At 42.4% G+C, this 239,380-nt stretch overlaps 6 protein-coding genes and 1 non-coding gene across 28 annotated transcripts; 2 read left to right on the top strand and 5 right to left on the bottom strand.

Moving 5' to 3' along the window:
- Positions 1 to 22,979: 22,979 nt before the first annotated feature.
- ppfia2 (PTPRF interacting protein alpha 2) lies at positions 22,980 to 154,759 on the top strand. 19 transcript variants are annotated; one of them, XM_028955049.1, is made up of 34 exons: positions 22,982 to 23,304; positions 31,657 to 31,911; positions 108,187 to 108,288; positions 112,363 to 112,527; positions 113,857 to 113,931; positions 117,837 to 117,947; positions 121,167 to 121,388; positions 122,057 to 122,203; positions 122,894 to 123,028; positions 124,113 to 124,160; positions 126,674 to 126,757; positions 127,464 to 127,595; positions 127,662 to 127,724; positions 127,976 to 128,067; positions 128,181 to 128,319; positions 128,619 to 128,836; positions 129,924 to 130,164; positions 130,732 to 130,761; positions 130,863 to 130,993; positions 132,879 to 133,057; positions 133,182 to 133,272; positions 135,398 to 135,400; positions 137,527 to 137,608; positions 140,444 to 140,644; positions 142,804 to 142,866; positions 144,412 to 144,444; positions 145,442 to 145,617; positions 146,095 to 146,192; positions 149,786 to 149,961; positions 150,408 to 150,476; positions 150,891 to 151,035; positions 151,195 to 151,251; positions 152,820 to 152,902; positions 153,805 to 154,759. In XM_028955049.1, exons 2-33 carry the CDS (start codon positions 31,663 to 31,665, stop codon positions 152,876 to 152,878), a joined length of 3,816 nt encoding a protein of 1,271 aa, XP_028810882.1. In that variant the 5' UTR covers positions 22,982 to 23,304; positions 31,657 to 31,662; the 3' UTR covers positions 152,879 to 152,902; positions 153,805 to 154,759. The 19 variants fall into 19 exon arrangements, with proteins under 19 accessions (XP_028810876.1, XP_028810877.1, XP_028810872.1 ...); XM_028955044.1 differs by having other exon boundaries at positions 22,981 to 23,304; positions 150,891 to 151,251; XM_028955050.1 differs by lacking the exon at positions 151,195 to 151,251 and having other exon boundaries at positions 152,764 to 152,902.
- LOC114765017 (uncharacterized) lies at positions 147,057 to 149,172 on the bottom strand. Its single transcript, XM_028955060.1, has 2 exons — positions 147,659 to 149,172; positions 147,057 to 147,561 (listed from the first exon to the last, which is right to left on the bottom strand). Exons 1-2 carry the CDS (start codon positions 148,385 to 148,387, stop codon positions 147,397 to 147,399), a joined length of 894 nt encoding a protein of 297 aa, XP_028810893.1. The 5' UTR covers positions 148,388 to 149,172; the 3' UTR covers positions 147,057 to 147,396.
- Positions 154,760 to 154,974: 215 nt separating the features above from the next.
- On the bottom strand, positions 154,975 to 184,873 carry acss3 (acyl-CoA synthetase short chain family member 3). Of its 2 annotated transcripts, XM_028955058.1 has the most exons (16): positions 184,481 to 184,873; positions 183,942 to 184,086; positions 183,099 to 183,287; positions 182,311 to 182,445; positions 180,272 to 180,412; positions 179,321 to 179,401; positions 178,335 to 178,430; positions 177,073 to 177,224; positions 172,273 to 172,376; positions 159,519 to 159,614; positions 158,600 to 158,663; positions 157,298 to 157,379; positions 156,832 to 156,954; positions 156,155 to 156,254; positions 155,872 to 156,047; positions 154,975 to 155,315 (listed from the first exon to the last, which is right to left on the bottom strand). In XM_028955058.1, exons 1-16 carry the CDS (start codon positions 184,717 to 184,719, stop codon positions 155,226 to 155,228), a joined length of 2,013 nt encoding a protein of 670 aa, XP_028810891.1. In that variant the 5' UTR covers positions 184,720 to 184,873; the 3' UTR covers positions 154,975 to 155,225. The 2 variants fall into 2 exon arrangements, with proteins under 2 accessions (XP_028810891.1, XP_028810892.1); XM_028955059.1 differs by lacking the exon at positions 182,311 to 182,445.
- Positions 184,874 to 191,140: 6,267 nt separating this feature from the next.
- trnac-aca (transfer RNA cysteine (anticodon ACA)) lies at positions 191,141 to 191,213 on the bottom strand. The gene has a single exon. It is a non-coding gene; the product is annotated as a tRNA-Cys (tRNA).
- Positions 191,214 to 191,571: 358 nt separating this feature from the next.
- On the top strand, positions 191,572 to 217,114 carry lin7a (lin-7 homolog A (C. elegans)). Of its 2 annotated transcripts, none has more exons than XM_028954905.1 (6): positions 191,572 to 191,727; positions 199,769 to 199,887; positions 207,700 to 207,771; positions 211,723 to 211,932; positions 213,381 to 213,592; positions 215,599 to 217,114. In XM_028954905.1, exons 1-6 carry the CDS (start codon positions 191,691 to 191,693, stop codon positions 215,621 to 215,623), a joined length of 675 nt encoding a protein of 224 aa, XP_028810738.1. In that variant the 5' UTR covers positions 191,572 to 191,690; the 3' UTR covers positions 215,624 to 217,114. The 2 variants fall into 2 exon arrangements, with proteins under 2 accessions (XP_028810738.1, XP_028810739.1); XM_028954906.1 differs by having other exon boundaries at positions 213,381 to 213,596.
- A 3,192-nt stretch (positions 217,115 to 220,306) lies between these two features.
- On the bottom strand, positions 220,307 to 222,334 carry myf5 (myogenic factor 5). Its single transcript, XM_028954698.1, has 3 exons — positions 221,808 to 222,334; positions 220,713 to 220,788; positions 220,307 to 220,589 (listed from the first exon to the last, which is right to left on the bottom strand). Exons 1-3 carry the CDS (start codon positions 222,255 to 222,257, stop codon positions 220,396 to 220,398), a joined length of 720 nt encoding a protein of 239 aa, XP_028810531.1. The 5' UTR covers positions 222,258 to 222,334; the 3' UTR covers positions 220,307 to 220,395.
- Positions 222,335 to 226,784: 4,450 nt separating this feature from the next.
- On the bottom strand, positions 226,785 to 228,507 carry myf6 (myogenic factor 6). 2 transcript variants are annotated; one of them, XM_028954423.1, is made up of 4 exons: positions 227,968 to 228,507; positions 227,797 to 227,859; positions 227,430 to 227,523; positions 226,785 to 227,282 (listed from the first exon to the last, which is right to left on the bottom strand). In XM_028954423.1, exons 1-4 carry the CDS (start codon positions 228,487 to 228,489, stop codon positions 227,167 to 227,169), a joined length of 795 nt encoding a protein of 264 aa, XP_028810256.1. In that variant the 5' UTR covers positions 228,490 to 228,507; the 3' UTR covers positions 226,785 to 227,166. The 2 variants fall into 2 exon arrangements, with proteins under 2 accessions (XP_028810256.1, XP_028810257.1); XM_028954424.1 differs by lacking the exon at positions 227,797 to 227,859.
- Positions 228,508 to 239,380: the final 10,873 nt, after the last annotated feature.

The following is a 239,380-nucleotide window of genomic DNA, read 5'->3' as shown; positions in this document are numbered from 1 at the left end:
TTTCAGAGCTGGTTCTAGAGACAGCCGCAGTTTCCAAAAATTAGTTAAAATTAGTCATTCAAACACTCACTCGCTTACTCACTTTCAACGACCTATCCTGGGACGCAGGGCAGGGACACACACACACACACACACACACACACACACACACACTTGCACTCTTACCACATTTTCTCAGAAGGAAAATTCTACACCGTATTACCAAAGAAATCCCAACAAAAACAGGGATCAGCACCAGAGACAGCTCCTCAGAAATCACTTGGATGAACAGGGACAACATGGATGAACAGGGAGTGCAAAATTATTAGGCAAATGAGTATTTTGTCCACATCATCCTCTTCATACATGTTGTCTTACTCCAAGCTGTATAGGCTCGAAAGCCTACTACCAATTAAGCATATTAGGTGATGTGCATCTCTGTAATGAGAAGGGGTGTGGTCTAATGACATCAACACCCTATATCAGGTGTGTATAATTATTAGGCAACTTCCTTTCCTTTGGCAAAATGGGTAAAAAGAAGGACTTGACAGGCTCAGAAAAGTAAAAAAATAGTGAGATATCTTGCAGAGGGATATCTTGCAAAGCTTCTGAAGCGTGATCATCAAACAATCAAGCGTTTCATTCAAAATAGTCAACAGGGTTGCAAGAAGCGTGTGCAAAATAACTGCCCATGAACTGAGAAAAGCACAAGGTGTGCAATACTCAGAGACATGGCCAAGGTAAGAAAGGCTGAAAGACGACCACCACTGAACAAGACACACAAGCTGAAACGTCAAGACTGGGCCAAGAAATATCTCAAGACTGATTTTTCTAAGGTTTTGTGGACTTATGAAATGAGAGTGAGTCTTCATGGGCCAGATGGATGGATTGATTAAGGACAGAGAGCTCCAGTCTGACTCAGACGCCAGCAAGGTGGAGGTGGAGTACTGGTTTCGGCTGGTATCATCAAAGATGAGCTTGTGGGGCCTTTTCGGGTTGAGGATGGAGTCAAGCTCAACTCCCAGTCCTACTGCCAGTTTCTGGAAGACACCTTCTTCAAGCAGTGGTACAGGAAGAAGTCTGCATCCTTCAAGAAAAACACGATTTTCATGCAGGACAATGCTCCATCACACGCGTCCAAGTACTCCACAGCGTGGCTGGCAAGAAAGGGTATAAAAGAAGAAAAACTAATGACATGGCCTCCTTGTTCACCTGATCTGAACCCCATTGAGAACCTGTGGTCCATCATCAAATGTGAGATTTACAAGGAGGGAAAACAGTACACCTCTCTGAACAGTGTCTGGGAGGCTGTGGTTGCTGCTGCACGCAATGTTGATGGTGAACAGATCAAAACACTGACAGAATCCATGGATGGCAGGCTTTTGAGTGTCCTTGCCAAGAAAGGTGGCTATATTGGTCGCTGATTTGTTTTTGTTTTGTTTTTTTGAATATCAGAAATGTATATTTGTGAATGTGGAGATGTTATATTGGTTTCACTGGTAAAAATAAATAACTGAAATGGGTATATATTTGTTTTTTGTTAAGTTGCCTAATAATTATGCACAGTAATACTCACCTGCACACACAGATATCCCCCTAAAGTAGCTAAAAATAAAAACAAACTAAAAACTACTTCCAAAAACATTCAGCTTTGATATTAATTAGTTTTTTTGGGTTCAATGAGAACATGGTTGTTGTTCAATTACAAAATTATTCCTCAAAAATACAACTTGCATAATAATTCTGCACTCCCTGTATATTTAACCCAGTGATCTTGATGGTGCTTGGCAACTGCATGAAGTGTTTTTAAGCCGCGACAACATTGCTGGTGCTTATTTCAAATTGTTTGTCAGTGAAAACATATAATCACTTGGGCTGAAAATGAGGCCTTCGTCTTTTTTCACTGCCTCCGATAGGTTTTTATTTTTACGTGTGGCTGAACAGATCAAAAGAGATCTTATTATCCCTTTTATTCAGTGGCTGACCCAGCACATCTCAGTTATGGATAGCAGCCCGCAGACTTCCTTCTCTAGGAAGCCATAGCTCCTGGGCAGACTTCCAGCATGTGAGTGAATCATTGAGTGGATCCGTACCTACCTCACAAAAACAACAGCTACCCAGATAATGTAGACCAGCATCAGAGCCCATTCATAAAGAGAGCAAAAACTGAAGTTACAATGATGAACCCAATCCATGCAGACCAGGGTATGTGCATGCCTGCACCGGACCCAATCCCCCTCACCTGCTGCCTCCTTCCTGCACGTCAAGCACCAACGGTACCAAGTCTCCTCAGTCTCCTGCGATGTTCGCATGTGCGTCCCCAAACTCTGAACATGACAGTAAGGTTACCATAACAAGTGGAATAAGCCACTGAAGAACTTATGGCTTAGGGTGCACATTTTATAAGTATGTGTCAGGGTGTGCTTCCCTGCATGATTTCCAGATATGTGGTTCTGAGTGGGAACACAGCATCATTGAAATGGCTTTAAATTACACAGGTTTGCTGCATATTTCACATTACATTACATCACATAGAATTGCACTTTATCCCAGTTATCACAGAAATGCATCATAAAAATGTGCACTTGCCCTTATATATATACATGATATATATACAGTGCTTTCTAATGTTGTGGCAGCATGAGTATCTTCACTGGACTAGAGTGAAACTGTGTGACTGTGCTGGGCATCAGTTGCTAGGAGACGCTGCTTTCTGTGATGTTACAGCAGAAAGGTTGATGAGTGTGTGTGTGTGTGTGTGTGTGGCTTCATTCAGCCCCATTCAGAATGGCAGATATACAAGTGATCTTATCCAATTTTACTCCAGTACAGCAAGGTCAACAGTAAAAGAGGCTTCTTACACCAGTAAACATTGATCTGTGTAAATCATGTTTGGTGAATATACATGGAAATATACGCATTTAGAAAACAAATCTTAAAAAACCTATTCCAATTCACCGATAAAATCCAATAAAATCAATTCTTCTGGTGTTTTTTTCTGAATAATGATTCAGTTAATTAAACAATGATTTTTATTTAAAGATTTAATATTCAGGAATTAGAACTGTATCTCCATTTTTATTAAAGCTTTATCTACTTGGATACAGACATGAACTAGATTGCAAATGGCCAGACTCACCTCATTCATGCCCTTTTCCCGTTTCCTTTGTGTGTCAATGTCCTTTGCCTTCACTTCCATCCTCCCACAGCCTGTGGATGTGACAGTTGGAGTGATAAGCATTTAGCAAGTGAAAGTCAAGTGATTGTCATTGTGAAACACTGCAGCACAGCACAAGGTGACACAACGAAATGTGTCCTCTGCTTTTAACCATCACCCTTGGTGAGCAGTGGGCAGCCATGACAGGCGCCTGGGGAGCAGTGTGTGGGGACGGTGCTTTGCTCAGTGGCACCTTGGCGGATCAGGATTCGAACCTTAACAGCAAAGCCACCACTGCCCACCACTACCACCACTTTGTGAACTGCTAATTGAAATCTATATATCAATGAGTATTGATTCAGTCATGCAATGGTGTAATATTAGATTAATGTTAGTTCTCACATGGCCTCACACATTCAAGGTTGTAGGTTCATTTGTGGGTCCCGGCTTTTGTATGTGTGGAGTTTGCATGCTCCCATTGTGTTGGTGTGGGTTTCCTCCAGGTCCAAAGGCATGTGATCTATATGTGTGTGTGAACAGTGTTTGTATGTGCCCTGTGGTGGCCTGGAACACCCCAGTTTGGAAAATCCTTATTACGACTCATCATCCATTCAAGAGATTAACTGAGAAAAAAAAATCTCTTGTCTGAGAAAGTAATCTATAAAAAAATTCAGGCTACTGTTTAGAAGAAATTGGAACAAATCAGCCTGTAGAGAGAAATTAAGTGTAATTGATGTTCAGCAATAACTTTCTCTTTATGAAACAGACTTGTTACATTTGTGCTAGAAAATGCACTTAATGAACCTGCAAAGGAGCTGTCAGGTCAATATTAATCTCTTTTAGACGAAAAAAAATCTCTTTTGCTCAAACAGAATTGTATTTCTCCTTCTATATACGCGAAAAACTCAGGCCTTTTTTGTTTCTTTTTGTGTCTGCCTGTCCCTCAGTGTCTTGCGCAACCTCCACTTGCTGGACTTCCTTCACAGCCGATGATCTGCAGGCGCTTAGCAGCTGAAGGGCGTCAGTGTCACTCCCTACCTGTCAGCTACTCTGAGACGGTTGCTGCTTTTTCACCAAGCCCTGATGTCATGTGACTCAGCTGACCTTTCACATAAGCTTGGCCTGGTCTTTCCTTTTAAAAACATAGAATATTCTGCACAGGTTCTCTACTCATGCCTGCACATTTTGCTGAGTTGTGTCCTTCTGGTTACACATGCATTGCAGCATGGAAGGAATTCATTAAATTTCATTTCTGTGGCGTTCTGCAGCTAAAATTCTCCATTGAGGTGCAGAGGCAAAAAAGTGGGTGTGTGGTGCTCACAGCTCAAAATGTTGCTCTGACATTTTGCCCTGCCAGAAAGCACAAGAAAAATAACTGTGCTGCGGTACAGTTTTTTTTACTCTGGTGAACTCCAGTGAATAACTAAAGACAAAAACCATAGTTTACTTCAGCAGGCCCGGGGGTTTGAAGGGTGAAGCCAGAGAGCTTTACATTTCCCCCCCCCACAGCAGGCCACTGCTCATGTTTGCCGATCCCCTGCACTCCCTCCTGTAATCCCATATCTTAATGACATCAGATGGGCTGCAGTCTTGTCTCAGGGAGGAGTTATAGGTGCGGAATCAGGTTTGCATCAAACCGCAGCATCTCAGTCACTACGTTCAATCATAAACACACTTCTTCAGCAAGATGAAATCACATCCCTGCGCTGGAGGGAGGCTTTATTGTGAAAAATAAAGTGACAATTAAACGGCAATTTACTACGTTATCCCAGTCTCACAGGTAATGTGTCATAATTAGAGGACAGTCATGTAAGAAATATTACCCATGTGGTGCATCTTGCCTCAAGACGTCCCACTTTATTGCTGTACAATATACCCGCAGATTATGAGCACATATACATTACGAACCAGCACTGAAGTGTTGCTCGAATCAGGATGTTTGAAATTGTCGTGACTCAGGGTGAGATGGGGAATGAGGCACATAGTAGGACATCATTATGAATTGGGATTTTAATAAGAACAACTAAAACAGGCATGAGGGCCAGAAAACAGGAGAACAGGAGAAACACCACGTAAGTACAGTCCACATCAATGTCGCAGCAATCACTAGGTGCTGTCGACATGCTTTTCAAGGAGTCCTGAGTAATCATGCTAAATAGGCTGAGATTACTCAGGACTCTGTGATTAGGTACCTTGAGAGTATGGTGGCAACGACAGGGATCCGGTACTGCAGGCATCAATGATCCTCCCTGGCTCTGGAAGACCTGGACCCTGACATTGTCCAGCATGGTGGCACCATTGGTCCATCGATGAAGAGATCAATTCCGGTTCACTAGGACCCCCAACTATGAATACAATCTTTTTATTCACTCTGTTGTAGATTCTGTACACAAGTTCCACAACAAGAAAGTTACAATTTAATCTAAATATTCTTTAAAGAGGAAGGTCTTGAGCTGTCGTTTGAAGGTGCTCAGTGACTGAGCTGTTCTGACCTCGAGGGGAAGTTCATTCCACCACCGAGGGGCCAAGACGGAGAAGAGTCTAGATGAATGTTTTCCTTTTACCTTTAGCGATGGAGGGACCAGGCGAGCAGTACTGGAGGCTCGGAGTATACGAGGTGCAGTGCGAGGTGTAATAAGGGCTGTGAGGTAGGATGGTGCTACTCCATGTGTGGCTTTGTAGGCCAACATCATATATATATGATGTATATATATGTATCCTAATTGTGTCTGTTCCTCATCATGTCATTGAATGTATTATTTTAAAATAAATATAATTGCATCCCTTTTTCCTGCCATATCCTGCCCATGTGACAATTAACTGTATTTTAATGATGCAGAAACAGACACAATGAGTGTCAAAAATATTTTGTTCAGATCAATTATTGTTCCATTAGGATGCTATGGGTGGGGTATAATGGCATTTCATTTCAGATCTGTAAGATGACTGAAAGATTTTTTTTCAGCCTGTGACATCCTGGGAACAAGATTTCATTGACAGGAATGTGACAAAAAGCATAGACCCTGAAGGTTTTATTGACTAAATGTCTCAAATCAAGGTGACCATGTTATACTGGTCATACAGATCCACACCTAGCCCCTCCACAAATGTGGATTGGGTTTTCTTAATCTGGCAACTCTCATACTCCCTGGACACACTGTTAACAGCTGGCCTAGGCTACGCTCCCACTGGTGGCTTTGTTTGCATTTTCCCAAATTTTTTTTTGCATTGTTGCAGGTTTTGTTATTTCTTTCTGTAGATTTTTTACTTCTGTATAAGTAAAATTGTGACTAGAAAATTTCTAGCCTTTTCTAATGAGAAATTAATTGATACATTTTGTCACTTAATATATCACAAAGTGTAATGCCATGGTGCCCATTTTGCACCAGGTGGCATCAATGAACTTCATCATCCACAGGAGTGATTAGGACTATGTAAATTTGCCATTGCCTCACCTACATTAAGCATTATGTTATGGTGAGGAAGGATAAGTATTGTACAGTTTGTCCTATTGTAATAGAGTTACATCAGACAAAGATTCCAGGTCCACAAAACAATTGGAAGTTGGTAAGGAAAAGTAACGAACAGGCAGATGAATTCAGACTCTTCTTTGTCAAATAAATAAATAAAAGCTGACAAAATCTGATGCAAATCAGTTACCTGATTTATTGCATCTTGATCCCAGATTTGAAACGTTCAAATTTGACCCATTACAAATTCAGTGGAGAGAGTTTGTTGCTCAAGTGCCCACATGCACCACAAAGGAAATGGATTCTAAATAAAATGAGCACCAAGGCAAGGAGCAGTAAATTATTAATGAGTGATAATGCCAGGTGCCAAATAAACCACACTACTTTACCAAAACTAAATATTGTTTTTTCCACTCTACATTCTTTAAAGAAAATATGTATTTCAATTGAACTTTAGCTGCTTGACTTTTGCTGTGCGCAGTACCAGAAGTCACACTGGAATTGTCACAATGACCCAAATAAGGGAATCTACTTTTTTTTGTTGCACTTTAGAGCACAAACGTAAGATGTATGTTGTGAAAAAATTAAAACCTCACATTCCAGTCAATCCGGTATTCTGTGATTTCAGCATATATGTGTTGTATATTTACATGTACCCACATGCAAAAATGATGCCTTGGTCTTTTCATTTTTTCTAATGCTGTAACTGCAGGCTCATGCATGGATTTAGTAGATTTTCCCTAACTTTGTACCAATGACACTCGATTCAATAGGATAGTGATAATAATATGCAGCATTTTTGTAAAATAGGTGGCTGGAGTGACATTTAAATATGCTGGGACCTATTTAAGCTTTTCATTTCTGGTATCTTAAGGGACACATAGTGAACCTTGGTGTCAGTGAAGCCAAATGACTAGAGGAGGGGTTCTGAGTGCCCACCACGGTTGTCACCATCACCATCTCAGCCCTGTTTCTGTGGCGGGTGACAGCAGCACTCCATAAATCAATAACTCACCCGTGGGACTTAATTAGTGTCTTCAGGCCTATAGGTTTTAATGGTGACTACTTCTACCCACCTGTCCACATTTCAGATGTGGATGTGTGTGTGTTCATGTGGCAGGAAGGCTTGTCTGTTGGTTGATAATGAGCTGTAATCAATAAAGTGTGTGTGTTAATGTGTAACAGGATACTCTTTTTCTGGACTTTTTTTGTATGTGATAATATCTTTGTAATGGCCATTTGGGCGCCGGATCCGGAGGGTATGGACAGGTCAGTGGGCCTTTTCAGTCCTTCCTTCACAGTGTCTCTGGGAATTTGTCATATCCATTCAGCCGAGGTCCATTTGCACATTCAGACGGGAACTCCAGGCTGGAGGGTTGCCAGGTACCCAAAAAGAGCTTCTATCCAGAATGCTTGCTTTCACCACATACTGATCCAATTGATTTAACCACAGGGAATCTGCTTTGATTGATATGCTTTTTTTGGGGGGTGAAAGAGTCTTTTATCAAATAAGAAACGTTGTTTTATCATTATCATTAAATATGAACAGGGACAGGGGGTAAAAATGAGTTGAAGGGTTGCAGTGGGTAAGTTATTTTTAACCTCTACAAAGGAGATACACACACACACACACACACACACACACTCTCCTGAGTGTGTGTGTGTGTGTGTATATATATATATATATGTATATGCTGTGCTTCTTCTCTCTCTCTCTCTCTCTCTCTCTCTCTCTCTCTATATATATATATATATAATGCAACATTGACAAATCAAGCTACATAAAGTGTAAACATGGGGGAAAAACAGTGCAAGACTAACATTTAAGGCAAACAAAACATCAAGACAACAAAAACACAGACAGCGCTAAACCAGTGAAATAAATAATGAAGTTGCAGAGTAAAAATAGTGCAAATACTAATGCGAAAAATGGAACAGTGCAATAATAGATAATATTTTCTAAACACAACAGAGGTATTGTGTTTTCTCAGGATCTTCAGTTTTCTGATGGCCAGCGGAAAGAAGCTTGCAGAACCTGGTAGTGAGGACCCGCATGCTTCGGTACCTTTTTCCACATGCTAAGAAGGTGAAGAGTGCATTTTAGGGGTGTGTTGAGTCCTTCACAATGCTGGTTGCTTTTCGGATGCAGCGTGTTTAATAAATGTCCATTATGAAGAGAGTTTCCAATAATATTCTCAGCTGTCCTCACTATCCACTGTAGGATCTTGTGGTCTGATGTGGTGAGGTTCCCAAACCAGACAGTGATGCAGCTGGTCAGAATGCTCTCAATAGTACCTCTTTAGAAGGTGGTGAGGATGGGTGGTGGGAGATGGGCTTTCTCAGGAAGTAAAAATGCTGCTGGGCTTTCTTATCTATTGTTGAGATCCCAGGAGAGGTTATTTTATTGGCAAACACTGAGGAACTTTGACAGTCTCCACACAAGATCCATCAATCCACAGTGGAGAGTGATCCCTCCATTCTATTTTAAAGTCCATGTTCTATGGGCTAAAATCATCTAAATCTGTCACACTGGTTTGACATGGCGAGGCAGTAGATCTGGAACAATGGAAGATCGGCGAGGAAGAAGGACGCATATGCACAACATCACGAAACAGAGGTTTAATACATGGTGAACAGAATGGGGGAAACATCAGGTAACAATGACCCGATGGTAAACAGACACGAACAGGGCAGCTTTATACAATCATATACAGGTGAAAACAATCAGGAAACATAATAACACAGGACCAACATGAAACCTGGAGTTACCCCTTCCGGACCGGATTATGACAAAATCCAGGGAAACAGTAGTGGTTTTCAGATATTGTTCCTTTATTTTCTTCTGAATACATGTATTTAATACATGTATTAAATCATGTAAATGGTTACATCCTTCTGCAATCTTGTCATTCTGTCCACAATTATTTAAGGTTCAGGTTCTTGTGGTCTAAAGATGCTTCACGTGCATTGCCATAAATAGACATGAAAAGAATTCAGAGCAACTATTTTAGTGTCAAAATGTTGTAAATGTAAACGCATGTTTCTTAATATAGATATTTGTCGTTTCGTGCTATTCTATTTCTTCAGGCACACAGACAATAAAAGTAATGACTGTTGGAATAATGGATCTCCATTTGAGTCGTTAGATGATGAGCATGAAAGATGACGCCTGTTCCCCGGAATGGTTTTGTATGCACACTGTACATTACATGCCACGCTGGCGTGAGATTAACCGGAGACTGGAGATGCAGTGTTGGGGCTAATGCAAGGCTTGTGGAATCAGATGCAGCCTGCAGTGGTCAATAAATGAATATTATTGATGTTGCAGGTGCCACAGTAGAGCCTGTTTTGCATTCCAGGGAGCATGGCAGTGTACAAGACTCCCATCACCATTACTCTTCCCTGCTCATAAATGTTTTCATGGCCCCTGTCTCGGCAAAAGAGTCCCAAAAGCCCTTTTCTGCACATACACCATTGTAATGGCTTCATATCAGTCAATCGCTTTACTGTATTCTTCCATAGAAGAGTTTGTCTGTTGTAGTTTTTTTATGATTATTTTTTTTCTGAAAAAGGTAAGCTTAAATTGCTAGAATGTTACTGTACTTTACTGCAAGGTACCACAAGTCTGTCTGGAAGGTACATAGTGAAGCAGACTGTGACAGTTAGCTGCACCTTTTCAACACTTTTCATCTCATTTGGTTGCAATACTTTCCAACCAACATGTTTGTTCAGCATTATGAGGCATGCATGTCTGCATGGTTTGAGGTGTTATGAAGTGATGTAGACGTTCCAGATGCTGATTTGGTCTGAGCAATCCTGTCAGTTTCTTGGCAAAACCTGTTAAAAGATACTTGCAAGGAAGAAAGTGGTGTTCTGTGAAATCTTTTGGAAGCAGTAACTACTGTTATCCGATCAATTAAAAAAATGAGGCAAATAATTGTTTTATTTCATTAAAGACAATAATTATGTAAAATATAAAAAATACAGCAACATATTTTTTCTTAAAATCAGAAACATAGACAGTGTTTCTTCATTATTGTCACGACGGCGAGCTGACGGGGGAGGGAAGCGCAGAGGCGGGACATACGGGAAACAAGGATTTATTAATAATAATAAATAAACACAAATAAACGCGGCTCGGTGGCCGAAACAGGAAAACACAAACGAGCCTGCAGGCGTGTGGCGATTGCCAGAACTCAAAACAAGGGTACACCGTTGCAAGGTAAAGTTCACACCAGAGTCCACAAAAATGGCGTCCATGCAGAGGGGCGGAGTAACAGGCTTTTAATAGCTGTCAGAATTGACTCCAGCTGGCAACCTCACCTGGGGCCAATCCTGACAAATATTTAGCAAAAAAAGACCCATGGCACCGAAGCACAGGCGTGAATGGGTTCTAATCACCCACAAGGGGCAGTGGTGGCCTAGCGGTTAAGGAAGCAGCCCTGTAATCAGAAGGTTGCCGGTTTGAATCCCGATCCGCCAAGGTACCACTGAGGTGCCACTGAACAAAGCACCGTCCCCACACAGTGCTCCCCAGGCGCCTGCCATGGCTGCCCCCTGCTCACTCAGGGTGATGGGTTAAATGCAGAGGACAAATTTCACTGTGTGCACCATGTGCTGTGCTGCTGTGTATCACATTTGACAATCACTTCACTTCAACTACTGCTGGTTGACTGACTGCTGTTGGTGATTAGAACCCTTCATATGTCAGACTGGGGGCAGCATAGGGTGTTGTGAATTGTTTGTGTGTAGACGGTCCAAGGTGCACTCTGTATTTCCGTTTTCGTTCGTATTCTGTTTTCAGACCACCATGCCTTTGTTTCTTTTGTTTATTTAAACACTTATCATTTGCACATGTCATTTGCGCTTCATCTCCCTTTTCACCCTGTGGCATAACAGAGCTATTAATGCATTGATCCTCTGGCACAACAGAATTTCAGTGTCACCAGCAATAGAGCCCCAGTGCATAAAATTTTTCTATTGTCTACATTTTCCGAATATTATGCTCAGGCTTAACAATACTACAATTATGACGTTCTGACTCATTTGTCTGCTAAATTGACCAATTTTATTGCATCATTTTCTTTTTTTTCTGTGGCCATGAAAGTTTCTTTTTACAGATACAGATTGTTTAAAGTTTCCAAACTGGAAAGCTGGACAATATTTGTGCCACTATAAAGGCCATGAAAACATTTTATTGTGGTTTCCATAATCTCAAAACTGGCAAAGTCTTAAATTGCCTTTGATGTACTAGTTTTAACTACAGTAACTAGACAACAGTCCATTCACCTACATCACAATTGTGGTTCAGACTGGAGAACAACAGCTAAAAACATATCTACATGACAAAATGGTTGTCATCTGTTGGTTCAATGTGAGACAATTAAAATTTCATTTAATAACACAGCAATAGACATGGCATTTATATACCCACGGCCTTCATTATCCTTTGCATCAGATGTAAACTTTTGCAATCTTCAGAAGGCCTCTTCAGCTGCTGGGCTATTTATATTTCCAAGATGAAGTCTAAATTTAGACTTTGCTGAGGCTGCAGGGTGGGGTTTTTCAACTTGGAATGGAGGGAGCCCCTGCCACAAATAATTCCCGGAATACCATGAAAATGCAGAGAGGACTGCACCCAGTTCATTCAAATTCTCCTTTTGAACGCACATGTTTCACAAACAGATTAGATGGATAGATACTTTCTTGATCCACAAGGAAATTGTACTAATCATCTGTTCAAACCCTGATTCAAGTTCATAATTTTGATGAATATGTTTTTATTATGGTAGTGTATACTTGAATTAGGCTTCATCTGAGTTTTTGACACCATCCCATTTGTCTTTTTGTAAACTCGTTATGAACACATGTATTGGTCTCAAATGCACACACACACATACACACACACACACACACACACACACACACACACACACACACACATTGTCTGCTCTGATCCTCTCACCCCAGGTCTCAGAGGAACGCTGGAGCGTTTGCTGTCCTGGCTACAGCCTGAATTATTTATCATTTTTTGCCATCTGAAATCTCAGCAAATCCCACGCGTTGCCTTTTGAAATGGAGAGTGAGGTTTGTGGACAGGGACAGATGGGAATGCCGTGCATTGTTCCATTTCAGCCTAAGAGACCTGAGCTGCCAGTGCCCCTATCAAAAACCCTCCCCCCCTGCCGTCCTTCCCCCTTCATATTCTGTCAACAGAACAACAACAAAACAAAAGAGAATCTCTTTCTTCCGTAATTTGAGTGTCCAGCCAAGTTACAACACTTCCCAAAATGAAGACGCTTGCAGGAGTTATACATCCACGCAGGACCACCATGCAGACAAAACAGGGGCTGTGCTGCAGGATAAAGCTTGAAGGACACAATTAGTCTTTCTGTGGCAGCGGTGGATGGTTTTACTTGGGGGATCCTTGCTGTTGGCGTGTCACCTCTGCTTCCCGCTCGACAGTAGAAGAGGCATTTAATTAAGCCGTCAATTTCCAATGCGGTATTACAGGGGTAATCGTGTGTAGCCGACAGGCGCTAAGCTCTACTGCATAATGATTTGATGTGGCATCAGGAACCCATTCTTGACTCCTCTGAACAATTACAATTGAAAAAATAAAGGTTGTTCATGTGTGTAAAGCAGATAGATAAATAATGTATCATGCACATTTAGACAAACTTTAATGATTATAAAATAATTAATTGTTTCAGACATTGATCTGGGGGCATGTCCACCAAAGGCACAAGTTAGAAATTTGTATGACATAGTCTCTCATATTCATGTTATCATCACTGTGAGGTTCTGGCAGGGTTGCTGAGCCCAGTTATCTAGCACACTGTGGTGCCTGCTGTAACTTAGAACTGAAATAACCACTCTGAAACACCAAAGTTGTGTAGTTTTAATAAAGATGGATTGTTTGGGGCACGGTTATGCTGAATGATGGCTCCAGTGGCTCCAGCACAATTCTGAACTCAACAGTGATGTAAAATTGCTCACTGTTATGTCCACCATTCAGTAAGTTTTTCAACAAGTTTATAGAATCCAATTAGAAACCAATTAGACATATTTTGGGGGTTGAAATGCTTAACTGACACAGGCAGAGGAACGTTCGGACGTTGTACTGGTGGAAGTTTCATAAATCCACGTTTCTCACAAAGAAGCAGAAGATGCCTTGCGACGAGGCCTACAGGCTTTAAACACGGCCCTCATTCTTCATCCTACCTTGTGATCCTCAGAGCACAGGAAAGCTCTGAAGTGATGCCTGGTGGCTGTGCGCTCGAATCAAATTAGACCTTTATGTTCCCCTGCTGATCATTTCTTTTCAAGCCATGTCTCTTGAAGGTCACTTGACTCTCCTACCTGTCTCCTACCTGTCTCCTGATCAAAGACAGGAAATAGACACTGTTGTGTGAATTTGAAGGGAATATCATCATAGGGAATATCAAGTCTCCTGATTTTGTGGATTTTTTTCTGATGAAACACAATGATGAACTCCTGTAAGGCCAGCGGGAAGAACAAGAGGAGGAGCTTCTCAGATCTTAGTCAGGACATTACTTCACACTAGGGCATTAACAGAAAAGTTGTTTTGCAGATGCGTCGACGTCAGAGACACAAGTTGACGACCCCTAAGAGAGAAGTCGACAAGTTGTGTGTTTTTTCTTCCTCTTTCTATGCTCTCACTCCACAATCGAAGGTGGTCGGACATCTTGCTAAACACCTAAAGGTGTAGCAGAAGTGAGATGTGAGGCAGCTGAACCCTGTCTCACGTGGAACTGAACCTGACACATGCCACCGATCCGGGCTTGCGGGAGAATTATTATTCCCAGCAGAGATGTGGTGATGACTGATATGGTGAAGATGGTATAAACACTTCTCTCATTTCCTCCATCTGCCACAAGGACAGTCCAGCATGGGTTATTTTGCACCACCACACCAAAGTGGACTAAATAAAAGGAATTAACAGCCAGAGATGCTGGTGGTTTTTATAGTACATATGAAAATAGTCAACTTGTCAACTCTACTTCGACTTTATCGACAGGTAATTCAATTTGAAAAGTTGTTAATGCCCTGCTTCACACTTTACCCTGACATCTCAGATATTGTTATCAATACAATGTGCGCATCTGCACTGTGCAATGTTATATATAGGATGGTAGTGGGTAACACACTCAATGAACCAGAAGATCTGGGTTCAAATCCCATTACCATTGTGTCACTGAGCAAGACACTTAACCCCAAATTGCTCCAGTCCCTGTAACTACTGATCACCAGACATCTTCATGTTGTAAATAACTATTATTAAATATTATCAGTTCCAGTGGAGTGCTGTGTTCATTAACCCAAGTCTGAAGCAATAAAACTGTCCAACTTTTCACAAGTACAAGTTTTCTGGTACATCAGCTGAAGTAGGTTCAACTATATAATTAGTTCAATTATTGTTTATTATTCTTCTTGTAATATTTGTGTTAAAAAATTCGAAATCTGAAAATAAAATCAGTGAAAATATCTATCCACCCATTCAGTGTATACTAGTTTAATGTTTTTTACACGTCATTTCTGTCCTTGGCCACAACCTCTTAAAGTGAAAAATAAACTGACTACAGTATTTGTGCTGGGAGCTTTTGCCTGAGTAAGATAAGGAGCCAGCTGAGAGTCGAACTGCTGCCTCAGTCTGGCAGGTTGCTGCTGCAGAGGTCTGCTCAACCCCGCCGATTTCACGGCCAGCTGGCCGGGGCTCAGTGGGGACGTTTGTGTCGGGCAGTCTGGTACTGGGGGTCTCGGGGGAAGGCGTCTGGCACGGTGAAGGTCCTCTCCACTGCCATGTTAAGTGTTCGTGAATGGGCCATTTTGTCTGGTGGCCCTGGAAAAGCTTGACAGGCCGATGCGCCGGATTTATCTGAGGAATCCTGCCGCCGAGCGAGCTGCTCACAAGAAATGGGAGAGGAATTTTAAGTGGATTCCTCCGTGCCAAGAGGCCGGCAGTGGTATTTGATCTGCTGCCTAATGAGCAAAGGATAATTAAGGATGGTTTTAAAAGGTAATAGATTTTGGGATAATCGCTTTGAGTGGCATCTCCCCACAACTTCACAAGATCCTTTCCGAGGCAGAAGCTGTGCTTACCATCTTTGGAAATGGCTGCACTGAGTGGACCTTTTCCAGCAATCATGCCTGTGGTGAACTGGACAATGTTTTTGCCGTTTTGAATGGAAAAGACTCAATGATACTGTGATTGTGTGAACTTTTTTACCTCCCCCTGCCTCCCCCTTGTTGCCTCCATCGTCCACTGCTGAAGGGTGTGTAATTGTGTATTCGTGTGCGAACGTGAGAGGTATGGGTGGATGCACATGACGCTGCATTCCAGATTTCTGAGAGCAGCGTTTGCGGATGTCATCCCTTGAGCATGTGCTCTACGTGTGTGGCATGAGAATCACATGCGCAGAGTTCCGGTGTTTTCCAAAAAAAAAAACGATTCATTAACAGCCGGCAGTCAAGTTAGGCTCCAGCATCACTGTACGGTTGCCTGGCAACTGAGACCCTGTTCATAAAAAAACAGCCGCCGTGTGCAACAGGAGTCCTTTACCCATAAAAGAGCTGAGACATCTACTCTCGCCTCATTCAATTGGTTTTGCGGCACTGGCTTTCACTTCAAGACCACCACCAACAAGCTGGAGCCGCTGCCTCACCATAGATGAAGAAAGGGAGGTTCACGAATACGGACCCTGTCACACGTCCACTCAGCTAGGCTCATATAAACAGAGCAAGTGCCCAAAACTACACTGTGTGCATGATTAAACCATCAAAAACCTCAGGAATCAGTTCCTCGTGAACTCATATTAACTAACTACATTTAACGATGCTGTGAAAAGAATGGAACAAACACATGGAAGGGTTACATTAACCCTCCGACAGACTTTATTATTCAGTAATTAAATGGTATTAATTATTTTTTGTGGTCCCAGAGATTTTTTATTTTAGAAAATGATTAGACGTGAAAGTAAGATTCTCATTCAAAATAAGCCATAGCAGCACACACATTTGTCAAAGCTGAAGCTATCGGCTGTGATCTAGTAGAAAATGCAATGCATGATGCAGAGATTTCTGGATCAGGAAGCAATGCTGGTAATATTGGTTTCAGGCCAGGCGTTTTTATGTTTAGTGATTCTGTCAGGCGTTTTTGTTGTTTTATTATGTCATTTTAGTTTCATTAGAGGAAGCTGTTTTTCCTGCGCTCTGGCCGTTTATTATGTGGCCACAGCAGCACATACAATTAAATACCAGTTTAATACAAAGCAATAAAATGTATCTGTAGAAATGATTGTAATGACAGGCCAATTAAGTCCTCTTGCACTGAAGCACATCAGGCGACGTTTGCATGTCAACAAGATAATGCATCATCATAATCACCCCACAGCACAAACACATACGAAGACAAAAACACATTTTTTATGTCCTGTGACTTGCTTTTAATCAGCACCATTTTTCTCTTTTGGTGCTGAACATTACATACAGATCAGACAATACTGAGCCCCTTTTTTAGCAGCGTAGGCATGTTAGACGCTATATTTGTTCAATTTGATTAAAACAAAAAGGATTTAGATAAGAGTCTGAATTTCAGATTTGGACATGTATGTAAACGTTATGCCCTCGCTAATTCATGAGAGATTAAAAGAATTTTTTTAAAGACATCAAATTATCTGCACATTTATGTAACACATTTATAATACACGTTAATTATAACACTACATTCACCAAGAATTACAAACCAATGTGATAGAATTCTCAGTTATACTGTGAATCTGAGAGATGGCTTTACATCTCCAGCTGACAAAGTGCTCACCTTCAGTGATTCAGTCCTCCCCCCCAACACACACACACACACACACACACACACACACAATGTCAGCTGTTGCTGTCAAAAGATCAGGTCAAGTTAGGGATCAGATTGTTTTGACAGTATCCTTCTGAATGCACACTATCCAGCTTCTGCTGTTGAAAGATATGTGCTGGTCTAGGTACGATCTGTTTATACAGGGATTTACCAGCATTATGCACCATTGCTCAAAAGGTTAGGCAAATTTGGAAATGTCCTAGTTTTTGATGGGAGTCAATTATGTGGTGCTTTAAAATGACATCAAATGGGTGAGAACTAAAGTCCCCACACACTGCTCCCCGGGTGCCTGTCATGGCTGCCCACTGCTCACCAAGGGTGATGGTTAAAAGCAGAGGACTCATTTCGTTGTGTCACCGTGTGCTGTGCTGCAGTTTTTCACAATGACAATCACTTCACTTTCACAGGGTGCAGGTGTTTGCTTTTGCTTGGAACGTGGCATCAGTTTCCCAGCCAATTGTCAGCCCAAATGCATTTTAGACAGCGTAGGTGACATTTGTAAGAGACCGTCTTACACTTGCCTATGTCCAATTATCTCCTGACAGGGAAGAATACCTTGTGATGCTGGATGTCATTGATGCTGCCAAATGTTGGACAGTTAATTGCCTCTACAAGTGTCAGGTGTCCCTGTCTCTAAAGAGCTAGGCCTGTGGATAACTTAAATAATTTTGTTCTTTTTCCATGTGAAAATCTTGGCAGCATTTGAGAATTAGGTCTCTGGCAACATGTGCATAAGGTCGGGCACTCTGGTCAAAATAGGAATATGTTTCGGTTCAAATACGTAGGGGACACATAAACCATATATTTAAACCAAATTACTCACTTAAGACAGGTGTTAAAATGGAATACTGTTAACTCGCTGTTTCACCTTTGAACACAGGCCATAATTTTGTTTGTAAGCACATTTTTACAATTTTCTTTCAGTAACTCTTTACCTTATACCAAAGATAACCTCATTTCAGACCTGTGTTGAATGTAAAATTATGCAATAGTGTCACGGGTTGGGCTGGACATGGCATGAAGGAGGACGAACAGGATAGTTTTATACAATTGTATAAATAGAGACCAGGTGAACACGATCAGGGAACATTGCACAAGACGAACATGAAACTCCGGTCCGGACTCCGGAGTAACCCCTGCCGGTCCGGATCATGACAGTACTCCCCCCTCAAAGGCACTACCACCTGGGAGTGCCCACAAAACGGTCCATGAAAGGGGGGAGAAGTCCATAAGGACGAGTGGCGGCAGTCCTGCACCGGCGGCGTCAGTCCCGGGCCAAAGCACGGCTCGTCCGTGGGGGACCGGCATCCTGTCCGCCGTCCGCAGGCACCGTCACTCCGGTCAGTCTCTGGCACGCCCCGCTGGGAAGTTCGCCGCCTCCCTCGTCTCGGTTAACGCCGGGAGCACCTGAACTGCACGACCGGTCTCCTCGACCCCACGGTAGCTTTCGTAGGCCATCGAGGTGCGTTGCTGGAATCCGGACGAGACGGCGGCGTCGGGGGACGTCCATACATGGAATCTTGAACATGGAACTATGGAGCAGACGTCCTCCCGACCATCCACGGCTCCCTGGATCTCAGCGGGGAGTAGATCGGCTGCATCCACATGGTCGGGTCATTCTGTGGGTGGGACATGGCATGAAGGAGGACGCATTCGCACGATCACAGGACAGGGGTTTAATACAGACTTCACGAGACAAGGGAACATTAACGCACAATGACCCGACGGCGAACAGACACGAACAGGATAGTTTTATACAATTTATACAATGAAACTCCGGTCCGGACTCCGGATCCGGAGTAACCCCTGCCGGTCTGGATCATGACAAATAGAATTACTGCATGTTGACTGTGTACTTTGTAATGTGTGTATCTCACTGCACTCTGATATTCAGAACATCTCTACATATATTTGTTCTGCATGTTCTATAAGCACAAACACACACACACACACACACACACACACACACACACACCATGTTTGTGTCTTGTATTGTGTGCACTGTTCGAAGTAAATCCCCTGTCCAAAGTCATGCGAATACATCCTTCCTGTTCTGTCCTGTTCCCGCTGCCGCATATGAACCAGACAAACACAAAGTCACAATTTGTTCTATATGTGAAATCCTAAAAATGTTGAACACAAAAAACATGAATTAATGTCGCATCCACCCTGTTAGTTTAATGTACCTTAATGCACCTAATAAATGTAATTATCTCCTCTTCCTTCTTGATGGAGGATTATTTATCTGCTGTCATAGTGCACCTTTCCCGTCGCTCAGTGACGGAAATGATTAAATATCCTTCCATTCCATATTTTTTATTCTTCTTGTTCACTAGAACACGCCTGATATTATATCACCGTGTACTACTGCAGTTGTTAAATGTTATCTCAGTGCTCAGAGTGTCAGGAAGATTAGGCTTTTCTGAGCTGCCCATATTCTCCCCAGCATTTTCTGAGCTGCCCATATTCTCGCCAGCTTTTCCATGTCAAACTGGTCAGTAAACAGGTTTATGGTGGGTTTTATGTGGCTGCTGACAGGGTCTGTATGCTTGATGTGCTGAAAATCTAAAATAAGACATCTTTCTGCGAGGCAGGGCAGCCCGATAAAAAGATTTATCGAAGGTGCAGACACTTGTAATCCTTTCTTTGTCATCGCCAACGGCGGGGATACACAGAGCTCACATGGGTTTGACACTGTTATCACCCAATCACCCGGCGGAGGTCTTTTCAGTGTTGCCAGGTTCGCGTTTTTCCCCGCTGTAGGTGAAGAGGGATCTCCACCCACAGAATTACATGGGTAGCAAAATATTTAATAAACTATTTGCTACTGTATTCCAGAATATTTAATGTCCAATAGAGGTAATCATGCTATAGCAAATAATAGTGATGAAACCTTACACACACACACACACACACACACACAGGCACACACACATACAGGAAACGAACTGGATCTAGGAGACACTGGACCGGTGTGGATCTCTCCTTTTGAGGTCCGAATGTAATAAAGTCAGCAGGCAGCCGTTCAGGCCTCAGCTGATAAACGCCCCCTGTGTGTCTGAGGAACCTCAGGTCGCCAAGGTAAACCATTCACCGATTTGTCAGGCCATACAGCAATAATGTGGGCTCTCAAAAAGTGTCGGTATAGGCAGGGAAAATGTCAGCCTTGATAAAGCACATTTGCTCAGATTTAGTTTTTAAAACTTTCCCTGAAAGCCATGGAAACCTCAAAATGGAAAAATAAGCTCGAGTGGGAAATATATTCTCTCAGCGTCCACATTCTCATCATTATATTACTTTATTATCATTATATTACTATAGTTTCTGTGTTAACAGTCATGTTTATCAACCATGTAAAGCATCTGCTGACATCAGCAGCCAGAGAGCGAGAGGAAGCCCTGATGTAGCAATTGTTTATTGGGGTTCAGAAGGCAAATGATGTCCTGACAAATCGTGACATCATATTACTGAAGGAAAGCTGATTTACTGGTTGAGTCAAGGAACTCACCTCTTCTTATGTCATAAAACAAATGTTTAGGTATGTATACATATATATATGTGTGCATTTGCAATTCTTTCTAGTTTTTGTATAGTGTAGTGCACCATTTTGTGGGGGAATATGACATGGGAAGACTGAAACCAAATTGCACGTTTGGTGTCGGTGCTCCTCTTGCATCGCCCTGAAAGCACATCCCCCACAGCGAATCACAGCTGGTAGCATCAGCCTCATTGGGAATCCTTTTCTGCAGCAAGTCACTACATCTCAGATCTTCCAGAAGGATTTAATGGGCGGTTCGCCGTACTCGCTTTTACGCACTCCTTGCCTCATGATCGGGAAGGACAGTGAATGAGCTGTCTTTTGTCTTTTGGTCGCTGATGTCACCTGATCATCATGCAGATGGAGTCTCTCTCTCTCTCTCTCTCTGTCTGGGTCCCACCTCTCTTTTTTGGATCAGCACCATGGACAGGGATCCTCCCATCGAGCTGGGATGTTAATGAAGATGCAGGGTCACACCGTCTTGCAGAGAGCACTTGAAGAGTGAAATGAAGAGCACAGGAAAGAGGAACAATCGGCACTAAGAAGCATCCATCTCCGTCATGCATCTCTTGTTTTAATTAGATAGTTCATGCGGATACACATTCAGCTCATAAGACTGCATTAAGAGTTCTTCTGAGTGCTTTTCCGTGATAAACATGCATGTTCACATTTCTTCATGACCGGCTTCCTTACTGTCCATTTTAGGACTGGGTCTGTTCATTTTCAAGCCTCTAAATGGCTTGGCTGCATTTCAGAGCCAAATCAGAGCGCAGAACAAGATGCTCTCCGATCTTCCCATACCTCTGCTCAGCCAGTGAAGACCCATTTCTTCGTTCTCGTTGGCATTTAGTTAAAGTAGATGGTTTATTTACATTGAAAAAGAAATCCAAATTAAAGCATCCTTCAAAAAGATCTGCATGTTTCTGTAGTTGTTCAGGTTCCATCATCATGTCAACTGAAAATTCTCTTACTTCCGCACAGTGCAGTGATATAACATCATTTTCAATTAAAACTGTGCAGGTATGATTCAGAACTAGGAGACCATGTCCACAAGAAGCATTTCTCTTCTGACACTGTGGTGAAGCCGCATAAAAGATTTAGCTCTACAGCCCTGAGAATGACCAAAAATTCGACCCAACGACTTTCCACTGAAATGTAGATGAGAGGCAAAGTGCGCAGTGCAAATACAGGGAAGGGCTTCATGTGCAGTTTTCAGAGCCTGTTCTACTAGTTTTTTTTTTGTGTGTGTGTATGACAATAATGTGAACATTCTATAATCCTTACAGATAAAGCCTGTAAAGTCAGTGTTTGCCGGGGTCTTCTCTGTGATGCCGTTTGATCGCACTTTAAAAACCAGTTCAGGATGTCATGATCACAACAATTAAAGCAACTTAAACCGAACCCCCTGAATTCTGCTCGACTCCTTGCAGGTGCACTTCTGTTTGAGAAATGTTTTGCAAAAAAAAGGTCATTGAATTAAACGTAATTATTACATTTAAAATATTGTTTTTTTGTTATTGTTCTTTTCATTCTCTCATGTCATTTCACGAAAAAAATAAAATAAGTGTCTGCTGCAACAACCATAAGCCTGTATTATACTTTCTGGACTGATAAGACATTTCGACTGGGAAAGACACACATTTTTGATGAAATCGTTTTAAATCGATGTAACTTTCCACTCTAGTTAGGTGCGAGGCGATGCATTTTGGATAAAAATGATCACACGTTTATTATCACATACACGTGCTCTCTCTCTCACACACACACGCAAACACACACACACACACTCACTCACTCACACTCAGATATTATCACATATATAATATATGTAGATCACGTGATGCTTTTATGATGAGGGGTCCACGGAGCGTCTCCGGGCGCCGGTATTGAACAGCTGCAACTTTAAGATGCCGCCCACCTCCCCTCCGCCGGATCCGACAATGGTCTTTACCGAGAGGGGCTGCTTCTCGACGCGCAATTTGTAACGTGCCGCGTCTCTCTCTCCCTCTCTCTCCCCCTCTCCCTCTCTCTCTCTCTCTCTCTCTCTCTCTCTTTTTGCCCTTTATTTACCAATGGCTCTTTCCGGGGAGCAAGATGTCATCGGCGAGCCGGGCGACCTCCAGTCGGTGAACATGCCAGCGGCGGATTTACGCGCCGAGCTGCTGTAACCGGGGGCGCCGGCGGAGGAGGCGGCCGCTCCGGCCGGGAAAGGACCGCGGCGGTCACCGATCTACGGGAGGGGGGACGCGGGGCGGCCCGGGAGGAGACCGTGAGTACGACGCCGGTGGCTCCGCGCGTTCTATCCGCCCCGGAGCGCCTCAAGGTGATCGGCGCAGCCGCCACCGGCCGAGGCGGGGAAACTTCTCCCAGATGTTCCGCGGAGGCAGGGAGCTTCTTCTCGGAGCGGAACGTCGGAGGAGAAATAGAGGAAGGAGGCTGGAGCGGTCGGGCAGGGAGGGAGACGCATGCATGATGTAATGCACTTGAGACAATGGCCACGGATTCTCCCGAATTAGCGGCACATGACGGGAGGAACCTCACACGAACCGGAATAAATGACGTGACGTAAAAAGAAAGACCCCCGGTGTCCCGCCAATCCATATCTACTCAGTAAAAATGAATTCAACATATATATATATATATATATATATATATATATATATATATATATATATATATATATATATATATGTGTGTGTGTGTGTGTGTGTGTGTGTGTGTGTGTGTGTGTGTGTGTGTGTGTGTGTGTGTATGTATATATATATATATATATATATATATAGATATAGATAGATAGATAGATAGATAGATATAGATATAGATATAGAATCACAATACAACAAAGAGCATTGATTCAATACAGTCAAGCTTTATAAATATTATTATTATCGATTTTTTAATGAAATCTTTGTTGAGCACATTTCAGAAGAACCAATGGTTCTCCAAGAGTGTACCAGCCAAATGAATGGTCACCATCACACACAGCATGCTGGGTAGTGATGACAGAGCCAGACCCCACTGTCTTCTTGGAGCGACCAAATGTGTGAAACCCGCTTTGGAAGGATGTGCAAATTTTACCTTTAAACTGTTAGAAAATGTACCTGGCCGACAAATAATACGCCCCGCCGGTGCATAGTACTCATTTGTACAACCTTCATTCAGTAGATCGCTTCCGTTCAGTAGCTCTGGAGGAGGCCTGTGGCATTCATGTGCGCACAGATTAATGTGAATCAAACAAATTAAATGGCAGTACCGACGCCAAGCCGTGTTTCCTGATGCCCTCACTTGACCACATTAATATTTCACCGGCGCCACAGTCCTTTTCGATTTTCTCCGCTTGTTAGTTCCGCTGATAAGCGCGGGAAAACGCAAATGACAGCAGTTGCATCGCGTTCATGCACAAAATCTGGGATATTCTGTTACATATTTTGCAGGGGGTGACAGCGTGTGGTATTTACTCTGCTGAACGGCCTCAGGTGCACTATGCCACCCAGCGGGTCACGGTGGGGTCGCGTGAGGAACTGTGGCAAAGGCGCACCCCGCCCTCACCTCTAGTCCTTCCCATCGATCGGTGGTTGGCGTGACTTTGCAGCTGTAGGGTTGAGCCACCCTGGCGAGGACCCACTTTCCACTCTGGAGTGTGAATGAATGGCTGGGTCTCGTGTCTGTGTGTGTGTGTGTGTGTGTGTGTGTGTGTTTCTCAGTTTGCTTTTCCCTAGTTCCCAGTCCCCTAATGGCCCTAAGACAGATGAAAGCCTCTCACCCTGCACCCCTCCCTACACGTCCACCCCCCCTTTCACTGTGATTTAATACACATTAGGAACAATGTCATTTACATTCGTTTAGATAAAAAAGACGCTGCTCGGAAGGCGGTATGATTAAACGGGCCACGAGTCAGCACCACGGACAGCTCCTCTTTATTATGACGTAATATCCCTTTAACACAGTAAATATGTTAAATAAATGCAGGGAATTGACTCATTCTATAAGGAATCTACGTCCATGTAAAAAAAAATAAGATAATGCCGCATCTGATTGCGAGAAAAATGAAAACATGTCAACTCCTTACCATAGGCTGCTGTTAACATCAATCTTTTTGTGATCTGAACAATATGTCAATGTGATTTGTAGCTGGGCAAAGTGTTATTTTTTGGTGTGAAGATTGTAAGGATAGAATCAGTTCTTGTGTCTGTACTCATTATCATACCACATTTCATAATCACTTTATGCTATTTACATACACAAACACACACAGGGTACACACACTCACACAAGCACACATTTAACAATACTGAGAATTCAGGGTGGTGGCCAGGAACTTTTCCCACAGAAGATTCACTAATTGCGTGTCCCATTTCCCATGTATTTGTTACAGTAAAATGTCTGGATGTCTAGCATGTGACACTGCTTTGAGATGACATTCAGACACATCACATGCCATGTCTGGGTTGTAGGGAATGCAGTAGGTCCTTTACTGAGAAAAAGACAGAAAAAAAATTAATAAATAAAGAGAGGTATTCATTTTTTGAAGAAATGTTAATGTAAAACCATGTAAAAATGTAAAAACATATAAACAGTACAGGCCAAACGTTTGGACACACCTTCTCATTCAATGTGTTTTCTTTATTTTCATGAAATCCACATGTGTTCATTCATAGTTTTCATGCCTTCAGTGAGAATCTATGAATGTAAATGGTCATGAAAATAAAGAAAACACTTTGAATGAAAAGGTGATTCCAAACTTTTGGCCTGTACTGTATATGGCAACACATTGCATGAAACATAACACCACTATTTCAGACAAAGGACTTCCCCGGAGCTAGTCCTCAAGGGGCCTTCAAACTGAATGAAGGCATGTCTGGTCATGTACTCCATCCCGACATCCCTCTGAAAGCATCCTTATCCTATTATGTTTCTACGGGCTGTCCGTTCTTGTAATGTAAACTGTAATTGATATTACATTTATTGTGATGTAGTGCTCACATTCTCGATGACATTCAGCTTTATTGATGACAGGAATGTGGTGGTAAGTTTAAAAATATGGTGAAAGGTGAACAGAAAGGTGTCCCTATTTCCCAGGTTCTCCTCATTTATTTGATGCTTATAAGACATGAGCACATGATGAATCTTTACACTTATCAGCTTTATCAGCACGCAGCATTGTTCACATGAATAAGATTAACCAGAGGCATTAGAAAAAACAAGATCCTGAGTAGCCGCTTGCTTCTTCATGCAGGGCATGCTGGGTAATGTTATAAAACCAGTGTAAAACCTGGGACCAAACCCCACTATGGTTGTCTGTCTTGTTAAATGAGATTTTTACCAATATTATAACATTTCATGTTATTCATACTTTTTAGGTTAATTGTGTTTATCTGGTTACTGTTGTGAGAGAGGAACGGATGAAATTTCAGTGAAATTGCAGACGTTTCACTGGTCCTTACTCAACACCCCACACTGGTCCTCACTCATTCACAAAAATAAAAGACCATGGGCCCAACTCTGTCCATGCATTACGCACTAGGCTACAGGGTCTAATGATTTGTTTAGTGCAAATCAGAACTATGTCCATTCCTGCAAGTGTCTTAATGATATTATAATAATACATGTATAACATATTTGTTGCAACGGTCTCTACAAATATGCCAGTGATCCTCTGTGTGTTCTAGTGAAACGTTGTGTTGTGTAGTCGGGCGTCTCTGGCTTTGGACTGGTGGACCCTAATGCTTTGTACAAATCAGTGTGCTTGAACGTGACCTGTCTACTCCTACTGCATGCGAGTTTACCCAGAGACGATGAGCGTTTTACACCATGTGTGCGTGTTGTTTCATGTCAATGTCTGGTTGGTGGAGGCAGTGACGGTAGAGGGACTGGGGAGACTTTATCTTAATTTATTGATTGGTGGAATAAAGCCTCTGTGAACGGGGGTGGGCGGTCTCTTTCACTTTTTCATCTCGCTACCCTACTTTCCTCTCACATATTCATTCACACACTTGGTGTTGTGCTACGTCTTGAGATTTTGGTCCCTAGACCACCTTATCTGGCACATGCTGATTAATTCTGGTGAATGAATCCCTCATTTATAATGCATGTCTGCTTTATAAATTCATTCCTTTGTCATTTGTCTTGTTACTCGCTTTTCTTTAAACATTTCAGACATATTTTGGTGAAAGGCCAAGGGTATTGACAGCGGAGTGGGCTCCACAATTGTTCTTTATTGATCGCACGTCAATATGCCAGTATCCGCAGTGCACAGATGAGACCGGGCTTCTTCATGTTCCTTCATGCTGCACAGGGAATTAGTGTACCGTCACGTTATCGCATCGACAAAACACCAGATAGGGAGTGTGAGGTTTAACAACTTTACATAATTTGTTAAAATTGTTGTAATAATAATGTACATTATTTTATTGGTCAGCTGATGACTGCAATGTTAATTGATGCATATAGTAACACACACATACACACACGGAATTGTTTACTGACCATTGGTGTTTCTCAATGCAATTTATTATATGTAAAAAGAATGAAAATATGCATTACAATATGCACTTAAGTTACATACAAGGCACAAATTATGCAAGACAAATAGTGCACAGTATATGCACAAACTGCACAATGATAATGTGCTCAGTGTGTGGAAATATCAGAGACAATAATCAATCAGATCAGGATATTGATGATTAATGCTAATTATTGTTCCCCTACAAATACTGATTAAAAAGTCTGTCATCAAACTCACCTCCTGGTTTGTGAAGATGTCGTTGTCATGGATCGACTGGGAAACATATTAAATGGTGACCTGCATGTCTCCTTCTTTTCCTGCACATAGGGACGATAGCGGTTGTGGGCCTGACCCACTGCTACTTCATATGGATGACCGTTCTTCTTTTGTTGAACTGCTACAAAGACAATAACCATAGCTGTACTTTTATCCAGACCCCAACATCCTGTCAGCATAAACATGTGACCTGCTGATACAGAACCTTCTTACTTTCACTGGAACAAGCCTCGTATACTTTTTACGAACTAGACAAAAGGAAAAAACGACAAACAAAAACTTAGAGCGCCCCAAAATCAGTCTTGGATGGACTGAATCCAGTATTTGTAGACGCGGATGTGGAAGGGTGACAGTGCTTAGTAGATTAAGAGGGTGAAAGCATGAGGGAAGAGTTCTTCTCTTGTGAGTTGGTGCAGTCTTTGTTCACCAGAACTTTATGCAACAAAAGAACCCCCTAGAAAATAATGTATTTGCCAAGCATTTATGTTCCTGTTTCATTTCAGTGATTGTTTTATTCCATGCCTGGCACCCAGAAGAGTAGAACAGGGACTGCAAACAAAAAAACGAAGTATCTGGAGGTACTCAAAACCATAGTATTGGCTTTAATTAAAAGGGTCTTGAAGAAATTATTGTGCAGTCTATCCAGCATACTATGTGTAATGAACCCCCTTGTGCCTATAGTGGACCCTGCTCATGAATATATATTAGTACATACCAATGTGCATGCAGTATTTCAGCAGAATAAATTATGGGTGAACATACGTGGAGCGCTGAGCTTTTTCTGATATCCACGGTCTGATGGTTCTGGCTCTTTTAGAAATATATATTTACACTAACATGAAATTTACTTGAATGGTTCTTAGATTGAATTTATTCATAGAGAGATGGAATGACAGACAGGCGAGTCGTAGGTTACCCAGGACACCCCTCGGTCCTCCGAACAGCTGCTCTTTATTCTCATGATCCAGTCCCACTGCGTGGTGTAACCTCACCTGCAGCAGACGGCCACGGTTGACCAGGCCCGTGTTCTCTGTGCGGAACGAGAGCAGGTGTGGCTCTGGCCTGGGGCCTGTTGTCATGGCGAGAGGCAAGCGTCCTGCCAAGAGGCAGTGCTGAGGGACAGAGCTGTCATTTTTCCCCCACCGGGGGCACCGTGCTGTGCCGTGCTGGGCGGCAAATGAGGAGGCGATTACTAGGGTCTGTGTTTGTTCCTGACCAGTGGCACTGGCATGATAAACCCATGGCAACAGGACATGCCTCTATGCCTGTGGCCCCACAATCATCCCAGACTCCCATTCTATACTTTTTCTGGATTCATGAAATCGATTTACAACATACTAAAGTGGCGCTGTCTATCAACTTGTACCTGTCCCGCAATAGTAATGGGCTAAAATTACTTTGAATAAGCTATATAAAATAAATGTATGTTTACAATTAAACATTTTGTGGCGAGCCGTGCATGGTAGGTGGAATAATCTTGATATATTGTGAAGTATCCATGTGTGATGAAATAAATGGAGTATCTTGTTAAACACACAGCATGTACTTCCCTTTCGAGATTCGCCTCTCTGGCCAGTCTAAGCCGACAGCGCCAGAAGAGAAGCAGATCCGCGGAAACCCACGTAATTTTTCAGATGTTAACCTTTGATTTTGGTGCAATGTAGGGTGGAGGCCATATAGCTCCATCCTACATTGCAAAAACTGTAAACCAGAGACCAATGTAGATAGCTTTATTCTAAGTGTTCTTTTGCTTGATGCATTTTACATGACATTCCCACAAACCATGTAATCCACAAAGTTCATTTCCCAGAGACAAGGTGGTGTTTTAAATAGTGGTGCACCACACAAGCTCATTTTTTCTAAAAACACAGGATTTTGTCTTGCAGTGAAATGTTTGTGCTATGAACCAATGGGATTTCAAACCTCAGAATTTTTTTTACATTCCTGTGAATGGAACAAGAAAAACAACTCTAGTGAGAGCGCCCCAGGTGGACGGTTTCTGTATCTGCATTCCTGTAACCACTCAGTGTAAAAGCGCCCATGTTTCAATGTACAGCCTAGGAATTGGGATAAACACACAAAAAATGAGACCCAGATATCAAAAATACAAATGACAATGCGGCGGTCAAAAATATAAACATATTATTTTATGTTTTATTATAACATTTTATTTATGAAAGTGAAGTGATTGTCACACGTGATACACAGCAGCACAGCACACAGTGCACACAGTGAAATTTGTCCTCTGCATTTAACCCATCACCCTGAGTGAGCAGTGGGCAGCCATGACAGGGGCCGGGGGAGCAGTGTGTGGGGACGGCGCTTTGCTCAGTGGCACCTCAGTGGTACCTTGGCAGATCGGGATTCGAACCAGCAACCTTCTGATTACGGGGCCGCTTCCTTAACCACTAGGCCACCACTGCCCCTTTATCGCCTTGCCCTGCTTGTGTCCACCCCTCACAATGTAAATTTTCTCTCTGTGTTTTTCCCAGTATCTGCCATACATTTGCATTTATGGGTACTGGCTTTTCTTCACTGATTCATTGTTGTTCCTGTGGACTCTATTCTCTGTCATTTTGATTTTGAGACACATTTTTTTTTTCAGTGACCTATGAAGCGACCTAGTACAGATATTGACTTGGTCACATTCAGATGGGCCCCTGATCTGCTTGTGTCTGTCTCAGAGTTTTTGTGTAACAGATAGCTTCCCTCAGAGGACAAGGGCCAAGCAAAGACAGGCCAGCACCCAAAACACACAGCTGACACGTGCACACACGTATATCTGCTGAGTTATGCAACCAGCCCATGGAGAAGATGCAGGCTGGCCCACAAAGTAATGCAAGCGTGAAATCTGGGGCAGGAGCGCATAGCCTCCCAAGACATGTGCAGAGCACTCCAGCTGCACAACACAAGCGCTGCTGCTACTGAGTCATGGCCTGACACACACACACTCACAAAATACTACCTCCAGACATGTGCATGTGTACACTTTTAAGCATATTTATGGATATGCACACACACATACAAACAGACAGAATAATACACCTCCCCCAGATATACATCATATCATACACATTGATACACATGCATGCAGACAAACAATGAAGTGTGCACACACACACACGCACACACACACCATACACACACAGCCTGTCCTTGCCAAGGGAAGCGGGAGAAGCCCAGAGCAGAGGCATGCAAGAGCCCAGCCTGAAGGAAGTGCTGTCCACCCCCACACACAGTTATAATCACACACATGCACATACAGAGAGCGACTTAGAGGGGCCTGTCCAGCCTGCAGTCAGACGCGGTGACAGGATTGATTTTAAGAAGAGTCGGCAGGAATCAGTGTGAATTAACAGTGCACGCTGCTGTCCACAGACACCCTATATTGGGTACAAAATGGATTTAGACCTGAAACCGAATAAATATACATTGCTGTAGCTAGTGTCACTCTTTCATCTAGTATTTAATTTAGGACTGTGCACGTCGGGGACTGTGAATTCAAATGTTCTCATAATGTATAGTGATACTGAAACTAGTGTGACCAAAAAAATATGATTGTTCTCATTATTACCCCATAGTTCTGGTTTGTATTGTACCAGGTGCTGTGACAGTGTATATATTAATCTTAATGTTTACATTTTAAATAAGGTATTGTGTACTATAAATGAATTGAATTTCTTACACAATTCTTATATAACTGTTTTTTGTGATATAAGGTATTACATGTTATTATTTGTGGTTGAGGGGGGTCCTTAAAAATCACAAGAATGGAAAGGAATAGAAGAGAGTTGTGTTTGTTGGATCCTCAGTTTGATCTTCAACCTCATTCTCCCACAGGCAGCGATGATGTGCGAGGTGATGCCCACCATCAGCGAGGACACTGCCATGAGCCAGCGGGGGTCCCAGAGCAGCGCGTCGGACCCCGACTCGCACTTCGAGCAGCTGATGGTGAACATGCTGGACGAGCGCGACCGACTGCTGGACACTCTCCGGGAGACGCAAGAGAGTCTGGGACTGGCTCAACAGCACCTGCAGGATGTCATTTACGACCGAGACTCCCTGCAGCGGCAGCTCAGCTCTGCTCTGCCTCAGGTATCACAGGCCCCCGGCGCAACCACACAGATGATTAGAGGTGTTTCGGTGACCACACTCACTTTTCATTGCAATACAAACCGGAAAAACATCTACAGTGGTGCTCTGTGATTGGGTTTCATACACCCAATTTACAAGGCTGCCTACGACCATCAGATAAGAATGTCAGTTTTCCTCCACCCAGATATAAAGTTCTGGACTGGTACCAAAAAAATCCACGCTGTGCTGGCAAGGAAAGAACACATTTTTAAAAGGATGCCATTTAACATGCTTTCTCTAGATAACATACTGAATTATGGAGGCTTTTTGCTAAACATTTGCTAATGTATTGATTTGGACTGTGAGAAAAATCTAATGAAGTTACTGCATAAATAAGACATGAAGTGAAAGTGAAGTGATTGTCACACGTGATACACAGCAGCACAGCACACAGTGAAATTTGTCCTCTGCATTTAACCCATCACCCTTGGTGAGCAGTGGGCAGCCATGACAGGCTCCCGTGGAGCAGTGTGTGGGGATGGTGCTTTGCTCAGTGGCACCTCAGTGGTAACTTGGCAGATCGGGATTCGAACCAGCAACCTTCTGATTACGGGGCCGCTTCATTAACCACTAGGCCACCACTGCCCCACATCAGTGTAATGGCATTTCAATGCAACTTTTCTTCAGCCATAAACACCTGTAAAAGCACAGGTGCGCACACACTGCTCCCCGGGCGCCTGTCATGGCTGCCCACTGCTCACCAAGGGTGATGGTTAGAAGCAGAGGACACATTTCGTTGTGTCACCGTGTGCTGTGCTGCAGTGTTTCACAATGACAATCACTTCACTTTCATTTCACTTTCATCCTCATACTCAGGTTGTCTTGGTAAAAAAACTCACCTTTGATAATGCAGGGTGGGGTGCACACACACAAAAAATCCAAGCCAGGATTCAAACTCACAACCTTGAAGGTGTGATGTCATTGTGCGACACCATGATGAACAAATAACAAACCCAATATTTAGAAATGCAAAAAGGGTTTCAACACAGCTACACAATGGTGTCTTTATTCCACCGACTGTCAGAAAAGTGCAGAACCACATCAGCACGACCGTGACAGTCGAGAATATTCATGTCACTGTAACAGTGCGAAGTTATGAGTGGGAATGGTCTTGCGCCTGTGTGTGTGTTTGTGTATGTGTTTTTCTTTCTACGTGTACAAATTGTCTGGATGCTTTTGTTCCACGTTGCTTCTGCACTGATGGTGGTCTCAGAGGAAAAGTTTCAAATGTGGGGAGTGATTTCATCTTGGAGTCTTTTTTTTTGGAACAGAACGTCTTACATAATTATTGCTATATCAAGATTAGCTGCTTTTCGGCACAAAGCGTGTCAGTAATTCCAGTCACAAGACTTTGCTGCCGCCTTTCCAGAAAATTCAGGCATGGAGAAAGTGAAAGCTGTGTGCAGACATCATGGTTCCAGAAGGATTTCTTAAATCCTGTGCTTTGGATGAGTGCGGAGGACATGTGGGGAAATGTAACTTGCTTGTTGTCACTGGTGTTGCGAGAGCTCTGCTATAACAGGGACTGTCATGAGTGACCCGTATTCAGCCTTACGCTAAGCAAATGGCTGAGGTGTCGTCAATGAACGGCTTCTGTCGCTGACACTCCACTCAAGTGGCTCCCACGATTGTTCCCCATTGCTACACGTAGCTTTGTTCTCTGGTTCTGGTTCATTCGCTTGGTAAAGAGGGCAGTTCCTACCAACGCTGCAAGCAGTGTTCAAGCATGTGCAAGAAGACACCATTGATATTCAAATCCAACGCCTTAACCACAATGTCAATGCATGAGAGTAAAATGCTTAGAATAATATTATGAGCATTGTTAAAACCAGAAACTGTTGATTTTTTTCCCTCATGACAATCAGCTTACTAACATCGTGTCCCTGAGCAAGACACTTAACCCTAAGTTGCTACTACTGATTGTAAGTTGCTCTGGATAAGGCGTCTGATAAATACTGTAAAAGTAAATGATGTAAAAATGAACTGAGAGGGGAGATTCGTTTAGCAATAAAAAAAAAAAAAGTCTTATCAGGGGTGGAAGCATTAGGACATTTGCTGCTACTCAAAAATGTCCTTTTGTTATCTCTCAAATCATCATGGACACTCTTGGGTCATAAAACACGCGAACAACAACACAAAAACAAACACATTGGTGCCATCATAGCATTTTCAAATTAACTTACACTTCACAATTGTTGTGTTTCTGTAGACCCTCAAATTGCAAAAAATTTAAGTGAAACAAGTCAAAAAATGGCTCTCATAATTTGGCTTATTATGTAGTTGGGACAGAACATTTCACAGTTATGGCTTTTACATTTTCATCTTAACAGGAAACATGCAATGCAACTGTTGCATTTTTCCTTTATCGCATTGATCCGTCTGGCATTTGGAGCACGTTGTTGTTCAAACAGCTAAAGGAATACATCCAGCCCAAAGCTTTGCCTCGATATCAGAGAAGTCCTGTGTTTCCTGCAGAAACCGCTCAAAGGTGTGAAATCTGGATCTGAAAGAGGCTGAACGGTAGCTGGAGGCATTTCATTCTCCTCCCCTCCATTAAAGAAGAGATTGCTGTTTGAAGGTGGATCATGCAGTCTCTCTCCAAAAGGCGGAACTGACCTTATTGAGGTCCACAGTGCTAGAGTCCTTAAAAATATTTTTTGTATAAAAACCTGAAAGTATATTCTACTGTTCACAGACATGAATTGAGCTCCTAGTGAGCTTGGGCCCTATTTTGATGATCTAAAACATATTTTTCAACTATGCTTTTATGCAATTTATGTAACATTTCTGGTGGTGCTTTTTCTCACCATGAGCTCAAATACACCAACAAAAAACACTAAAAACAACCTAAACAATATCTGTAGTCTAATGTACTGCATTGATAAATATGCATGTGCATTCAGAGGTGGAATAGATTCTGGAAGGGCTGTGGGACCTTCGTTGTTGCTTATACATTTTAGGCTGAATATCAATTGAAAACAAACAATTAAACGGCACCCACATTAATTTCTATGCCATTATTGTTTACTGATTGCGAACATATATTTCTAGATAGTTCACTGTTTAAAACGAGGTGGTATTCCCATGCATGATGTGCTTGTGTGTTTCCACAGCTTATTCTTCCATAGATCTCGCACGTCCGCATTTTAAAGCCATTCTGATTTACTGGATGTTGTGTCACACAAATCACACATATGAAAAAAGAAACCTTTTTTTGCCCCTTATGCTGGAAACCTTTTTCGCTGCCAACATTAGAATGCAGTCAACGAGGACGCTTATGATGAAGCTAATTCATTTCACAAATCTGTGAACACTGCGGGGGACTGAAGCGGTGTACAGGAGCCAAAGTTATTTCAGACAGTCCCCAGGCCACCCCTCCCTGAGAGCGAATATGTCACTCTTTTAATCCATTAGTCATTCCTTTTATTCTTATGCTTCACAATGTTCACTAGTTCTTGGCTGTGTGTTTCCCAATTCTTTCCTCTGCTCGGGGCATCACAGTTTGGGAGTGTCATTGGCTGTTGCATGAGGTCACATGGCACTGATGTCACACATAACAACAGCCCCATTCTCCCGTCTCCGGCATCCACCAGTCTGGCTGTGTGGAGAGAGGCGTGTGCCATAGCCACTGCTTTGTGCGGGCAGCGCCCCTTCTCACCCTGGCACCGGGAATGAACCAGGCTGCCAAGAAATCGCTGAGTTCAGCCACGTGCTTCAGCACCTTTTGTTGGGGCAAGCATACAAGCAACACTCCCAGGACAAGATGGAGGCCTGTGGTCATGGCAGTACCACACAGGTCCAAACGCCTGCATGGGTGCTGGAGCACAATTTGAGCTTTGGGTCGCTAAAAAAGGTCCAGGCTGAGTGCGATGGCGGTTTTGCGACAGCAGTCACCGCAAAACTACTGGAGATAGTGCATTGTTCTGACCAAGCTTGTTTGGACTAATACACTGCAGACTCAGAAAAGCCAAAACGGCGTGAGGGTGAAAGGGGAAGAGAGTATCAGAGTTGCAGAAGAAAGATGAACAACAAGAACAGGGTCAAGCCAACGTCCAACGTAAGACAACATAATACAGACATAATAGCATAGAGACACAAAAATATACCAACGAGCCAATAGATAAATCTACTTTTTTGTTTGTTTTTCACAGTGGTCGCACTATTGCATTGTGTAACAAGAAATGCAAACTTAACATTATTGAAAGGCAACGGTGACAAATATTGCACAAAAAAAGGCAGCTCAGACCATCCTTGCCAGCAATGTTTGTATACTCTGTGTTACATGTGTAGTTGTTGACAAGGTGAAGGACAGAGATACTCAAGAAGATGCGACAGAGCTACTCAAGAAAACTGATGTGTTGTTGCAGGAGGTTTCGAGCAGGGATATAAAAACACAAACGAGTGCACCATGAAATCATTTTATTTTTTAAAGTCTCATATAATACTAGTTATATGTTCTTAACTTTAACATCAAGGTCTGGTCATTTTGCTAATGATCATTTTCTAGATGTCACAGTAAACATGGCCTGTGATTTTGTTGTCCACTGATTGCTTTATTGCACTGGTTCTTTAATGTCCTTTAGTATTTGGGGACAGACTATCAATGTCTTAACCTGTGTGTGTGTGTGTGTGTGTGTGTGTGTGTCTTTGTTGGCAGTATGATTCTTTTTGACTGGTGTGAAACTAAGCTTTGCTTTAGTTTTGATGTTTTTGAATGGGCCAGCTATAGTACTTTCCACAGGGAGGTCTCCTTAGGAGACCTCGCTTTCAGCCTGAAAATTTCACTTCCTGCTGAATATGTGATGTCTGGAGTCTGGAGTTGCACCTCCAGTGGCTACTAGATGTCGATCTTACGCGTTCCCACAAGTCTGTTGACTTGCACAGACTCAGACAGTAATATGATAAATAAGAAGGAGCTGTATAGTAATCTCTGTTTCTCTTTGAGCAAATTTTTTAATAATAAAAAGCTGCATTTCAGAAGTAGGTGATTGTTGATAATGTTGTACTGCAACAATTCAAACAGTTTCATGCGACACCCAACATTAATGGCACCTTCACAAATGTTGATTGAAGATGAACATTGAGTCGGTCTAGCCTCTGGATAATTGTCACCAGCATGCTTAGAATATGGTGGACCCCCTGTTGGATCCTTGGCAGGCTGAAGGACATGGTTCAGTCTTCAGAAACGGCCTTGGAAGGATGGAACATAGCTGATGTCTGCAGTGCTCATGAAAAATCAATCTCTTATCTCGCTGCTCTGGTAGCTACGGTAACTGCAATGACTGAACATTGGAGTAATTCTAAGGCTGAGTGCACATATGCTCACCTACCATAGTTCTGCCATTAGAGTGAGTTATTAGCATGTTATTAGTATGACCGACTGAAAGTCATTGTTTGGGCAATATGTCATCTTTGGCATGTCGTTCTTATTAATTTTTTTACCGTCAGGCACAAGATAAAATGCTCCTCTGTCTGAAGATGGTAGTAGGATGGTAGTAGCCTAGTGGGTAACACACTTGCCTATGAACCAGAAGACTACAGAGTCACAGGTTCAAATCCCACTTACTACCATTGTGTCCCTGAGCAAGACACTTAACCCTAAAATTGCTCCAGGGGGATTGTCCCTGTAACTACTGAAGTCGCTCTGGATAAGAGCGTCTGATAAATGCCATAAATGTAAATGTAAACATGATAGTTTATTAAAAAAAAAAAAAAAAAAAAAGACCTAGCTGTGTTAAGTGTAGAAGCTGCCTGGGCGTGGACCATACCATTGTGGCATCCTCCGAGGGGGAGGTTGAGGGCTGGGGGGCGTAACTCCACAAGGTCACAGCGTGGAAAACAAGATGACTAAAGGGAGGGGAAATAACTATTCAAGAAGCAAATGACCCCTCGTTTCTCTCAATTTGTCTTCCTCGGGCCCACGCTGGATGCCCTGTACATGTTGCGTTCAGCCCTCAGGGCTGCAGGCAGTCAGCTGGTCTCTCTCCACCAAGGCAGCACATGATTTGTCGTGATTATAGTTATTGTTTTTGCCCCAGTTTGCTCTGCCTGTGGGGTAGATTAACGGTGGAGGAAAAAAAAAAAAAAATCTGAGGAAAGTCCACAAAAAGAACAGAGAGTGACAAGAACATTGCCATAATGATCCATCTGTTTCCTGCTCTCAGGCCTCAATCTCAGGAAAAGGCCACAATGGTCCCGCTTAAAAAGAGTGGCTGAAACATGAAATATTTCTGCATTTGCAGTGGATGAGTGACTAAAGACACAGAGAATTGTCATCCAGTGCAGATTTTTGGCCTTTGCCTCTCTTGTTAGTTGACCTTGATACACGTTATCAAATGCACCGCTGCAGCGGGACTGTCACTTGGGCAGAGTTGACAATTCTCCGCTCCCCGGAGTTCCGGTGTCTCTGTTTTGTTCTTTACTTCTGCTCAATTTAGCGCCCAGACATTGCTGCCTGGGCTCTTTTTTTCTACGCCATCTTTAATCTCTGCTGGATTGGAGAAGCACACTCTGCCTCTAGCTGGACGCTGAGCGTTCTTAATATGTCCGCCGGGAGCTTCTGATCGATTACCCTCTTGGAGAAGAAGAGGAACATTACAGACCTCTTTTTCTTCCTCGCACTATTTTAAGTATATATGCTCGGATCCACATGGTCTAAGACTTTGTTTTAAATGTGTTTTAGCCACTAATATTTATTGAAAGAAAATATTTAATTGGTACAGTTTGGTACAACCTTCTTCACACTGGTCACCTGCTATTGAAGTGGACCTCGTATTATTGGCAACTTGGAAATCTCTGGCTTTAAATGAGGATCTAAAAACAAATATTTTTATGGTGTTCATGACTAAGTTGTTGTAAGTTGTCATAAAAATTTAAATATCACCTAGTGGGTTAGACACTCACCTATTAACCAGACAACCACAAAGTCACAGGTTCAAACCCCACTTGCTACCACTGTGTGCCTGAGCAAGACACTTAACCCTGAGTGTCTCCAGGGGGACTGTCCCTGTATCTACTGACTGTAAGACGCTATAAATAAGGCATCCTCTAGATTTGGCCCCCCCGCATTTATGATCTCAGAAGTCTTTTTATCACATGATGTCTATGTATTGTATTTTTGCCATACACAGTCTTGTATATGTCACCTTATTGTGACACAAATGTTGACAGTTATTCAAAGGGCAAATGTTGAAGAATCTACAAAAGGGCAAATACGTAAAGGACTTACTATTATTTGCCACAAACCCACAAAACATTTAGTGTTGAGATAATACTCTTCTAAACCTCGTTGTGAGACTTTTTGCAGCTTGAAGCTGTATTGATGTGGCATTATTAGGCACGTGCGGGGTGGGTTCTTTTTATCTGTATTTTCTCCTCAGCAAGGTTTATTCAAAGCAAGGGTTCAAGAGTGAGTAACGCTGTTTTTCAACCTGCCTTTACCCCGTGACCCATACGCAAAGACACTCTGACCAGTCGATAGCATTGATCGGGATGGAGCCATGAGGTTGGTTTAGGATTCTGAATAGCCCTGCCGCACATGGATAAAATGTGTTTCCAAGATACGATGAGGTGGAGAAATCAGACATGAATACAGCGAAGGGGTACTGGCAACGCGGAAGACTGCCGCGGCGTGGGGGGAATATCAGTGCCATCCTCACATTGACGTCAGCTCCGCAGCCCGGCAGCTGGGGTGTCAGCGAATGATTGGATGATTCATTGGTGTGGTTTGCCTCCTATTGAGTTTAGAGACTGAGAGTTTGTCCATGTCATTTTTTTCAGAACGGAGGCTTTTCAGAATGAAATTGTAAGCAACTGTAGAGCAGGGCAATCCATACCTGAAATTCTGTGCTTCTGTTGCTCTTCGTAATTACAGCAGTTACGTTTTCCACATCATAATAAATGTTCAAATTATGTTCGGCTTTTTTTTTTCTGTTTTACATAAAGAAAATCAGAAACATCACACACTGCTTTACACTAAATTAAAGAGGTGCTCTTTAACAGCAGTCAATGTTTGTTGCATAATTAATGGTTTTTAATGAGACCGCCTTTTACTAGACTTCAGACAGAGCACAGCAAAAATCAAGGGGCTCTGTTCTAGGTTTGGCAACGAATGAGCTGATGAATCAGGGAGGTAGAGCCGGTATTTCGGCACACGCAGCTGGTCCCCATTAATGGATACCTTTTAGCTTTTGAATGCTCCACTTGAGAGCCAGAAATAGAACATGATGTCACATCCACTCTGCCTCTGACCAGACATGCGCTCAAGGACTTCCGAGAAAATTCACATGGATGCCTGTCCTGTCTTGCTAGCTACAAATCCTGCTGATGCTTCATTGCATATTTCAGTGCAGGCTTTTTTTTTAAGTACACAGCAAACACTTGGTAAAGTATATATTATTTCTCACAGTCTGGTACATGGAAAGTGGACCCCAAACCGCTTAGCTTATTATAGTAACAGCTATTGTCCTACATGTATTTTTTTTGTACATACACACAGTATGCACATCTAGTCATTTTTCAAACCAATTTGTAAATTTTTGAATAAAATTTTGATGTGTGTAAAAATTTGGATTTAACTTTGCACTGGTCAGTTTCTTTGGCCTGTATAGGCGAGTTTCATGCTTATCTTAGCAAATTTACATTTACATTTACAGCATTTATCAAACGCCCTTATGCAGAGTTACTTACAATCAGTAGTTATACAGGGACAGTCCCCCTGGACTTAAGTGTCTTGCTCAGGGACAAAATGGTAGTAAGTGGGATTTGAACCCAGGTCTTCTGGTTCACAGGTGAGTGTCTTACCCACTAGGCTACTACCACCCTCTAGGCTACTACAACTACTAGCAAATATGCATACGAACTCACATTAAGTCTTTCATTCACTTCTACTTTCTATATGCTGTACTAGAATTTAGTATAGAAATGAACTAGTTTTAATTCAGTGTAGGTTTTATAAGTAAAGAAGTACAGGTTTTCCACATCATCCTGCTCTGTGATAATTGTGGCCTGGCTGGTGCCGGAGACAGGGTCCGCCCACCCGTAGCTCCCCCAGCTGCTTGTGTTGTTGTGTGACTTGAGTCCACTTATCTGCTGCCACCTCATGTAGACCACAGCAGCAGTATACGTAGCAGCAGCAAATTTAAGACCTAGTCCACATTTCCACACCCCGTGGGACAGTCTGTTCATGTACTGATGGCCTAATTAAGATGATGACAATGTCTTCTGACCGGTACTACCGCATAGTTATATTTCATCTAGTGATGTTATGGCACAGTGTGGGCACTAGAGGTGGAAAATATATATTTTATGTCTGAGTGTTTTAAAATAAAAATATTTTGTATATGTGCATAAATGTAGAGAGGCATATTAGTGAATTTAGGTGAAATTGCCATTAAGGGCACTATATCATGATAGTTTGTATTGTGGTAGAGATCAGTGAATTATTGCATTGCATTTGTTATGCCCTTGTTGAATCTTTGATTAATTGTTAAAACCAGAAACTGTTGATTTTTTCCCTCATGACAATCAGCTTGATGTGGTGGTAGTAGCCTAGTGGGTAGCACACTCACCTGTGAACCAGAAGACCCAGGTTCAAATCCCACTTACAAGTTTCTCCAGGGGGTGACTGTCAAGGTAACTACTGACTGTAAGTCACTCTGGATAAGGGTGTCTGATAAATGCTGTAAATGTAAATGTGAATTCTTCATCTAAGATCATAACTGGTTTCATATATTAGCTTCATTAAGTGCTGTACAGACAATTTGACAGGTTGATGGTGGCAAAAGACAGTATTTTACCCTCCAGGGAATGTTCAGGATTATTTTTGCAAGAAAATGTCTCCTTCTTTACCCCTGTGATCGAGCAGAGTGTTGGTAGGACCTTATTTTTTTGTCATTCTGATGGCATGGATCAAAGGAGTTACAGATAAATCTGTTTCCAGCAGATGGGTCTGAAGAAGTGTTTCACATTTTTCCCCCGGCTTTCATCTGCCACAACAGGAGACTGACATATCCGAGATGCTGGAAAACGCTGTCTGTCAATAGCTAAATATAGAGTGTTTAACGTGTATCTGTAGTCTGGCCGTCGGAGCTGGGGGTTGTGTGCAATGCTCAGGCCGACCTCCATGATTCCTCCTGATGAAACTCCTACTGTTCTTGGAGGCTGAGCTATTGATTTTCACTCTTTTGAAGTGTAATTCACTCTGGGGGAAATGCACTGCGTGGTTACATGTAGTTCTCCATGTGATCACAACAACAGCTAGATATATTTGCTAAAATGTTTTTTGTAAATGGCGAACAGATGATGAACAAAGGCACGATTAGTTGTCATTCATTTTGCAGATTACATTTATCATTAAGTAAGTGTCTTTAAATGAACTGAGGACAACACATTTTCATTATAGCCAGACATGAGGAAATAGAACACATACGCACGACTCACGATAACTCATTATAACATGAAGCACGCGACAATGACCTGATGGAAAACAGACACAAACAGGGCAGATTTTAACATGCATAAACAGGTGAGCACAATCCAGAATTAAGGAAACACAGGATGAACACGAACCCTCAGACCTGGAGCATCGCCTTCCAGACCACATTATATATTGATCTGTCAATCTGTCAATTGTTGGAGCCCCTTTCCCACCTTTAACCTGTACCTGGGGGCAGTGGTGGCCCAGCGGTTAAGGAAGTGGCCCTGTTATCAGAATGTTGTTGGTTCGAATCCCGATCCGCCAAGGTGCCACTGAGGTGCCCCTGAGCAAAGCACCGTCCCCACACACTGCTCCCACGTCATGGCTGCCCACTGCTCACCAAGGGTGATGGGTTCAATGGAGAGGACACACTTTGTTGTGTGCACCGTGTGCTGGGCTGCAGTGTTTCACAATGACAATCACTTCACTTTCAATTCATTTATGAAACAATTAAGTATGTTAGTGGAAATCATACCAAATAAAGTAGTATAAACTGATAGCATAAGCATGCACACCCTAAAACTAATACTTTGTTGAAGCACCTTTTGTGTTTACCCTTTTTATTTCAACTGTATTTATGTATGTTCAACATATGTACAGAGAAATATGCTGTGCTGAATACATTAGATGTTACACTGATGATTTTTGCATTCTTACAGCAGTTTAATTCTCTGTCTGATTTGAGTTACCAGTTCAGTCAATGGAAGTTGCCGGCTGTGCTTTTTTCTCATGTGTCAACATAGTTTGCACCCTTTAAATACACTCTTTGTCTTAACAGTTTTAATGGTGTGGATACTTGACGTCATTGGCAATAATTATCCACAAATGCTGTGTTTAACAAGGATTTGATGAGTCACAGTCCACCTCATGGGTCACACATACATATCAAGCTCTATTTATGGCTGTCTTAATGCTTTCACAGCGCAGATTCCCTGAAAGTCTGGTTTAAAGTGTTCTGAACATTTTTACAACGTTGTGCTGTAGCATAAGACTTGTAGGAGAATATGGGTGCATTGCGTGTGACTCATAAAATGTGTAATGCATGTGACCAAGAGGAAAATGTGATCTCATGCCAAACACATAGACATGCTTGGAAAAGAACCGACAAAATGATCTGATGAGCTTTTTCTTGAGATGTTTAGAAGGAATCTGATTTGTAAACACAGGCTCGCCATCCATGTTCCATCCATAATCTCCATCCACGTTCCATCGCAGCGCTGGCTGCTGCACATGCCAAAGCATTCAGGCTAATTATTGCTAAAAGGCTAGTGGAGCTCTGTTCGGCACAAGCTAATTCAATATTAGAAGGGTTGCGGCCGACCGCTTCCTGTGTGGCTGTTGCTGTGGTGGATTTTAACTCATGCCGTGCTTCTGCTGTGGTTTTTGTTTTTTGTGAACAGGCCAGCTGGCGTTTCATTCATTCCATACACCCCTTGCATGTTCTAATGGATCCGAATGGAACCTTTCTGGGGTAATGGAGTTGCTGAAGGCTGTTGAAAAGACACATAATAATAAATTGAAGGACACAGACGCTATTGCTGCTGTGCAAACACATGCAAAAATCTAGACTATATGACACATTTGCATTAACGGAGGTGAGGAAGACGCCCACCGTGTCTCTGTCTGACACCCATGGTTTATAGCAAAACAATTCTAACGTGTTATTCAAATTCATATTCAAATTTTATTTGTCACATACACAGTCTTACACGGTATGATGCGCAGTGAAATGCTTTTTGCGACTGCTACAGACCACAGTATTGCAAATGTTGCAAGTATACAATGAACCAATATGCAAATATTGCAAACATAACCAAATATTACACTTTTACGTGTTTAACATAAAATATGTGTAACAGGTAGGGTGAAGGTGTGCAAATGAGTGAAAGACAATGTATAAGATTAAAAAAAAAAGTAAAACGAGCAGAGATTGTGCAAAGAGAACAAAGCGCAAAGATTTTGTGCAAAGCGATTTTATGCAAAGCGAAGAGTCCAGGTTGATTGAAAGTGAAAGTGCTGGAGTTCTATGTACTGTTGTTGTTGAGAGCTTGGACAGCATACGGGAAGAAGCTCCTCCTCGTTCTCTCTGTGTTGGACTTCAGGGAGCGAAAGCGCTTCCCTGATCGCAGCAGAGAGAAGAGTCCATTGTTGGGGTGGGTGAGGTCCTTCACTATCTTCCTGGCCCTGGTCCAGCACTGTTTGCTGTAGATAGATTGAAGGTCAGGGAGCTTGGTACAGATGATTTGTTCGGCTGATCGAACCATCCTCGGTAGGGCTCGCCTGTCCTTCATGGTGCTGTTCCCGAACCAGGTTGAGATATTTCCCGTCAGGATGCTCTATGGTGCAGGAGTAGAAGTTCCTGAGCACCTTGGAGGGCAGTCTGAAGTCTCTCAGGCGTCTGAGGTGGTAGAGACGCTGCCGGGCCTTTTTCACCACGGTGTTGATGTGACAGGACCATGACAGGTCCTGCGTGATGTTAACACCGAGGCAACGGAAGCTGTCCACTCTCTCCACTGGGCTCCTGTTGATGACAGGGGTCTGGTAGGTCCTCTCCTGCTTGGTACTGAAGTCCACTATTAACTCCTTTGTCTTGCTGACGTTCAGGTGGAGATTGTTCCTCTGGCACCAGTTCGCCAGATTTCCAACCTCCTCCAGGTAGGCCGTCTCGTCGTTGTCAGAGATCAGGCCCCCCACCACGACAGTGTCGTCAGCAAACTTGATGATGGTGGTGAAGTTAGTAGTGGCTGCACAGCCGTGGGTGTACAGAGAGTACAGCAGGGGGCTCCAGTGCTGAGGGTGATGGAGGCTGAGACATGTTAGGAAGTTGGAGATCCACTGGCTTGGTGGTGAGTGTGGATGGGATTATTGTGTTAAATGCTGAACTGTAGTCAATGAAAAGCATTTTAACATAATTTCCCTTCTGAGTGTCCAGGTGGGTGAGTGCTGTGTGGAGGAGATGTGGATCGGTTGGGACGGTAAGCAAACTGTAGTGGGTTGAGTGTGTCCGGTAGTGAAGAAATGATGAAGCCTCTAACCAGCCGTTCAAAGATCTTCATCACTACTGAGGTGAGGGCTACGGGGCGGTAGTCGTTGAGGGAGGCAGGATGGGTTTTCTTGGGGACCGGAACAATGATGGACTCCTTGAAGCATGTGGGGACCACCGACTGAGATAGAGAGAGTTTGAATATCTCTGTGGACACAGGTGCTAGCTGGTCTGCGCAGGCTCTGAGGATTCTCCCCCGAGATGCCGTCTGGTCCTGCTGCTTTCCTGTTAAGCAGAAAATGCCTGAATCAGTTTGTTTTTGTGGACAACCACCTCATTAAAAACCTACTAGTCAACATAAACTGGTTCATCAGAAAAACGAATGTTTTCAAGCATATTATTATCATTACAGTGAACTGTAATGGATATATAATTTTTCCCTTACAGTCGTATGTCTGCAGGAGAAGGTGAGATTTTTGTGGTATTTATCTATTGAAAACATTCTGCTGATCAAAGTAAAATATTACCAACTGATAAAAACAGAGTCAGGATTACTCACTTTGGACCTAATGTTGTTGTGGCGTGTTAGAGAGTGTGGTAGACACTGTAGACCTCACCGGCTCACCTTTTATCATCTGACCGCTCCTTCTACAGCTCAGAGAATAAAATAAAGGGATGGAGAGAATCGCTCAATGGAAGCATGATGGGGTGACATGAATGAAAAGATGTGGACCTGTGGCCAGGAATGTGTGACAAATAAAGGAAACAGAGAAACTGACAAGACAGTGTGAGAGATAGAGATAGCGAGATTTGGTTTGGCACACACAAGGGAACCATAAAGCATAAAGGGACACGTAAGTCCCCTTATCTTTCCCAGGTTGCTTTAATGGCCATCATTACCATGCAGCTGCATTTAATCCTTCATTGTAAATAAGATGTAAATAAGTTTTATTATTTAAATTGTAAATATGATGTATATTATGAATATTAACCCTGGGGGTAAGACCCTATTAGAAGACTTTTAATTTAAGGCAGCCTGAGTCAGACTCTCACACTGCTATACTTCCATGGAGTAGTCAGGGCTGTGATGACCTCATTAAATGTTGGGGAGGGGGGGTCCCCTGCAGATGCTTCTTTTCTTTCTTTTCTTTTCCTTCTCTTTCTTGTAAGCAGACATTTTTCTTCAATATTCGCTCTAGCAGCCAATATTCGCTCTAGCAGATTATTTACATTGCCGTTAACTCCTTAATGGACATTAGAGTTTCTTTAACCCCCTTCCACACCTGTAAGTGGCGCTGTAACTCCCCACTCCCACCCAAAGTGCTCTCCTTGTTTTACTCCGTGGTGTGTTAAACATCCGGAACACTTTGTCCTTTTCATTAGAAATGTGCACCGTAGAGAGAATTTCTTGTAGTTGCTTTATGAGGTTCTGAAGCTGCCACTGCACATGACGTGTATGACGTGTATGGGGTTAAATGTCAGGTTGGAGGTCGGGCTAATACGTTTAAAAAACACTGATGAGAGAAATTCATGATGTTTCCATGCGGATGCAAGGCCAGATCGGATAGAAATTTTCCCGTTGTCACTTTCACTGACTAAATCTGACTGAACCAAGACATTTATTTTATTAAAATAACCATTCTTGCTCCCATCTTCATGTATGGATTATGAATTTGCATGTTGCAGGTCATACCCCACAGAGGAAGTAAACAAAAACCTAGCTGCCTTAATGGAGCCAATTCTATAATGAATGTTTATAGATGATGGCATTCACCTGACACCCCCCTACCCTTGTGAGCAGAGGGCTTTAGTCAAAAACTGCTGAATGGGGAATCTGTGTACAGCCTGAAATATGTACTGCAGTCTATTACTTGAAAGCACATTCATTGCCTCTGAAGGAGCTTTGGTTCAAAATCTGCGTTTCAGATGAATTGACCAGTAATGATAAGGAGGTGTGGGGGTGGGCCAGGAGACCAGCTTCTAGCATACAATTAGAAAACATGACTAAGTGGACACTTACTTATTTTCTGAACATGCCGCATCATGACATCTTCAACTAATGATGCTGTAAGATTGCTATTGATTTCAACTTAAGCTCAAATGTTAAACGAATTAAAGTAATTGTCATAATGGGAAATCATTTACACACCAGGATGAATTGATCTTACATTGCAATGGAGAAACTGGAGGAACTGTTTTCAGTTGAGTTGGGGGCCAGTATAGAGATGATGACCTCAGACCAGGACCTTGTGGTTTTGGAATGTGGTTTAGAGAATGAAGAATCAATAAATCAAGTTTACTGTTTGTGGAACTTGATTTCTGAATCCCGCTGTTCCTGTGAAGGCCAGCCTGGCAGTGTGCGTATGAGTGGGTGTATTTTTTTGCGAGGGGGGATCTAGGTGCTGTGTAAATCAGTAGATCTGGAGTGTACAGTGATACACTCACACACACAGACTGGTTTGACTGTTCCCTCGGTAACAGTCAGACAAATATCGCCGTCAGAATCTTTGAAAACATGAGAAGTAAATCTTTCATAGCATTTCTCCTCTGAAGAACAATAGTGTAGTACCAGGGCATAAACACATTTGTGCACCAACAATTTGTCATCCCATTGCTGTCAGTTTTCTCCACAGTTTGGGTAATGGTCTGAGGTTGTTTTTGTGGGAAGATTTTTGGTATGTGTGAGAAGCACATGGCTTCTGGGTAATTGGGGGCTCACTACAGAATGAGAAAGGATGTCCTTGACCTTCAGCGGTGGTTGTCTCTGCCCCTGAAAGGATCTGTCTCAAGCATGCGTATACACACACCCACACACACACACACATGCTGTGTGATGACATACTTGTATCACAGGGAGATAGGATTGTTCATTGCTCAATGTGTGAGTTTTATATTGCTGAGTTTATGAACATGCTCAGCTGTAACATGGTGAAAGTCACCTCTGATGTTCACTGTCATCTGGTAACTACTGGGTTTGCAAGTTCCATACCATACAGTACTATTCTATATTCAGAGGCCCCACAAACTACCGCTCTGGCAATAAATTGTGTCGTTTTTAGCTAGTTCACCACTGACTGTTCTATACCATACTACACTATACTACAATATACTACACTATACTAGACTAGACTGAACTTTACTGTTCAATATGCTGTATTTTTTATATGCTCTTTACAATGAAATATTGCAGAAAACCCATATATAGAGCCCATTGTCATTACTGAAAAAAATATGATCAAGGTCATGGGCCAATAATGCAGCATCCCAACGCAATGAGTGAATTACCTTTACCAACCAAAACATTGCCAGTGGCTATGTTCTGTTTTGCCGTTTTTTCATCCGTAGTCTATCCTCAAACTTTTTTTGTAGCACATACTCCTCTGTCACAGCATGTTTGAGGCCATGTGACTCACTAGGCGAAAGGGGTGGTTGGATGTCTCAGTGTCAGAGCTGTAGAATTTGCAGTTCATTCACAGTTTGCAGCTGCCTAATTTATTCCTCTGATGGGTAGTTGTATTGAGGAAAAAAGCTTCTCGTCTCTGTGTTTCCTTCTGACTGCTCCTGGGATGCTTTTGAACATTTTTGTACAACATTAGGACTCCTTTTGTAGAATCACACTTCCTGTGTGTGCACCGGTGCTTTTAGGGCATGAGGTAAGATACAGCAGCCTGTGAGTCAGAAGTTAGGAGCGTGTACTGATGACACGGGCCCTGCATTAGCCAATTAGAATTGTTAATTTGGCTGAGACCCAGAAGGAAGCTTAGCAGCCAAGGATAAATATTCTGACCAGCAGAGGACAACTGAATGAAGATGGGGTGGAGGGGAAAAAAAAAAGTCCAGGCTCCCGAAATCCCTCATACTTCCTGAAACTGAAAAAGCACACACTTAAGAGACAAATTGGAGAAAAAAAAAAAGTGTTGCACAATGGTGACCTGCAAATTACGTAAGGGCAGCCTGACCCAGCTTCACTCCTGCGGAGAGGAGAGAGTTTCAAGCTTATAGCACTTTTCTTCTCTGATTCCTCTGCCTGTGTCTCTTAGGCCGGCTTTACACGGCATGATTTTTAAAAGGCTGGAGTCAGGGATCTGCTCTCATTTAACTACAGCATAGTTTCTGATTCACTGGACTTCCCATTCCAGAAGCTTTCATGTGCAGGATGGTGCAGCCACAAGTCATACAAAGGACAGTTTGAGATGGTTGGCGTGGGCGTATTCCCAAGCCAGGTCTTATGACCAGAGATAAAATCGGTTTTATTTGGGGAACAAAACACAGCGTCTCTTTCTTTCTTCTCCTTACCATGTATTATTATACTGCATGTCACATCGCTCCATGTGACAGAGTGTCCCTGGCAGATACACATTTACACACTTATGAGGATGTCTGAGGATACAACAGACATGCACTTTTACAGGCTCATCTCTTTATGCACCTAATGCAGCAATTTTGTATACACACACATAAAAATAGAATGATTAAAACAAGTCAGCTTCTGATTGTCTGACCTGTAGTTTTTCCAGTGATAAGACGCACATTCTCTAAATCACAAATTAGAATGGCAGTGGTCACATTATGATTATAACTGACATCATGTTTGTGACGTCCATTTACACCCCCATGCATAAGAACCTATTTCTCTAACAATATTTTGCAAGAGCGGTGTGTGGAAGTGAGGTACGTCCCGAAGTATGCTGTTTTTACAGACATGAAAGAAGAAGAAAGGAGGGATCCCCAGAAGGTATCAAATTCTCCTCTCCTGTCTGCCCGGGCCATTGATATTTTCCTCACACTCCGAGCCAGCAGCACTGCGTGTCCGGTCGGCTGGCTGGTGTTTTGGCCGGGCTGTGATATCGATATTTAAATGCCAGGTTCCACAGCGCAGGCTCAGATCGTCCTGTCTGACATTTCTTCAGCGGAAATGGTGGTCCAGGCATGGGTACGCTCCCCCACCCCATGGTGAGACCCCGTGTGAGAGCCGCATCATGTGAGCGTACTGTAGGAGCCGGGAGAATAAATAAGTCAGTCACATGACTGCACACATGGAACCAGGGAAATCTATTATTCATGTCTAGTGTGTGTGTGTGTGTGTGTGTGTGTGCATGCATTTAATAGTACGTTGTGATATCCATGACTACAGATGCACAAAACACATACACTGGGACATGGGTCATGTATATCATATTCTATAAATAACAGAGTGCAACTCAGGGTCAGGTCAAGCAAAGAAGAGCATTATTGTCATCTCAGCCATATACAGTACACACAATAAGCTGCAACACACAACAAAATAGAAAAACAGCAACAATGGATTAACAATGTGGTTGACACAACAGGGGCACAGTGCAAAGCAGACAGGAGGGCATGATATTAATGTCCTCTTGTAAACGCCACATTTTCATGATTTAAAATGAGGAGAACACGGTGTTCCACAAACTCAATATTTTAATTACTTTTAATGTCTAAGACGCTGAGACCATGACCCTTTTTTAGTGGACGTTCTGTCTAGCAGGTTTATTGTACCGGTGCGGCCACATATGTTTGAAGCGCCACAGTCAGAATTCAGCACCGAAACACCGAACTTGTCAGGAGTTTTGAAATAGGTTTAAGTTGCTTATGAACAAATCTCTGGATTTACTCTACATGGTCTTAAATTACGTGAAAAATTTCACTGTACCAAGACTGGGAAGACCCTCCATAGACAGTGGCTCAGACATTTGTTTCTTAGAAATTCTCGGATTGCATGGGTGCAACGTAAGTGCCTCCCTTGTGGTCACATTTGTGTCATTGTCCCAGTTCAGGGTTGAAAAGGCTTGCGTGACAAGCAGCAGCAGCCCAAACACTCGCAGTGACTGCCCAGGAGGCGGACTGGCTGGACGATTCCTTTACGGACCCCTGCGTCAGCAGATGCTCTGAATTCAATTTCAGCTCTTAAAGAAATGTACAAAAGCCCTCTTGCTGTCCTGTCATGAGGCTGAGAGGCAGAGTCCAGAGGAAATGTCCGCATCACAAGCTTCATGCGTACGTGCACTGTGATGCTGCAAGCCCGTGACTTCGTCAACACTGGCTCTTCTGAAAAACCCCAAGGGAGACCATCCCACTTTGTTCACGCTGAGAGGCTTGGAATAACTCGGCCACACACATGATTCGTGCTGATACGCAGTGCTGATGTTTGTTTCTGTTGTTGTCCGGTACCTACTGGAAGGGCTTAAAAAAAAAAAAAGTGAAGTGATTGTCACATGTGATACACAGCAGCACAGCACATGGTGCACACAGTAAAATTTGTCCTCTGCATTTAACCCATCACCCTGAGTGAGTAGTGGGCAGCCATGACAGGCGCCCGGGGAGCAGTGTGTGGGGACGTTACTTTGCTCAGTGGCACCTCAGTGGCACCTTGGCGGATCGGGATTCGAACCGGCAACCTGGTTGAAGGGGTGCTTCCTTAACCGCTAGGCCACCACTGCCCCAACAGTGGGCATTGGCTCCTCCACAGGCTCCTTCACAACAGTGGGCATGTGGGACACCATGGACAATCTAAGTCCTCCCCGCTCTATATCCCAATAAAACCTTCGTGATGTTGTTTCAGACACCAGAGGCTGTGCATACATTTCAGGTGGATCTATATTATGACATCTAAACATCACCAACATGTTGCAGTATGCATTGCACTATTGAATTTTACATTTTAACATTATTTTAAGACAATCTCAGAACAAGCAAGGTGGCAGATTGTAGGCATGAGTCTGTATGGAAGTTGACTTTATTTTGTTGTGTTGCTGTTATGCATAGAGAGTGAGAGAGTTATAACATTAATTATATTTTGAGGGCTCCTTCTATACACAGCAACAGAGGATTCTGAGGGGATTGTTCATCTGCTCTTAAAAATACCTTTTGCTCATTTCAATCACTATAAAGTGAACAGTGACTAAATGAACTGAATACATTGGTGCACAAATTGCTGGTTTGTGTGACATGGACAATTATGTATCAGTTCATAAAACATACTTAATTCAATAACATTTCCCTAACATTAAAAAAAAAAACAATTAATAGTGACTTATCTATTGGCTAAATTGCATGGATATGACCAGAAGAGAGAAGTCTGGGAAAACAATTCTAATTTTCTTTTTTCTCTCTCTTTTGCCATCTTTTCTGTCCCACGTGGCTGGATGGAACGGATGATTTTAATCGCCCTCCATGAATAAAGGTAAGGCGCCCATTTAGTTTCATTACACCCCGCACAGGTTCTGCTGGACAGCCTACGTATACTTGGCATTAGGGGTTGTCTGTAATTGAATTTGCTGGCGTGACTGCAACAGGGTCAGCGCTTCTGATGAACGTCGTGTTTATTTATAACAGGCGAAGCAGATCGGTGCACCCTGACGTGTGCCGCCATTTCCTGTGGCGTTGCATAATTTAATGTCTGTAAGCGGGTGGGCAGGTCTGGCCCGCAGTGACTGATGTCTTCATCCTGGTCCTTGTGCTGTTCGAATTTCATTGACTGGTAGAACATTTTCAATTGGATAATCCAAGACCCTTGATAAAGCATTCCATCACACAGGGCACTGGGTGACCCCAGACTGAAGAAAGTCTTTTTCGTCCCAGACCCCCCTTTCTTGTCTCAACAAACGGCGATCGGCTGTTAGCGCATGGATCGTTGCGATGAATTGTCAGGCAGCTGCAGGCCATCTCTGCTCAGAGGAGCCTGCGGCGGTGCAGAGGGGCTGCCAGCTGTGCCACCTGGCTGCTGGCCAGCGTTATACATGCGCCGGTGGAAAAGCAGCTCTTGTGTGCTCGCATTTGCTAATCAGCGGGCCACTTAACAGAGGCTCCCTTTGCGGTAAAATACGCTAAATTTGACGTAGGTGTGTTCTTACATTGCTTGCTCAGGTGATATTTACATCTACGAACACACTGTGTCATGGTGGGCTTGAGACTGCTCAGCCATGGCCTTTCATAATGTACCTCTGATGCCATAAGGCTAGGTTGGTGTACGTGTGTCTTGTCATTTTAATCTCAAGCAGTTGACCGGTTACATAACGAAGGAATAGGTGTATCTGGAATCTTACCAGATCCTTGGGAAATTCTGTGTTCTGTCCCGGAGAGAAAAATAACCCACAAATGTTAAGCCGCCCACAAATGTAACCCTGGTAGAGCGTAAGTTTGCCAACTATGCACATACAGTGAGGCTGCCAATGTCCCATGGGCCACAAGGTGCCCCAGTTGACAACCTGGCACACTTGATATGTACTTTGCTCACAGAAGGACACTCAGCTCACACATTTGTTTAAATATCACACTCAGTTTCGGATGAATGTGGATGGAAGGGACTTTTAATTGAATTGTCCAATCTGGACTAGATATGTAAAATGATATTGCCCTTCTCTATCACACCTACAATCCCTTGAAAATCTGGTACTGTGGAACCGGCAACCGGAACCAGACTAGTCACTCCGCTATGTATCCCAATAAAACTTTGTTGATGTTGTTTCAGACACCGGAGGCTGTGCATAAATTTGAGATGGATCAATATTAAACGTCTAAACATCCACAACTTGTTGCAGTATGCATTGCACTATTGAATTATTTACATTTTTCCATTATTTTACTACAAGCTAATCTCAGAACAAGTAAGGTGGCAGATTGCAGGCAGATTGTAGTCTGTATGGAAATGTCCTTTGTTTTGTTGTGTTGCACTGTCCTCTATTGATCATATGGGGGACTGCAGCTAGTGCAGGCGATGTGAGTACTTTTCTAAAGGCACCATTGGAACAATTTGTTAAAATATATTAGTAATATCGCATTGGCTAATATTAACTTTTACATCGTCCTGCCTGATGTTGAAATTAACACTCCTATGACTCCTATGACTCCTTTGACTTACTTTGAAGTAGGTGAAATACTAGTATAAAATATTTAAACATCAAAAGTTACATACTGACATAAAGTGCACTTGCATGGAAAAAAAAGAAGACAGCTAGAAGAGAAAATACTGTTGTAATAGAAATATGTTCTAAACATAAGAGGTAGAGTGTGTGTCAGTTCAAAGTGGAAAGTCCCTGAGTGTTCAGGTGTCTGATGGCCTGTGGTACGAAGCTATTGCACAGTCTGGCAGCTTGAATGCTTCGGTACCTTTTTCCAGATGTAAAGGGTGAATAGTGCATGTGAGGGATGTGTGGAGTCCTTCACAATGCTGGTGGCTTTCTGGGTGCTGCGTGAGTTGTAAATGTCCGTTATGAGAGTCTCTGATGAGTCTTTTTAGCTGTTTATTGTCATTCAGCACAGTACAGATGCATTGTTGATAAAAAAAAACATAATAATAACAATAAAAAAACTGTAAATAGGATAATGCACTATGGAAAACAAATAGAATATTGTATTATGTATAATAATATAAAAAGGTAGAGGATATTCCACCGTGTAGAAATAGCAAAATTGACTATGTACAGTAATAAAAAAAACTACATTTGCATTTACAGATTACACTTGTTCACATATACACAGCACGCTCTGGTATCTTCTGCCTGATGGGCAGGAGAGAGAAAAGACTGTGTCATGGATAGGTTATGTCCTTTGTGGCCCTAACTGTCCTCGAGAGGCAATATTGTTTGACTCCAAAGACCTTTTCAGCTGATATCACCACTCTCTGCAGTGCTTTTCTGTCTAAGACACTGCTGCTCTCATTCCACAGGGAGAGAGCATGCTCTCTGCGGTGTCCTTGTACAAAGTGATGAGGACAGATAGGATGCGATGAGCCTTTTCAAACTTCCATAGGAAGTGCAGACACTAGCATGTTTTTTTTTTTTTTTTTTACCAATGGAGGAGGTGTGCAGAGTCCAGATCAGGTTGTTAGTCACATGCAGGGACAGTCCCATTGGAGACAATCAGGGTTAAGTGGCTTGCTCTTGGACACAATGGTAGTAAGTGGGGTTTGAACCTGTGACTTTATATATAGACGAGTGTGTTATCCACTAGGCTACTACTAGCCTTCTTGTGATCAAACTGAGAGGCTTGTTATTCGTAAATGTCATTTGACTCAGTAATAGTAACATCACTGACTGCACCAGTCTGAGAAGCAAAGGCATCTTGAGTAACCTACACTGCAACAGGCATCATTTTAGAATTACTAAATAAGTTATTTTTAATTGACCGCTGTATTAACTATAATATTGATTAACCAAACCAATATGTTCTGAGCATTACAAGTACCAGTGATTTCTCCACCACTGATTCTAGTTACAATGGTAACCACTAGAGGGCGTAGAAACCTAATAAATTAGTGCTGATGTGCACTGCCTTATAATTTTTCTCTTAAAAATAGTGTGCCTCTTATAAAAAGGGGTTTGGCATAGCCTTATTCTGCATGCACAGTATAATTTTCATTGTTTTAGACATTAATCAGGTCATCATGGAAACAAAAAGTATAACACAGTCCCGACAGAATATGTGCCACAGTCACCCTTGCAGAATTCAAACGATTTCTCCTACACAAAACTAAACCTGATCTGTAAATCATGACCCATTACTGTCAGCGCGTCGCCCCGCACACCGTAACGGCCTTTCATCAGGTTAAAAGAGCGAAACATCATAAACAAGATTAAAATGGATGGTTCTTCTGCTTCATTAATATTGGTTGTTGAACACTGTATTAACAGCAGATGTTAATTGGCGCCATCGTCCCACTCACTCTCAGGAAGAATCCGCCGAAACCAATCCGCCTCACCACCGCACGGCATGACAAATTTCCCAGGCCTCCCCGCTCCACCGCCATTAGGCGTGACAATGCCTTTTAATTGCTGCAATATTTTTTTTTTTCAACCTTGGATGAGGAAAAGTGTGAGGGAGGTGCTTCACTTACCACACCTCAGGTCTGCTGTCAGATATCATTCATTAGAGAACGTGATCAGCAAAAGGTTCACATCTAAACCTGATGACAGCTCATGGTGACAACACCAGACTGATTACCTCTTCAAGCAGGTGAACTTGCAGTTTGTTCCCCTGAGAAATCATGAAGAGACTTTTACAGAGGAGACTTTTTCATCAGAGCGGACGTTGATGACTGGTCTGTGAAAAGAGTGAAGTCTTAATGTCTTACTGTATGTCTTAATGACGTCTTCCCTTGTTCAATATGACTTTATTTAGCAACGTTGTGAAATTTTCACAGTTTGATATCTAGTTGAAATTTTGTTATATTTAGGGCTGCATTTTAATAAAATAAAGTGCAGGTCAGGTTTTAATGCAGTTGGTGTCATGGGAAATTATTGGTTGTGAGAATATATGACCCCATTCCCTTTTATATTAAGTGTAAATTTATCCAGCCTGTCAGATTTAGTTTAAATTTTGGGTGAGTTTTGATACATGGTGCAGTCCCATCTCACCTTCTTCTACGTTTTTAGCATTAAATGTTTTTTATCTGGATGGTTTACAAGTATGTTCAAATTACATAAGAAAATTGCAGCCAAACAGGGTTCCTGCACCTGCTTGAACTGGTTAAAACCCCAAAGACTCGTAGACGCACTTTTTAAAGGTTTAAAATCACAATGTTTCTGTTTCCCATGTTGTAAAAGTGACATTTGTAGAGAATTTGAAGTTAGTAATGTATGACCAATGTGAGTGAATCACTGAGTATGTTGTATTTTACATGATTGTATATATTTCAGTCTTGCCTCTTTTAAATCAAGATTAAACCAAAACTTAAATCTGACATTTGCATTCTGAAATTAAGGATCATCGGTTATTATTTTAGCAGTTGTTGACTAAATGAACAGTTGTTTTGGAGACTTAAGCTTAAATATGATGCTCCCCCATGTGAAATGTAACTTAATTTTGCTTACCATTTTCTAATGGCCCATTGGAAAGCTATTAAAAATGTAAAAAAAAAAATTAAAAAACTTCGAAAAGTGGAGCCAAATATATGAAGCAGCTCAGTATTTGTCAAGGTGCCGGAGGCGGTAATGAGAAAGTTATGAGGTTTTTCCTCCTCCAGCTAGATGGAAGACTGATGAGTTTGAACTGGCAAATAAAGTAAAAGCAATCAGGGGGTGTCTGGCAGAGATGGCCATGGACGACAGGAAAGAGGGAGAGAAGAGATGTGATATGTTTGTACACTGCTAAAGATTGATCACAACAATTTCTCTCTGCCTCTCCACGAACCTCCTCATCCCACACATTGTTTCGTAAAAGAACTGCTTCTGATTAGGTTACGCTCCTGAAGGAACACTGGAGGACGGAACAAGCTTTATTAAAGTATACAGAGAGGTTTATGAGTACACCCATATGTTAGGGGCGTCCGACTTATGCAGATGCTCTTTTGGTTAGATGTCCCCACTCATTACACTTTCTCTGGGTCCCATGGGACAAGATATCTGTATGTATCTATATTGAGAGTTTCTGTTATGTAACTCAGATCATCAGATCAGATGGTGTTCTTGGATCAGCGTTGGTGCACACGGACCCCTCCGGCACGGCAGATCCTTTCTGCCCACTGGCCCCCATTAAAAGATCATTAGTTGTGCAGAGGTGGATCTGTAGGGAGCTGTGGGTGAATATTGCCAGATATTTCCTTGGAAAAATTCCTTTCAGTCCATTAACTCATTCTGAGGCACATAAATAACTCAACAGCAGCAGCAAATGGGCTTGTGTGTATGTGTGTGTGTGTGCATGCCACAATACAATGAATATAATCAATGTGTTAATTAATTTTGTATCATGTTATAATTTCTATATGTTTTTGAGTCATATCTTTCACTTAGCTGACAATTAAAGTAGAGACTTTATGTGTCCATTTCGCATTTAATTCAGCTGAGACGCCACACAGGGGCGATTTCCTTTACATTTACAGCATTTATCAGACACTGTTTTCCAGAGCAACTTACAACCAGTTCTTACAGGGACAATCACCCTGGAGGGAGAGTTTCTTGCTCAAAGAGTCGATTGTAGTAAGTGGGGTTTGAACCGTTGACTTTGTGGCCTTCTGGTTCATAAGCAAGTGTGTTACCCACAAGGCTACTAATCTTTGGGTCTTCAATACTTAAAGTTACATTGATTGCCTAACAACTGCTGAAAGTAAAAGGTTGAAATTCAGGCTCCTCCATCTAGTGGTGCTTCCTAATATATCACTGCATACTGGTGAAGCTTCGCTATTTCATTAATGAAAATGCTGATCTGCTGCCATTAAAAAATAAACAAATTATTTTACCCAAACCTGTATTGTCAGTGATCCATGCCCTTCATTCCCAGACTACCTGACTAAGCACTGCAGGATTCACCCCTCAGTCGGGGTTAACTGTCACCCCGTCTCTCCTGTCTCTGTGGTCTTCATGTTTAAAGAAGAAGCCATGGCTGTTTTAGGTCATGGAGTCAATCCCTTTTATCCCTGTTAAAATCCCAGGAGGAGGAGAGGTCCGGCCTCTGCTGTGGGCTCCATGGAAGCCTCACTGAGTGCCCTGCATTGTGTCTCTCACCAGGATTCCATTTTGTCCTCGTTGTCCATTTTTTGTAGCTTGCTGCATAATAAGGGGCTGATTATTGTCATCTTTTTTTACCAAGACGATATAAAATAGAGCTTTTTTATTTCTATAGTATCTGAACATATTAAATGGTGATGGGTTTTGCACGTGCAAACCAGCTCCTCAACTCGCTGCACGACTTTCATTAATGTCACGACTTTATCTCTTCACCCCTTCTTTAGATATCCTTCGAACCCCTTTTCGCAGTGTTTGTTTCATGGACAGCACCTGCTGAGGGAACTGAGGGACTTAGAGGGCGTGGGAGCGTTGGAGCCTGGTATAAATAGCCGCTCGGGTGATTCACTGATTAGATGCCTTAGAATAATGATGCCGTGATCTCTGGAGCTGAATGAAAAAAGCAGGAAGGTTTCTCCATCTCCACTGCACATCTGGACTGTAGGAGTGTGACACATGGCACCCTAAACCCACTGAAGTGTGAAGTCACAGGAGGGGTGGCATTGATTGGCTGCTACAAGAAATAATTCTGCATGCATAAGAAACCTAGGGATTGAAGTGGCTTGAGGTGTAAAGGATGGGATCTTGGAGGTACGGTGGTTCTCAAACTGCTCTGCTTTCACTTTGGACATATGGTCAGGGTGACCCTTGAGTTCCAATTGTCCTTGTGTATTTATTTTAATTGCTGATTTGGAAACTGTGCCGCATAATTAATTTTAATGAAAGAAGAAGAAAAAAAGTCAATGTACTTGTGCACAGGTTATAATTATTTCATTTAAATGAAATTTAAAATGATGGTTCCTGTTATTGGTCTAGCACCTTACTAACTAAACTGCTCAGACCAAAAACCTGTCAGTCAGCCAATCCATGGCCATTTAATTATGGGGGGATGTCTTTTTAAAAGTAACATTTGTTGTGGATACAGGAGTAAAGAGAAATGCGTTCGCTCTTGAGGTTTGGTGTGTTTGAAAACTCATGAACCTGCAGGAAAAGTTTGACTGACACTTTATTTTAAGGTCAGCACGGTCATGTGCGTACTGCATGAACAGGCATGATGGCGAGATCAAGGCCATTTTTTAAATAGCTGCTGAATGAGTGACAGACTTCCCAGAATGCCATAGGAACAGCTTTGCACTGTTTGGATTATTATGTATTTCATTTTCACCCTGCAGTTGTTGTGCACACAAAAAAAAAAAAAAAAAAATTTTTATACATTTAGTCTACATTGAATTTTCAGTGCACAATTTCATCAGAATTAAAAATGCACAAAATCAGTCAACTTGCATTGCAAACATAATAATCACAGGGCTTTAAACATAGACGTATCATTATAGATTCACATTCTTTCAATTTTACTATATGTGAAATGATTGGTACAAACACTTTATGGGCTGAATATGATCATACATATATTTCTGCAAGATCTTTTTGTTCTTTTGTTCTGTTCGATGGAACATGCATGCATATTTGTATACTGTATGTTGTAATGTTATTGCTGTTAGATTTTGAAAAATACATTACAATTGTGGCCCTTAATAAACAAGTGGATCAACCATTATAGCTTATATTATATTTTAGTTTACATTATAGTTCTTCGTCTTCTTCTTATTATTTTTATCAGAGATTGTGTTTTGGGTGGGAGAAATAATTACACACCAGCAATAAAGTGCTGTAATTTTCTAATGACTATAACAGATAACGGCTACTAAGCCGTTCTTTCTTGTTTTAGGTATATTTATGTAAATCATTAGGACATGCTTAGCACATATCTCTATGTTCAATGCCAGTTAAAAAAAACACAGCCAACCCCCAAAAGACCATTTTGTGCAGTAAATAAGTCAAATCTAAATACATACATACATACATACATTATACTATTAATTAAAAACCTTTAGAAATACAGTCTTATTTTGTGCGGCTGCACACACAATCCCATCAGCCCTGGCCCCACGCTGTGTACACAGACCCAGATACACCAGGGCTCCACAAAGGCTGAGGAATTTGCAGACCGATATACTCAAGTATGTGTAAATTCAAGCTCAGTGACACACACACATGCACATATTTCAAGGAAGGACAGCTATACTATGTGACTTTAGAACTTGTTGATGATATTTTACTGATTTCATCTTTTTTTATTTAATTTGATTGATTTAATCTTTTTGGGGTAACTGAGTGGTCGTTTTGGTTACATGAGATCAATGCTTGTGAGTGTGCTGAGTACACCAGTGGTGCATGTGTGAGTTCAGAATATCCTATATTTTCTGTGTAATCATTGTTATGATTTCAGTATACATTTCTGAATATAACATTCTCTGTTTCTTATTTGGCAACACAATGTGTACTAAGATGAGACACATCACTTTTGCACCTCAGCTCTCTCTCTCTCTCTCTCTCTCTCTCTCTCTCTCTCTCTCTCTCTATATATATATATATATATATATATATATATATATGATGATGATCTGAGAAATACTTTTTTAAATTTAATCTCATCACACTGCCATCTGCATCCATCATACGCAGATATCTGGCTACACAGATGTGTTACGGCATGAAGATGATTGATGTCCTATCCGGACTGGTCCGGACAAAGCAACGTGCATCTTTTCGAGATGGAGTCTCTTTGTAGTGGGATTGGTGTGCAGGATAAAATGATAAAAGACCCTGACACCTACAACTGAAATGACTCTTGCTCTTTCTGAGCCTTTGGAGGTGCCGTTCTTCCTCATATCTCATGTCCCCTGGCGCCAGTCTGCCAGGTTAACCTTGTGAGTGTGTGTGTGTGTGTGGGTGTTACGGTAGTACAGTACTCATGTGTGACATTGCGTGCTAAGGCGAGCGACAGCAGGCCTGCTGATCACGGCCTCCCCCGCGTGGCCCGATCCCGCCGCTCTTCCTCACAATTCTCACGCGCCACTCCGCACGCAGCCGCCGCCAAGAGGCAGCACGTCGTCAGCGCGCTGTCAGTCTGGGGAGTAAACAAGAGGAACGGGTGCAGAGAAAGAGCGCCTTCATTAACAAAACCCCATAAGGATCAATAATTCATACCAGAGTGAATCATGCCACAGTGTTTCCTGTTCACTGCGAACGACTCAGGATCACTTCATCGGTATTTCATTCCATGTTGTTGTTAATTGCTACGAGACGAAATAATTCCAAACGACCGTTATTTAAAAAAAAAAAAAAAAAAAAGCTTCTGGATGCCACTTTGTACGTATTCAGGCAAACGTTGCGTCGTGCAGACATTTCAGCACTTTTACCTTCATAATCAATAGTTGGATCTTTTTTTAAACGCTTGTTTCGGCTGTGCGATTAAATCCATTTTCAGGTCGTTGAAGCTCTCAGCAGGACCGCTATCCAGAGCCTTTGTGACAGAATATCAAAGGAGGCCTGTTTTTTTTTCCACTTTACGCAAATGTTGGCTTGTGCTTCACGTATGAAGCCGCGTGCCATAAAAAAAAGTCCTTTGTTCTGCCTCACACTCAAAGTGGGATAAATACCTGTTGCAAAGAAATGTTGGGGGTGTTACGCATAGAAACTAGATTCACTAGTTTGCTCAACAGAATTCTTGAATTACAGAGCTGACAATCCACCTGAATTTTGGTCTAAGTGTGGCACACTTATCTCAGTGCCAACACGTGGAGGGGCTGCAAACGCCACACACGCACAGTGATTCCAACTCAGGTGTGAGGACACATCACTTGCCACTGCGATGGCCTTTCACCTGCTCTCTTCTTAATTAGGAGCTAGGATTGCCTTTTTTAGAAATGCACCCTGTGGCCTTTCATCGCATTTTTTTAACAGCATTGTGGTTTTTGTGAGCAGATTAGGGCATTAGAGCAAAGAAACACATTCCTTAAAACATGTCATCAATTTGTTATAGCTGTTAGATTGGTGAACTCAGGCGATGGATGTGTACGATTTGTTAGGGATTTAATGAGAATGTGTCGTGTGTGTGTGTGTGTGGAACCTGAACCCTTTGATCTCCAGTGTTTAATGAGCTGGGCCTTATGCCACTGCACGATTGTTTTTTTTTTAAATGCAGACATTTCCATTCTGTCCCCTTCCACCTCTCTGGTTATTCTACCCCAGCACACTGCAGCTAGCAGCCCATTAAAAGACATCACAGAGCCCAAAACAGAAACTTAATAATATGCAGATTTTTATTCAAGATTAGACAGGAAACTGGCAATAAATAAGACATTAAATAAATAAAAAAAATCTTTTAAATATTGCATCAGAACTTGCTAGTTTGCTGGGACATGCTAGTATGAAGTATTATCTTGTATATTATATGAATTATGTGAATGACAAAAATACCTCCTTTTCATCTCCATTTGGAATATTACATGGATGTGCAACATGGCCGTCGGTTCCAGAAATGCTCGATTGCAGTAACAGCAGCGTGGATGGAACATCCAGCAGGAGGACAGGCATCTTACTCTTCCAGATCAGCAGCCAATCAGCACGAAGGGCTAGCGTGGCCTGCAGCCAGTGGCGACGCACATCTGTACGGTGATGTCACTGCTCCCCAGACGGGGCCATAAGAGCAGCAGAGCGGCTCGGCTTAGCCTTCCCGCTCCCTGCTCCGTCCCCGTCCAGAAAAGGAATGCCGCTTGTTGTGTTGCCACAACCAAAGCAGACACGTATTTTACGGCTTCCTTTTCCCTGACATTAGTGTGTGTGTGTGTGTGTGTGTGTGTGTGTGTGTGTGCCGCAGACGCGTGTAATTACACAGATCACACACCACAGCGGCTCCATTCAAAACAGATCATCATTCACGGCTACACACGCGATGAAGGATGACACTTGGGCTTCGCAATTTGAAACACTTTTCTGGCTGCGGCGCCGAACGCAGACATGTCCGTACGTGGACCGCTGAGGGTGGTGATGGTGACGATGATGGTGCTCTGCATGTTTCGAGGCCATGTCCGAGGGCCCATACCTCCTGTCCTGCTCTGGGGATGTGGAACGTGACCCAGCCAAGCCAAACCCCACGACGCAGGGACTCATCTGCTGGCCTGTCTGTCCCCGTCTCCCACGGCTCTAGTTTGGAACACGGGGCCATCGTTTCAGCAGCTTCATGGCCTACATTTCAATTCCCTACAGAGTGATTTTTTTTTTATATATAGAATATTGAAAATGGGGATGGATGGGTGTGGATGGTGGGGTGGGCAGATGAAATTTAGGATGAAATCGTTCATTTGCTCATTTTCCATTTCCTCCTCCCCCGGTGTCACAGTCCCTGCCTCGCATTAGAGCGGGTGCCCTCGCAAATCCGACGGTCATTAAGGCGTGATAGTGCCGCTATTAGGGCTAATTTCCGAGGGCATTTCACAGAGCCGAGGGCTGGGTGGCTGTCAGCGTGTAATGACTGAATTCCTGTCGTTCGCCATTTCCAGCCCTCCTGCGAAACATGATCTCATTGAGACGGGGTCGTTATTGCCCACTTGGAGGCAAGGCCATAACCGCAGTGGGCCTTCAAATCCACAAAATCCCAACAAGGCTTATCATTCATACAGCATCCCTTCAAAGCCAACGTCCACTTGACCGCAATCATCCTGATGCCTGTTTAATTCGGTCAGTATAGCGGCTCATCCAGAGTGCTGATTGGCTCCCCGCCACAGCACAACATCTCGTGGCATGATTTAAGTGGCGCGTGAGGCGCTTTCATTGCATGCCTATGCGCGCGGCTGAAAAGGATCCTCTGTGAGGTGGCTACCACTGAGGAGGCCATTCTGATGTAATAAGGTTCATGAATGGACTCGTGGTGCCGAGCCCTGCTGACTGGATTCAGCAATTCAGGCTTGCGTTCCGCCAACAACGGACGAGGCCGATCACTCTGTTCCCTTAGGACACTTCGTGAAATGTTAGACAAAAGATGCTTCTGTGTACTGTCTTGGCTAAATGAAGTGGTCTCTTTACAGACCTTTGAAAGGGCACCACTTCTAAAAGACTTGTGTGGAAAAAATATATGGAAAATAACCATTCAAAACCGTCATTTCTTCTAACAAAATTCTGAAGTACTTTGTCAGTTCTTTGTAGACTTATGTATGCAGTTGAAGTAATAAAGGAGACAAGCCCATGATTAAAACCGAACTGCTGTGCACTGAGCATGGGGCTTGTTCACTAGTGCAAGGACAAAGGCTAACAAATAATTAGATAAAAACAGAAACAAAGACAATATTTCATTACGTGTGAAAGGCATATTTGCAGCTGCATGTTTAAATCATCCAGAATGAGGAAGTACACATTCACGCTCTCAATCATTGGACTCCTCCCATTTGTCATTTACATTTACCACATTACACATTTACATTTACGCTTTATCCAGAGCGACTTACAGGGACAGGGACAGTCCATCTGGAGATACTCAGGGTTCAGGGTCTTATTTCAGGGGCAAAATGGTAGTATGTGGGGTTTGAACCTGTGACTTTGCAATCTTGTGGTTCATAGTCGAGTGTTTAGCAAAATAATCTATGCCCATAAACTCTGTTCATAAAAACATCATTAGTGATCATGCGCTGCGTGACATTGCATGCCAACTACACTTTTGTGTAGTATATATCCCTACCAGCCAATCAGATCCTGTGTCGTAAGCCAGCAGGCAGCGCATGATCTTTCAGGTAAAACTTTGTATTCATATAATTATGTTAAATGGGGCACGTTGTATATAAAGGGTGGTTGTAGCTTAGTGGGTAAAACACTCGCCTATGAACCAGAAGACCCAGGTTCAAATCCCACTTACTACCATTGTGTCCCTGAGCAAGACACTTAACCCTAAGTTGCTCCGGGGGGGGACTGTCCCTGTAAATACTGATTGTAAGTCGCGCTGGATAAGGGCGTCTGGTAAATGCTGTAAATGTAAATGATGTAAATGTATATTTTGTGGCTGTGAGAAGAGCCTCAGAACACCACCATACCATGCTTTCCATGCCTGCAGCTTTTTAGACGGCCAGTCTGGTGCAAGTGGATCTTTTGGTCTCTCAGGAGATGCATTTTCTTTCTTTCTGAAATGTTTCTTTCTTTCTTGAAATGTCGAATCTCCTCATCGGCAGCCTTGCCTGTGGCCCAATGGGGTTTCTCACTTCCACATCTGTCATCGTTGTCACCAGAGCTCTTCTCCTTCTGCTCAGGACACTGGTACCTGGACGAAATGATGACGTATGGACACATCCTCGCACACAGAACCGTGGCACACTTTCTCAAACAACGTTCAATATGGTGAGCAACGGAGGTAAAACGGATTTATGGCCCAGAACTTAACCTTTACGCAGGAACCAAATACGCAGAGCATACGCGGAGCACAAGATCTGGATACGATGAGACGAAAATAACATAACATCGTAAGAGAATAAGATCGTTTCATGTAAACATGGCCGATTTCAAGTGCATTTAAAGCAATTGCATCGGTACCACAACAAGACCCAAACAGAACGCAGCAAAGTTTGACCCGGAGAAGCCGCCGCTGCTGTTTATATCGGGGGAAGAAGCGGTCCCGCCTCCGCGCGTTATTGGCTCCGCGGGCGGCGATGCGCCGGATAATTACAGCGGCGGAGCGAGGCGACGATCGGACTGAACCGGCCGACCATGGACCCCGCTCGTCCCGACTCCCTCCGGTCGGTCACGTCGGCGAAATAGAGCTGGACCCGGATTTCGGGGGTTCTCGTCTCCTTCCCCCCTTTTTATCGTTTTTTTTTTTTTTTTTTTGCGCACCGACGCGGGCGTGAAGCGGCCGGAAAGAGTCGACAAAGTAAAGCGGATCTGTACGCGCTGTCCGGACCGGCTCGCAGGAAATATGATTTTCTCGGACATGAACACGGGGACCAGCTCCCCCAAGGTGCACCCCCCGAACGGGACCCGCTTCTACACCTTCCAGGCAAGTGCGCGTCGGCTTTAACAACGCCGGTGATGAACAGTGACGTGCGCTCCCGGACAGAAGGGGGGGGGGGGGGGGGGGACGCGATCGTCTCGGACCGGCTGCCCCTGCTGTGCATTGCGGGCTTTGCTGGGGACCAGTAAGGGGCCGCTGGCCCAAAGCGCAAGGACCGTCCGACACCCACGTGATGATAAGCCGTGGCATGATATTAGAGTTAATGTACTTCATGTTAAGCGTTCATCGCAATCAGACACATCAACACCTTCATCGGAACAAATAGAACCCAACGTAACCAAACCAGCTCGGATCTCTCTCTCTCTCTCTCTCTCTCTCTGTCTCTCTGTCTCTCTCTCTTTTGGTAGAATAATGGCCTCTGGTGAAATTGTTTGGCAAATCCTGGATGCATGTGTGTGCTTCTGTGATCCGGACCACACTTATGGAATTTTAGAGTTCGAGCTTCACTTCAGTGCTCCGGGATGCTGTAATCGGCCATTCGTTTCCGTGCGGAATAATTCATGGCAGTGACGCTGATGGATGTCCCCAGGGTAGCGGGTTTGAAGGTGAAAAGGTGTTAACTGTGGTGTGCCCGACCACAAATATGCATCCGCACACACACACACACACGCATGCTGAGACCTACTAGGCAAACAGGGACGTAAGCACTTAAATTCTGTGCAATGCAGCCACAAAGCAATCTCTCAATCAAATAAACCATCGTCAAATCCTGTGGGTGACATACTGCAATCCCATCAGCCTTGTTCTTAATCTGGTGCCAAAGCGCAAGGAACATGTTATTCACACCTTACGCACTACACATTTAACCCTGAACGAAACAGGCGCTGGCGCACTCGGCGGATGCAGGTCCAGGCTCTTCCAGGAACCCCGTGCATCTAAATCAGCATCTGGTCCTCAGACCAAGTCAGGCCAAGCGGCCCACTGTAACGGCCAGGAAAGGAAACGCCCGAGTCCGTCCCACGCGAGGTTCCGCTTTCTCCTCCGTCAGCAGGGTGCATGTCGAGGGGTGTGTGTGTGGTGGATGCGGAAGCGGGATCTCCAGGTGCGCCCTACATTAGTAAGCATTGTTGCACTGGTGTGTAGTGGAGAGACCAGTCTGTGAACCCCCGCGTAGGATTGGAAGTGCCCGGTATTCTCCTGAATCAGGCACCACATGTATGTAAAACCGATGTAAATTCCATTTTAAATTATGGCTCAAGGAGACATAACATGCAGAAACATGCGATCTCTTCGTAGGTAATATTCCTTGCTAAAGCATTTGCTAAATGATTATTATTGTGGTTATTTATTATTCTTATTCATAATAATACATGTTTTTTAAAGTGAAATATTTCGCGATCCCATTCTTGCTATGACTTATTAACTGGCAGCCTTTTTCACTTTTGTCACGTGTTGCTGAATGTTAAGATCTGAACATTCTCATGAGCTGCGATTTTGTAAAATTCCTTTTTTTTGTAAAATTTTTTAATTATTATTATTAATGGGAAATTAGCCACACACATTTAGAATTCCTGCTAAAATTCTCTTCAGATATGTGGTTGTCGAACTGTTTTTGAAGCACCCACTCCTGATCATGACTGCCTTTAATTAGGGTCTATTAATCATGCGTTTTCAACTAAAAGCAACACTAGCTTTGGGCTGCTCTTTTCTTTTTGTTGTTTTTTTTGAAGACAGACCTCAGCATGTCAGATCGTTTCAGAGGTGGCAGCCGTCAGGTCAGTCCAAGCCACGCTCCCCTGCAAAGCCATGAAATCCACAAAAATTCATTCCACGCCTAATCCCTCCCTCGGCACGCTGTACAGTGCCGTTGTTTACTGGCTTCCGCTTATCAGGTAAATTCGGAACTGCGTAGTGTCTGGGCAGGCTGCGTTAAATTGCAGACTGGATGTGTGTGTGTGTGTGTTTTTTCTGGTATTTTAATGTGCTCTGTGGCAGCGTTGAAATTATGTCATTACTCGGTTGCTTTAACATTCCCCGCCAGACTCAGCAAATGTTCATGGTGAGTCAATATTAGATCTGGCATAGTGCCGGCAGTGTCAGGCGGGCTGCCGGCTGTGTGTGCAGAAGTATGGTTCTCCTGTGTGGCGTTCAGGCTCCTGCCTTTTTACTCTTGGTGATGTTTTTTGACGGGACATGTCTTGGGGACGGAAAAAAACCCTAAATGAATTCAGCTGTAATGCGCGAGTGTACGAGTTTTGTTTCCAAGGCTCAGGGCCCGCCGGAGGCAGTTACCATGGGCACCATTTCTTCTATAGAGTACCAGTCCATCCAAGTAGGGGTGGGAATTTATCATGATGAAGTGAACATAAACACCGAAATGCTTTTTGTTTTGCACCATTTCCTGACTTGCATACTCTGGTGATGATAAGACCTGGAATCTGGAATTCAAATTCTGATTACCAAGAATGAATTGCATGCCATAGATGACATTGCAGGCTACTGCAAGAGGCTTGCTAAAAACGTGTAAAAATGGAACTCTGTAGTACTCTCTACATACATCATATTTTGTGTTCAGAATTTTTTATGTGGGACAAATCATGGCTGGATGATGGACTGGAGCTACCACTTAGCATGTCCCAACAATTTATCACTATGACACCTAGCTTCCATTTGTATTAGTTGTTTTACCACCCCTGTTCAAGGTTTTACAACAGCTAGGGACATTCACTTATCTCCCACTTAACAAATCTTTTTACATTCACCAAGACAGGGCCGACACACGCCTCTGACTGTCTTCACATTCGCTCACGCCGTCCCTCCGATGTCTGACGCTGAAAAGCGATTTGATCTGTCTGATGTAGGATGCCCATTGCATCGGGCCAATCACACACAGAGCAAAAGGCGGCATTTTGTGTGGCATGGCGGGTCCTGCTCTATTTTAAACAACCATCAATCGCATTGAACATAGAACTTAAGAACTTCTCTAGCTTTTTGTGGACATACCGTTCAAACGGTGCAGTTTCTTGATTCTGCTTACTGCATAAGCACATCATTCGCTCATTCTGTTCAGCACTTCGGTTCTGTGGTGTGAAAACTGACAATTTAATACAGTTATTCAGAACGTCAATCAAGGAGGACAGTATGCCATAGGCACATTTTCAGTCATGAATAGTAATGACTAAAACTAACTGTACAGACTAACTTTTCATATTTAATGATATTATTTGTGCTACAACACTAGCATAGCCACTTACAATACATTTTGATGGTTTATGGTCTCTGGTTAGCCGAGACACTGATAAATAAGTGCACAGAGAAATGTCCTCCCCTCCTCTGTCAGCGGCATCATTTTCATTTTCGGCATCAAGTCGCCGTTGAACGCTGAACCGATGAGTCGATGGCGCGGCTACGCCCAGGGTCCTTCAGCTGGATTAATCCCACATCCCCCCGATCGCTGCCATGGTTCAAGGAGAGACCAGTTGATGAGACGTGTTATGTGCACTTTGATGTGCATGCGTGTTACTGTGGCAACGCTGTGGACCACGGTGCTCAATAATACCAACTCGCCCCGGGGCGCATGTAAACAAGCAGGTTTAGTTGGCACGACCCCACTGAGGCATTTATATTGGGATAGGGGCAATGGTGGCCTAGCGGGTAAGGAAGCGGACCCGTAATCAGAAGGGTGCCAGTTCGAATCCAGAATCGCCAAGGTGCTACTGAGGAGCCACCGAGCAAAGTACCGTCCCTGTCATGGCTGCCCACTGCTTGCCAAAGGCGATGGGTTAGAAGTCTTTGAGAGCTGCAACACTGTTCATCACAATCTCATGTGAAATCCAAGTGATCAGCAACAAAACTCATCTGATTCTGTGGTCCATTATTTCTAGAGAGGTCGCACATTGAGCCATTTTACCACCCTGATTCCTCTTGGAAATTCACACACGCCCTGCTCAGTATGTATAGAGCAACAGTCTTGTCGCCAGACTGATCCCTTCAGCTCACGGGGGCTGTTAGAACTTGATTCAATCTATTTTGTAATTGCCGCCATGAAGGTCCCCTGTCACATTGTCTGCTGTTATGCAACTACATTCAGTGTGATATGATTAGCACCTCTAGCAGAGGCCTCTGTCTTGGCAAGAGGCATATTACATTAATAAAACAAATTAGATAACAAGACTTAGATAACTTCTGTCACAAGTGGAATGCGCTACAACCAGCAATTTGTGCCAGTAGGATTATTTTGGTGCAAAAGTATGATTTCTACACAGCATTTTACAGGAAACACCATGGGGCAGCAGCTATTGATTTGAGCTGGGCATCAGTTGTCTCTCTCTCTGTGGCACACACACATACACACACACACACACACACACACACACAAACAGTTTCATACAGTCTGTGAACACACAAATACACACATTCAGATATACACATAGGGAAATGATACACATTTAACAGATTTGGGGGTCAATGATGAAAATTGTAACATTTTTTAGAAATTTCCAGTAATATGGATATCGGTTATAATATTCTGAAATTCATACACTATCAGTCAAAAGTTTGGACCCCCAACTAACTTATGGGTCTTGCATTGTTTAGTAAACCAGTCAAGTTGAATATTTGAGTCTCTCCAAAGCAGGGAGCCTTTGCTGTGATGGCAGCATTTCACTCTCCACCACCTTAAGTTAGACAACAAGGACGGTTTCCAGCAGTCCTGAAGGTTTATGCTGAACACTTTCTTATCATTCACTCATGTTAATGAGCATCTCATGAAGCAGCTTTTGAAGGTAAAACCAGATTCATCAAACATACTTCACCTTCTTTATACTAAAAATACTAAATATGTTTCTTGGGCTGGATTCGTTAGAATGGCTCCATCTTCGTCTCCATATAATCACCACAGAGTAGGTGTATCAGAACATTTGTCTGCTATTGTATGTAGTCAAATTTGTTTCAATTTTTGTTTATGATGGCCTAATTGTTTCACCAATAGTAATGAGTTGTATGAAAGTGATAATAACCACAAACCTTTAAAACAACAAGTCTAACATTCATAAAAAAAATAGTATTGGAATTTTTATTGCAATCACAATCTAGTGATTTTATTTGGGGATGAGGCATGGCCCTGTGCTCACAGGTAACACCGCACCATCCTGACTACATCTGGTTCCTGCAGATCACTGTTTGCAATCATGAAAGCATCCCAGAAGCCCCTTTTTCCTGGCATGCCTTTGATCAAAGCAATTAAAAGCAAGCTGTGTGTGTGTGTGTGTGTGTCTCCTACATGCGTATCTCACTTATCCCAGCTCAGAGATTTGCATGCAGTTCCTGACAGCAAAGATGGATGAAGCCGCCACTTCACCCTCCTCATTAGAAGTGGAACTTCCCGTTTCAGCTCACCGTGCACTTTTTGCCTCGGCGGCCATTAATGGCGGAGGGTGAACTTTACACGAGCAGAATGTCACCAGGCCGCAAAGTGTGCCGTCCGTCCAATGGCAACAAATTACATCATGGAAAGCGCTGACATTCACTGGCGTTAATAGCGCGCACAAATCACAGCAGTGCTGAATGCCGGCCAGAATCCGAGCGTTTGGCAGCCATGTTTTTTTCTTTCCACGTTCACGTGGAGACTCCGCTGAAAGACGGTGAAATTTCACCATTGTCCTACAGGACGCGAGTCAATGCCATTTAAAGTGGGATTGATGTGTGTGCAGGGAAACACTCCAAATCCCGCAAGCAATTTTAAATGGGCGCCCTGTCTGTCAATTGCACCTTTCCCCTGGGACGCTGAAAGGAACTCTGAGAAATACTCCTTTTGCTCCAATCTCACAGCTCATGCATCACGAATGGACTGGACTTTTGAAAAGGAGCAGATCTGCAGAGAAATACTTTAAAAATGTCAGGATTTCCGCATGGTGATATTAGGATTGGGCAGGATGAATGCCATGATATATTCTTGATACGTATACAAATGGTATCAGATGAAGTCCCATTGAGATCAAAATCTATTTTACAAATGCTACACACACCTGGCTCAGGATGCCACCCACAGAATATGAAAGACATGTATGTGTATGCAGTCGGTGTTGTGTAATGCTTTAAATAAGAAGGAAAATAAGCCAAAAGGACAATCAGAGAAAGATAAGTGACCCCCCTCCACCATAGTGGAACCCTTCTTTACAACCCCAAACCAGAGGAAATCAGGGCAATTTAAACACCTGCGGCCAGCGTACCTGTATGAAGCAGACACGTGCATACACACACCCACCCCCACACACACTGAGGCCAGTTAAAAAACACGTATTATTAAAGAATAATTGCAAAAATCCACATACTTCAACTTAAAAAAGAAAGAAATGCACACGTCTCCTTCACCACATTCTTTTAGATTTTTATAACTTCACCAATGGATAAAATATGTGTCCAGTTTTAGGGCTTTCCAAAGATTCCATGACCATGGAGAATAAAAAGAAAATGCATTTTTCCCCAGGTCCTTTCAGAATCCGGGGGTCGTTAAAAAGCAAGCACCAGTGAAACTGTAACAGTTATAGATTTATAGATGAACATTTTTATCATTGGACCAGTGTATGGTGGTATCACCGCCGAGCAAAGCACCGTCCCCACACACTGCTCACCAAGGGTGATGGTTAAAAGCAGAGGACACATGTTGTTGTGTCACTGTGTGCTGTGCTGCAGTGTTTCACAATGACAATCACCTCACTTTCACTTCACCACTCCCATCTGAAAAGATAAAAAATATAGAGACAGTGATGGAGCGCTTGACCTTTTCATTGTTGTACATGAACACGCTCGTGTCAGAATTGCCTACAAGTGTTCCTTGCTGAAAATTCCAAATGAAAATTCCAGTTGTGTTTGGCTCGTTTTTGCGATGCTTCTCCTTTCCCCCCTTGCAGTACTTGTGCATTTAAATCTCTCTGGGGCAGATGGGCAGTGGAGTTTGACCCACTTTGATGGATTCCACACTGATTAAAAGGGTGAGTGAGCTTTCCAAAGCTTGGGCAGTGTGTGTGTGTGTGTGTGTGTGCATGTGTGTGTGTGTGTGTTGGTCATCCTCTCAGATTTCTCTGTTTTTAGGAGAGTCGTGACATCACAGATCGGCTCTATGACTGTGTGTGTGTGTGTGTGTGTGTGTGTGTGTGATTCTCCCCTGAACACACACCTCAACCACACACACACACACACACACACACATAACAAGCAAACACATTGTGACCTTGTGGGTAAGGAAGCAGACTCTTAACCAAAGGGTTGCGGGTTCAAATCCTGAAGGTCCACTGACGTCCCTTTGAGCAAGGCTCCGTCTCCACACGCTGCTCCCCGGGTACCTTTCATGGCTGCCCACTGCTCACCAAGGTTGATGGTGAAATGCAGAGCACACAAAAACAATCATCTTCACTTTACATGCACCAAATGTGCTAAGAATGCATGCAAAAACACACACACAAAAGCACTTGTCCTGTTTGCTCTCCCTTTCTATTTCTCTATCTGTGCCCGGTTGGCCGTCTGGGTAAAGTGGGCTGTGTCCCCTGTCACCTGCTGAGTGTCCTCAGGTTAAGTTCTCACTGAACAGCAGCCTCTCAGGCTGGGTGCCAGAGAGGGTATTGTCCACTGTGCACTGCAGATGCCTGATATTTGTCGTTGTTGATTTGCTCTAATGTCCCTTCCCCCTCCCCATAGTTTCCACACACACAGACATTTTGACTCTATATCATTGTGCCTTGAGTCTGAAGGAAATGAGGCAACATATTCTCAAAATTCCTCTCATATGTCAACCAGTCAGCGACTGACCAAGTGCTGTGAGGGCGGGACTGTGATGACGAGAGCTACCTTCTTTAAGTTGAGTTTTCCAAACGTTCTCACGTCCTGGGAGGATTAGCAGTTTATATACAGATAGGTCTTGCATCACATATGTGGTATACAAACACCACGTATCCCATGCCTCCCTGTCTTTCTCTCTTGGCCCAGGTTTTGTCCTCCTGCTTTAACCATTCTGTCAGTTTATAGATGCAGGGGACTGTTAATACCTGCCCCTGTCCTGCATGCATGCTGGCCCTATCGCTGCGATCAGAGCGAGAGACAGAGAGAGAGAGCAGTAATTGATATTCTGAGAGGCCATGCAGCAGCATTTCTCACTTCTCTGATAGGGCACTTCTCTATATAAAGGCCATAACACTTACTTATTGCTCTGTCACTCTTTCTGTGAGCCTGTCCTGCATTCCCTCTCACTAACTTCTCTGTCCTCTCTAGTCTTCTCTCACCATCTGAGGGGATGCTGAGTCTCTGGAGCTGAAACCAAAAGTTAATGTGTAATTAAAAAACCTATAAGGATCTTTGTAACTCTCACCCCATGCTGGATGAGATTTGTAGACACAGTGTTGTACGTTGCATGTGAATAATAAAAAAAGTGTAATATTAATTATATTAATTTAAGTGACCAGGATGAATCCAGGAAGCAAATACTTATTTTGTGGGTAGATAAACATTTTTTTTCCATATCAACATTTTTCTACATTGGCAAGGTTTAAAATATTCAATACATTTCTATGCAGGTACAGGTCACATGCCTGCTAAAGAATGGAGTAAGGATTCAGTCTCCCCTGCAGCCATCTCAGATACAGATATCAGTGGCCTTTCTGAATAATGCAGGGGTTGTAAAATATTGGCATGTTCAATTTTCCCAACCTCCAGTTTAATGTCTGTCTGTCGCTGAAGAGCCAGCTGTAAAAGATGCGGAGGAGCAGCCACTCTTTATTTCTCTATTAAAAGAGTGTCAGCAGGAGGTTGGGGCGAAACCACAGAGAAGACAGAGGCACATTTATTCGTAGCTGGCTGGCCATGACACTCGGTTCTCATCAGGAAGGGTGTCTGGGTGAACCTGTGGTCTGTGTTGCCAGATTGAGGAGTTTCCTGCCCTGTTTGATGGTTTCGATACACAAAAACACTTACATTTAAAAGTCAAAGTTAGAGTCATCTCTGTCAGACAATACTGGTATGTAATTCATAATCCATGGTATTAGCTTTAGGGACTATAGTTTGGTAATTTTTATTCTTATGCATGTTTTTGTGTCTGATACATTTTTTTTATCTTTGCATATCTCTTTTTTATCTTTGTCTCACATCCCTGCTTTTGGGAGCATTTGTGTTGTTTGGGTTTGTATTGTGCATAGTTTAGCAGTTAAAGAAATCAATAGAGTGACACATTTCTGCTGACATTCACAAGACCGTGCACAATTGATTTGATTTTTTTTTCTGCGCAGAAATTGTATCTCAGGAGAGTGAGGGGGAGCATGCCTTGGGATCAAATATTCTGGTTTGAAAATGAGATTTTGTAACACTTTACAAAACAAATGATTATTTTTTTGTCTGGCCCAGCTATTGTAAACCATTGAAATAGGTGGTAAAAGTATTGGGGAAGTGTTCAAGGTTTAGAGACCTTACACAGGGCAGCAGACAGATGTTTACTACTGAACGGTGCATGCTGGTAAACCAGAATACAGGTTACTGCCTGCAGAAGTGGGTGTCACTGGTTTTGAGGGGGGATTTCAACGACTCATGCTCAGAAACTGTGCCAAGTCTGAAAAGATAAAATGACACATTGCTGATTCCAAGAGTGAGAGTTGTTACTACGGGTGTGTATAGGCAAGGATCTTGTGATACGGTAAAATTACATCATGATATATTGTGATACTGTACGTATTGTGGAATTCTATAGTTCACTGAAAATGTAAAAACAGAGCTGATATATGCTGTGCATCTGAAAAAGTGAAGCGAAAGTGAAGTGATTGTCATTGCAGCACAGCACACAGTGCACACAACAAAATGTGTCCTCTGCTTTTAACCATCACCCTTGGTGAGCAGTGGGCAGCCATGAAAGACTTCCGGGGAGCAATGTGTGGAGACGGTACTTTGCTCAATGGCACCGCAGTGCCCCCCATGTCAGATTTTTCATTCAGGCAAAACAACATAACTCAGAACTTAATTTTCGACTAAATTTGTATACAAAAAAATCTATATTTGAAGTCCCTGGATTGATACAATAACTCCACAAACGATATGTTGATATATTGATGTATCAATACATAGTTGTAAACCCTAGTTGTTACTGTCATGGAGGACAGAATAACACAGTCTTGGTTCAGTAAAATGTACAAAATACAACGCATTACTGCTCGTATCAGTCTTGGTTAATTAAAGTGAACAAAATACAACAAATTTTAGTTTACAAAGCTAGAGCGCATTTTCATGTGACGTTCGCAATGCTTGCTCCATTATGTCTTTGGATGTGACTCGGTGTTGTCCAGCTGGTGTAATGTTTTTTTCTGGCCAAACATGAACAGAATCAAAAGGTCCAAATAGCCCGAGATGATGGGGATGCAAATGGAAATGGAATGGGAATGCAAGTGGCAGAGCCACTGCAGCACATTGTTAATTGCGCAAAGAGTCCAAGACCTCCATAAAACCAGCAGTTAATGCTAAATGCCGGACGGGATTCCAGAAGAGGAACCAGGTGTTGGTTTAAGGACGTTGGCCCCCTGTGTTGTATTTAAAATGTGCTCTGCCTATTCCCCTTTTTATTTCTAGTGGGTATTCTTCTCTTTCCAATGTCCCTCCAGGTGAATTCCAAAATGTGTTAAGATAGTGGGACACATGGGCCAACACACCGGGGGCGCACGATTAATACAAACTGGCAGTAGTGCAGTGCAATGTTCTGGGCTTAGACGTAAGGCGTAAGGTTTCCTCAGGATTTACATGAATAAAGAATAATGCAGCCAAAAAAAAAGACAGAACTTTGGTTATTTGTATCTTGAAGAAGAGAACCTATCTACCCTTTTTGCTGGCATGTAATTATTTCTGTGGCCCAGAGATGAAGAGACGAGTGTGAAGAGGTCGGCAAGCGAGAGGAAGAACGATAGGATTAGCTTCGCACCGAGAGCTTCTCTCCTCTGCTCTTATCCACTCAGGGAGACTCACACACGCGACCCCAGTGTCGTTTTCTAGGCTTATTTCCATGCTAAGATTCAATTACGGGCCCGAGCATGGCTAAAGCGATCTGTTTGTCGAGAGGGCGGTCTCGCCAGGGAATGCCCGTCACTTTCGACTTTCAGGCCCGCTGAAGTGGCTCTGGAGTGTTTCTGTGTGGTGACAGCCCGGTGATAGTACATTACCCTTAATGTTTTTTGCATGACGATGGAGTCATTATAGTGTGCCCAGCGGCGCTTATGCATATTGCGGTGAGTGTTTGCAGCAAGAGAATGCTGCAGAATGCTTCTTCACAGGGTTTATTAGCATTCAGCAGACCTCAGGTCAGACATATTTGAAATTGACATTTGCAAGTTTGCAAATAACATCTGATTTGATGTTCATTTTAGGGCAGTGCAGTTTTTGGTTAACCCTTCAATTCTCCCTGTGGTATCCAGTCTACAAAAATAAATAATGCATATAATAATGCATATATAATGCATAAATAGTGCATACAAATCTAATAATGCATATCTACGCTGTCCTTCCAGAAGAAGTCTACACCTGGATTCACATAAACCTGGATTCACAAGAATCAAAATGACTACTGCACTGATTAATAAATCTTAAATTATCATAAGTCTTAATCTTCTCATTTTTTAAATAAGATGAAAAGATGTCACAGTATTTCTTCAATCGCATTGTTCATCATCTGGGATGAAAAATGTGGCAGTGAAGCAATTCTGGCTGGAGTGAAATGGTAGAAAATGGACTGTGGAACTCACAGCTGTGTTTAGTAGTGAAAGTAAAAGCATTTCCAGGTCACGTTCTCTGATGAGTTCAGATTTACCCCGTTTCCAAGTGGCTGGTGCATCAGGATTATATTTAAAAGTGGCAATTCCATGATTGATTAGGCTGTAATTGTCAGAAAACCAGTTCATGGAGCATGGAACATCATGACCACTACAACCCCAAGAAATCTTTACGTAGAGTTTTGACTCTCCCATCCTTGAATTAAACTCTCAGTACAATTGTCGACTGAAATCCACATAAGTTGAAACAATTCCTCAGTGCTAAAGAGGCTTCTTCCAAGAATTACCCATATAGCTTCAGTCTGATGTAAAGACCATTTTGCCCGAGGTAACAAAACCATAACTGTAGATATAACCATAATAGCTGTTGCGTGGACTCGCTCCAGCCATGCCACACCTTCCTGCTGTCCAGTGCCAGCCTGGGAAGAGTGCATCAGTGCCAGGGCTGACTGGTATGCGATAATAACCCCCAGTGCCCCTCCCTCCTTTCTGTATGGTGAGAGATGGATCATTCTTAACAACAGACTGTCCGATGAGGTGTCTGGGCAGTGAATGGAAGCTGATGCCATTATCTCGGTCTAGCAGATTTGTAATGAACTCGGACGCCGATGACCGGCCGTGCAGGTCAGGGCCGAGTCAGCTATACCGTACAGCTTGTTGCTTGTGTTTGAGAAGAAAATTGGCACATGATGGTTTATTTATGTTTAAATGGCATTAAAAATGCATTATACTAGTATGGTTTTAGTGGTTATTAACACTAATAACACAACAACACTGGGCAGCCATGAAAGACGTTCGGTTACAAGTCCGCTTCTGTCCTGCTAGGCCACCGCTGCCAAACAACACTTATTAAATAAAAGGTATTTTGGCTACAGTAACAGCAAGATGTTTGAATGTATGAAGTAAGCATGGCTTTTGAATTGTTTTCTGAACGTTCGGTTTTCTTGAAGGTTTCTCTGCTCTGCTTGCTGGCTGTGTGCGCTGTGCTAATGGAATCTGACAGCATGCTCCACACTTTCAGAGGTCAGGCCAATGCCCTGAGCGGCAGCTCGTGATCTATCACGTTCACAAACACTCAGAAGGAGCTATGGCCAGATCACCACCTGCCACACAGCCCTGGAGAGCAGCGCACCAGCACGTTTTTGGCCTCTGTGCCACGTTGCCTTGGAGATTTGGTTGCAAGTACGACCGTAGCATGGCTGCAGCGAAGTGCATAGAATGAGTGCAGTGAGGTGTGTATTTGCATCCGAGGTTCCATCAGGAACCATTAGGATCCATTCAGAACCAGTTAAAATGTTAACCAAGTTAAAAATGTTAAGTCTGTCCCAAGTTGAGCTTGTGTTTTAGATTTTATTTTTGTGTTGGCTGTTTGTCTGTAGTTGTTTGTGTTGGTGTTGTCCAAGTTACGTCGATTGAGATTTATCTTGTATAGAATTACACATTTTTAGGCATATCTGTTCTGAAGACGTTCTAAAACAATGCAGTAGAATGAGCTCTTACAGCCTGTCCTGCAATTAGGACGGTATCCTTAATGTTAATCTTAAATGGAATCTGAGTTTCAAATGTCCGAAAAGTGTTGTGCTTGGTTTAGCTCAGTGGGGCTTTGCAGAGGACGTCATCGCGGTGTGGGTTCCCGGGGCTCCAGTTGAGCGCTGTTGTTCCCCTCAGAGCCGACACACTGTTGAATGGAGATTTAAATTCGCGGCCCCAAAATAATCTCCGTCAGTGTCAGCCACGGTCAAGCTGCCGGCGTGTAGAACAGCGCAGCAATTTCTCCCGGCTTGAAAACAAACAAACCAGCAGATCCTGAGGCCGCAAAGGATGAATAAAACAGGATTTGTCGACAACACAATTCATTATGCACAAATATCACAAATTTATTCCTTCGGGCCACGTAACCCTTTCACTTTTCAAAGAGCAGGGAGCAGGGAGGTTAAAAAAGGGGCAAGCATTACTAATTTCTTTTTCCATGGTAAGATGCATAGCATAGTAATCATTGTGCATTCAACACAAGCTATGTGTAGCCTTATAATTAACCCTATTGGGAAGGATGGGGCAGATTTTTTTTGCATTATATTTAAAATATGATTGCAATAAAAAAAAAAAATCTAATAAAAATAATAGTGGTGTACAGTGGCAATTTTTGTACAGTGTGTGTTTGCTCTGGTGACAGCCAAAGTCCCTCTGAATAATTCATTATGTAGGAATCAATGCATTTTTTATATCTATCTCATCTATTTATAGATGCATGTTGACCGTATGTTCACACATGACCAGATTTTTTTTTATGATTGAATGTGAACAAAACTGACATGTTTTTTTTAAGACTGCTGGGTCTACGAAGCACCTAGTGAATTCCTGTGGATGGCAGATATTAAAAATTGAACATCAACCACTCTGTATGTTTCTGTTGATGTTTTCTACAATTTCATTTTTCTCTGTTGTCCTTGTTTATTCTTAGGTATCGTGTATTTTTACAAAATTCCACATCCCTTTTTTACTGCAAAATTGCACGCGGGTTGCATCATTTTGTTCAATAATTTAATTTTTAATGATAATGCAACATTAATGTTCTTTTGTTGGATGTGGTGGGGGTAGCTCACATCCTGCTCTTTTGGCTCAGTTGGGGTTGTGACAGACACTATATAATTCCTTTTTATAATGATTTAAAGCTCCCCTTTGACCTCACTACTGAGAATTCCGAATCCTGAGACTAGACTTCTGAAAATCAAATCCCTCTTATGAAACCAAACAAGGTTTTAGCAACCAGTTTTCAATGTCTAGATCTTATTCTCAGCTTTCTTATTCTTTTCGTTCAGCCAGATCTCCAGTTCTTGGCCTCCAGTCTCATCACTCATTAATAAGCCTCAAGCTCAGTTCTCTCCTCATTAAGACTCAGATTCCCCTGTTTTATCACTGTGGTTTGGGAACCAGAAAGTCTGCGGCTCAGTCTGACACACTGGAACAGCCACCAATGCCACTGGAGGAGAATAACAAGGTTTTTGGCCATGCTGTTGGAAGGAGGACTTCCCCAGCACACCTAGGAGTTCGCAGTAGCCTGGTTATGGGAAGCACGTCTTTAAGAGACGTGTCGGTTCAACAAGCCAGCATGAAGATGGACTCCACATTGATTTGCTGCCTGAATCAGCCATGCCATTGGAGCTTCCAGACAGTTTACGTACATTACCCTCGAGGCAAATATTTCTTGGCCCTACATCTGCAGAGAGAAAGGCAAAAGATACCACAGATGTGCTTCCTCTGAACTATGTCATTATGAGTGTGTGCATGTTGTCTACAAGGTTATTTTATGTCATGTGTCTATGAGTTTTTGCCAGTGTGAGATCATGTTTGTCCAGACTAATTGGGGACTTAACCCAGACAGTCAGGAATCTGAAATCTCTTGAAAAATCATTATGCTTTAAAGTGCTTTAATACAGGGGTAGAACGGTCAACTATTAGTAGGGATTGGAATCTCTTGGTGGCTCAGTTTAATTCTGTTACAATTCAGAGAACTGCAAGGACAAAATAATGCTAATGTGAGTGTCTTATACAGGTACACACTGGTAGGAAGAGGGGTCTGACTTTTGGTTTGAGCACTACCTCTCTTATTTGATTCTCACCAGTATGGACCTTCTGTCTGCTTTTACTCTGGATGCACCCTGAAATGCTGTTCCAGAAAAGCCAACCTAAAGAGGGATGGGTGAGGTAAGAAGTGTGTACAGATCAATCATGTGAAGGACTGGAGTCCCTTTCGACCACAGTAACAAGAGGCGGAATTTCGTTTTTAATTGCAACTCTTGGGACAGTGGTCCCTCAAAAACACAACGTGGTGAAATATTGATTGGTTGTAGCCTGGTAGCCTAGCATTTCGCACATTTCTGCTAATTTTGCATATGTTTGTGTCCTCTTTGAAATATCTAACATATCCGCTTACAAGCATCCTACGATCCAACATCCTATGATGTTGTCCTGTTTGTCCTGTTCATTGTACAGAAGAGTTTTACTTTTCTCTTATAGAGATCTGTACAGTATTTGCGCTTAAGTTTTACTTAGTATGCTTATGATTACTTAGTATCTTTTATGATTTCACCATGGGGGGGTCTGTGTGAAACATTATTTCAACACATGGTACACTGTGTATACTGTTGTACTGACAATAAACCAATCTTGAATCTTGGTAAAACATTCGCCTACGATCCAGAAGACAGCCATGTCTGTGCTGTGTCTGACCACCGTCTTGGGGCTCTGTCTCTGTAACTACAGATTGTAAGTCACTCTGAATAAGGGAATCTAAAAAAAATGGCATAAACGTAGACATGTCCATGGTCTGAGAACTGACAATCTGTCACGTGACGCAGTGCAGAATGTCATGTGACAGGTTCTACTTAATCAGCCTGGAATCCTCGCTCAGTCATTGAGTAATGATCAACCCAGCTCAAGTTCTTCAAGATCCTCCTTTTTTTGTTCAGTGTGCCTCTTCCATGTTTGTTCATTATTTCCCTGTGCGTACGCCAACATTGGTTGATGTCCGTAGAGTAAAATTTGCATTACTCACCTGCTCCTTTGCGTACAACTGCAATTGGGTTCACTGCTGTGATGGTAGAAATAGTTTAGTAAACTATACATTTGACTGTACATTTTTCTTTTGCGGGGGTTGGTTGAGTAGCATGTGTTATTGATTTGAAGCTATTGATGATTTAATCAGGTTGCATGTTGTGTTGCCTTAAGTTGGAACATAAATTAGTGACATTACAAATATGCAAGACTTTGAACAGCATAATGAGTCTTCAGTTCGCCCAAGGCCTCATCATTAGCTAATGATCTCATTAGCTCCAGTAGCTCACAAATATAATCAGTAATAATGGGAAGAAAAAATATCAGAAAAAAATCAATCATTCCTTTTCTTTCATACACATGCAGCATCCCTGTTTCATCCCATTAATGAAGGACATGGAGTTACTCCATGGAGTTACTCCACTCCATCGGAGTATAGTAATGATAATGAATTCCTATCATGTCAGGTTTTTCAAATAATGTAACTTGTTTGATCTCTTGACGCCATTTTTTCATACATAATTTCAGCTTGTCTCGCTTCCTGCTTTTCAGCCCTTCCGTTGTTTGACAGACAGAATAGTGTATTATGGTCTGAAATCATGGGGTCGTATTTAATGAGGTCATATTAATAATGTCATGCAAGATAATATAATTAAACATTGGCCATCTTGGAAGATCATTGGAGGCCACATGATGATTAAATCATTTAATTTGTCCATCCCAACACAATACTTTTGTGGGTCCTCACTGCAAACACTGGGAATTTTGACACCCCAATCCTTTCCCATCTCCCAGCTATCTGTCTTATATTGTTTGGCCGTCTCTTGGGCAGTACTGACCTAATTTCCCGCTGCTGGCATAAGCATACAACCTCCAGCTCCCTGTAACAAACCAGTCCCGGTAGGGTGATGTTGCACATTCAAGCTTTACCTTACCTTCATCTGTCATTCTGGAGGCCTGTCAAGAACTTCTCATTGATTCCTCTTCCTTTCCTTCGATGTCGAGGCTGGCTCTGGACCACGAACACTGGGCAAATTTCATTAAAGCTTCCTGGAGTTTGCCAGACCTGACCTGTCATGTCATATCTAATTAACCTCTACTACATTGGCACCTCCTATAGAGTGCTTTGTGCCATTTCTCACCCTATAGACAGAACATATTACTTCTGGTAGACAGCTGTGATTAACGCCACTGTCCCAAAGAGAAGAGATGGGCAAGTGGAGTAATTCTGGGATGCAGTGAGTGGGATTGGTTTTGCTGGATGTGTGATTGGTTTTTGTTGCCTCTAATTATTTTTTACAGGTTTCCTCAAATGTAGACTGTAAACAGTATGCTGATGAAATATAGATTAAATATTATCTGCTGTTTTAACCCAATTACGTGAATTCCATGTTATTATTCTGTTTGCATGTTGCATTTATTATATGCATAGAAGTTTGAACATCCTATGCCATGAGAATGCTTTTGGACTTTATAATAATAAATACTTAATATGAATACATTAGTCATAATGCCTCACTTAAGGAATGCTTTTGGCATGGATATATAACTTAAAATCAGTTCAGTACTCATGGTATCAACAAAATTGGACTCAAAGCATGTGCTTGACCTTTTATTTAGGATGCTGACACTCTTTCTTCTGCATTACAGCAGTGAGATGCTCTTCTGAGATCAAGTGATTACAGTTACCCTTCCTGTTGTTTTTAATCACCAAGCCATGAAATGATAATCTGCCTGCTCCAAAATACAGCCTACACTCTAATGGAATTTAGCTGTGTGGCCATGGATGGTCAAGCCATCACTTTGTTGTGTCAGGTGTTTTGTGCTGAGGATTGTTCCAAGGTACTGGCCCCAAAGTATGATAGAGATGCCATACAGGGAATGTGCGCCATGGTGTTTGCCCAAGATAGGAGAGGGTTTTATCCACATCCCTTTTTACACCCACATTTGATATATACAGAGCATGGGTTTGATGCCAGCTTTCTGTGTACGGTAGTGATAAGCCAAACTTTGGCATGTCAGTTTTTCAGATGTCTTCCAGCACAAGTAGGAGAGAGATAGAGAATGAGGAGGCAGAAGTTTGGATGGAGGGGAAGAGAGAGAGAGAGAGAGAGTGAGAGAGAGGATAAAAGAAGAATGAGGTGTCCTCAGCTGTGTCTCAAAGTCAGTTGTGAGATTTGAGTGACAGCAGGGGGCATGATAGTGATAAATAAACAATGAAAGGGCACAGCGGCGACACAACAGCGCCCAGCAGCACACACAACATCTACATGATTGCACGCTAGTCACCAATCTCTGAACAAAATGTGACAACACACACATTCCAAGGATGTAACTGATCGTCCATAGTGCCTGTGTGATTACATGTCATTTATATGATCGATAGTTGGGGTGGTAGTAGCCTAGTGGGTAACACACTCGCCTATGAACCAGAAGACCCAGGTTCGAATCCCACTTACTACCATTGTGTACCTGAGCAAGACAGTCCAGGGGGGACTGTCCCTGTAACTACTGATTGTAAGTCGCTCTGGATAAGGGCGTCTGATAAATGCTATACATGTCTGATAAATGCTATAAATGATAGTTCCCGGTCACACCCATGGCACTCCACTCCAGACGATTGCATATTGTCTTTGTTTCCGTGCCTAATGGTACATACAGGGCAGATGGTGGGGCGTCACTTAGTGACGTGGCCTCACACCTTATGAGATTGAATCCTGTTTTGTGTGTGCAGTTTGCATGCTCTTCCTGTGATGGCATGGGTTTTCTGGTTTCCTTTTGCTGTCCATTAGGTGAATTGACAACTTTGAATTGTCCCTACGTGTCCCTAGGTGAACTGAATGTGTGTGTGTGCCCTGTGGTGGGCTGGCACCCCCCCTGTGCCCAGTGTCCCTGTGACCCACAACCCTGAGGAGTACTAAGTGGTTATGGAATCTGAGTGAGGTTGAGTGGTAGGGCAAGGATCTCACGATGCGATATGTATCACGATACGATTATATCACAATATTGTGATATTGTACATATTGGGATATTCTACAGCTTACTGAAAATGTAAAAACAGAGCTGAAATATGAGATGATGTGATTGGTCACAAATGCCAAGCAGTAATTTAAAGTACCAAGCTGTACCGCACTCCACACATTCTCTCAGTAGGGAGACAACCCAGCAGTCAGTACCACAGACAGCGGCGCGTCACTCGGCAGCCTTGTCCTCTGAACAGTTGAAATTTGTTGAATTTTCACAGTGACGGATTTTCGCGTGACAAATAGAATCAAAGCGGGCGAGTGTTCTTTCTGCCACTTCGAAACCCACAGGTCTACATCACGACATTATACCAGGAGTCTTACCAGGAGTTTAGAAAAGCATGCATATTTTTCTCATTGAGCCCCTCTGCGAGCACGGCACGGCACGGCACGGCACGGCACGGCTGTTTAAAGAATGAAAGCGGCTTTAGATATTCTCAAATGGGCAGAAAAACGGTCTGTGTTCAGTCCGCGCTCACCTGACGTCACGTACCGTTGAACCAGGTGTTTTTCTGCCATTTGTGGCGTCAGGTTGTATCAGGTTTGGGTTGGTGTGTAGTGGAGGAATCTCTAGTGAAGCGTGCAGAGAAAGGAGGCCTGACAGACCTGCACCAGGATAGGGGCTGACGACTAACTCCACCCACAGCATAGTGACATACTACCAGTATACACAACTGTTGTAAGGTGAACACCGACATTGTCATCATGTGACAATGTAGAAAATGCATGGGATGCATCACGATGCATCAATATTGAGTCGCTGATAATCATAATCGAACCGAATGGTTAGACTAGTGAAGGTCAATCTTGACTTTCCAAACAAACTGTTTCGTTTTGAATTGCCTGACTCAAGCTAAAAAAAAAAATTATGTGACTGATTATACAAAAAATGTCTAGCACACCTAAATGGAACATGAATTAATGAATAGGATTTACATAATTTGGTGGCAAATCATTTTCTTTGACAGGTGCTGCCCCTGCTCTGGTACAGGGCAATAGGGCAAGAAAGAGCAGACAAATTTTCAAAAAGACATTTAACTTTCTTTCATCAATTATTTAAATGCATTAAATAATTTTATTGATGCTCTTCCTGTAAAATCCACCACATTTCGCTACTGTAGTCATTGGACTGGGATATGCTTATTGTAAAATGGTGTCAGTTTGCCCAATAGCCAATACACTGGCCTGCTCTTTTTATTATTTTCCCGATTAAAAACGTTTCTTACAGCACTGTTACTCTGTAGTTTCCTTTTTGAAACCAACAAATGACCAATGCACCTAAAACAGCCACTTTAATCTTAATGTCCTCTTATTTGCCAAAATGCTTATGGTTGTATGACAAATACGAGTTAACACAAACGTATTGCAGATATATTTTTGCCTTTCAAGCCAATAGGCAGATATATCAAGGCTGATACAAAAGTGTGGTCTTTTTAAAATATTGGTGCATCCCTATTGAATTCTCTTTTCATTTCCAATAACTGTATATATGTTTTTTGTGTGTGTTTTCTCTTGTGATGCTTCCTGGTAGGCTTGATAATAATACGTGTGTTAGCGGCTGTTGGCTGTTCTGTGTGGAGGTGAACAGTGTTGTGCGTATGTGAAAAATGGATGGAATCAGGCAAAACCTTCACACATAGCTATACACACTGCCTGAATGCCTGATTGCATCTGATATAAAGGAATTGAGTGTGAAGTTCTGGGATTGGATGCTCAGTGGCCTGGTGAATGAAGAATGACAGAAAGGACCAGCTGCTGTTCTTTATAAAGTGTGCCATTGAGCCTGTACTGTTGATCTTTTTTTAGACTTAACCATACATTTTTCATATTTGGGCAAGTACTTGATTTGAGTTACATTAAAACATACAGAACATTTTTCATTTTGGTAAGTAAAAGCCTACAAACCTACATTAACAAAAATCGACTGTTGATCCACTCATCATATTTCTGGTTTGGAAAGGATACTGACCACAACACAGTTGAAGAACCACAATTTCTGCTCTAGGTCCAAAATACAAAATGGTCTACATTGATAGGAATAATCATTATTTAATATTGATTGAGTGTCTCAGCCTGACAAGAGAGGCATTTCATTCTGCCCTCTACTTTATGACATCCGACCTTTCAGTCGATAACTGAGGTTGTGTATGTGCTCTTATGGCTTTCTAATGGGATTTCAGCGGAAGCCAGGGACTTGCTTGCTCTTAACATATTGGCCCTTCTTTTCTTCACAGTCAGACATTGACTTTTACCGTAGGTTGGTGATGACCTAGTCATTGTTACAAACCATCCTGTCTTCTGCAGTCTTTTGAGTATTAGGTTGCATAATGAAAAAGGATTTACAGTCCACTAGGAACCATGTGAAATATCTTTCACAAGATATTGTTTCCAGTTGATGGTCTGCAGGAATGAAAGTATATTTAACCATACTAACCCAGTTACCATCTTATATCAATGTATCATTTTAGTTAAATTTTAGTCAATTAATTAGAATTGATATGGATTAGTGAAGGGGCCACTAACGCTGGTCCTGGAGGGCTCATCTTAGTTCTTATTATGTTCCATCGCACCTTTAGATTCAACCAAAGAATTGGCTGGTAACAAGGAGAGGGGTTGAAAGTGACGTTAAATGGTGGTAAACCCAAAAATGCACATGATGAGTGGGGGTTGGTGGGTGGTAGTAGCCTAGTGAGTAACACACTCGCCTATGAACCATTGTGTCTCTGAGCAAGACACGTAACCCTGCTGTAAATGTAATTGGTTGGTGGACTTTATGTAAAAGGTTCCTGATTATTTCCTGATGTCTCTCTCTGCTATACCAGAAGAAAATGGGATTTACATGTGCTCCTATGGAAATTATGCACATTACTCACCTTTTGCCCCCCTGTGCCATGTAAATTTAGATACATCCTTTCACCTGTGGTGCATTACACCTAATAGATTTAAAAACCTGCCTGCACTAGCTTTCATCTCTCGCTAATTAAGTCATGTTTTGTAGTCGAGAGGTGAAAGCCCAAAGACTTGAGAGGTTTTGTTAAATTTCTACCCACAAAACTAAGTGAAATGTGACACCATGTGTGGGTGGCCAATAAAAGCCTGTCTCCATGGAAACGAACAAAAATGATGCTAGAAATGAAATAATTAGGTTTTGCTGGTGCATATTATGAATGTGTATTGCCATCGGGCGAGAACAGGTTTGTTGTTGTTGTGCCATTATCTTGCAGTGAAGGCAATATGTGCCTTAAATTATGCATTTTTAAAATGGACAGAAAATGATGGATGATTACGCAGGATTATTTTCCTCCAACCATGCTTTTAATAAAAAGTTATTAGTAAGCAAATATGGGAGCAACACACACACAGACATTCTCTCTTTCTCTCGCAAGTAACTGGGTGTGTTCATCTTGACATGCTTTTTTCGTGCTTTCTGGAATGGAAAACAGGCAACACACAAGGGGTAAAGGTCACATGATTCACTATGGTAACATCATGAATGGGATGTGAGGAAGTGTAGTTCCAGTGTGATTCTGCCTTGATTCTGAAGCAGCTTGATCCACTTTAGAGATGCTACTAGAAGATGAAATAATAAAAAATGGTGCTCAGATCTGTGTGAAAGAAGCCACCCCCCCTTGTACAGTAGCGATCAATTAGTCACATGTTTCAAAATGAAGTATGCATCTTTAATTTGCATTAAAAATGTAATCCATTATAGTGGATAGTAATCATAATGGTCTTGTGTGTTTAACCATAGATTTGATGGCGCCCATCTGAAAGAGTCATTAAAAATGAAATGCCGCTTGATATTTTACTTGTTATAGTCGCATAAACTCTTACCAAGCTGAACCAAAATTTCTCTGGAAAGAAATGACCAGAGGCATGCACTAAACCTAATCATGGCAACACGCAATTAAAAACACATTTGTCCAGAGCTGAGACACAAGGCTCTGAGGTCCCCCTGGGTCAAAGCCATTTCGGCTGTCCCCACTCAGCCTGCTTTCATTAGCGGGCTGCTGTGGCCTCCCTCATTGTCATTTTCAGGTCTGTTTGCACAGATCCAGGTATTAATGAGGGAGTTTTGGGCTGGGTCAGTAGCATTGAACGAGGGAGGGGCAGGGACTTGGAAAACACATTTGTTTTGTCAGAGGATTGGTCTGCTGCTTAGTACATTTCTGAACCATTTCAGAAATCAGATTGCCATTGCCCTTTGAGGTCTGGATTGGGAGCCTTGCCAGCAAATAGTTTAATTCTAGCATTTATACCATAAAATACACACAGAAACGCCCATGACATTCCTTTAGAATTAGGATAGTCATTTTACATGAATAAAAGGCATTATTAGCATTTGTGTTTGATTCTGTACTCAGCATTTGGCCCGATGGGAGTATTAAAAAAAAACACTTCATAACGGCGTGAGTGTTAACTCACCTGGTGACAGGAATGTCGTTGCAGCAGAAGAAGGTGATAAAATGTGATAGCATTAACGTAAAATGTTAAAGTGGGTTCAGGGTGACAGAATCACACCTACATTTTTAATCTCAGGTAGGTCTTAAGTGCATGACCATATTAAACTAAGGTGAAAATCTCCATCCAGCTCTTTCTTTAATTACCAGATCTGTTCCCCTGATCCATGAAAACGTTGTGTGTCCTGCATGATGTTAATAAGGGAGGTCAAGATCTGTGGCTTTGGGTTAAGCGTGACGTTTCAGCACTGAGATAAAAACAACTGAAATACCAGTTACTGGGAAGTCTTCACCCAGCCTTCATACATTATCCATAATTCTGACCTCCTTCTCCAGGTCTGAGCATTCATGCTCCGGCTCGCTCAGCACGTGGCTTTTTTATTTTTACAGATGGCAGAAGTGAGTGGAAAGGGTGCGTCACTGATAGGGAGCAGGCACCGTTGATTCGTGCAGAAAGTCGCTTTTATGGCGTTCGCTTAGAATGTTCCAGAAAACCTGCCAACCGCTCCAGTTTCTCACCTCGCCTCGGTGATAATTGCCTTCTGCGCTTGTTCGCCGCGTGAGGGCTGCTGTGTGTTACGAGTGGATAATTGCTGTTATGGCAATCAGGGGTGTCTGCATTCAATTAGTTGCTTAACCACGTCAGTAATGATTCACACAGTCTGTCGAAAGTGATATTACAACCTTCCAGACACGTGAGCACATGAACTCAGTTTTGATTGGTCTGGTTTATTTGACCTCTTTGCGGTCAGACAGTGTCGACTCGAAAAGGACTATTTAAAAAAACAAAACCAATATTGCCTGATTTGTTTTGTTTGCGTGAACAAAACCGTACTTCGATGATACTAAATGACCCGTGGTGTATGAATTAATCAGCAGTATTTAATAGGCTGGAGGCTTTGCGGCGTAATTACTTGTTTTTTGCTGTTGATTATGAATATGTGTGTTCAGTCTTTTGCAAGGGTGCCTTCATGATTAATTCATTTGAAAACACAAGTCCACTTTGATCATGTTAGTGAAACGTTAATTGTTGCCATAATTTCTTTGATGTATGGCTTTCCCTGTTCATAAATTCGCTGAACAATCTGGGATTTTCACTCAATTAATATTGATATTTACTGTTTTTACAGCAAATAGTAGGTGTATTTCTGAATATGTATAACACCAACACTGGGGCAGTGGTGGCCTAATGGTTAAGGAAGCGGCCCCGTAATCAGAAGGTTGCCGGTTCGAATCCTGAGCCGCCAAGGTGCCACTGAGGTGTCACTGAGCAAAGCACCGTCCCCACACACTGCTCCCCGGGTGCTTGTCATGGCTGCCCACTGCTCACTCAGGGTGATGGGTTAAATGCAGAGGACAAATTTCACTGTGTGCACCGTGTGCTGTGCTGCTGTGTATCACATGTGACAATCACTTCACTTTAAACACTGACTTCATATCATCATGGATTTATGGTAAATTTCACCCTAGCCATACCCTGTCTTGGTCCTGTGATGTTCTCTAATCAAAATCTGCCTCTGCCAGGAGACTAATTGTGATAAATTTGTGATACTCACCTGCTCCTTTGCATACATCTGCAATTGGGTTCACTCATATTCACATCAGCCGCTGACACCTATGTGTAAATAAACGCAACAGTGGTCATCTGACTACAGAATTGATCTTTTGAGCTGAACTCCATTGAAAACCTGTAAAGAGGAATGCCCTGATCTGTAATCTAATCTCCAGCACAGATTTGTGGGAGAGAGGTAGTACAAAGTGTCAAATGCAGGGGGTGCCAATCATTTTGGAAATTTGTAAGTGTGGGACAAGTACAAATAATACAAGTGGTGCTAATTATTCCGAAGGGCACTGTTCATATCACCAGTATTGTGCATGAATTCTGTATCTTTTGAACGCCTTCATGTTTCACGGCATGCTGGAACAGATTAAAAAGCGATAAAAATAAAAAGAAGAACGGGAGCTAGTTCGGTTCATTGAATGACCTGAATGTGGCCGGTTCACAAAACATTTGTTCAGGTCCTTATTACACGAGAGCCCGATGCCATTTGCTCGTTGTGAGTCTGTGGCACATCTCATCGCCGAAAATAGATGCCCCAGGGTCGAGATTGGCAGGTTTTGCCTCTGGGGATTAGCGTCAGACCACCCGCGCATGCCCTTGGCCAACGGATTCCACCGGCAATCCCAACAATGTCATTCCTTCATTTACTACATCTGTTTCATATTTAAAGCGCGTTTAATCAGCTCTAAATATAAACTGACTTTAGTTAAATAATGATTTCAATAATGATTATGGACGTAATTGAGGACTGATGAACCCTTCACGAGAGCTTGCACCACTCCAAGCATGTGACAGCAGTCGCCTGGCTTTGTGGCTTGTCGGGTCAGGTGACACATGCACCTTTCAGGCATGTAATGAGAGCCCTTTGATAACGCGTTAGATTGAGGGCTGGAGGGTCTCGCATATTTTTCATTACCGCTGCTTCCCTGTTAATAAAATCTCAATGTTCAATGGTTTTAAGCAAGGGGAATCCTAGGATCCACATATGTAATTTTCAGGATTTTATTAGGATAATAATTAACATTTGCAAAACATATAAACATATATCTTGACGAACCCCTTGTTTTTTATATTTTAGTATGAAAATGAGATGAGTAGAAACAAGATTTTTTAAATCATTACAGAGGGCACTCCTCCAAAAACAGACCCTTTCTGATCATAAGAAAAGAAAAGTGACAAAACAAAATAATAAGGAGTAATTCAGAAAGGGAACCAGGCATTATTAAACAGTCCATTATCATTGTCAACAGAAGGAATACAGAATTTTATTGGAGTCGAACCTTCATGTAGTGGACAGGTAAATTGGGTCTGAGTCAACACTGATGGTTCAGATTGTTTAGCAACAGGGTCCAGGGTAAGTGAATGAAAGACAAACCCTATTAGGGTTGTTTGGACTGTGTGATTATACTACATTTACATGTACATTTACATTTAAGGCATTTGGCAGACGCCCTTATCCAGAGCGACTTACAAAGTGCTTTCATGTTACCATCGATTAAGTGATCAGTTCTGGTTCATTAGGACCCCCAACAATGAATATAATCTTTTTATTCACTCTGTTGTAGTTTCTATACATAAGTAAGACAAAAAGACTGTTACAAGTTAACCTAAATAGTGGTAGGTCTTTAGCCGCTGTTTGATCATTCTAGGATGCCTGGATGTGCAACTGGCCTAACCACAACCTCGTAGATCAGTGCTTTCAAATAAAATGACCGCTTTTCTGTCCATATCTGGTACTGCATGGTGCATCAAAACCTAATGGCACATTTCCACATTAATAACTCCATCATTTTTCAAGAGATTCTCAACACCACTTGATGACAGCCCCAAAACAACAAATACAACCCCAAACCATTACAGAGCCAACATTATTTTTATAGATCCACACTAATGTAACTCTGTTGTATCTACCTATTTGGCTATTCCTCTGAGGAAAAAAAAGTTTCGCTCCATAACACATCTTGCTATAGGTCCCTACAGATAGTGATACTCTGCACATTCATTCTTGAGCACCAATAATGTTCGTTAAATCATTAAATCATCATTAATGATCAATACATATGGTTTTTCTGAAATTAATGAATTCCCAACCTGCTTCTCTCTCTCTGAAGATTCCATGCATGAAATATGAGAGTGACTGATTAACTTAGTCTATAGCAGTAGAGCAGCAGTATTTTGCAGGCCGGTCACATGACTGCATATAATACACTGTACCTTTAGGACACCACCATCTGGAGCCCTGTTCAAGCCATGCTCGAAGGAGCTTTGAGTGGCCCTTGGTTTTCATTTTTAAAGGCCATTCTTCCGTATGAATGCCTGGCTGGATGCAGGCCTTTAAGCAGATTCGGTCACTGCCTGAAAAAGCGAGAGCTCAGGCTCACAGTCATGTGGAGCATGTGGCAGTGCTGCTGTGAGCTAATCCTGCACATGCAATAAAAAAAATTATATAATGCCATTGTCCATAGGTCACGAGAACATTTCATTTCCTGATGACTGTCATGACCCAACAAATATAAAGGAATACATTTAAAGCTAGTTTCAGGCAGCTAACTGCTTGAAATGATTTAAATTGTGGAAGTGTAATGCAATAGGCATTCATATATTTATTAAGGCTGAATATTTCATGTGCTATGTTTATGCAACCAATCAGCCATCAATAGTATCACAACACAAATGAATGTACAAAAAAATCAACTAACACTCGTTCAGATGATATTCATTATAAAAAAGGGAATATTTTTAGTCCCCCATATGACAGAGACTAGTGAACGCAGAGTTTTCGAGGTGTGTACAAATGATGCAAGTGTCTGATGTGCAGATGCATTCACAACACATGCACCGCCTAGGATTGTTCCTTTCTTAAAATAGCCTGACGCCTCTGTGCAAGAACTTGTCAGGCAGCTTGTTTCCTGCTTGAATTGCCAGATTCTCAGGTGCTTGGTCCAAGAAAGACTGGGCTCAAGATTGCCAGCTATCATCAGAAGAGCTACCATCATTATCATCATCATCAGCAGGAGCAGCACCTAACATTTCGAATGTGCAGATGACTGACCAATCTTGTGCTATCATCACACCAGGAATCTGCATCTGGTCACGTCTGACAGTTCCATCTGAACACCAGAGGGCGCTGGGTCTTCCCAGGGGATGATGCCGACCCGGAAGAGGAAGAGGCCGGGGTCAAACACCAATAACCTCCTGTGCCAGGGTTACATTGCCTTGTTGCAATTCCTACGTTGCATTTCTTTGGTTTCCATCAGTTCTGCTAGCCTTCTTTTCCACGTACCTTGCTCTTGCTTCTTCCTTTGATCATTGTTGGTGACCGCCTGCCCCACGACTGAACTTTCTGCCTCCCCGGGCGCTTGGCTCCTTGCCATGGAGTCCGCTCCTCCCAAGCCGGGGCAGTGGTGGCCTAGCCGTTAAGGAAGCGACCCCGTAATCAGAAGGTTGCCGGTTCGAATCCCGAGCCGCCAAGGTGCCACTGAGGTGCCACTGAGCAAAGCACCGTCCCCACACACTGCTCCCCGGGCGCTGGTCATGGCTGCCCACTGCTCACTCAGGGTGATGGGTTAAATGCAGAGGACAAATTTCACTGTGTGCACCGTGTGCTGTGCTGCTGTGTATCACATGTGACAATCACTTTCACTAATGTCACCACTCCCTCACCTGCTGTAGCTTCCCTTTGCTCCCAGAGACGCAACTGGTCTGGTCCTGCCACCACAGCTCCACCGCCATGTCATTCACCATCAGCATGGGGTGTGGCTGTTGTCTAGTGGGTAACATGCTCTCCTTGGAGCCAGGAGACCACAAAGTGAAATGTCTCCAGGGGGACTGTTCCTGTAACTACTGATTGTAAGTCACTCTGAATAAGGTATAGCCATGCTGATGCTGTGCTGTCCTTCAAGGGGTCAGCAGACCATTGATGAACATGGACTATTCTCAACAGTAACACCAGTTGTGTATCAGGATATTATTGTAGTACCAGGATTTTTATGCACTGCTGTTATAGCTGGTGTCTTCCTCTTGTAAGTCGCTTTGGATAAAAGCGTCTGCTAAGTACAGTAAAGTAAATATTTAAATAACTAAATGCATACTGTACCCTGAAGATGACGGCTTTCTCTGATGGCGCCTCATAGGCTTTAAATGTGCCAAATGAAGGGCTACTAGCTGAGGATCAGGCATGGTTTGTGCTTCATGATGGATACTCCCCACGGTGGGATGTTACACCCGCAAAGAGATGCCACCACGACATGCCTGCAGGGACCCGAGAACAAGGACTTTTGGATGTAGAGATGCACGCAGAGAGAGCGAGAATGATGGAGGGAGGGTGTGGAGGGATAGGGTTTTGGGCCTTTTCGTGGAGAGCTGCCCTTTCCAAACCCCCGTGATGCTCCTGGACGACAGGCTGTGCCGGGAGCTTTGGCTGACTCTCCAAGGCAAGAGATTAAATCCTCTCAGGAGCCTTCATGGCTAAATGAGTCAGAGAGAGCTGAATGTAAAAGCTGCCGTTTTTAGATAGAAACAACTATTCTTGTGGGAGTACGGCTCCTCTGACAGGGAGAGCCCCATATAAAAAAAATACAATCTTTAGCTACATTTCAGCAACTCTCCAGGGCTGCATAAATATTTCCGTACTTTGCTTTGGACTTTTAAAATCCTGTCGGGACATCTTATTTCTGTTCAGTTTGTTCACTTTCAAATTCTGATCACATTTCATGTTTTATGCACCACACATGTATATAAATGCATTCCTCTTATGTGTCTCTAAAGACTTAGGGCTTTGGGTTATGGAAGTAAAATTAATATTTTTATGTGACAGCCCAGGCAGAAGTTTTGTGAGAAATCATGGCATGTAAATCAATACAAGGTACTTAATAGTGTTGTAGTCAAGACCACCTAAACCGAGACCAAGACATTGCCGAGAGAGGAGGGTATCAAGAACAAGACACTGCCGAGACTTGAGGGTACCGAGACCAAGACCAAGATACACTAAGGCGAGAGCCAGACTGAGACCAAGACCATGACCAAAAACAGGCATGACAATATCAGATGAACTGTATAGAAAAAATTCTATTGAATTGAATTATGTCTATCATAATTGAGCTTTAAAAAAGAGATGGGATGTACCAGAACGATGTTCATATTAAGTCTCTTATACCAGGGACAGAGGCCTCAGGTAAGCTATGAACATGGCTATTTAATGTTCCCTTGCTTTGAATTGAAGACAATGGACATTTGGCTCTTAAATGTTCAATGTTTCTCATGAAAAATAATTTGTCTGAATTCCTATAAAACAAGCAGTGACCCAAGAGTGAAAGTGAAAGTGAAGTGATTGTCATCAGCACATGGTGACACAGTGAAATGTGTCTTCTGCTTTTAACCATCACCCTTTGTGAGCAGTGGGCAACAAGTAGGGGTGCACCTGGCTAACGGCCAATAGAAAACTGAGCTCACGCAAAAATAGATGCTTCTGACTGGTTGCATTCCAATTCAGCCGTGTAATAAATAATGACACTGCTATGTGAGGATGAGCTGTTTTCCCATCGAGACCGCAATGTCCGAGACCAAGACAAGGCCGAGGCCAAATAGCGTCCAGACCAAGACAAGACCAAGACCACAAAAAATGGACCACAAATAAAGGACCGGTCTCAAGAACAACAACACTAGCATTTCATGTGGAATTGTGCAGGGAGAATAGACTCAAAGAACACTGTTTTGAACTGCACTAAACGTGTGAGCGTTGCCAGTCATCAGGCTTTCTCCAGTTTGAAACTCTTTTTAAGTATTAAATGCCATGTTTTGTGTGATAGTTACACCATCTAAGAGTGTCACAAGTCAGTCAGATAACTACCAAGTGATTCTTTGAATACGTCTCGGAAACTCCTTACCTTATACTAGCACACCAGTCACATAGTGCCCTAAATGCTGCCTCCCCATATTTCATTATCTGTACCCCAGGTTTAATTAGAAAGTCTGTGTCAGAGGTCTTGATTGTTCCGGATGGTGTAAACTGGAGGCATTTCTGATATGTATTCAGTCATATAGATAAAGGACCATTTTTTTTCATAATTGTGTAATCTCACTATATTGTCCTGCTCTAATGTGTTAAGGAGGAAGGGGAGATCAGAGGCCGACCTGCTTGTTCACCTGCGTGCAGAAGACCTTTTGGGAAATGCCAAGAATCCACAGTGACTGGCCACCTACACTAATTCAGTCTGAATGCTGCTTGAGACCTTTAGACTCAGCAACTACCTGTGGTCTCTGTGTGTGTGTGTGTGTGTGTGTTTGGTGTTTCTTCATCTGTCCTTTTCAGTCTGTCTGTGTTTATTTCCATTCCCAATTTTAGCTCCTTAAATGGAAGAAATCACATTAGGTGGCTAGTATGCCTCCATATTGACCTTTTGCTGTACCGACTGGACTCGGTGAGCCTAGACAAGTGAAAGACGGGCCTTTATTCGCTGATTGGTCTCTTGTGATGGCGCGCCAAACAGTCTGCTTGGGCTCCGAGCTTCACTGGCACCTCCGCTTTATTCGGTCGCAACACTTTCAATTCCTGCGAAAATCTCATGATGCCAGAAAGACAAAAAGCTAGAGGAAGTTGGTTGGAGAATAAGCTGGTGAATGTAGATAAGCCCCCAGCGCAACACAAGCCTGAATCCGGCTTTAAGATGAGATGAGTGATATGAAGCATGTAAATGGCCCTTATTTTATTTCGATGTGTTTTTTTTTTTGTTAAATGTATGATGCTTCTCGCCTCGATTTTACTGAATCGTGCTACAGGTACTTTTGGTTTAACAAAGGCACTTTTTTAAAAAATGCATCAGTCTGACCATCAGGTCTGGACCCAATTCAGTTGAGAGATGGCTTTTCAGTAAGCAGTCAGGCAGAACTTAGGATTGGGGATTTATCAGAGACAAAATAGAAGCAGGTCAAAGGTCTGAGGAGAACAAATCACTTTTATCATGCCAGCGGCCATCTTCATTGCTCAATAGGGAAATGTGCTCATGAACCCATTCAAGATTTAGATACATTTTCTATATAAACATATAAACTATTTTAAAAAGTATATGAAGTAAATTATAAGGTAAATCAGGTATTTGGCATTTTGTATCTGAATGAATTTGAAATTGCCACTTTGAATGCTTCTTCTTCTGACCAATATTTCTTATGCGATATGATAGTAGCACTCAAGAGGTGTGTTTTCTAGATTTACAGAAATAAATAGATACAAGGACTGCTTGCTAGATATCATTATCTGGGAGAAGCAGAACAATCCACGAGGGCTCCAATGCACTGTGTTTTATATATGACCAAAAAATATTTCCTTCAAAACACATGTATTTGAGTTTCAGTCTAAACGCTCTCTCTTATGTTTTCTGATGTTTTTGTGGATTAACTGTCACAGTCCCATGACGTAAAGCTGGAACTGGTGATTGCTAGAACATGTTTGTCTTAGAATAGGGGAGAGTGACTGTTAAGCAATCGGCACTTATGAACTTCATACCGAAAGAACAAGTATTCACTATTTCCCTACACACCCTGTCCTGAACATGAATACATTATAATATCTTCCTGAAGGCTTTTTGGGATAGAAAAACAGCGACAAGGGCTGCCCATTGAGTGCCAAAGATGTACAGCTCTAATGATGCAGGGAAAAATTACTTTTCCAACTTCCCATTCTAATGGATAATGAATGATATCATATTTCTGCCATGTCATTGCCATGTATTGGCCAGCCTGTTTTGTTTTGCTTTCTAGACTCATTACATCTCTACAGGGAGATGCTCTTTCTCAACGTTTTTCAGGACAAGGACCTCTCAAAATGCTGAGAAAAACACAGGCAGCATCCATAAATAAATGATGCATCTATCTTGCTCTATATGTTATGTCAGATGGTCAATAGAATGCATTCTGCATGGCTTTAAATAATGCATAGCACATTTGTAGGAGCTGTAGGAATAGGGTATAGGGTATATTGACATCAGGACATTCAGTTTTCTTGGTTTTCCTGTATGAGATGGGCTTACCCCATTTGGCTCTGACAGCATTGGCTGTGTTGGCTGCACCTCAGGCACCCTTTAACTTGACTTCCACTGGCTCAGTAGATGCATGTTCTGCAATTTCCTTCCTTGGGCTTCGATCGTAATAGCAGTAATGTCCTCTGTCGTCAGAGGACACCGTAACCTCTAAGGATAATATGCATCGTGCAATAAGTAATGTACAGAGGTGTGAGGCTGTTCAGTTCATCCCTCCACACGATACGAATTTGCCGCCTGCTAAATTATTTGTGTGTTTTGGTCTGTGATTTAATAGGTCCATGCATGGAAAAGTACTGACCTTCTAGATGCTGAGAAGGGCACAGAAACCAAAACTTTTTGTGGCATGTGATACACCAAGCCACAATAAAAGTAGGCCCCAAGACAGTCAGCTGACAGTTTTTTATGTCCAACCTCAGGCTGGGTGTGCCTGTTTCTCTTGGCACTAGCTCTCTTCGTCTGGATGCCAGGCTCATGGACGGCTAAAGGAGCGGAGCAGAGCTGGTTATTAGGGAGGGAAACGGGCAGTAAATCCCTGGGTTGTAATTCACACGTCGCCTTCAAACCACCACTCTCTCCTTTTATGTCGTCACCCCCGCGGGACCCTGTCTCTACAGCAGGGTGTTGACCCCTCTCAGCTCAATAGCCGTGGGTCAGAGTAAATATGTCGCCGGCCTGTTCTGCGGCCTGTCTACCCTCACTGTCGAACAATGGAGGGCCGAGATGGCGGTGCGGTTATACTGGGCTGGTGTCACGCTATGGGGCTTTGATGGATTTACCAGCCTGCCTTTCTGCCATTACTCCAAACGAGTCTGTCTGCCAGCAGAGGGCGTTGCTTTGGCTCCACAGCGTTGTCATTTAGCTGCAGTCTATATTGCAGGGCAATTAACATTTCCCCATTAAGAAATCATCTCTCTCGTTTTCATTTTTCATGGTGTCCAAATAGCATCCTATTAAGGCAAAGCAGAACTCAACATTCTTATTTCTTTAGTTGCAGGATAAATTTGGATGATTAATTAGGCTGGGCTGGATTATACAATAATGATGCTAATGATAGACCACAAAGTGCTCCAATTATCTCTGTTGTTAGAGGCATTTCAGAAGACTAGACACAGAAAGCTGGGGGAAATCAGAACACTTTAAGTTTTTTTGTTAAATCTTTTTATGATTTATTCAGAATGACCTTCATTCCTATGCAGAAGTAAGAAACACTGTATTTCTTGACCCATTCAGTCCATGTAGCCTTGTTGGTGTCATAGGAAGTGGGCGGTGTTTTGTTGCATGTCAGTGTGCGAGCTGCAGGAGTGCGAAAGAGAGCAGGGGAGATGCCCGTAGATGACCTTCATTAATATTTAAAGAGCAGGAAATGAGCTTGCTCTCTGGGATTAAACTGATGGCTGGTGCTCGCTCAGATGCTCAGGCCGAGAGGGGTGTGTCTCAGCCCATCAACCCTAAGCAGGAGTGCGTGCGGGTTGGACAAGTTTTCCTGAGCTGCTAGTGGGCTAGTAGCCCACCTGGAAACATATGCACCAGTCAAGAGTAGGAAATAATCTTATTCTGTAGCATTGAAAATTATGTCATTTGTAATGCAGAAACACTTCAGTAAGTAAATTACGGACCAGTTAAGACAGTCTGTCTAGAACAAATATCTTAAAACCATGACCAAGAATGCATCAGAATGAACAATGTGAAAACCACCACAAAAATAGCTTGATGGCCAAAAACACAGAAACAAAAGGGAACAAACTAAAACTAACCCGCAGGCGGGTGTCTAAGGACAGGAAACTGGAAACAAAACATACAGCAATCTCACAGGTAGCTGAGGCTGCACAATTAATCGAATTTTAATCACAATCAAGATTTTGGCTACCACAATTAAATTAAGATGATCGTCTGTGATCTGTACATTTAAATACCCAACCACCAGCGGGCGAACGAAAGCATAGACTGAGCGGCAACCTCAAGTGAAATGTGTGCGACTATGTGCACAACCTGCAAAAAAGGGTCAAATAATTACAAATCAAAAGTAATTGTAATTTTTTACTTTACTGTAGACAACGTTGTAATTAAATTACAGGAATATTCATGATTTCAATTTTAGTTTCACTTACTAGTAAATCATTTCACTTACTGTTTGTTTAAAGTAAAAAGTGCAATAAAAATGTGTTTTATCTAAAATAACGAATAATCAATATTGATAAAAAAAATTGTGATTATCATTCTACCTTACAGGTAACCACATGAATGTCTATAAGAGACGATTAGACCCTGTTAAATACAGAGAGCGGCCGCAGGATGACGCGACTGCTCTCTGTATTTAACAGGGCCTAATCGCTTCCACTCAATGAGCCTCAGGCGGGAGCGATTTGGACCTGTTAATCAGCCGTATGCGCAGCAGCGCCATAAATGCATTTATTGCAAAGTTATAAACAGTTGATCTTTTAGAGGAAAGGTGTGCATTTGTTGCCCAGGAAGGCCTCTCTTCCCGTGGGTAAATGTAATTAGTGTCATGATGAATGTTAGCACAGCTCATGTCACTTTTTTTTTGTTTTGTTTAGCATGAGCCGACTATGACTATGTGACCATGTGAATGAGCTTATCTGTAAGGCCTGCATTTGCGGCTTGTGACCCTCTGCTATTTAGCTCAAGTGCAGCCTTGATCTTTTTTTATTATTTGGTTTAGATTCTTTCATTTTCGTCTGAATATGCGTTGAATGTATTGCTTTTGTATCGCTTTGTTTGAGTAAGTAAGTCAAGGTGCATTAAGGGTTCTGCAGATGAGTGAAGCGCCTCTGCCTGCTTTGACAGCCTCATCCTCAAAACCTTGAGGGTTCAGCTCTTCAGTCTCTCATTATCTGTTTGTTGTTGTTCTTCATGCCTTCCGTACTTTCATCTGGCAAAAAATGGAGCTGTACGTGCAACAAGGGGGCAGGCTGTTCTTTCTCACTACATCCTTTAACGCGTCTGTGTTGAAACGGCTAGAAATGGGAAACACAACTATAGCTCATAGTAAACGAATGGCAGATGCATTTAACTGGTTTTCACAAAATAGAGGTCATAGTTCAGAGGTGGTGGCCTGTGTACAAACTGCATTTTTGATTGGCTAAGTTGTCCTATCTAAAAACAGACTATTATCATGATTTCTGTAATGTGATTCTTGAAGTATTAACACAGTGTATTATGACAGAACGGGGCAGTGGTGGACTACCGGGTAAAGAAGTGGACTCATAATTATAAAGATGCAGGTTTACTGCTCCAAAAGAGCAGTCAATGCCACTGAATGTTTTATACACTATCAGTTCAAAGTTTGGATGCTTACTGTGTTGTGGTTGTGAAGACCTAGATGGAGAATCCAGTACAAGAAACATTAAGTAGCAGGAGAAAGTGAAGTGTGTTTTGATGGATCTGTTTTTTCAGAGTCGCCTCTTTTTACCTTCATAGCTGCTTTGTTCATTATAGTCATCATCAAAAGTCGCTTCACAAGATGCTTATTAACATGATTGAATGATAAGAAAGTGTTAGGCAAATATCAAATATTTAACTTTTTTTGGTTTGTTTAATTACATAACCTCATGTGTGTTATTTCATAGTCCTGTGTCTTTTTCTATAATGTATAACTACCTTGCAAGGCATTAAAATTAGTTCTTGGTCTTTAGCAGAATATAACTGTACAGAATAGCACAGATTAGGCAAATTGTATCTAATAGAATACATATTTATTCTGTAGTCACCGTCCTTTGGTAGTTCTGTTTCGAAATAGGGACCAACAATTTTTTTAAGCCAATGGGTGCTTATATTTGGAGCACGTCTCCAAGGAGTGAACCACATCTGCTCTGCTGATGCCAGAGGAGAATGGAGGTTACTGTTGGATTTTAGGGCATGCTCTCTTATGCCCACTGGCCCACAATGTTCCCGAGGGGCATCATTTCATCTGCTGGAAACAAGATCAGTGCTGATCTGGCTTCTAGTGACAATGGCTTTCACATCCATTGGTGGATTCATATCCTGTTTTAGCATGACACCTCACATGACTTAAATGACCATTAGGTGCTAGACAACAGTATGGGCTATGCTTTTACTGATCATCTTTCCACATGTAAAGTCTACATGTGTCAACCATACGTTGGACAGATTTGGCTGTCAGAAGAGTGTTTCTCCGAATCTCTTCATGAGAGGAGACCTTGACCGATGTCAGCTCTTCATAAGCAGAGCACAGGCTGAGTGAATCGTAGTGTAATCTGCTCTCAGTGGTGACTCTGTGCCAATGGTCCAGGGCTAACACAATGGAAAGGAAATTATGAAATGATTTTAGTGTCAGATACAGACCCTTTGGCTTTTGTGTGTGTCTACTTTGTATTATTTTTTTTTTACAAAATGCTGCATCGTGGTTCGCTTGACTTGAATGATGTTTATCAATTTGTTATTGAGTTGAATAGTGCAATGTATTGTAATGTATTGAATCTAATTTTAGAATTATAATTTATTTGTCCTCTAGTAGCTGGCTATAATGAAATATCTCAAATTTAGGACAAATTAGACAATGAGTTGTATCAGAAGATCGCTCTGGATAAGGGTGTCTAAATGCTGTAAATGTAATTACTAGTGAAGATTTGATATTTATTGCTGACTTTTAGTCTAATTCCTGGTTCTAATAGGAAGAATTTGGATGAATCTCAGAGATATACACTAACTGTTTACAGCTACAGTATGTATTGCGTTCAGTTAAAATGATGTACTGTGTTCCTGCCCAAGTTATTTACTGCAATGCTCATAAAAATCTGAAAAGAAGAACTTTTATCATCCCCAGTAACACACTGTGTTGGAGTACGGCAGCAAGAGAAAAAGCAGCACACACAGACAGATTGTCACCCTCATCCTCCACACACCAGTTTCCTTGGTAACCGCAGTGCTGACAGCTGAGTTGCCACACCAGCTAACATCGTTACTCACGCAGTAGGCCAACCCTGTCTAATTTAATCTTATTCAACCCCATTAACCTGCGACTTGATAATAAATAAATGTGGCCGGCAATGTTCCCTTTTTTTCTCGCCAAATGGGATCTAAGCTTTCTGTGTCCCTTGTTTTTATATGTGTAATTGTGATTCAATGGAGGGTTTATATCCAGAGTAATCTGTGCGCTGAAACGGGATGCTGTCCGGGATGCTTTTTCCGGAACGTTAATCTCGAGCCCTCATGGAACACAACCAAAGTGAGGTGGGGACGAGCTTAACACCCATTGACCATTTCCCAGGGAAAGGAGAGGAACATGTGGGGCAATCATGCTCTAAATTGGAAAAAGGAAAGCTGTCAATATTTGCTTGGTTCTGTCAGACCTGTGGATTTAACCAGGAATAGCTTCTAATTTAACTCCTCCCCTCAGGAGATTACAAACCCCTTCAATGACTACATGACCTCACCATTGACCTCTTTGTGGACCCTGGAGACAGAACCACTGTATTGGCGTCTTGGGGCCTTTGATGGCCCTGCTTGATGAAGGGGACTTTGATACTGATGTCTTCATAGATATGCAATTTAGAGCAAGATGCACTGATGGATTCTACTGATGAAAGCACTATGCGGTATTCCAAATATTCTGCATCCATCTGTACACCTTCCAGTAGTGAGATATGTGATGAGTTATGCAGGCTGCTTTGGACATATTAATCATGCATCATGAATCCATTTTACCTACACAAGATTTATGAATGAACAAACAGAAATATTTCCCTTTGGGAGTAATAACGAATTGTACTCTATACATATACCTATCATGATATGACCTCCATTGACCAGATTTTAACCCAGTTGAACCATTATGACAGATTTTGCTCTGAAAGTTTTATTTTTAAAGCAATTTTGAGTACCCTATTTTTTTCAACCTGTACTACAGAAATTAATAAATATGATTGATTTGAATTTTTTTTTTTTTCATGACTATCAATGTGAACCACTGTATTTTTTTTAAACAATCAGTAGCTTCAGAGGCTGCTACCCATGAACAATTAAAGAACCATGACTTTTTCAAGAGTGCCAGAGATCAATATCCACAAGTGCAAGTGTCTTCGTCCTTGAAATGGCAGATGCATGTTCTCCCTGTACCTCATTTGATTCCAAGTTTATCGTTTACAAGCATAGGACTCCCCGTTAATGAGTTTTGGTCTCCCGGGGTATTAAATCTTGGCCCTGACCCCAGCTGTCATGCAGAAATCACAGCTGGAAACTCTTGTCTGCATGTTTGATCGTCTTATTACAACCACCCCGCTGCCCCCTTCTAGACCCCTGTCTCCTTGTGACATGTTTAATTCATTATTCACCTGATGGGCTGAAGGTCCACAGTTTAGCATTATTTTGTCCTTCGATAAGGTTGTTTACTCTGCAAATAAAGTCAAGTTTAAAAAGCATCACTGATTCCATCTTACGTATATCGTACGATGAGGCAGGCTGCGCATCTTCATGTTTTTTCCTGGGGCTTTATAGGGGATGGAGGATATCCTGGTCTGCTGTTCTCATTGCCTTTTTTCTCTATGGCTGTTACGTCCCCGGTCTAGGGTCAGGGACATAACAAATGGGACATATGGAGGATAAACTCCAAAACGACGCAACAACACTTAATGCTAATACTTTATTACAAACAAAGACATTTAAACAACAAAACAAACACAAAACAGGTCTGGGCAGTCTAAGTCTTATCTTCTGGTCCAAATCCTTCACTTCACCAACAACATTCTTCTCTCACACCAACAGTCTATCTTCACCAACAAAGTCCTCTCTTCACCAAACATTCCCCCTCTTCCAAAACATCCTCCATTTTGAATCCTCTTCCCGATCACAATTATGGCAGGAAGTGGGAGGAGTCCAATCACGGGCTGACGAGGAGCCACCCTGCAACGTTACAGAGACAGAAAGAGAGAGAGACACACACAAACACAACAGAAAACACCCATAGTCTGCCACGGGACGTCACAATGGCATTTAAATCTTGCCTTCGCTATTATCCATCTGCTGAGGCTGTGAGTGAGGTACAAGCAGCCATGCACAGCATGTCAGGGTTGTAACTCATGCTATGGTATGCCACAGTGCTTGCAGAGACTTGTGTGCATGCTTGGTAGTACCAGCTGGCTTTGTACCCAAATTCATTCACTAATTGCACTAATTCTACCCCCTGGAGAAACATCGCTAGGTCCTAGTCTGTAATTTAAAGATCAAATAAGTAAATAAACCATTAGGCAACAATATAAATCCTTCAAACAAATGGAAGTGACTGTTTTTACAATATTTTAAAGTCTGTATTAACATTATTTAACCACAAATGCTCATACTATTGGACATATAAGGAGTATTTTCAGTGTTGTTCGCTTTGCATGATTGAATAGGTGTTTCTGTGTCATCTTGTATTTGGGTTGTACATCTCTTTAATAAAATCTTATCAGGACCCATGTTTTAAGTCGCTCTGGTTAAACGCCGTAAATGTAAACATAGTTATTGTCACAACACAGGAAAGAGGAGGACCCAGGCACAGATTAGTACCACCATTTATTGTTAATACTGTTGTTAAAACCAACATATAGGAATAAGCTTTGGGTAGGGGGAGTAGAAACGAGGAAAACGAAGGCCGACACTCACAACGGGGAAAACTCAGAACTCAAACAACACCTGAAACACAAAGATCAACAAAACTCACAGTCAGTCCATGCACAAAAGAACAAACGTCTGAGTGCAAATGGCATCTCCCTTCATTTGTCCGGTTCGCAGGTCAATACCAGAACCTGGAACACTGCTGCAGGCAAGCCTTAATGTGGAGGACTTCAGGGACAGGGAATAAAGAGGTCCGTGGCCTGAAATCAGTCCTCCAGGAACCCTCACCATTTTCAGTTCAATTCAGTACTGTTTGTAGAAAATAAGCATTTGAAGTGGAATGGCTTGACGGGACATCATATAATGTTGCAAGCAAACGCTTCCACTTCTTACTTGATACTGCATCGAGTGACATTAGCCATACTGTGTCTGTGCCAGTCCATGTTTGTGCAGCTTTGCTAACCACACACGTGTGTATTTCCTACAGGAGTTTGCTGCTTTGACCAAGGAACTGAATGCCTGCAGAGAACAGTTGCTGGAGAAAGAAGAGGAGATCTCTGAACTAAAGGCCGAGCGGAACAACACAAGGGTACGTATATTGGACGTGGGTGTGCTGGGACAGCAGACTTGTATCCAGTCTTGACCTTAGGGTGTCCTTTGTTGCATGCTGAATATAACTGACCCTAAATATAACAATTCCTCAACACGACACTGATGACAGTTCACACTTGCATCATGTTGATCGTCAGTTCACTCTGAGGAATATTCAGGAATGGTGAGGCACTGTCAGTGCTCAGGAGGTGAGGGAGCATCTTGGAATCTTTTCACTCTTCATTATCACCTTGAGTCTTTTCTACTTTCTCCACGGGCACTTCCGAGCTCAGACATTTACTTTGGAGTTTTTAGCATGTAAATAATTACACATGCAGTTCTGAATAGGGCCAAATGTTTAAAAGTGAATTAAGGTGTACTGCCTATTGGAATTTTCTAAAGACATTTAATGGGTCTTAGTTAAGGGAACAAAGTGACGTGGCCCAAAAACAGAAACAGAATATACAAACACACAAGTGGACCTGATGAAGCAAAACTCAAGTCCAATAGAACTCAAATCCCATCCCACTTTTCACATCCATGTCCTTTGTGGGGCAGTGGTGGCCTGGCCTAGTTAAGGAAGCAGACCCATAATCGAAAGGTTGTGGGTTCAAATCCAGAGCGCCATTGTTCCACTTAGATCCCCTTGAGTGGTACGTCCCCACACTGCTCCCCGGGTGCCTTTCATGGCTGCCCACTGCTCACTAAGGGTGATGGGAAACAAGCAGAGGGCACATTTCACTGTGCACTGTGTGCTGTTCTGTGGTGTGTCACATATGACAATTAATCAGTTTCAAATGAATGGGTAGAAGGAATTCTAGGAATTTAAAATGAGGCCTATAAATCCAAACATCGAGAGCAGAGTTAGCAGCTGCTAGTGGCTATGGATGGCTAAAGAGTATCGATATGCTTCAGCATTATTGCTAGACCTATTACTATGTATATCGGTGTGTGGTGTGGTGTTTGTTCGCTAGTGATGTAAGGATTTGCTCAGGTCTTCAGGATTTATATAAATAAATAGCTAAAATGATTGGCTGCTCTAACGCATGCTACATCGTCATTTCAGACAATTTAAACTCAACCGCCAATACGCCACACGCTTAAACATCCTCCCATTTTAATCTGGTACTGAAAACATGATCAAATAATTACACAAACGGGTAGTTAGTTTATCTTCACTTCTTCATTCTGAGGATACCTTTGGCCTTACACTAGACATAAAGCATTATCACCAGTTTGAAAATAGCGCCCCCTTTGTGTTTATTTAACATTCCCGTGAAGGCTGTCATTTGATATCCCCTGTTGGAAATCACAGTGACTAACATTAGAAGAGAAGCACCGGAATAACAGAAGAAGAGAATACTGATGAGATTAGATGTTGCTGGTAACATCTGGCAGCAGCTGACTGATTAAAAGTGTGGGTGATGATGATGGGAGGTCTCGGTCTTCTTCCAGCAGATGGAGCGTAGCGTCGGTTCTGGTTACATTGCTTTAACCTGTGAGCACATGGAAACTGAACTGTAATTTAAGCCAAAGGCAAACATGAACAAAACTCTCAGCAAAAAAGAAGGCTTGGTAGTGAGGACCAACTCTATGTTTTGCTCAGGAGAATGTAACCGGATACAGGTGGTAAATTGACCAAGAACAAGATGTCAAATCAAAAGAAGTGGCAGCCACAAGAAGTGGTCAGTGGTGGCCTAGCGGGTAAGGGTAAGGAAGCGGCCCCGTAATCAGAAGGTTGCTGGTTCGAATCCCGATCCTCCAAGGTGCCACTGAGGTGCCACTGAGCAAAGCACCGCCCCTACACACTGCTCCCTGGGTGCCTGTCATGGCTGCCCACTGCTCACTAAGGGTGATGGGTTAAACGCAGAAGACACATTTTGTTGTGTCGCTGTCTGCTGTTTCACAATGACAATCACTTCACTTTCACGTAGAAGCTGCTGGCCGCTATGTCTGTGAACCTGGCCACACGAGTTAATACATGATGCTGACCCTGGTCTTGACTGCTTCTGGGTGGCACCCGGAAGTGACAGCCCCCTTCTCGCTGCACTCAGCCCAATCCCAGCTCTTTAGGGATGTCTACGCATGCGCACTCCACCACAGCTCCTGACAAATAGCTTTAAACGTGTGGTTTTCCAATCTCCACTGTTACAACTGATATATAAAATATAGTAGAGACACCCAAAGTACCACATGTGGAACAGAAACAAGTTTGATCAGCTCCTTAACACAGTTACATGTACTTATGGTAACAGTTGCATCAACAGTTGTTTTTAATTATGCATGTGACAGACAAAAACTGTCCAAGGGCGTAAACAAAACCTGTATAATGTATCACGAAACATACAAACACCACACCAGACATGGTAGTGGTAGGCAAAAGATCTAAGACAAGGCACATGAGGCAGGCACAATTCGGGTCATAAGTAAGGACTATAAGAAAATAAAGAAGCATTGCTTTGTGAGGAATCATTTAAAAGCATCGCTAAAGCCTGTCAGTATCCTGCTCTTGAGCGTCACCAGCATTTGTCATGATCTTGTTGGGATAGTGTGTGGGCACTCACTAAGTGAGTGTCTTACTACCTCAGTCTGTAGAGGACATGAAATAGCCATTTGTTTTTCTCCTTTTCTCAACAGAAAATTGTTTTTTTGAGATCACAAAATATCAGAGGTTGTTTTATCACTTTCTCTTTAAATGTCTCTGTGTGTGATCAAGGACCAACACCAACAAAAATTGTGCTATGCCTGTCAGAGTTTTTGTATTAGTGTATTAGTGTCTTGTGATCACAAGAAATCAACTTTGTTTGATTATATTGAGAAATAAGCTACCTCAAAACAAGACAAAAACAAAATATTAAATTGCATGTCCTCTATGGACTATGGACAGCTTACCGGAATTCCCCACTGACTCAGAGGGTGGTAGTAGCCTAGTGGGTAACACACTCACCTATGAACCAGAAGACCCAGGTTCAAATCCCACTTACTACCATTGTGTCCCTGAGCAAGACACTTAACCCTGAGTTGCTCCATGGGGGGACTGTCCCTGTAACTACTGATTGTAAGTGGCTCTGGATAAGGGCGTCTGATAAATGCTGTAAATGTAAATATAACCAAAAAGGGTGACTGAAGCCCAGCAGGGGGAGTACAGATTCTGCTGGACGGACTGACGGCCTCGTGCAGCACGTGGAATCAGGTGCCCAGCAGCTCTGTACTCTTCGCTTTGGTTTCCAATCATTTATCTCATGGTGAATTCACCTACCCGGTGCAGGAAGTAAGCGTCCATCCGTGTCCTTGGGGCTTTGTGCCAAAATCGATTCAGAATGCCACAGAGCCAGCCAGTGAGTAACCATATTAGCATAATCTCTTTTGTCTGGCGAGTTTCAATTTGCTTTGAGTGCCTCATTGTTCAGGACCTCATAATTGATTTTCATGTGGCTAACACTGTTATAGTCTGAGCTCTTTCTGCAAAAAGAACAAACAGAATAAAGTGGAGTACATAGAATGCGCATCAGTGACTCCTTGAGTATGAAGAATTTTGATGAAGGACCTCTTTGTAGATCACACACGGCTCAGCTGACCTTGTGCAGTGCAAAGGCAATGAAGGCTCATTCTTCTGGACATGTGATCTTCAGATTGTATTAGATGATGTTGCGACAGATGAGGGCAAATGTTGATTCTATCGTGCTGGATGACGACAGACATTATGGGAATCATCTTAAATTGCATTTCAGTCACATGGTATGTCTAGCTCTGGTCTAGACATACCATTCAACCATTGCACATTACCAGCTTGTTGGATTAGGTCTTCTTCTCATATACTGTAGGATTATTGGCAGTTCTAAACCAAATTTCTATGTGTGTGTGTAGAATAGGCTTCAGGTACTATGTAACAAACTACATATTATTATATTACTAACAATACATTTAAATGGGCATAAATATATGGATGTTATGTCTTCTTCTAGATGGATGTTATGTCGACTGTTGGAACATTTGAGGTGTTACCTTTTGATGTTGAAATTGAAGATTATAATGTTGATTATTCATAAAATTTTTGCTTTGTGTCTTCTAGCTGCTTCTGGAGCACCTGGAATGTCTAGTCTCCAGACATGAGCGGTCGCTCCGCATGACTGTGGTTAAGCGCCAGGCCCAGTCACCATCAGGCGTTTCCAGTGAGGTGGAGGTTCTCAAGGCACTCAAGTCCCTATTCGAGCACCACAAAGCCCTGGATGAAAAGGTAAAACGGGAACAGAAGCACGGTGTAAAGCACTTCTCCACTGGTGGGGCTTTTGGCCTGATGCACAGACTGTGCAGCAGTTCTCGTGCTGCATTGGATTTTCGGCGATGTGTAATTAAGCCCACCTCAGGTAAACGCCTCAGCTTCCCTTCCCACCTTCAGGCTTAAGTGATTGATTTCCTGATCGCCACTCTTGGTTGCATCTACCATCCATTCTGCAGGCTCTAACAGGTGGGATCATTTATAATAAGAGCAGAACTGGGAATAAACGCGCTCGTTGATTCATGGCAGACTGTGCCTGTGCAACCTTTCCTGTGCTTTCGCCTTCTTACATCCCTTAATCCTCTCTTTCTTTGTGTACCTCTCCTTGTGATTCTCAGCTATGCGTGAGCTATGCACATTCAGCCTTCTCACACAGAAGTGCTTGCATCATCAGCAGCGTGACAAATACGTGAGTGCTGAGGAGAGAGTGAGGGAGCCATAAATCCCGAAGCCGGGACGGGGGAGGGGAGAACGTCAGAGAAATCTAGCTTGTGCTCACTGCTAAAGAGCGATAAAAGCCCTACCCTGGAAGGTGGGGAAGGAACCTTGCTTCAGAGGAAGGCATATTTTTACCGTTTATCATGGGAGGGTATTCGGATGGGGTAAATCCCAGAGGTGATTAGCATGAGGTGTTTCTGGATAATGTCATGTGGAAGGTTGTGCTTCATGACTCCTGTATTTGATGGAGCAGCAACTCTGGCAATCATCCAGTGGGTTGAAAACAATCAGAATCAGAAAACTTTAATCCAGAAGGAAATTGCGTTAATGGGAGGTTATACAGGAAGAGGCCAGACGTTTCATTGCTGGAATTAGCATTAATAGTCAAAATGGGCCTGCAAGTCCTTGCATTGGTTTGTGATTGTGTTTTTTTTTTTTTTACATTTTAAGGACAATATGCCTAAACTCAGTACATTCAGTTCTCTGTGGGCCTTATTTTCAAATTTGTACTATTCACTCAGCACAGTGCTATGCACTAAATTTGCTGGTATCAAGGAACCCTGGAATATTACTCACTCTTTCTAGATTATGAAAAATCCGTCCCTGTCAGTATATCACATGTGGAAATATCATCCAAAATTATGTTTCTCTCATTTGATCTGTTTGTGTAAATTGTTAGGGTTCCTTTGACAACTCACTACCAAAAGTGTAAAAGGTTATAAACAGATAATTGAATCTTGTTGATATCATATGATGTTCAACATCACAAGATGTTCATTGCAGTAAATAAGGCACTGAGATATTTGTATAATGTTTTTATTTTAATGGTTTTATAATTTTTCCTTACAGGTCAGAGAAAGATTGCGAGTGTCATTAGAGAGAGTGTCCGCCTTGGAGGAGGAGTTAACAGCTGCCAATCAAGAGGTCAGTCAGTTGGCTGTCAATTGCAGTCAATTTCATGAGTATTATATCGAGAGAATTTCAGGCATATCAGAATATTACTTAAGACATGCATAGATATAGAGAACATGGGGAGTACCTTGCATAAATGTCCCCACCCATTTTAGATCAGATGCTTGTGTGCTCATTAGGCTTCACATAGGCAGCAGGACTATTGCCATTTTAAATGCTTTTAGCAGTTTTAATAAAATTACTGTTTGTATTTAGTGAGTAGCCTCTTTTCCCTCAACCCGTACATACCCAGATACTCTGGAATTGGAAGAGATCCGGGTTAAAATTATGTTCTTTTTCTCTGAGCTTACACACAATAGAAAATTATTGTTTGATTGTGAACTGTGAAGTACCAAATTGAGGAGTCATGCCATTAAGAGATTTTCAATCACTTTTGTATTTAGGATATTTTGGTTGTAATTGGGCGTGACTTCAACATCTACAGTGGACTAAGTCCCAGCATGTAAAAAACATGTAATAATCAGTAGTAAACTGTGGTAAACGGATGTTAATATAAAAAAAAAAACATTCATCAATTGCAATGCTGTTGAATATGGAGGTGGTTAGGCCATGCGGCTGAATCAGTTGAGAGTAGGACATAAGAGACAGTAGGAAATAAGGAGCCTGGGGGTGTTCCAGTGCAGCCTGCTCATTGATTTTGTGTGGATGTCTGCTGTGAGCCGCTGGGCAGAAATTTCTTGCATTCAGCAATGGCCCTGTCGAAATTCCAGAAAGCAGAGCTTGACCGCCATATCAATAACCTTCTGCATTAAATTCTCCATGATAGACTTGGCACAAGCCTTATTTACATTGAAAACAATGCAGAATTGACTTCTTGCCATATTGCATTCTGCCTTCAAGCAGTTTGTGGTCACATGAGCGCAGTGTGTAGGAGGTGGACGCTGTGTAAATGTAACATTTTGGCCGGTATTGATAATTCACACCAGGTTAAGCTGACGGTCTCTGCTAAACACACAGACAGAGCAGAAAAAAAGAAAATATCAATGATGAAAAAGTAACAATAAAATGCTAAGACAATGGTGTGTGAGCAGCTTATGTATGGAATCCGAATTGTGCCAAAATTTTTAAACAAAACTTTCCTAATATCAAACAAAAATACGACGTAGAAATGTAAAAATAAGAATTGGAATTATGACAACACTCTTTTTCATTGTCGCTTGTGGGACTTTCAATAATGCGGAAAAAGAGCAAAATTCCAACCTATTATTTTACATTTCAACGTGTTTTGTTTCAAAATTTTGGCACAAATCTGATTCCATACTTCTGGTGTTTTAGGTGGATGTGAATTGTGCATACGCATTGAAGCAAAGATAACAATGCTGTTGGAGCACAAAGCTCCATGGGTGATGCACCCTGCGACACTACAGAAATTGTTTTGAGGGACAGACAGAGGGTTCACTTGACTTTCAGGCTCTCAGATTTTCAACATCTCAATCCAGTTCATCATCTGTGGGTGTGTTCGGACCTCGCAAATTACAGACATTAATTGCTCTGCTATTATTAACTTGGTACCCAAACACAACAGGACAACAGGCCAGAGTGGGATATTAATCAGATGTTTTTTAATGTTGTGGCTGATCTGTGTGATGTGTGCAGGGTTGATGAAAGTGGAACCAGTCGGTGGAGCCCACCTGACTGCGATTGATATGTTTGACCCAGTGGACATAAAGCATTGGACTAGACATAGATCTCCCTAGATTTTTCTCGGCCAGAAATATTGCATCTATTTAAGCTGATCTGAGTTGAGAAGATGCACGTTTATCGCACCTCTGGTCTTTTTTTTGTACCTGCAATAAACTACATCAAAGAGAAACATGGCTTACTTTCATTTGGCTTGAGGAAAGTTGTTCTTTTTTTTCCTCTCTCCCTCTAATTTGAAAGCAGACGCATGCCTATTATCTGTACAGCTCAGGTGCGCAGTGTGTTTGATGTGTGATTGTGAAAAAAGACAGATGCTCCCTTGTGCCTTCAGGAAGGGCCCTTGGTCTTTTTACTGAGGCCTTTTAAAAACATTGTTCAATGAAGCCGTCTCAAGAAAGCATGTCTACCGTTTTTCCATCCTCTAATTTGAGAAACATAAATGTCCAAAAAATTGCATAATATATCTGTATTTTCTTTTTGGTATTCAGGTATAATTGTGACCATCACATTTTCTACATTGTTTTTATTAATATATTCTTTCATTCTTAATTAGATTTGAGAGCAAGGATGTTTCTATGCGGTTAATAAGATATTATATTGCAATCTACTGTAAGGTGAAGTGCACCCCTCTTTTAACCCTCTATTAATAAAAACATATGTACCGCATTGTGCTATCAGGCAGATTACATTAATTTGCATGTACATAGCTGTACAGTTATTTTAGGCACCAATTTAAAAGAATACATTGAAAGCTATTTCTTTAATCTGCTGATCTTTTACACACATGTCCACATCAGTTATGGTGCTGTTCTCTGAGTTCCATTCCAGTACAGATTTCTATCAGCAGTAAAGGAAGTCATTAAAGTCATTAATGTGCTTACAGTGGTTCTGAAACCATTAGTGTTACATTTAGTGTTTAATTGTTTTGAACTTTTATATCGTTAGTATAAGAATACAGTCCTGTATGTTTAAGACTTCATGCAATTCTTGCTTTTATCTTTTCTCCTCAAAAAACAAATACATTTTTTATATACATTAAAAATCATGTACTGAAGAGTACTCCTGTGAAAGAACACTGGCTTTGGCTATTTATTGTGCATACCATATAAAAGAATTTCTGTCCAGCAGCTGTCTCACAGGCTGGAGTGAAGTTGGCTGATGTGTCCACGGGGCTACAGCACATAAATCCAAGGAAATCCCCTCACAAAGACTTCCTGATTTGTGATAATGGCGCCAGGCCATTATTTCTGTAATCACGCCATTACATGTCAAATGTCCCCATAATCTCAGGCGCCTATGACGCGCACACGTTGCATTAAGCCATCAGATGTACATTCCCAGGACATATGGGGGCCGCGTTGGTGCATACAGGCCTTGTAAATCTGCTGCAGTTTGTTCAAGGTGTCTGTAGCTGAGTGCGGGTGTATATTTAAGGTGGCGCTCTCGGTCTCTGGAGCCGTTACTAACGCTGACTAGAAAAAGAACATGCTGCTTTAAGCCATATAGGAGATTCATTTCAGCTTAGAACCATGTACAGAAAGATTCACTACAGTATTATTTTCTGTGGATGTATGGTTATTTTCCGAGTGAGTAACAATGGATAATATTGCAATTGATGAAGTTTAAATTGCAAGTAGTTTTTGATATGAAGAGAAGCGGAATACACCTGAACTTTCAGGATCGTAATGATTTCAGGATTTGATCCGAAAGCCAGAAGCATGTTGGTGAAAGGATCAAATATTTATTTTCTTTCCCATCTAAGAATAGTGATGCCCGCTGCCAGGACAATTATAGCTCTCTCCAGCAGGCATTTCTCTGGCGCAGAGCGCTAATCACGTGCGTCCTCGTTGGTGACAGTCCTAATTACTGTTGCTGCCGGCTACGGGATTATGACTGTTCGCAGCACGCTCCAAGAGGTGGGGAAATACCAGGATGAGGTTTGGTGCACTGGATAATAATAGTAATCATGTTTTCAACTATGTGAGCGGAAGCTAATGGCAGCGGTGGTTACATTTGGGAAGTTGCCCAGGAGCTCCTTTAATGAAAGGTTCTGTAAATTGGTTAAATGGAGATGAGGGATCCCCCCCCGCTTTGGAGGAGTCGGAAAGGCAACAAATACATTTTTTGAGTTAAGGTGTGAAATTACTTTTTAACTATGCCACGGTTTGAGATGCTACTTATTGATGCTGTGTGTCTGCGCTCTGATTGGTTCACAGATTGTAGCATTACGGGAGCAGAATGCCCACATCCAGAGGAAGGTGGTGTCTGGAGAGGGGGGTGAAGACCTGCTTGAGGGCACAGATGCTGGGCAGAAGGTGCATGGGAAGGTGGGTAAACCTTGCACATTAATGTTCATGTCTGAAAAGAAAACAGTAGGACTGATTCAGAGGTACTCATATAACCCATTAACACCTCAGAAATCAGCAGATCCTCTGTATTATGTAACAAATACATGTGCTTATTTTTACATAATAAGTTCCCATAAGCTCTCTCATATTTTCCATAAGCATATTCAATTAACTCCACTGTAGCAATGTCTACTAATTGAATATTGTATTATTTATCGTTTACACACCAACAAATTGGTATATACAGTGCATCCTGAAAGTAATCACAGTGCATAATTTTTGTCCAGGTCACAGCCGTATTCCAAAATGGATTCAATAATGGATTCACACAACACACCATAATGACAAAGGGGAATAATACTTGAGGTTTTGGCAAATTTCTTAAAAATAAAGTAGCCAAAAGAGCACATGTACATAAGTCTTCCCAGCCTTTGCTATGAAGCTCAAAATTGAGCTCAGGATAGAGGGAAAGATGACTGCAGCAATGTACAACCTGGATGAAAATCTGCTAAAAAGCGCTCTTGAACTGGGACAACGGTTCATCTTTCAGCAGGACAACAACCTTAAGCAAACAGCCAAGATATCAAAGAAGTGATATCTCTTCAGGACAGTGGCTTCTGGACAACACCTTGAATGTCCTTGAGAAGCCCAGCCAGAACCCTGACCAATTTAACATCTCTGGAGTGATTTAGAAATGGCTGTGCACCGACGGTTCCCACCAAACCTGATGGAGCTGGAGAGGTGCTGCAAAGAAAAATGGGCAAAACTGGCCAAGCTTGTGGTATCATATAAAAAAAACTTGAGTCTGTAATTGCTGCCAAAGGTGCATTATTTTCATGACATTTACATTGGTAGATTCTGACTGAAGGCATCAAAACTATGAATGAACACATGTGGAGTTATGTACTTAACAAAAAGTGGAGACCTGGTCTCCACAGTCACCGGACCTGAACCCAATCGAGATGGTTTGGGGTGAGCTGGACCGCAGAGTGAAGGCAAAGGGACCAACAAGTGCTAAACACCTCTGGGAACTCCTTCAAGACTGTTGGAAAAGCATTTCAGGTGACGACCTCTTGAAGCTCATCGAGAGAATGCCAAGAGTGTGCAAAGCAGTAATCAGAGCAAAGAAACTAGAATATAAATCATGTTTTCACTTATTTCACCTTTTTTTGTTAAGTACATAACTCCACATGTGTTCATTCATAGTTTTGATGCCTTCAGTGAGAATCTACCAATGTAAATGGTCATGAAAATAAAACACATTAATTGAATGAGAAGGTATGTCGTAAATGCCGTAAAATGCCATAGATGTGTGAACAAACGTGTTTCTCTTTTGTTGTCATTATGGGGTGCAGTGTGTAGAATTCAGAAGAAAATATAGAATACAGACCTCAGTGTTAACACGGGGACAGAACAGGGTCATAGGGTGAATAAAAGTGGCAATGGTGGCAGAAGGTTATATAAATCAAGCTCTGTGTGTGTGTGTGTGTGTGTGTGTGTGTGTGTGTGTGTGTGTGTGTAGGTGTGTTTGTGCATTCACTTCTCCAGAATGTGTGTGTCACTTCTCCAGAATTCACTGAATCACTGATCAGAGGAAATGCGGAGAGAGACCTAATTAGGCTGTTTCGTTCACACACAGATGGATAGCTGTGCATGAGCAGTCACTCAATCTCAAACACACACACACACACACACATACATTTATATTGTAGACAATAATGCAAATATTATACATACATGACAAAAAATAATAACATATGCAAAAAATAAATTGTTGTAATTTTCCCTAATAATGCACAATTTTGTGAGAGATTGTGATTGTTTTTGTCATTGCGATGCAAAGCATAGTATAGCACATGGTGCACACAATGGAATTTATCCTCTGGGAGCAGTCTGTGGGGATGGTATGTAGGGTTGTGTGGTATAAAAAGTATAAACAGTATGCAATGTAAATTTGGCCAACAGGTAGGCCAACATACTGGCCTACCGCGGAAATATCCGCTTCACGCGAAAATGACAAAATAGCATCACCTGCACAAAACTACGCCTACTAGCAGCACTAGCCATTACTTTTGGGTGAGAGCACAGAGCACACGTACTTGTACACATGGTTTCACATGGATTTTTAAAAAGTCCTAAATTCAAGTTTCCAAAAAAAACACTGTGTACTTCCGGGTTTACTAAGTGCAGTGTGTGTCAGTGTCCAGTCCGTACCACTTGGCATTTCGGTTCCGTGCATGTGAGTGCATGCTCAACAGTTAGGGTTAAGTTTAGGAATATGTAACATGATAGCTTTTGTAGCACGCATGTACACGCATCTGGCACGTGGTACCGTTTGGGTATTTTGCTACCCAGTTTGGATCAGTAACCCGATTTGGACTGCGCATGTGTGTGCATGCATATTGCAAAATCCGCCATGTTACGGCCTAAACCCTGCCTTACTCCTTAACCTAACCCTAACTGTTGCGAATGCACAGGCATGTGCAGTCCAAATCGGATAGCCACTGGGTACTGACACGCATGGAGATGACCAGGGGCACCTTGAAATCCTGGAGGAACTGCTCAATCAAATATGAACAAGCATAGTGTTAATTAAATATTTAACACTGGCAATATTTTTAATGTAAACTCTACAGCTGAATACAGAAAATCCTAAAATTTTATATAATCGTTCAAATCAGACCTAATATTTCACTGGCCTTTGTCTTCCTTATCCGCTAGGCGGCCCAACCCTGTTCATATAATGCATGTAATTATCCTCTACCTGTTTCTCTGATTAATTCTCTGAACAGGAACTGTTCTGAACTGCTGAAGAATCCCAGTAAATCCCAGTCAGTCGTATTGACAGGTTTAGGAACAAAACCCGGCATCTGTGCTCGATATTGCCATTTTTCAGCAGCAGATTGCAGTAGGTGGCTGTGTTTATCTCCTAAATTACACTGCGACAGTGCCTGAAGCAGGAGTTTATGAGAATGTAAACATGAATGCTATACACCCTAACCCAGACATAGCACCCACTGCCGTTTCATCCCCACTGTAAACTGGCCTGTGCTAATGCATTTCTGCAGAGGCCACACTAACTGCCGCATTTACCCCAAAATGGTCATAAATAATATATTATCTCTTGATAATATATTTGCCAAAGGCTTGTATTGAATAAGTCCTCATGTACATGCGTGTATTCTTTCTCTCCCGTAGCGTCTGTCTAATGGCTCTATGGAGTCAGTGGACGAGGCGAGTCAGGTGGTGGAGCTGCAGGAGCTACTGGAGAAGCAGAACTATGAGCTGGCCCAGATGAAGGAGCGCATGTCCTCCCTCTCTTCCCGTGTGAGCGAGGTGGAGCAGGAGCTGGAGACGGCCCGCAAGGACCTCATCAAGTCGGAGGAGATGAATAACAAGTACCAGAGAGACATCAAGGAGGTGCACAGACTCACATACATTAAAATATATATATATATATGCAAATGCATATGGAGTATACATTATTTTATAGTTCAGGGTGAGGCAGCTTTGGAATCCCACTGCCCAGCACTTAATAATCCTTGTTATTGCAATAGAGACTCAGTGCTTTCAGTCGATAAACTGAATGAACCTGATGGAATCAATATTCACTATAATGTGCTGAGGTTCTGCTCAAGGCAGTACTCAAGGTTCGTAGTTGCAATTAGCTGATTGGGTTCATTAGAAGGGGTGAAAAGAAGGAAATCCTTTGCAAAAGATATATTCCCAGAAATGTGATTGGTTAGAATCACTGGTTCACAGTTAAGGGTTAACAGTCTTTAATTGTGATTTGCACCGCCATGCAATTGCTGTGCTGGACAGTGGCATCAATTGGCAGGTGATAACATAAAGCACCATTTCACTCTGGTTACAGTTGTGGATAAACACACACGCAATATTTCCATGGAGAAGTAGGGAAACCATCTAAAAATAGTGTTAGGATACACACTGAGTGCTAGCTGTGTAAACAGTCTAAAATGATGTGTTGAAGAAGAGGTGTGACCCTCATCTTCAACCCATTTGACAACAAATGATTTAGGAAGATATAGATTGTTGATGATCATTTTTAATGATATTTGTGTGTGCAGGCCATGTGTCAGAAAGAGGACATGGAGGAGCGGATAGTGACACTGGAGAAACGTTACCTCAGCGCTCAGCGCGAGTCCACATCTCTGCACGACATCAGCGACAAGCTGGAGAATGAACTGGCCAATAAGGAAGCTTTCCTCAGACAGGTCATGCCACTCACACTTCATCTTCTGTATGAATTGTATAGGAACATTTAAATATTGCTTAAGGCTCATTCTCGCTTTGTTTGTTGATAAAGAAGTCTGCATTTCAACTGACTTGTCTACATTCTTCTCTACATCATTTGAGTTGATGTTAATATGTCCAATGGAGGCCAGTTCAGACTCCGGTTTTTAGACCCTCCAACAACAAACTTGGCAACAGTGGAGTTGGTCATAATAATATTTATGACTCATCCACAGGTTTTATGAAAACATGCACAAATACAGACTAATTGAACAAAGAAAAGTAGTATCTCTTCATATATGTATCTATCTTCACCATTGAGCATAAATTGGCCTATAATCACCACTCTGGACTTCAATAAATGACATCAGCTGTAATTCGTGAAGCAATTACAGTTGGAAACTGTTCCCATTTTCAATAATACATTTCCCTGCCCTAATCATTCGAGGTGAACTCAAGTAGATACAACTTGACATTTCGTCCTGCATCAGCAGAACATATTTAATTTGCACAGTGCATGACATCCAATATTGAAGCAGGATATTAAACACTTTGCATGTTGAACGAAACCCAGCATTCAGTCTCTTAGTCATACTGTCTTCTTGAACAAATATTTGCTGTGTATATATGTGTGTGTGCACACAAACGTTTGAGAATTTGTGCTGGTGTAGATGGAGGAGAAGAACAGACAGTTGCAAGAGCGGCTGGAGTTGGCTGAGCAGAAGCTACAGCAGACCATGCGGAAGGCAGAGACACTACCAGAGGTGGAGGCAGAACTCGCTCAGAGGATAGCAGCCCTCACCAAGGTAATACACACAAACACCCTCACATCAACAAAAGTACAGTATACACACCAACACGTGTCAGGGGTATCCAAGGTCAGTTCAGTCAAACAGGCCAAAATCTAAACAGGCACAGTCTTGCCAGAGTCTTTTCTAAGAAAGGCTCAGAGTTGGTGAATTTATGCTCCGTGACTCTGGAGTCTGCTCCATTTGGGAGTTTTTCTTGGCCCCTTTTCCTGATGTTCTGCCTGCTGCAGGAGTGTTCAGGCCTGCCACGTGTAAAGTCTGTGCTGACTGCATTGTGTTGTGTGAGCATCAGTTTTAGCCAAGGGTGGTAGTTGCGGGTTGGGTGGTAACACACTCAGCTATGAACCAGAAGGTTCAAATAACCATCAAATAACCATCTACTATTGTGTCCTTAAGCAAGACATATAACCCTGAGTGTCTCCAGGGCGACTGTCCCTCTAAATACTGATTGTAAGGAGCTCTGGATAAGGGTGTCTGATAAATGCCATGAATGTAAATGTTACAGACAGAGCTTCTGCCAAACCCAGTGAATGTGATCATGTTCTGCTGTTCACATGGAGCTCTAAAAAATAAAGCTGCTTAGAAAGCTATGAAAATATAAAATAGGCAATCACATACAGTACTTTACTAGTCACAGTAGTACAGGCAGGGGTGCAATCTCTACACTATAGGTGTAAAAATCTTTCACATACATTGGAACTAATGACATTTATTGGCCAGATCGACACATTTTGCTCTCACGTTTGTTGATTCGGGTGGCCACTGACAACACCCAGATGTATACACAGCTACAAAATGTTACTGAAAAAAGCAACATCTTGATTAGGGCAGTACAATGTCATGCATGTACATGATGCGGTTTTTGCACATGACCAGTGTGGTAAATTCCTGAATTTTCTCTTGCTTAACTATCCCTCAAGTAGACACAAAAACAGGAAATTGTGACATTTGTTTTTAATGCCTTAGGAATTTTACTAAATGTTTATTTGAGCTATTAGTCGATTGTAATTATCTGTGTGATCAATACCTTGACCTGTTATTAATGGCTTTCTGTACGTCTTTCTCTCCCACTGGACCATAGTCTGATATGGAAGCTAAACTCCAAGACATGAGTGCTGTTCTTAGGAAGGTAGTCCCACAGAGTGACCTACCTTGTTCTAAATGATTCAATATATCTACTTTTTCACATCTGCGCTTATGATCTCCTTGGCTGTTTGGTCTTTAGCATCTGGAGCTCTAGCGTTTCTATCTTTTTTACACATTTTGGCATCAACTGAGCTCATAGCTGCATGTTATGCAGTCCAGCTGGTGTTGCCTCTGCTTGTAACCTATACGCTAATGCTTCTCTGGGGTCAGCCCAGTTCTTTTAAAGATTCTCCTTCTCACTTTCTGGCAAATGCGAAATGTAACCAGATTCATTTTAAGTCTGCTAACGTTTCTATTGTGCTTGCATATATTCCACTTATATGGTGATGGTTTTCAGGGTTTTTTAGTAACAGTACCTAGAAGCTTATTACTGTTTACTAATTGCAGGGTATTTATGCAACCCTCCATGATATTAATCAGTGTTTGTTGGAGTGCCCAATGGCCTCTGGGCATCACAGTTGGATCAATTGCAGCCATGGTTGCCAGTTTTCACGCATCTATTGTGACACTTTGCTCGCTTTGAAAGAGACAACAAGCAACCTGCTGTCAAGATCCCCTCATCTACCGACCACTCGCCCATCATACTCACCTCCTCAGATGTTTGCACTGCACTGAGTCGGATAAACGCGCGCAGGGCTGCTGGACCAGACGGCATCCCGGGGCGCGTACTTAGAGCATGTGCAGAGCAGCTCGCTGGCGTATTCACGGACATTTTTAACATGTCTCTCGCCCAAGCAGCTGTTCCAACATGCCTCAAATCCACCTCCATTGTACCAGTGCCGAAACATTCTAGTCCAACATGCCTGAATGACTACCGCCCTGTAGCACTCACACCCATAATCATGAAGTGCTTCGAGCGGTTAGTCCTGGCACATCTGAGGGACTTCCTCCCACCAACTCTGGACCCACACCAGTTTGCGTACCGTAGCAATAGGAGCACAGAGGATGCAGTCTCCATAGCGCTGCACTCTGTACTCACACACCTGGACAAGCAAAACACATATGCACGGATGCTGTTTGTTGATTTCAGCTCAGCATTTAACACTGTCATCCCCTCTAAGCTAATCTCTAAACTTAGAGCCCTGGACATCAACACCTCACTTTGCAACTGGATTATGGACTTTCTGACCAGCAGACCACAGCATGTAAGGTCAGGCCACATCCGCTCCACTACTGTCACGCTCAACACTGGTGTACCACAGGGCTGTGTGCTGAGCCCCTTCCTCTACTCCCTCTTCACCCATGACTGCCGACCTATGTATGGATCAAACTCCGTTATTAAGTTTGCAGATGACACCACGGTGATAGGTCTCATCGACAACAACGATGAGACTGCCTACAGGGAGGAGGTCCAGCATCTGGCCACTTGGTGCACAGAAAATAACCTTCTTTTAAACACCACCAAGACCAAGGAGCTCATTGTGGACTTCAGGAGGGAGAGAAGAGGCTCGCATGATCCCATCCACATCAATGGGATGACTGTGCAGCCTGTTACATCCTTCAAGTTCCTGGGGACCCACATCTCAGAGGACCTGTCCTGGAGCATTAACACCTCCAGCCTGGTCAAGAAGGCTCACCAGCGCCTCTTCTTCTTGAGAACATTAAAAAAGAACCAGCTACCCAATACCATCCTGTTGAACTTTTACCGCTCTACAATAGAGAGCATCCTTACCAGCTGTCTCACAGTGTGGTATGGAAGCTGCACTGTTGCTGAGCGTAAGGCGATGCAGCGGGTGGTGAAAACTGCCCAGCGCATCACAGGGACTCCACTTCCATCCATTGAGGAAATCCAGAGGAAGCACTGTCTGCGTCGAGCTCACAGTATTCTTAAGGACTCCTCCCACCCGGCCCACGAACTGTTCTCTCTCCTGCCTTCAGGCAGACGGTTCAGGCTACCACGGACAAGAACCAGCAGACTTAGGAACAGCTTTTTTCCCAGAGCTGTTTCCTTGCTGAACTCCTCTGCCCCCCCCATTCACTCTTGATAATCACTGCACTGCACATATCACTTTGTACTGCACATATCACTTTGTACTGCACATATCACCTTATGTATAGCACATATCACTTTATGTATATATATATAACTTAACTTATTTGAACTGTATCCTGCACTTGCTGCTTATTGCACTTCTGGTTAGACCTAAACTACATTTCGTTGCCCTGTACTTGTACATGTGTAATGACAATAAAGTTGAATCTAATCTAATCTAATCTAATCAGTCTCACACTCACAGAAGAAAACTTAAATCCATTCCCATTAAAATTTTTGGAATCCTTCCATTCACATATGCTAGACTACACCAGACAATATTATTTTTAAAGGGCCAGAAAGAAGGCCGAATCATAGACCCAATGCACTGATTTTAACAAATGGCGAAAAAGTGACATGGATAAATGTGTGCATCTGGCAACCCTGTGCAATAATAATTTTATAATTGAAGTTATCTATGTTAGCTGTTTTTTTAATTCGGATGTTTCCTGCTCCATTCTCAGGCAGAGGAGCGCCATGGCAGTATAGAAGAGCGCATGAGGCATCTGGAGGGTCAGCTGGAGGAGAAAAACCAGGAGCTGCTCAGAGTGAGTCTCCCTTAAGACTCTCAGGAACAACCTCCTGGCAAACATCTAGAGCCTTGAAAAACTGACAGTGCTGCTAGTGTGAACTAACAGAATATCTGAGATTATTGAGATTAAATATTATTATGTTCAGACCATAAAAAACAGGTGTGGTCAAGCTTGGTTATTTAAAATAAAGTAATTTTGTCCACTTATTTAATAATTTAGACCTGAAGTTTAGATTTTATGGTTCATCTTGGTTTATTTTCATACTAATACTAATGATAAGATAAATTACTGCCTGAAGGTTTAACCACAACTAGTATTAAGATGAATGAAGATGTCGTTAATTTATATATTTATTTGTTTGTTTGAGGTTAAGTTTAGATGTCATGGGCTTATGTTTGCATGCTAATGTTTATGAAACAAGAAAATTATCATCAGGCCACAAAGAATTGGCCTGCTGGAAATTTATATGAAATCGATTGTTCTTGTAATTGTGAAACACAGCAAAGCACACAGTGCACACCATGCCCTTAGTGTGCAGTGGGCAGCCATGAAAGGCGAGCAGTGTGTGAGGACGATACCTTGCTTAAGGGGATCTCAGTGGCACCTTGATGGCTTGGGATTTGAACCAGCAACTTGACCACTGTCCAAGATGCACATATAGATATTTCACTTCTACATGTTGGTCTTGTGTAATTAAAGTGATTGTGTTGCTCCTTACTAGGCCCGCCAAAGAGAGAAAATGAATGAAGAGCACAACAAGCGCCTGTCAGACACCGTGGACCGGCTTCTCACCGAATCCAATGAGCGACTTCAACTCCACCTCAAAGAGAGGATGGCCGCCTTGGAGGACAAGGTTTGCTTTCACTTATATCTTTATATATTTACTCTCTGTTGGTCTCATAATGTTTTCCCCTTGCAGAATGTCTTAATACAGGACTCAGAGAGTTACAGGAAACAGCTGGAGGACTCAATACACGAAAAAGTAGGTACTTTTCTGATTATTTATCGATTAGATCAGCCATGAATATATTACATTTGAGCATGCCATTTTGAAAATACCTGCCTGAATAAATCCTGATGGATTTCGTGTAATAAGCTTGATCGAATGCAAGCTATATTATAATAATATATTAAGTTGACATGGTTGAAACTGTGTTGTACAAGTACGGTGCTTAAAACTCTGTTTTCCACATCTGTATCCCTGTTTTAATTGGAAATGTCATCCTTTTCCAGACTCATTTAGCAGAAGAGATTGAGAAGCTGCGCTCTGAGTTGGATCAATACAGGCTGAGGGCTGGGTCCCTCACAGAGCCCAGCCTGTCGCGGTGAGAACACTCAGTGGCCCTCACATTACTTACTGCCACTATACTTTTACTCAGTTCATCTGTGATCTGCTGTAGACTCCACATTAACTGGAAATAGGACTCTTTCTTCCCAGGTCTCATTTGGACACCTCTGCAGAGCTCCGTTTCTCACTAGGCTCTCTGGCAGAGACCCAGTCGGACCACTACAGGTCAGCAAAGGTCATTCGACGACCTCGGAGGGGTCGCCTGGGGCTGCGCATAGAAGAACAGAAGGTCAGCAGCCTGTGCCCAGTGTGGCCAGAACAATGAGCCATATTAAAACCAACTCTAATGACTCTGAGCTAGGATGGAAACTATCCTGTGGCTTTGTGCTTTTGACAGTGATTCATTTACTGGTGCCATTATGTTGGATGTAAATGTTATTTCATATTCAATATGGAATTCAATATGGATACCCTGGGTTAAAATGACGTAATGGGTTGCCTTGGCATTGTGTGTTTAAATATATAGAAAATTAATATATGTAGCATGCATATATTTCATCTTTATTATGCTTTTCTTTGATCAACCAGGCTAAGTCACTAGGTGAGCACGAGTGGCGTTCCCAACAGCTCGGGGTTCTGGGTAGCCACCCTTTCGAGAGTGACACAGAGATGTCGGACATTGATGATGATGACCGTGAGACTCTCTTCAGCTCTATGGACCTGCTGTCACCTGGGGGCCATTCAGATGCCCAGACATTGGCCATGATGCTGCAGGAACAGCTGGATGCCATCAATAAAGAGATCCGGTGAGATGCCACCACAGCTGCTGATACAGCAGATCCCCTCATCACTGCTGGAACCCCAGAAAAATATTGGCCTGCTGTAAATCTGGTTCATAAGCACACTGGGTTCTCATGGATCAGTTTCTTTCCAAAGATGAGGGATTCAGAAGAGTCAGCAATACTGTGTGGTTTCCTCATGCAGATGGTCTTGGCTTTGTTTAATTTCTCAAAGGTATCATTGGAAACCAAAGAATCACATCTGCTGTGACACATATCATAACTGAGTTATTGTGAAAATTTTCAAGACAATCTGTAATAACATCACTCGGTCACTCACTCATCTACTCATGCAGTCACTACCTTTCCATAACCACTTAATCTTAATCAGTGTCACCCAGGGCAACCCACCATGGGGCATGCACACACACCAACAGGCAATTCAGAGTCGCCATTTTACACAAACACACACAATTATAGAATTACATGCATACACACACACAAACATACATGCTGTATTAAATATGCAACTGCGTGTGTGTGGTCATAGGTTATGATGTGTTTGTTCTCTATATATTTTTTTTTCAGCACATGACCAATGTCCTTCTGTTCCTACTGGTGTTCTTTTAGCACAAGATTTGAGATACTGAGTCATACAAAAATGACAGTGTTGATGTGTTTTTACAGCATCTTTATATAGAATGATATTTTCAAAGAACGAGTCATAGCTGAAAATAAGCATCACATGCTGCATTGTCTAGGGCCCCTGTATTTTCTGCATATAATCCATGAGTCAGTTTTGTCAGTCTTAAAATCACTTTCTCTTATCCAGTGATCCTTAGGAATGAAATTACATATGAAAAAACAAATGATCTAAATAAATAAAAGCAGTCAGATAATTCCAGAAAGAATAACCCTGACCAGAATTTTGTTGGAGCCAGAGAATTTAGTTTTGAACAATTAAGTGAAAAAGTTTGGAATAAAGGCTGAGAAGGATTCAAACTTTCTGAACCTGAACTCTCCACCTCTGAACAAAAGCTACCAGCTTCCAATAAAACATCAATAATGCAAGTGAATATGTATGGTAATGAACTGCGCATGCTGCCCCTCTCAGGTTGATACAGGAGGAGAAAGAGTCAACAGAGTTGCGTGCAGAAGAGATCGAGAACCGCGTGGCCAGTGTCAGTCTGGAGGGCCTGAACCTGGCTCGAGTCCATCACCCTGCAACCTCCATCACTGCCTCTGCCACAGCCTCCTCCCTGGCCAGCTCCTCCCCACCCAGTGGAAACTCCACCCCCAAACTTACCCCGCGTTCCCCAGCACGAGATATGGAGCGTATGGGTGTCATGACACTGGTATTCTCATCTCCTGTTCTCCTCCTTTAGATTAAAAGTGGCTTATTATTAACAATAATAAGTGAAAGTGAAGTGATTGTCATTGTGAAACACTGCAGCACAGCACATGGTGACACAACGAAACATGTCCTCTGCTCTTAACCATCACCCTTGGTGAGCAGCCTTGGGGTGCTTTGCTCAATTGCACCTCAGTGGCATTGAGTGGCAACCTTTTCGGCTCGGGATTCAAACCGGCAACCTTCTGATTACGGGGCCGCTTCTTTAACCGCTAGGCCACCGCTGCCTACTATACCTTGGGAGATGTTAAGTGTGAAATTATGCTATAACGTGTGAGTAATGCAAACATTTGGGGATTAAAACCTCCTAGATGACGACTAGCCACAGTAACAGTGCTATAACCATGATTGTATATTGTGCATTGTATATTTCATTGTATAAAAATGTACAAAACAGTTTTAAACTTTTTTATATCATGATTTAATATATTATTTTATTATCATTTAAAAGAAATCTATTTTTATTATATCATAAGGGATGTTCTAACTTTGAATGCTTTTCACGTTGTAGCCCAGTGATCTGCGGAAACACAGAAGAAAGGTAAAGTTGTCCGCTGAATCCTGGTTTCATTTTTGCTTAGATTATATGGAGGTGTTAAGATGAGTATTTCTGGAACATTCTTTGGTTGCCTTTCCTGTCAGATCGCAGCTGTGGATGAGGATGGTCGAGAAGATAAAGCCACCATCAAGTGTGAGACATCCCCTCCCCCGACCCCACGACAGGTCCGCATGACACACACACTGCCTGCCTCATCACACAACGACGCCCGTGGGTAAGTTCAGACCTCAGAGGCAGATCAAGTATAATTCAGATCAAGTGTAATATAATTTGGTTTATTACTGATCAGTTTCAGTTTAGGTGTGAAACATGTTTTTGTCACATTTGCGACATGGTGGAAAGACGGAAACATTCGCACAAGATTCACAAACGGGGTTTATTACACAGAACACAAGCAAACAACAAAATAAGATATACATGTTAAGGACCCGAGGAGGACGTGGTACAGCGGGCAAATATTTATACATACAAAACAGCTGCACACAATCAGGGTAATGAGGAAAACAACAGACAATACAAAATTCCGGTCCGAATCATGGAAATAGTATTGCCCCCTCCAGAATGTGTTCCTGAGAGTTTTGCATGGTGATCATCTCTTCTGTTTTGGCTTGACATGTAAATTATTTATTCAGTTTGTCCACATACTTTCTTGCATCATTAAGAACTTATACAATTAGTATTATTAAGGTCACACATACAATGGGGCAAAAGAGTATCTGGCAGCCACTGAATGTGCAAAATGTCCCAATTAAAACTATGAGAGAGGTCTGTAATTTTCACTTCAACTGTGAAGTCCAGGAAACCACATCATACAGTTTTTAAAGAATATATTTGTAGAATGGTGCAGAAAATAAATATTTAGAACCTACAATCAAGCAAGAATTTTGTCCCTCACAGACCTGTTACTTCTTCTTTAAGAAGCTCTTCTATCCTTCACTCCTTACCTGTACTAAGGGCATGTTGGGCACTTTGTATAAAAGATACCTGTCCACACCATCAAACACTTAGACTCCATCCTCCACCATGGCAAGACCAGAGAGCTGTCTAAGGACACCAGGGACAAAATTGTACATCTGCACAAGACTGGTATGAGCCAATTTTTAATAGCAAAGCAGATTGGGGAGAAGAGATCAACTGTTGGAGAAATTATAATTGGAAACAGCCCAAAACTACACTGTGGGAACTGGTCAATAACCTGAAAAGCAATGTAAAATGATTAATATTAAGCGCTCAAAAGGTCCCCCTTGCTTAAGCCAGCACATGTCCAGGCCTGTCTAAAGTTTGCCAGAGACCATCTGGATGATTCAGAGGAGGATTGGGAGAATGTCATGTGGTCAGATGAGACAAAATAGAACTTGTGTTTGGAGGGGGAAGAATGCTGACTTGCATCCCAAGAACACCACACCCACTGTGAAGCATGGGGGCGGAAACATTATGATCTGGGGCTGCTTTTCTACAAAGAAAAAAACAGTGAGAGAAGATGAAACATGGCTGGATTTTCCAGCATAACAATTATCCCCAACACACCACTCAGGCAATGAAGGAGTGGATATGTAAAAAGCATTTCAAGGTACTGGAGTGGCCTACCCAGTCTCCAGAGTGCAATAGAAAATCTGTGCCCAGCGACAGCCCCAAAACATCACCCCTCTTGAGAAGATCTGCATGGAAGAATAGGCCAAAATAGCAGCCTCATGCAAACCTCATGATGACCTACAGGAAATATTTGACATCTGTAATTGCCAATGAGGTTACAGTACAAAGTATTGACATGAACTTTTGCTATTGACCAAATACTTATTTTCTGTACCATTATACAAATAAATTCTTTTAAAATCATACAATGGGATATCCTGGGCTTTAATTATATTCTCTCTCTCGTAGTTGAAGTGTACCTATGATGACAATTACAGACCTCTCTCATATTTTTTAAGGGACAACTTGCACTATTGGTGTCTGCCAAATACGTTTTTGCCCCACTGTGTAAATAAATATCCATATTTGGCCTCTCTATGAGCAAAGTGTTGTTAACAGTACCAGACAATATGTATGTGTGTCTTATAGTAGTCTCACTGAGGAGATGTGTGTGTTTGTGCTTGCAGGATGGCTGCCACTCTGGAGGCAGACGCAAGTGCTCTTAGCAGCGTGGCCAGCAGTCAGGACTCCCTTCACAAACAGCCCAAGAAGAAAGGCATCAAGTCATCCATTGGCCGGTTGTTTGGGAAGAAGGAGAAGGGCAGACTGGGACAGCTGGGAAAAGAGCTCATGGGACCAGGACAAGGTAACAGCAGGACAACCAGTTGCACATTTTCTTTTCAGTATTATTCAAGCTTTATTCAAAGCTTGAGGACCAGCTAGAGGTTGTTTTTCCATTTATGTATGAATTTTTGTTTCACCTCTTTCAGGTAATGTCTCAGATCCAGAGCTAATTGGTCAGGACATTGGAGTTGGGAAGCTGGGAACTCAAGCAGAGAAGGACCGTCGGCTGAAGAAGAAGTATGTAGTAGTTTCTTAAGAACACAATCTTTTCATTTGTTTGGCCAAACCAACACGTTTGCCCTTCATCATATTACAGAAACAGTAAAATACATTAAATGCCAAGATGAAATGCAGACAGGATCTACCAATATCTAGCATTATTAGGCTGAACATGAAGCATCAGGATACAAAGCAACATGGAGAGGTTCAATTCCCCTAAACAATCATTGTAAAACATGTTCTGAAGAATTATTGTTTCATATGAGTTTACATGATAAAACAAAAACATTAATTACATTTACAATAATGAGTATAGACAAGTAATGTATTTTACTAAAGATTCATCAATAGCAAGATACATTAATAAATAAATGAAGTTATACATGTGATTGTACGGCTATCAAATATTTTGGCTGCATCACAACAAATTATGTATACCGTAACCAGCTATTAGACTATTTTATAAAAAAACTATACATTCATACTCAATAAATCATATATAAATTTAGCAACAACAAAACATAGCTACTTATACCAGGGTGCAAATACTACACCTTCACAGAGGAGTATTTCAGCATTTCTTACTGCACAAGGGTGCAGCATACATTACAGGCCAAAAGTCTGGACACACCTTCTCATTCAATGTGTTTTCTTTATTTTCATGACCATTTACTTTGGTAGATTCTCACTGAAGGCATCAAAACTATGAATGAACACGTGGAGTTATGTACTTAACAAAAAGTGGAGACCTGGCCTCCACAGTCACCGGACCTGAACCCAGTCGAGATGGTTTGGGGTGAGCTGGACCGCAGAGTGAAGGCAAAGGGACCAACAAGTGCTAAACACCTCTGGGAACCATTTCAGGTGACGACCTCTTGAAGCTCATCGAGAGAATGCCAAGAGTGTGCAAAGCAGTAATCAGAGCAAAGGACGGCTATTTTGAAGAAACTAGAATATAAAACATGTTTTCACTTATTTCACCTTTTTTTGTTAAGTACATAACTCCACATGTGTTCATTCATAGTTTTGATGCCTTTAGTGAGAATCTACCAAGGTCATGAAAATAAAGAAAACACAAGGTGTGTCCAAACTTTTGGCCTGTACTGTAATTGGCCAGTATAGCGTACATTGCTATTTACTCTGTAGGGTGAATAGTATTCCCATCATTGTGTATATGGTATTGCATGCAGTTGCTTCTTACACCTGGGTGCAAATAGCATCTGCCATTCAATTTTAGCTCTATTAGTCTCACATTGGTGCTCATCAAATTACGCTTTCATTTAGTTTTGCTCATTTGTCACTGTTATTTAAGATTGAATGCATTGTGTTTGTCCTGAATACATTGTGATGCCTGGAATAGTAATGAACTGTTAATGCATGCGCCTAACAAACACATTTCCCAAGCAAGACCTGGGACACTGAGCCGATTTACTGTGACTAACAATTTTACTTCATAATCAGATGATCGATAGAAGGTATTGTTTGCTGGCCTCTTGTTGGATACTCTCAACAGCACACTCTGCGCAAATGGAGCCCCTTTGCATCATGGGATGATTTGACGCATGCTGTTTGAATTGCCTGTAAATCGCTCTTCTCCTTCTCAGCTTGTCTCCTTCCTCTCTCTCTCTCTCTCTCTCTCGTTTTATCTCTGTGTTTGTGCTTGAGTGGTAGAATGTTGACTGTCTCTGTTTTAAAGCCATGCTTTGCATTTTGCAGTGTTGTGTGTACGAGTGTGTGTGTGTGTGTGTGTGTTTAGAGCGCGTCCAATGTAAGCAAGGAGAAACTGCGTGTGTGTGTGTGTACATGGGTGTGTGCATACCATCTCTCCTGCATGCTGTGTGAGTGAACCTGGCAAACATCGTGGCAGACAAGGGCTCACACATTCCTCGCATTTCTGACGTCTGCCCACTGGAAGGAATGTGTCTGTGTCAAGGGGGGCTCCCGTTGTTCCGTCGCTTCAGTGCTGAGTGTTTGGGGGGGGGGTTGTCTCAAGACAAGTTAACGCTGGTTGTGTGAATGTGAGCTGTCCGTTGATTATGATTTCCAAGGGATTATGATTTTTTAACAGTTGTGTGCTTTTGTCTCCCATCACTCTCTCTCTCTCTCTCCCTCTCCCCCCCTCCCCATCATATGACTCTTAAAGCGGGTAAGTTTGTGCCGGTTAGACTGCTGGACATCTTCATATTCAGCGCCATGTTTGTGTCTCTTTGTCTCTCCGTCTGCCCGTTCGTCCTTCAGCCCGTTTCTCACCATGTGTCACTATCAGTCGATCTCCCTCTCCTCCACAGCATTCGCAGTTGAATGTCATTTTTCCTGACAGTTCCATAGGGGATGCATCCATGACTGGACAAAAGAGTGTGTGCCTTCAAATTGCCTGTTCTCAAACTGGAATGTTGAAGCTCTCCTCTTCCTCTGTGCCGTCCTGTGTGTCAGTGCCAGTATTTGTGTCTGTAATAACCAGTTCCAAGGCCTGGTTATGGGGAAAACAAAGTCTGCAAACTCTTGTTGATTTTCACTATTATTATTTTCATTTTGGGTTCTATCTTATCATTTCTGTCATAACCGTTTCCTTCCCTTTGCCAGCTGTATGTTCAGTGGATGTTAAGACCTGATCTGAACATATGAGTGCCTCGCGTGCAAAGTGGGCAGACTGTAAGCGTCACCTCTTTACTTCGGCCCAGCAGCATCCCAGTGACTGTGCCTCATCTCTAGAACGTCTATATGTGATACGTCTATGAGGGGCGGCTTGTGCGCTCCGGCTGTGCCTTCAGCATGCACCATGGCCCTGACAATGCAGCATTTGTCCTCAGGGAAAACGCGCAGCTCTCGCTCTATGTCTGTCTCACTACTTCTCTCCTTACAATTTAAGTCTAGCTCAGGCTACACAATTTTAAGCATGATTCTGAAGTTGTCCGTGGGACGGCAGAAAAGGGGTGGGGACCTCTGTGCAGAAGATGCAATCCATTCCGCCTGCATGTGCCAATCCATTTCTAAACCCATAGTCGTTTATTATTCTGTTCGCATGTAATGATTTTTGTGGGATGATTGACAGCTGTCACGCACACTACCTCTTCACTGTGCCTGATTGGTCGTACTCACTTCTTCAAGATACAGTAACTACCAGCAGTGCTTTCTATATATTTTTAATTCCTGAGGTCACCTTTGACCTGGTACTACCAAACATAGCCCCCACACTTAGTGTGTAACACAGCACCTAATACTAGTTTGAAAGAAGTGGCCATAGTTTTACTCATACGTACATTTTTAAAGACACTGTTTTGTAAGAAGGTCGCGTCGTTGTCATTCATTGGTTGAAGAATGTTGTTTCGGAGAACAATTAGACAACTTGGGGGTTGTCCCCCAATGTTTCTGATTAGTCCTGTACTCACAAAGTTGTGTAGTCTGATTTAAGTTTGCACACTCCCATATTTCCATACACAGCATCTGGATCGCTCCAGCATCCCACACATACATGCATAACGTGGGACCTGGCAGTGTAAAGTGTGTGGTAGTTAATGTCATGCCTGTGTGTATGCTGCAAATAAATCCTCAACACAGGACATATGTGTCCAGCGGCAGGTAGAAATAGCCAGAGCTCCTCTCTCTCTCTTCCTGTCTCCTCTGCCCTCATTCACCCCCCCCCAAGATCGTAAATGACTTTGCCAAGTAAGAAGGCATCCAAGCGCACTCTCTTGATAAGCCGCAAATTTACTTTTATTTGAAGTGGCTGGCTCAGAGTAATGCACTGCTGAGCCTTCTCTTATACCCGTGTAAAGGTTTACATAAAGGTTCGGACCAAAGCCCTGTGAGGCTCTAAGAATGAGGAAAAAAATGAAGAGTGCTCTGCAGTGCAGTGCACGGGAGGACTCCACCCCTTTATCCACCCCGCTGGAGGTGTTTGAGGGTCTGTGGGGCAGTAACTTTCCATGAATTAACATCTAAAGGAGACGCTTCGGGGAGAAGCCCTGTGCCCCGTGCCTATGTGTATCTGTAGCTCATCGAGATGCTCTCACAACCAGAGTGTAGAGATTAGTCATTTGGTCTCTCCTAAGCTTAGGTGGGTGAACGGTCCAGTGTACCCCTTTGCTGTTCTCTCACTCTGTCTCTCTTTTTTATCAGTGTCTCACACTCTTTCTCTGTCGCTCTCTCTACCTTGTTTCACTTGTTCTGTCTCCCGTTCTCTTCCTTGCTCTTCTATATGTGTGTGTTGATTGTAAGTGAAGTAAGTTAATATGTGCGTGTGTGTGTGTGTGTGTCTGTTCCTGCTCTCAGGCATGAGCTGCTAGAGGAGGCCAGAAGAAAAGGCTTACCTTTCGCCCAGTGGGATGGTCCCACTGTTGTGGCATGGCTGGAGGTAATGCACACACACGCACATAAGTGAAGCAAACTCACTGTTCTACCTGTCTAGGGAGGAACTGTTCTTCGATTAGGTCAGCAGATTCTCTTTCCAGAGTTCCTTTAGTGTTTGTGAGTTCATACCCAGTTATATACACTATTAAACACTCTACTGACAGTGAACTTAGTCAATCTACAATACCAGTGTAAGGTCAACACCCTTATAGGGGTGGTGGTAGCCTAGTGGGTAAGACACTCGCCTGTGAACCAGAAGACCCAGGTTCAAATCCCACTTACTACCATTGTGTCCCTGAGCAAGACACTTAACCCTAAATTGCTCCAGGTGGGGACTGTCCCTGTAACTACTGATTGTAAGTCGCCCCCTGGATAAGGGCGTCTGATAAATGCTGTAAATGTAAATGTTATAGCTCTCATAGTTTTCTATTTCTACACTGTAAAGTTATTAAATAACACAAAAAAATAATTTTACACGCTTGGTTAAATTCGAAAATAGAGACGTTTTCCAGCAGTCATGAAAGAATTTGTATTTTGAAGACATGTTGGCCATTACTGACCATCTCATGAAGCTACTATGATGACAATTGAGCACATAACAGTTATGAAGGTAAAGAGAGACAGCAGGTGTGTACATTCTTTTTGGCTGTATATTTCTTACAAACACATGCCTTACGTAACAGATGTACAGTTACAGAAACCCACCGCCCCACATTTATCAATGTTCAGCTTCTGACCACTGTTGACACGTCACAGTGTCATATAGTGTTTCACATATAAACTCTGATTCTGTATTGTACATGGGGACGCTTTAAACTCACATCATAATTAGACCTCTGCCCTGCAAATTAGCACAGCACAGCTAATGGAAGATAAATGCGAGCTTACATAAGTGGGCAGCATTGTGTTTGGGATTTGAACAGCCATCAGCACATCAGAGTGAGCGAGCGGCGGATGATTATGCCCCTGGCAGCGCACACGATTCAGCTTTATTCTTTTTCTCTAATCAATATCCTTTTTTTAAACCAAAGAGGGAGCAGTGTGCCCTAACAACCATGGATAGTCTTGCAGCGGTTAGGCTGGAGTTGTCAGCTTCTGCATCAGTAGAGCATTAACACGATTTTTACTGTTACTTTGTTTGCAAAGATTAAATGTTAATTAAAGAAACTCAAAATTATACAAAAAATGCAGAACTGAACAGTGGCAGAGGTGTGCACATGATCTTTACTTCTGATTCTGATGGTCTAAATGACTGTGTAGCATAGTCGTCAAATAATTACTGCCACCTAGGGGCTGCAGACTGTAAGTGTGCATATACAAAGTTAGCAACTGTTTATATTGTTTAGTTGAAAAAGATTATACATTATTCTGTTTAACAATATTTTATTTTTGTTACTGTATTGATTTTCAAAGACATACCACTAGTTTATTTAATTAGTTTACTGGCTTGATATGAACATGTAAGATATGAACCCCCCAAAAAAAGCTTTCTATACAGTCATGGCCACAAAAAATGGTTTTCACAAAGTTTGCTGCTTCAGTGTTTTTAGATATTACAGTGCTTGGAGTTTGTCAGAATTTCTTGGTCCACCCGCCTCTTGAGGTTCTTAATTGGATTATCACTTAAATGATCACTTTGGCCTTATGGCACGGTGCTCCATCATGCTGGAAAAGGCATTGTCCTTCACCAAACTGTTCTTGGATGGTTGGGAGAAGTTGTTGTCGAAGGATGTTTTGGAACCATTCTTTACTCATGACTGTGTTCTTAGGCACAACTGTGAGTGAGTCACAGATGGTGGACTGATGGTGGCGCTCACCATTTCTTCTCCAGACAATCGTTTTTCCAGATGCCCCAAACAATTTGAAAGTGGCTTCATAAGAGAAAATATCCTCAGCAGTCCAATCCTTGCACTTATCAGTCTGAATATCAGTCTGTTTTTCTTGGAGAGAAGTGGCTTCTTTGCTGCCCTTCTTGACACCAGGCCATCCTACAAAAGTCTTCACCTCACTGTGCATGCAGATGCCCTCACACCTGCCTGCTGCCATTCCTGAGCAAGCTCTGCACCGTTGGCACCCCGATCCTGCAGCTGAATCATCTTTAGGAGACGGTCCTGGCGCTCGCTGGACTTCCCTGTTCACCCTGAAGCCTTCTTCACAACACTTGAACTTCTCTCCTTGAAGTTTTTGATAATCCAGTAAATGGTTGATTTAAGGTGCAATCTTAGTAGCAGCAATATCCTTGACTGTGAAGCACTTGTATGCAACACAATGATGACTTCACGTGTTTCCTTGCAGGTAACCATGGTTAACAGAGGAAGAACAATGATTTCAAGCATCACATTTTGGGGGGGATTAAGTTCATTTTCATTGCAAAGAGGGACTTTGCAATTTATCTGATCACTCTTCATAACATGCTGGAGACTTACAATACGTAGCTACAGGGACAGTCCCCCTGGAGACACAGGATTGAACCTGGGTCTTCTGGTTCATAGGCGAATGTGTTACCCACTAGGCTACTACCAACCAATAAAAATGGAAGCAGCAAACAGTATTTGAGTCATTCTCAAAACTTTTGGCCACGACCGTAGAGAATATTTGTATATAATATATAATTTTTAGCATGTGTGCATCTTCTTTATATCAATTTTTCAACAATTAGATTGTGTCTTGTGGCACAGTTGAATCAATTATCAAAAATGTATTTGATCACAACTGTTAATAAGAGAAAGTGGACATTGGTTTGAGAGAACTTGCAGTGGTTTACATTTTAGAAGGTTGGTAGTGTTGAAATATGAACTTTTCATGAATTAGTTTTTGTTTCTTGTCCTCCACCCTGTAGCTGTGGCTGGGGATGCCTGCCTGGTACGTGGCAGCCTGCCGTGCCAATGTGAAGAGCGGTGCCATCATGTCTGCACTGTCGGACACTGAGATCCAGAGAGAGATTGGCATCAGCAACCCGCTGCACCGCCTCAAACTCAGACTGGCCATCCAGGAGATGGTGTCACTGACCAGCCCGTCGGCCCCGCCCACCTCCAGAACCGTGAGTACAGCACACACACACCACACCACACAAATTTTCCATGCATATGCATATACACTCAAAACCCCTCCAAACACACATATAGACATATGAAACCCAGTAAACCCAGAGATTTCAATGATATATACACATAGCCATCCATGTAGATCAGATTATTAGAGGCATTATCTCACACAGATATTGTATATATGCACATGTACACACATGCTGACACAGCTTGACATTGAACAGCATGTGGTGTATTTTCATCTGAACAACTGCCGCATCAGTAATCACACAATCTATAGTTTTATTAGGTGAGACAGGGCATTGAGGTCTGGTTTTATGACTGTGTGTGTGTCTCTGCATTCACAACTGAAAACTGCTGCACATGGGAATTTTTATGGGATGTCATGAAAATTACACAGTGCTGCATGGAAATTGTTTCCTCTTGAAACTACACACACACAGTCCAGTATCAGTATGAATGGGTAGTGTAGTGTTGTGCACACACTCTTTTTTTGACTGTGAATATTGGGGTTAGTCTCATTTGAGTGTGTGCTGATAGGGTTAGTTCAGGGTTGGGTCTGGCCCATCTGATGCCTGGAGAATGGATTAAAGGAGATTTCTGATGGACTGAATGCAGGACTATTTTTGGCAATCATAAGGAAAAAATATTTTATTGTTGTGTGGCCTAAAATGGCAAAATGAGGGTATACTCAAGTCGTAAGTCCAGGGTGTATATCTATCTGGACTTGTTGCTTCCACAAATTAAATATTGTCCCAAAATGGGACTTCTGCTTCTATGCATGTGTAAAAACAAGATTAAAGGTCCAGGAATAAGTGTAATGAATACTAATCTGCTTAATGATTAAGTAAACAACTAATTGGTTTGAATCCTGAATCGCCAAGGTGCCACTGGCGCCTTTCATGGCTGTCCACTGCTCACCAAGGGTGGTGGTTAAAAGCAGAGGTCACATTTCATTGTGGCACCATGTGCAGTGCTGCAGTGTTTCACAATGACAATCACTTCACTTCAAATTTAGCTTTCTTTGAGACGTTGGTCCTTAACACGGGACTGAAAGGTCTTTATTTTGATTGAACAACAAAAGGCTTAACATTTTACATACCATTACATGGTTTTACAATCATGTAACATTTCACTAATAGGAGTGAAAAATGAAGTACAACTCCCATTGCTTCCATCTGTGTGGGTGCATGTATATGTGCACTAGCAGAAGCCACATTTTTATTAGCAGTCCTGTTGGCCCAAGGGGTCCTTTTGTGCCAGTTGCAACAGCCAGTTACCCAATTTCTATCATCCGAAGACCTGTCAGTGGTACAGTGGTACAAATAAAGAGGACGACTGCATAAATCTACTCTAACCAATGCCGGACCAGCCGTGAGGACCATTCAGGGCTTTATTTTTGTAGGTCGTTTCCCCCAGCTTTTCCTGTCACCATCTGAGGAGTTCCCCCAAGCCCTTCGGCCCCCAAACTCCTCACACATCTGTTCCCCCTGTCTGTCTGTCACTGAAAAGAAGCCAGTTAAACACACATGAATATTTCATCAGGCCTGGTCCAGCTATTGGAAAAATGACTCCTGACTCTTCCCCTCATCTTGACATCCCTCCTGTGGGGAGAAATGTCTCCGCTTCCAATACAACACACACACAAACACACTGATGCTGGTCATTTAGTCCTCCTGCTGAAGGCAACGAATCCTTCAGGGTGAACAAAAAAAAGTGTCTAATAAGCAGAACAGTCCCAACACCCTCGCCCAGGAGCAGGTGCACCATGTGCCAGGAGGTATATATATCAGGTTTGACTCTTTGTTGTCCACTAATGGGCTGTCTTTCTGCCATCTGCATTTATACTAATTCACTGCTGTACCTCACCATGCATGATTACGTAGCAGCTACTGCTATTTTCTCTGTTCACCGTTAGGCAGATGTGTTTAATAGTGTCACTGGATAAAAAGGCATTGCTTGTGTGTGTGTGATTAAAGTCTGTCGCAAGTTACTGTGCTTCATCAGCCCTTGACCCGATAAGGCAGGGCTTTGCTCATCACCTGACTGTGATGCTGTAACACTATTGGCTTACAGTGGTGCTGCTCTTCTTCTTTAACACTGCTTGCCCCTCCTGATGGACGGCTGCTATCTTCCTCCACCCTCCGCTTAGCCATCAGGCAATGTCTGGGTGACCCATGAGGAGATGGAGACCCTCGCAGCTCCGTCCAAAACGGTCAGTTTCTTATAAATCTCCTTGCTTTTCACCTTTGCCGTCCCTATGCACTCTATGTGTCTGTCTTTCCAAACGTGACCAGACTGCATGTGCATGTGTCATGTTTTTCTCCTACATACTTTAGTAGCAGCTTCAAACTCAGTTCAAACTCAGTAATCGCATCTAAAAGTATGTGTTTTTTAATGAATTGATGTAACACTATAATACGACATTTCCTTAGGCATAATTTCTTTATCCTTTACTGGAGATGGGTAGCTAAAAACAATTTCATCCATCCATATGGCATTCCTGCTGACAACACCTGCGCCACAAAAGCCGCTAATAGCCAATCTTGTCCAAATATTCTAAAGGGGTGTCCAGATCGACACAGATAAAAAACACTTTTCATGCCTTAATGTGCTAAATACATCTGCAATCCAAATATAATCTGTTGGCGCAGGCAAATAGATAACCTCATTGAGCATTCTTCTGCCCAGCAGGGAGATAGATCACTAAATCGAGCTAATTCCCTGCTGCAATTTTCAAATTCACATCAATATTTCAGAGACACTTATCTGTTTATGTTTATGTGAGAGGAAATTTGTGAAATTAAGACCATAGGCACTGAAGAGCTTTGTATTTGTTTATTCTTGTCACAGTGATGTTCCACAGTATCAGAAAGGTTATGTAGTTTTGTAAGGATATGGAGCTTCTGGCCCACCAGGTGGCATCATTACCATATCACTGTCCATATTGTCTGTCCTAATTACCCTTATGTGTTTTCCTTTACATGTACCTTATTTAAAGGTCCATTGACATGAACATTTTTTGTTAGTGGTCCACTAACTCTGTATCTGAAGTCTCTTTCCATAATTCAGCCTTGGTGCAGAATTACAGCCGCTTTGAGCCAGTCCCACAATGAGATTTCCCCAGGTGTAGCTTTAAATGCTGATTGGTGTAGCTTTAAATGCTGATGAGTTGAGGGGGCATTCACGGAAATGACATCATCTACACCATTCACCAACCATGTTTTGTGCAGACTGGAAGTCGTGTCTGCGTTTAAAAAAAATAAATAAAAGTAACCCACTGGTTCTTCAGCGTCTCATGTAAAAGAACTAAAAAAATCATTTGTGTTAATTTTTACATCCAATCAACAAGCAACTGCAATGCTTCACACGTTTTCAAGACATGACGTTCAGTAGAGATAATGTTTTAGGGGAGGTGAGGGAAAATCTCTGGCCGGACAACCTTTCCCCAACACAAGGGGACAAATGTTTTGTGGTTCCCAAGGAAATACAATGGCAGCAATGAATGTAATAATGCATGCAATTCTTAACAATTTCATTTTCTGTCAATTTCTTTCCTTTTTTTTCTGATTTCATTTGAATTACATTGCAAAATAGTTCTGTGGGGAGGGGGTGTGAATAGGTGAAAATTATTCATCAAAAAGTGGACTTAGAGAAAAAAATTGGGAACAAATTGTGATGTTAATATTCTTTACCAATTGTCCATGTGAACCTAGAAATAATTATCTTTATTTATTTTCTATGGTGCCACTACTGACAGAAATCTGAATCAGAGGAAGGAAGCTGGTCCCAGGTAAACCTTTGTGTGTTTGTCTTTTGTGTTTATATCTTAGTCAGGATCAAAAGTCCCAAAACCTTCTAGTCTGTAGAAAGGTTTGTACATTTACAAATTATTTAGGCCCCATCCACACGAGAATGTTTTTCTCTAAAATGGAAACATTTCTATCCAATCTGGCCTTGTGACCACATGGAGATGGTATTTAAGGGGACCCAGAACAGCTATTTCCTGAATTGGTTTCCAGAGTAAATTTTTCTTTTCCATGCATCCGTGAGGGATAGGTTTCAGTTTAAGCTTAGGAAAGTTGCACAGAAACATCTATTTCCTTTCCCATTGTGAAGTGCTTATTATACTGATGCATGTCTAGGAAAATCATATTTTCAACAAGGCAGCACTACATGCTATGCAAAGTACAGAAGTACAGAAGAAGGATGAAATATAAGGAAATTATCTATATAACCAGTAAATTCCCTTAGTTTCATAAGTAATAGTCTTTTCAATCGAATTTTATTCATTCAGCAGAACACTGGAATTTGCAATACTGCATACACTGATCAGTCCTGACATTATTGCCAGTGACATTATTAACATTGATATCTGGCAGGGGGATGGGGGTGGGCAGCAAGCGAACATTTAGCCCTTGAAATTCACACACTGGAAGCACAATAAAATGTTGGATAGGGTTCAGGGATAGGGTTCAGTTTAAGCTTAGGAAAGTTGCACGTTTGTAATAAAAGTTCTGCATGTTTATTACCTTCGGTGCTCACAGGGATACAACACCAAGCGTGTGCATTAATGCAATGTTAAAACCGCATACAGACAGTGCCAGACAGTGTGACACTGAGCTATATTCTCATGTGTGATCCACACCACCAGCCATTCCAGCACTTCCACGCTAGCTAATTGCTCCTCAATTTAAGCCTTGCCCAAGTTAAAAATAGTCTTCTTTTTGCACCAAATGTGTTAAAACAGATGTTGCCTGGTAATGAGTTCTTCGCTGTGTGTGTTGCAGACACTGGCATACGGAGACATGAACCACGAGTGGATTGGGAACGAGTGGCTCCCAAGTCTAGGCCTACCTCAGTACCGCAGCTATTTTATGGAGTGCCTGGTGGACGCACGAATGCTTGACCACCTCATCAAGAAGGACCTGAGGGTGCACCTCAAGATGGTGGACAGCTTTCACAGGTACCATTAGGTGCACTGTTGGCTGAATCCTACAAGTTTTTTACTGCACTCGTCAACACGGGGTTAGATTTTCTACTGTTGAGGTTTTTACAGCAACGCTACAAATGTGTGGGCAATGGGTCTGGATGTAAATTGAGGACAGATAGGATGTTGACCCGATTCCTGTTTCCTACAGTGGTGTCTGGGTTTTAGGACCTTGGCTTTGTGCAGATGTCACAGAGGTTAGGTGGATAGCAGCTGTAAACTTCTATGAGCTATAAAACCAGAAAATCGGAGAGTGGAGGTTGCTTTTTCTGGAAATGTGAATTAGGTCAGTGAGTGTGGACTCTGTGGAATATGCTCAGCCAGCTGTGAGGATTTTCAAAAGCTGGAAAAGTTGGACTTCTGCTTAGTTCTCGCAGAGGAAGCAATAGTTTTTGTTAAATATTTTGTTACACAGGTAGTTTTGGATTTCACCAAACTGTTGTTGTTCTGCAGAACAAGTCTCCAGTATGGCATCAAGTGTCTGAAGAAGCTGAACTATGATCGGAAGGAGCTGGAGCGGCGCCGAGAGCACAGCCAGCACGAGATGAGAGGTACATTTAATCTGAAGCTGACACTGCAACACTGGATGCTGAGGTTTTGGTCAGTTCATTATACCGGGGGATGTATAAAACAGCATTATTTTCAGGAGTTCTCTTCATAGAACACAAGTCCTCATCCATCCGTACACAACAGCTTCTAATCAGAGAAACGTCATGATTGCTTTAAAAATGTGAATCGTGATGTTCTGGCCTCTGGTTGCCATTATTTACTGTTGGTTTCCTGTTTGCATGTAGGTTTGCATACTTGTTTATTGATTACGCCTTGCCGCATGTTCTCTTCCTGTACTTTTCCCTTCTGTGCTTTATCTTGTCATGTTGCTAGTCAGCGCTGTCGCTGCTAAAATGTAGCTTAAAGGTCTAAAGCAGTATTTTTCCTGATCTGAAATAAGCATGGTGGGACACTAGAACAGCATTCAGAGAGTTCAAAGCTCCTTCAAACCAACATGATTTGTCAGTTTGCATAGTCAGGACATAATTTGATCTGTTACAAATGAGTACTGGGCTTGCGCCATGAAGGTTGGGCGTTTAACACTAGAAGTCCCAGAGAGTTGTCATTTGACATTTCTACCTATAAAACCCACAGGACAGTCGATGGGCTGGAAGACTTTTAACTAATATCCTTAATCACCTGTGAACAGATGCTTTTGTTACGTAAACAAGGCGGGGCCATGCTGAGCCACTTCAAGGACACTTGTGTTTCACTTTGATGTCTTAGGGAGAAATGAACACACATGGGTTTTTTTCCTTTGTTGAAGAGATTTATTGATAAAAACAGTACAAAATAAAATAAACAACAAACCAACCATTTGTACAAATATTTACAAATAATAATAAAAAGTGAGTGAGTACATTTCAGCAATCACTCACAATCTTGGCACTGCCATGGCATCTCCCGTCTGCATTTACCACATGTGTATCTGTAGCAGTGAACACATCGCACAGTGGCACGATTGTTCTTGCACTGGTGTTTGACCTGGCACGTGGCTCTTTTCCCAGGGCTAGGTGTGGAGGGTTGTGTCTGAAGCAGTTGTTCATTTCTTGCCTTCTTTGCAGCTATATGAGAGCTAGCCAACTCTCGTGCAAGCTCCACCAGGAAGTCCACCCGTCTTTCCTGCTTCCCGGTGCATGCTTGATATAGCACATGTGCATTCAATGCTGCCGTGTCAATCAGTGTACTCCCGCACCATCTGGTCCATCACATCCACGCCACACTTTGTGGTGTTGTAAAGGGTGACAGTGTTTGGTTTCCTTTTGGTGGTATTATCAGTCTGAACCATGCTGTGCATGCTGCTAAGAACATAGACGTCTTCTTCCGTTTGGCCGAATACGCCGTCAGTGTGGCAGCAGTGGTTGAAAACACCTAATAAATAAGAAATTGTTATTTTCATAGCACTTTTACACACAATGACACACTTGGAGCTGTTGATTCTAAAAACCACAAAAGACCAGAAACATACCTGGGTGGTGAATTCACTGCGATCTGTTTGTCTGGCGGATTGAGGAATTTCCTGGCAAATCTTGTTGACTGTGCCGAGGATGGTGGTTTTCCGGCTAAGCAGTTTTTGCGCAATTGTCAGCGATGTGAAGAAATTATCCGTGCTAACATTTCTGCCCTTGTCTAGGAATGGTTCCATCAGCCTCATCACTACGTTTTCAGACAGTCTCTCCCCACTGGGACGACTGGGGTCCTTGCCAAGATGTGGGAGGACATTGCAAATGTACTTGGATTTTAGGTCGCAAGCCACCCAAAACTTGATCACAAACTTATCAGGTTTAGTTGCAATATACTGCAGGAAACAGCAGCGAGTCTTTGACGGGAAGAGCTGTTCATCAACGGTGATATGTAGACCAGGGTTGTAGGACGTGATGCAGTTGGTGACAAATGATCCCCACACACTGGAAATTGCAGCGAACATATCTGTTTTTGCTCGATCACTGCGGGTGGACCTGTCATCAAAGCGTAGGTGTCGCATGATGTCTTGGAAGCGGTTTCGCGGCATAGTTTCAATGATCTGTGGGTTTCCCAGGTTTGCTGACCAGCAGTCACATAGCGATAGAACCTTGGTAAGCCCCCGCAAGATGACAATCGCGATAAATGCCATTAGTTCAGGGAGGGCCATGAACCAATGAGCATGCTCCGTTTGCTGTGCATGTTGGATACTCCATTCTTGAATGTTACGAAGCATGTCGAGAGTGATGAAACACAGGAACCTCTGAAGGCGACTCGAGATACTTCTTCTGGCCTTAGCTCTCTATCTGTGGCGTAGGCTTCTATTGGGGTGAAAGGGAGCAACTTTTAGCAAGCGATTTTTGGTCCCATCTTGATTTTTGATCCCATCTTGGACCTTCTATGTGTTGACTTTGCACGCTTTTATTGTGTTTGGTTCTCCAGTTTCTCCCATGCGCACTGGGAGAAGTAGTGACTATAAATTGTCCTTAGGTGTGTGTGTGTGTGTGTGTCCACCCTGTGGTTACCCAGTGTCCTGTGATTGGCTCTGGCAGCCCAGACCCTGAGTAGGACTAAGCGGTTAAGGATAGTGAGTGAGTAGAGTAGTGCTTTCTGTACTATTTGTTACCTAATGTCTACAATATTTGCTGCCATCTACAGGATTTTTTCTCTGCAATGCCACTGATTCATCCCCTAGCAGGAATCCACTCTATTCGCATTTACATTTATATTCATGCCATTTGTCAGACGCTTTGTCAGGCTACTGCCAGCCCTACTCTGATGTAAATACATCCTGCACACTGGCAGTTAAACTGATCTGAAAATATTATTTAGGAGTCAATGAGTTATATTTCTAAAACAGATAATTATCCAATGAAATAGGCAACTATTTTTTTTCTTCTGCTGTACCTATAAGCTTATGCAACTTTGCTCTGTTTAGTAGGCAAACATGCAGAGGGAATTGGCAAACATTTGGATCCTAGCTGCTGACATTAATAAATTGCAAATGTTGCAAGTATACAATGAACCAATATGCAAATATTGCAAACATAACCAAATATTACACTTTTACGTCTTTAACATAAAATATGTGTAACTGGTAGGGTGAAGGTGTGCAAATGAGTTAAAGACAATGTTTAAAGAAAAGAGAAAAGAGCCATAAAAAAAGAGCAGTAAAGTAAAAAGTGCAGAGTGATTTTGTGCAAAGTGATTTTGTGCAAAAGAGTCCGGAGTGATTGGAGGTGAAAGTGAAAGTGCTGGAGTTCTATGTACTGTTGTTGTTGAGGCCTCGGACAGCCTGCGGGAAGAAGCTCCTCCTCGTTCTCTCTGTGTTGGACTTCAGGGAGAGAAGAGTCCATTGTTGGGGTGGCTGAGGTCCTTCACTATCTTCCTGGCCCTGGTACAGCACCATTTGCTGTAGATAGATTGAAGGTCAGGGAGCTTGGTACAGATGATTTGTTCGGCTGATCGAACCACCCTCTGTAGGGCTCGCCTGTCCTTCATGGTGCTGTTCCCGAACCAGGTTGAGATATTTCCCATCAGGATGCTCTGTATGGTGCAGGAGTAGAAGTTCCTGAGCACCTTGGAGGGCAGTCTGAAGTCTCTCAACCTTTCTTGCCGTGTGTGTTTTCTGCAGATGTGTTGGTGTGGAGTAATGAGCGGGTGATCCGCTGGGTTCAGAGCATCGGCCTGAGGGACTATGCCAACATCCTGCTGGAGAGCGGCGTGCATGGAGCCCTCATTGCCCTTGACGACAATTTTGACTACAGCAGCCTGGCGCTACTCCTCCAGATTCCAAACCAAAACACTCAGGTAAATACAGTCCTAACTGCGGTTAACAGAAACATCTATTTCCTTTCCCGTTGTGGAGTGCTTAGTATACACATGCATGTCTAGGAAAATCATATTTTCAACAAGGCAGCACTACATGCTATGCAAAGTACAGAAGTACAGAAGAAGGATGAAATATCAGGAAATTATCTATATAACCAGTAAATTCTTGAGTTTAATAAGTCATAGTCTTTTCAATCGAATCTTATTCATTCAGCAGAACACTGGAATTTGCAATACTGCATACACTGATCAGTCCTGGTATTTTGACCAGTGACATTAATTGCATTGATATCTGGCAGGGGGATGGGGGTGGGCAGCAAGTGAACATTCAGCCCTTGAAATTCACGCACTGGAAGCAAAATGAAATGTTGTATGCAAATGAATCAGAACTGTGCAATGTTAAAAATGGATATTCTTCTTAAAAGGCACGGCAAATTCTGGAGAGAGAATACAACAACCTGCTGGCGCTGGGCACCGAACGGAGACTGGACGAGGTGAGGAGAACCCAGCAGCTGCACATTGTCATGTCAACTAGCCTTTTTTTGCATGTCTGCACATAAGTCGATGGCTATATTGTATACTGTAAATATCTGCTGTTTCGAAGTAGTGGCAGAACCCACAGCCAACAGCCAGTCTGTTCCATTGCTCTTGGCCATAGACCCATGCATTTTACAGCCCGTGGACAGGAAAGCGTGTAAAATGCTGCAAATTCACAGTGCTGTTGTCCGTGCGACTGACAGTAACTTGGATCTTAATGTAGATTTAAGTATAACCAGCCACTCTGCTCAGATATCCCCTTCAGCTAGATTAAACTTTTTTTTTAAATATGCCATACCATCTGAGCTCTGTGAAATCATACTTACTTTTACTTTTTAAACGCTCTTTCTCTCTCTTGGGGGTGTGATCAGGAATTCCGGGGTGCATCGTGGAGAAGGCAATTTCCACCCCGGGATGTGCATGGAATCAGCATGATGCCTGGTTCGGCCGAGACTCTGCCTGCCGGCTTCCGCCTCACCACCACGTCGGGCCATTCCCGCAGGTTACCGCCTGAAGGTGAGTGGCACTGCCACTGCAGGCTCGCCATACACACATACACACTCACACACACACACACACACACACACACACACACACACACACACACACACACGCACAGGAGCATTCTGACTGTGTCTCTGTTGTTCTCTCTGGCCTGGGGCTGCTGCTGGGCAGTCCTATATGAGGTTCTGGATGACAGTCCTGACGACATGTATTTGGACTGGTTTCAAGGTCAGGTATCCTGGAGCCTCTGGCCTGTGTGCAGTTCCCCAGCTCCTCGTCTGATCTCTGCGGCCCCCTCCCCTGTCCCAACCTCTGTCACCTGTCTCGACTTCTCTATGGGCGCCATGTTATAGAAAGACAGAACACACAGGCTCCTGAACAGCAACTGTCCCCCCAGGCTCTTGTAGGAATCTAGACCGATTTCTACCACTATAGTGTCAGCAATATGGCAATAACACTACACCTCGGTGGAGTTTCCTGCCATACTGCTTTCTGATTTTCGCAAAAAAGAGTAATTGGATGAAGTCTCAGCTCAGAAGAGCATGGAGCTGCAAACTAGTGTTCTTTCACATGACACATTCAAAACCTGCTGTGATGCCTACCCTGTTACGTTCAATATGGCATTTACATATGCAGTTACTATACATTTAATGTGGTGCTTATTGAACTGACATTATACGATCACTGGCCACTTTATTAGGAACATCATGTTTGTGTAAAGTTACAGTCTTCCCCTGATGTTTTTATGAACTCAGTGTGGGTTCTTTTTCTCTGATCCGTTTCTCCGTTTTTTTTTGTTTTTTTTTTTTAAATCAACCGACTACTGCTTCCAACACAACATCACAATATCATGTCAGCCATTGATTAAATCATATGTTGTGATCAAGACTGCTTGAAACTATGAAGGCCATAAAATTTAACTATGCACTGTTAAGGCGATATTAAACATGTGGCCTGTGGGGAGGGTTCACAAATGTCATCTGCTTCTTCAATTTTGTAGCAGAGATGGACATAAGATGTCCAGGACCATATCCACAAGTAGTATTAGGAGCCAAGCAAATGGTGAGAAAAAGAGCAGAAAGGAGAAAAGTCTGGGCTGGTTAAACAGCCTTGTTTCAAAATGGCAAAAGAACAAAAAAAAAGCTTCCACTTTAAACTTTATTTTAATTCAAACTTTATTTTAAAATACTTAATGTGACATTTGAAAACACTCCCCATGTGGGCCTTCATAAGGCTGTGTGTTTGTCTTTGAGACCAATTTACCGTAAAATTAAGTCTTAATGTATGTGTTTTTAATAATGTGGCCAGCAGATGTAGCAATAGATAACACATACAAAAAAATGGACCAGTCATAATTCATGTGTACTCAGCCCATGTTCTTCCTCCCTCTACTGTTAAAAGAGAACACTGGTAACACCATGTCTGCATTAGGGCGTACTGCCCCAGACGGTGGTTCATGTTCCACACTGGTTCTGAGAGCAGGTTCTGACCAGCGTTCACCTTTAACACTCCCCAGTTGTTATTTGACTGTTTTTCATGTGCCTCTACCTGTGGTCCTGTGCTGGAAAAATTAACATGTGGCCACCGGAGGTCCAGCTCACTTAGAACGGGCTCTGGTGGTTTCACAGAGTGGGCCCAGGTGTCTTGGCTTTGCTGGCTGAGTGACTAACACTGTTTGGTGTTTTTTTTTGTGTGTGTGTGTGTGTGTGTGTGTGTGTGTGTGTGTTCAACCACATCAAGCCCAATGGGGTGGCTGGTTGCACACAGAGTGTGACTCTCTCTGTCTCCCTCTACAGTTGGACCATCAGCAGTGCAGCGACTGGACAGCTCCACTGTGAGGACCTACTCGTGCTGAAGAACTGGAATGAGAGACTGAGCTGTGAGACACAAATTCAGACAACTCACCTTCTCAAGATTAAAAAAAATCCTAATAAATAACAAAAAGCAATTCTGCACCAGCAAGAGAAAAGTTAATGGGCATGAAGATATCTAAGAATCCTTTCCCCAAATCTGAACATTTAGATCAATAATATTCAAGAGTGAAAATCTGAATATTAAAACCACACGTCTTTCTCTATAGGGACGTGCTGCGTTATTTCTTCTTCTTTTTTTTTTTATTTACTTTGGACAAACAGTAACCTTGCTGGAGGATTAACTTTAGTTCAACTATAAAGGAATTTTTTGTTAAAATCATAAGCCTACAGATGAGGATCCTATTCAGGCAAGGGACATGAACATCTACCTCAGGCTGATTACCTTCAAAAGGCAAAAATCTCTTAGGTTTCTGGCTGTGGTCAGGCTGTGATCTGAACATTAAGTCACAGGAGGGAGCAGCACACCAGAGCTGTAATGAAGTCTGTTTAATCAGGAGCCAGCATGGCACACCAGGGCAACACAACCAGGCAAAAGCCCAACATCCAGGGTTTCTTATCTTCAAATGAGTCTGAAGTTTTGATCATTGTGTGAAAACAATATATTTTTTGGCAATGTGAGTGTTTCTATGACTTTCCTCACATTGCTCTATGCATAAACACTACAACCCAGACATGTGGGAGTTAAATAAACACAATGCTCTGCCTTTTAAATATTTTAGTGCAAGAAATATTACAAATACGTCAACGTAAAATTGCATCTACAGTGTTTCAACACAGTCCTGCCTGTCACTTACATTTTCATATAAGTGACATTTTGAAAGAGTAACATTGATAGCTGGGAATGCCTCATATCTTATGTTTTTTTGTATTTCTGATCCATTTAAACGTATGCTTTTTTGCCTTGCAGGTCTAACTTCTTAACGTGGAGTCTAACTTGAAAGCCAGCGGACAGATCAACCGGCCTAGAAAAAAAAAACCCAGAAACAAAGACTAATTTGACGCACTGCCAAGAAGCACCTTCCGGAAAGAAGGTGCCGTGTTGGGGAGGGGGGTCGGTTGGGCGCTTCAGGCCAGCCTGCCAAGCCAAGCCCCCCTCCCCACTCTGCACTTACAAGCCAAGTCCACAAACCTGGGCACCCACAGCTGGTGCTAACCAATTTCCTGCAGGCTAACCAGTTTCACACTTTCTACTTTTTACATGTACCATAAATTGTTGAGCATATGTACTGTGTATTTCCTCTACAAGAGTGTAGGTTATCTGTAAATTATTATAAATATACCATTTTTTAAAAATATATATATACATACACACAGCTATATAAAAAAGGAAGACAAGAAGAAAAGCTATTCGGTTCGTGAAGAGAACGTTCCCTCGTGTCAAGGTTTAAAAACAATGCTGCTCTGAACTGACTGACCGTTCCCCTCGGGAGACCGTTTTGTATGCGTGCTTTCGTTTCATTTTTATTTCACTTTAGCATTGCGCTGAAGGGTACGCTGCAACCTGGACAGAAGACCATTCGCCTCCCTCTCCCTGTGTCTGACCTCCGCCCCTTTCAAACGACACGCCCCTATGGACCTGTACTAATGACCTACGCCTCCGCAGGACACGGGACAACACAAGAGACCACCCCGACACGGAGCTCAGTGACGTGCAACAGCTTCTCCAGGGTGAAGCCGGCCCAACTGTCACATGGCCACAATCAGCCAAGCTCTCGGCAAGGACCTCAAAACAAAAAAAAGAAAGAAAAGAACCTTTAGCCGGGAGAAATCGTCAAAAGACGGACTGCTTAGCACATAGTGAACGTAGAGTGTGTTATCAAAAAAAAAAAAGAAAAAAAGAGACGAAGAAGATAAAAAAAAAAGTCCAGATCAAAACCCTGTTGCTTGCTGTGACTTACTTTGGTGTAACTGTTGACTCTCTTTTTCTGTAGGAGCTGCCGGGGAACCTCTTGTACAGCCCAACCTCCTGTTTTGTTCTGGATTTTCATTCTTTTTTTTTTTTTACTTTCATGCCAGTCTGTGCAGCTGGGCCCTGACTTACTGCAGGATTGTTTTGCACATACAGAAGACCACCTTATTTTGTGTCCATTTTTTTATTTATTACTGATTGTATTTTTGGTCAAAACTATGTGGTGATCAAACAAATTTTCATTGTCAATAAAAAGTAACGTCACTTAAGAGGATGGCTTGGTTATTGCCAAACATAATGGTCCAATCTGTGCAAATTGGTTTACAAAAAAAGTGAATTCACAGTCACAATAATGTCACATTAATACAGGTTACTGTAATGTGCACCACTTGTTTGCAGTAAACAAGGCTAGATATCATCTATAGGAGTGTGTTAAATGTATCCAGAGATTCTCTCACTATCTTCTCAATCTCTCTGAACACACCAGGATCCTCTATTGTGGGCGTGATCTGAAAGGAGTAGGGAAAAAAGGAAACACTTTTAGCTTTCCAACATAACTGGCCTAGAAAAATGTGGGGACTTTATTGAGACCTCTGCTGGAGAAATTTTTGCCACCACTGCTACACCTCCTCCACTACAACCCTGTTTATAGTCTGAAAATGCTCCAGTTGCAGCGCTAGAAAGCCATTAACCCCAGAAGAAATGGGACACCCTACCCAAATCAGGAGCATGCTGGCCTGATCAAGGTATGGACTGGGCAGCAGCTCTCTTGCTCTCTTTATCAGTAAGAATTAATATATATGTCTTTGAATACTAGGTCATATTGGCCTATGATGACACCCTTTTTTTTAAGAACAATAAAAAGACTAATTTCAGAATATCGGATTTGCCGTTATCTACTCATACTGCATTTTTGTGTGGACCCCAAAGATAAGAAAACAAACAATTTTTCGAGACCAGCTTTTGGACCAGTGCCGAATTCACATGTTGCCACATGTAGGCATGAGCTCATAAGGATTTTAAGGAATCCATGACCCAGAGGTGTGGAACATGCAGAGGAAATACCTTGTACGGTTTCCCATTGACCAGACTGGCTAGGGCCGAGCGCGGGATCTTTCCGGAACGTGTCTTGGGAAGAGCCTTGACGAAGAGCACTTTTCTAAAGGCAGCCACTGGTCCGATGGTTTCTCGAACCAGTTTGACTGTTTCTTTCACAATGTCCTCTTTGCTCTTCTGACAGTCTACAAAAAAATACAAAAATTCACTGGATCCATGTGTGGGGAGTTGGATAGCTTCTAAATATTCTATTAATTATGACACTGGTTAATGTAGCTCTGGGATATCTCACCGTTGCGAAGAACACAAAGAGCTAAAGGGACGTGGCCCTTCAGAGAGTCCTCCAGCCCCACCACTGCACAGTCTGCTATCCCAGCATGCAACATCACTGACTGCACACATAAAACAAGGGGCCAGTTAGAATGATGCCAAATAGGAGTGTGTATGGGCAAGGAACTCACGATACGATACATATCACAATATACAGGTCACAATACGATTATATCACGATCGATTGTGATAGTGTACATATTGTGATTTTCTACAGTTTGAAATTGTAAAAACATAAAAAAACCATTTACAATTTTGGGGTAAAACTTATATCTAAGGTTTAAACTAAAAACACAGATTTAAACTAAAATTTTAACTAAAATACACTGATCAGCCACAACGTTTATAACAAGATTACACTTACAGCATTTATCAGACGCACTTATCTAGAGCGTCTTATAATCAGTAGTTACAGGGACAGTCCCCCTGGAGACACTCAGGGTTAAGTGTCTTACTCAGGGACAAAATGGTAGTAAGTGGGGTTCTGGTTCATAGGTGAACGTTTTAACCGCTAGGCTTCCACCACCCTACTGTGAACAGTGAACACTGATACATAGCAATCTTTTATTATGGAATAAAACCCAACTCTACCAGGAAAAGAAATGGATATGTATGTGCACATGCGTAAACCGTACGTACTTCTTCAAGCGCCCCAGCCGACAGCCTGTGCCCAGCCACATTGATGACATCATCAGACCGCGACATGATGTAGAGAAATCCGTTCTCATCCATAAATCCTGCGTCCATAGTGTCGTAGTAACCCTACAGAGAAAATATGTTTAATTCACCAACCACACATACAAAGAAACACATGGAAATACACACATATAGATCAAAATACAGCACCAGCACACACACATTTCTCAGAAAAAAAAGGAAAAAAGACATATAGACACTATATATAGTCGGATAAACTAATGATTGAACAATGCATAAATCTAACACCAGATGGCAGTATTACATAAAAAAAATATTTATTCCATGGCACATAAGCCTGAAATCAAATTCCAACATTCCAGTTGCCTTCTTTTTTACTACTTGATCGTAGCCACCCTGTAGATAAAAAAATCTATGTGAAAATGTTTAAATAATGAAATCATATTACTGGGAATTTTGTGAAGTACAGTTTCCTGTAGAGTTCCTGGTTTTGCCAGAGGGAGAGGGCTGCTCCAGGAGGCAGAGGGAGTCTGAGAGAGAGATAAAGAGATTAATAATGTTGCACCGAAAAAGTAGCATTATTTGACATCAGTCTGGGGCTGGTATTATTGACATTTTTAAAAACTTCCTTATATCCTATAATATATCCAATAAATGCAGGAAGGAGGGACAGTGTTTTCAGGTTAAATTTGAATTCCCCAGAGTGCAACCAAAATGACAAAAATGTCCTGTCCCGGGATCTGCACAGTGACAGTTCAGGGGACGGGCAACAGATGACTTTTCTGTCTGGGAGCTGAGCAGCAGTCTTGTGACACTCATGCTTCCCCGCTTCCATTAGTTATCAGCCAGTGCAGGATCCAGGCTGAAGGGATGTGCTTGGGGAGTGAGCAATGAATTAATCAAAAGAAAAGGAAAAAACACACAGCAGCGCCCACTACTGTCAAAGTTTTACATAAAACAATCTGTATATCCATTTAAAAATCTTGGAAACTACTGCCAAAATATGAGCCTTAAATATGCACTAATGCACATGGGCATCCATTACAATATGTCCAGCTCCATTAGCATAACCCATTTTACAGATTCACCCCCCACTGCCTGGGCTAAGCACCTCAGCGAACAGAGTTATCAGTAAAAATCCATGTAATATGTTCCATTCACTTGCCCTTTTCTTCTAAAAGCTAAAATGAATGTAATTCACGCTATAAAGAAGCAGGCCAAAGAGTTGAAGGTTGTGCCAGGACTGGGAATGCCACAGGCAGATGGGAGGCATAAAATCAGTCTCCCAGTTAACATTCTAAAATTTATTCTCACTTGTAGGCAAGTTAGTTAGACACAAGGCAACTTCCAGAACAAGGTGATGCAAATCTCATGTATATTGTAATCAGTTTTATGTTGGTGCACTTCCTGAAAGACATTAAGAAATTTGATGAACTGTACAATTCGAATGTCATATTATTGACCAGAAGACACAGAAGAGGGGAAAAGGGACAGCAAAAGTGTAAAGCAATAAAGATTTGCAGCATGCTCTGCAGGTATCAGATGACAGAAAAAAAGCTCTCTTCCTGTGGACTCTATGACTGATGCTCAGCATAGTGCCTTGATGCATGTTAAAAGATTTCAGGCCATGTTGACTGATGAGACTGCACATGAGAACAGCATGAAACGAGATGAACAAGAATATTCAGCAGCTCAAAATGATGACATCGCTGTGTCTAGGGCTGAATGAACGTAGAAAAATGTAACTCACTTCACCACAATGTTTCCCAGGGTTCTCGGTTCCACTGTCTGCATGTTATCATCAATTACAGTAACTATTAGAGGGAGAGAACGTGATTAGAAAACACTGGAATATTAATATTGCAAACTACTGCTTTTAACATACAGATCCAACATCAAAGGTCGCAATTTGGTGTTGGACACCATAAGCCACCAGAACATGCTCTTCAGACAGTTCCTCCAGTCTCTCCTGCCTTACTCTACTCATTTGGCATTTTGATAGGCATGATGTCTGAGAAGTCATTCAAAAACCTGTTCAGTTGGGTTGAGATCTTGCGACACACTCATCAATTTCTGGAACATACGAATGCTGGAAGACACCCTTCCCAATCAGGATAGAAATGTTTCTTCAGAGGATAACAACTAGTAGTCACTCGTCCCTCAAACTCGACCAATAAATGAGTTTGTTCAAGCTTTGTCCCAATTTTGTTTAACACGAATTGCCTGTTTCATTGAAAACAGATTTCATTGACAATAGACACCCATAACTATGTCACACACAGACATTAACAATTCTAGGTGATAGAAATAAGATAAGCTAAGATGAGATAAGATGAAGAGTACAAGTTATGAGCAGCAAAAAAAAAAACTACTTAACGCAAACAAATCAAATCCTAAGGAACGCACTACACATTAAACTTGTAAAGCGGATCTCACCTCCCCTGAGCTCTAAAAACTGCCCATTCTTGTTTAACAGGTCATATTTCATTTTACATAGATTCAAGACTGGATATTCAAATGTTGTGTGTTACTATACTGCCTTTTCCAAACACACATCTCATTTTTAGAGTTGGAAGCTGATATGTGCACACCAGAAAACCGCTGAAAACCACTGTGGTGCAGGAATTACGCTCTTAGTCATGAAGAGAGAAGGAAAAAGGGAACCTCACCATTGTATCCTGGCACCGGTTTTCCAGCTTGACCTGCAGGTGGAGACACTGAGTTTCCCAGGCCAATGCACGAGGCAGTGATGGCAGATCCGCTCTCTACACACACAATGAAATAAAATACGTTGAATACTGTATTCATATAGTTTCTACACCAGTGACGAGTTAAAAAAAATATTAATGGATGACCTGATTACTACAGCTAACTTTTATTTCTAAGTGTGTGTGTGAGCAAGTGAAAGCTATTGAAATGCATGCTTGCACACATGCACACACACATACATAGGAACACATTCTCTGGAAACAATAAGAATTGCACAAAAGAGATAATCCATTATTCATGTCTATTCCCAGGTTCATTCAGTCTACAGTGGCGACAAGCCAATTAAATCTGATAATGGTGACTGGGAGGCAACAGGCAACTCGACCTGATTAGGACAACACACACACAGACACACACAGGACCCAAAAACATTAGAGCAGAGGAACTGTTACATTTCCCATGAGCCTGACTTACCTATGCCAACTAAACGTCTGTTTCACAGCCACACATATACAAACACACATACAATCTTAGACAATATGATTTAATGAGGATGGCAAAGTTAAGAAACAAGAGAACGACACCCCACACAACAACACACAAATAAGCATGTACAAGGCCTCAGTCTCAATCAATGTACACATCAGGCCAGACGTCTCTTATTGAATAAGCAATAAGATGATTTTTAAATACCTTATTTAAATACCTAAAATACTTCATACCAATATAACAGACTTTACAGTCTGTAGTAACACATATGCTGAAACAATTGTTACTGAACATTGATTGCTGCATCTTAGTGATAAATATATTCATTATTAATATGCTAATCCAAATAAATATAAAACAGCCACACACACCCACAGACACACTGCTGTGAACATCTCCATGTCTGGAAGAGGTTATGCCAGAGGGCAGTCGCAGCAGTCAGCCTCCCGGGGCGTGTTAGTGTCAGCAGACCAGTGTGAGTGCACTGCTGAGTGTTGCAGAGTCAGAATACATAAATAAAATTCAAAGGCTGCAAATACACAGACCGATCCAACACAAACGCTCCTTCAAAGACAAATAGAGCCCCATAACACATATCACACAAACCCGCTCACTTCCAAAAACACACACATGCAAATACCAACATGATCAGACATGTTCATTTACAGAAGCACAGCCCACAAACCTGCAAAAACTGTCAGGTTCATGAAGCACACACACATACACTGTGATCAATTCCCAGTGAAAAGGAGCATACGAAACAACACCAACTGGGAACAGGAGCGGTGAACTGTGCCCAACTCGAACCGACACCATGCGGCTGAAGCAGCGCTGTAATTGCTGCAGACATTAAACTCTGCAATTAGTCTGCAGCATGACATGGGAGGAACAAACAAAAAAAATGCGTGGGGGTACAGGAGGACCCTCATTTGCAGACATGTTAAACCACAACACTGGAAGTATGGACTAAAGCCCTTAATGTAAAAACTATGCACGGAACCTATAGCCAGAGTTGTTTCCAAGGTCAGCATTCTACTCTGGGACAAGACCTCATATAAAACACATAAAATACTCTTCATTTCCTTCTGTATTTTTTTCTCTTGGAGATCCTTCTAAAGTCTATTTCCATTTGAATTCATCCACTTGTCTCCTTTATTCATTTTTTGATCCCAATTGATGCCTGAAGTGTATTTGGCCAAATACAATGCATTTTGTGTTTAATGGTCCAGGTAACAGATGTTCCAAGTTTTTGGTGTTGCATGAAGAAATGGTCCAATTTCCCATGAAACTGGATAAAGGTATAAATATGGAGGAGGGTCCCAGAGTTTATGTTGGGCTTAAAAAATGAGCAGAAGGATGATGGGAAACTTGTAGAGCTCTTTCAGGAGTGCTGTAATATGGCCCATTGAGTTGAGAATTAGCGCTTGGATAAGCAGAAATATAAGGACTTCAGGGAGTTCTTAAGGAGTTCTAGAATCTTACAAGAGTTGACTGAGGATTTGATAAAGATTTCTGTTTTCTTACTATTGAGTATAAAGACATCATCGATGTCAAGAAGAAGAAGAAATCATATCAAATCAAACAACTCAATTTTATTAGTTGGCTGCACTGAGGAGTTCATTAGTGGGTTTTATTTAGAATGAAGGCCAGACAGAACTTGCTGAAGGAGAAGGAGATGAAGAGAAGATTGGATAATCTTCTGTAAGTAATGATGCCTGATCTAATAGAAAGAGAAGGCAAAACTGAGTTAAAGGTGGAGGACTTCGGTTTTCTGATATGTGCAGTGATGTCGTTTTCAGATGGTAGATGGAAAATGCTGGATGGTAGTGGCCCAGTGGCTACTACATTGGTAAATGAACCAGAAGACCACAAGACCCCTTCTTCTTAATAGCACTATTACTAGGCACAATTTTTCAGATGCAACATGGGCAATATTTGAGTAAAGAATATGCCATTTAGAATGTGCAATTTCTCTGGTGCATTTCTCTACAGTGTTGTCACATTTAATTATACATCCATGTATATACGTTTTCCTGAAACCACTCCGTTGATATCCTGGCTGTGTACCTAGGGTTGTTGTCCTGCTGAAAGATGAAACCATCGCCCCAGTTCAAGAGCGCTCTGGAGCAGGTTTTCATCCAGGATGTACGTTGCTGCAGTCATCTTTCCCTCTATCCTGACTAGTCTCCCTGTATCTGCAGCTGAAAAACATCCCCAGGGCATAATGCTGCCAACACCATGCTTCATGCTGTAGGGATGGTAGTGGTCTGGTGATGAGTGGTGCATGGTTTCCTCCAAATGTGACACCTGGCATTCATACCAAAGAGTTCAATCTTTGTCTCAGTATACCAGAGAACTTTGTTTCTCATGTTCTGAGAGGCCTTCAGGTGCCTTTTATGCTTTCTGTCTGGCCACTCCACCATACAGGCATGACTGGTGGATTGCTGCAGAGATGGTTGTCCTTCTAGAAGGTTCTCCTCTATCCAGAGTGACCAGATTCTTGGTCACCTCCCTGACACCGTTTTTGCTTAGGTGGCCAGTTAGCTCTAGGAAGAGTCCTGATGGTTTTTAACTTCTTCCACTTATGGACGATGGAGGCCACTCATTGTGCTCATTGGGACCCTCCCCAGATTTGTGCCTCGAGACAATTCTGTAGACAATTTGTATGACTTCATGCTTGGTTTGTGCTCTGACATGAACTCTGAACTGTGGGATCTTACATAGACAAGAGTGTGCCTTTCCAAATCACGTCCAATCAAATGTTTTTCCACAGGTGGAGCTGCAGAAACAAGCTGCTCTGGGTAAGGGCATCTGATAAATACCATCGATGTAAAAAAAGCTAATGGTGGATCCTGGAAAAATTACGGTGAAAGATTCACATACATGACTAGACGCAAGACCCACGCAGAACCATCTCAGGTCAGACTCAGGTCGTGGACCCGCCCACCTGTCTTCTACAGGATACAGGATGTCAGCCCTACTCCACTCTTCAAGCTCCTCCTCTTCCTCTGGTTTGGTTTCATCCCTGTTTATCCAACTCCCACAAATCCTCCCATGGGTATTTCCATTCCTCATCTTCATCACAAGGTCTTCTTCCTCACCTCTTAGCACTGTGCAGCATGATGCTGCCTACTTGTACTGTAGTTGCCTACTTGTTGGGTCTTCATCCAGGACAAACCGCTCAGTCTACTGGTGAGGGCTGGTGGTCTGTTGTAAAAAGCCGATTCTGATTCACACACACATACATGACTTGACAGAAGAATTGGCCCCGGCATGAACAAAACCATGTCCTTAAGTACTTTGTGGTGGTGCAGGGTATTGCATGGATCTGATTGGAGCAGACCAGTGAAGGTGATGAAGATGATGGGAGAGCAGAGGCAGGGTACAGGTGCAAAAAGGTCAGATAGACTGAGTGTGTGACATATTTCTTGTTTCATTCATTTATTTATGTAAATCCTAAAAATTACTATGACCTTAGACTAGCAAACAAGTGCCAAATTTACCAGTAGCACTTAGTGTCACTTTGAAAATAGTGCCCAGTTGTCACAGCTTTAGATTAGTTCATTTAAGTAGTTTAGCAAGACACAGTGACATGTCAGAACAATGTGATCATGATGACGATGGTTTATATAGTTGGTTTATAGTTGGCTTATATAGTTCTAGTTTTTGTAGTTTATATAGTTATGAAGCTTATATAGATTATACAGTTTATTGTTGACTATTAAGCAACTTTTTTTTCCGTAAGAGTTCCCACTTCATTGGGAATTCTGAGTCATTTTTTAAGCATTTCTCCAATTCAGGTGGGTGCTGAGGTAGTGCAGAAACCAAAAATGGACAAAAATCTCATGGAAAATAAGCCAAACCCAAACCAAGCCCAAAGCTTAACATGAAAAACAATATATATATTGCGCGGCTGGCCGATGTCTACTCAAATTCCAACTACAACACAAATGTCTTTCTGTTTAGGAATTGAATACAACCGTGTTTGTGACTTTGGATTCTGATGCTAGTTTTAGGGGCAGGATAAGGCTAGCACAAAAAGAGGTAGTTACATATTTTAAAAAATTGTTATAATCACACAGCAGCTTGCTTTCAAATACACACTCACACACACAAAATGCAGCCAAAGCTTTCCTGGCTACTTTCATCTATCAGCAGCAGCTCTGCTGTTTAGGCAGTGAAACCACCATCAGACACCAGAGGCAGAATTTTTTCAAAAAGCACTGAGCTGCTTAAGATCTGAATAAGGATGCCATCAAAACAGACACACACACACACACACCTATTCATAATCCGTCACATACATATTCTGCCCAGGTGTGTGCTTCTTTTCCACAGACCACCTAATGCGCATTTGGCAGTGTGTCTCCAGACTTACTGCCAGCCTTGATCTTTCAGTTACCTGAGCAACAGCAATCACCACGACAACCAAACCCCATCCTCACAAACATATACAATACCTTCAAAAAGAGCAATAAACAAACATCACAAACATAGAGGTCAGAGGGCAGGGTTGAAGGAAGCACTAGGACCTTTTCAATCAGTTTAACATTTATAACAGAGAGGAGAAGGTTTTCTACAACTAGTGAATCTGACATTTTCAGGCACTCCCCACATACTACATCTTAAAGATGTATATAAAGATATAATGACAAGAACACACTCACAGACCCAATCAAACCCACAAACTAATAAACCCACTTTCAATCTCATTCTATTAGACAGCAGATGACATGGCTCTATGGAGATTATGACTCAGCCTGTCAGGCTCGCCCTGGTAGTGACTGACACACATGAGCAGAAACCCCATTAAACTCAGCGGTACATCACCCTCATCTCCCACGAATCTGTCTTCTGATTTGACTCCACCTAGAGACCCTACAGACATTGATAAAGAGACAGACACTCACTAGGGTGAGACCACCTGCCCTCCCCACAGCTCCCATAACATGTTCAGAATTTAGCAAAAGGATTACAGAGCCAGGAGAGTGACAGAGTTTAAAAAAAAAAAAAAAAGGATGAATAAAATTGCCACTGAACAACAATACTAAATCTCAGTCAAACTGAGCTTACAAGAGGCTGCTTACAAGCTGACAGAGCAAGAGTTGTTAAAACAGATAGAGGGAGGAGAAGGAGGAGGAGGGTCATCATTATCTCACACCAGACATGATCTGAGAGCTTCAGCCACACAATCACCATCAGCTAATATCCAACACACACGCACCTCATACACACACCTCGCTGCCACTTTCCCACTTGGAAACATACCAGTTGCTGGGCAACAGCACTGACATCAGCAGCCTCCATCACCAACTCCCCCATCCTGAGCGTCTGGTCTCAAAATAGCACAGAGATTATTATCAGGCCTCAAAGCAGCACCCATTTTCTCAGTTTTCTCACAGAGTCAAGACAGAGAGAGAAAGGAAAACAAGTTGGAAAGTGGAATACAAAGAGGAGAAAGAAAAACTGGCTTTAGGAGGAGTGTACCAATGTGCCAAAATGTGTATATGTGTGTGTGTGTGTGTGTGTGTGTGTGTGTGTGTGTGTGTGTGTGTGTGTGTGTGTGTGTGTGCACAAATCTGCTCCACTTTATTCCAATACAATAATCCTGCTACAGCAACAGGCTGTAAAGATTAGATCTCAGCCTATCTGGGTTTTTAATCAAATCCATTACTCTAATGGTGCTGATTCTTCACAACACACACACACACACAAACATTAAACACACCTTTAAAAAGATTGAAATTCAGGACGAGAGGTCGCCATCTAGTCATGGATGTATTCCCACAGGTTTTGGCTTGATAAGATCGGGACTGCGAGCAGCACCGTTCAAGCCACAGAGAGCTTCCATCTGATTTCAAAACCCCAGTCACATTCCCTCATTACACGGCTGTTTCCATAGAAATAGTGTCACGGAGCGGGCCTTCAATCTGGTGTCACAGAGTGTCATTGACTCTCTACATTGCACACGGCTGACATTTTATTACCATGGTAATTTGTGTGTGGCACCTTTTGGCCTAAAGCCATATGAGTCGCGCAGGGAAAAAAATGGATAATTTCTGAAGATGATTTTGTTGAGAAGGGCCAATGACCGTTATTTTTGTTTCTGTATTGTAAATAGTACCGGTGTGTATTGGCATGGATCTCATGATACGATACCTATCACAACACATAAGTCATAATACAATTATCATGATATATTGTGATACTGAAGATATTGCGATATTCTACAGCTCACTAAAGAGTCTTTTTAGTGAGGGCCTTTTTTTAGCCAAAAAAAAGATGCTGTGTATGATCTGTGAATCACATTTCATTAATAATTCAGCCAAAACAACATAACTCAGAACCGAATTTTAACTTTGCATTTTAACACACTGAAATAGTGGACACAAAAAGATGAAATGCGTAAGATAGAAGTTGCCAGTTCGAATGCCGGTCTGCCAAGGTGCCGCTGAGCAAGGACCGTCCCCACACACTGCTCCTCGGGGCCTGTCATGGCTGCCCACTGCTCACCAAGGGTGATCGTTAAAAGCAGAGGACACATTTCGTTGTGTCACCGTGTGCTGTGCTGTGTATCACAATGACAATCACAACATTTCAAAGTACCCAGCTGCACAGCGCCACCTACAGGAGTGGAGGTTGTAATCGCAAGCTGAGCTCACTAAAGAAAAAAGTAAACAGCACCACCTGGTGGACTTGTATACAAAAATATTGATTCTTGATGTCCCTGTATCGGTACAATATCACGTTGTACAATATTGTGATATATTACTGTATCGATTACTGTTTTCTAGCAGCTCTAGTAAACAGCATTAACAACCATTTACATTTTTTATATAAACATATTTTTTACATAAACAGCATTTACCAGGCGCCCTTATCCAGAGCGACTTACAATCAATAGTTACAGGGACAGTCCACCTGGAGACACTCAGGGTTAAGTGTCTTGCTCAGAGACAAAATGGTAGCAAGTGGGGTTTGAACCTGGGTCTCCTGGTTCAAGGGTGAGTGTGTTACCCACTAGGCTACTACCACCCCCACCAACAATTAAGCAATTAAGCAATGTAACACATGTTAGCCATTAGTTTGAAGCACAAGTGCGGGAATTCTTAAATATTGTAGCGTTGGCAGCCAATAGGGCTGGCCTAATTTGCATAAGGGCCATCTCTGGGGTTAGGGAGGCAAGGTTTTACCCACCGTTGGGGGATTTAGAGGGCTGTTAGTTAGTTAGGTGTATCTGGAGCAGACAGGGGCATATAATAATCTTAGGAGAATGCCTCCCCTGTTGACCTCTTCTGCTGGTACCTGGTTCAAAAGTGCTGGCTAATAAAAAGGCTTCTCTGAACCACTCTAATGTGTCAATGTCTCTTCTTTCCCCATCACAGAGCCTAAGACAAAAACCAAAAACCAGTATGAATCACATTAACTCACCAACGCAGATAAGCTCAACTGACAACCAGTGTCAGGTGTCAAAACAATACAAAACATCAAAACCATCACACTCTGTTAAAAATAGTAGTATTTAAAAACTGAATCTGACTTTTAATCCCTTTATGTAGCAAATATTTAATGTTCCAAAATAACATTAAATAGTAGGGTAGCATAGGGTGGTGGTATCAACCTCGCCTAAGAACCAGAAGACCACAAAGTCACAGGTTCAAAACCACACTTACTACCATTGTGTACCTGGACAAGAGACTTTACCCTGAGTGTTTCCAGGGGGACTGTCCCTGTAACTACTGAAAGTCGCTCTGGATAAGGGCGCCTGACGAATGCTGTAAATTTAAATATTAGGCTTTGACATGCTAAACGGTTTAATACGATCACCTTAACACACGCTCTCATCAAAACATTTAAAGGACATTCACATGAGCATCTAAATGCAGAAACTCATAACTAAAAACTAAATTGAAAAAATATATATTTACATAATACAATGTATGTTTCAGATTAATGGCATCGCTTTGGCCTTTATTATGCTACATACTTTATTATATAATGTGTGACACACTCATCCCTGCAAAAAACTCATTTATCAAAAGCCCCTCAGTAGAACACACTCCACTACACTCAGCCCACCATGACCAAGCTCTATATTATATAAGACACTCATCCACACAGTCAGTCATGTAACACACCTCTCCCCACCATCCATTTTTCTATCATCCCATCTACCAAGCAGTCAGACAATATAACACAATCCTGAGTAAAAAAAGACACACAATCAACAACCCAAAAGATACAGTGATACTGTGGTCCTGGATGGGCCTCAAATCCTTACACCTCAAGGACAAACTGTTCACTGTAACAAGATATTGAATGTAATTCACTCATGGCTGAACGGTGCGTATTGAAGGAATGCCTCTCATCCAATCAAATTACTGGACCAGAAGTAACTGGTCACATGTCATAGTCCCACATCTACGAACGTACAAACACAGTCTCTACAAAACCAATCAATAGAAATGTGTCCCGCAGACGCCTGCCCTCAGACGGCCTCAGACCAAAATCCCCCAGCAGTGCAGACACCATCGATTTCAGCTTTCCAGTGCTGAATATTACATTACTGACCAAAGAGATAACACACACTGGGTGCAGCCGCTTTGAAGAGAACCAGAGAGAGAAACCGATTCCTCCACAATTTGTATATATTTGGCAGGAAATTCTGCCTTGTTCAACATCAGTGTTTCTTGTTGGTGCCTCTACACATGAAGAAACTTCAAAAATAAATGAGCTGTTCTTGTTGCTTGGCTGATTGTACATTTTTCAGTTTTGCATCTAAAGTGAAGTCATTGTCATTGTGATTCACAGCAGCACAGGACACAGTGCACACAGTGAAATGTGTCCTCTGCATTAGCCATCACCCTTGCTGAGCAGTGGGCAGCAATGACAGGCGCCGGGGAGCAGTGTGTGGGGACGACACTTTGCTAAGTGGCACCTCAGGGCACCTTGGCAGATCGGGATTCGAACGGCAACCTTCTGATTACGGGGCCTCATCCTTAACCCCTAGGCCACCACTGCCCCTGAAGTACATGCATCCTGTCTGGACGCATTACTACTGATTCCAGTTAAAAGGCTACAACCAGAATCTGAATATTTTTCAATTATTTTGGTGCCCTTACGAATGTGCAAAACCAAGCCACGGTAAAGATGCATACAGGAGCAGATAGGAGTGCAGTTCTAGCGACGGCCAGGGATAAATCACATTGAGCCGTCGGCTGCTGATCCTTGAACACAGTAGTGTGCGAGACTCTCTCCGCCCTCAAAGGCAGTCAGATAACTCACACCAGAGGCTGAAGGAAATAAAGCAGCTTCAGATAAAGAAAAAAAATAATCTCTCAAATTTTATACGCGTGTCCTCGGCTCAGACAGAAGCTCAAGTGATTAAACCACTTTTATGACCCACCATAAATATTGAATGTGCGATGTATGGGAAGGTGCCATGGTTTCATATTTGAACTGCACATGCAAAAGGCTGTGTCACTGCAGAGTGACGCCTATGGCATGCACACCTTCTTTTAGAACAGTTTCAGAACATATGGTGTATAATAATAATTACATAGCCATCAATGTATAAAAAATTGCAGACGGCTAAACTGGACCTGTAAGATGCTTGCTTCCATCAAGTGATCAGTGGATTCTCATTACAGTTAAGTGGAAGAGATCCAAAAGTGTTACAGTGCCAAGAGCTGTCAATCAAACTTCAGACTCAGCACACTTCACTACTGACAACAGACATTGCCAAGAGGACATAGCGAGCGCCCGCCAGGCACAAATCTGTCAAAGATAAGCCTGACATTTGACTCTCCCTCTGCAGAAGTAGCCCTCATTCAGATCCGTTTGGTGGGATTACTCCACTAAACTATCCGTACCACCCCAGGGAGAAAAATCCAGAGCAATGGAGAGCTGATTCTCTACAGACAGCAAGAATGACACAACATCCACCCTCATCCAATACAGCCTTTAAAAATGATTGACTCAAGAAATCTTGACCAAGCGAAAGAGACATCGCTGCTCTGTCACATGGTCAATGTTCTTGCATTATTAAGGCTTCCATTAAATTGTGCCAGTGTACATTGTAAATAGCACTAAACAAATAAAAATCGATTGATTAACTAATTGACTAATCCCACAATAATCGAGAGCACCAATCCTATAAACCCGTGGTGGGGGCTCTGTAACTCTCAGTGTCGTTTTCCAGTGCATAAAGTGTGTACGTGATGAGATTACAGCAGAGCATAGTCGCTGCATTGAAATGAACTATTAAAACCCACAGCGCTTTAATCCGATCCACATATGCAGGGCTTTGTCCACATTTCTCCTATCCAGCACCCCTAAGAGGGACCGGCTAAACGGCCCAGACGAGAATGTGGTGCCCTGTCAGGAAGATGGAGCAAGACCACTTGCATGTGCTTTTCTGGAGAGGACGTGAAAGTGAAGTGATTGTCATTGTGAAACACTGCAAAATGTGTCCTCTGCTTTTAACCATCACCCTTAGTGAGCAATGGGCAGCCATGACAGGCCCCCGGGGAGCAGTGTGTGGGGACGGTGCTTTGCTCAGTGGCACCTCAGTGGGACCTTGGCGGAACCGGCAACCTTCTGATTACGGGGCCGCTTCCTTAACCACTAGGCCACCACTGCCCCGCCAGAATATGGAGCGCTTCATGAATTTGCGTGTTATCCTTTCGATCCAATGTTAGTATATGTGCAGCTGTAGCGTGCAGAAAGTCGGCAATGTGACTCAAAAAAAATCTGAATGTTAGTAGGGAACAAGGCAGCAGCTGATCAATAGGAGATGCTAGGGCATAGCCCCCTTCCAATTATCCAAATGAGGAAGATTATGTGATGTTCAACATAATAAAAACTTAATTATGTTCAAAAACATAATTAATTTAAGTCAAATTTATTTACTCACTCATTCTCATTACTTAGAACTGTCTTTAAATAAATTTGATCAGAGATCATATATACCTCCTATGTACCTCTGCCCACCAAATAAGTATTTATCAACCTTTTGGAGAGCACGTGCCCTGAGGCTTAGGCCTGTGGTCGAGGAAAATTGTTCCCCGGACAGCCAGTTGTTAGCAGATTTGTTATGTTCCAGTTTTCTATTGACCTAACAATGGGTTTTGTAGATCATATTCAATGGCATGCACCCTTTCATGAGTTTTTCCCTCATAATATGAATCTCATATTCATAAAAAAGAATAAATCTAACTGAAACTAAAAAAATAATAAAAGCTAATGAAATGTTCTTAGCTACAGTAACTCCACTACTGGTGCCCAGTTGTATGCTGAAATGATTTAATAAGGGGTTAAGTGTTTCTAAATATTCAGTCCATGGAACACATACTCACAGGTCTCAAAACATATAAAAAGGTACACACAGGGAAAACACACTGACAGAATCTGAGCTCTCCAAACACGCACCTTCTCAAGGTCAGTGCATTTTCAACAGCTTATCGACTTCATATTTAACACTGAGATGCCATATTGCTCGAGATCGATTTGTCCGCAGGGGCGGAATGAAGAAACTACAGGACAGTGAATGCCCGGGCAGCCTCATTGCCAGGACGTTCGTCACTGGCCTGGAGGACCAGATGGCCTGAAGTAGCCCAGGCAGGCAGACTACTCAACCTGCGTGTTGGGGGAAATTCAGATGGAGTGTCCATCATCTGAAAGTGAAACAGATGTTTCCACACTTTTCAAAGTAAACAGATGACAGTAGCTAAATTAAGAACAAAGACTAAATCAGTGCCTTCTGCCATCTTTTTAAATCGAAAAACTTCTTATCTGGTGGATTATCAAACCTACACGCTCTGTATTCTGCTCTAGTGGCCATGGAGCTCCAGTGTGGGAGGCTTATTCCACAGCCTTGGTTGTGCCAATAATTACATGAACTGAAGAGCAGTTAGGCGAGGAAATGCCCAGAGGTAAAAGAGAAAAAGCGTGAGAGAAAGCACACTGAATAAAAGTTCTGAGGGACTGCGCTATTGCATTTAAAAACAATTTTGCAATATTGCCAGCGGGTTTGCTTTAACCTTAACCCTAATTTTTTTTAAATATCATTATGATATTTTTCATTTATTATGATTGCATTTTACATTCTATATAAAGCAGTAGACATTGTTTCAGAATTAATGAGCAGAATTGTGCTAATAATAAATGAGAATAAGAAAAAATGAAGTTTTTTGGAAATGATCTCTGATGTGTCGGTCCCCTCACCTGTCTGCCACCAGTGGTCCAGCACAGGCACCCCAAACGTCTTCTTAGCCCATTCCAGAGTATCCACATCACAGCGCTCACCAGCTACAAACAAATATTTAAACCTGCAAAGACACAAAGACAATTTTTTATTGTGCAGTTATCATTAAAGTTCATTTTACAAAAAGATGTAATAGCAAAGTCTCGCTGCTCTACTCCTGGTTTGGTCTCTATGAAGATGAAAATTAAGAGGGATTATCGGTTTGTCAGACAGCAATCTGCAGTGACATAGTCAAAGTCAAAAGCCTGCAAGAAGTGTAGAACCCAGATAAAATTTCAGGAATTTTATTTCAGAAATAAAGGAATACATGCTTCATTGAAAAAAAAAAATGCCTGAGGCATTTAGAGAGATGTGGGATGCAGTCAATGGGCAGTGGGTCACGCCCAAATGAATTCCCTCCTGGACAGTGCATTCTGAGAGATGCAGCCATGGTCACCATCATCGTGAGCAACTAGATGATTAAAACATATCCAGGAGGTTAGGGGTTACTGAGTGGATCCCTGATGGTGAAAAAGCATCATTAATCAGGGAAGTGGATGGCCTAGCAGGTATGGAAATGGACCCATAATCGTATTGTTGCCGGTTCGAATCCCTGAGGTGCCACTGAGCACCGTCCCCACACACTGCTCCCTGGGCGCCTTTCATGGCTGCCCACTGGTCAACAAGGCTGATGATTAAATGCAGAGGACACGTTTTGTTGTGTGCACAGTGTGCTGTGCTGCAGTCTTACACAATGACAATCACTTCACTTTCACTTTCAAATAATTAGACCCTTCGGTGAAGTACTAAAACATTAATGTTTCTGGCTTTCGGGAAATTATATTTTGCACAGTCACTCTGCTTTTTTCTTGTCTTAAATTGGCATTTCACCTTGCCTGGGTGAACGTGTTCGTTAGGCTAAGCGCACCACTTTGAGCTTTTCAAAGGGATTAATGTGTGATGAAAAGACGGTGTAATAATGGACATAGCTCTTTATCCATCTGTCTCTGTGTGTAGAGCTTTTTAAAAAAAAGCCTTATCCTCTCCCTTATTCCTTTGGCACCTTTGAAAGAATTAATAACATCAAACACAGCAAAGCAAACTTGTGGCACAAATTACTCTGCACCCATGGGAATATGAAAGGACACAGTAAGCCAGTTGGGAATTCTGAACAACTGTATTCATTGTCACTATTTCATTGATTTATGTAATAAAGTAACCATGAGAGTTTTTTAACAGATTATTAACACATTATCACTACCTAGACTATAAATATAGACTATAAATTTCTTTATGAAGGACAAATATAGCAGCCAACTGTGAACCATACAGAGACCATTCTGGTTTACTGCGCTAAAATGTGTGACACTGTGCAAACACATGAGCACATTTTAGTAAACTAAATTCCTATTAAATTAAAATAAAATGAAAAACAAAAGACTTTCAAATAACATGAGCAAATATTTTATTCACAGATAACATAAGTGATTAAACTGAGAAATTGTACAATTTTGTGCACAAAATGAGTTCATTTCAAATCTGAACTCAAAATTGTTAAAAAAAATCTCCTCTTCTTCTCAAAACAGTTTGAAGACTTCTGGACATTGAGTTTCTGGAGTTTTGGTAAACTGATACAGGTTTTTGTGGTCAACTTTGACAAATATTTTTTTTAAATGATGCGGCAAATGTTCTCTATAGGTGTAAGATCTGGACTGTAGGCAGGCCAATTCAGCCCTGGGAATCTTCTCTGACGAAGCTATGCAGTTGTAGTTGCTGCAGTATGTAGTATTGTCCTGCTGAAATAGACAAGTTCTTCCCTGGAACAGACATTGTCTGAAGGGGGAGCATATGCTGCTCTAAAACCTTTATATTCCTTTCAGCATTTATAGTTCCTTCCAGTACAAGCAAGCTGCCCATACCTTCCGTACATATGCAGCCCCATACAATCACAGATGTTGAATTTTGAATCGAACTATGATAACATGTGGGAATATCTAACAAATATTTAAGTCAGAGGACACAGCGTCCAAATTTGGAATCATCTGACCATAAATCACTTTGCCACTTTCAAACAGTCCAATCTAAATGAGTCTTGGCCCACAGGACACAATGGCACTTAGGCACCATGTTCAAATAGGGCTTCCATTTTGCTTTAGATGCCATCTGCATGGCGGATTGTGTTTAGTAATGTCATTGACACAATTATAAGTGATGCAGTGCCACCCGAGGGTCCGACAACCACGACCATCCAGTAAAGATCTTCGACCTCTCCAGAGACATCTCCAGTTTCTCAGAATCTTTTGATGTTATGGACTGTGAGATTTGATGAGATCATGTGATGCCCCGGTGCCCCTGGGCTCCAACCACGTGGTGCCCATTCTTATGAGTGTTGGTGTCCTCATCACTCATAGGTGCCACCTATTAGGTTTCAGCTATCAGGACCCTTTTAAAGAGAAATTTCTTTCCTCACACCTTACTCATGTGATAATCTGACATTTTTCAGTGCCACATACTGCTCTGAGATTTCCGGCCAATGAGCTGTGTGCTCTATTTGTGTTTTGGTTTTCATTATTAAACACGTTTGTTCACAATGTTGAGCAATTCTTGCATTTTCAGTGATTTGTTGCCCCTGTGCCAACTTGTAGCAGGCATCAAATTTGAAATTAGCTCATTTAGTAGATAAAGGTGTACAATTTCCCAGTTTGAACATTTGTTGTGTTATCTACGTTCTGTTATCTAGATTCTGAGAAACTGGAGATGTCTCTGGAGAGGTCGAAGATCTTTACTGGATGGTCGTGGTTGTCGGACCCTCGGGTGGCACTGCATCACTTATGATTGTGTCAATGACATTACTAAACACAATCCGCCATGCAGATGGCATCTAAAGCATATTGGCTTGTTTGTTTTCACTTTCACTTTCAACAAAAGGCATTTTTTGTTTTCATTTTATTCAAATTTAAGGAACATCCCATTTTTTGGGTTATAATATATATTATATATAAAGGCAGTGAAGTGAAGTGATTGTCACATGTGATGCACAGCACACGGTGCACAGAGTGAAATTTAACCCATCACCCTGAGTGAGCAGTGGGCAGCTGACAGGCGCCCGGGGAGCAGTGTGTGGGGATGGTGCTTTGCTCAGTGGCACCTCAGTGGCACCATAGCGAATCGGGATTCAAACCGGCAACCTTCTGATTACGCTTCCTTAACCGCTAGGCCACCACTGCCCCGGCAAGACCATTCAGCATACTGACCACTACATTCCAGCAACACCCCACAATACATTTTGTAGTTAATCTATCAGCACTTGTTCATCTATCAGAAATTGTCAAAGATGCTCAGACCATTTCTCCTGACCACTAAATATGGTGTCAGTATAATGAGACAAAAAACATTATTCACGTCACAGGCCAGCTTGATTTTTAAATTTTGTGATTTGAACCAAATGCTTTGAGCTTGTGAACTGCTCTTCAATTGGGTTAGTTTATTTGAAAGGTCAATGGGAGATTTAATCTACAAAAATATAATTCATTGGTCAAAGCAATAGGAAGAGTGCCACAGGTAGCAGAAGCCTGTTTTGTCTACAGAATGGCAAAAGACAAAGATGAAAGCTTCTGGCACAATGCTCCAATTGAAGTAAGACCCAAGCACTGCCTGAAGCCCAAACACTGGGTAAAACAGATACCAGTCTGTTACTGGATACTTCAGGCCTTTTATTAGAATGAGAAAAAGATGCAGAAACAAACACACACACAATCTGAGCATTTAGCATGATGTGAAAATGTGTGTCTGTGTGTATTTGTGTGTGTGTGCGTGCATCCTGCAGTGGGCTTGCACACTACCCTGTGTGAGTCCCCGCCCTCCGCCCTGTGCCCAGTGTTCCAGGTTGGGCTCTGGCAGCCACAATCCTGAGTAGGACTAACATGGAAACTGAGTGAGTGAAGTTAAAATGAGTTATTAGATATTGCCCATTTCAATCTAAATGTGCAGTTTTAATTAAGTAAGTCAACACAATCTAATTTCAAAGGGTGGTAGTAGCCTAGTGGGTAACACACTCGCCTATGAACCAGAAGACCCAGGTTCAAACCTCACTTACTACCATTGTGTCCCTGAGCAAGACACTTAACCCTAAGTTGTTCCAGGGGGGGACTGTCCTGTAACTACTGATTGTAAGTAGCTCTGGATAAGCTCTGATAAATGCTGTAAATGTAAATGTAAACAATCTTAGGATGTTGTATATGCAAACACTCTAGCTGAACTTGAAAACACATACTTTATAAATGACCTCAGCTCCAGAGGTATCAATCTGTCATTCAACCCAATCAATTAATTCAGTGCATGCTGCATGAAGCTCTCAATCAAGCTGTCTGTGTCTAGAGGAACACATGTAGGAACTTTACTAATGAGAGGTCAACAAAGTGCATCCCTACTCATTAATATTTCCTACTCAGCAAGTCAGGTGGCTCACATCTATAGACAAGGAACAATCTGATCATTCTTAAATACCAGTTCTTAAAATGGAGTCATTATTATGTGTTTGCAAGGGCTACACAGATCAATCTGAGATGTACAGGGTGACAAGGATTCGACGTTTGTATTAGACAGGGCCAAATCAGGTGTCAGAATCTGTGAGCAGTCAGTCGGGCTCAAGCAGTGATGGAGATAGAAAGAGTGGAATTACACTAGCATCCATCCCCTACTGCTTTCAGTGTTTCAAGGCAGAAATGAACCTTTACAAGTTTAATCCAGCTACATTGCAGACAATTTCAAGGCTCGTGTACCTGGGAATGGGATACTCCCTTCCTTTGGCTGCGTGAGGGTCCTGCTGCCGAATGGCTCGGAGGGCTGTGGGTGCGGTGAACATGGAGGACACACCGTGTTCTGAGAGGACCCGAAAATATGCTCCGGAGTCTGGGGTTCCAACAGGTTTTCCCTGAAGAGACAGTTAAACGCAGTTATTTACCACTGCTGGTCACATAGCCACAAGAAACACAAACAAACGGCATTCCACTGCAAAATGCCCCATGCAGCCATCACGTGCAGCATCAAAACACACACCACGGAACAGAACCACAGCACAAGAACAGCCTTATGATGAATGTATCGACTGTAATCTGCAACGGGGCGGTAGTGTTCTCAGAAGAAACGCTTTAGGTATGCATTGCAGGGTCTCTGTTTAGTGGACGGTGCAGCTGGGCTGTTTGAAATTTCTCTTGGGATACGTGTAACGTGCTTGCTCGTCCTGTCTTGTCATTTTCCACTGAGAGGAGATGAAGAAAGAAAAAAAAGAGAGAAAGAAAGAAAGAAAGAAAATCATCACGGAGTTCTGCACTCAGTAATAAATATTAATGCCCAAATCAGTTGGAAATGAAAAGCACTTGAGGAGGGCAGCCACGGCAACAGATGGACCACAGGTGAAACGTGAGACATGTGCATTAAATGTCTAGAAAAGTAAGCAGCAGCAAGGCAGGCCATTAAAAATGCATTTAATGCTCTTCTACAATCCAACCCATCCCCCTCTCCCCATCCCACCCTGCACGGGATAATCCTGATTGAAACCTAATGTTTGACTGGGTAAACCTCCGTATTGCACACACAGTGGACAAACGGCAGGGGGTTGAAACTGAAGGTCACGCCGAGCAAAGACAAACCCAGCCGGCAAGCAGCAGGCCAATCAATTCTACGCCCACATTTCCACAGGAACAGAGCTAAAGCTTAATGAGAGGTATCAGAGTAGCCTCTTCTGACATAAAGACAAACAGTCAAGTCCAGTTCCTTCTAGGCCAAACATGTGGGGAATGTAAAATGGCCTTTTTTAAAATCATGTGTGACCAACCTTGGTGGTGGAGGGCACTTGTCCTCATTTAGCACCTGATGGTTGAGTCAGGTATGGAGGAACATGGAAAGAACTAAGCTGTGCAGGGCAGGTGCACAGCTTAGTTCTCTGCAACTGTATAGGTGTCGGAGGTTCAGTGAGCATCTTTGCCATAAAAGGTAAAAAGATCTAGTTCACAGTTCAGGAAATCAGACAGACAGACTGTACCTCATAGAGAACCGTGGTGTTGCCATGGAGAAGTGGGGCATAGCAAATGTAGGAGTGGCCAACCACCCAACCAAGATCTGAAGCTGCCCACCACACCTGAGAAACAGAGAATAACAGGTAAGGCTGGAGGAGATCTGAACCGATCACATCTGTACTGAGTGCCATAGATCTTGGTATAGATCTTAAGACTTACAGGTGACTAATTCTTAACCTTAACCTAACATAATATTTTCTAATCATCTATATGTCTAATAATATTTATACATTAATCTCTAATGAAATAACCAGGAAAACAGAGGTTTTCCTGGTTCTCCAGAGGTAAAAAAAAAACATAAACTGAGGCCGAAAAGAAGTACACTACCAGTTAAAAGTTTGGACACACATACTCTGTGGCGGTTATGGAGACTAAGAATGAGCCATTTTGAAGAATCCAGTGCAAGAAACACATTTAGTATTTTTGTAGCAAGATAAGCACCTTCATGGGATGCTCATTAACATGATTGAATGATTAGAAAGAGTTCAGCATAAACCTTCAGGACTGTTGGAAAACAGTCTTAGTTGTCTAACTTAAGGTGGTGGAGAGAAGCCAAGAGTGTGAAATGAAATGAAATCTTGAATTAATTAATATAACTGACAAATGACTAATGATGTTTTTTAGTTTCAGACAAGGCACCTACACCTGAGACTGTGGATGTCCTGAAATGTACACTGGAATCTTGTCTTTGCTCTGACTATTATCTACCTAGAGCAGGGCTACCTAGAGAGCACCAGTCCTGTGCAGCTTAGATCTTTCCATGTCCCACCACACCTCAATCAACTCAAGTCAACTCAATCAGAGGTGCTAAATGAAGGTAAACACAAAAATGTGCAGGGCAAGTGCCCTCCAGCACCAGTGTTGGTGACCCCTGACCTATTACATACTGGATATGACATCTGTGATGATGTGACTTGTCTTTGGTGAGCATAGAGCTGTTGGATGGACTTACTTCTCCAGGGCTGAGGCCATAAACGGCAGACATGGTCCAGTTCAACATCACGGCGTAGCCACCCGTGTCCCTGACAATTCCCTGAACAGAGAGCATCAATACAAACATCCACAGAATAACAGAACGCACCCCTGTAAAACTGTTCTGTCAAGAACCTCTCTATCCACTTGTCGCTGTCAAATTCTCTTCTGAGAAGTAAAAAGTAAAAGTGACTGATATATATATATACACACACACACACACACATAAAAAATAACTTCTTGGAATTTTATGCTCTTCATCCACCCAGATGCAGGAGAAAAAAAGGTTTAGGACCTGAGGTGCTTGCCCAGGGGGAGAATATTTCATATCAGGCTGACATATAAGAGGGTGGTAGTAGCCTAGTGGGTAACACACTCGACTATGAACCAGAAGACCGAGGTTCAAATCCCGCTTACTACCATTGTGTCCCTGAGCAAGACACTTAACCCTAAGTTGCTCCAGGGGGGACTGTCCCTGTAACTACTGATTGTAAGTCGCTCTGGATAAGGGCATTTGATAAGTGCCGTAAATATAAGCATTTTCCCCATTTCTACTTTAAGCCATAACTCCCACGTCTAAACCCAACACACCCTACCTCTATAAGAGAGACAGACAATGCACAGTTCCCCAAAATCTTATTCTCTCCTCTTATGCTGCTGACATTAATTTAATTGGATGCTATGAAACTTCGGGAGAGTGCAACGAGCTGCATTTCGGTTCAGTGAGGTCAAATGTGCAGCCCCAGAAGAAGGGTATTTGAGTAATGAACCTCATCTAAAATGAGAGTGTTGTCTAAACAGGAAATTAAAAGCCCATCACGTCATTATTGTTCCAGTCGAATGCTGGTTGTGGTTGTATATAAGGGAATAAAATTATTCTGAACTCTGTGAAGATGATCAGCTTTTCTCTCCGTATGCTCCGGATGCTTACTTTGGGAGTCCCGGTGGTGCCCGAGGTGTAAAGGATGTACAGAGGGTGATTGGCTGGTACAGACACACAGTCATGGGGCTGGGCTTTGGCCATCTCCTCTTCCCAATCCAGGCTCAAATCGGGATGCATGGATACCTTTTCCTACATAACAGGGTATTTTTTTTAGGGAATATGGTTAATCACAGTGTCTCTGTTCAGGACTTCTATCAGCAAATTAGCCAAAAAAAGTAATATATTTTTTCTATAAGGTTGGTCAGAATAATGTCTATGTTCCTTGTCTCATTTAAATGTGCCTGACACTCTATTGGAGAGATGAATTGCCACAATTGGTATAGCGTTGGATTAAGATCTTATATCACGTGATTAAAACAGCATTTTCATACACATCGGCCATTCAGATGACACTTGCAATTACTTCAGGTGTAACCATGGCAATAAAATGACAGCAGGAAATGGCAGGTTTCGGTTAGGCAGGCACTAATTTAGAAAAAAAAAAAAACATTTTCACAAGTTTTCCACAATGCTGTCATAAATTATTGGGTCCTGTCGACAGAGACAATGGGTATTATATCTCCCCGACTAGTTCCTTAATCAAAGTTGTGCCTGTGGATCGTTTCCATGACAACACAGCCTCTACTTTCAACACTTTCAACATTGTGGACAAATAGAATGCAAACATGGCTGATGGATCAAACGTTTAGAAGAATCGGTATGTAGCAGCCAACAACAGCAAAACAAATCTAACTAAAATTGAAAAAAGTTTACATTTTTCTATTGGCAAAAGCTCATTTCTGTGAGCTGGAGTGACAATATATTACTGTAATTGGCTCCTGGCACCAAGCATAAAATTTCTGCCTTCTTCAAAAAAAAAAGTCTCCTGTCCTTCGGGCCTATTGCCAGGCTCTCCAAGAAGGGATAGGAACCCAACTCACCGTTCAGCGCTTAAGTCAATTCTTGTTGTTCCATGGCTTCATTCAGGACCTGGCTAATCGGATCTATATTTCAGGCTAGGGGTGTAAGAAAATATCGATACAGCAATATATCGTGATATTTTACATGTCGATCCAGGGACATCAAATATCGATATTCTGGTACACAAATGTAGCCCGCCGGGTGTTGCTGTCGAGCATTTTCTTTAGTGAGGTCAGCAGAGATGAGATTCGGCGTGCGACTACAACCTCCAATCCTCTAGATGGCGTGGGACAGCTTGGTGAATTTAATTTACTGCTTGGCATTTCAGGCAGATTGAAATCGCAAAAAGATGGCAGATCGTACACAGCATCTTATATTTCAGCTCTGTTTTTACATTTTCAGTGAACTGTAGAATATCGCAATATGTACATTATCACAATATATTGTGATACAATCATATCCATATCCTGATACATATCGCATTGAAAGGGGCAGTGGTGGCCGAGCGGTTTTGGAAGCAGCCCCACAATCAGAAGGTTGCAGGTTCGAATGGCTGCCCACTGCTCACTCAGGGTGATGGGTTAAATGTAGAGGACGAATTTCACTGTGTGCACCATGTGCTGTGCTGCTGTGTATCACAAGTGACAATCACTTCCCTTTCTTTATGTGAGATTCTTGCCAATGCACAGCCCTATTTCAGGCAATGCTAGATGTCTCTGATTTTAGGTTTGTACATTATGGTTGTCAAGTTTTCTGGCCTTCTGTGCTTTATCACAATGCAATTTGTAGGAATTAGGATTGTCAAAGTGTATGTATTCATTGCTGCAATTAGTTTTATAAATTTAATATGGTTATATAATACAGAAAAATACACTAATTTGAAATTCATCCATAGACAGTCTCTACACAAAGGCTTTTATGGCCAAAAAAGGGTTTTTTATGACCAATTCAGATTTCATTACCCTTAGACTGGGATGTAACATTGGATCAAACATACCAGGCTAAAAAAGGCAGTATACATGCACAGTCAATTTAGAATCCAGTCAGGGAAGGCTGAGGTGGAAAAAATGCAAGTCAGGAGGCCTGAAGGGGGTGTAAACTCCTGCTGCAGATCTTAATGTGCTCACCATGTTGGGCCGGCTGTAGATAAGAACCTTCTCAGGTCTGTGGCTGCTCAGCTCTAAAGCTTTCTCCACCAAGGGGATGTACTCTACTCGCCTCCCAGGCTCAATGCCAAAGGAAGCAGTCACGATCATCTTCGGCTGAAAGGAACAACGATGACACTTTAGTGGAACCTCGAGTTTCATCCGGAATCTAATGATATCCCTGGGGTTCCTGCAAACCTTAGTCTACCAGGTGAAAGTGACTGTTCCTTTAAAGGGTTTCTCTCTAGTTGAATATGCACTTTGAAGAAAATGTTATTAAACCTGCTGCTAGCTCTGCTGCACACTGAGATTGATTGTGAATTTAGGGTAACCAAATGGAGAGGTTGAAACCATGTGACATATGTATTGACAAGGCTGGGAATGGAAAGCTTCAAGGCAAAATGCTAAGAGGCTGTTTGCTTAGTCTCTTTTGTTTGCTTTAGATTTAAAAAGGGTTTTACATGGATGAAGCCTGCCATCCATCCAAAATCACAATATGTACAAAAAGCTCTAACACTTTGACTAAAACCTATGCTCTGTTGGGAATCTGTGCTCCATTGTTTTTCCTCAAGGACCCGGATTGTCATGAAATTGAATTGTGAGAATTGTGTGGCATTGAATTTGGAGAAGCGAGTTTGTATTTATAGGGATGTAAAATTGCACAAACACAAAAAGTGCTACAAACATCAGCCCATAAAATCCCTAAAACAAGGAATACACAGATTAATTCTGATTAAAGCCATTGCTGTGCTGTTGCTACCAATGCTTACCTTGGCATGGTCAATGCGTACAGACAGCTCTCGGGAGGCAAAGCCACCAAAGATGAGGCTGTGCGGGGCACCTATCCTGGCACATGCCAACATGGTGAACATCGCCTGAGGTACCATGGGCATGTAGATCACCACAAGGTCTCCTTTTTTCACTCCATGCCTCACCAGCACACCGGCTAAGCGAGAGACCTGCACACAAAGTGCACTGGTGTTCCAACAGAGTAGTGTACATATATCATCAGCATATCACCAGTCTGGTGTATAAACACATGCATTTCACACATATTATTTATCATTTAATATTTCAGTGCAATTAGACATTATGCTAGTCACATCATTCCATAAATATTTTTATCCATGAACCTTTACCCTTTAATCCCACCACCATAATCAGAAGGTTGCCGGTTCGAATCCTGAACCAACCAAGGTGCCATTGAAGTGCCACTGAGCAAAGCACCGTGCCCACACACTGCTCCCAGAGGACACATTCTGTGGTGTCACTGTGTGCTGTGCTGTGTTTCACAATGACAATCGCTTCACTTTCACTTCACCAATCATACTAATTATACTAATTATTAGAGGGGCAGTGGTGGCCTAGCGGTTAAGGAAGCAGCCCCGTAATCAGAATGTTGCAGGTTCTAATCCCGACCCGCCAAGGTGCCACTGAGGTGCCACTGAGTAAAGTACCGTCCCCACACACGGCTCCCCGGGCTGTCCACTGCTCACTCAGGGTGATGGGTTAAATGCAGAGGACAAATTTCACTGTGTGCACCGTGTGCTGTGCTGCTGTGTATCACATGTGACAATCACTTCACTTTACACTTTACACAAACGAAGCCATACCTGTTCTTTGACCTCGCTATAGGTGATGAGCTGCTTTGTGCCCGTAACAGGGCTGTCGAAAATGATTGCAGGCTGACCTCCTCGCCCATTCTCTACATGCCGGTCCACCGCATTGTAACAAACGTTAAGCTTTCCTCCAACAAACCTACAGAGCAAAAATCACATTATAACTCCATAATAAAAACCACTTGGTTGTAATTTATATTCTAAGCCCAGAATCTCAAATTTAAAAAAAAAATGAGCAAAAATCAAGCAAATCACATTTTATCTATACTGTACTATATTCTTGTTATAAGGACTAAAAATGGATGGAGTTTTAAATAACAAAAGCGCTCTCCGGCCCAGAGAACGCTGTAGTTCGCACTCCTGGCAGCCAGGTGGCGACACAAGAAGAGAATTCTGCCCATATTATAAAAGTAAAAGGACGCGACTGATATGCTTGTTTGGGGGGGTTATCCAGAATAACATTTCAGCTAAAACACACAGCAGCTGTGGGTATGTGTGAGGTAAAAGACGGACTTCGTGTACTTGTTACTGACCACCGCGGGAACGCGGCATCCCCCGGGTCTACAGTCCGCCTCCAGCCCTCGAACCAGCTGACGCGCCGCGCGGCTCCGCTCCAGAAGCGGCCCGGTTCGTCCCTGGCGGCGCCGAACGCGTCGTCGTACGTGGACGCGGAGCGGCCGTGCGGGCTCGGCCCCGGGCCCCGGCGTGTGCGCGGCGTGCAGCGGGGCTTCGGGAGCCGGAGCAGGCTGGCGTGCGTGTAAAAAACACGCATGTCTGCGGGGCCGAGTCGTCGTGCCGAGTTCCGCCGAGTAAAAACAAAAAAACAACCAAACTCTTAATCCCGTGCGGCCGCGGAGCCGAGCGAACTAAAACTGCGTAAAGTAACAGAGGAACGGCGCAGAGACATGAACTATGAACTGGATGTGAACGTGGCTCTTGTGCAATCGGGTTTCTTTTTTTTTACATTTACAGCATTTATCAGACGCTCTTATCCAGAGCGACTTACAATCAGTAGTTACAGGGACAGTCCCCCCCTGGAGCAACTTAGGGTTAAGTGTCTTGCTCAGGGACACAATGGTAGTAAGTGGGATTCGAACCCGGATCTTCTGGTTCATAGGCTACTACTACCACCCACTTGCCACCCATTTTTTGCTACTCGGTGTAAAAAAACAAACAAAAAAGCATTTAAATACAAGGGGAATTTATAAAGAATCGACTTCATAGTTCATTTTTTGCCACAAATCTGTAGGTTTGCCAGCATTTTACCGGCTACCTGTGTTCCTCCTGGCCCCATCTTTATTATTATTATTATTCATATCAGTTGTGGGAACGTTGAAGAAGACAAGTCGCCGTTCTCATCTTTTCAGGCACCGCTGTTGTTTTTATTTCAATATACAAGGAGCATAGACTTCATTTCTCCCGAAGAAGCAGAAATAATAACTGTATTGTTATTTTTATTAAACTTTAGTTGAAGTTTAACAGCACTTATTAATAAATTCTGGCTGAAAAATTGAATAATGACGTATCCATTAGTATTTGGATAAAAGCAAATAAAAGTTCTACCCAGTACACCATATAAACAACAAAATGAGGCTTATAAAAGTTTCTGTAGAGTACGTTGTGTTTTTTTATTTTTTATTTTAGGAGCAGTATTCCACACTTCCTGTCTAGAAGCGACCTCTCCAGCCAGGTTATACGTGAGCGAGTTTTCCGATGGATTCTTCTTCTTTGAACTCTGTGGAAGTGTAAAGTGTCTGTGTGTGCGCTGACTCCGGCCCACTTAACTCCAGTCTCTGGTGGCTCTGATTGAGTCGTCCGTCACCGCGTCCAGCACTTCGGCGTGTTGTGATTTGCAAATTGCCAGAAGAACGTTTTCCATTAGCGCCGGCGCAGCAATCAATGCTGAGTGCCTCGTCCTGCACGTATAGGCCGCGGCGAGGAACACGTTGTTTTAAAGTCTAATGGCATCACGTCGCTGTTCTGGTGCAGAATTCGTCCCGTTTCGTCTCGTGAATCGAGACCTTAACGCCCACCCTTGGCCAGCAATGTCCGGCAAAGGCCTTCCCAGCATGCACGTACGTCCCAGCGTAGGGATGGAGGGAGTTTAAACCCTGCTTAAACCCCCCGTAAGCCTGCACTGCTCTCCGGCGAGGAGAATTGCAGTATTGAACCAGCTTTTTTCCTGCTTCTGCAGGTTTGCATGCTGGGAGTCTTTATTCAGCTCATGATGCGGTGAAGCACACATTCTTCTTTTTCTTTCTGGGCCGTAAACATCGCAATGTCGGCCTTCTCTCCCCACGTTCCAATATGTCAAACGTGGGCGTGCTTTTAAATCACGAAGCCCGGCGCCGAGGCCGTAAATTTCGCCTCGGTGCCCGAGACATGGCTCAGTGGGGAGATCGTTTTCATTTTCACTCTGTCGCCGTGCTTCGTGTCGGGTGGCGGGGGGCGCCTTGTGGATGAAATGTCCAGAAATGATGACCAGGACACAGCGTGCATTCAACGGCGACTTCCACCACAAATGAGAAGCGTATGTTTTCATCGTACAGCACAATTTCGAACATGGCTGTGGTGCAGCACTGATGGTGGGTTATGATTTATTGTCAATAAAGAGCAGTGAGCAAAAAAAAAAAAAAATCATCTGCATCCGACACCCAACGTCTTATTCCTTTCTTTGTTCTATACTGAAGGGCTTGAACTTGATGTCAAACAAGGGCGCGAGTGGAGGGAGAAAAGGCTGACTGATATCTTTTTACGAGTGAGGGTTTTATGACCCCCCCCCCCCCCTCACTTCCGTTTTTTAAAACGGCTGCAGTCACGGCCGCTGTAACGGTTTTCAAAATGTGCCCAGTGTGATATGAGCCTTCACAACATGATGTCAGCAGACACTGGACCATATACTTCAGGAGGAGGAAGCTTTTTTTCCTGCTTGGCTTTACACCTCACCTTGGACTTATTATGTAGCTTTTGCAAAGCTTTCATTTTATTCGCTTTTCTCAATGGTCACAAAAGCAGCTTCACAGTGTTTGGTGATTAAACCGTCGCTGGGCCCTGAATGGAAGGGACACCGAAATGAGCCAAGATTCAAAATGTGAGCCTGTCCTCTTTCAGACTGACGATATTAAAAAGTAATGGGGCGTGTTTTTGATCCGGGACATAGTTTCGAGCGATGCGTTGGATGGTTTTAGGAATGTCGGAATCTCTTCTGCGGAAATAAAGAGTTCTTAAACAAAAAGTGCTGCATGTTTGGTTTGGTATTGGAGTCTATAACATCTAACAAATTTGCGATGTTTTATTACGAGGACAGAAATCAAAAGGAAACGGAGAAGGAAGGAGGAGACGGGAATCTTGCGTGTGAAATCAGCGTGGTCCATTCTTCTTCAGAACTTCTGCAGTTTGCCCAGACGTACCGGATATCAGCGTCTGAGCCAAATGCTGACTGATGGCGATCCAGTCTAGCCAATGCCTGACGTTGATCACAACTTGTGGGTATGGTGGTAGTAGCCTAGTGGGTAACACACTCACCTATGAACCAGAAGACCCGGGTTCAAACCCCACATACTACCATTGTGTCCCTGAGCAAGACACTTAACCCTAAGTTGCTCCAGGGGGGGACTGTCCCTGTAATACTGATTGTAAGTCGCTCTGGATAAGGGCGTCTGATAAATGCTGTAAATGTAAATGTAAATGTTTCGGTTTGTCCACCTCCCTTCTTAAGATCACCTGCAGGTTCCAAAAGATTAAGCTACAGGTACGTTCCAGGACACAACGTGACTATCTCCTGTCCACTTCATTATCACGTTCGGTTCGTGCTGGATTGTCACCAAATTGCTCCAAGTTGTCATCAATTGTAAATCCTTGAACTTTCATCATTACCATTTGGCCACAGCCCCATTTGCTATATCTGTTGTAATACTTTGAAGATAGGGCTTGATAACAATATGCAATGATTTTTCCACAGTTTTGATTGGAAGAGAAGATTCCCTGGGTGAACCAATATCACTCTTGTGTGTGTGTATCCTTCTATTGTCACAGTGCCCACAAATAAATATTATAAAGTAATTCCTGCTATCGTTGCAACAACAGACTGAAGGTCACGCCATATCATGAGACACTGGCTGCATGCCTGCGATCGCTGCCAGTGTAGCACTCCCCCGCTCGTAATATGGCTTCATTAAACCCTTCCCTGCATTCTCAGCAACCCAGAAGACCATTTGCAGCTGGATGTGGTTTCGATGCCTGGAACATAAAAAAAAACAAAAAAAAAAACAAGATAAAAGTATAGTACCTTCTTCCACTAGTAATGCGTACCACAAAGGTAAGTGCTGAATTGGTTGTGAGGTTATGGTCGGCGGTTGGAACAGCCTACAGCACTAAATAGCTGATTCCGGGCGGGCAGCGTACTTAACTGCCAAGAGCCTGACTAATGGCAAGAAGGAAAAAAACACAAGAAATTAATCACGACAACTATGCCAGAGCTTCTGTCACCACGGTGTCACACGTGCAATGCATTATTCATCGGTCATCTGGGTTTACCGCTTCGTCGGAACTTGCTGGTGCACCGGTGGCATGTTCACGCGCATTTTCAGCCCTTTTTGCAACGAACAGCAGGCCAAGACAATGCCCACACGCCGCTCTGCTCGCCCAACAGAGGCGCTCAGTTTGCTACGTATATTTCTGTCAGGGTCGGGCGAGATTCCAGTCAGAAGACAGGACACGATAAACAAACTTTCTTCCCCAATCTCTCGTCAAAAAGGACAAGCATGATATTAGGTTCCCTAATAGGACCTACAGTGATCGCTCTTCATGTCACACTTTGACTGCCTGTCGTTTTGTGTCATCAGAGACGGGCCAGACCTATCCCCAAACCCAGCGCTGATTTGTGTGTTGCAGAACCTGGAGACACAAGGTCAGAGGCAGGATTTGAACTCACAACCTTGGATGTGTGAGGCGTACGGATGTTTCTATTGCTACGGCTGTTAAAGAGCGTGGATTTAACTTTTATTCGCATGCAGTTATACGTGAGAGGGAGTTCTGTGCCACTGACCTTGTGCATATTCGGCTTGTTTTGTATTAAACAAATTGGTTTTCTTCGCTCTCCAATAAATAAAATTCTAATCATAATGCACACTCAAGGCGTTCATTTATTAAACGAACCGCCGCAGCCAGACTTCACTCTGCAGCACGTCTCATCAAAGTTGGTGGAACAGCGTACCAAACAGCGTATCTCTGGAGTAAACAGAATCCTTGCGTGGGGCAAGTCACACTATATGAAGCCATTAGACACCGAATCACTTTGTTGGCTCGGAGTTTGCAGTTTATCATAACGAAAGTCCAATTTCCTCAAGCCAGAGCCAGAATGCATCTTATTTTTCTTGAGTCAGGAACTTGTCTTTATTACCCAGTGTGTGTTGGTTTTATTTCCATCGCTTCTTGTTGTGTTGTGTATTGTGTCGCTTGCGTCGGAAATCAATTTATTTGGCCTAATCCATCTTTTTTTTTTTTTTAAGGCAGAGATGTTTTCCAGCGGCTCTGCTGCAACCCATATGGCAGCGGGTGCGTAATCTCCCCGTGTCCTCTTTCTTTCTCTAAGCCCTCTCCCCATCCCTCCACCCCGCCCTCTGCGTCCCTCCATGCGTCCCCTGCGCCCAGCTGCGGGCAGCTGGATATGCTCGGCGAGGGGTTGGCGCCGACCTGCGGAACGGTGTTTTGGGAGGAGGGTGGGAAAAGCTTCCCGCCGCTTGTCATTTTCTCTGTCTGCGAAACGCCCGCTCGTGTGGAAGGAGGAATTTTGGCCGTGATTTCCGACAGAGGCCACAGTTCTAGAAGCTTCTGAGCCGATAAGCAATTTATTTAAAACCCTTCATTTGCCTTTACGGCACTGCTGTCTCGAAACGTCCCAGCTAATTGAAGGGTTCAATTCAACACGGCACATTCAATTCTGGAAATTAAAGTTTCCAGCCCCACTCCAGAATTACCATGGTTTAAATATTTAATGATGAAAAATATGGAAAGCGTTAGTTCAGCGTTTCCATAATGAGTAAAAATGAAATACCTCTTTATTATACCACTTATTATTCCGCTGTGTTTCCTTATTATGCATCTTCCACAATCCATATAGACCAATCAGCCATAACTAGGGTACCCAAATGAGAACAATGTCTGTATGGGGACAGTGTGGGACAACACGGGACAGTTTACTAATGCATATGAGGTAACCTACAATTTTATGATGTTCATCTATCACGTCCACAGTTTTATTCCAGCGAGCGCAAGATTTTGTGTTTGTGAACAAAACATTATTATATTACCGTTTTCCAATATGTGAAAGCGGCTTAGAAAGAAACCCCAGCGCGCTGCATTCCACTGCGAGTGACCATGCTGACCCCGGTATAAAAAAAGACTCCGGCCGGCATGCTCTCGACCCTTCCGAGGACTAGAATCTGAACTTCGGCCAGAACCCAGAACTCCTTTTCACTGTAACGCGCCGAACACGTCGAACGCTGCCGAGGCTGCATGAACCCACTGCTGACGAAACCCGGGCTGTGTTCGGCTACGTGGCACTCTTCTTTTCTCCCGCACATTCACGCGTTTTTTTTTATTAACTTTGCCATAGCTGGGTAATAAATGTTAATAAAGGTAATAAATGTATAAATGCTGAATATTACAAACCCTAACCTTGCCATATCAGTTACCATTTTCTCAATGAACAGAGTGTCCCGACTTGCACTGAAATCAAAGCCAGCATTGTTGTCACCTCAGCAATATTTCAGCTTAGGCCATGTACAAATCTGACAAGACACTGTGCTCCGAGGTGGGCTAAGAAATGCAAACCAGACAGCGTGCCAAAGCATAACCAACACACTCAAACAGCCTATAGCACGATAGACGAGACAGTTTGACTGCAATTATTGTGCACGATGGATAAATGGAACTACAGCAGTAATATTTCTCAGGTGGTGACAGTGGTGGCCTAGTAAGGAAAGGAAATGGGTAAAGAAAACTGACCCATAATTGGAAGGTTGCCGGTTCGAATCCCGAATCGCCATGGTTCCACTGAGCAAAGCACCGTCCCCACACACGCGCCCCACACATTTACATTTACCTGCTCAGGGACACAATGGTAGTAAGTGGGATTTGAACCTGGGTCCTAGTTACCCACTAGGCTACTACCACCAAAGAACACAATTGCACGAGCCAGCCAAGAGTCGAACCTAGAATCTTCTGATCTGTAGTCAGACCCGTTATCCATTGCGCCACTGGCCCTGCCCATGGGTGATGGATAAAAGCAGAGGACACATTTCGCTGTGTGCAAGGTGCCCCGTGCTTGCCGTGTTTCACACTGACAATCACTTCACTTTCGACACACACACCCACACCCACAGTCCGGTGGGCCAGACACACACCCACACACACAGTGGTTCGAATCCTGAATCGCCAGGGTGCCACCGAGCAAAGCGCCTTTCATGGCTGCTCACCAAGGGTGATGGTTAAAAGCAGAGGACACATTTCGCTGTGTGCACCGTGTCCCGTGCTTGCTGTGTTTTCGACACACACACCCCCACGCACAGCAGACTGCCTGGACCTCAGAAGTCTGTTGGGCCATGAATCAAGCGGGAGGAAATCTCACACACACACACACACACACACACACACACACACACACACACAGCTCTCCAGCGCGCTCCGCTCAGCCCGACGCTCTGATGCTGCAGCTACTGTAGTCGCTCCGTAACAGCAGCCATGGCGACAGTGGTCCAACCGCTCACTCTGGATCGAGGTAAGCGCTTCCGCTCGAACCCCGTCTCGAATCGACCTTCCTTCGGACGGTCTTTTTTCCCCCCGGGAGGGAAGGTGGGAGACCGCGGAGGATTTCGCTGGCTGCCGGTCGAATAAAATGTCCGGCGCCCGTAGCCGTTCGGCGCGCCGCGCGTCGTGCGATGCGTGGCCGCGAACCGCGGGGTCCGGCGGGCGAACCGCCTGGGACGGGAACGGAGGGTCCGAGCGCTCCCGCTGCCGGAACCGGGCTCGTTTATTGGACGGTAGGCGGTTATGTAACCACGGATATGGTTGTTTTTTTTGGCTTTTTCTTTGGTGCGATGCAGCCCAGTTCGCGCATTTGACCGCTGACAACAAACAAAAACCGGAGACGGACAAATAACAGAGATAAAAAAAAAAAAACTTTTGGACTTTTTTTTTTTCGCGCAGCAATCGCAGCTATACGTTTCATGTGATGAAATGATTAATAATGGATCCACGTAGCGGCACCCTGTAATAGGGCAGCGTTGCGTGGCATTTCAGCCGTGCTGCTGTACTTGCGCCGTGACGGTGCGGCATTGTCGTGCGGGGTGGCGTGGTGGCGTACTGTACTCCGGTCCGCTGGTGTAAACAGCGAGTAAACGGGTCACGTGACTCGCCCACGACGCCGGGGACCGACCCGAATACGCTGCCGGGGACGACGGGGACGAAAATAGAGGCGGGAGGGGAGATCTCGTGTCCCCAGAGCGTCCGGACCGAGATAGCCCGGGAGTTTCCGTGCAACTTTCTGAAGGGCTCAGCACGACTCACCAGCAGTGAACACGGGGATCACAGAGCAGGCAGGGACATTACCTGCAAAAATGACCGAAAGTAATGCTTTTCGTGGGATTTTTGTCAGTTCTAACAAAAAGGGAGAAAAGCAGAACCGACATTTTCTCTGCAAAACAGGTGCATTGGACATTTAAAAAAAAACAACAAGATTCTGGAGAAACTTGTAGAACACCCAGGTCTGAATTTAATGCCACGCTGACAGAATGGTTCTACAACTAATACAAAATGCAGCAGCACGACTGATCTTCAACCTTCCCAAATTCTCCCACACCGCCCCTCTGCTACATTCCCTCCACTGGCTCCCAGTAGCTGCACGCATCAGGTTCAAAATACTGATGCTGGCCTACAAAGCCAAACATGGAGTAGCACCATCCTACCTCACAGCCCTTATTACACCTCGCACTGCACCTCGTATACTTCAGTACTGCTCGCCTGGTCCCTCCATCTCTAAAGGTACAAGGAAGACACTCATCTAGACTCTTCTCCGTCTTGGCCCCTCGGTGGTGGAATGAACTTCCCCTCGAGGTCAGAACAGCTCAGTCACTGAGCACCTTCAAACGACAGCTCAAGACCTTCCTCTTTAAAGAATATTTAGATTAACTTGTAACCTTCTTATAAGTCAGACGACTTATGTATAGAAACTACAACAGAGTGAATAAAATAGATGTATTCATAGTTGGGGGTCCTGGTGAACCAGAATTGATCACTTCATCAATGGTAACATGGAAGCACGTTGTAAGTCGCTCTGGATAAGGGCGTCTGCCAAATGCCTTAAATGTCATGTAATGTAAATGTAAACGGTTCGACATCCTCCAGCAACCCGGAAATATTGTGCTTCTCAAAACTAAACTCGCAGGGCTCCTCCACGCATGTGGGAAAGCCAAGCCTGATTTTGGGTGGGGCATGGCTACTTTGACAGCACAAGGCCCATTTCCTGGTATTGTTCAAAGCTATTGTTACAGAATGCACCCAAAACTGAAAATGAGCCGGGACAGTTTGATACTTGCTCTTAGACAAAGCTCTTCAGATGCACCCGCGTAGACGACTGAATTAGAGCGACATCAGCGCCACTGGATAAACCCGTCTTTGCTCTAAGAAGACGGCACTATTGAGAGATGTGCTCATTAATCAAGCGAAGGGTGGGCAAGTGTGCATCTAAGTCCCGTTACGTTTCAATTCTAATTTTGTTACGCTTAGTAGTGGCTTTAACACGTGTTATGCATTTTCACCCCTGGGTTCCTTTTTTTTCCCCTCACACGATGACACACACTGAGAAACAGAAGTCCAAGGGAGGAACGAAATGTTCCCAAAGATGTAATTCTGCTCTGGGGATGTTGATACAGAATGTCGGAGATGGATTTCAGTCCCATCAGGCTCGATCGTGTCAGGACGTGGCCTGGCCTCGAGTTAACAAAAGAAAGACCCCTAATGGCTCGCAGAGAGCCGGATTATACACTTGACGGCACCTCCGGATCTCAGGGCCGCCGTGGTGATGGGGCGCTGGTAGAGCGGCAGCGAACTGGAGATGTTTCGCCCGTACGTGCTAGTGAGGCGGTGGCTAATTTGTTTGAGATGGGTGAAAGGCCATGGTGGAGTTAAAGGTCATTTCTGTTCCCAAGATCTCAGCCAGTAGGAAGGTTTTATCTGCCCTTCGTTGTCAGGAGAGGTCGTGGCATGGCCAGTTAGCTCTGATTCACCCTGCATGGGGGGGGGGTTGACAAAGAGGTGGCCCGATGTGATCCTGGCCACATGTCTGACCGGTCCTTTCTGTCTCAGTCAGCCTCCGTTTTTTGGTTGGACATGATGAAATATTTGGATGATTTCTTGACTCATTATTAGTACCTGGCTCAGAACTGAGAGGAGCAGATGGTAGGCCGTCTCTCAAGAAGTTCAATTCGACTGCAGTGGAGACGATGTTTAAATAATATTTACCGTTTGGGAAGAAAATGGCCATCATTCATAAGATCCTCTGAGGTTACCAAACATCCAGGCTAATTACATGAATGATTTGCAGATAGCGGTCTCCAATTAGCCTCCTTCACCTTCTTTAATTGTTCCTGTAATAAAATATGATCACAATGAATGAAAGGCATTGTAATTGCATTTTAATAGCACTTTATGCAAATCAAACCATAAATGTAGTGCTATATGCAACAGACCTAGGATTATGTGGTTAGCCATTGCAAAATAGTGTGTTGTGCTGTAAATTGACTGCAGCCTGGTGGCCGCGCTCACGACAATGTCTGAATTATGGACGTGTTATAAAAGACTGTAGTTCAGGACGGACAGCCAGAAACCAGACACACACATGGTTTCCAATCTCGCAAATAAATGAAAGAGAAAACACTCATATTGCACCCCGCACCATAGGGAATGTAAAACCAATTACTTGTTGAAGGAGAAGCTGGATTTGTAGTTTGGTCATCGATTGGGGCTCACTCAGTCAGTCAGTCAGTCAGTCAGTCTGTCTGTCTGTCTGGCTGTCTGTCTGTCTGTCTGGCTGGCTCAGGAAGACAATGATAGTAAGTGGTTACATTATTCACTATGCTATAAATCCACCCCTTAAAAATTGGTAAAGGAACATAGCACATTTGTTATTTGTTTGGAGTATATCTAAGTATATCTATATTCCAAGTATATCTACTTGGAATTTCAAGATTCAGCCCACTGCCCATAGTTGAAGCGATGTCTTTCCCAGGTCATCTTTGGCCGATCCTCTGAAGGTGCAGACTGTTGATGAATTCTTTTTTATGTATTCCAAACGTCCAGTAGTTTCCATGTCATCTAAAGGCCCAGAATTGGTCTTGGACCGATGGACATGATAGACACCGATCGACAATATAGACATGGTCTGCTCAAGTAAGAGTCAGTGGTAGTGCCCTTAAAATAATCATTAATTATACAACACCGAATGAACTAATGGTCACCACTAGCAAGATTTCGTACTTCTAGTGTAACCGGGGCATGTGTCTGGCATTATTCACTTAATAATACATTAATAATACATACAACAGCTTTTTTTTTCCCCTCGGCACATGGAATGGAATATACCAGAACAAAAGTCACACCCAATGCACAGCTCAGGATTATGTATTTTAAATCAAGGATTTGTTGCTCAGCCTCCTAAACCTGAAGTCTGACATGCAGCACTGTGTTATAAATGTTTAATGAATCTATCTAGGCTTCACAAACCATTTTATTGTGTATTCTGAATTTGAACTGCACTTGAAAAGGACTGCAGCTTTGTTGCTGGGGTCACTCCTCAAATCTTCCTCTCTGATCGGATGAATTCTGTTTACGACTGTAGTTTTGATTTTTTTTGTATCAAAGCACCCAGCATGAATGATGCCTTATTAAAATGTATGAGGCAGAATGCGAGGCAGAAATGGCGAGGAACTGTGGAACTTGCAGAGGCACTCCCAGTGCTGTATCAAGTCGCATTTCTTGTTCCGCTCGAAAATCACTTGGGAGACGATGGGGTGATTGTGCTTGCAGATGCGTCAGCTCATGCCTACATTGGTGTCTGGCCTTTCCAGTTGTGAGGCGGGCCTTGGTCCAGAGGGAGAAATAAAATTCTCCACAATGAATTGATAGGGGTGACGGCAGGTACAGGTTCTGTTAATTCCTGCTCACTACCAATATTGATCACTTCCTGTAGCCAGAAGCGAGATGTTGGCCACACGACAGCAAGAACCTCGTGCATGGTTCTGAGTAACAGTGATCTGCAGTGGGCAGAATTACGTCGCACGTGTTTCTCTTCCACTCGGCATACTTGAACATATGTTCAAGGACAGGCTATATACCCTGTGGGTGCCAGGAGTAATTTTAGCTCGGTGTGAATTTCTTAGTCATGTCAGTCAGATTCAGCCAGATTCACTTTTAAACACAGAGAAGAAAATCAAAGGCTCTATTAATTATTTTGTTTTGATATTTCGACCATTTCTATATTGAATTAAAACAATACTATATAATGCTGCAACCATATAAATTTCAAATGTTTACAAAGCCTATTTAGGCAGTATCATTGATGGCTGAGAGCTAATTAACTATCTACATTAATCACAACTCTTGTATAATATTAAAGAAGAACTAATAATTAACTGTCTAAACATAAATAAAATATATAAGTAAATAAATTCAGAATTAAATTTTGCATTATGCCCAAATAATTTAGCTTGATTCTGACATAATAATAATAATAATAATATTAACAGGCCATTTTTGTCTTCTTTGGGACACATGGATCTCTGCTACCATGCACTTCTTATTTCCAGCGACTTATTTTGTACTGCAATACTAATTTTAAGTCAGAATGTTTCTTGGGCAGCGCTGCATTAGGGGGTCTCTGGAGGGGTGTGTTAATTTCCTCTGCCGCAGAACGTAGTAGAATCCAGTGGAAGACGAGCATCGAGGTGAGGTGTTACGTGATGAAACGTGTGTGTTTGGACGGGTGGAGGGAGAACTTTAGGAGTCATGGGGCACTGCAGAAAGCACTCTGTCTGCTCATCAAGCGTCTGTATGCAAAGCCGGCAATTTTTTGTCAAAGATTCCTTATTTGGACAGACAGGAGGGTGGGTTTCACGTACGCGTCTCTGTTTAAACTGGCCCTCTCATTTCAGAGCTCCTAGATTAATGTAGGAACGTTGACATGCATTCTGAGGTGGTAGTAGCCTAGTGGGTAAGACACTCGCCTGTGAACCAGAAGACCCGGGTTCAAATCCCACTTACTACCATTGTGTCCCTGAGCAGGACACTTAACCCTAAGTTGCTCCAGGGGGGACTGTCCCTGTAACTACTGATTGTAAGTCGCTCTGGATAAGGGCGTCTGATAAATGCTGTAAATGTAAATGTAAATGAAATGCCTCTGTAAATTTAAACTGCAGTACACATCCACATTTCTGTAAGCGTAGACTGCATCTAATTCATCTAATGCACATATAACTATATTTTTAAAAATATTTTAATGACTGACCAATTAAAACAGACATCTAAGTAGTGCACAGCTTATTGCTGCATGTCAGACCTGCAGTCTTTCATACTTTACATCTAATAATCTTCTTGGAACAACTCTATCTGGCATTTTAAAAAAACTTGCTTGGCTTTTGTGTGGCATGCCCCTTAAATCTGTAATTGATTTATATAAAGGGAAAAAATATACTTTAGATTTTTAGGGTCTGACGCAGCCTTAAACAAACAAATGGATGAACAAAAAAGGGCACCAACCGTTCCAGTGGCTTTGAAGTGCGACTCTTAAGTAGACGACATCAGTCAGAGCCCTTGATGTGGAAGAAGAAATTGGTGGTAATGAGCACGAGAGAGCGGAAAGTAAAGAATCTTGTTCAGTCTGTCTCTGACCTTCACATAACGAGGAATAAATGGGCTTAAAGCCACGGCCAGGTTTCCCTGCTGCTTACAAGGATGTGAGCACAGTTAGCAAAAAACGAGTGCAGTGTTTGAAGAAAAAGAGAACGAAAAACAAGATAACAAAAGAAACAATCAATGAGCATACATTTTAATTAAAGTTTAATTAGACTTTTAGGGATGTATTTTAATGATGTTAAGTCTAGGCATGGGGACAATGCTAATGTCAATTTAAAAAGCTAGCATGCTAACTAGCTCACTAAGCTAACAGTTAGCTGAATAAGTTGAGCTCTTCAAACTGCAGTTTATGCCAATATTCTTTACCCTGATACAATGTTACATTTGTATAATAATCACAAATAGGACTAAATAAGCTAAACATTTATACTACGTTGAATTGAACTGTGCAAAATTTACATTTCTTTTATCTCCATTATGAGTAAAAAAAAAACAGTTGTCGTGCACCCAAGGCCAAATTAGCCAATTATTTAAAATAAATTATTAAGTTAAACGCTTTTGCTTTCATTTCTTTGCTTTCAACTTTTGCCTTTCATTGCTTAGATGCATACTTTGTTATTAAGTATATAATGTGTCTTGATGTGTTCCACTTTTTATGAATTAGATACTGTGTTTATTCTGTAGCACTCGCGGTCACCCTGCTGGTTTGATACTTGGCTTTTTGTGTCATCTCCATCCTTTGTTGGTTTGAAAGTACTCTTGTCCCTCTCCAACCAGTCTTTGTGTTTTCGCCAGTTTAAAGACTCTGTGTTGAGTTTACCTCTGCCGACCTCGCTCAACAAGCGCTGCTCTGCAGGCTCTGATTTCTTGGGCTGGTAGCGATAGACCTTGTGGACCAGTGTAAAACCAGCAGCAAATTTCCTGACAGCCTTAATTTATTTGGACTTGCAGCACTTTCACCGGGTCGGTCTCCCTACAGTAAACAAAGCTGTTAGTATAGAACTGACTGATGTAGACAACGGCTATATGGAGCTACGCACTTAACAAAAAAAAGGTGAAATAACTGAGCCACCATTTGCTCTGATTACTGCTTTGCACACTCTTGGCATTCTCTCGATGACCTTCAAGAGGTCATCTGAAATGGTTTTCCAACAGTCTTGAAGGAGTTCCCAGAGGTGTTTAGCACTTGTTGGCCCCTTTGCCTTCACTCTGCGGTCCAGTTCAGCCCAAACCATCTCGATTGGGTTCAGGTCCGGTGACTGTGGAGGCGAGGTCTCCACTTTTTGTTAAGTACATAACTCCTCATGTATTCATTCATAGTTTTGATGCCTTCAGTGAGAATCTACCAATGTAAATGGTCACGAAAATAAAGAAAACACATCGAATGAGAAGGTGTGTCTGTATGTATAAAAACACAAATGGCCTGAAATTATAGGATATAAAGCATATCCCCATTCCGCCCACGTGCGCAGTGTAATTTCCTGATGGTCTCGGAGTGCGGCAAATTATTCTGCACCCATGGCTGTCTTTGCAGGTGGGAGGGTTCGTAACACAAACACACGTGACGGCCCTACTGACATAACAGTTTAGTGTAAGTACGATCTCCTACCAGGTTATGCTCATTTGCTCTTTGATTCACCTCATGCTCGCTTTGGCTCCATGCAAAGCACTGTCGTGACTACCCCCCCCCGCCACCGTTCTTGGCCTTGAGCAAGTCTATTTCCATTATCCTTCTAATCGATTCGGTGCGGAGGCATGGTCTTTCTTGGGAGCCTACAGTTAATGTAATTCAGTGGTGCGTTCTACTGTGCTCTCTATTTTACTTTTATCTTCCCTCTCTCACTATTTGCTTTTCTTTTCATTTCCCCCGTTGAGTTACTACTTGCTTTTATCAATCTTTCTCTCACCTCTAGACGTGGCAAGAGCCATTGAGTTGCTGGAGAAGCTCCAAGAGTCTGGGGACGTCCCGGGTCACAAGCTGCAGTCCCTGAAGAAGGTTCTGCAGAGTGAATTTTGTACCGCAATAAGAGAGGTGGGTCAGCTCAATATGCCCCGACAGCCTGGCAGCTCACCTCGATCCAGAGGTCCTGCTCAGAAAAATGTGACATACTTTTTTATGTAACGCAAATAATGTCCCTTAAAAAAAGAAAATGGATTCAGCATTCTGCAGCCTGTGAATACATTCACCATTCAGTGAGTTTAAAGGGTCACTTGAAAGGACCTTTCATGTGGAACTAACAGTGTCATGAATTGAATGCTTTTGATGCACAAAAGGACAACGTGGTGCAATAGTAGAGGAAAGGAACAATCAGTCAGTCAATCAGTCTGTCTTTTTACACTTTAAACCTGTATATGAATGGCACTAATACATTCACCAGGCACATCACGAGTCATTTTTCTTTTTGTTTGTATGTGTTTATTTCCTGAAACCCCCCAAAATGCAGGCTACTTGATGCAATTGGGTTCAAGTCTGAGCCCAATTATCCCTTTAAGCCTGGCCAGTATGGATACACGCCAGCAAACAGCACTGACATTGACACTGTATAAGCAGAAAACATCCATAACCATCATGAATCCTGACATTGTCATCCTGAAATACGCCCATGTGGTCAGGACTGGAAAAATCCATTGATGGAGAGTTGCGGCCATTCGGTATATTCAGGCTGGAGCAGTGCATGACAGGTGCATCGCTTCAAGCACCTCACTTCTTACCCTGCGGCACCCATCACTCTGGCTCTAGCCGAAACAAATCAATCACTGCAGAAGAGTTTGCATTATCATTAGGGTTTAAACATTAAAGTGAAGTGTAACCCTAAAACAATGTAATTATTTTACTCAAATTTACTCTTATTTGATGCCATTATGGTCCCTAAAACCAGACTTCCAAAACCGATGAATCTCAGGCTTATTCAGTGATTTAGAAAGGTGATCAGAAATTAACTTTCACCTGTCATGATTTGCAAGTTGCTAGTGAACCAAAGGAGACACACTAACCTAAGAGTGGCTACCATTTATGCAACTGAAGGGCAAAATGGGTAAGAAAGGAATAGTTACAGCAGTGTGAATGTTTGAAAAAGGGACGGTACAGACTGGCACAGTGTGCTATGGCTGCATTGTTTCTCAGGATCCAGTAACTTACATCATCTTTGCACAGTTATAAAATATGTTTATAATGCACATCAGCAGCAATGAGGTGGTACTTCCATTTTGGCCCTGAACAAGATGCAACCATATAATCAATAAATGTGAGTCCTCCTGGATTGGCGAGAGAACGAAATGTGAATGGTCACCATTCCTGGATTACTGATTGCAAAGCAGCATTGTTAATACTGGGATGACGCTTGATCAGCGCGCCGTTTATCTCACAGAGCTCTCTGATCTCAGAGAGAGGACTACTGGAATGTAGGGACCGAAAATGATAATAATTATTCCCCATTGTCACCGTGCAGCTGTGTGTCAGCTCCACGTTGTGCCCGGCACTGGGGTTGTTCACTCCACAACAGAAGGGGCGTGCTGAGCGTGTCAGGAAGATCACAGCTATTCTGCCGACTGTGCCGTTGTTGCAGCGTTAGTGTCGCATGTGTGTTTGACAGCCAGTGTGCCCTTTATGTCTGCCCATTATTAAGGGTTCCTTTCATTCTCTTAAATTTCTCCTATTATGAAATTTTCACTTTGTGAGATTATTTAACATTATTATGAATTCCTCCAGCCTGTCTATGATCCTGCAGGGGCTAGAAATGCCGATAAGTGCAAAGAGTGTTTTGGTCGTTCTGCTTCACCGTTCAGCGAGCGGCAGCTCAGATGGTCAGATCTGGAATCTGTCTCCTTATGACATCATACAGGGAAAGGTTACTGTCACTGTAACTGCCCCTGCACGTCTCTGCCGGTGCCCCCTAGCCCCTCTCCCTGCACCGCGGAGGTAGGCGGCCGGACTCTCTGGTGACCGCTTAGCCACCTGAAGGGCTATGCTTTCTGGCGACATGCAGCCACTGCCACTGCACGTCCGTGCTGGCAGTCTAGGGGCCTCTGTCAGGATCCGGTCCGAAATGGGGGTTACTCCGGTCCAGGATCCGGACCGGAGTTTCATTGTTGTCATGTGAAATGTTCCCTAATCGTTTTCACCTGTGTCAAATGTATAAAGCTGCCCTGTTCGTTTCTGTCCGCTGTCAGGTCTTTGAAGTTATGTTCCGTGTTCACCAGTGTCTACGTCTCGGATGTCTCCCCTGTCTTGTGCTTCACCATTAAACCCCTGTTCCGTGATGTCAGGTGAAAACGTCCTTCATTCCTCGTCTCCTCGTCACTCCTCGTCATCCTCTCCGTTCACCCGCCGCGTCATGCCTGCATGGACGTGACAGCCTCACGGGTCCCCAGCTGCACCGAGCCATTACAGTGGGAAGTGGTGGCCGGGGAAGTGGTGGCCTAGCGGTTAAGGGCCAATATGCCAAGGTGCCACTGAGGTGCCACTGAGAAAAAACACACTGCTCCCCGGGTGCCTGTCATGGCTGCTCACTGCTCACTAAGGGTGATGGGTTAAATGCAGAGGACAAATTTCACTGTGTGCACCATGTGCTGTGCTGCTGTGTATCACAAGTGACAATCACTTCACTTTCACTTCACTTCACTTTCACAATTACCTCACCATTCTCATGCTTTGTCTACCCAGAGAATTTTCCACCCCTTCCCTAAAGAAGTAGCTCCCCTGTCATTGCTTGCAAACATGCAAAGCATTGTAGTTGCTTGGTGATTGGATGTAAAAATGAGCCCATATGTATTTTTTTAGTTCTGTCATCTAAGATTTTGAACCAGTGAGTTAACAAATTTTTTCCTGGAAATACGTTGACGTGACTTCCTGTTTGCAGCAAACAGTGTGGTTGGTGAATGGTATCCACGAAAGCCTCCTCAACTTCTATTGACCTCTCTCCTCCTTGTCCCGCCTCTCTCCTCCTCATTAGCATTTAAAGCTACAGACACCTAAACTGTGGAAATTTCATAATGTGACTGGATAAAAGTGGCTGTAATTCTGGAAATTTTGGAAAGACACTTCAGATACAGTATTAGGGGACCACTAAGACCTATATAAAAGCAAAAAAAATGTCACAATAGGGGACCTTTTAACATGAAGGATCACTGTGGTGTGAAAGTTGGCTTCAATTCATATTTTCAGATTTTATTGATTAGAGATTTACAAGAAACAAACATTATTATCATGTAATGAAGGAGAGTGTCATGATGGGGTTCCACATTTAGTTTTATCGTTTAGGTATGCTGAGTTGGAGATGATAAGTGGGCCTTACAGAGTGTGATCACAGTCCAGTTTCAATGACCTACATAGACATTGAAAAATTTGCATGAACACACACACACACACATACAACCACAGACACACAAATATATTATGGCAAGTCAAACAGGAAATACATAATGTATATATAATGACAGGGAACTGAATATATAGAATGAAAGTCTGGATATATGGAATAAAACTTGAATGTGGATCTCATTTGGCACATTTTCATTTGTGGAAGCAGGACTGTACTTATTGGCCTTGGTTATTAAATATTCTCCAGTATTTCCTGAATGAGCTCATTTCATGGTCTGGTTAACAAACACAATATTATGCATACCCACATCATCTACTAGCAAGGCTGAAAATGGTTCCACACAGTGCCTGTGTTCATTTACAAGAGGCCGGGCGTGTTCCATGTTTATTTCCTGTAATTTTACATGTATATACAGTACAGGCCAAAAGTTTGGACACACCTTCTCATTCAATGTGTTTTCTTTATTTTCATGACAATTTACATTGGTAGATTCTCACTGAAGACATCAAAACTATGAATGAACACATGTGGAGTTGTGTACTTAACACAATGTTTTCTATTCTAGTTTCTTCAAAATAGCCACCATTTGCTCTGATTACTGCTTTGCACACTCTTGGCATTCTCTCGATGAGCTTCAAGAGGTCGTCACCTGAAATGGTTTTCCAACAGTCTTGAAGGAGTTCCCAGAGGTGTTTAGCACTTGTTGGCCCCTTTGCCTTCACTCTGCGGTCCAGCTCACCCCAAACCATCTCGATTGGGTTCAGGTCCGGTGACTGTGGAGGCCAGGTCTCCACTTTTTGTTAAGTACATAACTCCACATGTGTTCATTCATAGTTTTGATGCCTTCAGTGAGAATCTAACAATGTAAACGGTCATGAAAATAAAGAAAACACATGAGAAGTGTGTATGTGCTGTGTATACAATGACAATCAGTTCACTTACTGAGGGAGGAGGCAAAGTTGTTCAATGAGTTTCTAGGAGTTAGGAGTTTCTTTGGTGGCTTCAGGGAATCATTCAATGTGGTTACTAATATAAAAAATCCATAGTGTACTGCAGATTGCAGGTGTTTTTCAGAAGCCTTGTGAATCAAAGCTAAAAAAGATAAACCAGCACTGTGTGTCATGTTTTCGTAATGAAACATAAAATAATTAGACATAAACTGAAACACTGTGACCAAAACATCTTATTCTTTGTAGTATCCAATGCTGTAATTCCATGTAGCAATAAACCTTTACTATTTGCTGCACAATGGCTTTGATTGGTTCGTAAAGATAATTTTCCCAAGGTAAAAGCTGGGAAAGTATTAATGGAGTAGAGCCAAAATAAGAATGGGATTTGGTGGTCCAGTATTATCTGCTGCATTCGAGATACACACATAAATGAACCTGTTTAAACAAACCATATATATAGTATAGTTGTTTTTTAATGCATATTTTAAAGGCTCTTAACCAAAAGGTTCTTGTATATATATTGTTGTCATACTGCCACATGGAAAACATTTTCATATTAATGTTGACAAAATAAAGCTCAAATTTGTATTGTATTTTCATTTACATTTACAGCATTTATCAGACGCCCTTATCCAGAGCGACTTACAATCAGTAGTTACAGGGACAGTCCCCCCTGGAGACACTTAGGCTTAAGTGTCTTGCTCAGGGACACAATGGTAGTAAGTGGGATTCTTCTGGTTCATAGGCGAGTGTGTTACCCACTAGGCTACTACCACCCTAAACAAGTGAAGCTGTGTGTGGTTATGATTCAAAGACTAAATATGTGCTCATTGGAAGAGAGTTGAAAAATAAGAAGACAGCTTACTTGTTGAGATATTTAATACTCGATTTATTTAGATTGTTAATGAGATATATATAGGTTCCACGGCGAGGTCTTCTATACCTTACCTATGGCAGTTTTCTTGTTTCTAAGGTAACGTGATTTGCTAGTGGACAGTCTCACATCTTGTTTCATTTGAAATGAGATTTGAAATTTGAACTGAGATGGAAAATACCAGACCAGGCTCATTAAACTCATCCTGTGGATTCGTGACGCGATGATTAGGATACAGTTACAAAGCGGCTATGCGTGTGGCTCACGCAGAGCAGAATGCGAATGAAGGCTAGTAAGTGACCACAGACAGAATGGCTCCTGGCTACAAAGAGAGAGGAGCACTTTCAGTCCCTCGCCGCTCTCTTTCCATCCCTCACTCGGCTCCAACGGAGAGAGAGAAGCGGGGCGCCATGGTTACACACATCATGTGACCTCTACCTCCTCCCTGCGGGCAGGTTGGATTTTTTTTTTGTCAGCGGCAGGCAGCTGGGAAGCCACTGTGGCGCATCAGGAGCTGCGCTCTCCGCCGCCTCGCAGAGCCTCAGAGACAGAATCGTATCTGGGTTAATGAAAGCCTGCCGTGGCCAGCGGCTACTGAACCACAAAGCGGCGAAAGTGTCCCCGTAACAAGGGAGAGCGAGAGAGTGAGAGAGAGCGCAAAGCCACAGCAACGAAAGCGAGTAGAGTCAGCCGATAAAGAATTGAAAGGGAATGGACTTCAAAAACTGGGAGGCGGTGACATAATTGTATGAAAGACGCTCATGTGGCAGCAGGATAAAGGCAGGAGCATGAAGCAGGACACCCTGAAGACATCATAAGACCGCTGCCTCCACACCACATTTCTCAGTTTCCATGAGAAGTCGTGTGTTTTACTGATGTCACCTATTATCTAGAAATTCTGTGTTGGGATTACGTTTTTGGACTTGCAGGTCCGGAATTCTTGTTCAACAATCAATATATCATCTGTGTGGTCATAGACAAATATATAAGGATTTGCAGATATTAGGAAATCTATTGTTAAGTGGTGCAGTGATTGGCCTAGCAGGTAAGGAAATGGACCAGTAATCGGAAGGTTGCAAAGCCAAAGTGCCAATGAGCAAAGCACCAAGGGTGATGCGTTAAATAGAGAGGACACATTTTGTTTTATTGTGTGCATGTCTTTATATTTTGTAATGCTATTTTTTTCTGACAGCATGTAAATAAATGTAAATGTTTAAATTGCAAACCAAACATATAATGCATCTAAAATAAATGTTGCCAAATACAAATATACACTGATCAAAAGTGTTGGTAAAATGATGTGCTTATTCGTAATATATACTTTAATAGTTAAAAGCATTGCTGGGATGTGTTGTTATTGCAGACAACTCATGATCCACAATTTGCCATATATTAATGGTTAAAGTCATTAAGAACCAGATACTTCTGAATATGCACATCATTTTGAACCTTTATTGGCATTACTTTCTATTGGTCTTTTCAAGCTGAGGGGTTATGGCGAAACCTACAGTAATTGGTCCCGAGTGTTTTAAAGAGCATTAATGATCCGAACCTCATTAGTCTTAATTTGGATTCTAATACAATTAGTTCATATTTTATTATATCAGGAATGTTGTTGTCTGTTTAATGAGATTTTTTCCTTTAATAATGTTCCTGAATAATTCAGTTGAAAGTCACAAAGAATAGTTTGCACTTGTGAATGTTTGTGTGCATTGTGTTTAGAATATTAAAGACTGAAATAGATTGACCTTTATTGTTATTCATGTGTTCTGCAGGCATTATTGGACCATTCTGTGCTTTGACCACAGTGATGTGTAATTAAGATTAAATTCCACCATGCCTATTCTAAGCCATTTACTGTTACAACAGCAATGCTCATTGTTGTTGTTTATTGTGTTCAAAGTAAAAGTTCACTGTCAAGCTTTATTAATGTGATTTAAAAAAAACGCTTTTCCATTTTTAAATAAAAAAAAACAACTCTTTGGCCCCTTTGCCTTCACTCTGCGGTCCAGCTCACCCCAAACCATCTCCACTTTTTTTACAGCAGTAAATAAGGTTTAACACAAGTTCCTCTCAACCTCAGACATGCAGTGTATCTTTCGTATTTAAGTGGTGGCTGTGAATTAACTTAATCTAACTTCATTTAACACCCCAAATTCCATGCTCATTCACAAAAAGACACGCATTAGCAAAAATGCTCCAAGCATCCTATTCGTCACTGCAATGTGCTGCCCTCAGACTGGCAATGCTGAAGACACTGACCAGAATGCAGAAGATGGGCAAATGTTGAGGGATTAATGTAGGCAGTGATATATAAAAACAGAAAAACTTGTTTTGTAAGAACAGCTCTGATACACATATCTTTTCCATGCCCTGATGTGATTATTCTTCTGCTCGTGGAAAACAGGAAAGAGCCGAGATGCTGTGTGGGATGTGGGATTTCAGATCAAAGGGTGGTGGCTTTAGCAACAAAGCGCTCCCTGAGATGAAGCGTGTCTCCGTGGTTGGGGCTGGAAATAGCTGGTGAAGCAGCGCGGAGAGCTACAGATCCTGTCGCTACGGGGGGGTTAAAACTCATACGTCGAACAGGCCTCATAATGCCGGGTGCCCACCGGCACAACGTGTTCGATTCACCCCTAAGGGATACAGATAAAAGAGCGTGTCGAATTTAAACACGCTGTCTCCATCTCTGTTCCCAGGTCTATCAGTACATGCACGAAACCATAACCGTGAATGGCTGTCCGGAATATCAGGCACGGGCCACGGCAAAGGTAAGCCGATTACAGTAGAATACCGCATCACTTTCACATCTACCATTTTGCACGTGTTCATTTGTGAACGTTGATTAGCAGTGCCGCGTGGAAATATATATAGGGCCTTCTCCATGGTATTAGGGAATCTGATAAACAAATGAGTAATTAAGGCGAGCGCCTCTCAGACGTGCCGCCGTGGTGGCCGTCTGGCGAGAGCCATTCAGCGCCACGATTCGCTTGATGTGAGATGAGTAGCTGAGAGGAGAGAAGAGTGGATTTAGAATCCATATATGAAACAAATATGTGTAGACGTGGTGCTGCTTAAAGGAAACTGACAGAAAGGTCGGGGGCATTCTATGTAAAAGTATGTGAAGGTGTGCGCATGTTGGCAGGTGGAGCATGACACACACACATACACACACACACACACCTTTCTTCACTGCAAGAGCTCACAGCAGTGCTCATCTCCAGTGACAGTTGGCAAAACAAGGACAGGCGAGAGGTGATAAAGCGCAAGAGGAACACAGACGTATGCCTGCCTGCCTGCCTGTAGGCTGGGCCACATCACATGTCCAGGCGACACCTACTTGTTACGTTACAATTCTCTGTTTTTTCACTACTTTCATTTTTATTTAATTTTTCTTATTACAACCACATGTTATTTTTTGAAAAAAAGTTACATTAGTTAACGAAAAACGTACATAGCTTATATAACTTATATATAATTAATTATTGTTTCTTATTTACATATAACCACATATAACATATAATATATAGTACTACATACTTATAATTGTAAATTATGTGTATGTTCTACACAGAGGTGTAGAACACTGAATCAAATGTTTATTCACCTTCATAGCAAAAAACCTAAATATACTACTGTGGTTTTCAGCAGCGGAGAGCACTATCGCTGTCTACTATCCAGCAAGACCAGACACTGACTAATGGCGAGAGTGGTCTAAATGCCTGTGTGGAGTGAAAGTGAGCAAGTGCTGTGTGTTGGGTTGGGGTGTGGCCATCAGTTTACAGGTGACAGTATACAGTAGTATATTGTAGTATGCAATAATACTACATTATTAACTAGTGTATCAATAAATCAATCAAACCTACATTCATACAGAAGTTTCCGTACAGATACAATTTAAGGCAAAACCCCTTCACTTAAAATATCTAGTAGTCTATATTATTAATCAAATCGTGTATAATTGTGTATAGAAGAAACATTTTTTTTAGCTTTTTTTGAGCACCCTGGGCACTCACTTGTCGATGTGTTCCCAAATGTTGTGGAGAAATACTGACATGAGTGAGTAATAATATTACTTTTCTCACATTTCCCAGTTTACTGAGGTTCCATTCTACCAGTGCATAGGACCTTAAGGACTTCTTAAAAATGTTTACAGCCATAGTAGACATTCTACTCCCTTGTGTGCTCTTATAAGAATGAAAAGGTGTGGCGTATTCCACCATTGTCTGGGCAAGAATGGGATTCATCAGTGAACCGGTTCTCCACTGCTTTAAGGTCTCCTGATTGTCTTGGTGCACTTCAATCACCTTATTCAATGGTTAGGGCAACAAAGGCTTTATTATTTAATAGTGTGATATGCTAATTGTCAGTGTGCAGCCTGGTTAGGTATTGCTGTGTGATCAATATCTCATTATTATTCAGCTTAAATGTTGTTAAAATGTCACCTAAATGCCTCCCCAAACTTGCCGTTGTCTGGAAGCTAGAAGTCCTGCCTGCCCTTTTTTCTGTTAAATTCAGTTTTCATATCATGACATCAATTATCACAGAGAACTCTTCCGTGGGTCTCGACGGCCCCCCAAAACACTCGCTTTTTCTTCAGATGAGCAGCCAAGGTCACTTATGCAAGTCAACATTAACTAAGCCGGGGAGACTGAAATGGATTGAAAAGTGAAAATGACATGGCCACAAGTTTAATCACTGCTGAATTTTTATCTGAATCATTTCATTTTAATATGTATAATATTAAATAATAAACTGGTAATAAAATAGAGTAAACTAAATGTAAAATAAAAACTGCTGAGGCAGAGAGTAGCACTGCTACATCACAACAAGGACACCTGAACCTGGAGTCCCTACCTTGTTTCTCGTTGCATGTTCTCCCTCTGCTGTCTCCCTGGATGTCCTCTGGGTGCTCTGGTTTCCTCCCACAGTGCAGAATTCTGTGTGTGTTCATTATTTTGACCTGGAGAGCTGGGCTCCCGCCCTGAGACCGAAGGTTGCTTGAGGCAAGGTTTCCTATAACCTTGACCGACCAGGGACTATGCAAGTTTTTAAAAATAATTTCAGCTCAGGACCAATTTTATTATACCAAAATCAGTTCACAGGGTACAGGATGGAGACTCTACCAGGGCGGGGCACTGACCCACATCAAGAGACAATGTGAAAAAATGTGACAGTCTTACGTGGACAGACGCAATGAACTTTTTATTAAAATAAGAGAAATATGACTTAAAGGTATCAGTGAGTAGCAGTATAAATATGAGATGTTACGAAATGGACTTGAAGCAGAGAGCCCAGAACCATCGACTCTGGCCAGTTCTGCCATGACAGCCTCCCTGCCAGCTTTTTTAATTGCAATGTTGATCCGGGATTCTGAGCAAGCCAGTCACTTTGTGTAAGAACACTGACTCTCCGACACTCTGATGGATGAACCATGCCAAAAAATGGCCTTGAGGAAACTGCCGCTCTGCTTATTTAGCCATGTCTCCTCCTCTGCCAAAGAGCTTTTTTACTTTTGAGGTACCTGAGCAGTAAACCATCAGATTTTCTTTGTTGTTAAGCTTAGTTTAATTAGCACCGCAGCTAGGTTCTGCATTTTTTTTATATTGTAATGGAAGTGTTGAGGCTGAAGGGCACATATGGCGTTATACCATAATGCTTAGAGCTGAGAGGCTCATTCTTGGTTGAGGAGCGATGGTGTTGTGAAGGACAGCAGTGAATAGGCAGACAGCAAGGTGGCACTCTGCATGCTGAACATGGCACGGCCCTCAGCCTGAGCTCACACAGAACTGGAGATGCCAAGGGCAAAAAAGGAGAAGAGCTTCAAGGCTTTGTGAAGAGGTGAGAACAATTCCTGTTCTTCCTGTTTGGCTCACGTTGAAGTCATTTGATAATGAGGTGAACGTGACAGCGCTGCGACCACCTGCAGATCCAGCACCCCACCCAACAATGCAGTAATCCCACTTGTCCAAAATGTGCATACGAAAGCGAATCCAAATAAGAATGAATCGTGATTGATCATGATTACTTCTTACTAGAATGAACAAATAAAGCTATGCATGGGTGAATAGTTTTTTCTGCAGACTCTGTTCTGTCATTTGAATCAGTCGTAAAACTCCTTCAGTGGGGCAGCGGTGGCCTAGTGGTTAAGGAAGCGACCCCGTAATCAGAAAGTTGCCGGTTCAAATCCCGATCTGCCAAGGTGCCACTGAGCAGAGCACCATCCCCACACACTGCGCCTGTCATGGCTGCCCACTGCTTACTAAGGTTGATGGGTTAAATCACTTCACTTTATTATTATTATTCAATGTCTGTCTCAATGAACAAAAAGCAGCTGCGTTCATTGCCTTGACTTATTTTAATGGATTATATATTTAGAGATTAAGGAGCGGCTGTGATATGTGCGATGTGTTTAAAAGTGTGAAAGAAGCAGTGTGAAAGAAGACTAGCTGTAGACGAAAAGAAGCTGTCCTTGTGGTGTGAGGTTTGTAACTGGGGTGGAAGTGACTATCTTCAGGGTCTTTGGAGGTGTATTTTATTTAATGTTTTTATTCATAAGTTCAGTGCAAATACGCAGGTATTCCTTATGAGATGTGCATTATTAAACTATGTTTACTTACTTATGGTGAAATGAACAGAAAACAAGGTTAAATCATTAATTGCAATTATTTGGAGGACAATTAATCATCATGATCATGGCAGCCCTACTCATCTCTCTTCAGGCAACGGTGGCTGCATTTGCGGCCAGTGAAGGTCACTCGCACCCACGTGTGGTTGAGCTGCCCAAAACCGAGGAAGGCCTGGGCTTCAACGTAATGGGCGGGAAAGAGCAGAACTCCCCCATCTACATCTCCCGCATCATCCCTGGCGGTGTTGCCGAGAGACACGGGGGCCTGAAGAGGGGAGACCAGCTCCTGTCCGTTAATGGGGTGGTAAGTTGCACATCTTCCCTTTATATTCCAAAACTTGTCAGTGATATATGTTTACATCGTTGTGATGCCGGTTATCTCCTACAAGTTGCTTCTTGTCCCAGACTAAATAGTTTTCCGGCAACATCGTCTTTATCTAAACTTCGGATCAGCCTGTAAGAAATGTGCTGATGCTTCAGTGTACAATGCAGTTACTGCTGAATCTATAGTCAAGGTTAACTAAACATTAGAGTATCGATAGCAGGGCTTATGCACCAGTAACGTAAGCATAGTGCTCACATTCATTTGGCTAATAAGGTTTTGAAGATTAATGTACAGCGGTCCTTAATGTACTAGCCTTAATGTACTAGCATTATGTTGTGTTATGGGGAAAAAACAAAAATGTGATCTGAGGAGTTGCATTAAAGCTCTGACATACAGGAATCAATAGAATGTACATATTGAAAAATTATTGTTTGTCATTATGATCATAATGAATGAAGTTCTGGACTGATATTAAGTCTGATCTGATGCTGATGATTTTTTAAAAGTAGATGAGAAGACAGCAGCAGCTAGTATCATGGATCATGGATTTCTCTGTTCCTCATTGTCACCCTCTGATAAGAGCTGTGACTATTTAACACATCGTTCCAGTTCACAATGGGAAGCTCAAAAAGTCAGACTTCCAGTAGAAGGCTTCACAAAAGATCGATTTGCCTGTGGTGGGAATGTTTTTTTTGCTCAGGGTTCAGTGGAATTTATTTTTAATTAAACCAGACATTTTGGGGGAAGGAATATAGGTGTTTTTGCCTTAATTTGAAACCATGAAGAAAAATTGGACCTCAAACAGAGAATGCAATTATGAAATTGTGTTTTTAGAGCCATTTATATAAACTGAATTGTTAAAATCCTGCTGTACAGTGATCAGAAATTAACCATGAAAATGACATGAATGACATGAAATTACATAATAATAAGTGAACATGAAGATATGTCAAAATACTACTATACTACTGTAGTGTTATAACAGCATGGTTGGGATATAGCTGAATCCATGTTATTCATACATATTCAGAATACAAAAATGGTGTATTCTGTGTTCAAGTCACATTGCCTTTTATACATCAGTATTTACAATACAGCTACTTAAAAATACAGCTACTTATTGATGACAGTCAATAACAATATGCTGACATGCAAAAAGTCATTGAGAAATTCACTCCAACCAGGAGCATTACAAAAAAAAATAAAATAATGATTCAGCTTAGATGAATGGAATATGTACATGAAAGTACAATAACATTTATAACAAGTACGTGAATTATTCATGAACTATTTTCCACAAGGGAAATGAATTAGAATCAGAATATCTTTATTGTCATTGTAACAAGCACAACAAATTGTGAGTTTGTGGAATTTAAATGCACGATTGAGATATGTAAGTACATGCATGTGTGTGTTATTTATGTCAGAGCGTAGAGGGTGAGCACCACGAAAAGGCAGTGGAGCTCCTGAAGGCAGCCAAGGACAGTGTGAAGCTGGTGGTGCGCTACACCCCCAAGGTCCTGGAGGAAATGGAGGCTCGCTTTGAGAAGCTCCGCACTGCCCGGCGCCGCCAGCAACAGCAGCTCCTCATACAGCAGCAGCAGCAGCAGAACTTGGCCAGCCAGCAGAACCACATGTCGTAGGTGAGGCTTTTCATTGCTTTAAGGGCCTGGAGACCCCAGGACCTGTTCCTCAGTCCCAGATCGGAGGGTTGAGATGACCACTGGTGGGGCCTGGCGCTGCCTGCCTCTCCATTCCTGCCTGATGTCTCCTGCAAGTTTTTGACGCTCTCATTGTGTGAGGAAACAGACAGGCTTTTGTTTCTCTGCTGGCTCAGAAATGATGGATTCTGCTCTGCTCTCGATCATTTACTCTGATGAAATTGCATATGACCAAGTTAGATTGACTGTAATAGCAGCCCTGTTGTTTTTATCAGTCAATATAACCGCCAGGTCAGATTCTTACATAATTTATGAGCTGCAGACGTGATGTTAAAAGGATGATGCAGTCAGTTCTACTTGTCTAAAGAAAGTGCAGTAGTAATTTGGATTTTTTAACAATGTGGAGGCAGTAATGCAGCCATGTGGGTGGTGAATGCATTACTTTGAGACAAATAAGCACTCTGTGTTCCTTCAGTGAAAGCAAATTTCTGACCATTTTCTTACATTGAATATTGTACTTTCCTCAAAATGATAAAATACAAAAAAAAATTTTTGATTGATGAAACAATATTAATAGATTATATTTTACTGTCCATCGTCATGCTGTGTGCTTTGTGTAGGCCTGTAATACTTGATAGATAAAACATGATTTAAATACTAACACGTGCTCGCTGTATTCAGTTTTTTCGATAGTTAGTTGCTCGCTTGCTTAGAAAGAGTTTTGCCAAAACTATTCTAGAGGTTTAAAAGCATTAAACCAACCCCATACTCAGGCACACAATAAGTCTTAGTGTAAAAAAGAATCCAGTTCATACTGCAAAAAATATATATTTTTTTGAAGTAAGTAAAAATAAAGTATTTTTTTGTTCATTTGTTCCTGTTCATTTGCTCCTTTTGAAATAAAATTGGTATAAAATATGAGTGGCCACATTGTAAAATGATCCAGTCAGTTTAACATTCAAAATGTATTTGTCAAAATTTACTTGTTAATGGCTGCAATTATTTTGAAATATTTTAATTATTTGACTGTGTTTATTATTTGACATGTGAATCAGCCCTTAAAATAAAAACAATACAATAAGTAAAATTTTATTTCATTTTGATTTACTGCAGGGTGTTTTAATTAGTAAGGACCAAGCAATCTCCCTGTCACTCCCTGTCACTTTTATCTCATATTTGTCTTTATAATAGCTTTAAACATGCATTTTAGGAAGATTTAGTCTCATAATTTAGTTGTGATTAATTAATTGTGAAATTGTGTGATTAATTAGTAGCTTGGAGGGCAACATTTTTATACAGCCATGGCCAAAATAGACATCAGTGGAATTAGCGCCTTGTCTTTGTCAGCCCACCTCCTCATTGGCTCTCCCTGCTCATTGCAAAAAGCAATTGAGTTGGCTTGGATAGGTCGACAGGCATTTGAAGGCTGGCAGCTGAACCCCGGAGAGACTCAGAGGGCCAAGAGTTATACTGAGCCAGGGATCATCCTGTATCAGCCGTGGCATGCTGTTTACAGGACCGTCCCGGCATGGCCAAGAGGCCGCGGTCCAAATCACAAGCAGACCCCACTGGAACACAGGCCACAGCAAGGGGAACCTGGAAAACCAGACATGCAGGACATCTTGCCCTCACTAAGGTTGCCGGAGAAAATCCCAAACCGCCAAGGTGCAAAGTGGGCATGTGGGGAGCAGTGTGTGGGGACGGTGCTTTGCTCAGTGCCACCATGGTGCCTCGGGATTCGGACCCACAACCTTCCGATTCAAATCCAACCTTCTGATCCTTACCCGCTAGGCCACCACTGCCCTTTGTTCTTTTGTAGAAAATGTTTCATCATTCAATGATTTTTCATTGCTTTAGTAAAAACGAGTTCAATTGTAGTCAGCCTGGCAGAGGCCAAATTCCTCTATCTGCTATATGAAATTCAGATATTTTCAGTAACTCTCAAGCGTTGCTCTCAGATTTCCTCTTCTTCCTCTTTCAACAGTCTGTTCCAGAAGAAGAAAAAGTAGGGAGGAAGCTGCTGATACACACGCAGCTCATTTAAAGAGGAGCCGATCCAGCTCCAACTTGGCAACGGCCGCCCCACCAAGACGTACCTTCCTACAGTGAACTACCTACACTTCAACACAAAGAGCATTTTTTGTCAGCAGTGTGTCCTCAGTCGTCTACACTGGTGCTTGAGAAAAACATACAAAGACATATGAAGAAAGTTTTCAAAATAGGTATAAGATAGGTTTAATCGTGATTCATTTAGAAACCCTTTTTTCCCAAACATTACTCTTTTCTTGAAAGCTACCTTCTTGTACTTTGTATTCTGTGTTTGTTTGGCTTCTCCTTCTTTTTTATTTAACCCAAATGGTCATTTGCCACAACATTGTACAGTAACTCCTTAATAACTCTTCTAATGGTGCTTGTGTCTGTGTGAATGAACGTTGCTTTTATCATTATGTATCCTGTTTTTGGATGAATGTGAGCTCTTTTTTACCTTCTCTATTGTAGCAGGCAAAATTTTGTATGGAGACACCGGTAGATTTAGCAATAACACTGTTCAGTTCAATGACATCACCGTGTGGATTGTGGTCATCGGTGCGGGTGGGAGACGGATGATGGTAAATCTTTACATTTTAAATATTAAAAACTAGTACTGCGCCATGTGACATAAGGTAGCAGCTACTGGACAACTTAATTTGCACTTAAATGGTCTTGTACTGGGTGACAGTGTCTGTGATGATTTAAGATTCAACATTATTGTACTCTTTATTGAATTGGCATCTACTAAAAGTAACACCGTTGTCATAATAGTTCTATTTTTTTTTAGTTTAATCCCCACCTGCAAAAATAAAGATATATTTGAAAGTATCCATTTATATAAATTTTACATAATTTAATTTAAGATTTTATTGACAAAAGGAATGTCAGTCACAGATCTATGTCTATGAAGGAAGAAGAATTATTTTAAAATCTCTTCTTTTTTGTAGTTTATTATCTCCGAGTTGTACATGTCTAACTTGTTCCTTCAAATTACAGTTCATATATTTAATTGTAGGACATTTATTTTCTATTGTACATTGAACAAGCTGCTGTTCGCCATCAAAATTTGACAATCATTGTATGAGCCAACAGTGTTCGTATGGAATACATATTTAACAATGTCTGACACTCATGCCTGGTATTCCTTATCCAAGCAGTAACAAACATGCAAGTAAATTATAGTGTCATGAACTCATCAGAAATAGTAACATATATGTGTATTGTAAAATACTAGGTTAGACAGTTTATCCTGGACCCACCACACCAAGCTGTGAAAATGTCCTTAGAAGCAGCTTATCTTGACTAAAATTGACCCGTTTTTTGTATATTTACTCGTTTTCTTAACAATAACTTGCATTTTTGAGGCGGGATATACTGTACTTAAACTGAAAAAAAGAAACAAAACCAAGTGATATGCAATTGTTATACATATTATATTTGTATAAATAAATATATGTGTGTTAAAATAAGTCATGGCTGACATGTATTTTTGATTACGTGTCTGGCTTGGAAACAGCATCTCTGAGTCTGATCCCTGACTCCAGTCTGCTCTCCTCCCCATTAGAGAGCGGGTAATGATATGCAGCTCCCCTACCAGCAATTAAACCAGGACCTTCACCGTTCAGTCTCCTCACCCTCAGACGATGCCGTCCTACAAGAGAGTGCAGCCCGGTTTTTCTCCAACCTCATCAGGTGTTTAATCGTCTGGATATAAATCCAATTGCTGATGTCGAGCCGATGGTCGAGGTAGACAGTGAGACTAATGCCTGGGAGTGCTGACCCATAGAAAACGGGGATACGCTGAAAACAGCGGTGGTGACGGGAAGGGGATTTCATATTCATACTCATATGCATGCTCCACAGCAAACTACTAAAGGCACATGACATGTCATGATATCATATAGGACGACATGAAATATAATAAGGAGTGATGTATGAACTGGTATGATATTTTGTTGATATCATATTGACTAGAAGGATATACCATATGGCATTGAATGATTATGAAATTACATGCTATTATATCATATGATATCATATGCTATGATTTGTTCTTTGTTCTCTACAGTATTTTGAATGGGTGGTGGTATAATGCTTCTTCTTTTCATGCATTTTGATTATCATGACATAGCATCACACCATATGACATGACATGGCATTATGTAATATGGTGTGATATTGTATGGAATGCAATGGTATAATTAAAATATTTAACATGATACTTTGTACTATATAGCATGTCTCAACTGATATAATTCTGTATTCTGAATGGGATGCTGGTATGAAGCACCCTCCATTCATGCATCATGCCTGGGTTATCTGGCCTAATGAACTGTGAACAGAGATGCCAAGCCTCATTATCTGTCACAAATGTAATCAAATGAAAATCTCAATATTTACATATTTCAACATTGTGTGGGGAAGCCATGTTGTGTTTATGCATCAGGAAAGCAGGACTAATTGCATTTTAAAGTACAAGTGCTGACATTAATGTGTTTTATAGATTGTTTTAGGTTGTTTTCTATATGCAGAATGTACAACAGTGCAATATTGTTGGTGTTGGTATTGTTGTAAATGTATTCATGAAAACCAAATGGTCAAATCTATGTTCTGCTGGAATGCTCTTTTCATTACATTTACATTAACATTTACAGCATTTATCAGATGTTCTAATCCACAGCGGCTTACAACCTGTAGTTAGTAGTCATTAGTAATTTTATACATCTATTCATTATGCCAAGTGCCCCTACAGTGTTTATTGGCAAAAGACTAGAAAATGGTTTAAATCATCCTCCTTGGTTCATCCTCTTCCAATGAGCATATCTCAGTATTTCTTTCAGTATGTTTTATGTCTCTTCAGGATGTAGTTTCCTTAAAAAATCCGGTATATAAGTATCATAGGACCAGTAGTCTAGCCAGTATTGAAGTGGCCCTTCAGAACACTGCCTTTACGAACAGGTACCATCTGACTATATTAATTTCTTTCTATTCTGAAGATAGGATATGTGTGTTTGTAAATGATGGAACCTTGATTTTTTGATAACGTTGTGCATCACCAGATATTCTAAATTAAACTAGAAAAAAAGTTTTTGGAAAATTACGCATTATAGATAATCCTGCCATCTAGTGGCAAGTAGTTAGTATGGCAGTGTAGAGTACAGGCCAAAAGTTTGGACACACCTTCTCATTCAATGTGTTTTCTTTATTTTCATGACCATTTACATTGGTAGATTCTCACTGAAGGCATCAAAACTATGAATGAACACATGTGGAGTTATGTACTTAACAAAAAGTGGAGACCTGGCCTCCACAGTCACCGGACCTGAACCCAATCCAGATGGTTTGGGGTGAGCTGGACCCCAGCAAGTGCTAAACACCTCTGGGAACTCCTTCAAGACTGTTGGAAAACCATTTCAGGTGACGACCTCTTGAAGCTCATCGAGAGAATGCCAAAAGTGTACAAAGCAGTAATCAGAGCAAAGGGCGGCTATTTTGAAGAAACTAGAATATAAAACATGTTTTCAGTTATTTCACCTTTTTTTGTTAAGTACGTAACTCCACATGTGTTCATTCATAGTTTTGATGCCTTCAGTGAGAATCTACCAATGTAAATGGTCATGAAAATAAAGAAAACACATTGAATGAGAAGGTGTGTCCAAACTTTTGGCCTGTACTGTACACACAAACAAATGTGCAGTCAGGCAAAAAGTGATTTGAACCCCTGCTAATTAAGTAAATTTGCCCACTAACTAAGAAATTATTTAAATGATGAAAGACAGAACAGTGAGAAATTGTATTGAAATACAATATTATTCATTATCTATTTACTGTAAACCAAGCAATCTGTCACGCGAATATTTTAGCATTAACGTAATGTAAATAAACCAGGTTACAGCAAGTTTGTTTGGTTTATTTACATTATGTCAATGCTAAAATATTAATAAAACATATTGTATATATTGTTCATGAACTTCATTAATTTATATGCCCCTCTTGAGCAGTACGGAATCCTGATGCAAATCCAGAGTGATGTGAGAATAGGAACATGTTCCATTGTGAACATGATCACCATTACTCAGTCAAAAATAAGTCACAAATCTAGTTCCTAAGAATGAGTTGACTCTCTATGTTGTGTCAATTTGTAATTTGACAGATGTGTGCCAAATGGTTGAATTGACTTAAATTATGTTAAAATTATAATAAATTTTCTCAATGGCACTTCTAAAAAAGTGTGTGTTGTGTGTGTTTGTGTGTGTGTGTGTGTGTGTGTGTGTGTGTGTGTGTGTTTGTGTGTGTGTGTGTGTGTTTATACGGGACACAGGAAATTAGAACAATAGATGAGCCATTTGTTCCAAGCATTGTTTTCTGAAGGTGTTAATTATTTGCAACATTTGTTGCAAAGTAACAAAGTGTAGCAGTAAAGCCCCCCCCCCCCCCTCCCCCATTTCCTTCTGCCCGCTACCCCAAAGAGAATAAAAAGACTTCTAGTTCCTCAAGAACGACACATAGGTGATGCAGTAAATGATATAAATATGTCTAATTTACTCTTACAAAGGAAGATTTTACAACGTGTCATTAAATACAATACATTTTGATGTGAAATAATACAAATGGCGAATAATAATATATATTTACAATCCTATTTACAGTTTTGCCCCCTGTACGCATGCAAGCAACGTATATGACAGGATCCCCTGTTTCCTTATTTTTAACCGGCCGGGATTTGGAGAGGGGCGTGGGTGGGATCTCCTCACAGAACGTGGTAGACTGGCCTGGTGTTAGGGCTCTCAGGGGTGGGAGGGAGGGAGTCTGTAAGGGAGGGGGAGAGGGTGAGCGCATCCCTCATCCCCATCGTGGCGGCGCCCCCCGCAGAGGACAGGCGGTCCACGATGCTGGACAGGCACTGCAGGCTGGACACGGCCGGAGACCTCTCCATACTGGCCACTGTGTAGGGGTGGAAAAAAAGAGGTGGTCAGCGAACCTGCAGCCACTGAGGGGTTTAAAAAGACTTGGGTTTGAACAGAAAGCTTGCTGGTACATTGATAAATGTTATATTGTTTATCTCACCGTTCTGTGCCTCATATCCATATCCGCTGCCAAAGTTGGCATTCATCTGGGCCCATACAGGACTGTTACACTCAGTCTAAAAAAAAAATAATGGTAACAAATTAACCCGGATGTAAACTCATTAAGACTTTTTCACGCTGAATTAAGTCGAGGGCTGAAGCATGAAAATGGCTGACTCTCAGAACACAGCCCTAAACACCATCTGAAATATATATACACACACACACACACACACACACACCGTGCCATGCTTTTAGTTATTTCTTTTTTAACATCACAGCCATCGTGAAGCCGAAGGAGTCCGCGATGTGCGCCGTTTCCAGCTGTGGTGAATCGATTGCACAAGTGGAAGCCACACCGGCCTGTGCAAGATGACACTTTCTGTGAGCAAATCTGCAGAAAATCCTGGCACCAGCTGAGAACATGCGGTCAGGCCATCAGGAATGCGGGAAAAAGCGCTCGCTTTCCTGCCAGCGCCAGTAAGGTGGATTTGCCAGGGTTTATTAGGCTATAAAGTGTACGCTGCTGGTGGGAAAGTCATCTTCAAGTTCCATGCCCACAATTTAGCAAAATGTAATTCTCAATTTTGGTCAGCCAATTGTAAAACATGTTAAATATTCACATAATATTCACACATTACACAGCGCAGAGAATGATTTATGAAATAAAAAAAAAAACAATAAAAACGGAGAAATTGCAGATGATGCTGTGGTTGATACAAAGCTTCTGATATTGAGATAAGCCAAAAAACACCAACCCAGACACGGTCCTGTTACATCAAAGGTCACCTTCTACCCATCACCCGTAAAAATTGATGTGCCGGTGAGCTCCCGGGCCCGGGCGGATCAAGGTAAGACAATATCTCAGCAGATAAAGGGAGACAGATGTTGTCAGCGATTGGTTCTGCTCATGGTGGGAGGGAGTTCTGAACCATTTTACTTCTCGGGTTAGTTAGAAAGTTTCGTAACGTTCACTAGAACTTCTGAAAGACCTTCAGCAGTGTGAACGAAGGCCAAGCAGGGCAGTATGGAGCGGCTCTCTCAGCAGCTTGCTGGAGCCTCGCCGTGGACGGATGGGTACGTGAGTGATACTCACCATGCTGTCGCAGCAGCTGGAGGAGGGGCTGGCCGGCTCGGAGCTGCTCTCGGCAGGAAGGGCGTAGAAGCTCTCCACCTGCTCCCTCAGCAGCTCCTGCAGGCTCTCGATGTACTGGATGGCGTTGCGCAGGATCTCCACCTTGGGCAGCCGCTGGCTGGGGTTGGACGAGGTGCAGCGGCGCAGCATCTCGAAGGCGTGGTTCACTTTCTTCAGTCGCCGGCGCTCCCGCATGGTCGCCGCCCGCCGACGGTCCACCGTGCTGGCTTTGCGCTTGCAGGCCTTACAGGCCCACTGGAGGCAGTGGCCAGGCTGGTGAGGGGCACCTGGGGCTCGGACGTGCTCATCCTCCTCCGAGCCTGCTAGCTCCCCAGCTCCAAAGTCCAGAGCCTCGGGGGAGGAAGCGGAGGCGCTGTCGTAGAAGACCTGGGATGGAGAGAAGACATCCATGGCGTACTGGCTTGGTGCAGGGACTCCGTGCGTCTGAAGAAACCTCTCAAGATGAGTGAGAAGACAGGACTGGAGACCCTCTCTGAGTGATGTTCTGAGGCTGTTGCCACAAGGCCCCCCCTTATATATGTCCCCGGTGAAGGACCCAGGGCCCACATTGGCCAGATCTAATTACCATGGCCCCACTGGCCCCATCCTAGGGTGAGCTCAGCTCCCCGCCCCACTCCCTAACCCCCTAAACACCCTGCCGAGCTTCCCACATCTGCAGGCAGCAGTGTTTTCCACCACCTTACAGGGGACTTGTGCTACCCTTTCACCAGATCAATTATCTCCTGAAAGAGGTGTCCTTCAAACATGAAATATGACAATAGCCCCTACATCTACCTTTTAATACGTAGAGCAAAAAAGATTGTGCACCCCCCAGTATAGGGCACCCAAAAAGAGGAAAAAAGGTCAACTAGTTCTTTCTTTCACCTAAACGTTTGCAATCGGCACCCAATTAAAACCCTCCGTGACCTCTGTTTCTGTCCCTCTGTCAAAGGGAAGTTCAGCGGACCCGTTTTAAGAGTTTGTGGGTTCATTTTACGGTTGAGACAAATAGCGTTACAGATGCGGCCCAGCTGCAATGGGAGGTGTAACATTTCAGTCGGTGCAGTAACCCGTCTAAGAGGCTCTAAATGATCAGCGAAGGTGTCGCCCACAGAGCTTCTCATGTCAGTTAGAAGTCATTAGGTCAGTTATAACCAAATTAGCAGTGGTCTGTCAAAGCATTTGCATTGCTGCAATAAATCCATGTTGTTTTACTTCTGTTCTCGTAATCAAAGAATTTTAAAGCTGATGATAGTTTAGAAATTGACAAAAAAAAATGAATGCAGCAATCAGGCCTCATTAAACTAAACTAAATAACGAAATAATACAATCAGTTTGTGGTTTCTGCAGGGAACACTGTCCAAAAACTGTAACAATCAGTGTGAACATTTGTGTCTTGCATCCATCAGTGTATATTGCGAATCTTCAAAAGATACACTATTTAAAAGACCACACAAAAGTGGCAGGAACCATAATACTGAGACGATTTCAAAATAGTCCAATTTATTGCATCCAACTTAGCCTTTTAGCAAGATATATGAAACCCTATTAAAATTAAAAGCATTAATTTACATGTTCAAAATGTCATGTTATTTTGCTGGTATTGATTGTCTAATGTAATTTCTGTGCATGGCCCTTTGTTTTTTGGTAATTATTTTGCTCCACGTGGTGACAAGTCACAGGGATACAAAGCGGATATTTGACGAAACGTGTTAAAACGTTTGGCGTCCTGCTTTGGGTTGCCAGAGATTTCCTTTTAATGCCAAACTATAATTTTTTTTTCTGGAGAAAGGTTTAATAGACGTTAAGAGTTGGTTTATCTATTAAGAGACCACAGTTTCCGATGTAGTCTTTATTCCTCACTAAATCAAATGCTCCGATCAATTTGTACACGTTGCCGTGTTCAGGCGGTGGGGTGAATCTTTAACGAGACCTGGCAACCGCGCCACGTTCGCTCTGGGAACGTCGCGCACCTAAGAAAACACAAGCCGTACCTGCGGTCGCAGCTGAAGAAGACATCGGCAGCTCGTTTCCCCGTTAAGCTGTCCGGGAGATCAAAGGCGACGGGCCGAGAACGAGAAAACCTGCCAACAATCGGCAATTGAGCCGCCATAAGATCGCGCGTCCCACCGTCGCAGGCCCCACCCTGGTATCTGCGTCCCCTGGGACCTTCTGCAAGTTCGTTTGGGGGTCCGGGGTCAGGCCACGTTACGTGCTAAAAAAATAAAATGTCCTTTTATAAGCTTTATTATCAAATACTCTTTCTGCCCAATTCTTTTTATAAAATAGTGCAAGTTTAATTATGATCACTTCTGAAAACACTTATGTTTGCATCATTTTCTGCTTTATGCAAACGTTTAATTATAATGATGATACTATTATAACAAGAAAATTAAAGAAGTCTTTTAAATGGGTGAATCTCTTGCTTTTGTTTTATTATGTGCAATAAAAAAACTAAAAAATCTGATGGTCCCAGTTGTCCTTTCCACAAACATAATAAATTTGCGTCATTTAACTATACTTAGTGGCCTAGAAAAGCATGAGCTTGATAGTTTTGGAATACTTTTTAATGCTTTAAATAGCCGAGACCTTTTGAGTTTGTAATTAGTTTTGTTAAGAATTAGAAAGTAGTATATTATTAAGTAAAGTATATTTTTAAGATTTTGATGTCCTGGACAGTTTGCTTCGTCTTGCTTCATTTCTGCATTTAATGAGCAGATCGTATCATTATCACATGATCAGATGATCAGATTATGTGATTGGCAGCAGCATTTGTCTGGCAAAGACAGGAAACGTTCTGCCAGCTCGAGCGTTGTGAGGGATAATTTTTGCAATACAAGCTACTCAGTATAAAACACTGCATCACTCATCCTTGCCACACTCAGTTTCATCTCTCTCTCTTCTTTTTTAAATGAATGCACGTCCGGTGTGGTCGAACAATAAAATTTATATTCAAATTACCAAAAATTTGTAGCTGTTATGCTTGCTGATACAGGGCTGCCGTTGCTTTGAGTGAAATTAGTCTCTGAAATCGTACACCCTTTTCATTTAACTCCTGATTGATGAATTTGCACCAAACGACTGAGATAAGCATTCAAAGCTAAGACCCGAAATGACTGGCTGGATGAAATTACTCCCTATCTGTGGATGGAAATTGATATTTTTCCTCCTTCAAAGGACCTGAGTTGACCCAGAAGGGGGTGTGCAGATCAAAGTGAAATGTCCTCATTATGCTATCTGCAAAATAAACACAAAAATCTTTCATTTCAATTTAGCAGAGCAATGCAAAAGACAATGTGGCAGCCAGAAGGCCCATAAGCCTGCAGAATGCTGTTAAAAAACATGCCTTAAAAAAGATATATCCCATTTCAGCCTGTGCTTTTGAACAGGAAAGAAAATGCAGGCAGCTTTGAAACCTGCCACGTTCAGTATGATCCAGCTTATCGGGCATGGCTTGATCCGAGTGGGAACGGGAGAAATGAGCTGGCACCTCAGGTGTGTCCGGCTCAACCATTTGAACCTTCTTCTCGGTGACCTTGAACATGTCTGTTCCAAAAACGCAGATGTATAATCATTTAACCATCAGAGGAATGAAACTTTTGGAAATCAACACATTAATGGGACTGTGGGGCTGAAGAAGAGTGAGTACATTTTTATGAATTATTAAGTCTTATGATTAATGTTTGTCTGTGGGTGTGCATGTGTGTTGTTTTGCGTATATTGTTCGCTCTCTTGACACACTAACTTATATCTTTAAATAAAGCATGTCGATTCTGAAAAGATGTAAATCCACTATTGGGGGTCAGAATGATTTATTTTAGGGTAGCATATACTTAAAAATAATTATGGAAACAGGGACGCACAGGGTTCAAATCTAGAGGCTCGGTCGTGCGCCCGGAGACAAGGTGTAAAGTTACACAAAAATAGCAAAACTGTTTGTAACAGATTTTTTGTCTGTCGTCGTTTTGTGGACAGACTTTGTGAGCTGTATTTCTCATCGCATTTAAACATCAGGCCTGATGCTACTGCCAAGTGCAACGGGAAGAAGACTTCCTCGCTCATTTGGAAATTACTCTTACATACAAGGAGGCCGAGGTCACCTTATAATACCAAGTGCTGGTTCAATTCGAGTAGGAATAACATTAAAACACACACACACGAAAAAAATCTTTTAATTATGAATTTTGAGTGCTCACGCATGCTCGCATGTATGTGAGTGGGAGCACGTGAGAGGGTGACCCGAGGGCAGGCTGAGAGGTCAGGGCAGGGCCCTATGTGTCATACTTCAGAGATCAGAGACGGTGAGCAGCGTGAGTCCTGACCCTGCAACAAGGCTGGGCGCCGGGCAATTTTTTAAAACGAATCTATTCGGGGGGATTCTGCTGCCCGAGCGGGAAAGCAATTACGCTCTTTAATAACAAGCAACGTGCTGCCGTCACCCGGGGGGCTTTGCAACATTTTCCTCTGACACGAGTTTCCATCTCTGACCGTGTGACAAAATAGACACTCTAAGTTTAGAGGCGACTAAACTTACTGTAGTGGGCCCGGCAACCCGAAGCCATCTGGAACAAAGGGACGGCTAGTGGACTATTTCAGGGTCGGGGTTTTATGCTCTTCCAATGCTCGTAAATTCGGGTGGAACTGACGTGCTATGGAGGCCCACTGAAGCACAAGCGTGTCACCATGCTCCCTTCAGTTAATACAAATAATACATTATTAATAGCTTTACAAACATTACGATAATTAAAGATATCAGATATTGTTCATGTTGAATTAATTATACATCATTAATTCAAGTAGGACAATAATTAATAATTTTTCTATTCTTCGTTCTATTCAAATAACCCTAAGTTTTTAGAATGGTAGTGTTGGTGTACTTATACATGTACTAATAAACAAAGCATAAAAAACAATACAAAAACATTAGCAGTCTTTTCTCTCTGATACTTGGATGGCAGTTTATTGGTCAGTTATCATTTACATGTGACTAAAATACTGAAACACTGCTCAACGTTCACCTTTATATAAATATAAAATAATTTAATTTGTTTAAATCTTATAAAATATTTACATACACATTGCACAGTCAGTTAAGGAATAAAAGATGTGTTTGAATGAGACTGCATTTTCAACACAGCCCACACTTTGTGTCCACTTACAGTCTATGTCTCTTTAATGCCCACAATCATAAATTATGTTTAACTAGTGGCGTAGACATATCCAATCAACTTTATATGTGTATATATAAATATATGAATATTTAAAAAATGACACAATGGAAATGTGATGGCTAGACTGGCACATAAAAACAACCCGGTCTTCATTTCTCAGATGCTTCTTCACAATAATTTGCCTTCGTGTCTTCGTTCGAAATACTGTCGACGATGGAGGAGAGGCGGCGAAGGCTACAGGATCCTGAGGAATCAGCTGCAGTTCCTACACACACACACAAAAATACAATTATAAATGAAACATATGAAACAAGGGATCGGCTGTGCGGTTTCCGCGGAATTGTGAGCTGCTCGGGTTGTCTTTGTACGGCCCTGAATGTAAGCACAGACGGCACCCCTCCCCAGAACCCACCTTCTCTGAGATTAGTCACGGCTGTGCAGGAATGCTCGGCCTTGCTCTGCCAGCCCTGGCAGCTCTTCTTCCAGTGATATTCGCCGTTGACCCCCTAAAATACACAAATAGAAATGGATCAGATGATGTGAGTGAAACCAGTGATGTTCAGCGATATGTAAATCCCGTGCACATGAAGCGCCGTGAAGGGAAAGTGTCCATTTCAGCCATTTTGCAGTCATCCCGATACGCTTTCGGCTCCACCGTCGGATTCAATACGCTTAATAAAAAGACGGAAAGTGAAGATCGCAGGACAATGTGTGTCCCCACGCACGTTTCAGATCTATAAATTCCTGGAACCACAAAAAGAACCTGTCCCTCCACCGACCTTCTTTTGTGCCTTTTTCCGAGCCAACATGAATATTGTCCACAAACGTCCCCGTCCTAGTTTCTGAATGGAGTAAAATGCGCGTTATGAAGCGTGGCTTGGTCATCGTCCTTGTTATTATTAGTACTATCCAGCGGGGCAGAATCCCGCTCCAGAGCTGGAGTCACTTACGCCGCGCTCCTTGACGCTGAAGCAGTACGGCTGACCCTCGGGCGCCTTCTCCTTGTCGTCCAGCGTGTGCAGCAGGTCCTGCAGCTTCTCGATGTAGCTGATGGCGCTGCGCAGGATCTCCACCTTGGGGAGCCGCTGGTTGGGGTTGGCCACGGTCTTGCGCTTCAGCGCGTCGAACGCCTCGTTGATCTTCTTCAGCCGCCTCCTCTCCCGCAGCGTGGCGGCCTTGCGCCGGTCCGTGGGGGCGGACTTCCGCTTGCACGTCTTGCAGGCCCAGATGAGGCACTGGCCCTCGCAGTGGGGCTGCAGGCCGGGCGGGACGAGGACGTGCTCCTCGCCGCTGCTGTCGCAGCCGTGGTCGGACGCGGGCGGGTCCGGCCCGGGCGACAGGGGACTGTCACCCCCCTGGTACAGAGGCGACACTCCCGCCATGTCCAGGTGCTGCAGGGGTCCGTGGTCTCCTCCATCCAGGTAGCGCAGCTCGTTTAACAGATAGCTGCTGGTCTCGAAAAGGTCCATCATATTGTCGCGGCCCCGCTTGCGCTGTTGTGACAGGGGGGTCCCGGTCCCCTCTGCTTTTTAAATAGCCCAGTGACACAAGGACGCCGGCTTAAATATAGAAAGTGTAACTCTACCCAACGCTTAGCTGTTGCAGCGCATCAAACCTACACCCCCCCCACTTCAATGGAGGGCCTTTACTATCAGAGTCGTGTAAGTCGGCAGCAACCCCTGTCAGTGAAAGCCAAACGTCATATCGGATCTGTTTACGTTTACGCCATTTGTCCAGAGCGACTTACAATCAGTGGGTACGGAGACACGTGTCTCGCTCTAGTGGGGCTTGAACCTGAGACTCAAGTGGTTCATAGGTGAGTGTGTTACCCGCTACGACCCTGTTTCACATTGTAATTGCGGCTGAGGAAGCGGACCCGTAATCAGAAGGCGAATCCCGATCCGCCACTGAGGTGCCACTCAGCAAAGCACCGTCCCTGTCATGGTAGGATGGGTTAAAAGAAGAGTCTCACAATGTCAATCACTTCACGTTCACTTAATCACCCCTGCTACACACAACTGTATTGCAGCAGGACAAACGTCCAGATAAGGCATATTCTAGATGCTCGTCATTTGTGTGGACTAGGTACGTTTTCCACGTTTAACAGTTTCTCGTGTTAAATAATAAATAACAAGGTCATTGCAAAGTTTAGAGGGGTGCAGGTTATTGTTCAGGTTATTGTTTAATTTTTTTTCTGTTTGCAAATCATGGAAAGAAAAAACCAAACTGCAAACTTGTCATGTTTAAAAGTAGTTTAATGTGGGTAATGTATATACGTAGATAATATTGTTGATTAATACTGTAGTAGAGATGTGAAGGGATCAGTTCTTCTCAGCTCCAAGCTTTGGTGTGGTAACGGTAAAAACAGTGTACTAACTGTACATAGTGTAATATTGAATAGAAGAATTCCCTAGAACAAGGCTTCTTCATAGATGTAGATATATAGACACAATTTACATTTTGTAATAATAATATCAAGAACAAAAATATTTTAATATATGCTAACTGTTTATTATATTACATTTGGGAATAACATACATCGGTATAATGAACCAGAAGACCCAGGTTCAAATCCCGCTTACTACCATTGTGTCCCTGAACAAGACACTTAACCGTCCCTGAAACTACTGATTGTAAGTCGTTCTGGATAAGGGCATCCTTATGAAAAACCGGCTTAGCTGTTTGATGCCAGAATGGGAGCTGAGGCAACGTTCATATTAGAGAATGCGAATAACATTTTTGTTACCATATGATTTGACGAGTGCTGTGTTGACACAAGTCTCTGCTACGCTCATGGCATCCAGAGGGTTAAACCATATGGATGCCTGACTTTGCTTGACCATCTCCTGTTACAATGGAGAAGGTGAGTAGAGTAGTGGAGTTGTTTTTTCATGTAAGGTATACTCAGCTATAACTTAAGCCAGGGCCAAAAAGGACAGGACCAAAAAAACCTACTGCAGAACTTGAGAGACTCCCCCACCCGTATTTTTAACCGTATTTTGTGTTATTTTCACGGGGCTATACGACTCTTTGCTGTACCCACTTCATGGGTTTTTGCCTATAAATGTTCCTGTTGGCACCCCTAGCAGATTTCTTTTTCCTTCCACCCATTGATAAGTATTCTGACACGGGGTCGAATGAATTTATTTATTTAGAAAGATGCCGTAGCAAAGGCAGCAATAGTCTGTGAGGCCATTGAAGTGATTACTGCACCTCTAATTGAACTTTTGGACGTACTCGTCTTACAATTTCCAGTGCTACTTTCTAAAATCAAGGGTGAGGAAAACAGATGTTGAGCATAAATGAACCTTAAGGCATCGTACACCAAGTAGCAGCTAACCTTCTCCGACATCCATTGAGAAAACGAGCTACATGCCAAAGGCTATTCTTGGACCGGATCAACCTGACAATCAAACATATTTTTACACAATGAATTGAGGAATGGAATAAAAAGGAGGTTTCTTGCACCCTTGTTTTAAGAAATGGCATTGGGTGCAGGGCTTTCCCTGTTTGGGTGTGCGTAGCATTACTAAATAGTTAGACATGGCCTGCAGGATTGGCATTAAACACCTAAATATTGATCAGTATGCGGTACAAATCTATTCCAACCATGGGTTAGGGTTAGGGCAGTAACAGCACACCATCCATGCTTTCGGTGTGTTGTTATTGTGGGGTTTTGTGGACAGTAGGCAGTGATAGCATCTTATCTGAATTTGAATGAAGGTTCCAGGTAAACCATGTCATATAGACCCAATTGTCCTGACTTGTTGTCACTGCAATATTAATTGTCTAGTGCTGAGGAGTGCAGCGGCTCAGGAGCCTGAGAGATATGACATCTTCTGTTAGAAAAAACATCTCAAGGTTACTTTAGTGACTTCCTCCATGCCTGTAAATCCACAAGTAAGCGAGGGTCTGACGGACCATCCCTAATCCCAGGGTTTCATTGATAATTCCCAAATTCTTCTTGGCCTGACCATCTGCCTGCTGAGGGCAGTTACAGTACCTCCGGCCCAGCCTTCTTCTAAGCTCCCGTGATATCTTTACCAGAACCCCCACCTTCTTCACACGACCTGAGCTTCTCTTAAAGTAACGGCTTCTTATACAAATATTCATTTATAGCTTATTCATTTATAGAAATAGTTAAGTCACCTACGGCACCTATGGACATATTTCAAATGAGAAATATAAGAATATTTTAGAAAACATGGAAACATAGAATCAGTGTTCTTTTGTAACAGGCAATTCAGCTGAATTTGTGACAGTCCTGCCCCTTTAGACATATCGGCCCAGAGATCAGTGAATAATCTATAGGAACCTCTTCCCGTCAGAACCCCCCGTGGTGTCCCCGCCATGTCCTTCTCGCACTCCAGGACTACTGGGTGTCATGCCACAGTCGATAAATCTCGCCTTGTGTCAAGGGGATGACGCTTCAGCTGTCAGGGGGAATCATGGGATACCCTGCCAACAGGCATTAAGTGCAGGAGCTGTAGTTGCAGTGTGCCACTGTAGCTGTGACGGCAGGCGTAGCAAATCTGCCCGGAATCCCGCACTGGCGGTGTGAGCTATTCGGCCAGGAAACGGGACGGTTTAAATTCATGTGCACCGACTCAGGGAACTGCAAATGGATCTAACTGTCGAGTCGCATCACAGCATTACGATGTTACCGCTGTTGCTGTTTTATCAGCATGGCTTCTGAAAGGTAATTTGGTGGATAAACGTAAAAGTAATGACCTGAGCAATAAGTAATGACCTAATGCAACTTGACCGTCAGGTTTAATCTGAAATCTTAATGGAAGCGTAATTTCAGCGTAGCCTCAGACAACCCCTCTTGAAGCGTACCAGCTATTTCGTCTGTGTTTTAACGGGCAGATAATCACCTCGTGCGGCATTCACAGACTCCATCTTCCACTGGACTTGTGTAATTGAGCCACATGTGGACAGATGGACAGGACCCGCCTCTTCTCCCCAACTGGACAGTTCACACAGCCTTGCCCCCCGATGCTTTTGCTAAGCGCGCTAATTAAAGCGTCCTCGGTTAATTTACCAATTGTTCCAATTTACTGCGGCCCTCATTCGCTTATGCAATGGTCCGAGGAAGCCTGGTGTTAGTGTCCTCTCTCTCTGTGCAAAGACGGGAGATTACGTTTCACACGGATAAAAATACACATGACAATACCGATAGAAAGGCGAGTATGCGTTCCAGTTAATGTGGAAATTTAAAAGCAATTTGCTGGGGGTGGGGGGTGTTCGGTCACCAATATGATTTTTTTCCGTTGCACATATGACTCCCCTATTTCTCGCCAGCTAGTGATTCCTGTTGCTGTTTTTACAGTTCTTTCGTTATTGCGAAGAGGTGTTCAGATGCACTGTTCACTTTTAATCATTAACGCATGGCATACACCATCATTTATCATTTATCAAATCAACAAATTTCCATCAGAGACCAGTTCTGCATCAATATTCTTATTAATATATTAAAATATTTTGAAGAACCACAATAGCAGAATGGGGCTAACTGCAACTTGGGGGACTACGACCAGGGTTGGGCAAAATTAGTAATGGCTGAATACTGTCTACATTGCCATAAATGTATTCTTTGCATATAAAGTACAGTTTTGTAATGCATGTGTAAAAAATCTGTGCGGTAACATTAATTGTTCATTTTTCTTTTGCATTTCTTCTGGGTGGTGAATTTGCTGATATCAGCATCCACATAAATATTGTTTATTGCTGATGTGGCTGCCTTATACGAAGCTACAGCACCTTCATGCAAGTGGATTTTATGACTAATTAAATGCAACAAATGAGTCACAGTCAAAATATCCTACAAGGGAAGTCCCAAAAAAGAAATTATACACGGCCTTGTAAAGTGTAACATGGAATAAATACATATTTGTTTTCTGAGTAAGCATGGCTGTTACGTGTTTTGATAAAGATACAGACATGTGACACCTCTATAAAACAATCACATAAGTACATTTTTCCAGAAAAATTCCCATTGTTTGTGTGATTCAACAACTTCACCATCCACGACGTCTGGCAAGTTGTACATAGCACACCTTGATCTCATTGATTAACCATTAACTACGATATGGCACCAAGCCTGTGACATCTTGACACTAACCCTAAGCTTACCCCTACCTTCAAATAAATGCTTCAGGGATGGGCCGGCTTCTCACAGCAGGGGGTGCTGATTAAAACACAACACTGGCGCCCGATCCTGGTCAAAGCATATGTACGTTTTGTTACGCATTTTTTCACGCTATTATTATCGACGCATTTATGGTGTGTTATTAGCACAACGCCTCTCTGTTTTCCCTTCTTTCATCATGTTGGTTAGACTATTTTCCTGTTTAACAAGACATTTTCACAGACATGTCTGTGGATTGGGCTGTAGTCTAACCCCCAGGAATGACAGCGCTGACACAGGGGTCATAAACTGGGCTGCAAATGAGCGAGAGACCATATTCCATCCGTTCCACCGCACGCAGCCTGCCCAGCCAGACCTGCGCCACCATTGGCTTGTTTGCAGGCTAAAGCTGATCCACCATGTCTGACACATCATATATTAACTTGCCTTCCACCTGGATTTTAACTTGCCCAATAGGAGGTTAATTGCCCTCGTCATGGGCCTGATGACAGTGTCCCACCTGGGTTGTGACCCCTTTGACTTGTGAAGGTCAGGGGGTCCCAGAGCCCTGTGACTAAGACAGTGATCTTCAACCCATCCAGGATGCAGGAAAATAGGCCTCTCTCATCTCCTAAATTAGCAGTGAAGTGTAGTGGAGCAGAAGGTGGTGCCTTGTGGTGCTCAGGCTTTTAGCCACAGCCAGGCCTCCCTTGCAGCACACTGTGTCAGCTCGGTTCTGGGAGAAAACCGGCAGAACAGATGTTCTACAGACAGGTTCTAGTTGTCGAACAGCACATGTCTGTTTCTCTGAGAATTCCTTATTTCGTTTTCAATTTCCGAATGTATATGTGTGGCTTGAAATAGAAGTGTTTTATTCTGATTATACACAGTTTATTCTTTGATATGTAATGAAAACTTTTCAAAAGAACATTACAGAGTTCCACTTAATGATCCAATATGATTCCTTTCATGCTAATCGAAATGCATTTCTTTGCCTGTGTATTATTATTATTAAATTGTATTTTGTTTTACACACATAAATGAGTCCACACATTCAACACTGAAGGTCACAGACACATTATCACATTGCCTGTGTCCTTTGGGAGACCAGAACAGCAGCAGCCCTCTGATCTTAAGTTTCTTCAGAGGCTATCAAAAGGTTGCCACAGGGCACCACATAAACCAGTTCCCTGCTCCCAGTGGCGGCCAGACCTAAAGCCTACACAAACACTCAGCCTGGTCCCCTTCCCAGACCCAGTCAGAGGGCACTGTCTCGACTGGCCAGCCAGACTCCTGTTGCTGCTGAGATAGCATCTCCCCCCACGGCCTCTCCGCTCCAGTTAGGGTCCCTAGTTGCTCTTTGTGTCCCAAAACAGAGGAGAGAAGACAGAGGTCACCGGGGGAGTTTCTTAATGCAAAGCAAATTTCTGAACGCCTCTCACATTTTTTTTGTCTCCCTTTCTCTCATCGTCATCATCAGCTTCATCCTCATCTTTTCCAGTGAAGGTCTCTTACTTTCAAAGCCACCAAAGAATCTGAATAATCCACAATGAGGGACTGGTTTCAACAACAGGATAGAAAGAAAAGAAAGTGATTGTGAAACACTGCAGCCCAGAACAATGAAATGTGTCCTCTGCTTTTAACCCATTAGCTTGGTAAGCAGTGGGCAGCCATGACAGGCACGACAGCGGGGTTCAAACCGGCGACATTCCGACTACGGGCCCACTTCCTTACCCACTAGGCCACCACTGCACAGTAATCAAAGTGTTTCAATTAGTGAGAAAAGTAAAAAGCGATAAACAAATAGAACAAAAAGAAGATGATGCCGTTGCTGTCAACTCTCTCTCTAAGTGATGCTTAAAATTACTGGGATTCTATACCAGATTGCTATGTTATAATCCATTTTAAATGCTTTAAATGATGCTTTTTTATCTGTGACAATGTAATAAAATTTCAATGTATTCAAATCAAGCATTTAAGTCTTTGGCAAATCAATGTTTTTGTTCACTCCCATTTACCTGTGTTGCACTAAAATGTCTGCTGGGAAGGAGCAATAAAGTGTGAAGCATCATAAAATCCCATTACTGTCCAAAAGAACTTGAAAATGTATATGAATCTCGGTTCCTTTTTAAAGCAAACTGAATGAAATGGGAGATTGTGCCTAAGCTCTAGTGTAAAGGGTCGTAAGTGATACAGTGAGATGTTGTTATCGTTAGTATCAAAACCACAACGGGGAATTACTAATGTAGGTGATGATAAGGCTCAGTAAATCTAATTACCAGCCAAAGTGTGACGGTTGTCATAACAACTAAGCAGGCACTGATCTCCCAACATTATCTCTGTTGAATTGTGGTAAGTGAGCAGACACAGAAATGAGATTGTCTAAACAGGCTCTCTTGGTTCTTTCAAGAGGTTCCAAGAGAAACTAATAGGATATTGACAAATTAAAGATTGGAAGACTGGTGCAGACAGACCCTGCCGTCTTGGGTAATTAGTCATTTTAGCTTTGCTTTGGTGAAAGAGTAGGAAGAAAGCTTCATCTCAGTGGATGGCTTAAAGTGATATCCATTAAACCACAGTTGGTAAAGAACACAAGGTTGTTTAAAGGAGGGGGCATGGAAATTCTTTGAAACTCAATGCCCCCACTTTTATATTGTAGGCCGTTGCATGCAGCGTACATCTCTATTTCAATACGCCATTTATACTTTAAATTCATATATACTTATTAGAAAAATAAAATAAAGTGAAATAAAAAGAATTTTTGTGAAATAATTTCAGTAAAAATCAGTAATTGATTTCTTCATTTGGTAATTACACGAAATATTTACACAATATTTTTGGTTAAAATTAAATTCAATCTCCAAAGTTTTCTTTGAACTTTTATGCCCAATTTATCATGCTTGTCTTGATCTGAACGGTTGTACCACGCATTCCCCTTTCGTACTCAATGGCACGATAAAAGTGATAAATACCAAACCAGCACCAGGTGACCCTCCATATACTTTTACAAGCCTCAGACATGCGCCAGATTCCTGGTGTTTATTTCCATTACGCCAACAATTGATGAGTCTGGTCAAGGCAATAAATGTTCTTTGAATTACAATTGATCCGAGTAATGGAGATAAATTGACGCATCACTAATCCCGAACCTTCCACTAGTCCTTGGAGCAGTAAAGCTACCAGTCTGACAACAGTTTGAAATATTCCCTCACAGGCTGACAAGGTAACCTTAATGTCCCCCATGATGTGTAATTGGCTCTCGATGATGGTGTGGTCTTCGGTCATCAGTGGTCTCAGGGGAATTGGAGGTCATTGCTTTTTATCTGACTGGGACAGTTGAGGGCTGGAATTAGGTGTTGTTGTTCTTGGCACATTTGGTTCTACACATGTTTACACGCATCTGTTAACACACACATAGATCATAAAGAAGGTTACATACAGAGTCGTCTGCTTACATTACGTGAACACCTAAAATGACCCCACTAAAATTTTGCGCCAAATTTCAGGTTTTCCTGTTTAGGTCATTTGGTCCTCACTAAGGTATAATATAATATAAACACACACACACACACATACACACACACACAACTCTTCAGCTTTCCAGGGATATGGGGGCCACCTGCTCACATACAGTAAAACTGATTGTGTTACAGCGTAGGATGCTACAGGCTATTACATTTCATAGGTGTGTGTAATTATAGTGGTGAACAAGAAACTGACGGGTGCTGGTGTGACATGGTCAGTCTCCCAAAATGACTGTGTGATGGGATCTAGGTGAATATGAGCATATTTGTGTTTATTGTGAATGTAATGAGACATAAGCTAATAAAGTAAAGAACTCTGTGAGAGTCTACAGAGCCAGTATGCCCCGTTTTTAGAGAAATTAGGTGACTGATGACAAGAAGGACTTAATCCCAGCGAAGTAGCTGCTCTGACGGTCTCACTGCCTCCCAGAGATCCATCCAGCTCTGACCTCAGTGTTTGGGTTTGCTGCGCCCTACAGGGGCCAACGGGGGCCTCTAAGGGTCTCTCTCTTGCCCAGCATGCTGAAACGCTGACGTGAAGGCCTGGGGTCTGGAGGGAACGGGGATCCTGGGCTCCGGTTACGTGTGTGTTAGTCACGCTGAGCTGATTTATGTGTGGGACGGTGGCAAAGCCTGAAGAATTACTCACACACAGACACACACACACAGACACTGGCTGCATCACATGGTTCCTCAGCACACAATCACTGACACACACTTACAATGATGTCTAAGTTATTCATCATAGTTTTCATTAAGTTTTGAACAGTTCAATCATTTCTTTTTGGATTTCATTTGTGAAAGATAGAGATCATGTCTCATATGAATACATATGAAGCACAGGCTTTAATTTGACAGTAACATTTAACATGGTGTGTTAGATCATTTCATTTGTTCTTCTTAATTATTTCAGGGAGTACAGGGGTTTTCATGACATTAAGCCTTTAATCTTATACAAGATGGAACAATCCTATTGGATGGTTATTTCGACAGAAAAAGTCACACAATAAGATAATAGGGATCTGCTCTTTTGTTCGAACCAATGAGATTGAAGAAGCTCTAAACACATCAGTTCATGCTGAAGACACATCTTAACCTCACTTTCGTCACTTGGCTACTCTTGCTTGCATAAAACAATTATCATCACAGCATTCAGAAAAGGAATTTGCTTATGATAAAATAATGTCATGGGGACACTCATTTCAGGAATGGGTAAAGGTTAGAGTGAGGGTTAAGATCTTATGTAGTCATTGCACCCAGCTTGATCTCATTGAGATCAAGTCACTAAATGGTGTGATGTTTATGATTTATGTAATCTTATTCATATGTGGATTATGAATTTCTAATGGATTTGAACTATTTTTGACTGACCAGTTTATCTAATTTTAATGGCCTGGCAAACCTCATTCCATTTCAAGAGGCCCTGTAGTAATAACCAAAGAAATGATGACTGAAATTAAGCAGTTTTTGTAAACATCAGCTCACTCATGATAAATGAACGACGAAGGACCCCCCATCCAGCCCCTGAGAGACCACACAGACTGTGGGTGCCTGCTGCTCGGATGCTGAGGCTAGCCTTTGGATGACATCTGGATGGCTATTGGTTAATTTGCTGTTTCACACTGTTTAATGGAGGTGCTGTGGATAGTGGTGGAGCCTCGAGTCTCACTGTTGACCCTCCACACTCAGGGCAGGAGGACAGGTGGAGCAGCTCCCCAGCCACACACGTAGCCTCGCAGGCAGCCTTTAGACCTCCTGTAGTCTGGCAGAGCATGGACACACACACACACACACACACACACACACATATAGTTATTCAATTATTTTATTATATTGAGGTCAATTATAACTTGGAAAATGTATTAATAAAAAGTAAAAATAATTCAATTTGAATTGAGAATTTTTTTTTTCAACTTCTGTCCTTGTGTCTGTGTATGATGTGATTAATATTTCTCAAAAACTGGAATAAAAAATTCTTAGAAGATAAAAGAGTTCAATATAATGTAGTTTATTATATTTTATACAACTCAGGAAGGGTTCAACTGTACGAAATGTGAAGGTTAAGTTCACACCAGTGATTATAAAACTTTTCCTTGTCAGGTGAGATTTGGTTGATCTGATCATCTGATCAGCAGCTTATCATGTTGAAGAAAATATGTTAGTATTGAAATTCAACAAATAAGATAAAAAGGTTATTTTTTAAGTGGTCTTTTTACAGAGCTGTTCAAGACCTTTGTAATCCTAAACCTTGGAACATCTCTTAGTTTGTATGACTTTTAGTTTAACACTTTTAGTTTGTATTGATTTTTATATTGCGTTGTACCCAGTGAGCATCAGAATCCCCACTTCTGCTGAAGTTACACATTTTCTCATTCCTTTGAGGGGGCATTTGGTCCATTTGTTTTTTTTAAATGTAAACATCAGAACATCTCCCCAAACACACTTTCCTCAGATAGTCTTGGCAACACAGAATAACGAAAAGGTGTGAGAAACAAGGACCGTTGAGATGAACCCCAATCCTATGTGTTTGAACGCAGCCCAACAAACAGGCAGCAAAAACAACACCACACCCTCACAGTTCTCTCTCTGCCAGCCACCCACAGTTTACAGCAACGGAATTCTGAAACCTAATGCTCGTACCCAAGTCCATCTACAGCCTGACGATAATGACCATGCCGCCCATATCCCACCCTGTCGCCATCCCACCAT

This window comes from Denticeps clupeoides, chromosome 15 (assembly GCF_900700375.1).
Source record: "Denticeps clupeoides chromosome 15, fDenClu1.1, whole genome shotgun sequence".
Classification (NCBI taxonomy): domain Eukaryota; kingdom Metazoa; phylum Chordata; class Actinopteri; order Clupeiformes; family Denticipitidae; genus Denticeps; species Denticeps clupeoides.
This window is presented reverse-complemented; position numbering and strand designations above follow the sequence as displayed.

Bases quoted from the DNA above. Each gene is read 5' to 3' on its own strand.
- ppfia2 (XM_028955039.1), top strand. From the start codon at position 31,663: ATGATGTGCGAGGTGATGCCCACCATCAGCGAGGACACTGCCATGAGC. The intron at 127,596-127,661 runs GTTTGCTTTCAC...TTCCCCTTGCAG, and splicing joins TGGCCGCCTTGGAGGACAAG to AATGTCTTAATACAGGACTC. The intron at 128,837-129,923 runs GTGAGATGCCAC...TGCCCCTCTCAG, and splicing joins GCCATCAATAAAGAGATCCG to GTTGATACAGGAGGAGAAAG.
- LOC114765017 (XM_028955060.1), bottom strand. From the start codon at position 148,387: ATGCTTCGTAACATTCAAGAATGGAGTATCCAACATGCACAGCAAACG. The intron at 147,562-147,658 runs GTATGTTTCTGG...CTTATTTATTAG, and splicing joins GCAGTGAATTCACCACCCAG to GTGTTTTCAACCACTGCTGC.
- acss3 (XM_028955058.1), bottom strand. From the start codon at position 184,719: ATGCGTGTTTTTTACACGCACGCCAGCCTGCTCCGGCTCCCGAAGCCC. The intron at 183,288-183,941 runs GTATGGCTTCGT...CTTTGTGTGCAG, and splicing joins ATAGCGAGGTCAAAGAACAG to GTCTCTCGCTTAGCCGGTGT. The intron at 178,431-179,320 runs GTAAGTCCATCC...TCTGTTTCTCAG, and splicing joins ATGGCCTCAGCCCTGGAGAA to GTGTGGTGGGCAGCTTCAGA.
- lin7a (XM_028954905.1), top strand. From the start codon at position 191,691: ATGGCGACAGTGGTCCAACCGCTCACTCTGGATCGAG. The intron at 191,728-199,768 runs GTAAGCGCTTCC...TCTCACCTCTAG, and splicing joins ACCGCTCACTCTGGATCGAG to ACGTGGCAAGAGCCATTGAG. The intron at 199,888-207,699 runs GTGGGTCAGCTC...CTCTGTTCCCAG, and splicing joins TTTGTACCGCAATAAGAGAG to GTCTATCAGTACATGCACGA.
- myf5 (XM_028954698.1), bottom strand. From the start codon at position 222,257: ATGGATGTCTTCTCTCCATCCCAGGTCTTCTACGACAGCGCCTCCGCT. The intron at 220,789-221,807 runs GTGAGTATCACT...TTTTTTTTTTAG, and splicing joins CCAGCTGCTGCGACAGCATG to ACTGAGTGTAACAGTCCTGT. The intron at 220,590-220,712 runs GTGAGATAAACA...ACCCCTACACAG, and splicing joins TGGATATGAGGCACAGAACG to TGGCCAGTATGGAGAGGTCT.
- myf6 (XM_028954423.1), bottom strand. From the start codon at position 228,489: ATGATGGACCTTTTCGAGACCAGCAGCTATCTGTTAAACGAGCTGCGC. The intron at 227,860-227,967 runs GTAAGTGACTCC...TACTCCATTCAG, and splicing joins TCAGCGTCAAGGAGCGCGGC to AAACTAGGACGGGGACGTTT. The intron at 227,524-227,796 runs GTCGGTGGAGGG...TGTGTATTTTAG, and splicing joins GGAAAAAGGCACAAAAGAAG to GGGGTCAACGGCGAATATCA.